The sequence below is a fragment of the Gobio gobio genome (assembly GCF_949357685.1).
Source record: "Gobio gobio genome assembly, chromosome: 12".
NCBI classification, from domain to species: domain Eukaryota; kingdom Metazoa; phylum Chordata; class Actinopteri; order Cypriniformes; family Gobionidae; genus Gobio; species Gobio gobio.
In genome coordinates this window covers 831603-1119960 of record NC_137105.1, presented here as the reverse complement: position 1 = coordinate 1119960, position 288358 = coordinate 831603, and the positions used below count along the sequence as shown (strand labels likewise).

General features: G+C 43.6%; 30 protein-coding genes across 37 annotated transcripts in view; 4 read left to right on the top strand and 26 right to left on the bottom strand.

The window, feature by feature from the left end:
- Nucleotides 1-3624, bottom strand: part of armh4 (armadillo like helical domain containing 4) — a 25310-nt gene extending 21686 nt beyond the window's left edge. For 4 of the 5 annotated variants that reach the window (XM_079830861.1, XM_079830862.1, XM_079830863.1 and 1 more), the window contains exon 1: nt 3442-3624. In XM_079830861.1, coding sequence (XP_079686987.1) covers nt 3442-3472 — 31 coding nt within the window. In that variant the 5' untranslated portion in view covers nt 3473-3624. The remainder of the gene's footprint in view (nt 1-3441) is intronic. The other variant, XM_079830865.1, reaches the window with a different exon arrangement.
- Nucleotides 3625-9403: 5779 nt separating this feature from the next.
- actr10 (actin related protein 10) lies at nt 9404-31054 on the top strand. Its single transcript, XM_079831849.1, has 13 exons — nt 9404-9600; nt 10323-10395; nt 13110-13192; nt 14949-15057; nt 16791-16898; nt 18541-18608; nt 18714-18793; nt 22323-22358; nt 22644-22723; nt 24272-24345; nt 24417-24498; nt 28327-28528; nt 30462-31054. Exons 1-13 carry the CDS (start codon nt 9524-9526, stop codon nt 30641-30643), a joined length of 1254 nt encoding a protein of 417 aa, XP_079687975.1. The 5' UTR covers nt 9404-9523; the 3' UTR covers nt 30644-31054.
- Nucleotides 31055-46286: 15232 nt separating this feature from the next.
- On the bottom strand, nt 46287-51251 carry LOC307135606 (zona pellucida sperm-binding protein 4-like; the record flags this gene model as incomplete). Its single annotated transcript, XM_079832181.1, has 8 exons — nt 46287-46376; nt 46459-46600; nt 46670-46862; nt 46930-47093; nt 47166-47263; nt 47330-47517; nt 47590-47734; nt 51051-51251. The coding sequence occupies 8 exons, from the start codon at nt 51249-51251 to the stop codon at nt 46287-46289; spliced, it is 1221 nt and encodes a 406-aa protein (XP_079688307.1).
- Nucleotides 51252-53283: 2032 nt separating this feature from the next.
- On the bottom strand, nt 53284-62948 carry LOC307135605 (zona pellucida sperm-binding protein 4-like; the record flags this gene model as incomplete). Its single annotated transcript, XM_079832180.1, has 10 exons — nt 53284-53472; nt 53948-54189; nt 57331-57403; nt 57486-57627; nt 57697-57889; nt 57957-58120; nt 58193-58290; nt 58357-58544; nt 58617-58761; nt 62940-62948. The coding sequence occupies 10 exons, from the start codon at nt 62946-62948 to the stop codon at nt 53284-53286; spliced, it is 1443 nt and encodes a 480-aa protein (XP_079688306.1).
- Nucleotides 62949-62964: 16 nt separating this feature from the next.
- Nucleotides 62965-69350, bottom strand: LOC307135604 (zona pellucida sperm-binding protein 4-like; the record flags this gene model as incomplete). The annotated part of the gene is made up of 8 exons (XM_079832179.1): nt 62965-63054; nt 63137-63278; nt 63348-63540; nt 63608-63771; nt 63844-63941; nt 64008-64195; nt 64268-64412; nt 69342-69350. 8 exons carry the CDS (start codon nt 69348-69350, stop codon nt 62965-62967), a joined length of 1029 nt encoding a protein of 342 aa, XP_079688305.1.
- A 16-nt stretch (nt 69351-69366) lies between these two features.
- LOC307135603 (zona pellucida sperm-binding protein 4-like) lies at nt 69367-75115 on the bottom strand (the record flags this gene model as incomplete). Its single annotated transcript, XM_079832178.1, has 8 exons — nt 69367-69456; nt 69539-69680; nt 69750-69942; nt 70010-70173; nt 70246-70343; nt 70410-70597; nt 70670-70814; nt 75107-75115. 8 exons carry the CDS (start codon nt 75113-75115, stop codon nt 69367-69369), a joined length of 1029 nt encoding a protein of 342 aa, XP_079688304.1.
- A 16-nt stretch (nt 75116-75131) lies between these two features.
- Nucleotides 75132-80190, bottom strand: LOC307135602 (zona pellucida sperm-binding protein 4-like; the record flags this gene model as incomplete). The annotated part of the gene is made up of 8 exons (XM_079832177.1): nt 75132-75221; nt 75304-75445; nt 75515-75707; nt 75775-75938; nt 76011-76108; nt 76175-76362; nt 76435-76579; nt 80149-80190. The coding sequence occupies 8 exons, from the start codon at nt 80188-80190 to the stop codon at nt 75132-75134; spliced, it is 1062 nt and encodes a 353-aa protein (XP_079688303.1).
- Nucleotides 80191-81013: 823 nt separating this feature from the next.
- Nucleotides 81014-86537, bottom strand: LOC307135601 (zona pellucida sperm-binding protein 4-like; the record flags this gene model as incomplete). The annotated part of the gene is made up of 9 exons (XM_079832176.1): nt 81014-81090; nt 81172-81244; nt 81327-81468; nt 81538-81730; nt 81798-81961; nt 82034-82131; nt 82198-82385; nt 82458-82602; nt 86529-86537. The coding sequence occupies 9 exons, from the start codon at nt 86535-86537 to the stop codon at nt 81014-81016; spliced, it is 1089 nt and encodes a 362-aa protein (XP_079688302.1).
- A 16-nt stretch (nt 86538-86553) lies between these two features.
- Nucleotides 86554-91354, bottom strand: LOC307135600 (zona pellucida sperm-binding protein 4-like; the record flags this gene model as incomplete). Its single annotated transcript, XM_079832175.1, has 8 exons — nt 86554-86643; nt 86726-86867; nt 86937-87129; nt 87197-87360; nt 87433-87530; nt 87597-87784; nt 87857-88001; nt 91313-91354. 8 exons carry the CDS (start codon nt 91352-91354, stop codon nt 86554-86556), a joined length of 1062 nt encoding a protein of 353 aa, XP_079688301.1.
- Nucleotides 91355-92177: 823 nt separating this feature from the next.
- LOC307135599 (zona pellucida sperm-binding protein 4-like) lies at nt 92178-97712 on the bottom strand (the record flags this gene model as incomplete). Its single annotated transcript, XM_079832174.1, has 9 exons — nt 92178-92254; nt 92336-92408; nt 92491-92632; nt 92702-92894; nt 92962-93125; nt 93198-93295; nt 93362-93549; nt 93622-93766; nt 97704-97712. 9 exons carry the CDS (start codon nt 97710-97712, stop codon nt 92178-92180), a joined length of 1089 nt encoding a protein of 362 aa, XP_079688300.1.
- Nucleotides 97713-97728: 16 nt separating this feature from the next.
- Nucleotides 97729-103614, bottom strand: LOC307135598 (zona pellucida sperm-binding protein 4-like; the record flags this gene model as incomplete). The annotated part of the gene is made up of 8 exons (XM_079832173.1): nt 97729-97818; nt 97901-98042; nt 98112-98304; nt 98372-98535; nt 98608-98705; nt 98772-98959; nt 99032-99176; nt 103606-103614. 8 exons carry the CDS (start codon nt 103612-103614, stop codon nt 97729-97731), a joined length of 1029 nt encoding a protein of 342 aa, XP_079688299.1.
- Nucleotides 103615-103630: 16 nt separating this feature from the next.
- On the bottom strand, nt 103631-109516 carry LOC307135596 (zona pellucida sperm-binding protein 4-like; the record flags this gene model as incomplete). Its single annotated transcript, XM_079832171.1, has 8 exons — nt 103631-103720; nt 103803-103944; nt 104014-104206; nt 104274-104437; nt 104510-104607; nt 104674-104861; nt 104934-105078; nt 109508-109516. 8 exons carry the CDS (start codon nt 109514-109516, stop codon nt 103631-103633), a joined length of 1029 nt encoding a protein of 342 aa, XP_079688297.1.
- Nucleotides 109517-109532: 16 nt separating this feature from the next.
- On the bottom strand, nt 109533-116329 carry LOC307135595 (zona pellucida sperm-binding protein 4-like; the record flags this gene model as incomplete). Its single annotated transcript, XM_079832170.1, has 9 exons — nt 109533-109622; nt 109705-109846; nt 109916-110108; nt 110176-110339; nt 110412-110509; nt 110576-110763; nt 110836-110980; nt 115265-115455; nt 115948-116329. 9 exons carry the CDS (start codon nt 116327-116329, stop codon nt 109533-109535), a joined length of 1593 nt encoding a protein of 530 aa, XP_079688296.1.
- A 10558-nt stretch (nt 116330-126887) lies between these two features.
- LOC307135594 (zona pellucida sperm-binding protein 4-like) lies at nt 126888-131768 on the bottom strand (the record flags this gene model as incomplete). The annotated part of the gene is made up of 8 exons (XM_079832169.1): nt 126888-126977; nt 127060-127201; nt 127271-127463; nt 127531-127694; nt 127767-127864; nt 127931-128118; nt 128191-128335; nt 131568-131768. The coding sequence occupies 8 exons, from the start codon at nt 131766-131768 to the stop codon at nt 126888-126890; spliced, it is 1221 nt and encodes a 406-aa protein (XP_079688295.1).
- A 2032-nt stretch (nt 131769-133800) lies between these two features.
- Nucleotides 133801-142581, bottom strand: LOC307135593 (zona pellucida sperm-binding protein 4-like; the record flags this gene model as incomplete). The annotated part of the gene is made up of 10 exons (XM_079832168.1): nt 133801-133989; nt 134465-134706; nt 137859-137931; nt 138014-138155; nt 138225-138417; nt 138485-138648; nt 138721-138818; nt 138885-139072; nt 139145-139289; nt 142540-142581. The coding sequence occupies 10 exons, from the start codon at nt 142579-142581 to the stop codon at nt 133801-133803; spliced, it is 1476 nt and encodes a 491-aa protein (XP_079688294.1).
- An 823-nt stretch (nt 142582-143404) lies between these two features.
- Nucleotides 143405-148488, bottom strand: LOC307135592 (zona pellucida sperm-binding protein 4-like; the record flags this gene model as incomplete). The annotated part of the gene is made up of 9 exons (XM_079832167.1): nt 143405-143481; nt 143563-143635; nt 143718-143859; nt 143929-144121; nt 144189-144352; nt 144425-144522; nt 144589-144776; nt 144849-144993; nt 148288-148488. The coding sequence occupies 9 exons, from the start codon at nt 148486-148488 to the stop codon at nt 143405-143407; spliced, it is 1281 nt and encodes a 426-aa protein (XP_079688293.1).
- Nucleotides 148489-150520: 2032 nt separating this feature from the next.
- Nucleotides 150521-159409, bottom strand: LOC307135591 (zona pellucida sperm-binding protein 4-like; the record flags this gene model as incomplete). Its single annotated transcript, XM_079832166.1, has 10 exons — nt 150521-150709; nt 151185-151426; nt 154579-154651; nt 154734-154875; nt 154945-155137; nt 155205-155368; nt 155441-155538; nt 155605-155792; nt 155865-156009; nt 159368-159409. The coding sequence occupies 10 exons, from the start codon at nt 159407-159409 to the stop codon at nt 150521-150523; spliced, it is 1476 nt and encodes a 491-aa protein (XP_079688292.1).
- Nucleotides 159410-160232: 823 nt separating this feature from the next.
- LOC307135590 (zona pellucida sperm-binding protein 4-like) lies at nt 160233-171108 on the bottom strand (the record flags this gene model as incomplete). The annotated part of the gene is made up of 9 exons (XM_079832165.1): nt 160233-160309; nt 160391-160463; nt 160546-160687; nt 160757-160949; nt 161017-161180; nt 161253-161350; nt 161417-161604; nt 161677-161821; nt 171100-171108. 9 exons carry the CDS (start codon nt 171106-171108, stop codon nt 160233-160235), a joined length of 1089 nt encoding a protein of 362 aa, XP_079688291.1.
- A 16-nt stretch (nt 171109-171124) lies between these two features.
- On the bottom strand, nt 171125-175924 carry LOC307135589 (zona pellucida sperm-binding protein 4-like; the record flags this gene model as incomplete). Its single annotated transcript, XM_079832164.1, has 8 exons — nt 171125-171214; nt 171297-171438; nt 171508-171700; nt 171768-171931; nt 172004-172101; nt 172168-172355; nt 172428-172572; nt 175883-175924. 8 exons carry the CDS (start codon nt 175922-175924, stop codon nt 171125-171127), a joined length of 1062 nt encoding a protein of 353 aa, XP_079688290.1.
- Nucleotides 175925-176747: 823 nt separating this feature from the next.
- On the bottom strand, nt 176748-182648 carry LOC307135588 (zona pellucida sperm-binding protein 4-like; the record flags this gene model as incomplete). Its single annotated transcript, XM_079832163.1, has 9 exons — nt 176748-176824; nt 176906-176978; nt 177061-177202; nt 177272-177464; nt 177532-177695; nt 177768-177865; nt 177932-178119; nt 178192-178336; nt 182640-182648. 9 exons carry the CDS (start codon nt 182646-182648, stop codon nt 176748-176750), a joined length of 1089 nt encoding a protein of 362 aa, XP_079688289.1.
- A 16-nt stretch (nt 182649-182664) lies between these two features.
- On the bottom strand, nt 182665-188386 carry LOC307135587 (zona pellucida sperm-binding protein 4-like; the record flags this gene model as incomplete). Its single annotated transcript, XM_079832162.1, has 8 exons — nt 182665-182754; nt 182837-182978; nt 183048-183240; nt 183308-183471; nt 183542-183639; nt 183706-183893; nt 183966-184110; nt 188378-188386. 8 exons carry the CDS (start codon nt 188384-188386, stop codon nt 182665-182667), a joined length of 1029 nt encoding a protein of 342 aa, XP_079688288.1.
- Nucleotides 188387-188402: 16 nt separating this feature from the next.
- Nucleotides 188403-193142, bottom strand: LOC307135585 (zona pellucida sperm-binding protein 4-like; the record flags this gene model as incomplete). The annotated part of the gene is made up of 8 exons (XM_079832160.1): nt 188403-188492; nt 188575-188716; nt 188786-188978; nt 189046-189209; nt 189282-189379; nt 189446-189633; nt 189706-189850; nt 193101-193142. 8 exons carry the CDS (start codon nt 193140-193142, stop codon nt 188403-188405), a joined length of 1062 nt encoding a protein of 353 aa, XP_079688286.1.
- Nucleotides 193143-193965: 823 nt separating this feature from the next.
- LOC307135584 (zona pellucida sperm-binding protein 4-like) lies at nt 193966-199713 on the bottom strand (the record flags this gene model as incomplete). Its single annotated transcript, XM_079832159.1, has 9 exons — nt 193966-194042; nt 194124-194196; nt 194279-194420; nt 194490-194682; nt 194750-194913; nt 194986-195083; nt 195150-195337; nt 195410-195554; nt 199705-199713. 9 exons carry the CDS (start codon nt 199711-199713, stop codon nt 193966-193968), a joined length of 1089 nt encoding a protein of 362 aa, XP_079688285.1.
- A 16-nt stretch (nt 199714-199729) lies between these two features.
- On the bottom strand, nt 199730-204493 carry LOC307135583 (zona pellucida sperm-binding protein 4-like; the record flags this gene model as incomplete). The annotated part of the gene is made up of 8 exons (XM_079832158.1): nt 199730-199819; nt 199902-200043; nt 200113-200305; nt 200373-200536; nt 200609-200706; nt 200773-200960; nt 201033-201177; nt 204452-204493. 8 exons carry the CDS (start codon nt 204491-204493, stop codon nt 199730-199732), a joined length of 1062 nt encoding a protein of 353 aa, XP_079688284.1.
- An 823-nt stretch (nt 204494-205316) lies between these two features.
- On the bottom strand, nt 205317-211415 carry LOC307135582 (zona pellucida sperm-binding protein 4-like; the record flags this gene model as incomplete). The annotated part of the gene is made up of 9 exons (XM_079832157.1): nt 205317-205393; nt 205475-205547; nt 205630-205771; nt 205841-206033; nt 206101-206264; nt 206337-206434; nt 206501-206688; nt 206761-206905; nt 211407-211415. 9 exons carry the CDS (start codon nt 211413-211415, stop codon nt 205317-205319), a joined length of 1089 nt encoding a protein of 362 aa, XP_079688283.1.
- Nucleotides 211416-211431: 16 nt separating this feature from the next.
- LOC307135581 (zona pellucida sperm-binding protein 4-like) lies at nt 211432-217035 on the bottom strand (the record flags this gene model as incomplete). The annotated part of the gene is made up of 8 exons (XM_079832156.1): nt 211432-211521; nt 211604-211745; nt 211815-212007; nt 212075-212238; nt 212311-212408; nt 212475-212662; nt 212735-212879; nt 217027-217035. 8 exons carry the CDS (start codon nt 217033-217035, stop codon nt 211432-211434), a joined length of 1029 nt encoding a protein of 342 aa, XP_079688282.1.
- A 16-nt stretch (nt 217036-217051) lies between these two features.
- On the bottom strand, nt 217052-219808 carry LOC307135580 (zona pellucida sperm-binding protein 4-like; the record flags this gene model as incomplete). The annotated part of the gene is made up of 8 exons (XM_079832155.1): nt 217052-217141; nt 217224-217365; nt 217435-217627; nt 217695-217858; nt 217931-218028; nt 218095-218282; nt 218355-218499; nt 219737-219808. 8 exons carry the CDS (start codon nt 219806-219808, stop codon nt 217052-217054), a joined length of 1092 nt encoding a protein of 363 aa, XP_079688281.1.
- A 107-nt stretch (nt 219809-219915) lies between these two features.
- On the top strand, nt 219916-242235 carry LOC307135579 (zona pellucida sperm-binding protein 4-like; the record flags this gene model as incomplete). Its single annotated transcript, XM_079832154.1, has 10 exons — nt 219916-219942; nt 221427-221571; nt 221644-221831; nt 221898-221995; nt 222068-222231; nt 222299-222491; nt 222561-222702; nt 222785-222857; nt 241957-242153; nt 242230-242235. 10 exons carry the CDS (start codon nt 219916-219918, stop codon nt 242233-242235), a joined length of 1233 nt encoding a protein of 410 aa, XP_079688280.1.
- Nucleotides 242236-258791: 16556 nt separating this feature from the next.
- cipcb (CLOCK-interacting pacemaker b) lies at nt 258792-271966 on the top strand. Of its 3 annotated transcripts, XR_013817685.1 has the most exons (5): nt 259510-259736; nt 260864-260976; nt 261075-261205; nt 268588-269628; nt 270323-270557. XR_013817685.1 is itself a non-coding variant. In XM_079831851.1 (4 exons), exons 1-4 carry the CDS (start codon nt 259000-259002, stop codon nt 269224-269226), a joined length of 888 nt encoding a protein of 295 aa, XP_079687977.1. In that variant the 5' UTR covers nt 258792-258999; the 3' UTR covers nt 269227-271962. The 3 variants fall into 3 exon arrangements, 2 of the variants coding, with proteins under 2 accessions (XP_079687977.1, XP_079687978.1); XM_079831851.1 differs by lacking the exon at nt 259510-259736 and adding an exon at nt 258792-259004 and having other exon boundaries at nt 268588-271962; XM_079831852.1 differs by having other exon boundaries at nt 259295-259736; nt 268588-271966.
- A 1815-nt stretch (nt 271967-273781) lies between these two features.
- The window catches only part of znf410 (zinc finger protein 410), a 19350-nt gene continuing 4773 nt past the window's right edge, over nt 273782-288358 (top strand). The window contains exons 1-8 of one of the 2 annotated variants that reach the window (XM_079831846.1): nt 273782-274115; nt 274298-274346; nt 274546-274597; nt 277678-277774; nt 280243-280410; nt 283604-283795; nt 285993-286152; nt 286250-286431. In XM_079831846.1, the coding sequence (XP_079687972.1) occupies nt 274565-274597; nt 277678-277774; nt 280243-280410; nt 283604-283795; nt 285993-286152; nt 286250-286431 (832 nt within the window). In that variant the 5' untranslated portion in view covers nt 273782-274115; nt 274298-274346; nt 274546-274564. Of the gene's footprint in view, nt 274127-274297; nt 274347-274545; nt 274598-277677; nt 277775-280242; nt 280411-283603; nt 283796-285992; nt 286153-286249; nt 286432-288358 lie in introns of both variants that reach the window. The other variant, XM_079831847.1, reaches the window with a different exon arrangement.

Sequence of the window (288358 nt, the reverse complement as noted above, 5' to 3'; positions counted from 1 at the left end):
TGTTGCTAGGGTGTTGCTAAGGTGTTCTAGAGCACTGATAATGTATTCTGGGTGATTGCTAGGGTGTTGCTAAGGTGTTATGAGTGGTTGCTAGGGCGTTGATAAGGTGTTCTAGAGCACTGATAATGTATTCTGGGTGGTTGCTAGGGTGTTGCTAAGGTGTTATGAGTGGTTGCTAGGGCGTTGATAAGGTGTTCTAGAGTACTGATAATGTATTCTGGGTGATTGCTAGGGTGTTGCTAAGGTGTTATGAGTGGTTGCTAGGGCGTTGATAAGGTGTTCTAGAGCACTGATAATGTATTCTGGGTGATTGCTAGGGTGTTGCTAAGGTGTTATGAGTGGTTGCTAGGGCGTTGATAAGGTGTTCTAGAGCACTGATAATGTATTCTGGGTGGTTGCTAGGGTGTTGCTAAGGTGTTATGAGTGGTTGCTAGGGCGTTGATAAGGTGTTCTAGAGCACTGATAATGTATTCTGGGTGATTGCTAGGGTGTTGCTAAGGTGTTATGAGTGGTTGCTAGGGCGTTGATAAGGTGTTCTAGAGTACTGATAATGTATTCTGGGTGATTGCTAGGGTGTTGCTAAGGTGTTATGAGTGGTTGCTAGGGCGTTGATAAGGTGTTCTAGAGCACTGATAATGTATTCTGGGTGGTTGCTAGGGTGTTGCTAAGGTGTTATGAGTGGTTGCTAGGGCGTTGATAAGGTGTTCTAGAGCACTGATAATGTATTCTGGGTGATTGCTAGGGTGTTGCTAAGGTGTTATGAGTGGTTGCTAGGGTGTTGCTAAGGTGTTCTAGAGCACTGATAAAGTATTCTGGGTGGTTGCTAGGGTGTTGCAAAGGTGTTATGAGTGGCTGTAGGGCATTGATAAGGTGATCTAGAGCACTGATAATGTATTCTGGGTGGTTGCTAGGGTGTTGCTAAGGTGTTATGAGTGGCTGCTAGGGCGTTAACAAGGTGTTCTAGAGCACTGATAATGTATTCTGGGTGGTTGCTAGGGCGTTGATAAGGTGTTCTCTAGAGCACTGATAATGTATTCTGGGTGATTGCTAGGGTGTTGCTAAGGTATTATGAGTGGCTGCTAGGGCGTTGATAAGGTGTTCTAGAGTACTGATAATGTATTCTGGGTGGTTGCTAGGGTGTTGCTAAGGTATTATGAGTGGCTGCTAGGGCGTTGATAAGGTGTTCTAGAGCACTGATAATGTATTCTGGGTGGTTGCTAGGGCGTTGATAAGGTGTTCTCTAGAGCACTGATAATGTATTCTGGGTGATTGCTAGGGTGTTGCTAAGGTATTATGAGTGGCTGCTAGGGCGTTGATAAGGTGTTCTAGAGTACTGATAATGTATTATGGGTGGTTGCTAGGGTGTTGCTAACGTGTTATGAGTGGCTGTAGGGCGTTGATAAGGTGTTCTAGAGCACTGATAATGTATTCTGGGTGGTTGCTAGGGTGTTGCTAAGGTGTTATGAGTGGCTGTAGGGCATTGACAAGCTGTTCTAGAGCACTGATAATGTATTCTGGGTGGTTGCTAGGGTGTTGCTAAGGTGTTATGAGTGGCTGCTAGGGCGTTGACAAGGTGTTCTAGAGCACTGATAATGTATTCTGGGTGGTTGCTAGGGTGTTGCTATGGTGTTATGAGTGGCTGCTAGGGCGTTGACAAGGTGTTCTAGAGCACTGATAATGTATTCTGGGTGGTTGCTAGGGTGTTGCTAAGGTGTTATGAGTGGCTGCTAGGGCGTTGATAAGGTGTTCTAGAGCACTGATAATGTATTCTGGGTGGTTGCTAGGGTGTTGCTAAGGTGTTATGAGTGGCTGTAGGGCATTGACAAGCTGTTCTAGAGCACTGATAATGTATTCTGGGTGGTTGCTAGGGTGTTGCTAAGGTGTTATGAGTGGCTGCTAGGGCGTTGACAAGGTGTTCTAGAGCACTGATAATGTATTCTGGGTGGTTGCTAGGGTGTTGCTAAGGTGTTATGAGTGGCTGCTAGGGCGTTGACAAGGTGTTCTAGAGCACTGATAATGTATTCTGGGTGGTTGCTAGGGTGTTGCTAAGGTGTTATGAGTGGCTGCTAGGGCGTTGATAAGGTGTTCTAGAGCACTGATAATGTATTCTGGGTGGTTGCTAGGGTGTTTTGCTAAGGTGTTATGAGTGGCTGCTAGGGCGTTGATAAGGTGTTCTAGAGCACTGATAATGTATTCTGGGTGGTTGCTAGGGTGTTGCTAAGGTGTTATGAGTGGCTGCTAGGGCGTTGATAAGGTGTTCTAGAGCACTGATAATGTATTCTGGGTGGTTGCTAGGGTGTTGCTAAGGTGTTATGAGTGGCTGCTAGGGCATTGATAAGGTGTTCTAGAGCACTGATAATGTATTCTGGGTGGTTGCTAGGGTGTTGCTAAGGTGTTATGAGTGGCTGCTAGGGCGTTGATAAGGTTTTCTAGAGCACTGATTATGTATTCTGGGTGATAGCTAGGTGCTAGGCCTTTAGCCTCCTTGTTAGAGCGTTCGACTCTCATGCAGGTGGACCCGAGTTCGAGTCCCGCTTGGAGCGGTCAGTTCGAATAGGAGGGGTTACACCAGCAACATGCTAATTAATGTCAACAACGTGTTAAATGATACTAGCAACATTTCTTTAACTTTCTCCCAGTAAAACGTTCAAACTTCAAGCCGTTTAAAGTTATTTTAAGCGTTCAGACCTGGCTGTGTCACAACATTAGCGTACTCGTCTCTCTGGTCACTTTACACACAGCAGGTTTGGTCCCCATTGACTTCCTCAGGTTTCTTCATACTGGGGGTCATTTTTGGTGAACTGTCCCTTTAAGAGATACTTATTGTGTAGCATTTCTTCTTCTTCTTCTTATTATTATTATTATTATCATCATCAATAATAATACAATAATCTGCCATGTCTATGGTGTTTTTATGAAGAATAAAGCATCTCACTGGGAAACAATCTGTATAGTATTAAAATAAACTATAATAAAGCCGAGATGAACACTATGATTCTGTATATTAGTTATAGCACACTTAAAGATGATTGGCTGTAATAAACATCATCTCTATAACGGGTGGATGTATATTCACGGGGTTATTGTTCTGAGCTGCCACCCATTTCATCTCTTTCTGCAGCAGTAACTTGACACACACATACACACACACACACACACACACACACACACACACACACACACACACTACTGCGATTCTCTGCCAGGGTCTAAAAATAGCCCGGAGACAATGCGCCCTACTGTATCCTCCATTAGGAGTCCATGCCGTGATTATTGATCATAAATCATAAGCGTGATGTGTATGACTCTCGTCAGACTCTATAATAATCCGCGCGTGATGTGTGTGTGCGCAGATTCTGATCCCCTCGCGCGAACAGCGACGGCTCCTCTGCACAACTTTAATATGAAGTGAACACACACGGTAATGACGCACATCCTCACCTGCGGTGTGTGAACGCGGAGTCGCTCTCATCTCATGCCCAGTGCACGCGCAGTGTCCAGTCACCCGCCGCCGCTCTTAAGACGCATTATAAGCGCTCGCTGCTACTCCACTGCCTGCGTCAGCGCGCGCCACTGAAGAACCCAGCGCTCGGTGTGAGTGTGTGTGTGTGTGTGTGTGTGTGTGAGAGAGAGTGAGTGATGGGTAGGTTTAGGGGTAGGGGCATAGTGTGTGTGTGTGTGTGTGTGTGTGTGTGTGTGTGTGTGTGTGTGTGTGTGTGTGTGTGTGTGTGTGTGTGTGTGTGTGCGTGTGTGTGTGTGTGTGTCAAGTCAACTTTATTTATATAGCGCTTTTAACTATAGGCTACAGATTGTCTCAGAGCAGCTTTACAGTGTTAAACAGGAAAATAATGCAGCATAATTTTATTCAGCTGTACAGCCATTCTGGAAAAAACGGTGATGTCATCAGCTCATTTAAATTATCATACAGTGACAGTGTGGGCTTTAGATCAATAATTTAGTTTTTATGGTTAATTTAGTTTAATAATTAGATTTATTTGGATATTTAGTTGAACATGTAGTGTCCCCAACTGAGCAACACAAGCCAGAGGAAACCCAAACCCCATCAGGAGCAGAATGGAGGAAAATAAACCTTGGAGAAACCAGGCTCAGTCGGGGGGGCAGTTCTCCTCTGGCCAATTAACAAACAGCATATAATTATTATTCTGACAACTTTACAGGTCAGAGGTCATAATAGATCAGAATATTCGAAAGATCGGAGTCATCACGCCGGAGACGGGTTTATTGAGGATGCCGTGACGATGAGGCAGTTTCAGGAGGAGGATAATCACGGTCTCTCAGACACTTCAGGGTCATGTGTTGGTCATGTGTTGGTCATGAGTTGGTCATGAGTTGGTCATGTGTTGGTCATGTGTTGGTCATGTGTTGGTCATGAGTTGGTCATGTGTTGGTCATGTGTTGGTCATGTGTTGGTCATGTGTTGGTCATGTGTTGGTCATGTGTTGGTCATGAGTTGGTCATGAGTCATGAGTTGGTCATGTGTTGGTCATGTGTTGGTCATGTGTTGGTCATGTGTTGTTCATGTGTTGGTCATGTGTTGGTCATGTGTTAGTCATGTGTTGGTCATGTGTTGGTCATGTGTTGGTCATGTGTTGGTCATGTGTTGGTCATGAGTTGGTCATGAGTCATGAGTTGGTCATGTGTTGGTCATGTGTTGGTCATGTGTTGGTCATGAGTTGGTCATGAGTCATGAGTTGGTCATGTGTTGGTCATGTGTTGGTCATGTGTTGGTCATGTGTTGTTCATGTGTTGGTCATGTGTTGGTCATGTGTTAGTCATGTGTTGGTCATGTGTTGGTCATGTGTTGGTCATGTGTTGGTCATGAGTTGGTCATGAGTCATGAGTTGGTCATGTGTTGGTCATGTGTTGGTCATGTGTTGGTCATGTGTTGTTCATGTGTTGGTCATGTGTTGGTCATGTGTTAGTCATGTGTTGGTCATGTGTTGGTCATGTGTTGGTCATGAGTTGGTCATGTGTTGGTCATGAGTTGGTCATGTGTTGGTCATGTGTTGGTCATGAGTTGGTCATGTGTTGGTCATGTGTTGGTCATGTGTTAGTCATGAGTTGGTCATGTGTTGGTCATGTGTTGGTCATGAGTTGGTCATGTGTTGGTCATGAGTTGGTCATGTGTTGGTCATGTGTTGGTCATGAGTTGGTCATGTGTTGGTCATGTGTTGGTCATGTGTTGGTCATGAGTTGGTCATGTGTTGGTCATGTGTTGGTCATGTGTTAGTCATGAGTTGGTCATGTGTTGGTCATGTGTTGGTCATGTGTTGGTCTTGTGTTGGTCATGAGTCATGAGTTGGTCATGTGTTGGTCATGTGTTGGTCATGTGTTGTTCATGTGTTAGTCATATGTTGGTCATGTGTTGGTCATGAGTTGGTCATGTGTTGGTCATGAGTTGGTCGTGTGTTGGTCATGTGTTGGTCATGAGTTGGTCATGTGTTGGTCATGTGTTGGTCATGTGTTGGTCATGAGTTGGTCATGTGTTGGTCATGTGTTGGTCATGTGTTGTTCATGTGTTGGTCATGTGTTGGTCATGTGTTAGTCATGTGTTGGTCATGTGTTGGTCATGAGTTGGTCATGAGTTGGTCATGTGTTGGTCATGAGTTGGTCATGAGTTGGTCATGTGTTGGTCATGTGTTGGTCATGTGTTGGTCATGTGTTGGTCATGTGTTAGTCATGAGTTGGTCATGTGTTGGTCATGTGTTGGTCATGTGTTGGTCTTGTGTTGGTCATGAGTCATGAGTTGGTCATGTGTTGGTCATGTGTTGGTCATGTGTTGTTCATGTGTTGTTCATGTGTTAGTCATATGTTGGTCATGTGTTGGTCATGAGTTGGTCATGTGTTGGTCATGTGTTGGTCATGTGTTGGTCATGAGTTGGTCATGTGTTGGTCATGTGTTGGTCAAGTGTTGGTCATGTGTTGGTCATGTGTTGTTCATGTGTTGGTCATGTGTTGGTCATGTGTTAGTCATGTGTTGGTCATGTGTTGGTCATGAGTTGGTCATGAGTTGGTCATGTGTTGGTCATGAGTTGGTCATGAGTTGGTCATGTGTTGGTCATGTGTTGGTCATGTGTTGGTCATGTGTTGGTCATGTGTTGGTCATGAGTTGGTCATGTGTTGGTCATGTGTTGGTCATGTGTTGGTCATGTGTTAGTCATGAGTTGGTCATTTGTTGGTCATGTGTTGGTCATGTGTTGGTCTTGTGTTGGTCATGAGTTGCTCATGTGTTGGTCTTGTGTTGGTCATGTGTTGGGTCATATGTTGGGCATGTGTTGGTCATGAGTTGGTCATGTGTTGGTCTTGTGTTGGTCATGAGTTGGTCATGTGTTGGTCATGTGTTGGTCATGAGTTAGTCATGTGTTGGTCATGTGTTGGTCATGTCTTGGTCATGTGTTAGTCATGAGTTGGTCATGTGTTGGTCATGTGTTGGTCATGTGTTGGTCTTGTGTTGGTCATGTGTTGGTCATGAGTTGGTCATGTGTTAGTCATGAGTTGCTCATGTGTTGGTCTTGTGTTGGTCATGAGTTGGTCATGTGTTGGTCATGTGTTGGTCATGTGTTGGTCATGTGTTGGTCATGTGTTGGTCATGTGTTGGTCATGTGTCGGTCATGTGTTGGTCATGTGTCGGTCTTGTGTTGGTCTTGTGTTGGTCATGAGTTGGTCATGTGTTGGTCATGTGTTGGTCATGAGTTGGTCATGTGTTGGTCATGTGTCGGTCATGTGTTGGTCATGTGTTGGTCATGTGTTGGTCATGTGTTGGTCATGTGTTGGTCATGTGTTGGTCATGAGTTGGTCATGTGTTGGTCATGTGTCGGTCATGTGTTGGTCATGTGTTGGTCATGTGTTGGTCATGTGTTGGTCATGTGTTGGTCATGTGTCGGTCATGTGTTGGTCATGTGTCGGTCTTGTGTTGGTCTTGTGTTGGTCATGAGTTGGTCATGTGTTGGTCATGTGTTGGTCATGAGTTGGTCATGTGTTGGTCATGTGTCGGTCATGTGTTGGTCATGTGTTGGTCATGTGTTGGTCATGTGTTGGTCATGTGTTGGTCATGTGTCGGTCATGTGTTGGTCATGTGTTGGTCTTGTGTTGGTCTTGTGTTGGTCATGAGTTGGTCATGTGTTGGTCATGTGTTGGTCATGTGTTGGTCATGAGTTGGTCATGTGTTGGTCATGTGTCGGTCATGTGTTGGTCATGTGTTGGTCATGTGTTGGTCTTCTCTGAGCGCAGGTCCACCATCTGATCTGGATCCGGCTGACTGCAGTAAACCTCAGGATAAACAGAGAGACTATCATTAGCGTAGATGCCATTCTTCTGATGATGTCACGAGTACATCAGGTGTTATGGGAAGTGTTCCCGGTTCCGGCTGACCTAGTTAATGCAGCCTAACAATCATTTCATTGAGAAAGTGTTTTATGTGTATGCCACAGTAAAGAGATGTGTTTTTAGTCTAGATTTAAACTGACAGAGTGTGTGTGCTTCCCGAACAATGTTAGGAAGAGTTCCAGAGTTTAGGAGCTAAATAGGAAAAGGATCGAGCGCCTGCAGTTGATTTGGATATTCTCGGTATGATCAACTGGCCAGAGTTTAGAGAGCGCAGTAGACCTGATGGAGGATAATGTGTTAAGAGCTCGCTCAAGTATTGGAGATAAACCATTTAGTGCTTTGAGTAATAAGCAAGATTTTAAAATGTATGTGATGTTTAATAGGCAGCCAGTGCAGTGTTGACAGAACCGGCTAATATGGTCACACTTCCTGGTTCTAGTAAGAACTGGAGCTGCTGCGTTTTGGACCAGCTGGAGTTTATTTATTAAGCGAGCAGGGCAACCACCCAGTAGAGCATTACAATAATCTAACCTTGAGGTCATGAACGCATGAACTAACTGTTCAGCATTTTGCATTGAGAGCATGTGCCGTAATTTAGAGATATTTTTAAGATGGTAGAAAGCAGTTTTACAGATAGAAACGTGGCTTTCAAACGAAAGATTGGTATCAAAGAGCACACCCAGGTTCCTCACTGACCAGAGGACTGGACAGAGCATCAAGTGTTAGACAGTATTCTAGGTTACTAGGTTACACACACACACACACACACACACACACACACACACACACACACACACACACACACACACACACACACACACACACACACACACACACACACACACACACACACACACACACACACACACACACACACACACACACACACACACACACACACACACACACACACACACAATGTGTGTGTGTGAGAGTGATGGGTAGGTTTAGGGGCAGGGGAAGTGCCTTTGTTTATATTACATTGTGGGGACATTTGCTGGTCCCCATGAGGAAAACATCTTATAAATCAGACTAAATTATGTTTTTTGAAAAATGCAGATTGTCTCCTGTGATGGGTAGGTTTAGGGGCAGTGTGTGTGTGTGTGTGTGTGTGTGTGAGAGAGAGAGAGAGAGAGAGAGAGAGACAGAGAGAGAGAGAGAGAGAGAGAGAGAGAGAGAGAGAGAGAGAGAGAGAGAGAGAGAGTGTGTGTGTGTGTGTGTGTGTGTGTGTGTGAGAGAGAGAGAGAGAGAGAGAGAGTGTGTGTGTGTGTGTGTGTGTGTGTGTGTGTGTGTGTGTGAGAGAGAGAGAGAGAGAGAGAGAGAGAGAGAGAGAGAGTGTGTGTGTGTGTGTGTGTGTGTGTGTGTGTGTGTGTGTGTGTGTGTGTGTGTGTGTGTGTGTGTGTGTGTGTGTGTGTGTGTGTGTGTGTGTGTGTGTGTGTGTGTGTGAGAGAGAGAGCGAGAGAGAGAGAGAGAGAGAGAGAGAGAGAGTGTGTGTGTGTGTGTGTGTGTGTGTGTGTGTGTGTGTGTGTGTGTGTGTGTGTGTGGTGTGTTCCCAAAAATACTAAATTATTTTAATATACAATATTGATTAAATAAAGTTGATATCAATTGAATTAGGATGTCTAAAAAGTTTTGCTAAAGCTTTAAAGAGAAAATTAACCCGAAAATGAATAAATTCACTCTCAAAATATTGTGGAGAATGTGTGTAACAATCAGCAGAACATAAACTCACACGGGTTTGGAGTAACTTGAGGTAAAAGATTAATAGTTTATGTTTTGTGTGTGTACTCTCCCTTTAAAAGTAGAGATTCGTCAAATGGCTGGAAGTGTCTCCGGAGAGCTGATCTGAGACCAGCCTCGCCCACCCAATCCCGCGCTTTCAAACGGGCAGCAAACTGTGAAGAACTGATCTCAGATCGCGCAGAACACTTATCATTATACACACACATACGAAATACACCACATTATGATCATGTAAACGTGAATAAATGTGTTCGATGTGTTGGATTAATTGACTATTATTTTCCGCTGCCGACATTATTTGTATTCAGGCGAATGCAGGGCAGCCATTGCGAAGGACCCCGCCCTTCCCTGTGATGCTATGACTGTCAGCGTTGTGTTTACTCGATAATAATCTCTGTTTTCTTCCTGAAATATTATAATTTCTTGTGATAAAATGCCTTTATTTGAAGGCCTGGGCAGTGGAGGGGAGAAGACAGCCGTAGTCATTGATTTAGGAGCGGCGTACACAAAGTAAGTGACTTATTATTGCGTCGCTTGGTTCATAGCATGTAAAATAAATAAAATGTGTTTTAGTGAAATTATGCGATATGAGTCCTAATTCATTCATTTGATGATCAATTATCACAGAAGTATTATGGCATAACAAAATCAATGACGCTAACTTCTTCATATGAGACTAATATAAGTGTGTTAGTACTGAATGAAGATGAAGGGTTTGTTGTCTTCTCTTGTGTTTGTAATGTGATAATAATGATGATGATGATGATGATGATGATGATGAAGGGTTTGTTGTCTTCTCTTGTGTTTGTAATGTGATAATAATGATGATGATGATGATGATGATGAAGGGTTTGTTGTCTTCTCTTGTGTTTGTAATGTGATAATAATGATGATGATGATGATGATGATGATGATGAAGGGTTTGTTGTCTTCTCTTGTGTTTGTAATGTGATAATAATGATGATGATGATGATGATGATGAAGGGTTTGTTGTCTTCTCTTGTGTTTGTAATGTGATAATAATGATGATGATGATGATGATGATGATGAAGGGTTTGTTGTCTTCTCTTGTGTTTGTAATGTGATAATAATAATAATGATGATGATGATGATGAAGGGTTTGTTGTCTTCTCTTGTGTTTGTAATGTGATAATAATGATGATGATGATGATGATGATGATGATGATGATGATGAAGGGTTTATTGTCTTCTCTTGTGTTTGTAATGTGTAGATGTGGCTTTGCTGGCGAGACTGGGCCGAGGTTCATCATCCCCAGTGAGATTAAACACCCCGGATCTCAGGAGGTCTTATAATCTCTATTGATCATCATCATAATTAATATACATGATCATAACAGACAACATTTGCTGTAGCAAACGCTTTAAACGGTAATATAATATTATCAATGTCAAAGTCAGCGTGAAAGGGAAGTTACACTGGTCTTTTCTTCCCTACTGTGTGGCGAAACGGCTTCGCAAACAAGAACAAATGTTGTGGAGGGTGAAGCGATTCGAATCTATTGAACCAGTTGAATATTAATGAATATAACGGCTAATATAATGAATATAACGGCTAATATAATGAATGTAACGGCTAATATAATGAATAACGGCTAATATAATGAATATAAGCTAATATAGTGACTATAACGGCTATTATAATGACTATAACGGCTAATATGTTGAATATAACGGCTAATATGTTGAATATAACGGCTAATATGTTGAATATAACGGCTAATATAATGAATACGGCTAATATAATGAATATAACGGCTAATATAATCAAGCTGTTTTATTGTATTTCCGCAGTTGAAACACTAATTGAGCCACATATGATGCGTTTCAGTAAGTGTGTGTCCTCAACACACCTTCAGATGTTCATTCATGTTCATTCATCAGTCGCGCCACATTAAAGAGCGACAAAGCGGCATTCATCGCTTGAGTTTCCTGATCAAATGGACAGAATACTTCATATGTTCAAGTGGGAACTCAGATTGAAGTGTGTTTAAAGCTGTTAACTGTTACTGTGTGTTCACACCAGACGCGACTTGCGTGAATAAATCGCGCTATTCGCGTGTAGTTGGAGTTTGTATCATGGGCGGGGCTTCTGCCAGCGGCTCGTCTCGTTGTGAAATGGCTGACATGGATTGTTCTAAAATACGCAGAATAAGCTAAATTTGCCAGCTTTAGCTAGCTTGTAGTCTCAATATGTGTGTATATATAGCTCAAATTAAGTAAAGAGCGCTTTTTACAACTCCCCAGACTGTCCGACCTCCTCACTCACTTTCTTCCAAGCAAGATCCTTTTTATTCTGTTTCTATAAAGTATGAAGATGTGTCGCACAGCTCCGGGTATCCACATATGATTGTGTCCTCATTGTTGTCACTACTAGAGCAAGCTCCTGATTGGTTAACGTGTCGCGAATATCCGCCAACGTTCCGATTTTTGAACTTGCGCAAATCACGCGCCAAACGCTCAATGTCATTCGTACCGCCTCATAGGGATGGCTCGATACCACAATTTTGTCTTTGGTACGGTCCCACAATCTAATACCGAAGTACAGATATTAAATCGATACCACACAGGGTCTGAATTTTTGGCATTGCGCATAATTTTACTCACTCTCGCAAGTTTGGGGTTTTATGAAGCAGCAAATTACCGCAAATGTTTATTCTTAAATTAATCAACAAAGATTAATCACCTCAAATCAGGCATTTGTTTACTATTTTGTAAGAAGTAATTTCAGCAATATTGCGCGTCTCCTTCTCTAGCTCTCAAAATTAGCAAATTGCTTCTGGCTTTTAAAGACATCGTACCTACACTAAAGCATCTGCGCGCTCATTTCGCGTCGTTTCAGGAGCTGACGGAAATCACTTGCCCACGTCTTTTTAAACCTCGCCAATTTGAACATGCAAGCGATTTTATAGAATTTCACAATACATGGTATGGGAGCTCTGAGCGAGTTTTCTTTGCGCTCATACCAACAACAAACACACAAGCCTAAAGAGCTTGCGCATTCCAAATTAAGTTGTTTTTCCTTAGTCAAATACACACAAAATGTCAAAAATGTCCATCTTTAGTGAGCAGTCACATAAACACAGTTGGTTATGTCTTTCGCGAATGTAAATAGTGCAATAGTATACGTGAAAATATTATGAAATCTAAACATCACTGTTTGAAACAAACGCTGGAGATTTCATGATATTTAAACAATACGATCTTATGTGCGTTGACAAGTGTTAAAAGAAAATAAATGTCTAACTTAATTAGATGGTTTGAATTATGCACTCGCCTGTCGATCTCTTAATGTCTTCTACAACAGGAATGGCGAGTGAGCGATGCTTGGCAAGGTTTGATGGTTCTTCAGTTTTATAAGAAAAGTAATTACAAATTTCACGTCTAATCCTCTCTTTATTAATGAGTTTTGGGCATGTTGAGTGAGAATCAACTGCTGTATTCATTTTGTTCCTCTATGGCACCACATTTGCCGGTTTTCGCGTCTTTTTTGGGGTAGCGCACTGCCATCTAGCTGTGAACTTCGGAACAGCAGCATATGCCCAAATGAGCAAAATCATGATATTGTACCGTTTGAAATAAAATATATACTGGTATTTTCCCAGTACCGATATACCGCGCATCCCTACCGCTTCATTCGCACTATTTGCGCTGCAGAATGTCTATTCGCGTCTTTGCATTGACTTAACATGTAAATCACTCGCGCAAAACGCTTCATTCACGTCTGGTGTGAACGCACCATTAAAGATTGCATACACACTCGTGCACCATACCGAAACAATTATGACGTAACGAAATCCGAACGTGAAACGCACTCCGGACCACTTATTAAAAACAAAAGATTCGCAACGGTTTCGTGAAGCAGTGTTTCGAAAGCGCCCGCCACAAGTTGTGGTTTGCTATTGGTGGATCTCATGTGAGTGACAGGTTGCCCCGCCCTCACCATCAGCGAAGAGATGAAGTTATTCCGATATGCCAACTTTAAATAATGGTGTTTCCAGGCGGTTCGAGTGGTCCAGTACAACATCAACACCGAGGAGCTGTACACCATCCTGAAGGAGTTCGTGCACCTGCTGTACTTCAGGTATGAGCTCAGGGCGGACACCAAATGGTTCAATCCACAAATCAACAACATAGTGGATTTAATGTAGCAATGCTAACTGTAACCATGGTATTGTGGCACAATGTTTTGGTACATTATCTCCGCGTTCGTTCAACCTCTGAGAGTGAAAGTCAGGCACTTTTCAAGACCGTCACACTTTCTCCAGCACTTCAAAGCCCTAAATATGATCCCGTTTTAATTATATTTTTATGTGATGGTTTGAAAAACTAAAAGTTTAAAGATGTAGGAAAAATAAACACCTTTATTTAAAACAGTGCCACTATAACCAGTAGATGGCGGCAGAGGAGCACTGAGCCACTTCCACTCCCTAATAAATGGAGAAAAGTAGGAAATCACTAAGTCTCATGACTGATTTACTCCTTTAATAATCACTGGAGCTGTCGTCAGTTCAGTGTGAGACTATAGAAGAACAACGGCACATTTAATAAGAGTAGAAGATTTACATTTTACGTGTATCAATTTGTTCATTAACCCTCTGGTGTTCTTCGTTTAGGGGTTGCATTGGTCGTCTTCCCGCTCATAAATGACCGGACACCTAAAAATTAAACTTCCTCCACCCCAGTAAAACCAATGCAATTTATCTTTCTTCAATAATATTTTTTCTTTTTAATTTTGTATTGTGAGATGATTTGATGGTATTTTTTAATATTTATGCAATAATTATGGTCTATTTTTGCCATTTAAAATTATACAAAAAAATTTTTCAGTATTTCAGGTTAAAATAGAGACTAGGAATAATATTTTTTGAAGGCAGATTAGCGCCTCTTTTGGAATTATTTCAGAAATCCTGCAACCATGTGTGTGACCACTAGAGTCTCTATAGAGAGGCTGGAGCATTCACTAGCTCTGTTTTCAACACATTTAATGATTTTATTTTTGATGGATTTGAATATATATTTAAAAAAATCTCAAATACTATTTATTATAAAGTTTTAGATATTTTTTTTGTTTTGTTAGAAATATAGATTTTTTTCTGTGAATTTGTGTTTTTGCAGATTTCCCATTAATTTCCTATGGTGTCATTTTTGACCGAAGAGCACAAGTGGGAGTATTTTTTTTACGACCAATTAGCATGCTCGAATCATGCCCTCATTTTTGTGTGTGTTAACATCTCTAATGCTAGAAAAGTCACCAAGTTTCATATCATTCTGATGAAGCTGTGATTTAAAAAAATTAAAAATGTGGTTCATAGGTTCAGTTTTTCATAGGTGTGTGTGTGTGTGTGTGCGCGTGTGTGTGTGTGAATATCACACTCTTGATGTTTTAGAGTGTCACTGCTGTGTACTTTTTTTCAGCATTGTGGCCGATTTGTAGATTGTACACACAAATATTCAGAGAATTAGTGTTTTTGCCGATTTCCCATTCATTTCCTATGACCGAAGACAATGAACGCTACTTTTTTTTTACAACCAATTAGCATGCTCGAATCATGACCCCGATTTTTTTTGTGTTTACATCCCTAATGCTTGAGTCACCAAGTTTCATATCATTCTGATGAAGCTGTGATTTTTAACATCTCAAAACTTTTCCGGTCAGAAATGACCGAAGAGCACCAGAGGGTTAAAGTTAATTTTATCTGCAGCTCAACTCAAGCTCAGAGCTTCACTGTCAAGACATAAACCTGTAATATGATCAGAGATGTTACTGTATTGTATGATGAACTGAGCTGAATGAAGTGAGTGTGCTCTGATGAACACATGATGCTGCTTCTCCTCAGGCATCTGCTGGTGAATCCTCGAGACCGGCGAGTGGTGATCATCGAGTCCATCCTCTGTCCTTCACACTTCAGAGAGACGCTCTCCAGAGTCTTCTTCAAGCACTTCGAGGTAAAGCCGTCCTCTCAGCCGTGTCACGTTACCATTACAGATTCACCATGAAAAAACTATTGAGAAATGAGGCCGTTTTCCATTAAAGGGTTAGTTCAGCCAAAACTGTAAATTGTGTGATTAATGACTGAGCCTCATGTGGTTGGACACCCGTCAGACCTCCGTTCATCTTCAGACACAAATGAAGATATTTTAGTGTAAATCTGATGCTCTGAAAGGCCTCCATTGGCTCAACTTTACACTCTCAAGACCCTTAAAAGACACTAAAGACTAAAGTTACAAAGTCCATCTCACTACAGCGGCTCTACAATAACTTTATGAAGACGAGAATAGTTTCTGTGCGCAAAAAAACCCTAAATAACGACTTGTATAGAGATGACCGATTTCAAAACACGGCATCATGAAGCTTCGAAGCGTTATGAATCAGTGAGTTGATTCAGCGGTTCAGAGCGTTATGAATCAGTGATTCGATTCAGCGTTTCGGAGCATTATGAATCAGTGAGTCGAATCAGGATTCGGATCGCGTGTCGAACCGCCAAACTGCTGAAATTACGTGACTTTGGCGATTCAAATCGCTGAATCGACTCACTGATTCATAACACTCCGAACCGCTGAATCGACTCACTGATTCATAACGGTCCAAACCGCTGAATCGACTCACTGATTCATAATGCTCCAAACCGCTGAATCGACTCACTGATTCATAACGCTCTGAACCGCTGAATCGACTCACTGATTCATAATGCTCTGAACCGCTGAATCGACTCACTGATTCATAACGCTCTGAACCGCTGAATCAACTCACTGATTCATAATGCTCTGAACCGCTGAATCGACTCACTGATTCATAACGCTCTGAACCGCTGAATCGACTCACTGATTCATAACGCTCCGAACTGCTGAATCAACTCACTGATTCATAACACTTCGAAGCTTCATGATGCCGTGTTTTGAAATCGGTCATCATGATATAAGTCGTTATTTAGGGTTTTTTTTGCGCAGAAACTATTCTCGTCTTCATAAAGTTATTGTAAAATAAGGTGAGACACTACAGGTCAATAGGGAATTTTTTAAATTACAAGATATCACTGAAACTTCTCCAGTTTATTACTGGCATAAACATAAGAAAAAAATGTATTACAAGTTTTGTGTAAATTAATGTTTTAAAATGCAAATGAGGCCTTATATACTTAAAGCTCCACTGTGTGATATTTTCCTCCATCTAGTGGTGAACTGCTATATGACCATCCAGTGAATATTAGTTTCTGTATCAATTCCGATTTCGTTTTAACTCCTACGGTGGCCGATTTAGTCCAAGATTAACATGGCTTCCAGTTCCACCTCGTCCACATTTGACACGGAGCCATCGAGTGTTAAAACGCCAAAGGCCAAGCTTGAATTTACGGGAATGTCCCTCTTTAGCTAATGTACTTTCAAGATGGAGGATCAACATGGCGACCCGCATTCGAACCCTCACCCGTATGTGTTTACAATGGCATATTATAAACTTACGAGAATACTTTATTACTTGAAAGAAGTAAATATACATTCATGAGCACATATATTTTTGAAAGAACTAAGTGTTTTTAGCTAAGAATAAACTAAAAAAGTTACACAGTGTAGCTTTAAATATGCGCTCATCTGCATATCGCCCAGCCCTATTAGCATCACGCTCTGCTGAGTAAAAGAGACTCTTGAGTGCTGATGTGCAGTGAAATCTCTCTTTATTGCAGGTCCCATCAGTGCTGTTTGCTCCCAGTCACCTGATGTCCGTCATGACTCTGGGCGTCCAGTCTGCACTGGTTATGGACTGTGGATACACAGAGACGCTGGTCTTACCAGGATCCTTTGACAGCAAATGCACTTTGATTTATGTGTTTGTTTTATACAGTACGGATTGTTCAATTCAATTCAAATGTATTTGTATAGCGCTTTTCACAATACACATTGTTTCAAAGCAGCTTTACAGAAAGTGCATTTCATAAATGTACATTGAAAAATGTTAGAAAGAGAATGTTAGAAAAAGTTAATCAATCATGTATTAATTTAGTCTAGTGTCCCGAGATAACAGAAAAGCAGATGGGAGATGATTAGCGTAGCTGCTGTTCAGAATATTAATGCTTTTGATCCGATTTAACTGTAGTATAAAAGATATTTATAATGTGAATGCTTGGCTAAAGAGATGCGTCTTTAATCTAGTTTTAAACTGGGACAGCGAGTCTGAACCTCGAACAATATCAGGAAGACTATTCCAGAGTTTAGGAGCTAAATGTGAAAATGCCCTCCCTCCTTTAGTGGACTTGGATATCCTAGGAATGACCAGAAGCCTCGAGTTTAGTGATCTTAAAGAGCGCGATGGATTGTAGGGCGATAGAAGATCAGTTAAATACACTGGAGCTAAACCATTTAGGGCTTTATAGGTTAGTAGCAATAGTTTGTAATTGATACGGAACTTCACAGGTAACCAGTGTAGAGATGATAAAATTGGTGTTATATGATCATATTTTCTTGACCTAGTAAGAACTCTAGCAGCTGCGTTTTGGACTAAAGGAAAAAAACTATGAATATGCCACTGATGATGAATAAACAGTGTAAAGGCCTGTACACACCGGGACGAATATCGCGCGCGCTTATCGCCAGCGTTTTTCGTGCCGTTTTTCGGCGCGTCTTGAGTGTTCACACCCAAGCGATTTCCACTGGCGCTGCGGCGAGTGAGCGCGCACATTCAGTAGATGCGCTCCCGGTACACAAGATGGTGCTGCACCACTTTAAGCCTCTGACACTCGCTTGTCACACAGAAGAAGAAGAGAGACAGTATTTACGTGCTTGCCAAAACCACAGACATATAATATATATGGACAAAACCATTCACACACTTGTTGCTAACTGGCAAGCAGCATTAGCAGTTCATCTTCTTCTTTGTCTACTTACTACTTCTTCGTCGTATCAGTGTGTGCTCGGCAAGAGCGTTTTGTGCTTGAGCGCCACCAAGTGGTGTTTTACTGTCACTTCAGCAGCTCCAGGCACGTGAACATAAGCGCTGATCTCATTGGTCGGCCAGTTTTTTACGCGCCGCGTCAAAATAAAAAAACGAACCCGAGGCGTTTTTTTAAAAATGACGCTTTTACGCCTGGCGTTTTGCGCGTCGGTGTGAACACTCACATTGGCGCCCATTGTTTGGTCCCGAGGCGTTAAACGTCGGCGATAAACGCGTGCGAAAATCGTCCCGGTGTGAACAGGCCTTAACTGTAGTTTGTTTATTGATGATGCAGGACAACCAGCTAATAAAGCATTACAGTAATCTAGTCTCGAGGTCATGAATGCATGAACTAACTTTTCTGCATCAGTAATAGATAGCATGTTACGTAGCTTAGCAATGTTTCTAAGGTGGAAGAATGCCGTTCTTGTAACATGAAATATGATTTTCGAAAGACAAGTTTGTCTCCAGCATTATCAGGTTTCATGACTTTAACCGTGCGCTAGATCTACGAAGGCATTCCGATCCTGTGCGCATGGGAGGCTCTGCCAATGGGAGGAAAGGCCATTCATAAGTAAGTCCAGAGTAACATGTGAAGAGGCGTGTGATGAATCTGCCAACATGTGAAGAGGCGTGTGAATCTGCCGTGTTCTCAGTGTCATGTGTTGTTCGTCTGCAGGGAGCTACACACTCTCCTGAGTGAGCAATGCACGCTGGACACCGACTCGGGCACCGGACTCAACCTGCCCGCCGTCATCAGTGAGACACACACACACACACACACACACACACACACACACACACACACACACACACACACACACACACACACACACACACACACACTCTCTGACCTATGTTCTTCCTTTCCCCGCACATCCTACAGCGGCTCGACATTAAACAGGGTTCCCACGCTTCTTGAAAGTGCTTGAATTAAGCATGAACTGCATTTTGTTAGAGTAGCGTGTGCTATTACAAACATTGGCCTTCATGCGCTGCCAAAGCCAGAACAAAACCGCATTACAGGAGGAAGATATCTCAATATATTTCTGCTGTTCCATAAGCGCCATCTACTGTCAAATGCCCTATTCGGATGTTAATTGTTTCTTGTGGGGTCGTAAGGTATTTATTATTGTCAGGGGCTAGTCTGTGATTTTATTGCCATCCGAATCCAGAATGTCAGTGTTTTTCTTCCACCACCCGCGTAAAATTCCCCGGCCGAATTACCAACTGTTAATTAACTATCATTAATTGCCTATCATATCATTATCATTATCATTAAAGGTCCCATGGCATGAAATTTTCATTTTATGAGGTATTTCAACATTAATATGAGTTCCCCTAGCCTGAATATTGTCCCCAAGTGGATAGAAATGTTGATCGGTGTAAACCCGAGTTCTGGCTGTCTTTCTCTGCCTTTGAGAAAATGACAGGCCAGACGAGCCAATCCTGAAGTCTCCTGGTTTGACGTCCAAGCAGGAACGGTTTCCTCCCTTTCCTCCGCCCAGAGAATCTGGCACGCCCATGCAAACACTCGAGAGATCATTAACGTTACTTGTGAACGAGTGAACACTGGCAGTTTCTCAGTGTTTGGATGTACAAATGAAAACAGAAGTCTTTCTTCAGTTCCTTCTGATCTGTGATCATTGATTTCTTATGTGTAGCTTATTATTTATTATTCGTGCACACGCAGCGGCTTCTCTCTCTCCCGACAGAACAGTGTTTTCATGTTTTCTATCTTGTGAGTCAGTGTTTTTGTACGTCCTTGTCGCGTCTATCTGTTCTAAAATGTGCATACAGTCTTTTCTGTTTAACATCAGCAGTCACATCTTTAGAGATAAACTTCACGCACGCCGAAGCTCGGCCTCCAACATCCCCGACCCCCAGTACTGCATCTGGCCCACAGCGGAGGAGCCAAACGCGGCGTGAGATTAAGCAGAAGGGGGGTAAGCGTGAGGGTATCCGGCTAGGCTAGCCAGCTTTCCCCACAATAAACTGGATTAACGTTACATTCGATTACAGCTGTTGTGTCTTTGTTTGCGCTGTGTAACGTTACTCAATGCGCGTCAATGACGCTATTCATATGATTGGAACATATCTAGAAATAATGAAATACTCAACACTTACTAACTCGTTCATCTCGCTGTAATGGTACATTGCATGTGTTACAAAGTTGGTAGAATAATGATGAAGAGGACTCGGTGTGACTGGGACTCGTGTTTATTCAGAACTCTCAGATACAAACACAATAAACTCGCGCTGACTGACAGCGCTCTCATAACTCAGTAGTTACTATAAATAACTTTGTTAGCAATCGCTTCATCTCCGTGATGTCCGGTTCGCAAACGAATCATTCTTTTGAATCGGTTCTTTTTAGTGAACCGAACCAGTTCACCAAATCGGACTGAATCGTTCTAAACGGTTCGCGTCTCGAGTCAGCGCTGATCCATAATTTACTAAAGTTACTAACTTTCTGACATGAGTGACAGCCCCTCCGACTAGAAATAGACTAATAACCTGAAGTATATGCTAGTAACTACAACAGTTCACCCTGAACTGAGACATGCTGAGAGAACTGATGAGAAGTGAACACAGGTCCATCCGTCTCTCTGGCAGACTCGTGCCTCGTTAAACCACGCCCCCACCGCTCATTTAAAATGCAAAGATGTCAGCCAATCACAACAGTGGGCGTTTTTACTGAAGTCTCACAGCAGACACGCCTCTTGAAGCAGGGCATTCAGCCACAGGGCAAACGGCAGTATAGAAAAAATGCCTTTTATTTCTAAATTATGACATTTTATGATGTAAAAATCATACTAATAATATAAGTACACCTCAGAAAACACTATAAAATAATAGAAAAATGCCATGCCATGGGACCTTTAAAGGTCATTTAATTGCCGTCCGAATCCACATCTCTGAGTTTTCAAGATGAGATCACTTCAAAATTCACTGTTTATATCCTTTTTGACCCCTGCAGGCCACCGTACGGTTGTAATTTGGATGCATTTTAAAGATCTAGACTTTCATTACTGAAATGCTGGCGAGTGTTTACAAGAGCGATATTTCATCACCGCTCAAACAATAAAAAGAAGAAAAGCACGTAAACATTTGAAATGGGCCGTTAATTACGGCAGCGATTATATCTGTTAAATATAACATATATGCAGGTTTTAAAAGCCTTCAAATTGATTTTTAAAAAGATACATGTACAGGTGATTTAATAAATCATTATGCATGTTTTTTATGCCGAACAATTAACTTGTCCATATCTATTAATTAAATCGGAAAATTCATGTATACATTATCTCTATATTTTGATGTTTTAATTAAGTAATAAATTAAAAAAAAGAAACAAAAACTAGTGTGAAATAAATGTTAAAAGCAGGAATAAGAGCGCTGCAAACTGCGCATCTCATTAAAACTCGCACGCTCTTGTACACCAGCCGCTTTCCTCATTGGATTTTGTAAAATTGGACATTTTTCCCAATTGGAAATTGTATTTTAGTTGTCAGTGTATGCCTTAGCATTACTGCATTAATGATAGACACCGGTACAGTAGGTGTTTGATATATTGACAGTAACACACCCACCTTTATCGCATTTATTGTGCTTGATTTAAAATAAAAGGTGCTTTAAAAAGTCCTTGAATCTGGTGTTCATGAAAGAGTGGGAATCCTGATTAAAGGAACACTCCACTTTTTTTGAAAATATGCTCATTTTACAAGTCCCCTATAGACACATCGTGTGCTAAGACCAACTGAAAATGAAAAGTTGTGATTTTCTACACCGATATGGCTAGAACTACTTTCTCATTCCTGCGTAATAGTGGCGGATCTTCACGGCCGTACCATGGCAATGATATTACAGCGCTGAAAGTAGTCCAGCTAGGGAACTTTCAATGTGACGGCACTAAGTTCGTGTAGTTGCAGAGAAAGTTTCAGGCTTGCAGCCGACAAATTGTGTTGTGGATTTAGCTGTGATTGGCCAATGGTTCTGTGTGTTGTAAAGCGCTGTGATAGTAAGTCGAAGGTGTAACTACCACCATGTTTCACAGAATACCAACCAATCACTGCGCCGCTACAGCCATAGTACGGCCGCGAAGATCCGCGACTATTACGCAGGAATGAGAAAGTAGTTCTAGCCATATCGGTGTAGAAAATCACAACTTTTCATTTTCAGTTGGTCTTAGCACACGATGTAACTGTAGAAGAGTCAAGTTTTAAATAGGAAAAATATTGAAAGTGGCTTTTTAGTGTGTGTGATGATCTGTTGGTGTGTGTTACAGGCTCCATTCCAGAGGATGTTGTGGAGGATATCAAAGGTTCGTCATATAGAGACGCTTTTCACCAACACTCCTCTGGATTACATCTGCATGCAGGATTCTGTGCAGTACAGTGGGTTTCATGTTGACTGTAGCACTAACTGTGTGTGTGTGTGTGTGTGTGTGTGTGTGTGTGTGTGTGTGTGTGTGTTTGTGTGTGTGTGTGTGTGTGTGTGTGTGTGTGTGTGTGTGTCTGTGTGTGTCTGTGTGTGTGTGTGTGTGTGTGTGTGTGTGTGTGTGTGTGTGTGTGTGTGTGTGTGTGTGTGTGTGTGTGTGTGTGTGTAGTGCGGACGTGTTTTGTTAGCGATCTGCAGAGGGGCATGAAGATCCAGGAGGCCAAATTCAACCTGGATGGGTCTGCCAAGGTCAGAACACACTTCAGAAACTCTCAAACACTCATCTTCATCACGCTTTCTGGACAAACTATGATTAAACCCTTTACTGGAGTTTTTAATGTTAATATACATTTTTATGCAGAGATATAAACTGATAAAAAACAGGGCATTTCAGAAAAGCATTATTTTATGAGTTCGATCATGGATTTTATGCTTCGTTTTAAGTGTTATCCTGATTTATTTATATTTTAATTTACTTTAGTTCATTTTAATGAATTTATTTACCTAGTTTTTTAACTAATGAATTAAAAAAAGTGTATTTTTAGAATTTTTGTTTTGTATTAAATTTTAAATGTTTTATATAGTTTTATGTTAATTGTGCGATTTTTAATAAACCCTAACCCCACACTTTATATTTATATATATTATGTATGTATAAAGGTAAAAATAATAAAAATACATTTAAAAATTAATACAGAAAATAATAAATAAAGGAATAAATACAACAAAAAAAACATTTAGGATAAAATGTAATTAAAAATCTGGTATAATTAATAATATTTTGTCATTTGTTTCTCTATTTGTCCTATTTAATAATAATAATAATAGACTACATTTTTATTCAGAGATATAAACTGATATAAAACAGGGCATTTGACAAAAGCATTATTTTATGAGTTTGATCATGTTCATTATGCTTTGTTATAAGTGTTATCTTGATTTATTTATTTACTAATTTTTAATAAATATATTTAATTTATTTTAGTTTACCTAGTTTTTTAACTAATGAGTTAAAAAGGTGTATTTTAGAATTTTTGTCTTGTATTTAATCTTAAATGGTTTGTATAGTTTTATGTTAATTGTGTGATTTTAAAAAATATATATTTTTAACTTATTTTTAATTAACATATATGTATGTATAAAGTAAAAATAATACAAATACATTTCAAAATAAATATAGAAAGGAATAAATAAAACAAAAAAAAACTGTTTAGGATAAAATGAAATTAAAAATGAATTATTATAATTAATAATATTCTGTTTTTATCAAGTCATTTGTTTCTTTATTTGATTTATTAATTTATTTTAGCTTATAGCTTATTTAATAGTAAAATAAAATAAATAAATAAATAAATAAATGTAATAATAGGCACAATAAAGAATAAATATAATTCATTTTTAATTGCATGTAAACCTAATTTTTTTTTTATTTAAATTTTTTGATAATTGTATTTATTTTTTTAACAATTTCTCCTATTGTTACATTTATTTACAATTTATTTTATTCGCCGGTTTGTGCCTCTATAAGTTCTTGCCATGAAAAAAACCCCATTAAGACGTTTAAAAATGATTTTTAACAACGCTTAAAATCCATTATCAAACAAATAAATAATACTTTTGTGAAATGTCCCGTCTTTTGCTTTATAAATAATCTTCCTCCGTCATTTAATCACACACGCACGTTAATACTTTTACATTCTCAAACTCTGCCCGAGCGGATGTGGAATTAGCCATTATTATGATTTTATCGACAGCCGTAATCAGAATATTGACAGTGTGCTCTCATTGGTCCGTCAGAGACCGGCTCCGCCCCCAGACGTGGAGTATCCATTGGATGGGCAGAAGATTCTGCATGTCAAGGGCTTCATCAGGTAAGAGCTTCCCATGTGAATGATTGTCTGAGAGCTTCTTCTAAAGCGTGACGTGCTGGACTGTTTTCCAGAGACTCTGTGGCCGAGATGTTGTTCGAGCAGGATAATGAGGAGAAGTCCATCGCCACGCTGCTGCTGGACACTTTGGTTAAGGTACAGAACATGACCTCTTCTCTCTCTCACCAAAAACACACGTGTGTGAACTGCACAGTGTGTTTTGGAGCACGTGTGCGGATCAGTTTCTTAAATGTAAGATCATAACCAGCGTCTTAAAGAGCATTTAACCCATTTAAGCCCCCTGGAAACTATAGTGGCCGCAGTGTATAGTTGTAATTTTCCTTTTGTAAGTATTTTTCTAGATAGTATCCATGTTTTTAATCTCAATGACACGCAAGAAAACAACCAAATAAAGGATTTCAAGAGACAAAAAAAGGTATTAACTTCCTTCCTGTCACATGAGACTGCCAACTTCCTCCCAAGGCAAACCCTCCCAAACAATGTTACTAATAAGTAGGGATGCACCGAATATTCGGCCACCGAAAATTTTCGGCCGAAAATGCCCCAAAAGTGCATTTTCGGTTTTCGGCCGAAAGACTTTTATCACCGAAACAACATGGCCGAAATGTTGTGATGACGCAAACAGAAACCGCGACCTGCACGTGCTTGTCTGAAGCAACATGTCTGCGGTGTGGACGTATTTCAGTATATCTAAGAAACACCCACGTCTGCTCCATGCACACGAGAGCTCATGTTCTCGATGAGAGGAGGACCAGACTTCACTGTGAAACCGAACGCAATCTTTAACAGTGGGCATGTTTTAAGCGCGGAACACACTTCAATCTGGCGGCAGCGCGCGCGCGTGAACGCGATCATCTGCGAACGCGATCGATCATCTCTTCCTTAAGAATAAACATGAATGAACATCTAAGGTGTGTTGAGGATACATTACAACTTACCGTCACGTATCATATGTGGTGTAATCGCTCAGTCAGTGTTTCAACGGCAGAAAGACCTCAATATAACTGCTGTAAACTAAACAGTCATGTAGCATCATTTACCTCAGGCACCTCAGTGTCCACAGCTGTTAGTTCACTAGAGAAATCAACTCTTTCACTAAATATATGACCTATATTAGCCGTTATATTCATTATATTCTACTTAACCTGTTAATGATATCTTGATTATTTCATTTATGTTTAAATAAAATGACGATTATATTTCAACAACGAATTGGATAAAAAACTATTTTATAATTAGATTTAGAAGTTATTGCAAAAACTGCCTTATGTGAAGTGTACATGTTTGTGTACTATGTTATTTGAGTGTTGATTATTAGACCTAAAAATACATAGCAAATTAATTTAGGCTAATAGTTTGGGCTCTGTTGTTAACCTTTAATATTAATGTGCAAGTAAGGGTTCCCTATATAGTTTACAGAAATATCTTCAATAAAATTTTAGTTATAATTTAATTAATTTAAGGACAGATACTTTTTTTTTTTTTCAGTAAACCAATAAAAATAAATTAAAAGCCATTTTGAAAAACTGCTGTACCGAGCCGTCAGTTTTGTGTACCGTTACACCCCTATTCTACAGTTAACATATGGGCTATGGCTTTGCTTTGATACACTATTATGTTGAAGGCCTACAGAGAAAATAGTTGTATCCTTAAGCAGTTGCACTTGTTCTGAATGCACTTTCTTGTAGTAGTCCTACAGAGAAAAATTTTAAATGCACTAGACCTAAATGCTCTTTGTTTTTATGAGAGAACATTTAATTTAAAAACCTTTCTGTAGGCCTGTACATTATTATTTAATGTACAAATGAGTGGGGTCAAGTTAAACGTTTTAGTTTGAATTTTATTTTATACTGTGCATTGTTGCAATGTGCTAAATAAATATTGGCATAACTTGTAATTGATTTATTCTTTGAAACTTTAATATTAATGAATGCAATTGCAATGCCTTGATTTTAGTAAAGTTAGTACACCGTCATAGCCATAAATGCAATGGTACTAATAATTGGCATAATTTCTTTCGGTGTTTCGGTTTTCGGCTTTCGGCCTTGGTTTCCTCTTTTTCGGTTTTCGGTTTCGGCCAAGAATTTTCATTTCGGTGCATCCCTACTAATAAGTATTTTTTGTTGACATATATATATATCTACATAATCGTGAAGGTCTCTAGATGTTGAGATTAGCATCTTTCAGTTATACTGTAATGTAACGTCATTAATGTTTCATAGAGACATCAGTGATACTGGCCTTCATTCATAAAAACATAACAATACAACACATATTTAACATATGCTGTCTTTAAATAGTTTCTACATTCATTTGGAGAGTAACTGAAATTATTACGATATCGAAATATTAAAAACTCCAATGTTTTTTAATTGCAATTAATCATGATTATTACAGAAAAAAAATGCGATTAATTAAATTTTTGACCAACTCATGACCAACTCATGACCAACACATGACCAACTCATGACCAACTCATGACCAACACATGACCAACTCATGACCAACTCATGACCGACACATGACCGACTCATGACCGACTCATGACCGACACATGACCGACACATGACCGACTCATGACCGACTCATGACCGACACATGACCGACACATGACCGACTCATGACCGACACATGACCGACACATGACCGACACATGACCAACTCATGACCGACTCATGACCGACTCATGACCGACACATGACCGACACATGACCGACTCATGACCGACACATGACCGACACATGACCGACTCATGACCGACACATGACCGACTCATGACCGACACATGACCGACACATGACCGACTCATGACCGACACATGACCGACTCATGACCGACTCATGACCGACACATGACCGACACATGACCGACTCATGACCGACTCATGACCGACTCATGACCGACACATGACCGACACATGACCGACACATGACCGACTCATGACCAACACATGACCAACTCATGACCAACACATGACCAACACATGACCAACACATGATCAACTCATGACCAACACATGACCAACACATGACCTACACATGACCAACACATGACCCTGAAGTGTCTGAGAGACCGTGATTATCCTCCTCCTGAAACTGCCTCATCAACACGGCATCCTCAATAAACCCGTCTCCAGCGTGATGACTCCGATCTTTCGAATATTCTGATCTATTATGACCTCTGACCTGTAAAGTTGCCAGAATAATAATCATACGCTGTTTGTTAATTGGCCAGAGGAGAACTGCCCCCCCGACTGAGCCTGGTTTCTCCAAGGTTTATTTTCCTCCATTCTGCTCCTGATGGGGTTTGGGTTTCCTCTGGCTTGTGTTGCTCAGTTGGAGACACTACATGTTCAACTAAATATCCAAATTAATCTAATTATTAAACTAAATTAACCATAAAAACTAAATTATTGATCTAAAGCCCACACTGTCACTGTATGATAACTGAAATGAACTGATGACATCACCGTTTTTTCCAGAATGGCTGTTCGGCTGAATAAAATTATGCTGCATTATTTTCCTGTTTAACACTGAAGCTGCTCTGAGACAATCTGCATTGTTAAAAGCGCTATATAAATAAAGTTGACTTGACTTGACTGAAAAGTAAATGTGATGTGTGTTACCTCAATACATTTAAGGTCATTTCTATGTTATGTTTTATGTTCTATTATATTAACATTAAAAGCGCACTCTCTTTACAACTAAAATAACAGTTAAGGGTAAAAAAAAAAAAAACTAAATTCCCAAAAATGAAAACGGAAAAAACGGAATTTGGTGAAAAATAAAACGGATTTTATAGGGCTCTAGAAACTGCGGGAGGAGCCGCTTGGTTCAGGCTCACACACATTTATGTGAAATAATGCCAGGATAATATTTGCCGTGATCCTCGTCTTTTATTCCCGCCGTAGTAAAATTGAAAATGATATCCCAGCATTCACCTTGTTCGTCTGTTCCACACTAGTGTCCCATCGACACTCGTAAGGTTCTGTCGGAGAACTTGGTGATAATCGGTGGCACGGCCATGCTGCCCGGGTTCCTGCCCCGCCTCCTGGCCGAGATCCGCTCGCTGGTGGAGAAGCAGAAGTACCATGATGCCCTGGCCACCAAGAGCTTCCGAATCCACAGCCCGCCCGCAAAACCCAACTGCACCGCCTGGTTAGGAGGTGAGAACGCAAAGCCACGGCTTCCCGAGAATACAGTTTTAGTTCACCCAATAATGTAAATTGTGTCATTAATGACTGAGCCTCATGTGGTTGGACACCCGTCAGACCTCCGTTCATCTTCAGACACAAATGAAGATATTTTAGTGTAAATCTGATGCTGAGAAAGGCTTCAGATAGGCCTCCATTGGCATTCAGTACATTTACACTCACAAGACCCAGAAAAGGCACTAAAAACGCCGTTACAAAGTCCATCTCACCACAGTGACTCTACAATAATCTTACGATGCGACGACAATAGTTTTTGTGCGCAAAAAAAAATCAAAATAACACCTTTATCCAGCTTGTTCTTGTCTTCTGTGTGTGTCTCCACGACGCATGCGCGAGAATATGAGCAGATCCGGCGTTCGGGAATCCATGAAATGCTCACTTTAGCCCCATTTGAGAACTACAGCGAGACCTAAAGCACGATCAGTGATGAATTCAACAGCTGAGATACGCGCGTCTTCCTCTGCTCGTAAACAAATCTCTTCTGGGTCATGTGTCCGAACGCCGGATCTGCTCATATTCTCACGCATGCGTCGTGGAGACTCACACGGAAGACAAGAACAAGCTGGATAAAGGTGTTATTCTAATTTTTTTTTGCGCACAAAAACTATTGTCGTCGCATCGTAAAATTATTGTAGAGTCACTGTGGTAGGGCTGAACGATATGGACAATTTCATATCTCGATTTTCATGCCAGATATCTCGATATTGATACAATACGATATGACTACGTGTTCGGTGAAAACCAGAATCTGAATTAAAATGTGTTTGATTTAAGCCTACATTTCAAAGATTTGTGTCAGAAAATGTATTGTTTTTAAGCCTTTCGCACGTACGATCACACAGGTGTGATCAGTCTAGGCTGGTCCTGGAGCGGATGATCCAGAGCATCACATGATCAAATGTTGAATTTAGCCAGAGACAGGCGCGTTCAGAGCTGTCATATAGCACAACTTTTCACTGTTTTCAACCACATACTGTTTATTTTAGGTTTCAAACACATAAATTCACATAAGTACTAAAAAAACAATACATTTAGTGTTTGTAAAATACACAATGATGTCTATGGAAGAGGTAATAATAATCCTTTCCATTATAATTCGACACGTTTTATTCATATCAGATACACATTGTGTAAGTAACTTCAATGTTTACTCTATTCTATTCCCAGTTCACCAGCCACTTACTTTTAAGTATTTCGGGAGAAGTGGATGAATTCACGTGTTGTAAACATAGAGGTTGTAAATCCAACAGATACGATTCTCTGAACTGCGCATTCAGCTCAACTAACGCCATCGTTATAAAAGGTGTTTAAACAACAATATTCTTCCACTCGCATGTATTTGACAATCGGAATATCAGATATTTCATGCCATAGCTAACACATTTGTGAATATTCTGAATAAAAAAGGAAAAAAATGACATAAAAGCAGATCATCATTCATTCAGCGCTGTGTCATGTGACAAGCAATGACGCGTCACCATGGAAACGCCCCCCCCCCCCCACACTATATAGTTCCCGCATCCCTGTAGTGTGTGTGCGCTGGCGTCGCTTTTTTCGATAGTAATATCTTGAAAGTTCATATCTAGATATAGATACGATAGTGATATATCGCTCAGCCCTACACTGTGGTGAGATGGACTTAGTAATGAAATTTTTAGTGCCTTTTAATGGTCTTGTGAGTGTAAATGTACTGAATGCCAATGGAGGCCTATCTGAAGCCTTTCTCAGCATCAGCTTTACACTAAAATATCTTCATTTGTGTCTGAAGATGAACGGAGGTCTGACGGGTGTCCAACCACATGAGGCTCAGTCATTAATGACACCATTTACAGTTTTGGGTGAACTAACCCTTTAACTCAAGATGGCTGTGTTTCTTCCTATGTAGGGGCGATATTTGGAGCTCTGCAGGATATTTTAGGAAGCCGCTCCGTGTCCAGAGATTACTACAACCAGACGGGCCGCATCCCAGACTGGTGCTGTCTCAGCTCTCCACCACCCGATTCAGTCTATGAGGCGGGAAAGACGCCTCCACCGCTCATGAAGAGGGCCTTCTCCACTGAGAAATGATCTCAGGAAACTGGACATCCCATAATTAACCTCCTCCTGTCTGTCTGCGTACACCGCTTCCTGTCAGTAAACACACACAAACTCCTGTAACCCTGAAGACCTCAGATGTGTGTTTGATTAGGGTTTAAAGTTGAGGAGCCCTGTCATATTAGTTCAGCTTTTCTTCATTTCTAGGGGTCACAATGCAGAAGGAAAGGCATTTATCCTGAACCACGGCAGGCGTTATGGACAAAAAGCCACTCCTTTATTATCATTTAAATGTCTTGCACCATTAAAGACAGAACATGGAAGGCAAATTGACTAGTGTTGAGGAAATGCATCCCATTTTAATTAGATTTAACTGGTTTAAAGAGCTGAAAATGTTGCCGTATTTATCAGGTTTGTGAAATAAACATTTCAAAATGGAATCACATCATTAACGTCACTCATTTTTCCTACAGACATTTTGGGGGAAATTGAGAAAACGTAGGTCTGTGGCTTAGACTAGCTTTAAAAGTTGATGTAAAACATGATGCTAGTCCCAGGATGCACAGCGGTTTCCTGTCTGCCAGTGGTTTTAATCTCTATTCTCTGGCTTTCCTTGCTCAATATAATTTAGTCATCACAATAAATCTGATATTATCTTTAATCTAAATCAATGGTCCAATATTAGTCCCAGTGCTTGAGGTGGAGAATATAAAGTGCGGGGCTTTGTTGGGGGCGTGGTCCATATTCTAAAGCTCTTTCTAACTTTAAAACTAACATATAGTTTAAATATAGCATTTGTTACAATACGGGTTTATTTACAAAGCCAGACCATTGACGGCACCTCATTACCATGCAGGCTAGGGATTGGGCGATACAGCTGAAAACTGCATCACGATATAAGTGTTTCATATCAGTCGATATCGATAATTATTTATATTTTTTATGACCATTTAAAATAAGGACCAGGAGAAAAGTATTTTACATTTAAACATTTTTATTTTAAACTTAAAGGGATAGAAATGAAGATTAGCCCATAATTTCCTCTCCCTCAGCTCATCTGAGGTGTGTGTGACATTCTTCTCTCAGACGAATATAATCTGAGTTATATTACAAAAGTCCAGGATAATCCAAGCTTTAGAATTGGATTAATAGTTGCTCTGTTTTTGAAGTGCATCTGTGCGTCATATAACTGCTCCAGCGGCTCTGGGGTGTTAATAAAGGCCTTCTGAAGCCAATCAACGCGTTTGTGTAAGAAAAATATTCATATTTAAAACTTTATCAAGTAAACTTTCGGCCTCCGCCTTCTGTGTAAAGTGTTGAATGTTGAAAGTGAAACTCCTGATGTGTGTGTGACGTCATGACGAGCGGAGCTGAGCGTTAGTCTTTCCATCCGCAGGAGAACTTTACACACTTTCTCCAGAAACTGAACACCGAAGGCGGAGGCCGAAAGTTTACTTGATAAAGTTTTAAATATGGATATTTTTCTCACACAAACGCGTTGATTGGCTTCAGAAGGCCTTTATTAACACCCCAGAGCCGCTGGAGCAGTTATATGACGGATAGATGCACTTCAAAAACAGAGCAACTATTCTAATGCTTGGATTATCCTGGACTTTTGTAATATAACTCAGATTATATTCGTCTGAGAGAAGAATGACACACACACCTCAGATGAGCTGAGGGAGAGGAAATCATGGGCTAATGTTCATTTTTGGGTGAACTATCGCTTTAACCTTCCTCTGATTATAATCCCCTCAGTTATAAAGGCAGAAATGTCAACACAACCATGGAAACACTCAAATAATTAAAATATATATTAGGGCTGTCAAAAGATTAATCGCATCCAAAATAAAAGTTTGTGTTTACATAATATATGTGTGTGTACTCTGTTAATTATTATTTATATATAAATACACACACATTCATGTATATATTTAAGAAATATTTGCATGTATATGCTGTATATACATTTATATAATATATATAAATATAAATGTTTTATATATAAAAATTATATATATATTTTAAATATATACATGCTTGTGTGTGTATTTATATATAAATAAGAATTAACAGAGTACACACACATATATGTAAACACAAACTTTTATTTTGGATGCGATTAATCTTTTGACAGCCCTAATATAAACACAAGTCTAAAATCACAATGAACACTTCACACATTAGGGTGCAGTGCCTCCGTTATTTCTTTAGCGTTTATATGCTTTGTCATAAGGCACTGATGCAGAGTAACATCACCTCGCCATGTAGATTCAAAGGCTGAATCTGAAATCGCCCCCTATACCCTACATAGGGCACTATCTGAGCCCCCTATACCCTACATAGGGCACTATCTGAGCCCCTATACCCTACATAGGGCACTATCTGAGCCCCTATACCCTACATAGGGCACTATCTGAGCCCCTATACCCTACATAGGGCACTATCTGAGCCCCTATACCCTACATAGGGCACTATCTGAGCCCCCTATACCCTACATAGGGCACTATCTGAGCCCCTATACCCTACATAGGGCACTATCTGAGCCCCCTATACCCTACATAGGGCACTATCTGAGCCCCCTATACCCTACATAGGGCACTATCTGAGCCCCCTATACCCTACATAGGGCACTATCTGAGCCCCCTATACCCTACATAGGGCACTATCTGAGCCCCTATACCCTACATAGGGCACTATCTGAGCCCCTATACCCTACATAGGGCACTATCTGAGCCCCTATACCCTACATAGGGCACTATCTGAGCCCCTATACCCTACATAGGGCACTATCTGAGCCCCCTATACCCTACATAGGGCACTATCTGAGCCCCCTATACCCTACATAGGGCACTATCTGAGCCCCCTATACCCTACATAGGGCACTATCTGTGGGGACAGCCGTCTGTAGTGGTGTCCAAAACCATAGTGGACGTTATTGAGTGAACTCATTCTATCCCACAATGCACCGCAATCGAATTCAGCCAAAGTCAAGAATAGCACAACGGCGAGCGCGTCGAGTATAAACACGCCCCCAAACGAACGAGGCGCTGTCATTGGAGGAGCCAGACGAGAGTATAAACAAGGCTGGAGAAGCAAGTGTGTGGTGTGGCCAGTTTTGGTTGGGACGATGTTCTTGCATAATTTGCGGACGACATTGCTCTGACTACGGTCACACTTATACAATCCAAAAAACTGCCACACTGGCGAGCCGACTAGTTTTCCTGTGTTATCAACAATTTCCTCGCTCGCTGCGGCGCTCATTCTCCACTCATCACTCCAGCCGGTTCTGTTAAAGGATTAGTTCACTTTCAAATAAAATTTTGCTGATCATTTACTCGAAACCCCTTGTCATCCAAGATATCCATGTCTTTCTGTCTTCAGTCGAAAAGAAATAAAGATTTTTGATGAAAAGATTTCAGGATATTTCTCCATATAATGGAAGTCAATGGACCCCAAACGGTTCAAGGTCCAAATGAGAGGTTCAGTACAGCTTCAAAAGGGCTTTAAACCACATCAAACGCTACCAGACCATCAATAAGGGTCTTATCTAGCGACCCAATGATTACCCCTTATCTAGCGCATCAATGAACAGATCAAGGTGAGCATTTGTGCTTATAAAACTTAAACTTTATTTATTTAAAAAAAAAAATGGCCGATGGTTAGGCTAGATAAGACCCTTATTGATGGTCTGGTGGCGTCTGATGTGGTTTAAAGCCCTTTTGAAGCTGTACTGAACCTCTCATTTGGACCTTGAACCGTTTGGGGTCCATTGACTTCCATTATATGGAGAAATATCCTGAAATCTTTTCATCAAAAATCTTCATTTCTTTTCGACTGAAGACAGAAAGACATGGATATCTTGGATGACAAGGGGGTGAGTAAATTATAAGCAAAAGTTTATTTGAAAGTGAACTAATCTTTTAATCCAACACGAGACACAATGTTAAAGTTTCTCTTTTTTTTTTTCTAATCAAATAGCAACACCGTTAGAGACTATAGCTAAAACATGCCACAGATATACATCTTTAGTGAAACATCTATTCCCTTAACTGATTATCTATTATAAATTCTACAACTAGTCGATATTTACCACAATAAATACAATAGAACTAGCCTGATCAGAAATATTTCATTTTTCCAGAGAGTCTGGCCGCTCTCCATTGACAAGCGTTTACTTCCTTGAAGGCGGGAACTCTGTTGAAGTTTAAAACTATTGGATCTGCCATAACCAATCGCTAACGTTTGGTCGTGACGTTCGCCTTTGATTCTCACATGGAAGTCTGTAAAAATAACTGCAGATCCTCAGTGATCAAACCTAAACCTTGTGCATTCAGATTGATTTACTCACAGTGGAGAGAGGAACCGTGGCCCGTGACATGATTGTGCTGTAAATAAAATATCATATGCTTGGTATGATAAGAATAAATGCTGCCGTAATAACGGCCTAATTCAAATGTTTACGTGCTTTTCTTCTGTCTACTGTTTGAGCGGTGATGAAATATATCGCTCTTGAAAATACTCACCAGCATTTAAAGAAACACAAGTCTAGAAATGTATCCAAATGACCGTACGGTGCTCTGCAGGGGTCAAAAAGGATATAAACAGTGAGTTATTAAGTGATATATTCTTGGAAACTCCGAGATGTGGATTCGGACAGCAGTTAAATGACCACATGACCTGGTGTTTGTCTAAAGCAGGAGGTCATTCGGCCGGGGATTTTTACGCGGGTGGTGGGAGACAGACGGCAATAAAATCACTGACTAGCCACTGTAAATGATGACCATACCATCCACACGAAAAACAATTACCGGGGCTTCAGCAACTCCTTCAGCACTAGCGGTGTGAGCTGGAGAATCAAACTCTTCCCGGGACACAACATCATGGCCTCCAACAGAACTCAGCACAGATTGTTCTTGCTCCGGCTATAACTTCTGGATACTCGGTAGCGGAGCCACAACGGACCGAACGGCTTCGCTCGCATCATCTCCGCCGCCATTACTGAACTACAACTCAAACTAGCGCACGACATCATCGCCATTGCTCTCAGCCACGCCCTCTGTTCGCTGATTGGACCGGTTAAAATTTGTTCGGGGAAAACCTAAGAATATACCACAGTCACAGACGGAGAACTGAAGGAAAAGTAAGCGGAAGTACGTAAGAGGGCAGAGCCAGGCTATAATAGAATGTGATAAACTCTAGTAAATGTGCTCATCATGAGTTTATAAAGCTTGCAGGATGATGCTTCCCCTCTTCATCAGTCATTTAGTGTCTGTTTTAGCTCATGTTGGGCTTTCTCTGTAGTGTTTTACTGCATTCTCAATAGAGTTCAAATGGGACGCACATTTTATCATCAGCATCACGGAGGAATGGTTCGTGCAAATCTTTGTTTATATCCGACACGTCCGCACGGCAAAAATTACGTCATCGTGGAGTGGGCGGTCGTGCGTGTTGAGAGCGTGAGACTAGGTCTGAACGATATATCGTTATCGTATCTATATCTAGATATGAACTTTCAAGATATTACTATCGAAAAAAGCAACGATATAGCAGTGTTAATTTCGTTGACGAATAATTTTCGTCATAATTTTCGTCAACGGCCTTTTTTCACTGACGAAAACGAGACGATAACTAAATAAAAACTAGTGTTGGATGACTAAAACTATGACGAAAACTAACTGTCATTTTCGTCAAATAAAAACGAGACGAAAATGTTAGGGAGGGTCGATTAGGGAAGAGATCCAGTCAGAACTGATGTCCCGTGTAACAGATGCACACATTTGATATGAACGTGCGGATCTAACCGCTGGAAAACACGGAGCTGTTGCGCTTCTACAGGCTCATCCCCATTCCAGCTCCAGAGCGGCTCAATCAATGAATAACACACATTTATGCCAGGCAATTGTTATGAACTAATGCTGATGAATAATGAAAATGTTTACTTTACGATGTTTATATAGTAATATGTTTTAGACGGTTGTAACGATGCATATTTTATCTCCTGAACTTGAAATGAGCTCCTGCAACTACAATAGAGGCACAGACGTTTCAAAATAAGATTCAATGTGTATTTCGAGCTTGTTTATAATTAAAAGTCACAAATTATATATTTGTATTTGGTTACACAATAAACTGTATTTCATTTAATTCCCATTTAATTCATAGTCAGGAGGAAAGACCAGTATTTGACACATATTCAATAAAGTATCAGGGTATAATAGTTAACTAAAACCATTAAAAAAAAATATTACTTGAAGTTAAATAAATGTTAACTGAAAAAAATAAATAAATAAAAATAAATAAATATTTGAAGCTTTAGCTTTACCTGATATGGCCTAGTAACTAAAACAGAAATACAAAGTTATATAAACTATATAGATGTTTTTAAAAAACAAACAAAAAAGTGAATTGTGCTCTCTTTCGTGTATCTTTAATGTCAAAAACAAAATGATGTCAAAATTAAATGGAGCTCAAATGCTTAATGTATTCTAACTTAACTAAACTCATTCGATTTTAAGAGACTAAATCTACAGTAGATTTAGTCGACTAAAATCTTATGATATTTAGTCGACTAAAATCTTATGATTTTTCCATGGCGTTTCCATGGAGACGCGTCATTGCTTGTCACGTGACACACCGCAGCAGCAACAGCGCTGAATGAATGATGATCTGCTTTTATGTCATTTTTTTCCTTTTTTATTCAGAATATTCACAAATGTGTTAGCTAGGGCATGAAATATCTGATATTCCGATTGTCAAATACATGCAAGTGGAAGTATATTGTTGTTTAAACACCTTTTATAACGATGGCGTTAGTTGAGCTGTGTGCGCGATGGCCGCCGCCGTGTTAGTTTGAAAATCGTATCTGTTGGATTTACAACCTCTATGTTTACAACACGTGAATTCCTCCACTTCTCCCGAAATACTTAAAAGTAAGTGGCTGGTGAACTGGGAATAGAATAGAGTAAACATTGAAGTTACTTACACAATGTGTATCTGATATGAATAAAACGTGTCGAATTATAATGGAAAGGATTATTATTACCTCTTCCATAGACATCATTGTGTATTTTACAAACACTAAATGTATTGTTTTTTTAGTACTTATGTGAATTTATGTGTTTGAAACCTAAAATAAACAGTATGTGGTTGAAAACAGTGAAAAGTTGTGCTATATGACAGCTCTGAGCGCGCCTGTCTCTGGCTAAATTCAACATTTGATCATGTGATGCTCTTGATCATCCGCTCCAGGACCAGCCTAGACTGATTACACCTGTGTGATCGTACGTGCGAAAGGCTTAAAAACAATACATTTTCTGACACAAATTTTTGAAATGTAGGCTTAAATCAAACACATTTTAATTCAGATTCTGGTTTTCACCGAACACGTAGTCATATCGTATTGTATCGATATCGAGATATCTGGCATGAAAATCGAGATATGAAATTTTGTCCATATCGTTCAGCCCTACATGAGACCCCATTTCGCTTGCCGTTGTGCCAACACACTCCGTTCACTGCGGAATCAGGCGAAAGTATAAACAAGGCTTAACACTTGGAGTGCGATGGTGAACAGACCTACAGTGATTCGCTGTAGGCGAGAAGTAGCGGAACTCAAGAAAAGGTGCAGGTACGCTTAAGAGTAAAATGTAGAGGTGCCGCCCCACTTCCAGCACTGCAAGTCCATCAAACAACTGTGGTGAGTTGGATTATTCAACATACAGTGTGTTATGTCTTCTGTTATAGAATCATGCGCGGGTTGTGAGCGCGTTGTTGATGTTAGAGCTCCGTCGAATTGATTCATAATCCTTGATTTTCTCCTTATCACTCGCTTACAAACGATTATTTTCTATTATTTACAGCGTGTGAATATATCTCCGATACGATTCTCTATAAAAAACAATCGGATTGCTTTGATATCACTACTTATATCCGAACTTCCGCTACTAACCGTAGCCCGCTAGCATTTCACGCGTGGTAGCTTATTTACACCGGTCACCACTGAAACCGACAATTCGTCATCGCAGCACATCTGCTACAATGACGAATAACTCGGATGTGTGTCTAATGTTACCTTTGAGTGCAGGCGAGGACACGTTCGAGCTGCATTCTGTGCAGTTAGAGTTGGAGTCGTTGGAGAAGCAGATTAGCGATCTACTAGAGAGACGAGCCGTGCTGAGAGAGCGACGATCAGCGCTTGAAACATCACGCGCCGATGCGGTTAGTAACCTCTTGACTCCGACCTCGTCTACTCTGTGTGTTTCTCTGCACAGGACCCAAGCACCCAGGACGCGATCATCATCCCTGGTTTCGTTCACTCCGGCGCCGACACGACCCTGGGTGCTTCCACAGCGGAAGACGCGAGCCAGGACCAGAGCGAGGACCTCTCCGCCCCTCCCGGTCTTCGAGATCTCCACCCGGAACCGCTTCTCCCCTCTTCGCGAGACGGAACGCGACGCTGTGGTCATCGGTACTTCCATCGTCCGGCATGTCCACGCTACCTTAGGTAAAGGCAAGGTAATCACTCACTGCTTTCCTGGTGCTCGAGTTCTCGATGTCGCTGCGCAGGTTCCCGAGATCCTGAACGGTGACGAGCGTATCGGAGCTGTCGTGCTGCACGCGGGGACGAACGACACCAGGCTGCGGCAGACGGAGGTTCTGAAGAGGGACTACAAGAGCCTGATCGAGACATCGAGACAAGCATCGATCATCGTGTCTGGACCGCTTCCCACGTACCGACTAGGACATGAAAAGTTCAGTAGATTATTTGCTCTAAATGAATGGTTAATGTCATGGTGTAATGAACAGAAGCTGCTCTTTGTAAATAATTGGAATCTGTTTTGGGAGCGACCTAGGCTCTTCCGTCCTGATGGCCTTCACCCCAGCAGAGTCGGAGCGGCTCTTCTGTCGGACAACATCTCCAGAGCGCTGCACACCACCATATGACTAGTAAGTCAAAGTCCAAATCACAGTATTTGCTGTCCTAACTTAACTGACATAAGTACCAATGTAGAACATTATATAGAAACTGTGTCTGAACATAACTGTGTAGAACATTATATAGAAACTGTGTCTGAACATAACTGTGTAGAACATTATATAGAAACTGTGTCTGAACATAACTGTGTAGAACATTATATAGAAACTGTGTCTGAACATAACTGTGTAGAACATTATATAGAAACTGTGTCTATTCCTCGTTTAGTGAGGTCAAACATTACATCTACTGTAGGATCTAGGAAAAATCTAATTGTGATTAAACCAGAAAATCTCAATATTAGTGAACAAAAACAATTTCTAAAACTAGGTCTTCTAAACATTAGATCGCTCACACCTAAGGCGGTTATTGTAAATGAAATGGTCACAGATAATAGTTTCGATGTACTTTGCCTTACTGAAACCTGGCTTAAGCCAAATGATTATTTCGGTCTAAATGAGTCTACTCCACCAGGATACTGTTATAAGCATGAGCCCCGTCTGATTGGTCGTGGTGGCGGTGTTGCAACAATCTATAGAGATATTCTTAATGTTACTCATAAAACAGGTCACAGGTTTAATTCGTTTGAAGTACTAGTGCTAAATGTTACGCTCTTAAAAGTAAGAAAGAAATCCGTATTATCTCTAGCCTTGGCTACTGTATATAGACCTCCAGGGCCCTATGCTGATTTCTTAAAAGAGTTTGCAGACTTTCTCTCAGATCTATTGGTCAACGTCGATAAAGCATTAATTGTTGGAGATTTTAACATACACGTAGATAACACAAATGACGCGTTAGGGGCTGCATTTACAGATCTATTAAACTCCTTTGGGGTCAAGCAAAACGTCACTGGTCCCACTCATCGTCTTAATCACACACTAGATTTAATTATATCACATGGAACCAACCCAACCGATATAGATATTATACCACAAAGTGATGATGTCACTGACCATTACATGGTAACTTGCATACTGCGTACTGCTGAAATCTGTCATGTTGCGCCACGTTATCGACCAGGCAGAACAATCCTTCCAACCACTATAGATAGATTCTCAAATAGCTTACCTGATCTGTCTCAGCTGCTCAGTGAACCCAAACAAACAGATGAACTAGAGGAAATGGCTAGCAGTATGAGCACGATTTTATCTAGCACATTAGAAATTGTTGCACCAATTAGATTAAAAAAGGTTAGAGAGAAACCTAAAGCACCATGGTACAGCAGTGCTACACATGTTATCAAGAGAGAAACTCGTAACTTAGAGCGTAAATGGAAACAAACTAATTTAGAGGTCTTTAGAATCGCGTGGAAAGATAGTATGTCACGTTATAAAAAGGCCCTAAAAGCAGCCAGGGCTGAGCATCTCCGCAAACTAATAGAAAATAATCAAAATAACCCAAGGTTTTTATTTAACACCGTGGCTAGACTAACAAATAAACAAACATCGCCTGAGCAAAATATTCCGTTACAGTTTAGTAGTAATGATTTTATGAATTTCTTCACTGAGAAAATAGAAAGCATCAGAAACAAAATTGTAAATGTACAATCTTTAATGATGTCTTATGATTCAACCGCAACTATCGCCCGTCAAGAACTACTACACCGCTTTACAACTATAGGACAGGAAGAGCTAAATAAACTTATCATTGCATCTAAACCAACAACATGTTTATTAGATCCAATACCCACTAAACTACTGAAAGAGTTGTTACCTGTAGTGGAAGAGCCTCTTCTCAATATTATTAACTCATCTTTATCTTTAGGTCATGTTCCAAGAATATTCAAGTTGGCAGTCATAAAGCCTCTCATTAAGAAGCCACAATTAGATCATAATAACCTGGCAAATTACAGACCAATTTCAAATCTTCCATTTATGTCTAAAATACTAGAAAAAATTGTGTCCGCTCAATTGTGCGCTTTCTTGCAAGAAAATGATATCTATGAAAAATTTCAATCAGGATTCAGGCCACATCATAGCACAGAAACTGCACTCGTTAAAATCACAAATGATTTACTTCTAGCTTCTGACCAAGGCTGTATCTCAATACTAGTTCTACTCGATCTTAGTGCTGCGTTTGATACCATAGATCATAAACTACTCTTAGATCGACTTCAAAATTATACTGGTGTTCAGGGACAGGCATTAAACTGGTTTAGATCGTACTTATCAGACCGCTACCATTTTGTCTGTCTAAATGGGGAAAAATCAAAGATGACGTCAGTAGACTATGGGGTGCCGCAAGGATCCGTGTTAGGCCCTCTGCTATTCTCTATATATATGCTGCCACTTGGTAATATTATAAGAAAACATGGAATTAATTTCCACTGTTATGCTGATGACACTCAATTATATATTTCATCACGACCGGATGAAAACGCTAAATTATCTAAACTGACAGCGTGTGTTGAAGATATTAAATACTGGATGACGTGTAATTTTCTGCTATTAAATTCAGATAAAACGGAGGTGTTACTTATTGGTCCAAAAAACTGCCCACAAAACCTCTCGCAATACAATTTTACCTTGGAAGGATGTCCTGTCACTTTATCCACTACAGTAAAAGACCTGGGTGTTATATTAGACCGCAACCTGACATTCGAAAATCATATTTCATATGTTACAAGAACGGCATTTTTCCATCTTAGAAACATTGCTAAGCTACGTAACATGCTATCTATTTCTGATGCAGAAAAGTTAGTTCATGCATTCATGACCTCGAGACTAGATTACTGTAATGCTTTATTAGCTGGTTGTCCTGCATCCTCAATAAACAAACTACAGTTAGTCCAAAACGCGGCTGCTAGAGTTCTTACTAGGTCAAGAAAATATGATCATATAACACCAATTTTATCATCTCTACACTGGTTACCTGTGAAGTTCCGTATCAATTACAAACTATTGCTACTAACCTATAAAGCCCTAAATGGTTTAGCTCCAGTGTATCTAACGGATCTTCTATCGCCCTACAATCCATCACGCTCTTTAAGATCACTAAACTCGAGGCTTCTGGTCATTCCTAGGATATCTAAGTCTACTAAAGGAGGGAGGGCATTTTCACATTTAGCTCCTAAACTCTGTAATAGTCTTCCTGATATTGTTCGAGGTTCAGACTCGCTGTCCCAGTTTAAAACTAGATTAAAGACGCATCTCTTTAGCCAAGCATTCACATTATAATTATCTTTTTATACTACAGTTAAATCGGATCAAAGGCATTAATATAATATTCTGAACAGCAGCTACGCTAATCATTTCCCATCTGCTTTTCTGTTGTTATCTCGGGACACTAGTCAAAAAATAAATAAATAGTTCATCAGCTCCAGTTTGTATCAGCCTCTCATGGAGACTTCGGATGCCCCGACACCTGTGATGAGACGACTCAACGCCAGCGTTGTTATGGCCTAAATTAATACACGATTGATTAACTTTTTCGAACATTATTCTTTAACATTGTCTTTCTAACATTTTTACTGTACATCTATGAAATGCACTTTCTGTAAAGCTGCTTTGAAACAATGTGTATTGTGAAAAGCGCTATACAAATAAATTTGAATTGAATTGAATTGAATTGTTATTGTCACTTGCACTGCCTGTCACATGTTTAGCACAGGATAGTAAGAATGCAAGGGCTTTAGACACTGATTTGGATGTGAATAGCTTAGTGAACTCTGTACATTGTACGGTTCCACCTGTAGAGCCCGTGCAACTGGGCGACTGTGAGATGACATAGTCGCGGATCTAAAAACCGCTCTTCCGTTCCACCCAGAACATCAAACAGGTTCTCCTCGCTCAGTGACGCACCCACTGAGTATCCTGTTTAAAGTGCCCTAGTGATTGGCGATTCTTCTACACGGAATGTGAAAATAGACACCAGCCACCATAGTCACATGTTTACCGGGAGCCAGAGCGCCTGACATCAAAGGCAAGGCAAGTTTATTTATATAGTACATTTCATACACAATGGTAACTCAAAGTGCTTTACATAGAAAACGAATTAAAATAGTGATAACATGCATAAGAAATAAAAATAGAAACAAGGATAATTAAAACAGTTGTAAGGAGAACAAACTGCGGGATTCTCTAAATTCGGGGTACCCCTATCTGAGACAGAAGAGATGGAGCAGGTTCGCAATGTCCAATGTCCAGGACGGGCTCCTGTTGGGGACGTTACCTATGCCCCGCAGGGTCCGCTTCTTTGCACTGTCTGCTACCGTTTTCCCTTTAGCACGTCACGACGCTATCAGCGACTTCTTTTACCATAAACCCTTAGTATAATTATGCCTCACTCTTCACAAGTGGAATGAAGCGAAGCAAACGGCTCTCCTTTTTCAATCTCTTCCAGTCAGACAGCCCTAACCAAGAATAATAATCAACAGATGCATAAGAAATAGAGTTATACAGCTGTAAAGAGAATTAAAAAGAGTAACATTTTAATATATAGATAAAATATCAATAACCAAAGATAAGAATAAAGTTAAACTAAAACAGCTAAAAAAATAATAAAAAGATGATGCATAGATAAGATAAGGTGCAATCAGTCGGACGTACAGGAGCACATCAGATCTGTTCAGGAAGCTGGTTCAGCTGCGGCTGGCATAAGAGCTAAAAGCAGAATCTCCTTGCTTTGAGTGAACCCTTGGTATTTCTAACTGACTTGATCCTGATGATCTGAGTGATCTGTTGGGTTTGTATTTAATCAGCATATCTGCAATGTATTGAGGTCCTAGGTCATTGAGTGATTTATATACAAGTAATAATACTTTATAATCTATTCTAAATGTAACTGGAAGCCAGTGTAAAGACCTGAGGACTGGTGTGATATGGTCATATGTTCTGGTTCTGCTCAGCGTCCTGTATGAGCTGCAGCTGTCTAATGGTCTTTTTGGGAAGGCCGGTGAGAAGACCATTACAATAGTCCACCCTACTGGAGATGAAAGCATGAACAAGTTTCTCCAAGTCTTGCCTGGAAACAAAGCATCTAATTCTTGATATGATAGTAAGCTGATTTAGTTATTGCTTTGACATGACTACTGAAACTCAGGTCTGACTCCAGAATCACACCCAGATTCCTGACTTGATCTTTAGTTGTCTGACCCCTAGCTTCAAGGTATGCGTTCACCTTGAGAACTTCATCTTTGTTTCCAAATGCAATGAGTTGAGTTTTGTCTTTGTTTAACTGAAGAAAGTTTTGGTACATCCAGTTGTTAACTTCATCAATGCATTTGCACAGGGAGTCAATGGGGCTGTAGTCATTAGGTGATAGGCCTAAGTAGATCTGGGTGTCGTCAGCCATTTGGTTCTCTCTCATTATTTGGCTCAGTGGGAGCATGTACAGGTGGAATAGGAGTGGAACAAGAATTGACCCTTGTGGGACTCCGCATGTCATGGATGTCCACTCAGACTTATGGTCACCTATACTCACATAATAACCTCTCCCTTCTAAGTATGTCCTGGACCATTTAAGGACCATCCCAGAAAGCCCAACCCAGTTTTCCAGCCTGTCAAGAAGTATGTTGTGATCGACAGTGTCAAATGCAGCACTGAGGTTGCACATTACTACAGAAATAGAGTAGTATGTAGTTCCACATTTGGCAACACACTCACAAACCTCCCCAAGCACTTCCCCTCGGGGTAATCCCTGTCACCAGTTTGAAGTGTTCCACAAGTGGACAAGGGAGGTTTATATGGACAGACCCTCGACTCCTTGATTATGACAGAAGGGACGAGTCTACTCATATGTACTTAGGACTTTCCAATTCAACCAGTAGTGGGCAATCATACAATGCAAGCAATGATGTACATCTGAATCACCACAGACAGTAGTGGGAAAAGGGCATGAAAAAGTGAATTGAATCAGCCTGTCCACTTGCCCTCAGTTTCTTATTTTAATATCAGGGGTCAATTGCATAATCCTAGCCTCTATGTTAAGACTCGGTCTTAACTAGTTTAACCTACTAGCAGTTAAGATTTAACCAATAAAATTTAGATTAATCTAACTTATGTAACAGACTTTAAACAGTTAGGTAAAGTGAAGAAGAAATTAGATGACTAACTTTTAGTACTAGTTCAAGCGGTTTATGCAACTGGCCACAGACCTAAAGTCTCTAAAAATAACCCCACCCCCCCCAGCTCAAAACAATTTAGACCCAGTTTATACTTGTATTTAGCATGGTCCACGTGTGATCAGATTAAATGCTTTAGTACCAGGTGTAAATAGGTCCTCAGACAACCCAGGTGGGATACATTAGTTAAGGGACTAAATTATAGGTCCAGTCATACCTAAAGACCCAAACAGACAAGTTAAACCCCTAATTAGTCACCATGAAGAACAGGGGCCCAGGTTAGCAACTGGAGCTTTGCAAATAGTTCAGTTCAAAGGCTTGGTTTGTTTAGTTCAAGTTAAGCACCTCAGTTAGACTGCACAACCTTGCTAATGGAACTGGTTTAGTAGTGAATCCCAATAAATCAAACTGAGAACAGTCATGAAAGAGCTGACTCCAGTCAGAAATCAATGCCAAAGACTAATGTGGATTCAAGAAGTTTATTAAAACAACCAAATTCACATGACCAGGGTAACTTCTCCACTAGACACCACAGTTTGTCCACTAGAGACGGTCTTGACATGCGTGTCTCTTCCTGTAAGAGAAGGGGTAGAAACATTAGGCATTTAAATACCACTCTCATGGTTCCTGAAGTCAGTTTACAGCAAGCACTCACTTTTCCTAGCGCAGCTTTGCTCACAGGAGCCAGAAGAGGGATGGCACACCGCTGTACTACAGTGGATGAAGATCTAACAGAGAGGGAAAAGGGTTAAGCCACAGAAATCACTATAAGACTAATATTAAGGGTTCAGGTAAGGCTGCGGAGCATACGGTTTCCTGCAGAGGAGCCAGTGATGCTGGATCCACAAATGTGAACATCTTCACAACAAAGCGCTTGTAGTGGGTTGGGAACTGAAGACCAGAAGATCCAGCCACCAATGTGGTCAGGTAACGGTCATCCTGGTAAGGGCATCTGAAAGACAAAGAGGCAGTCAGAGATGCCTTACAGCACACTAGATGGATAAAGACTGGCCTTACTCACCCGTCGACCAGAAGGTCCCATTGGGGTAGACTGAGTGGACTGGGGGTTGATGTCGCCCAGCAACGTCCCAGCATTAGGACAATGTTGGGGTCGGTCCTCTCCAAAATGCGCACCTCAACATACACAGGCTCCCGCAGGACTTTTGTGACCGGATAATCAGCACCACTGTAGTAGGACGTGTACGCCTCGTCCCCTGAGGAAGAACACCGGCGTTCAACCAGAAACTGCTGTAACCTGGAGTTTAGAATATACTTATGCACACTTGCCTTCTGCACAGCCTTTGGTGACACATTGACCATTCGCCAGTCTAAGCTCCACCCTGAGGGGTCCAGGAGCAGCTACTGGTGGAGGTGCAGGAACAGTGTTGACCTCCACAACCAGAGCCTCCACAGCAGTAGCAGAGTACCTACACTGGAAGAGAAGCCTGGACAACAAACAGTGAGCTTTTAGCATTTGCCAAGGATTAACATTCATGCTAAAGCGTAAGAGCACCTACTCAAAATGGCTGTCCCTTGTGATGGAACCAAGTGGTCCAACACCCACTTCATACGAGGAGGTCATTCTGTTTTCATACACCACATATCCACTGTCCTCCTGCAAATAGTAACTGTTGGCATCCAGTCCATTTTAAGCCATGCAGAACCACAAGCAGCTACTCACCATCATGCTCGTGCCACAGGCAGTGACAGGGAACTGGTATATAGCAAAGGAAGGTGTGGATCCCACAGGACTGCAAGGTGGGTCGCTTCCACCCAGGAGACGGACTGAATCCAGGCTCAAGCGAGGCAGAGTAACATCTCTAGCCACCACTACCACAAACTGACCATCTCTTATACACTGGACAGTCACTGGAACGAGAGCAGGTTATTGCTGAGGATCAGTTGAACATGAACACCTTTACATTGACTCGACACTCTTACCTGCCTTCCCATAGTAACACTGCTGTCCGTTAAAGCAGCAGTTGATGGCTTCACACTCAGCACCACTGATTCCAGGTGGACCACATTGGATCTGCTCATAATCCGCTACAGCACATTTGTCAAGAGGCTCTGCCTGTGCCACTGGCTGCTTAGTGTGAACCAGCTGAGGAAACTGTTGACTAGCTTGATGAAACTGTTGACTAGCTTGTTGAACCTGTTGACTAGCTTGTTGAACCTTCTGAGGAAACTGCTGACTAGCTTGTTGTACCTTCTGAGGAAACTGCTGACTAGCTTGTTGAACCTTCTGAGGAAACTGCTGACTAGCTTGTTGAACCTTCTGAGGAAACTGCTGACTAGCTTGTTGAACCTTCTGAGGAAACTGCTTACTAGCTTGTTGAACCTTCTGAGGAAACTGCTGACTAGCTTGTTGAACTTTCTGAGGAAACTGCTTACTAGCTTGTTGAACCTTCTGAGGAAACTGCTTACTAGCTTGTTGAACCTTCTGAGGAAACTGCTGACTAGCTTGTTGAACCTTCTGAGGAAACTGCTTACTAGCTTGTTGAACCTTCTGAGGAAACTGCTGACTAGCTCGCGGTTTAACCCACGGAAGAGACTGCTGACTAGCTTGAACCTGCTGACTAGCTTGCTGTTGACCCCACGGAGGAGACTGCTGACTAGCTTGCTGTTGACCCCACGGAAGAGACTGCTGACTAGCTTGAACCTGCTGACTAGCTTGCTGTTGACCCCACGGAGGAGACTGCTGACTAGCTTGCTGTTGACCCCACGGAAGAGACTGCTGACTAGCTTGCTGTTGACCCCACGGAGGAGACTGCTGACTAGCTTGCTGTTGACCCCACGGAGGAGACTGCTGACTAGCTTGAACCTGCTGACTAGCTTGCTGTTGACCCCACGGAGGAGACTGCTGACTAGCTTGCTGTTGACCCCACGGAGGAGACTGCTGACTAGCTTGCTGTTGACCCCACGGAGGAGACTGCTGACTAGCTTGCTGTTGACCCCACGGAGGAGACTGCTGACTAGCTTGCTGTTGACCCCACGGAGGAGACTGCTGACTAGCTTGCTGTTGACCCCACGGAGGAGACTGCTGACTAGCTTGCTGTTGACCCCACGGAGGAGACTGCTTACTAGCTTGCTGTTGACCCCACGGAGGAGACTGCTGACTAGCTTGCTGTTGACCCCACGGAAGAGACTGCTGACTAGCTTGTTGAACCTGCGGAGAAAACTGTTGACTAGCTTGTTGTTGAAGCCGCTGGTCAGTTTGCTGTAATATCAGAGTTTGAGACTTCTTGGCCGGATAATTCCACTGTGGAACAGCATGACAGAAAGCACAAAACCACACACAAAGTGCCAGCCACTGACCAGCACACCAACTTCCTGCCATTGTTCAACAGCTAGTCACACTGTTGAGATCTTCTTCTTCTTCTTCTTCTTTAAAGTTATTGGCGGTTGGCATACCAATTTGGTGCATTACCGCCACCAACTGCTTGGGGTGTGGAGCTTCAATGCGGATTTATATGCTAATAAAAATAAAAAAAAAAAAAAAAAAAATTGTAGTGTTGTTTTTAAATTCTATCAAATAAACCTGTTTCTTTTAAGTACCTAATGAGAACTGGCCATACTGATGGTTTTGATGTAGAAAAAGAAAGTAAACCCTCTACTGATAATTGTGTATAACCTAATTCTTTGACTTGTTCTAATAGTATAGTTCTTTCCATGTTGTATGCTTCACACTCTAGTAATACATGTTCTACAGTTTCTCTCTTGTCACAGTTAATGCATAGTCCCGTTGCGTGTTTCCCTAAACGACTGAGATTATGATTGAGACCTGTATGTCCAATTCTTAACCTTGTGATCACTGTTTCTCCCCTTCGATTCCAACCACCCTGTCTCCTTGTTGTCACTTGTTTCTGTACTTTATATAAAAAACGACCTTTGATCTCCTTATCCCATTGTTCTTGCCATAACCCATTGATTCCTGATTTAATGACACTTTTCACTTCCATTTTACTCAATGGAACTATCCATTGCAGATCTGACTCAAGAGTCTTTTTAGCCAAACAATCAACTGCTTCATTACCCTCTATTTCAACGTGAGATGGGACCCACATAAAACTCACTACAATATTAAGATTTTGTAATCTATATAGACTATGAAAGATTTCATAAATCAAGTCAGGCCTACAGACAGATTTGCAGTTTGCAATACTTATTAATGATGCCATTGAGTCTGAGCAGATAATATATTTATTAGGTCCAACCTCCTCTATCCACGTGAGTGCTAGTAAAATAGCTAAAAGTTCCACAGTGTAAACTGCTAAATGATCTGAAGTTCTTTTAAGTATGGATTTCTGAAAGTGTGGTATATATACTGCAGCTCCCGTCTTTCCTGTATTTGGGTCTTTTGAGCCATCTGTAAATATTTGAATACTATTATTATAATTGAGAGCTAGATATTGCTTTACCAGATCGTTCATCCCACCATATTCCTTGCATTGTTTTAATGTATTTGCGATTTCAAGGTCCACAACTGGTAATGGAAACATCCAAGGGGGAATAGTAGGTAACGCCACTGCACAGCTGTTAGTTAATTTAACTAGTCCCAGTTTCTCGGCTTGTCCGTTTCCCACCCATCCAAAACTATTAAATTGCTTTCTTCCATGCTCCCAACATGAATTTAACACTGGTTTAGTTGGATGACCCTGCTTATGCCCCTGTAAGTTTACCCAATATACCATGGCAAGCTGAAGACGTCTCAGAGATAAAGGCATCTCCCCAACCTCCACCTGTAGAGCTGGGATTGAAGAAGTCTTGATTGCACCACTACATAGGCGGAGGGCTTGTGTTTGGATTAAGTCAAGCCTTTGCAAATGAGATTTTGCAGCTGAACTAAATGCAATGCATGCATAATCCAATGTTGATCTAATTAACGCAATATAAATATGTTTAAGAGAGTTCATACTGGCACCCCAACCACTTCCTACCAGGCATCTCATAACATTGACTGCCTTCTTACACTTGGTAACATTTTTCTGTATATGATCTCCAAATGTCAACTTATGGTCCATCCACACACCTAAAAACCTTATACTTTGAACCTGCTTGATTGATTGCCCATAAAGAGTAATTTGTATTGCAGGATTATTACACTTCTTAGAAAAACAAATAACCTGTGTCTTGTCCACAGAAAACCGAAAACCCCACCTATTTCCCCAATTCTCAACAATGTTGACTGCTGTCTGTAGCTTTTTTCCAACAAATGCTGCATTACGACCCCTTACCCATATTGCCCCATCATCTGCATATAAAGACCTCCCAAGTCTAGTATCAACCTCTGAAAAAACCTCATTAATCATGATATTAAACAAAATAGGACTACATACACTTCCTTGTGGTACCCCATTTTCTATAGAGTAAACTTTAGAGTAAGATACTCCAACTCTTACCTCTATAGTCCTGTCCTTCAGAAAATTCATAATCCAGTTGAACATTCTTCCCCCAATTCCCATGGATTCTAATTTAATCAGAAGACCCTCTTTCCACAACATATCATAGGCCTTCTCCACATCAAAGAAGACAGCAGCTACCAGTTCCTTTTTAGTCTGAGCCTTCCTGATTTCATCCTCCAAGCATATCACCGGATCCATAGTTGACCTCCCTCTACGGAAACCACTTTGTTGTGGTATTAGCAAATTCCTACTTTCTAATATGTAAGTTAACCTGTCAGTGACCATACGTTCCATTATTTTACATAAATTAGATGTTAGTGCGATAGGTCTATAACTAGTTGTTTCACCTTTATCTTTACCTGGTTTCCCAATTGGGATAACAACAGAGTGTTTCCATGCTGACGGCAATACCCCTAACTCCCATACCTTATTATATAGCTGCAGGATCACCAACTGCGCTTGAGGATTTAAGTTTTCAACCATTTTATAACATATTTCATCCTTACCAGGAGATGTTTCTCTGGCTCCTACCAAAGCTCTTTTCAGCTCAAAAAAAGAATAAAAATCATTTACTGTTCCATTAAAATCTTCCTTTTCCATTATGATGTTAGAGTGCTCTCTCATTACTTCATCTCTACCTTTCATTGCATCAGGTGTCAGATTTGTAGAACTATGAACTTTTACAAATGTTTTTGCCAGAGCCTCCGCTTTATCTTTATTTGTTATCATAATTTTGTTATTATATTTAATAGCTGGCAATGTATACTCCCTCCTAATTCCTCCCATCCTTCTTATCATGTCCCATACTTGACTAATATGCGTTTCTCTCCCTATATTATTGCAAAATTGCTTCCAGTAATTTTGTTTAGCTTTTCTAATCGTCCGTCTAACTTCTGCTTGTGCCTTTTTGTATTCTATTAGGTCATTAAAAGAGAAGGATCCTTTAACTTTCCTAAAAGCTCTATTTCTTGTCTTAATTGCTTTATTGCATTCGTCTGACCACCAGGGAACTGTCTTGTGTTGTTTTAATCCATTTCCTTTACCAATAACTTCTTTTGCAGTGGAATGCATGATTTCTACTATGTTTGCATTAAAATCATCTATACTATCATATCTGATTTGACTAATTCCTTCTAACCTCATACTACATATCGTATTATAAAGTGCCCAATTAGCATTTTTTAATTTCCATCTAGGGAAACCCATTTCCTCCAACTGAATTGGTCCCACTCCTATTTCACAGACTATTGGATAATGGTCACTACCTACTGTGGAATCGTGTACAACATCCCACTTACTAATTCTTGCTATTTGTTTAGAGACCAATGTTATATCAATTGGAGATTCTAACCCTCTTGCTACATCTACTCTAGTTGCTCTTCCATCATTCAAACAAACTAGATCTTGCTCCTCTATAAATTCTTCCACCACACCTCCATTATAATCAGTGTGTGTACCACCCCAAAGTGTGCTATGAGCATTAAAATCCCCACACCAAACGGTCTTATGTGATTCTTCACCAATTATCTTTTCTAAAGTTTCTTTACTTAGTTTCCCACATGGATTATAATAGTTCACTATCCATATGTTCGTTTTTCCTATCCATACTTCAACTACAATCGCCTCAGAATCTTTACTTACATTTATAATCCTATATCCTATTCCCTGTTGAACAAACATAGCTACACCTCCTCCAGTACCACTTTCCCTGTCCCTACGTACAGCCACATATCCATGTAGTATAAAATCTAAGTGAGGCCTAAGCCATGTTTCTTGTACGCAAATAACGTTTGGTTTCTCACTCCTTTCTTCAATATACTTTTTAAATTCCTGCCCGTTAGAACAAAGACTCCGAGCATTCCATTGCAGAATTACAATAACCATTACGATTCTCCACATGATGACTGAATTTCCTGTGTCCCTGCTATGAGTGTTTCATTTATTGCATCTACTGTTATTTCCCCCAAATTAAGGTATTTTTGTGCTGCCTTTATGATAATTTTAATCCTCTCTGTTCTGCTTTGTGTTTGAGCTGAACAATTGACTACTTCTGCCAGAAATGCTACAAACACAACACTATCCACTCCAATACCTGGTTTGGTTGCTGTAGGGCTATCATCTCTTCTTGTCCTGTTAGGATTCTGATCCTGTCTCTGTTCAGCCACTCTCGTTATTGGTGATATTATCTCACTTCTTTTTGCATTAGTTACTTTAATGGCTTCAGCATACGTCAACTTTCCTTCAACTCTGATTCTCTGTACTTCCGCCGCTCGTTTATGCGCCTCACATCCTTTATACGCAGCACTATGTTCGCCCCCACAATTGCAGCATTTGTTTTTTGTACCTTTGTTACATTTGCCATATTCATGATCTTCTCCTCCACATTTACCACACCTCTGTTTGCCTCTACACACCGCTGCTACATGACCATATCGTTGGCATTTAAAACACCTTAGGGGAGGCGGAACATATGTTCGTACCTGAAAACTCATGAATCCTACTTTAACTCTTCTTGGGAGCACTTCCTCTTGAAATTGCAATAGTATAGATAAGCTCTCCTGTTTTGTTCCATTCTTGAAATACATCAATCTCCTAGCCTTCACTACTTTAGCTCCTGATACATTCTCCAAGATTTCTTCAGATGTTAAATCTGTTGAAATCCCTGTAATTACTCCTTGCACTGTTTTCTTTTGTCCCCAAACAAAACATTTAACTTCCTTTCCTGCCAAAGTTGTCATTTTAATCATATCATCTCTCTGTTTGGCGTCAGAACAGGTAATCATCAAGCTACCATCTCTAAGTGGTTTAACATTCACAGTACCTACTTTGTCATGTAAGGCTTTCGTCAGTTTCAATGGGTTAACAGAACCAGGAGAATCAAACTGAAGTTTTACCTTAAACTCTTCCCCTCTATTTTGAGATGAAACTTTACTGACTATACTCTCCACATCCGAATCCCAACGATTATCATCATTAAGGTTTTTATTTTTCTTTTTCCTTTTGAAATTTCGTACTATTGTATACCATTCTCCACTGTTAGTTTCTCCAGCATTTTCTTCTCCCATCTCCACCTCACCTCCCACTCCTACGTTACTTCCTGCCATCTCTGCTCCACACCCCTTCTCCACTCCACTTCCTGCCATTGTTCAACAGCTAGTCACACTGTTGAGATGCTGCTCTTTGGTCTTTTTGTACTCTACAGATTTTGGCTAATTAACGATAATCCCTCCCTCTTCATTAGCAGTCATGATTCTCCAGACTTGCACGAGTGAGAGTTTATGCAACTGGCAGATTCCATTGGTTCTCAAGATTATATGCATGTGATGTTTCTTGATTCCAATTGGTCAGATTTGTCATGTTGAAGACAAATAAAAAGATTAATTCTCAGTTTTGCTACTGGAGCTTGCCCAAAGTACCTTGGGTAGATGTTTGGTGCATTCAGCTTTGCTTGTAGACGTGCTGAAATGGTAACTAGCATTAGGCAAGGCAAGGCAAGTTTATTTGTATAGCACATTTCAAACACAGTGGCAATTCTAAGTGCTTTACACAGAAATAGAATTCAAATATTCGTAGTGAATAAAATAAAATATTTATATATAGTATAACCCCTATCTGAAGTGGATGAAAATGGAGAGTCAGGTTTACGTAAAAAATATTTGTCAGGTAACTGTGCATTTAAACATTACCCTTACAGAAAAATCTTCATGGACTGAACCCCCAGGGCTATCTCTACAGATCTATCCGTCAAGGCAAGGCAAGGCAAGGCAAGTTTTTTTGTATAGCACATTTCATACACAGTGGCAATTCAAAGTGCTTTACACAGAAATGAAATGAAAATATTCGTAAGTGAATTAAAACAGTTATAATAGGAATGGAAAGAAATAAAAAATAAAGATGAAAACCCCTATCTGGGGTGGAAGAAAATGGAGAGTCAGGTTTACTTTAAAAATATTTGTCAGGTAACTGTGCGTTTAGACCGTACACTTACAGACAAATCTTCTTGGCCTAACTTGAGGGCGTTCTCTAGATGTTTTACCCGTCAGACCAGATCTAAACGGGTCTTCCTCGCACCAGAGGGAGTACTCATCTTTTGAGTCTGGATTTGAAAGTGGCTGCTGTTGGAGCACATCAGATCTGTTCAGGAAGCTGGTTCAGCTGCGGCTGGCATAAGAGCTAAAAGCAGAATCTCCTTGCTTTGAGTGAACCCTTGGTATTTCTAACTGACTTGATCCTGATGATCTGAGTGATCTGTTGGGTTTGTATTTAATCAGCATATCTGCAATGTATTGAGGTCCTAGGTCATTGAGTGATTTATATACAAGTAATAATACTTTATAATCTATTCTAAATGTAACTGGAAGCCAGTGTAAAGACCTGAGGACTGGTGTGATATGGTCATATGTTCTGGTTCTGCTCAGCGTCCTGTATGAGCTGCAGCTGTCTAATGGTCTTTTTGGGAAGGCCGGTGAGAAGACCATTACAATAGTCCACCCTACTGGAGATGAAAGCATGAACAAGTTTCTCCAAGTCTTGCCTGGAAACAAAGCATCTAATTCTTGATATGATAGTAAGCTGATTTAGTTATTGCTTTGACATGACTACTGAAACTCAGGTCTGACTCCAGAATCACACCCAGATTCCTGACTTGATCTTTAGTTGTCTGACCCCTAGCTTCAAGGTATGCGTTCACCTTGAGAACTTCATCTTTGTTTCCAAATGCAATGAGTTGAGTTTTGTCTTTGTTTAACTGAAGAAAGTTTTGGTACATCCAGTTGTTAACTTCATCAATGCATTTGCACAGGGAGTCAATGGGGCTGTAGTCATTAGGTGATAGGCCTAAGTAGATCTGGGTGTCGTCAGCCATTTGGTTCTCTCTCATTATTTGGCTCAGTGGGAGCATGTACAGGTGGAATAGGAGTGGAACAAGAATTGACCCTTGTGGGACTCCGCATGTCATGGATGTCCACTCAGACTTATGGTCACCTATACTCACATAATAACCTCTCCCTTCTAAGTATGTCCTGGACCATCCCAGAAAGCCCAACCCAGTTTTCCAGCCTGTCAAGTAGTATGTTGTGATCGACAGTGTCAAATGCAGCACTGAGGTTGCACATTACTACAGAAATAGAGTAGTATGTAGTTCCACATTTGGCAACACACTCACAAACCTCCCCAAGCACTTCCCCTCGGGGTAATCCCTGTCACCAGTTTGAAGTGTTCCACAAGTGGACAAGGGAGGTTTATATGGACAGACCCTCGACTCCTTGATTATGAGAGAAGGGACGAGTCTACTCATATGTACTTAGGACTTTCCAATTCAACCAGTAGTGGGCAATCATACAATGCAAGCAATGATGTACATCTGAATCACCACAGACAGTAGTGGGAAAAGGGCATGAAAAAGTGAATTGAATCAGCCTGTCCACTTGCCCTCAGTTTCTTATTTTAATATCAGGGGTCAATTGCATAATCCTAGCCTCTATGTTAAGACTCGGTCTTAACTAGTTTAACCTACTAGCAGTTAAGATTTAACCAATAAAATTTAGATTAATCTAACTTATGTAACAGACTTTAAACAGTTAGGTAAAGTGAAGAAGAAATTAGATGACTAACTTTTAGTACTAGTTCAAGCGGTTTATGCAACTGGCCACAGACCTAAAGTCTCTAAAAATAACCCCACCCCCCCCAGCTCAAAACAATTTAGACCCAGTTTATACTTGTATTTAGCATGGTCCACGTGTGATCAGATTAAATGCTTTAGTACCAGGTGTAAATAGGTCCTCAGACAACCCAGGTGGGATACATTAGTTAAGGGACTAAATTATAGGTCCAGTCATACCTAAAGACCCAAACAGACAAGTTAAACCCCTAATTAGTCACCATGAAGAACAGGGGCCCAGGTTAGCAACTGGAGCTTTGCAAATAGTTCAGTTCAAAGGCTTGGTTTGTTTAGTTCAAGTTAAGCACCTCAGTTAGACTGCACAACCTTGCTAATGGAACTGGTTTAGTAGTGAATCCCAATAAATCAAACTGAGAACAGTCATGAAAGAGCTGACTCCAGTCAGAAATCAATGCCAAAGACTAATGTGGATTCAAGAAGTTTATTAAAACAACCAAATTCACATGACCAGGGTAACTTCTCCACTAGACACCACAGTTTGTCCACTAGAGACGGTCTTGACATGCGTGTCTCTTCCTGTAAGAGAAGGGGTAGAAACATTAGGCATTTAAATACCACTCTCATGGTTCCTGAAGTCAGTTTACAGCAAGCACTCACTTTTCCTAGCGCAGCTTTGCTCACAGGAGCCAGAAGAGGGATGGCACACCGCTGTACTACAGTGGATGAAGATCTAACAGAGAGGGAAAAGGGTTAAGCCACAGAAATCACTATAAGACTAATATTAAGGGTTCAGGTAAGGCTGCGGAGCATACGGTTTCCTGCAGAGGAGCCAGTGATGCTGGATCCACAAATGTGAACATCTTCACAACAAAGCGCTTGTAGTGGGTTGGGAACTGAAGACCAGAAGATCCAGCCACCAATGTGGTCAGGTAACGGTCATCCTGGTAAGGGCATCTGAAAGACAAAGAGGCAGTCAGAGATGCCTTACAGCACACTAGATGGATAAAGACTGGCCTTACTCACCCGTCGACCAGAAGGTCCCATTGGGGTAGACTGAGTGGACTGGGGGTTGATGTCGCCCAGCAACGTCCCAGCATTAGGACAATGTTGGGGTCGGTCCTCTCCAAAATGCGCACCTCAACATACACAGGCTCCCGCAGGACTTTTGTGACCGGATAATCAGCACCACTGTAGTAGGACGTGTACGCCTCGTCCCCTGAGGAAGAACACCGGCGTTCAACCAGAAACTGCTGTAACCTGGAGTTTAGAATATACTTATGCACACTTGCCTTCTGCACAGCCTTTGGTGACACATTGACCATTCGCCAGTCTAAGCTCCACCCTGAGGGGTCCAGGAGCAGCTACTGGTGGAGGTGCAGGAACAGTGTTGACCTCCACAACCAGAGCCTCCACAGCAGTAGCAGAGTACCTACACTGGAAGAGAAGCCTGGACAACAAACAGTGAGCTTTTAGCATTTGCCAAGGATTAACATTCATGCTAAAGCGTAAGAGCACCTACTCAAAATGGCTGTCCCTTGTGATGGAACCAAGTGGTCCAACACCCACTTCATACGAGGAGGTCATTCTGTTTTCATACACCACATATCCACTGTCCTCCTGCAAATAGTAACTGTTGGCATCCAGTCCATTTTAAGCCATGCAGAACCACAAGCAGCTACTCACCATCATGCTCGTGCCACAGGCAGTGACAGGGAACTGGTATATAGCAAAGGAAGGTGTGGATCCCACAGGACTGCAAGGTGGGTCGCTTCCACCCAGGAGACGGACTGAATCCAGGCTCAAGCGAGGCAGAGTAACATCTCTAGCCACCACTACCACAAACTGACCATCTCTTATACACTGGACAGTCACTGGAACGAGAGCAGGTTATTGCTGAGGATCAGTTGAACATGAACACCTTTACATTGACTCGACACTCTTACCTGCCTTCCCATAGTAACACTGCTGTCCGTTAAAGCAGCAGTTGATGGCTTCACACTCAGCACCACTGATTCCAGGTGGACCACATTGGATCTGCTCATAATCCGCTACAGCACATTTGTCAAGAGGCTCTGCCTGTGCCACTGGCTGCTTAGTGTGAACCAGCTGAGGAAACTGTTGACTAGCTTGATGAAACTGTTGACTAGCTTGTTGAACCTGTTGACTAGCTTGTTGAACCTTCTGAGGAAACTGCTGACTAGCTTGTTGTACCTTCTGAGGAAACTGCTGACTAGCTTGTTGAACCTTCTGAGGAAACTGCTGACTAGCTTGTTGTACCTTCTGAGGAAACTGCTGACTAGCTTGTTGAACCTTCTGAGGAAACTGCTGACTAGCTTGTTGAACCTTCTGAGGAAACTGCTTACTAGCTTGTTGAACCTTCTGAGGAAACTGCTTACTAGCTTGTTGAACCTTCTGAGGAAACTGCTTACTAGCTTGTTGTACCTTCTGAGGAAACTGCTTACTAGCTTGTTGAACCTTCTGAGGAAACTGCTTACTAGCTTGTTGAACCTTCTGAGGAAACTGCTGACTAGCTTGTTGAACCTTCTGAGGAAACTGCTTACTAGCTTGTTGAACCTTCTGAGGAAACTGCTGACTAGCTCGCGGTTTAACCCACGGAAGAGACTGCTGACTAGCTTGAACCTGCTGACTAGCTTGCTGTTGACCCCATGGAGGAGACTGCTGACTAGCTTGCTGTTGACCCCACGGAGGAGACTGCTGACTAGCTTGAACCTGCTGACTAGCTTGCTGTTGACCCCACGGAGGAGACTGCTGACTAGCTTGCTGTTGACCCCACGGAGGAGACTGCTGACTAGCTTGCTGTTGACCCCACGGAGGAGACTGCTGACTAGCTTGCTGTTGACCCCACGGAGGAGACTGCTGACTAGCTTGCTGTTGACCCCACGGAGGAGACTGCTGACTAGCTTGCTGTTGACCCCACGGAGGAGACTGCTGACTAGCTTGCTGTTGACCCCACGGAAGAGACTGCTGATTAGCTTGTTGAACCTGCGGAGAAAACTGTTGACTAGCTTGTTGTTGAAGCCGCTGGTCAGTTTGCTGTAATATCAGAGTTTGAGACTTCTTGGCCGGATAATTCCACTGTGGAACAGCATGACAGAAAGCACAAAACCACACACAAAGTGCCAGCCACTGACCAGCACACCAACTTCCTGCCATTGTTCAACAGCTAGTCACACTGTTGAGATGCTGCTCTTTGGTCTTTTTGTACTCTACAGATTTTGGCTAATTAACGATAATCCCTCCCTCTTCATTAGCAGTCATGATTCTCCAGACTTGCACGAGTGAGAGTTTATGCAACTGGCAGATTCCATTGGTTCTCAAGATTATATGCATGTGATGTTTCTTGATTCCAATTGGTCAGATTTGTCATGTTGAAGACAAATAAAAAGATTAATTCTCAGTTTTGCTACTGGAGCTTGCCCAAAGTACCTTGGGTAGATGTTTGGTGCATTCAGCTTTGCTTGTAGACGTGCTGAAATGGTAACTAGCATTAGGCAAGGCAAGGCAAGTTTATTTGTATAGCACATTTCAAACACAGTGGCAATTCTAAGTGCTTTACACAGAAATAGAATTCAAATATTCGTAGTGAATAAAATAAAATATTTATATATAGTATAACCCCTATCTGAAGTGGATGAAAATGGAGAGTCAGGTTTACGTAAAAAATATTTGTCAGGTAACTGTGCATTTAAACATTACCCTTACAGAAAAATCTTCATGGACTGAACCCCCAGGGCTATCTCTACAGATCTATCCGTCAAGGCAAGGCAAGGCAAGGCAAGTTTTTTTGTATAGCACATTTCATACACAGTGGCAATTCAAAGTGCTTTACACAGAAATGAAATGAAAATATTCGTAAGTGAATTAAAACAGTTATAATAGGAATGGAAAGAAATAAAAAATAAAGATGAAAACCCCTATCTGGGGTGGAAGAAAATGGAGAGTCAGGTTTACTTTAAAAATATTTGTCAGGTAACTGTGCGTTTAGACCGTACACTTACAGACAAATCTTCTTGGCCTAACTTGAGGGCGTTCTCTAGATGTTTTACCCGTCAGACCAGATCTAAACGGGTCTTCCTCGCACCAGAGGGAGTACTCATCTTTTGAGTCTGGATTTGAAAGTGGCTGCTGTTGGAGCACATCAGATCTGTTCAGGAAGCTGGTTCAGCTGCGGCTGGCATAAGAGCTAAAAGCAGAATCTCCTTGCTTTGAGTGAACCCTTGGTATTTCTAACTGACTTGATCCTGATGATCTGAGTGATCTGTTGGGTTTGTATTTAATCAGCATATCTGCAATGTATTGAGGTCCTAGGTCATTGAGTGATTTATATACAAGTAATAATACTTTATAATCTATTCTAAATGTAACTGGAAGCCAGTGTAAAGACCTGAGGACTGGTGTGATATGGTCATATGTTCTGGTTCTGCTCAGCGTCCTGTATGAGCTGCAGCTGTCTAATGGTCTTTTTGGGAAGGCCGGTGAGAAGACCATTACAATAGTCCACCCTACTGGAGATGAAAGCATGAACAAGTTTCTCCAAGTCTTGCCTGGAAACAAAGCATCTAATTCTTGATATGATAGTAAGCTGATTTAGTTATTGCTTTGACATGACTACTGAAACTCAGGTCTGACTCCAGAATCACACCCAGATTCCTGACTTGATCTTTAGTTGTCTGACCCCTAGCTTCAAGGTATGCGTTCACCTTGAGAACTTCATCTTTGTTTCCAAATGCAATGAGTTGAGTTTTGTCTTTGTTTAACTGAAGAAAGTTTTGGTACATCCAGTTGTTAACTTCATCAATGCATTTGCACAGGGAGTCAATGGGGCTGTAGTCATTAGGTGATAGGCCTAAGTAGATCTGGGTGTCGTCAGCCATTTGGTTCTCTCTCATTATTTGGCTCAGTGGGAGCATGTACAGGTGGAATAGGAGTGGAACAAGAATTGACCCTTGTGGGACTCCGCATGTCATGGATGTCCACTCAGACTTATGGTCACCTATACTCACATAATAACCTCTCCCTTCTAAGTATGTCCTGGACCATCCCAGAAAGCCCAACCCAGTTTTCCAGCCTGTCAAGAAGTATGTTGTGATCGACAGTGTCAAATGCAGCACTGAGGTTGCACATTACTACAGAAATAGAGTAGTATGTAGTTCCACATTTGGCAACACACTCACAAACCTCCCCAAGCACTTCCCCTCGGGGTAATCCCTGTCACCAGTTTGAAGTGTTCCACAACTGGACAAGGGAGGTTTATATGGACAGACCCTCGACTCCTTGATTATGACAGAAGGGACGAGTCTACTCATATGTACTTAGGACTTTCCAATTCAACCAGTAGTGGGCAATCATACAATGCAAGCAATGATGTACATCTGAATCACCACAGACAGTAGTGGGAAAAGGGCATGAAAAAGTGAATTGAATCAGCCTGTCCACTTGCCCTCAGTTTCTTATTTTAATATCAGGGGTCAATTGCATAATCCTAGCCTCTATGTTAAGACTCGGTCTTAACTAGTTTAACCTACTAGCAGTTAAGATTTAACCAATAAAATTTAGATTAATCTAACTTATGTAACAGACTTTAAACAGTTAGGTAAAGTGAAGAAGAAATTAGATGACTAACTTTTAGTACTAGTTCAAGCGGTTTATGCAACTGGCCACAGACCTAAAGTCTCTAAAAATAACCCCCCCCCCCCCAGCTCAAAACAATTTAGACCCAGTTTATACTTGTATTTAGCATGGTCCACGTGTGATCAGATTAAATGCTTTAGTACCAGGTGTAAATAGGTCCTCAGACAACCCAGGTGGGATACATTAGTTAAGGGACTAAATTATAGGTCCAGTCATACCTAAAGACCCAAACAGACAAGTTAAACCCCTAATTAGTCACCATGAAGAACAGGGGCCCAGGTTAGCAACTGGAGCTTTGCAAATAGTTCAGTTCAAAGGCTTGGTTTGTTTAGTTCAAGTTAAGCACCTCAGTTAGACTGCACAACCTTGCTAATGGAACTGGTTTAGTAGTGAATCCCAATAAATCAAACTGAGAACAGTCATGAAAGAGCTGACTCCAGTCAGAAATCAATGCCAAAGACTAATGTGGATTCAAGAAGTTTATTAAAACAACCAAATTCACATGACCAGGGTAACTTCTCCACTAGACACCACAGTTTGTCCACTAGAGACGGTCTTGACATGCGTGTCTCTTCCTGTAAGAGAAGGGGTAGAAACATTAGGCATTTAAATACCACTCTCATGGTTCCTGAAGTCAGTTTACAGCAAGCACTCACTTTTCCTAGCGCAGCTTTGCTCACAGGAGCCAGAAGAGGGATGGCACACCGCTGTACTACAGTGGATGAAGATCTAACAGAGAGGGAAAAGGGTTAAGCCACAGAAATCACTATAAGACTAATATTAAGGGTTCAGGTAAGGCTGCGGAGCATACGGTTTCCTGCAGAGGAGCCAGTGATGCTGGATCCACAAATGTGAACATCTTCACAACAAAGCGCTTGTAGTGGGTTGGGAACTGAAGACCAGAAGATCCAGCCACCAATGTGGTCAGGTAACGGTCATCCTGGTAAGGGCATCTGAAAGACAAAGAGGCAGTCAGAGATGCCTTACAGCACACTAGATGGATAAAGACTGGCCTTACTCACCCGTCGACCAGAAGGTCCCATTGGGGTAGACTGAGTGGACTGGGGGTTGATGTCGCCCAGCAACGTCCCAGCATTAGGACAATGTTGGGGTCGGTCCTCTCCAAAATGCGCACCTCAACATACACAGGCTCCCGCAGGACTTTTGTGACCGGATAATCAGCACCACTGTAGTAGGACGTGTACGCCTCGTCCCCTGAGGAAGAACACCGGCGTTCAACCAGAAACTGCTGTAACCTGGAGTTTAGAATATACTTATGCACACTTGCCTTCTGCACAGCCTTTGGTGACACATTGACCATTCGCCAGTCTAAGCTCCACCCTGAGGGGTCCAGGAGCAGCTACTGGTGGAGGTGCAGGAACAGTGTTGACCTCCACAACCAGAGCCTCCACAGCAGTAGCAGAGTACCTACACTGGAAGAGAAGCCTGGACAACAAACAGTGAGCTTTTAGCATTTGCCAAGGATTAACATTCATGCTAAAGCGTAAGAGCACCTACTCAAAATGGCTGTCCCTTGTGATGGAACCAAGTGGTCCAACACCCACTTCATACGAGGAGGTCATTCTGTTTTCATACACCACATATCCACTGTCCTCCTGCAAATAGTAACTGTTGGCATCCAGTCCATTTTAAGCCATGCAGAACCACAAGCAGCTACTCACCATCATGCTCGTGCCACAGGCAGTGACAGGGAACTGGTATATAGCAAAGGAAGGTGTGGATCCCACAGGACTGCAAGGTGGGTCGCTTCCACCCAGGAGACGGACTGAATCCAGGCTCAAGCGAGGCAGAGTAACATCTCTAGCCACCACTACCACAAACTGACCATCTCTTATACACTGGACAGTCACTGGAACGAGAGCAGGTTATTGCTGAGGATCAGTTGAACATGAACACCTTTACATTGACTCGACACTCTTACCTGCCTTCCCATAGTAACACTGCTGTCCGTTAAAGCAGCAGTTGATAGCTTCACACTCAGCACCACTGATTCCAGGTGGACCACATTGGATCTGCTCATAATCCGCTACAGCACATTTGTCAAGAGGCTCTGCCTGTGCCACTGGCTGCTTAGTGTGAACCAGCTGAGGAAACTGTTGACTAGCTTGATGAACCTGTTGACTAGCTTGTTGAACCTTCTGAGGAAACTGCTGACTAGCTTGTTGTACCTTCTGAGGAAACTGCTGACTAGCTTGTTGAACCTTCTGAGGAAACTGCTGACTAGCTTGTTGAACCTTCTGAGGAAACTGCTGACTAGCTTGTTGAACCTTCTGAGGAAACTGCTGACTAGCTTGTTGAACCTTCTGAGGAAACTGCTGACTAGCTTGTTGTACCTTCTGAGGAAACTGCTGACTAGCTTGTTGAACCTTCTGAGGAAACTGCTTACTAGCTTGTTGAACCTTCTGAGGAAACTGCTTACTAGCTTGTTGAACCTTCTGAGGAAACTGCTGACTAGCTTGTTGAACCTTCTGAGGAAACTGCTTACTAGCTTGTTGAACCTTCTGAGGAAACTGCTGACTAGCTCGCGGTTTAACCCACGGAAGAGACTGCTGACTAGCTTGAACCTGCTGACTAGCTTGCTGTTGACCCCACGGAGGAGACTGCTGACTAGCTTGCTGTTGACCCCACGGAAGAGACTGCTGACTAGCTTGCTGTTGACCCCACGGAGGAGACTGCTGACTAGCTTGCTGTTGACCCCACGGAGGAGACTGCTGACTAGCTTGAACCTGCTGACCCCACGGAGGAGACTGCTGACTAGCTTGAACCTGCTGACTCGCTTGCTGTTGACCCCACGGAGGAGACTGCTGACTAGCTTGCTGTTGACCCCACGGAGGAGACTGCTGACTAGCTTGCTGTTGACCCCACGGAGGAGACTGCTGACTAGCTTGCTGTTGACCCCACGGAGGAGACTGCTGACTAGCTTGCTGTTGACCCCATGGAGGAGACTGCTGACTAGCTTGAACCTGCTGACTAGCTTGCTGTTGACCCCACGGAGGAGACTGCTGACTAGCTTGCTGTTGACCCCACGGAGGAGACTGCTGACTAGCTTGCTGTTGACCCCACGGAAGAGACTGCTGACTAGCTTGTTGAACCTGCGGAGAAAACTGTTGACTAGCTTGTTGTTGAAGCCGCTGGTCAGTTTGCTGTAATATCAGAGTTTGAGACTTCTTGGCCGGATAATTCCACTGTGGAACAGCATGACAGAAAGCACAAAACCACACACAAAGTGCCAGCCACTGACCAGCACACCAACTTCCTGCCATTGTTCAACAGCTAGTCACACTGTTGAGATGCTGCTCTTTGGTCTTTTTGTACTCTACAGATTTTGGCTAATTAACGATAATCCCTCCCTCTTCATTAGCAGTCATGATTCTCCAGACTTGCACGAGTGAGAGTTTATGCAACTGGCAGATTCCATTGGTTCTCAAGATTATATGCATGTGATGTTTCTTGATTCCAATTGGTCAGATTTGTCATGTTGAAGACAAATAAAAAGATTAATTCTCAGTTTTGCTACTGGAGCTTGCCCAAAGTACCTTGGGTAGATGTTTGGTGCATTCAGCTTTGCTTGTAGACGTGCTGAAATGGTAACTAGCATTAGGCAAGGCAAGGCAAGTTTATTTGTATAGCACATTTCAAACACAGTGGCAATTCTAAGTGCTTTACACAGAAATAGAATTCAAATATTCGTAGTGAATAAAATAAAATATTTATATATAGTATAACCCCTATCTGAAGTGGATGAAAATGGAGAGTCAGGTTTACGTAAAAAATATTTGTCAGGTAACTGTGCATTTAAACATTACCCTTACAGAAAAATCTTCATGGACTGAACCCCCAGGGCTATCTCTACAGATCTATCCGTCAAGGCAAGGCAAGGCAAGGCAAGTTTTTTTGTATAGCACATTTCATACACAGTGGCAATTCAAAGTGCTTTACACAGAAATGAAATGAAAATATTCGTAAGTGAATTAAAACAGTTATAATAGGAATGGAAAGAAATAAAAAATAAAGATGAAAACCCCTATCTGGGGTGGAAGAAAATGGAGAGTCAGGTTTACTTTAAAAATATTTCAATTCAATTCAATTCAAATTTATTTGTATAGCGCTTTTCACAATACACATTGTTTCAAAGCAGCTTCACAGAAAGTGCATTTCATAAATGTACATTGAAAAATGTTAGAAAAGAGAATGTTAAAGAAAAAATGTTAGGATAAGTTAATCAATCATGTATTATTTTAGGCCATAACAACGCTGGCGTTGAGTCGTCTCTTCACAGGCGTCGAGTCGTCTCATCACAGGTGTCGGGGCATCTGAAGTCTCCATAAGAGGCTGGATACAAACTGGAGCTGACGAACTAGTTACCTCGGGACTAGTGTCCCGAGATAACAACAGAAAAGCAGATGGGAAATAATTAGCATAGCTGCTGTTCAGAATATTAATGCTGTTGGTGCGATTTAACTGTAGTATAAAACTTAATTATAATGTGAATGCTTGGCTAAAGAGATGCGTCTTTAATCTAGTTTTAAACTGGGACAGCGTGTCTGAACCTCGAACAATATCCGGAAGACTATTCCAGAGTTTAGGAGCTAAATGTGAAAAAGCCCTCCCTCCTTTAGTGGACTTAGATATCCTAGGAATGACCAGAAGCCTCGAGTTTAGTGATCTTAAAGAGCGCGATGGATTGTAGGGCGATAAAAGATCAGTTATATTTGTCAGGTAACTGTGCGTTTAGACCGTACACTTACAGACAAATCTTCTTGGCCTAACTTGAGGGCGTTCTCTAGATGTTTTACCCGTCAGACCAGATCTAAACGGGTCTTCCTCGCACCAGAGGGAGTACTCATCTTTTGAGTCTGGATTTGAAAGTGGCTGCTGTTGGAGCACATCAGATCTGTTCAGGAAGCTGGTTCAGCTGCGGCTGGCATAAGAGCTAAAAGCAGAATCTCCTTGCTTTGAGTGAACCCTTGGTATTTCTAACTGACTTGATCCTGATGATCTGAGTGATCTGTTGGGTTTGTATTTAATCAGCATATCTGCAATGTATTGAGGTCCTAGGTCATTGAGTGATTTATATACAAGTAATAATACTTTATAATCTATTCTAAATGTAACTGGAAGCCAGTGTAAAGACCTGAGGACTGGTGTGATATGGTCATATGTTCTGGTTCTGCTCAGCGTCCTGTATGAGCTGCAGCTGTCTAATGGTCTTTTTGGGAAGGCCGGTGAGAAGACCATTACAATAGTCCACCCTACTGGAGATGAAAGCATGAACAAGTTTCTCCAAGTCTTGCCTGGAAACAAAGCATCTAATTCTTGATATGATAGTAAGCTGATTTAGTTATTGCTTTGACATGACTACTGAAACTCAGGTCTGACTCCAGAATCACACCCAGATTCCTGACTTGATCTTTAGTTGTCTGACCCCTAGCTTCAAGGTATGCGTTCACCTTGAGAACTTCATCTTTGTTTCCAAATGCAATGAGTTGAGTTTTGTCTTTGTTTAACTGAAGAAAGTTTTGGTACATCCAGTTGTTAACTTCATCAATGCATTTGCACAGGGAGTCAATGGGGCTGTAGTCATTAGGTGATAGGCCTAAGTAGATCTGGGTGTCGTCAGCCATTTGGTTCTCTCTCATTATTTGGCTCAGTGGGAGCATGTACAGGTGGAATAGGAGTGGAACAAGAATTGACCCTTGTGGGACTCCGCATGTCATGGATGTCCACTCAGACTTATGGTCACCTATACTCACATAATAACCTCTCCCTTCTAAGTATGTCCTGGACCATCCCAGAAAGCCCAACCCAGTTTTCCAGCCTGTCAAGAAGTATGTTGTGATCGACAGTGTCAAATGCAGCACTGAGGTTGCACATTACTACAGAAATAGAGTAGTATGTAGTTCCACATTTGGCAACACACTCACAAACCTCCCCAAGCACTTCCCCTCGGGGTAATCCCTGTCACCAGTTTGAAGTGTTCCACAACTGGACAAGGGAGGTTTATATGGACAGACCCTCGACTCCTTGATTATGACAGAAGGGACGAGTCTACTCATATGTACTTAGGACTTTCCAATTCAACCAGTAGTGGGCAATCATACAATGCAAGCAATGATGTACATCTGAATCACCACAGACAGTAGTGGGAAAAGGGCATGAAAAAGTGAATTGAATCAGCCTGTCCACTTGCCCTCAGTTTCTTATTTTAATATCAGGGGTCAATTGCATAATCCTAGCCTCTATGTTAAGACTCGGTCTTAACTAGTTTAACCTACTAGCAGTTAAGATTTAACCAATAAAATTTAGATTAATCTAACTTATGTAACAGACTTTAAACAGTTAGGTAAAGTGAAGAAGAAATTAGATGACTAACTTTTAGTACTAGTTCAAGCGGTTTATGCAACTGGCCACAGACCTAAAGTCTCTAAAAATAACCCCACCCCCCCCAGCTCAAAACAATTTAGACCCAGTTTATACTTGTATTTAGCATGGTCCACGTGTGATCAGATTAAATGCTTTAGTACCAGGTGTAAATAGGTCCTCAGACAACCCAGGTGGGATACATTAGTTAAGGGACTAAATTATAGGTCCAGTCATACCTAAAGACCCAAACAGACAAGTTAAACCCCTAATTAGTCACCATGAAGAACAGGGGCCCAGGTTAGCAACTGGAGCTTTGCAAATAGTTCAGTTCAAAGGCTTGGTTTGTTTAGTTCAAGTTAAGCACCTCAGTTAGACTGCACAACCTTGCTAATGGAACTGGTTTAGTAGTGAATCCCAATAAATCAAACTGAGAACAGTCATGAAAGAGCTGACTCCAGTCAGAAATCAATGCCAAAGACTAATGTGGATTCAAGAAGTTTATTAAAACAACCAAATTCACATGACCAGGGTAACTTCTCCACTAGACACCACAGTTTGTCCACTAGAGACGGTCTTGACATGCGTGTCTCTTCCTGTAAGAGAAGGGGTAGAAACATTAGGCATTTAAATACCACTCTCATGGTTCCTGAAGTCAGTTTACAGCAAGCACTCACTTTTCCTAGCGCAGCTTTGCTCACAGGAGCCAGAAGAGGGATGGCACACCGCTGTACTACAGTGGATGAAGATCTAACAGAGAGGGAAAAGGGTTAAGCCACAGAAATCACTATAAGACTAATATTAAGGGTTCAGGTAAGGCTGCGGAGCATACGGTTTCCTGCAGAGGAGCCAGTGATGCTGGATCCACAAATGTGAACATCTTCACAACAAAGCGCTTGTAGTGGGTTGGGAACTGAAGACCAGAAGATCCAGCCACCAATGTGGTCAGGTAACGGTCATCCTGGTAAGGGCATCTGAAAGACAAAGAGGCAGTCAGAGATGCCTTACAGCACACTAGATGGATAAAGACTGGCCTTACTCACCCGTCGACCAGAAGGTCCCATTGGGGTAGACTGAGTGGACTGGGGGTTGATGTCGCCCAGCAACGTCCCAGCATTAGGACAATGTTGGGGTCGGTCCTCTCCAAAATGCGCACCTCAACATACACAGGCTCCCGCAGGACTTTTGTGACCGGATAATCAGCACCACTGTAGTAGGACGTGTACGCCTCGTCCCCTGAGGAAGAACACCGGCGTTCAACCAGAAACTGCTGTAACCTGGAGTTTAGAATATACTTATGCACACTTGCCTTCTGCACAGCCTTTGGTGACACATTGACCATTCGCCAGTCTAAGCTCCACCCTGAGGGGTCCAGGAGCAGCTACTGGTGGAGGTGCAGGAACAGTGTTGACCTCCACAACCAGAGCCTCCACAGCAGTAGCAGAGTACCTACACTGGAAGAGAAGCCTGGACAACAAACAGTGAGCTTTTAGCATTTGCCAAGGATTAACATTCATGCTAAAGCGTAAGAGCACCTACTCAAAATGGCTGTCCCTTGTGATGGAACCAAGTGGTCCAACACCCACTTCATACGAGGAGGTCATTCTGTTTTCATACACCACATATCCACTGTCCTCCTGCAAATAGTAACTGTTGGCATCCAGTCCATTTTAAGCCATGCAGAACCACAAGCAGCTACTCACCATCATGCTCGTGCCACAGGCAGTGACAGGGAACTGGTATATAGCAAAGGAAGGTGTGGATCCCACAGGACTGCAAGGTGGGTCGCTTCCACCCAGGAGACGGACTGAATCCAGGCTCAAGCGAGGCAGAGTAACATCTCTAGCCACCACTACCACAAACTGACCATCTCTTATACACTGGACAGTCACTGGAACGAGAGCAGGTTATTGCTGAGGATCAGTTGAACATGAACACCTTTACATTGACTCGACACTCTTACCTGCCTTCCCATAGTAACACTGCTGTCCGTTAAAGCAGCAGTTGATAGCTTCACACTCAGCACCACTGATTCCAGGTGGACCACATTGGATCTGCTCATAATCCGCTACAGCACATTTGTCAAGAGGCTCTGCCTGTGCCACTGGCTGCTTAGTGTGAACCAGCTGAGGAAACTGTTGACTAGCTTGATGAACCTGTTGACTAGCTTGTTGAACCTTCTGAGGAAACTGCTGACTAGCTTGTTGTACCTTCTGAGGAAACTGCTGACTAGCTTGTTGAACCTTCTGAGGAAACTGCTGACTAGCTTGTTGAACCTTCTGAGGAAACTGCTGACTAGCTTGTTGAACCTTCTGAGGAAACTGCTGACTAGCTTGTTGTACCTTCTGAGGAAACTGCTGACTAGCTTGTTGAACCTTCTGAGGAAACTGCTTACTAGCTTGTTGAACCTTCTGAGGAAACTGCTTACTAGCTTGTTGAACCTTCTGAGGAAACTGCTGACTAGCTTGTTGAACCTTCTGAGGAAACTGCTTACTAGCTTGTTGAACCTTCTGAGGAAACTGCTGACTAGCTCGCGGTTTAACCCACGGAAGAGACTGCTGACTAGCTTGAACCTGCTGACTAGCTTGCTGTTGACCCCACGGAGGAGACTGCTGACTAGCTTGCTGTTGACCCCACGGAAGAGACTGCTGACTAGCTTGCTGTTGACCCCACGGAGGAGACTGCTGACTAGCTTGCTGTTGACCCCACGGAGGAGACTGCTGACTAGCTTGAACCTGCTGACCCCACGGAGGAGACTGCTGACTAGCTTGAACCTGCTGACTCGCTTGCTGTTGACCCCACGGAGGAGACTGCTGACTAGCTTGCTGTTGACCCCACGGAGGAGACTGCTGACTAGCTTGCTGTTGACCCCACGGAGGAGACTGCTGACTAGCTTGCTGTTGACCCCACGGAGGAGACTGCTGACTAGCTTGCTGTTGACCCCACGGAGGAGACTGCTGACTAGCTTGCTGTTGACCCCATGGAGGAGACTGCTGACTAGCTTGAACCTGCTGACTAGCTTGCTGTTGACCCCACGGAGGAGACTGCTGACTAGCTTGCTGTTGACCCCACGGAGGAGACTGCTGACTAGCTTGCTGTTGACCCCACGGAAGAGACTGCTGACTAGCTTGTTGAACCTGCGGAGAAAACTGTTGACTAGCTTGTTGTTGAAGCCGCTGGTCAGTTTGCTGTAATATCAGAGTTTGAGACTTCTTGGCCGGATAATTCCACTGTGGAACAGCATGACAGAAAGCACAAAACCACACACAAAGTGCCAGCCACTGACCAGCACACCAACTTCCTGCCATTGTTCAACAGCTAGTCACACTGTTGAGATGCTGCTCTTTGGTCTTTTTGTACTCTACAGATTTTGGCTAATTAACGATAATCCCTCCCTCTTCATTAGCAGTCATGATTCTCCAGACTTGCACGAGTGAGAGTTTATGCAACTGGCAGATTCCATTGGTTCTCAAGATTATATGCATGTGATGTTTCTTGATTCCAATTGGTCAGATTTGTGATGTTGAAGACAAATAAAAAGATTAATTCTCAGTTTTGCTACTGGAGCTTGCCCAAAGTACCTTGGGTAGATGTTTGGTGCATTCAGCTTTGCTTGTAGACGTGCTGAAATGGTAACTAGCATTAGGCAAGGCAAGGCAAGTTTATTTGTATAGCACATTTCAAACACAGTGGCAATTCTAAGTGCTTTACACAGAAATAGAATTCAAATATTCGTAGTGAATAAAATAAAATATTTATATATAGTATAACCCCTATCTGAAGTGGATGAAAATGGAGAGTCAGGTTTACGTAAAAAATATTTGTCAGGTAACTGTGCATTTAAACATTACCCTTACAGAAAAATCTTCATGGACTGAACCCCCAGGGCTATCTCTACAGATCTATCCGTCAAGGCAAGGCAAGGCAAGGCAAGTTTTTGTGTATAGCACATTTCATACACAGTGGCAATTCAAAGTGCTTTACACAGAAATGAAATGAAAATATTCGTAAGTGAATTAAAACAGTTATAATAGGAATGGAAAGAAATAAAAAATAAAGATGAAAACCCCTATCTGGGGTGGAAGAAAATGGAGAGTCAGGTTTACTTTAAAAATATTTGTCAGGTAACTGTGCGTTTAGACCGTACACTTACAGACAAATCTTCTTGGCCTAACTTGAGGGCGTTCTCTAGATGTTTTACCCGTCAGACCAGATCTAAACGGGTCTTCCTCGCACCAGAGGGAGTACTCATCTTTTGAGTCTGGATTTGAAAGTGGCTGCTGTTGGAGCACATCAGATCTGTTCAGGAAGCTGGTTCAGCTGCGGCTGGCATAAGAGCTAAAAGCAGAATCTCCTTGCTTTGAGTGAACCCTTGGTATTTCTAACTGACTTGATCCTGATGATCTGAGTGATCTGTTGGGTTTGTATTTAATTAGCATATCTGCAATCTATTGAGGTCCTAGGTCATTGAGTGATTTATATACAAGTAATAATACTTTATAATCTATTCTAAATGTAACTGGAAGCCAGTGTAAAGACCTGAGGACTGGTGTGATATGGTCATATGTTCTGGTTCTGCTCAGCGTCCTGTATGAGCTGCAGCTGTCTAATGGTCTTTTTGGGAAGGCCGGTGAGAAGACCATTACAATAGTCCACCCTACTGGAGATGAAAGCATGAACAAGTTTCTCCAAGTCTTGCCTGGAAACAAAGCATCTAATTCTTGATATGATAGTAAGCTGATTTAGTTATTGCTTTGACATGACTACTGAAACTCAGGTCTGACTCCAGAATCACACCCAGATTCCTGACTTGATCTTTAGTTGTCTGACCCCTAGCTTCAAGGTATGCGTTCACCTTGAGAACTTCATCTTTGTTTCCAAATGCAATGAGTTGAGTTTTGTCTTTGTTTAACTGAAGAAAGTTTTGGTACATCCAGTTGTTAACTTCATCAATGCATTTGCACAGGGAGTCAATGGGGCTGTAGTCATTAGGTGATAGGCCTAAGTAGATCTGGGTGTCGTCAGCCATTTGGTTCTCTCTCATTATTTGGCTCAGTGGGAGCATGTACAGGTGGAATAGGAGTGGAACAAGAATTGACCCTTGTGGGACTCCGCATGTCATGGATGTCCACTCAGACTTATGGTCACCTATACTCACATAATAACCTCTCCCTTCTAAGTATGTCCTGGACCATCCCAGAAAGCCCAACCCAGTTTTCCAGCCTGTCAAGAAGTATGTTGTGATCGACAGTGTCAAATGCAGCACTGAGGTTGCACATTACTACAGAAATAGAGTAGTATGTAGTTCCACATTTGGCAACACACTCACAAACCTCCCCAAGCACTTCCCCTCGGGGTAATCCCTGTCACCAGTTTGAAGTGTTCCACAAGTGGACAAGGGAGGTTTATATGGACAGACCCTCGACTCCTTGATTATGACAGAAGGGACGAGTCTACTCATATGTACTTAGGACTTTCCAATTCAACCAGTAGTGGGCAATCATACAATGCAAGCAATGATGTACATCTGAATCACCACAGACAGTAGTGGGAAAAGGGCATGAAAAAGTGAATTGAATCAGCCTGTCCACTTGCCCTCAGTTTCTTATTTTAATATCAGGGGTCAATTGCATAATCCTAGCCTCTATGTTAAGACTCGGTCTTAACTAGTTTAACCTACTAGCAGTTAAGATTTAACCAATAAAATTTAGATTAATCTAACTTATGTAACAGACTTTAAACAGTTAGGTAAAGTGAAGAAGAAATTAGATGACTAACTTTTAGTACTAGTTCAAGCGGTTTATGCAACTGGCCACAGACCTAAAGTCTCTAAAAATAACCCCACCCCCCCCAGCTCAAAACAATTTAGACCCAGTTTATACTTGTATTTAGCATGGTCCACGTGTGATCAGATTAAATGCTTTAGTACCAGGTGTAAATAGGTCCTCAGACAACCCAGGTGGGATACATTAGTTAAGGGACTAAATTATAGGTCCAGTCATACCTAAAGACCCAAACAGACAAGTTAAACCCCTAATTAGTCACCATGAAGAACAGGGGCCCAGGTTAGCAACTGGAGCTTTGCAAATAGTTCAGTTCAAAGGCTTGGTTTGTTTAGTTCAAGTTAAGCACCTCAGTTAGACTGCACAACCTTGCTAATGGAACTGGTTTAGTAGTGAATCCCAATAAATCAAACTGAGAACAGTCATGAAAGAGCTGACTCCAGTCAGAAATCAATGCCAAAGACTAATGTGGATTCAAGAAGTTTATTAAAACAACCAAATTCACATGACCAGGGTAACTTCTCCACTAGACACCACAGTTTGTCCACTAGAGACGGTCTTGACATGCGTGTCTCTTCCTGTAAGAGAAGGGGTAGAAACATTAGGCATTTAAATACCACTCTCATGGTTCCTGAAGTCAGTTTACAGCAAGCACTCACTTTTCCTAGCGCAGCTTTGCTCACAGGAGCCAGAAGAGGGATGGCACACCGCTGTACTACAGTGGATGAAGATCTAACAGAGAGGGAAAAGGGTTAAGCCACAGAAATCACTATAAGACTAATATTAAGGGTTCAGGTAAGGCTGCGGAGCATACGGTTTCCTGCAGAGGAGCCAGTGATGCTGGATCCACAAATGTGAACATCTTCACAACAAAGCGCTTGTAGTGGGTTGGGAACTGAAGACCAGAAGATCCAGCCACCAATGTGGTCAGGTAACGGTCATCCTGGTAAGGGCATCTGAAAGACAAAGAGGCAGTCAGAGATGCCTTACAGCACACTAGATGGATAAAGACTGGCCTTACTCACCCGTCGACCAGAAGGTCCCATTGGGGTAGACTGAGTGGACTGGGGGTTGATGTCGCCCAGCAACGTCCCAGCATTAGGACAATGTTGGGGTCGGTCCTCTCCAAAATGCGCACCTCAACATACACAGGCTCCCGCAGGACTTTTGTGACCGGATAATCAGCACCACTGTAGTAGGACGTGTACGCCTCGTCCCCTGAGGAAGAACACCGGCGTTCAACCAGAAACTGCTGTAACCTGGAGTTTAGAATATACTTATGCACACTTGCCTTCTGCACAGCCTTTGGTGACACATTGACCATTCGCCAGTCTAAGCTCCACCCTGAGGGGTCCAGGAGCAGCTACTGGTGGAGGTGCAGGAACAGTGTTGACCTCCACAACCAGAGCCTCCACAGCAGTAGCAGAGTACCTACACTGGAAGAGAAGCCTGGACAACAAACAGTGAGCTTTTAGCATTTGCCAAGGATTAACATTCATGCTAAAGCGTAAGAGCACCTACTCAAAATGGCTGTCCCTTGTGATGGAACCAAGTGGTCCAACACCCACTTCATACGAGGAGGTCATTCTGTTTTCATACACCACATATCCACTGTCCTCCTGCAAATAGTAACTGTTGGCATCCAGTCCATTTTAAGCCATGCAGAACCACAAGCAGCTACTCACCATCATGCTCGTGCCACAGGCAGTGACAGGGAACTGGTATATAGCAAAGGAAGGTGTGGATCCCACAGGACTGCAAGGTGGGTCGCTTCCACCCAGGAGACGGACTGAATCCAGGCTCAAGCGAGGCAGAGTAACATCTCTAGCCACCACTACCACAAACTGACCATCTCTTATACACTGGACAGTCACTGGAACGAGAGCAGGTTATTGCTGAGGATCAGTTGAACATGAACACCTTTACATTGACTCGACACTCTTACCTGCCTTCCCATAGTAACACTGCTGTCCGTTAAAGCAGCAGTTGATGGCTTCACACTCAGCACCACTGATTCCAGGTGGACCACATTGGATCTGCTCATAATCCGCTACAGCACATTTGTCAAGAGGCTCTGCCTGTGCCACTGGCTGCTTAGTGTGAACCAGCTGAGGAAACTGTTGACTAGCTTGATGAAACTGTTGACTAGCTTGTTGAACCTGTTGACTAGCTTGTTGAACCTTCTGAGGAAACTGCTTACTAGCTTGTTGTACCTTCTGAGGAAACTGCTGACTAGCTTGTTGAACCTTCTGAGGAAACTGCTGACTAGCTTGTTGAACCTTCTGAGGAAACTGCTGACTAGCTTGTTGTACCTTCTGAGGAAACTGCTGACTAGCTTGTTGAACCTTCTGAGGAAACTGCTGACTAGCTTGTTGAACCTTCTGAGGAAACTGCTGACTAGCTTGTTGAACCTTCTGAGGAAACTGCTTACTAGCTTGTTGAACCTTCTGAGGAAACTGCTTACTAGCTTGTTGAACCTTCTGAGGAAACTGCTGACTAGCTTGTTGAACTTTCTGAGGAAACTGCTTACTAGCTTGTTGAACCTTCTGAGGAAACTGCTTACTAGCTTGTTGAACCTTCTGAGGAAACTGCTGACTAGCTTGTTGAACCTTCTGAGGAAACTGCTTACTAGCTTGTTGAACCTTCTGAGGAAACTGCTGACTAGCTCGCGGTTTAACCCACGGAAGAGACTGCTGACTAGCTTGAACCTGCTGACTAGCTTGCTGTTGACCCCACGGAGGAGACTGCTGACTAGCTTGCTGTTGACCCCACGGAAGAGACTGCTGACTAGCTTGAACCTGCTGACTAGCTTGCTGTTGACCCCACGGAGGAGACTGCTGACTAGCTTGCTGTTGACCCCACGGAAGAGACTGCTGACTAGCTTGCTGTTGACCCCACGGAGGAGACTGCTGACTAGCTTGCTGTTGACCCCACGGAGGAGACTGCTGACTAGCTTGAACCTGCTGACTAGCTTGCTGTTGACCCCACGGAGGAGACTGCTGACTAGCTTGCTGTTGACCCCACGGAGGAGACTGCTGACTAGCTTGCTGTTGACCCCACGGAGGAGACTGCTGACTAGCTTGCTGTTGACCCCACGGAGGAGACTGCTGACTAGCTTGCTGTTGACCCCACGGAGGAGACTGCTGACTAGCTTGCTGTTGACCCCACGGAGGAGACTGCTGACTAGCTTGCTGTTGACCCCACGGAGGAGACTGCTGACTAGCTTGCTGTTGACCCCACGGAGGAGACTGCTGACTAGCTTGCTGTTGACCCCACGGAGGAGACTGCTGACTAGCTTGCTGTTGACCCCACGGAGGAGACTGCTGACTAGCTTGCTGTTGACCCCACGGAAGAGACTGCTGACTAGCTTGTTGAACCTGCGGAGAAAACTGTTGACTAGCTTGTTGTTGAAGCCGCTGGTCAGTTTGCTGTAATATCAGAGTTTGAGACTTCTTGGCCGGATAATTCCACTGTGGAACAGCATGACAGAAAGCACAAAACCACACACAAAGTGCCAGCCACTGACCAGCACACCAACTTCCTGCCATTGTTCAACAGCTAGTCACACTGTTGAGATGCTGCTCTTTGGTCTTTTTGTACTCTACAGATTTTGGCTAATTAACGATAATCCCTCCCTCTTCATTAGCAGTCATGATTCTCCAGACTTGCACGAGTGAGAGTTTATGCAACTGGCAGATTCCATTGGTTCTCAAGATTATATGCATGTGATGTTTCTTGATTCCAATTGGTCAGATTTGTCATGTTGAAGACAAATAAAAAGATTAATTCTCAGTTTTGCTACTGGAGCTTGCCCAAAGTACCTTGGGTAGATGTTTGGTGCATTCAGCTTTGCTTGTAGACGTGCTGAAATGGTAACTAGCATTAGGCAAGGCAAGGCAAGTTTATTTGTATAGCACATTTCAAACACAGTGGCAATTCTAAGTGCTTTACACAGAAATAGAATTCAAATATTCGTAGTGAATAAAATAAAATATTTATATATAGTATAACCCCTATCTGAAGTGGATGAAAATGGAGAGTCAGGTTTACGTAAAAAATATTTGTCAGGTAACTGTGCATTTAAACATTACCCTTACAGAAAAATCTTCATGGACTGAACCCCCAGGGCTATCTCTACAGATCTATCCGTCAAGGCAAGGCAAGGCAAGGCAAGTTTTTTTGTATAGCACATTTCATACACAGTGGCAATTCAAAGTGCTTTACACAGAAATGAAATGAAAATATTCGTAAGTGAATTAAAACAGTTATAATAGGAATGGAAAGAAATAAAAAATAAAGATGAAAACCCCTATCTGGGGTGGAAGAAAATGGAGAGTCAGGTTTACTTTAAAAATATTTGTCAGGTAACTGTGCGTTTAGACCGTACACTTACAGACAAATCTTCTTGGCCTAACTTGAGGGCGTTCTCTAGATGTTTTACCCGTCAGACCAGATCTAAACGGGTCTTCCTCGCACCAGAGGGAGTACTCATCTTTTGAGTCTGGATTTGAAAGTGGCTGCTGTTGGAGCACATCAGATCTGTTCAGGAAGCTGGTTCAGCTGCGGCTGGCATAAGAGCTAAAAGCAGAATCTCCTTGCTTTGAGTGAACCCTTGGTATTTCTAACTGACTTGATCCTGATGATCTGAGTGATCTGTTGGGTTTGTATTTAATCAGCATATCTGCAATGTATTGAGGTCCTAGGTCATTGAGTGATTTATATACAAGTAATAATACTTTATAATCTATTCTAAATGTAACTGGAAGCCAGTGTAAAGACCTGAGGACTGGTGTGATATGGTCATATGTTCTGGTTCTGCTCAGCGTCCTGTATGAGCTGCAGCTGTCTAATGGTCTTTTTGGGAAGGCCGGTGAGAAGACCATTACAATAGTCCACCCTACTGGAGATGAAAGCATGAACAAGTTTCTCCAAGTCTTGCCTGGAAACAAAGCATCTAATTCTTGATATGATAGTAAGCTGATTTAGTTATTGCTTTGACATGACTACTGAAACTCAGGTCTGACTCCAGAATCACACCCAGATTCCTGACTTGATCTTTAGTTGTCTGACCCCTAGCTTCAAGGTATGCGTTCACCTTGAGAACTTCATCTTTGTTTCCAAATGCAATGAGTTGAGTTTTGTCTTTGTTTAACTGAAGAAAGTTTTGGTACATCCAGTTGTTAACTTCATCAATGCATTTGCACAGGGAGTCAATGGGGCTGTAGTCATTAGGTGATAGGCCTAAGTAGATCTGGGTGTCGTCAGCCATTTGGTTCTCTCTCATTATTTGGCTCAGTGGGAGCATGTACAGGTGGAATAGGAGTGGAACAAGAATTGACCCTTGTGGGACTCCGCATGTCATGGATGTCCACTCAGACTTATGGTCACCTATACTCACATAATAACCTCTCCCTTCTAAGTATGTCCTGGACCATCCCAGAAAGCCCAACCCAGTTTTCCAGCCTGTCAAGAAGTATGTTGTGATCGACAGTGTCAAATGCAGCACTGAGGTTGCACATTACTACAGAAATAGAGTAGTATGTAGTTCCACATTTGGCAACACACTCACAAACCTCCCCAAGCACTTCCCCTCGGGGTAATCCCTGTCACCAGTTTGAAGTGTTCCACAAGTGGACAAGGGAGGTTTATATGGACAGACCCTCGACTCCTTGATTATGACAGAAGGGACGAGTCTACTCATATGTACTTAGGACTTTCCAATTCAACCAGTAGTGGGCAATCATACAATGCAAGCAATGATGTACATCTGAATCACCACAGACAGTAGTGGGAAAAGGGCATGAAAAAGTGAATTGAATCAGCCTGTCCACTTGCCCTCAGTTTCTTATTTTAATATCAGGGGTCAATTGCATAATCCTAGCCTCTATGTTAAGACTCGGTCTTAACTAGTTTAACCTACTAGCAGTTAAGATTTAACCAATAAAATTTAGATTAATCTAACTTATGTAACAGACTTTAAACAGTTAGGTAAAGTGAAGAAGAAATTAGATGACTAACTTTTAGTACTAGTTCAAGCGGTTTATGCAACTGGCCACAGACCTAAAGTCTCTAAAAATAACCCCACCCCCCCCAGCTCAAAACAATTTAGACCCAGTTTATACTTGTATTTAGCATGGTCCACGTGTGATCAGATTAAATGCTTTAGTACCAGGTGTAAATAGGTCCTCAGACAACCCAGGTGGGATACATTAGTTAAGGGACTAAATTATAGGTCCAGTCATACCTAAAGACCCAAACAGACAAGTTAAACCCCTAATTAGTCACCATGAAGAACAGGGGCCCAGGTTAGCAACTGGAGCTTTGCAAATAGTTCAGTTCAAAGGCTTGGTTTGTTTAGTTCAAGTTAAGCACCTCAGTTAGACTGCACAACCTTGCTAATGGAACTGGTTTAGTAGTGAATCCCAATAAATCAAACTGAGAACAGTCATGAAAGAGCTGACTCCAGTCAGAAATCAATGCCAAAGACTAATGTGGATTCAAGAAGTTTATTAAAACAACCAAATTCACATGACCAGGGTAACTTCTCCACTAGACACCACAGTTTGTCCACTAGAGACGGTCTTGACATGCGTGTCTCTTCCTGTAAGAGAAGGGGTAGAAACATTAGGCATTTAAATACCACTCTCATGGTTCCTGAAGTCAGTTTACAGCAAGCACTCACTTTTCCTAGCGCAGCTTTGCTCACAGGAGCCAGAAGAGGGATGGCACACCGCTGTACTACAGTGGATGAAGATCTAACAGAGAGGGAAAAGGGTTAAGCCACAGAAATCACTATAAGACTAATATTAAGGGTTCAGGTAAGGCTGCGGAGCATACGGTTTCCTGCAGAGGAGCCAGTGATGCTGGATCCACAAATGTGAACATCTTCACAACAAAGCGCTTGTAGTGGGTTGGGAACTGAAGACCAGAAGATCCAGCCACCAATGTGGTCAGGTAACGGTCATCCTGGTAAGGGCATCTGAAAGACAAAGAGGCAGTCAGAGATGCCTTACAGCACACTAGATGGATAAAGACTGGCCTTACTCACCCGTCGACCAGAAGGTCCCATTGGGGTAGACTGAGTGGACTGGGGGTTGATGTCGCCCAGCAACGTCCCAGCATTAGGACAATGTTGGGGTCGGTCCTCTCCAAAATGCGCACCTCAACATACACAGGCTCCCGCAGGACTTTTGTGACCGGATAATCAGCACCACTGTAGTAGGACGTGTACGCCTCGTCCCCTGAGGAAGAACACCGGCGTTCAACCAGAAACTGCTGTAACCTGGAGTTTAGAATATACTTATGCACACTTGCCTTCTGCACAGCCTTTGGTGACACATTGACCATTCGCCAGTCTAAGCTCCACCCTGAGGGGTCCAGGAGCAGCTACTGGTGGAGGTGCAGGAACAGTGTTGACCTCCACAACCAGAGCCTCCACAGCAGTAGCAGAGTACCTACACTGGAAGAGAAGCCTGGACAACAAACAGTGAGCTTTTAGCATTTGCCAAGGATTAACATTCATGCTAAAGCGTAAGAGCACCTACTCAAAATGGCTGTCCCTTGTGATGGAACCAAGTGGTCCAACACCCACTTCATACGAGGAGGTCATTCTGTTTTCATACACCACATATCCACTGTCCTCCTGCAAATAGTAACTGTTGGCATCCAGTCCATTTTAAGCCATGCAGAACCACAAGCAGCTACTCACCATCATGCTCGTGCCACAGGCAGTGACAGGGAACTGGTATATAGCAAAGGAAGGTGTGGATCCCACAGGACTGCAAGGTGGGTCGCTTCCACCCAGGAGACGGACTGAATCCAGGCTCAAGCGAGGCAGAGTAACATCTCTAGCCACCACTACCACAAACTGACCATCTCTTATACACTGGACAGTCACTGGAACGAGAGCAGGTTATTGCTGAGGATCAGTTGAACATGAACACCTTTACATTGACTCGACACTCTTACCTGCCTTCCCATAGTAACACTGCTGTCCGTTAAAGCAGCAGTTGATAGCTTCACACTCAGCACCACTGATTCCAGGTGGACCACATTGGATCTGCTCATAATCCGCTACAGCACATTTGTCAAGAGGCTCTGCCTGTGCCACTGGCTGCTTAGTGTGAACCAGCTGAGGAAACTGTTGACTAGCTTGATGAACCTGTTGACTAGCTTGTTGAACCTTCTGAGGAAACTGCTGACTAGCTTGTTGTACCTTCTGAGGAAACTGCTTACTAGCTTGTTGAACCTTCTGAGGAAACTGCTTACTAGCTTGTTGAACCTTCTGAGGAAACTGCTGACTAGCTTGTTGAACCTTCTGAGGAAACTGCTTACTAGCTTGTTGAACCTTCTGAGGAAACTGCTGACTAGCTCGCGGTTTAACCCACGGAAGAGACTGCTGACTAGCTTGAACCTGCTGACTAGCTTGCTGTTGACCCCATGGAGGAGACTGCTGACTAGCTTGCTGTTGACCCCACGGAGGAGACTGCTGACTAGCTTGAACCTGCTGACTAGCTTGCTGTTGACCCCACGGAGGAGACTGCTGACTAGCTTGCTGTTGACCCCACGGAGGAGACTGCTGACTAGCTTGCTGTTGACCCCACGGAGGAGACTGCTGACTAGCTTGCTGTTGACCCCACGGAGGAGACTGCTGACTAGCTTGCTGTTGACCCCACGGAGGAGACTGCTGACTAGCTTGCTGTTGACCCCACGGAGGAGACTGCTGACTAGCTTGCTGTTGACCCCACGGAAGAGACTGCTGATTAGCTTGTTGAACCTGCGGAGAAAACTGTTGACTAGCTTGTTGTTGAAGCCGCTGGTCAGTTTGCTGTAATATCAGAGTTTGAGACTTCTTGGCTGGATAATTCCACTGTGGAACAGCATGACAGAAAGCACAAAACCACACACAAAGTGCCAGCCACTGACCAGCACACCAACTTCCTGCCATTGTTCAACAGCTAGTCACACTGTTGAGATGCTGCTCTTTGGTCTTTTTGTACTCTACAGATTTTGGCTAATTAACGATAATCCCTCCCTCTTCATTAGCAGTCATGATTCTCCAGACTTGCACGAGTGAGAGTTTATGCAACTGGCAGATTCCATTGGTTCTCAAGATTATATGCATGTGATGTTTCTTGATTCCAATTGGTCAGATTTGTCATGTTGAAGACAAATAAAAAGATTAATTCTCAGTTTTGCTACTGGAGCTTGCCCAAAGTACCTTGGGTAGATGTTTGGTGCATTCAGCTTTGCTTGTAGACGTGCTGAAATGGTAACTAGCATTAGGCAAGGCAAGGCAAGTTTATTTGTATAGCACATTTCAAACACAGTGGCAATTCTAAGTGCTTTACACAGAAATAGAATTCAAATATTCGTAGTGAATAAAATAAAATATTTATATATAGTATAACCCCTATCTGAAGTGGATGAAAATGGAGAGTCAGGTTTACGTAAAAAATATTTGTCAGGTAACTGTGCATTTAAACATTACCCTTACAGAAAAATCTTCATGGACTGAACCCCCAGGGCTATCTCTACAGATCTATCCGTCAAGGCAAGGCAAGGCAAGGCAAGTTTTTTTGTATAGCACATTTCATACACAGTGGCAATTCAAAGTGCTTTACACAGAAATGAAATGAAAATATTCGTAAGTGAATTAAAACAGTTATAATAGGAATGGAAAGAAATAAAAAATAAAGATGAAAACCCCTATCTGGGGTGGAAGAAAATGGAGAGTCAGGTTTACTTTAAAAATATTTGTCAGGTAACTGTGCGTTTAGACCGTACACTTACAGACAAATCTTCTTGGCCTAACTTGAGGGCGTTCTCTAGATGTTTTACCCGTCAGACCAGATCTAAACGGGTCTTCCTCGCACCAGAGGGAGTACTCATCTTTTGAGTCTGGATTTGAAAGTGGCTGCTGTTGGAGCACATCAGATCTGTTCAGGAAGCTGGTTCAGCTGCGGCTGGCATAAGAGCTAAAAGCAGAATCTCCTTGCTTTGAGTGAACCCTTGGTATTTCTAACTGACTTGATCCTGATGATCTGAGTGATCTGTTGGGTTTGTATTTAATCAGCATATCTGCAATGTATTGAGGTCCTAGGTCATTGAGTGATTTATATACAAGTAATAATACTTTATAATCTATTCTAAATGTAACTGGAAGCCAGTGTAAAGACCTGAGGACTGGTGTGATATGGTCATATGTTCTGGTTCTGCTCAGCGTCCTGTATGAGCTGCAGCTGTCTAATGGTCTTTTTGGGAAGGCCGGTGAGAAGACCATTACAATAGTCCACCCTACTGGAGATGAAAGCATGAACAAGTTTCTCCAAGTCTTGCCTGGAAACAAAGCATCTAATTCTTGATATGATAGTAAGCTGATTTAGTTATTGCTTTGACATGACTACTGAAACTCAGGTCTGACTCCAGAATCACACCCAGATTCCTGACTTGATCTTTAGTTGTCTGACCCCTAGCTTCAAGGTATGCGTTCACCTTGAGAACTTCATCTTTGTTTCCAAATGCAATGAGTTGAGTTTTGTCTTTGTTTAACTGAAGAAAGTTTTGGTACATCCAGTTGTTAACTTCATCAATGCATTTGCACAGGGAGTCAATGGGGCTGTAGTCATTAGGTGATAGGCCTAAGTAGATCTGGGTGTCGTCAGCCATTTGGTTCTCTCTCATTATTTGGCTCAGTGGGAGCATGTACAGGTGGAATAGGAGTGGAACAAGAATTGACCCTTGTGGGACTCCGCATGTCATGGATGTCCACTCAGACTTATGGTCACCTATACTCACATAATAACCTCTCCCTTCTAAGTATGTCCTGGACCATCCCAGAAAGCCCAACCCAGTTTTCCAGCCTGTCAAGAAGTATGTTGTGATCGACAGTGTCAAATGCAGCACTGAGGTTGCACATTACTACAGAAATAGAGTAGTATGTAGTTCCACATTTGGCAACACACTCACAAACCTCCCCAAGCACTTCCCCTCGGGGTAATCCCTGTCACCAGTTTGAAGTGTTCCACAACTGGACAAGGGAGGTTTATATGGACAGACCCTCGACTCCTTGATTATGACAGAAGGGACGAGTCTACTCATATGTACTTAGGACTTTCCAATTCAACCAGTAGTGGGCAATCATACAATGCAAGCAATGATGTACATCTGAATCACCACAGACAGTAGTGGGAAAAGGGCATGAAAAAGTGAATTGAATCAGCCTGTCCACTTGCCCTCAGTTTCTTATTTTAATATCAGGGGTCAATTGCATAATCCTAGCCTCTATGTTAAGACTCGGTCTTAACTAGTTTAACCTACTAGCAGTTAAGATTTAACCAATAAAATTTAGATTAATCTAACTTATGTAACAGACTTTAAACAGTTAGGTAAAGTGAAGAAGAAATTAGATGACTAACTTTTAGTACTAGTTCAAGCGGTTTATGCAACTGGCCACAGACCTAAAGTCTCTAAAAATAACCCCACCCCCCCCAGCTCAAAACAATTTAGACCCAGTTTATACTTGTATTTAGCATGGTCCACGTGTGATCAGATTAAATGCTTTAGTACCAGGTGTAAATAGGTCCTCAGACAACCCAGGTGGGATACATTAGTTAAGGGACTAAATTATAGGTCCAGTCATACCTAAAGACCCAAACAGACAAGTTAAACCCCTAATTAGTCACCATGAAGAACAGGGGCCCAGGTTAGCAACTGGAGCTTTGCAAATAGTTCAGTTCAAAGGCTTGGTTTGTTTAGTTCAAGTTAAGCACCTCAGTTAGACTGCACAACCTTGCTAATGGAACTGGTTTAGTAGTGAATCCCAATAAATCAAACTGAGAACAGTCATGAAAGAGCTGACTCCAGTCAGAAATCAATGCCAAAGACTAATGTGGATTCAAGAAGTTTATTAAAACAACCAAATTCACATGACCAGGGTAACTTCTCCACTAGACACCACAGTTTGTCCACTAGAGACGGTCTTGACATGCGTGTCTCTTCCTGTAAGAGAAGGGGTAGAAACATTAGGCATTTAAATACCACTCTCATGGTTCCTGAAGTCAGTTTACAGCAAGCACTCACTTTTCCTAGCGCAGCTTTGCTCACAGGAGCCAGAAGAGGGATGGCACACCGCTGTACTACAGTGGATGAAGATCTAACAGAGAGGGAAAAGGGTTAAGCCACAGAAATCACTATAAGACTAATATTAAGGGTTCAGGTAAGGCTGCGGAGCATACGGTTTCCTGCAGAGGAGCCAGTGATGCTGGATCCACAAATGTGAACATCTTCACAACAAAGCGCTTGTAGTGGGTTGGGAACTGAAGACCAGAAGATCCAGCCACCAATGTGGTCAGGTAACGGTCATCCTGGTAAGGGCATCTGAAAGACAAAGAGGCAGTCAGAGATGCCTTACAGCACACTAGATGGATAAAGACTGGCCTTACTCACCCGTCGACCAGAAGGTCCCATTGGGGTAGACTGAGTGGACTGGGGGTTGATGTCGCCCAGCAACGTCCCAGCATTAGGACAATGTTGGGGTCGGTCCTCTCCAAAATGCGCACCTCAACATACACAGGCTCCCGCAGGACTTTTGTGACCGGATAATCAGCACCACTGTAGTAGGACGTGTACGCCTCGTCCCCTGAGGAAGAACACCGGCGTTCAACCAGAAACTGCTGTAACCTGGAGTTTAGAATATACTTATGCACACTTGCCTTCTGCACAGCCTTTGGTGACACATTGACCATTCGCCAGTCTAAGCTCCACCCTGAGGGGTCCAGGAGCAGCTACTGGTGGAGGTGCAGGAACAGTGTTGACCTCCACAACCAGAGCCTCCACAGCAGTAGCAGAGTACCTACACTGGAAGAGAAGCCTGGACAACAAACAGTGAGCTTTTAGCATTTGCCAAGGATTAACATTCATGCTAAAGCGTAAGAGCACCTACTCAAAATGGCTGTCCCTTGTGATGGAACCAAGTGGTCCAACACCCACTTCATACGAGGAGGTCATTCTGTTTTCATACACCACATATCCACTGTCCTCCTGCAAATAGTAACTGTTGGCATCCAGTCCATTTTAAGCCATGCAGAACCACAAGCAGCTACTCACCATCATGCTCGTGCCACAGGCAGTGACAGGGAACTGGTATATAGCAAAGGAAGGTGTGGATCCCACAGGACTGCAAGGTGGGTCGCTTCCACCCAGGAGACGGACTGAATCCAGGCTCAAGCGAGGCAGAGTAACATCTCTAGCCACCACTACCACAAACTGACCATCTCTTATACACTGGACAGTCACTGGAACGAGAGCAGGTTATTGCTGAGGATCAGTTGAACATGAACACCTTTACATTGACTCGACACTCTTACCTGCCTTCCCATAGTAACACTGCTGTCCGTTAAAGCAGCAGTTGATAGCTTCACACTCAGCACCACTGATTCCAGGTGGACCACATTGGATCTGCTCATAATCCGCTACAGCACATTTGTCAAGAGGCTCTGCCTGTGCCACTGGCTGCTTAGTGTGAACCAGCTGAGGAAACTGTTGACTAGCTTGATGAACCTGTTGACTAGCTTGTTGAACCTTCTGAGGAAACTGCTGACTAGCTTGTTGTACCTTCTGAGGAAACTGCTGACTAGCTTGTTGAACCTTCTGAGGAAACTGCTGACTAGCTTGTTGAACCTTCTGAGGAAACTGCTGACTAGCTTGTTGAACCTTCTGAGGAAACTGCTGACTAGCTTGTTGTACCTTCTGAGGAAACTGCTGACTAGCTTGTTGAACCTTCTGAGGAAACTGCTTACTAGCTTGTTGAACCTTCTGAGGAAACTGCTTACTAGCTTGTTGAACCTTCTGAGGAAACTGCTGACTAGCTTGTTGAACCTTCTGAGGAAACTGCTTACTAGCTTGTTGAACCTTCTGAGGAAACTGCTGACTAGCTCGCGGTTTAACCCACGGAAGAGACTGCTGACTAGCTTGAACCTGCTGACTAGCTTGCTGTTGACCCCACGGAGGAGACTGCTGACTAGCTTGCTGTTGACCCCACGGAAGAGACTGCTGACTAGCTTGCTGTTGACCCCACGGAGGAGACTGCTGACTAGCTTGCTGTTGACCCCACGGAGGAGACTGCTGACTAGCTTGAACCTGCTGACCCCACGGAGGAGACTGCTGACTAGCTTGAACCTGCTGACTCGCTTGCTGTTGACCCCACGGAGGAGACTGCTGACTAGCTTGCTGTTGACCCCACGGAGGAGACTGCTGACTAGCTTGCTGTTGACCCCACGGAGGAGACTGCTGACTAGCTTGCTGTTGACCCCACGGAGGAGACTGCTGACTAGCTTGCTGTTGACCCCACGGAGGAGACTGCTGACTAGCTTGCTGTTGACCCCATGGAGGAGACTGCTGACTAGCTTGAACCTGCTGACTAGCTTGCTGTTGACCCCACGGAGGAGACTGCTGACTAGCTTGCTGTTGACCCCACGGAGGAGACTGCTGACTAGCTTGCTGTTGACCCCACGGAAGAGACTGCTGACTAGCTTGTTGAACCTGCGGAGAAAACTGTTGACTAGCTTGTTGTTGAAGCCGCTGGTCAGTTTGCTGTAATATCAGAGTTTGAGACTTCTTGGCCGGATAATTCCACTGTGGAACAGCATGACAGAAAGCACAAAACCACACACAAAGTGCCAGCCACTGACCAGCACACCAACTTCCTGCCATTGTTCAACAGCTAGTCACACTGTTGAGATGCTGCTCTTTGGTCTTTTTGTACTCTACAGATTTTGGCTAATTAACGATAATCCCTCCCTCTTCATTAGCAGTCATGATTCTCCAGACTTGCACGAGTGAGAGTTTATGCAACTGGCAGATTCCATTGGTTCTCAAGATTATATGCATGTGATGTTTCTTGATTCCAATTGGTCAGATTTGTCATGTTGAAGACAAATAAAAAGATTAATTCTCAGTTTTGCTACTGGAGCTTGCCCAAAGTACCTTGGGTAGATGTTTGGTGCATTCAGCTTTGCTTGTAGACGTGCTGAAATGGTAACTAGCATTAGGCAAGGCAAGGCAAGTTTATTTGTATAGCACATTTCAAACACAGTGGCAATTCTAAGTGCTTTACACAGAAATAGAATTCAAATATTCGTAGTGAATAAAATAAAATATTTATATATAGTATAACCCCTATCTGAAGTGGATGAAAATGGAGAGTCAGGTTTACGTAAAAAATATTTGTCAGGTAACTGTGCATTTAAACATTACCCTTACAGAAAAATCTTCATGGACTGAACCCCCAGGGCTATCTCTACAGATCTATCCGTCAAGGCAAGGCAAGGCAAGGCAAGTTTTTTTGTATAGCACATTTCATACACAGTGGCAATTCAAAGTGCTTTACACAGAAATGAAATGAAAATATTCGTAAGTGAATTAAAACAGTTATAATAGGAATGGAAAGAAATAAAAAATAAAGATGAAAACCCCTATCTGGGGTGGAAGAAAATGGAGAGTCAGGTTTACTTTAAAAATATTTGTCAGGTAACTGTGCGTTTAGACCGTACACTTACAGACAAATCTTCTTGGCCTAACTTGAGGGCGTTCTCTAGATGTTTTACCCGTCAGACCAGATCTAAACGGGTCTTCCTCGCACCAGAGGGAGTACTCATCTTTTGAGTCTGGATTTGAAAGTGGCTGCTGTTGGAGCACATCAGATCTGTTCAGGAAGCTGGTTCAGCTGCGGCTGGCATAAGAGCTAAAAGTAGAATCTCCTTGCTTTGAGTGAACCCTTGGTATTTCTAACTGACTTGATCCTGATGATCTGAGTGATCTGTTGGGTTTGTATTTAATTAGCATATCTGCAATCTATTGAGGTCCTAGGTCATTGAGTGATTTATATACAAGTAATAATACTTTATAATCTATTCTAAATGTAACTGGAAGCCAGTGTAAAGACCTGAGGACTGGTGTGATATGGTCATATGTTCTGGTTCTGCTCAGCGTCCTGTATGAGCTGCAGCTGTCTAATGGTCTTTTTGGGAAGGCCGGTGAGAAGACCATTACAATAGTCCACCCTACTGGAGATGAAAGCATGAACAAGTTTCTCCAAGTCTTGCCTGGAAACAAAGCATCTAATTCTTGATATGATAGTAAGCTGATTTAGTTATTGCTTTGACATGACTACTGAAACTCAGGTCTGACTCCAGAATCACACCCAGATTCCTGACTTGATCTTTAGTTGTCTGACCCCTAGCTTCAAGGTATGCGTTCACCTTGAGAACTTCATCTTTGTTTCCAAATGCAATGAGTTGAGTTTTGTCTTTGTTTAACTGAAGAAAGTTTTGGTACATCCAGTTGTTAACTTCATCAATGCATTTGCACAGGGAGTCAATGGGGCTGTAGTCATTAGGTGATAGGCCTAAGTAGATCTGGGTGTCGTCAGCCATTTGGTTCTCTCTCATTATTTGGCTCAGTGGGAGCATGTACAGGTGGAATAGGAGTGGAACAAGAATTGACCCTTGTGGGACTCCGCATGTCATGGATGTCCACTCAGACTTATGGTCACCTATACTCACATAATAACCTCTCCCTTCTAAGTATGTCCTGGACCATCCCAGAAAGCCCAACCCAGTTTTCCAGCCTGTCAAGAAGTATGTTGTGATCGACAGTGTCAAATGCAGCACTGAGGTTGCACATTACTACAGAAATAGAGTAGTATGTAGTTCCACATTTGGCAACACACTCACAAACCTCCCCAAGCACTTCCCCTCGGGGTAATCCCTGTCACCAGTTTGAAGTGTTCCACAAGTGGACAAGGGAGGTTTATATGGACAGACCCTCGACTCCTTGATTATGACAGAAGGGACGAGTCTACTCATATGTACTTAGGACTTTCCAATTCAACCAGTAGTGGGCAATCATACAATGCAAGCAATGATGTACATCTGAATCACCACAGACAGTAGTGGGAAAAGGGCATGAAAAAGTGAATTGAATCAGCCTGTCCACTTGCCCTCAGTTTCTTATTTTAATATCAGGGGTCAATTGCATAATCCTAGCCTCTATGTTAAGACTCGGTCTTAACTAGTTTAACCTACTAGCAGTTAAGATTTAACCAATAAAATTTAGATTAATCTAACTTATGTAACAGACTTTAAACAGTTAGGTAAAGTGAAGAAGAAATTAGATGACTAACTTTTAGTACTAGTTCAAGCGGTTTATGCAACTGGCCACAGACCTAAAGTCTCTAAAAATAACCCCACCCCCCCCAGCTCAAAACAATTTAGACCCAGTTTATACTTGTATTTAGCATGGTCCACGTGTGATCAGATTAAATGCTTTAGTACCAGGTGTAAATAGGTCCTCAGACAACCCAGGTGGGATACATTAGTTAAGGGACTAAATTATAGGTCCAGTCATACCTAAAGACCCAAACAGACAAGTTAAACCCCTAATTAGTCACCATGAAGAACAGGGGCCCAGGTTAGCAACTGGAGCTTTGCAAATAGTTCAGTTCAAAGGCTTGGTTTGTTTAGTTCAAGTTAAGCACCTCAGTTAGACTGCACAACCTTGCTAATGGAACTGGTTTAGTAGTGAATCCCAATAAATCAAACTGAGAACAGTCATGAAAGAGCTGACTCCAGTCAGAAATCAATGCCAAAGACTAATGTGGATTCAAGAAGTTTATTAAAACAACCAAATTCACATGACCAGGGTAACTTCTCCACTAGACACCACAGTTTGTCCACTAGAGACGGTCTTGACATGCGTGTCTCTTCCTGTAAGAGAAGGGGTAGAAACATTAGGCATTTAAATACCACTCTCATGGTTCCTGAAGTCAGTTTACAGCAAGCACTCACTTTTCCTAGCGCAGCTTTGCTCACAGGAGCCAGAAGAGGGATGGCACACCGCTGTACTACAGTGGATGAAGATCTAACAGAGAGGGAAAAGGGTTAAGCCACAGAAATCACTATAAGACTAATATTAAGGGTTCAGGTAAGGCTGCGGAGCATACGGTTTCCTGCAGAGGAGCCAGTGATGCTGGATCCACAAATGTGAACATCTTCACAACAAAGCGCTTGTAGTGGGTTGGGAACTGAAGACCAGAAGATCCAGCCACCAATGTGGTCAGGTAACGGTCATCCTGGTAAGGGCATCTGAAAGACAAAGAGGCAGTCAGAGATGCCTTACAGCACACTAGATGGATAAAGACTGGCCTTACTCACCCGTCGACCAGAAGGTCCCATTGGGGTAGACTGAGTGGACTGGGGGTTGATGTCGCCCAGCAACGTCCCAGCATTAGGACAATGTTGGGGTCGGTCCTCTCCAAAATGCGCACCTCAACATACACAGGCTCCCGCAGGACTTTTGTGACCGGATAATCAGCACCACTGTAGTAGGACGTGTACGCCTCGTCCCCTGAGGAAGAACACCGGCGTTCAACCAGAAACTGCTGTAACCTGGAGTTTAGAATATACTTATGCACACTTGCCTTCTGCACAGCCTTTGGTGACACATTGACCATTCGCCAGTCTAAGCTCCACCCTGAGGGGTCCAGGAGCAGCTACTGGTGGAGGTGCAGGAACAGTGTTGACCTCCACAACCAGAGCCTCCACAGCAGTAGCAGAGTACCTACACTGGAAGAGAAGCCTGGACAACAAACAGTGAGCTTTTAGCATTTGCCAAGGATTAACATTCATGCTAAAGCGTAAGAGCACCTACTCAAAATGGCTGTCCCTTGTGATGGAACCAAGTGGTCCAACACCCACTTCATACGAGGAGGTCATTCTGTTTTCATACACCACATATCCACTGTCCTCCTGCAAATAGTAACTGTTGGCATCCAGTCCATTTTAAGCCATGCAGAACCACAAGCAGCTACTCACCATCATGCTCGTGCCACAGGCAGTGACAGGGAACTGGTATATAGCAAAGGAAGGTGTGGATCCCACAGGACTGCAAGGTGGGTCGCTTCCACCCAGGAGACGGACTGAATCCAGGCTCAAGCGAGGCAGAGTAACATCTCTAGCCACCACTACCACAAACTGACCATCTCTTATACACTGGACAGTCACTGGAACGAGAGCAGGTTATTGCTGAGGATCAGTTGAACATGAACACCTTTACATTGACTCGACACTCTTACCTGCCTTCCCATAGTAACACTGCTGTCCGTTAAAGCAGCAGTTGATAGCTTCACACTCAGCACCACTGATTCCAGGTGGACCACATTGGATCTGCTCATAATCCGCTACAGCACATTTGTCAAGAGGCTCTGCCTGTGCCACTGGCTGCTTAGTGTGAACCAGCTGAGGAAACTGTTGACTAGCTTGATGAACCTGTTGACTAGCTTGTTGAACCTTCTGAGGAAACTGCTGACTAGCTTGTTGTACCTTCTGAGGAAACTGCTTACTAGCTTGTTGAACCTTCTGAGGAAACTGCTTACTAGCTTGTTGAACCTTCTGAGGAAACTGCTGACTAGCTTGTTGAACCTTCTGAGGAAACTGCTTACTAGCTTGTTGAACCTTCTGAGGAAACTGCTGACTAGCTCGCGGTTTAACCCACGGAAGAGACTGCTGACTAGCTTGAACCTGCTGACTAGCTTGCTGTTGACCCCATGGAGGAGACTGCTGACTAGCTTGCTGTTGACCCCACGGAGGAGACTGCTGACTAGCTTGAACCTGCTGACTAGCTTGCTGTTGACCCCACGGAGGAGACTGCTGACTAGCTTGCTGTTGACCCCACGGAGGAGACTGCTGACTAGCTTGCTGTTGACCCCACGGAGGAGACTGCTGACTAGCTTGCTGTTGACCCCACGGAGGAGACTGCTGACTAGCTTGCTGTTGACCCCACGGAGGAGACTGCTGACTAGCTTGCTGTTGACCCCACGGAGGAGACTGCTGACTAGCTTGCTGTTGACCCCACGGAAGAGACTGCTGATTAGCTTGTTGAACCTGCGGAGAAAACTGTTGACTAGCTTGTTGTTGAAGCCGCTGGTCAGTTTGCTGTAATATCAGAGTTTGAGACTTCTTGGCTGGATAATTCCACTGTGGAACAGCATGACAGAAAGCACAAAACCACACACAAAGTGCCAGCCACTGACCAGCACACCAACTTCCTGCCATTGTTCAACAGCTAGTCACACTGTTGAGATGCTGCTCTTTGGTCTTTTTGTACTCTACAGATTTTGGCTAATTAACGATAATCCCTCCCTCTTCATTAGCAGTCATGATTCTCCAGACTTGCACGAGTGAGAGTTTATGCAACTGGCAGATTCCATTGGTTCTCAAGATTATATGCATGTGATGTTTCTTGATTCCAATTGGTCAGATTTGTCATGTTGAAGACAAATAAAAAGATTAATTCTCAGTTTTGCTACTGGAGCTTGCCCAAAGTACCTTGGGTAGATGTTTGGTGCATTCAGCTTTGCTTGTAGACGTGCTGAAATGGTAACTAGCATTAGGCAAGGCAAGGCAAGTTTATTTGTATAGCACATTTCAAACACAGTGGCAATTCTAAGTGCTTTACACAGAAATAGAATTCAAATATTCGTAGTGAATAAAATAAAATATTTATATATAGTATAACCCCTATCTGAAGTGGATGAAAATGGAGAGTCAGGTTTACGTAAAAAATATTTGTCAGGTAACTGTGCATTTAAACATTACCCTTACAGAAAAATCTTCATGGACTGAACCCCCAGGGCTATCTCTACAGATCTATCCGTCAAGGCAAGGCAAGGCAAGGCAAGTTTTTTTGTATAGCACATTTCATACACAGTGGCAATTCAAAGTGCTTTACACAGAAATGAAATGAAAATATTCGTAAGTGAATTAAAACAGTTATAATAGGAATGGAAAGAAATAAAAAATAAAGATGAAAACCCCTATCTGGGGTGGAAGAAAATGGAGAGTCAGGTTTACTTTAAAAATATTTGTCAGGTAACTGTGCGTTTAGACCGTACACTTACAGACAAATCTTCTTGGCCTAACTTGAGGGCGTTCTCTAGATGTTTTACCCGTCAGACCAGATCTAAACGGGTCTTCCTCGCACCAGAGGGAGTACTCATCTTTTGAGTCTGGATTTGAAAGTGGCTGCTGTTGGAGCACATCAGATCTGTTCAGGAAGCTGGTTCAGCTGCGGCTGGCATAAGAGCTAAAAGCAGAATCTCCTTGCTTTGAGTGAACCCTTGGTATTTCTAACTGACTTGATCCTGATGATCTGAGTGATCTGTTGGGTTTGTATTTAATCAGCATATCTGCAATGTATTGAGGTCCTAGGTCATTGAGTGATTTATATACAAGTAATAATACTTTATAATCTATTCTAAATGTAACTGGAAGCCAGTGTAAAGACCTGAGGACTGGTGTGATATGGTCATATGTTCTGGTTCTGCTCAGCGTCCTGTATGAGCTGCAGCTGTCTAATGGTCTTTTTGGGAAGGCCGGTGAGAAGACCATTACAATAGTCCACCCTACTGGAGATGAAAGCATGAACAAGTTTCTCCAAGTCTTGCCTGGAAACAAAGCATCTAATTCTTGATATGATAGTAAGCTGATTTAGTTATTGCTTTGACATGACTACTGAAACTCAGGTCTGACTCCAGAATCACACCCAGATTCCTGACTTGATCTTTAGTTGTCTGACCCCTAGCTTCAAGGTATGCGTTCACCTTGAGAACTTCATCTTTGTTTCCAAATGCAATGAGTTGAGTTTTGTCTTTGTTTAACTGAAGAAAGTTTTGGTACATCCAGTTGTTAACTTCATCAATGCATTTGCACAGGGAGTCAATGGGGCTGTAGTCATTAGGTGATAGGCCTAAGTAGATCTGGGTGTCGTCAGCCATTTGGTTCTCTCTCATTATTTGGCTCAGTGGGAGCATGTACAGGTGGAATAGGAGTGGAACAAGAATTGACCCTTGTGGGACTCCGCATGTCATGGATGTCCACTCAGACTTATGGTCACCTATACTCACATAATAACCTCTCCCTTCTAAGTATGTCCTGGACCATTTAAGGACCATCCCAGAAAGCCCAACCCAGTTTTCCAGCCTGTCAAGAAGTATGTTGTGATCGACAGTGTCAAATGCAGCACTGAGGTTGCACATTACTACAGAAATAGAGTAGTATGTAGTTCCACATTTGGCAACACACTCACAAACCTCCCCAAGCACTTCCCCTCGGGGTAATCCCTGTCACCAGTTTGAAGTGTTCCACAAGTGGACAAGGGAGGTTTATATGGACAGACCCTCGACTCCTTGATTATGACAGAAGGGACGAGTCTACTCATATGTACTTAGGACTTTCCAATTCAACCAGTAGTGGGCAATCATACAATGCAAGCAATGATGTACATCTGAATCACCACAGACAGTAGTGGGAAAAGGGCATGAAAAAGTGAATTGAATCAGCCTGTCCACTTGCCCTCAGTTTCTTATTTTAATATCAGGGGTCAATTGCATAATCCTAGCCTCTATGTTAAGACTCGGTCTTAACTAGTTTAACCTACTAGCAGTTAAGATTTAACCAATAAAATTTAGATTAATCTAACTTATGTAACAGACTTTAAACAGTTAGGTAAAGTGAAGAAGAAATTAGATGACTAACTTTTAGTACTAGTTCAAGCGGTTTATGCAACTGGCCACAGACCTAAAGTCTCTAAAAATAACCCCACCCCCCCCAGCTCAAAACAATTTAGACCCAGTTTATACTTGTATTTAGCATGGTCCACGTGTGATCAGATTAAATGCTTTAGTACCAGGTGTAAATAGGTCCTCAGACAACCCAGGTGGGATACATTAGTTAAGGGACTAAATTATAGGTCCAGTCATACCTAAAGACCCAAACAGACAAGTTAAACCCCTAATTAGTCACCATGAAGAACAGGGGCCCAGGTTAGCAACTGGAGCTTTGCAAATAGTTCAGTTCAAAGGCTTGGTTTGTTTAGTTCAAGTTAAGCACCTCAGTTAGACTGCACAACCTTGCTAATGGAACTGGTTTAGTAGTGAATCCCAATAAATCAAACTGAGAACAGTCATGAAAGAGCTGACTCCAGTCAGAAATCAATGCCAAAGACTAATGTGGATTCAAGAAGTTTATTAAAACAACCAAATTCACATGACCAGGGTAACTTCTCCACTAGACACCACAGTTTGTCCACTAGAGACGGTCTTGACATGCGTGTCTCTTCCTGTAAGAGAAGGGGTAGAAACATTAGGCATTTAAATACCACTCTCATGGTTCCTGAAGTCAGTTTACAGCAAGCACTCACTTTTCCTAGCGCAGCTTTGCTCACAGGAGCCAGAAGAGGGATGGCACACCGCTGTACTACAGTGGATGAAGATCTAACAGAGAGGGAAAAGGGTTAAGCCACAGAAATCACTATAAGACTAATATTAAGGGTTCAGGTAAGGCTGCGGAGCATACGGTTTCCTGCAGAGGAGCCAGTGATGCTGGATCCACAAATGTGAACATCTTCACAACAAAGCGCTTGTAGTGGGTTGGGAACTGAAGACCAGAAGATCCAGCCACCAATGTGGTCAGGTAACGGTCATCCTGGTAAGGGCATCTGAAAGACAAAGAGGCAGTCAGAGATGCCTTACAGCACACTAGATGGATAAAGACTGGCCTTACTCACCCGTCGACCAGAAGGTCCCATTGGGGTAGACTGAGTGGACTGGGGGTTGATGTCGCCCAGCAACGTCCCAGCATTAGGACAATGTTGGGGTCGGTCCTCTCCAAAATGCGCACCTCAACATACACAGGCTCCCGCAGGACTTTTGTGACCGGATAATCAGCACCACTGTAGTAGGACGTGTACGCCTCGTCCCCTGAGGAAGAACACCGGCGTTCAACCAGAAACTGCTGTAACCTGGAGTTTAGAATATACTTATGCACACTTGCCTTCTGCACAGCCTTTGGTGACACATTGACCATTCGCCAGTCTAAGCTCCACCCTGAGGGGTCCAGGAGCAGCTACTGGTGGAGGTGCAGGAACAGTGTTGACCTCCACAACCAGAGCCTCCACAGCAGTAGCAGAGTACCTACACTGGAAGAGAAGCCTGGACAACAAACAGTGAGCTTTTAGCATTTGCCAAGGATTAACATTCATGCTAAAGCGTAAGAGCACCTACTCAAAATGGCTGTCCCTTGTGATGGAACCAAGTGGTCCAACACCCACTTCATACGAGGAGGTCATTCTGTTTTCATACACCACATATCCACTGTCCTCCTGCAAATAGTAACTGTTGGCATCCAGTCCATTTTAAGCCATGCAGAACCACAAGCAGCTACTCACCATCATGCTCGTGCCACAGGCAGTGACAGGGAACTGGTATATAGCAAAGGAAGGTGTGGATCCCACAGGACTGCAAGGTGGGTCGCTTCCACCCAGGAGACGGACTGAATCCAGGCTCAAGCGAGGCAGAGTAACATCTCTAGCCACCACTACCACAAACTGACCATCTCTTATACACTGGACAGTCACTGGAACGAGAGCAGGTTATTGCTGAGGATCAGTTGAACATGAACACCTTTACATTGACTCGACACTCTTACCTGCCTTCCCATAGTAACACTGCTGTCCGTTAAAGCAGCAGTTGATGGCTTCACACTCAGCACCACTGATTCCAGGTGGACCACATTGGATCTGCTCATAATCCGCTACAGCACATTTGTCAAGAGGCTCTGCCTGTGCCACTGGCTGCTTAGTGTGAACCAGCTGAGGAAACTGTTGACTAGCTTGATGAAACTGTTGACTAGCTTGTTGAACCTGTTGACTAGCTTGTTGAACCTTCTGAGGAAACTGCTGACTAGCTTGTTGTACCTTCTGAGGAAACTGCTGACTAGCTTGTTGAACCTTCTGAGGAAACTGCTGACTAGCTTGTTGAACCTTCTGAGGAAACTGCTTACTAGCTTGTTGAACCTTCTGAGGAAACTGCTTACTAGCTTGTTGAACCTTCTGAGGAAACTGCTGACTAGCTTGTTGAACTTTCTGAGGAAACTGCTTACTAGCTTGTTGAACCTTCTGAGGAAACTGCTTACTAGCTTGTTGAACCTTCTGAGGAAACTGCTTACTAGCTTGTTGAACCTTCTGAGGAAACTGCTGACTAGCTTGTTGAACCTTCTGAGGAAACTGCTGACTAGCTCGCGGTTTAACCCACGGAAGAGACTGCTGACTAGCTTGAACCTGCTGACTAGCTTGCTGTTGACCCCACGGAGGAGACTGCTGACTAGCTTGCTGTTGACCCCACGGAAGAGACTGCTGACTAGCTTGCTGTTGACCCCACGGAGGAGACTGCTGACTAGCTTGCTGTTGACCCCACGGAGGAGACTGCTGACTAGCTTGAACCTGCTGACTAGCTTGCTGTTGACCCCACGGAGGAGACTGCTGACTAGCTTGCTGTTGACCCCACGGAGGAGACTGCTGACTAGCTTGCTGTTGACCCCACGGAGGAGACTGCTGACTAGCTTGAACCTGCTGACTAGCTTGCTGTTGACCCCACGGAGGAGACTGCTGACTAGCTTGCTGTTGACCCCACGGAGGAGACTGCTGACTAGCTTGCTGTTGACCCCACGGAGGAGACTGCTGACTAGCTTGCTGTTGACCCCACGGAGGAGACTGCTGACTAGCTTGCTGTTGACCCCACGGAGGAGACTGCTGACTAGCTTGCTGTTGACCCCACGGAGGAGACTGCTGACTAGCTTGCTGTTGACCCCACGGAGGAGACTGCTGACTAGCTTGCTGTTGACCCCACGGAGGAGACTGCTGACTAGCTTGCTGTTGACCCCACGGAGGAGACTGCTGACTAGCTTGCTGTTGACCCCACGGAAGAGACTGCTGACTAGCTTGTTGAACCTGCGGAGAAAACTGTTGACTAGCTTGTTGTTGAAGCCGCTGGTCAGTTTGCTGTAATATCAGAGTTTGAGACTTCTTGGCCGGATAATTCCACTGTGGAACAGCATGACAGAAAGCACAAAACCACACACAAAGTGCCAGCCACTGACCAGCACACCAACTTCCTGCCATTGTTCAACAGCTAGTCACACTGTTGAGATGCTGCTCTTTGGTCTTTTTGTACTCTACAGATTTTGGCTAATTAACGATAATCCCTCCCTCTTCATTAGCAGTCATGATTCTCCAGACTTGCACGAGTGAGAGTTTATGCAACTGGCAGATTCCATTGGTTCTCAAGATTATATGCATGTGATGTTTCTTGATTCCAATTGGTCAGATTTGTCATGTTGAAGACAAATAAAAAGATTAATTCTCAGTTTTGCTACTGGAGCTTGCCCAAAGTACCTTGGGTAGATGTTTGGTGCATTCAGCTTTGCTTGTAGACGTGCTGAAATGGTAACTAGCATTAGGCAAGGCAAGGCAAGTTTATTTGTATAGCACATTTCAAACACAGTGGCAATTCTAAGTGCTTTACACAGAAATAGAATTCAAATATTCGTAGTGAATAAAATAAAATATTTATATATAGTATAACCCCTATCTGAAGTGGATGAAAATGGAGAGTCAGGTTTACGTAAAAAATATTTGTCAGGTAACTGTGCATTTAAACATTACCCTTACAGAAAAATCTTCATGGACTGAACCCCCAGGGCTATCTCTACAGATCTATCCGTCAAGGCAAGGCAAGGCAAGGCAAGTTTTTTTGTATAGCACATTTCATACACAGTGGCAATTCAAAGTGCTTTACACAGAAATGAAATGAAAATATTCGTAAGTGAATTAAAACAGTTATAATAGGAATGGAAAGAAATAAAAAATAAAGATGAAAACCCCTATCTGGGGTGGAAGAAAATGGAGAGTCAGGTTTACTTTAAAAATATTTGTCAGGTAACTGTGCGTTTAGACCGTACACTTACAGACAAATCTTCTTGGCCTAACTTGAGGGCGTTCTCTAGATGTTTTACCCGTCAGACCAGATCTAAACGGGTCTTCCTCGCACCAGAGGGAGTACTCATCTTTTGAGTCTGGATTTGAAAGTGGCTGCTGTTGGAGCACATCAGATCTGTTCAGGAAGCTGGTTCAGCTGCGGCTGGCATAAGAGCTAAAAGCAGAATCTCCTTGCTTTGAGTGAACCCTTGGTATTTCTAACTGACTTGATCCTGATGATCTGAGTGATCTGTTGGGTTTGTATTTAATCAGCATATCTGCAATGTATTGAGGTCCTAGGTCATTGAGTGATTTATATACAAGTAATAATACTTTATAATCTATTCTAAATGTAACTGGAAGCCAGTGTAAAGACCTGAGGACTGGTGTGATATGGTCATATGTTCTGGTTCTGCTCAGCGTCCTGTATGAGCTGCAGCTGTCTAATGGTCTTTTTGGGAAGGCCGGTGAGAAGACCATTACAATAGTCCACCCTACTGGAGATGAAAGCATGAACAAGTTTCTCCAAGTCTTGCCTGGAAACAAAGCATCTAATTCTTGATATGATAGTAAGCTGATTTAGTTATTGCTTTGACATGACTACTGAAACTCAGGTCTGACTCCAGAATCACACCCAGATTCCTGACTTGATCTTTAGTTGTCTGACCCCTAGCTTCAAGGTATGCGTTCACCTTGAGAACTTCATCTTTGTTTCCAAATGCAATGAGTTGAGTTTTGTCTTTGTTTAACTGAAGAAAGTTTTGGTACATCCAGTTGTTAACTTCATCAATGCATTTGCACAGGGAGTCAATGGGGCTGTAGTCATTAGGTGATAGGCCTAAGTAGATCTGGGTGTCGTCAGCCATTTGGTTCTCTCTCATTATTTGGCTCAGTGGGAGCATGTACAGGTGGAATAGGAGTGGAACAAGAATTGACCCTTGTGGGACTCCGCATGTCATGGATGTCCACTCAGACTTATGGTCACCTATACTCACATAATAACCTCTCCCTTCTAAGTATGTCCTGGACCATTTAAGGACCATCCCAGAAAGCCCAACCCAGTTTTCCAGCCTGTCAAGAAGTATGTTGTGATCGACAGTGTCAAATGCAGCACTGAGGTTGCACATTACTACAGAAATAGAGTAGTATGTAGTTCCACATTTGGCAACACACTCACAAACCTCCCCAAGCACTTCCCCTCGGGGTAATCCCTGTCACCAGTTTGAAGTGTTCCACAAGTGGACAAGGGAGGTTTATATGGACAGACCCTCGACTCCTTGATTATGACAGAAGGGACGAGTCTACTCATATGTACTTAGGACTTTCCAATTCAACCAGTAGTGGGCAATCATACAATGCAAGCAATGATGTACATCTGAATCACCACAGACAGTAGTGGGAAAAGGGCATGAAAAAGTGAATTGAATCAGCCTGTCCACTTGCCCTCAGTTTCTTATTTTAATATCAGGGGTCAATTGCATAATCCTAGCCTCTATGTTAAGACTCGGTCTTAACTAGTTTAACCTACTAGCAGTTAAGATTTAACCAATAAAATTTAGATTAATCTAACTTATGTAACAGACTTTAAACAGTTAGGTAAAGTGAAGAAGAAATTAGATGACTAACTTTTAGTACTAGTTCAAGCGGTTTATGCAACTGGCCACAGACCTAAAGTCTCTAAAAATAACCCCACCCCCCCCAGCTCAAAACAATTTAGACCCAGTTTATACTTGTATTTAGCATGGTCCACGTGTGATCAGATTAAATGCTTTAGTACCAGGTGTAAATAGGTCCTCAGACAACCCAGGTGGGATACATTAGTTAAGGGACTAAATTATAGGTCCAGTCATACCTAAAGACCCAAACAGACAAGTTAAACCCCTAATTAGTCACCATGAAGAACAGGGGCCCAGGTTAGCAACTGGAGCTTTGCAAATAGTTCAGTTCAAAGGCTTGGTTTGTTTAGTTCAAGTTAAGCACCTCAGTTAGACTGCACAACCTTGCTAATGGAACTGGTTTAGTAGTGAATCCCAATAAATCAAACTGAGAACAGTCATGAAAGAGCTGACTCCAGTCAGAAATCAATGCCAAAGACTAATGTGGATTCAAGAAGTTTATTAAAACAACCAAATTCACATGACCAGGGTAACTTCTCCACTAGACACCACAGTTTGTCCACTAGAGACGGTCTTGACATGCGTGTCTCTTCCTGTAAGAGAAGGGGTAGAAACATTAGGCATTTAAATACCACTCTCATGGTTCCTGAAGTCAGTTTACAGCAAGCACTCACTTTTCCTAGCGCAGCTTTGCTCACAGGAGCCAGAAGAGGGATGGCACACCGCTGTACTACAGTGGATGAAGATCTAACAGAGAGGGAAAAGGGTTAAGCCACAGAAATCACTATAAGACTAATATTAAGGGTTCAGGTAAGGCTGCGGAGCATACGGTTTCCTGCAGAGGAGCCAGTGATGCTGGATCCACAAATGTGAACATCTTCACAACAAAGCGCTTGTAGTGGGTTGGGAACTGAAGACCAGAAGATCCAGCCACCAATGTGGTCAGGTAACGGTCATCCTGGTAAGGGCATCTGAAAGACAAAGAGGCAGTCAGAGATGCCTTACAGCACACTAGATGGATAAAGACTGGCCTTACTCACCCGTCGACCAGAAGGTCCCATTGGGGTAGACTGAGTGGACTGGGGGTTGATGTCGCCCAGCAACGTCCCAGCATTAGGACAATGTTGGGGTCGGTCCTCTCCAAAATGCGCACCTCAACATACACAGGCTCCCGCAGGACTTTTGTGACCGGATAATCAGCACCACTGTAGTAGGACGTGTACGCCTCGTCCCCTGAGGAAGAACACCGGCGTTCAACCAGAAACTGCTGTAACCTGGAGTTTAGAATATACTTATGCACACTTGCCTTCTGCACAGCCTTTGGTGACACATTGACCATTCGCCAGTCTAAGCTCCACCCTGAGGGGTCCAGGAGCAGCTACTGGTGGAGGTGCAGGAACAGTGTTGACCTCCACAACCAGAGCCTCCACAGCAGTAGCAGAGTACCTACACTGGAAGAGAAGCCTGGACAACAAACAGTGAGCTTTTAGCATTTGCCAAGGATTAACATTCATGCTAAAGCGTAAGAGCACCTACTCAAAATGGCTGTCCCTTGTGATGGAACCAAGTGGTCCAACACCCACTTCATACGAGGAGGTCATTCTGTTTTCATACACCACATATCCACTGTCCTCCTGCAAATAGTAACTGTTGGCATCCAGTCCATTTTAAGCCATGCAGAACCACAAGCAGCTACTCACCATCATGCTCGTGCCACAGGCAGTGACAGGGAACTGGTATATAGCAAAGGAAGGTGTGGATCCCACAGGACTGCAAGGTGGGTCGCTTCCACCCAGGAGACGGACTGAATCCAGGCTCAAGCGAGGCAGAGTAACATCTCTAGCCACCACTACCACAAACTGACCATCTCTTATACACTGGACAGTCACTGGAACGAGAGCAGGTTATTGCTGAGGATCAGTTGAACATGAACACCTTTACATTGACTCGACACTCTTACCTGCCTTCCCATAGTAACACTGCTGTCCGTTAAAGCAGCAGTTGATGGCTTCACACTCAGCACCACTGATTCCAGGTGGACCACATTGGATCTGCTCATAATCCGCTACAGCACATTTGTCAAGAGGCTCTGCCTGTGCCACTGGCTGCTTAGTGTGAACCAGCTGAGGAAACTGTTGACTAGCTTGATGAAACTGTTGACTAGCTTGTTGAACCTGTTGACTAGCTTGTTGAACCTTCTGAGGAAACTGCTGACTAGCTTGTTGTACCTTCTGAGGAAACTGCTGACTAGCTTGTTGAACCTTCTGAGGAAACTGCTGACTAGCTTGTTGAACCTTCTGAGGAAACTGCTTACTAGCTTGTTGAACCTTCTGAGGAAACTGCTTACTAGCTTGTTGAACCTTCTGAGGAAACTGCTGACTAGCTTGTTGAACTTTCTGAGGAAACTGCTTACTAGCTTGTTGAACCTTCTGAGGAAACTGCTTACTAGCTTGTTGAACCTTCTGAGGAAACTGCTTACTAGCTTGTTGAACCTTCTGAGGAAACTGCTGACTAGCTTGTTGAACCTTCTGAGGAAACTGCTGACTAGCTCGCGGTTTAACCCACGGAAGAGACTGCTGACTAGCTTGAACCTGCTGACTAGCTTGCTGTTGACCCCACGGAGGAGACTGCTGACTAGCTTGCTGTTGACCCCACGGAAGAGACTGCTGACTAGCTTGCTGTTGACCCCACGGAGGAGACTGCTGACTAGCTTGCTGTTGACCCCACGGAGGAGACTGCTGACTAGCTTGAACCTGCTGACTAGCTTGCTGTTGACCCCACGGAGGAGACTGCTGACTAGCTTGCTGTTGACCCCACGGAGGAGACTGCTGACTAGCTTGCTGTTGACCCCACGGAGGAGACTGCTGACTAGCTTGCTGTTGACCCCACGGAGGAGACTGCTGACTAGCTTGCTGTTGACCCCACGGAGGAGACTGCTGACTAGCTTGCTGTTGACCCCACGGAGGAGACTGCTGACTAGCTTGCTGTTGACCCCACGGAGGAGACTGCTGACTAGCTTGCTGTTGACCCCCCGGAGGAGACTGCTGACTAGCTTGCTGTTGACCCCACGGAGGAGACTGCTGACTAGCTTGCTGTTGACCCCATGGAGGAGACTGCTGACTAGCTTGAACCTGCTGACTAGCTTGCTGTTGACCCCACGGAGGAGACTGCTGACTAGCTTGCTGTTGACCCCACGGAGGAGACTGCTGACTAGCTTGCTGTTGACCCCACGGAAGAGACTGCTGACTAGCTTGTTGAACCTGCGGAGAAAACTGTTGACTAGCTTGTTGTTGAAGCCGCTGGTCAGTTTGCTGTAATATCAGAGTTTGAGACTTCTTGGCCGGATAATTCCACTGTGGAACAGCATGACAGAAAGCACAAAACCACACACAAAGTGCCAGCCACTGACCAGCACACCAACTTCCTGCCATTGTTCAACAGCTAGTCACACTGTTGAGATGCTGCTCTTTGGTCTTTTTGTACTCTACAGATTTTGGCTAATTAACGATAATCCCTCCCTCTTCATTAGCAGTCATGATTCTCCAGACTTGCACGAGTGAGAGTTTATGCAACTGGCAGATTCCATTGGTTCTCAAGATTATATGCATGTGATGTTTCTTGATTCCAATTGGTCAGATTTGTCATGTTGAAGACAAATAAAAAGATTAATTCTCAGTTTTGCTACTGGAGCTTGCCCAAAGTACCTTGGGTAGATGTTTGGTGCATTCAGCTTTGCTTGTAGACGTGCTGAAATGGTAACTAGCATTAGGCAAGGCAAGGCAAGTTTATTTGTATAGCACATTTCAAACACAGTGGCAATTCTAAGTGCTTTACACAGAAATAGAATTCAAATATTCGTAGTGAATAAAATAAAATATTTATATATAGTATAACCCCTATCTGAAGTGGATGAAAATGGAGAGTCAGGTTTACGTAAAAAATATTTGTCAGGTAACTGTGCATTTAAACATTACCCTTACAGAAAAATCTTCATGGACTGAACCCCCAGGGCTATCTCTACAGATCTATCCGTCAAGGCAAGGCAAGGCAAGGCAAGTTTTTTTGTATAGCACATTTCATACACAGTGGCAATTCAAAGTGCTTTACACAGAAATGAAATGAAAATATTCGTAAGTGAATTAAAACAGTTATAATAGGAATGGAAAGAAATAAAAAATAAAGATGAAAACCCCTATCTGGGGTGGAAGAAAATGGAGAGTCAGGTTTACTTTAAAAATATTTGTCAGGTAACTGTGCGTTTAGACCGTACACTTACAGACAAATCTTCTTGGCCTAACTTGAGGGCGTTCTCTAGATGTTTTACCCGTCAGACCAGATCTAAACGGGTCTTCCTCGCACCAGAGGGAGTACTCATCTTTTGAGTCTGGATTTGAAAGTGGCTGCTGTTGGAGCACATCAGATCTGTTCAGGAAGCTGGTTCAGCTGCGGCTGGCATAAGAGCTAAAAGCAGAATCTCCTTGCTTTGAGTGAACCCTTGGTATTTCTAACTGACTTGATCCTGATGATCTGAGTGATCTGTTGGGTTTGTATTTAATCAGCATATCTGCAATGTATTGAGGTCCTAGGTCATTGAGTGATTTATATACAAGTAATAATACTTTATAATCTATTCTAAATGTAACTGGAAGCCAGTGTAAAGACCTGAGGACTGGTGTGATATGGTCATATGTTCTGGTTCTGCTCAGCGTCCTGTATGAGCTGCAGCTGTCTAATGGTCTTTTTGGGAAGGCCGGTGAGAAGACCATTACAATAGTCCACCCTACTGGAGATGAAAGCATGAACAAGTTTCTCCAAGTCTTGCCTGGAAACAAAGCATCTAATTCTTGATATGATAGTAAGCTGATTTAGTTATTGCTTTGACATGACTACTGAAACTCAGGTCTGACTCCAGAATCACACCCAGATTCCTGACTTGATCTTTAGTTGTCTGACCCCTAGCTTCAAGGTATGCGTTCACCTTGAGAACTTCATCTTTGTTTCCAAATGCAATGAGTTGAGTTTTGTCTTTGTTTAACTGAAGAAAGTTTTGGTACATCCAGTTGTTAACTTCATCAATGCATTTGCACAGGGAGTCAATGGGGCTGTAGTCATTAGGTGATAGGCCTAAGTAGATCTGGGTGTCGTCAGCCATTTGGTTCTCTCTCATTATTTGGCTCAGTGGGAGCATGTACAGGTGGAATAGGAGTGGAACAAGAATTGACCCTTGTGGGACTCCGCATGTCATGGATGTCCACTCAGACTTATGGTCACCTATACTCACATAATAACCTCTCCCTTCTAAGTATGTCCTGGACCATTTAAGGACCATCCCAGAAAGCCCAACCCAGTTTTCCAGCCTGTCAAGAAGTATGTTGTGATCGACAGTGTCAAATGCAGCACTGAGGTTGCACATTACTACAGAAATAGAGTAGTATGTAGTTCCACATTTGGCAACACACTCACAAACCTCCCCAAGCACTTCCCCTCGGGGTAATCCCTGTCACCAGTTTGAAGTGTTCCACAAGTGGACAAGGGAGGTTTATATGGACAGACCCTCGACTCCTTGATTATGACAGAAGGGACGAGTCTACTCATATGTACTTAGGACTTTCCAATTCAACCAGTAGTGGGCAATCATACAATGCAAGCAATGATGTACATCTGAATCACCACAGACAGTAGTGGGAAAAGGGCATGAAAAAGTGAATTGAATCAGCCTGTCCACTTGCCCTCAGTTTCTTATTTTAATATCAGGGGTCAATTGCATAATCCTAGCCTCTATGTTAAGACTCGGTCTTAACTAGTTTAACCTACTAGCAGTTAAGATTTAACCAATAAAATTTAGATTAATCTAACTTATGTAACAGACTTTAAACAGTTAGGTAAAGTGAAGAAGAAATTAGATGACTAACTTTTAGTACTAGTTCAAGCGGTTTATGCAACTGGCCACAGACCTAAAGTCTCTAAAAATAACCCCACCCCCCCCAGCTCAAAACAATTTAGACCCAGTTTATACTTGTATTTAGCATGGTCCACGTGTGATCAGATTAAATGCTTTAGTACCAGGTGTAAATAGGTCCTCAGACAACCCAGGTGGGATACATTAGTTAAGGGACTAAATTATAGGTCCAGTCATACCTAAAGACCCAAACAGACAAGTTAAACCCCTAATTAGTCACCATGAAGAACAGGGGCCCAGGTTAGCAACTGGAGCTTTGCAAATAGTTCAGTTCAAAGGCTTGGTTTGTTTAGTTCAAGTTAAGCACCTCAGTTAGACTGCACAACCTTGCTAATGGAACTGGTTTAGTAGTGAATCCCAATAAATCAAACTGAGAACAGTCATGAAAGAGCTGACTCCAGTCAGAAATCAATGCCAAAGACTAATGTGGATTCAAGAAGTTTATTAAAACAACCAAATTCACATGACCAGGGTAACTTCTCCACTAGACACCACAGTTTGTCCACTAGAGACGGTCTTGACATGCGTGTCTCTTCCTGTAAGAGAAGGGGTAGAAACATTAGGCATTTAAATACCACTCTCATGGTTCCTGAAGTCAGTTTACAGCAAGCACTCACTTTTCCTAGCGCAGCTTTGCTCACAGGAGCCAGAAGAGGGATGGCACACCGCTGTACTACAGTGGATGAAGATCTAACAGAGAGGGAAAAGGGTTAAGCCACAGAAATCACTATAAGACTAATATTAAGGGTTCAGGTAAGGCTGCGGAGCATACGGTTTCCTGCAGAGGAGCCAGTGATGCTGGATCCACAAATGTGAACATCTTCACAACAAAGCGCTTGTAGTGGGTTGGGAACTGAAGACCAGAAGATCCAGCCACCAATGTGGTCAGGTAACGGTCATCCTGGTAAGGGCATCTGAAAGACAAAGAGGCAGTCAGAGATGCCTTACAGCACACTAGATGGATAAAGACTGGCCTTACTCACCCGTCGACCAGAAGGTCCCATTGGGGTAGACTGAGTGGACTGGGGGTTGATGTCGCCCAGCAACGTCCCAGCATTAGGACAATGTTGGGGTCGGTCCTCTCCAAAATGCGCACCTCAACATACACAGGCTCCCGCAGGACTTTTGTGACCGGATAATCAGCACCACTGTAGTAGGACGTGTACGCCTCGTCCCCTGAGGAAGAACACCGGCGTTCAACCAGAAACTGCTGTAACCTGGAGTTTAGAATATACTTATGCACACTTGCCTTCTGCACAGCCTTTGGTGACACATTGACCATTCGCCAGTCTAAGCTCCACCCTGAGGGGTCCAGGAGCAGCTACTGGTGGAGGTGCAGGAACAGTGTTGACCTCCACAACCAGAGCCTCCACAGCAGTAGCAGAGTACCTACACTGGAAGAGAAGCCTGGACAACAAACAGTGAGCTTTTAGCATTTGCCAAGGATTAACATTCATGCTAAAGCGTAAGAGCACCTACTCAAAATGGCTGTCCCTTGTGATGGAACCAAGTGGTCCAACACCCACTTCATACGAGGAGGTCATTCTGTTTTCATACACCACATATCCACTGTCCTCCTGCAAATAGTAACTGTTGGCATCCAGTCCATTTTAAGCCATGCAGAACCACAAGCAGCTACTCACCATCATGCTCGTGCCACAGGCAGTGACAGGGAACTGGTATATAGCAAAGGAAGGTGTGGATCCCACAGGACTGCAAGGTGGGTCGCTTCCACCCAGGAGACGGACTGAATCCAGGCTCAAGCGAGGCAGAGTAACATCTCTAGCCACCACTACCACAAACTGACCATCTCTTATACACTGGACAGTCACTGGAACGAGAGCAGGTTATTGCTGAGGATCAGTTGAACATGAACACCTTTACATTGACTCGACACTCTTACCTGCCTTCCCATAGTAACACTGCTGTCCGTTAAAGCAGCAGTTGATGGCTTCACACTCAGCACCACTGATTCCAGGTGGACCACATTGGATCTGCTCATAATCCGCTACAGCACATTTGTCAAGAGGCTCTGCCTGTGCCACTGGCTGCTTAGTGTGAACCAGCTGAGGAAACTGTTGACTAGCTTGATGAAACTGTTGACTAGCTTGTTGAACCTGTTGACTAGCTTGTTGAACCTTCTGAGGAAACTGCTGACTAGCTTGTTGTACCTTCTGAGGAAACTGCTGACTAGCTTGTTGAACCTTCTGAGGAAACTGCTGACTAGCTTGTTGAACCTTCTGAGGAAACTGCTTACTAGCTTGTTGAACCTTCTGAGGAAACTGCTTACTAGCTTGTTGAACCTTCTGAGGAAACTGCTGACTAGCTTGTTGAACTTTCTGAGGAAACTGCTTACTAGCTTGTTGAACCTTCTGAGGAAACTGCTTACTAGCTTGTTGAACCTTCTGAGGAAACTGCTTACTAGCTTGTTGAACCTTCTGAGGAAACTGCTGACTAGCTTGTTGAACCTTCTGAGGAAACTGCTGACTAGCTCGCGGTTTAACCCACGGAAGAGACTGCTGACTAGCTTGAACCTGCTGACTAGCTTGCTGTTGACCCCACGGAGGAGACTGCTGACTAGCTTGCTGTTGACCCCACGGAAGAGACTGCTGACTAGCTTGCTGTTGACCCCACGGAGGAGACTGCTGACTAGCTTGCTGTTGACCCCACGGAGGAGACTGCTGACTAGCTTGCTGTTGACCCCACGGAGGAGACTGCTGACTAGCTTGAACCTGCTGACTAGCTTGCTGTTGACCCCACGGAGGAGACTGCTGACTAGCTTGCTGTTGACCCCACGGAGGAGACTGCTGACTAGCTTGCTGTTGACCCCACGGAGGAGACTGCTGACTAGCTTGCTGTTGACCCCACGGAGGAGACTGCTGACTAGCTTGCTGTTGACCCCACGGAGGAGACTGCTGACTAGCTTGCTGTTGACCCCACGGAGGAGACTGCTGACTAGCTTGAACCTGCTGACTAGCTTGCTGTTGACCCCACGGAGGAGACTGCTGACTAGCTTGAACCTGCTGACTAGCTTGCTGTTGACCCCACGGAGGAGACTGCTGACTAGCTTGAACCTGCTGACTAGCTTGCTGTTGACCCCACGGAGGAGACTGCTGACTAGCTTGCTGTTGACCCCACGGAGGAGACTGCTGACTAGCTTGAACCTGCTGACTAGCTTGCTGTTGACCCCACGGAGGAGACTGCTGACTAGCTTGAACCTGCTGACTAGCTTGCTGTTGACCCCACGGAGGAGACTGCTGACTAGCTTGAACCTGCTGACTAGCTTGCTGTTGACCCCACGGAGGAGACTGCTGACTAGCTTGCTGTTGACCCCACGGAGGAGACTGCTGACTAGCTTGCTGTTGACCCCACGGAGGAGACTGCTGACTAGCTTGCTGTTGACCCCACGGAGGAGACTGCTGACTAGCTTGCTGTTGACCCCACGGAGGAGACTGCTGACTAGCTTGCTGTTGACCCCACGGAGGAGACTGCTGACTAGCTTGCTGTTGACCCCACGGAGGAGACTGCTGACTAGCTTGCTGTTGACCCCACGGAGGAGACTGCTGACTAGCTTGCTGTTGACCCCACGGAAGAGACTGCTGACTAGCTTGTTGAACCTGCGGAGAAAACTGTTGACTAGCTTGTTGTTGAAGCCGCTGGTCAGTTTGCTGTAATATCAGAGTTTGAGACTTCTTGGCCGGATAATTCCACTGTGGAACAGCATGACAGAAAGCACAAAACCACACACAAAGTGCCAGCCACTGACCAGCACACCAACTTCCTGCCATTGTTCAACAGCTAGTCACACTGTTGAGATGCTGCTCTTTGGTCTTTTTGTACTCTACAGATTTTGGCTAATTAACGATAATCCCTCCCTCTTCATTAGCAGTCATGATTCTCCAGACTTGCACGAGTGAGAGTTTATGCAACTGGCAGATTCCATTGGTTCTCAAGATTATATGCATGTGATGTTTCTTGATTCCAATTGGTCAGATTTGTCATGTTGAAGACAAATAAAAAGATTAATTCTCAGTTTTGCTACTGGAGCTTGCCCAAAGTACCTTGGGTAGATGTTTGGTGCATTCAGCTTTGCTTGTAGACGTGCTGAAATGGTAACTAGCATTAGGCAAGGCAAGGCAAGTTTATTTGTATAGCACATTTCAAACACAGTGGCAATTCTAAGTGCTTTACACAGAAATAGAATTCAAATATTCGTAGTGAATAAAATAAAATATTTATATATAGTATAACCCCTATCTGAAGTGGATGAAAATGGAGAGTCAGGTTTACGTAAAAAATATTTGTCAGGTAACTGTGCATTTAAACATTACCCTTACAGAAAAATCTTCATGGACTGAACCCCCAGGGCTATCTCTACAGATCTATCCGTCAAGGCAAGTGTAGGGTTTTAGGGTTACATATTATATTTAAATCAAAAATTAGCTCAATAGGGAATTGTGGGTATTAATATTTAGGGATTTATGATTAATCATAACGGGTTATAATCTAATCACCAATCTCCAAGATGGGAATACCTCACCTCGGTATTTATGCAATATAATATATATATATATATGGTTAACAATAATTTATTGTAATTAACTACAGATATATCTATATTAAATAATCACAGAATAACCTCAAGGGAGTTGATTCAAAATTCCTCTCCGTTCCGTTTAAAGGACGAGCGGAGATTCCTTATCCACTCACCAGGTCTATTCTTCCAACCCAATTTTCGGGAAGTTTGTCCCTCTGGCCACAAAGGACAAACTTTCCGAGTTATGGTATTAATTAAAGCATTCAACGATGCTTATAAGAGCTCGTAGCTTAGATCTGACATTAAAGGGACTCGTGTTCCGTGAGCAAACAATGACAATCAAAACGTGAATATCATGGTTTTAATAAAGATTAATACTACGATTACATATGACTACATAAAGAATACATGTATTTACAGAATAGTGGAAAGTAAAGAGGAGGATGAGGGGAAGGGAAAGGAAAGGAAGGAGGGTAAGATCGTGTCCGATCCGACACCTTCCCAGACAAAACCATTGGAGCCAGCAAGAAATATCACCTTAAACAGGGGTACAATCTTTAAAACGCATCTAAATTTCGGTAGAATTGATACTTGCATGGTTTCTTGGTGTTGTGTAAAGCAAGATGCGTGCGTTGGCGTTTCTCAGAGAGTTTGCGCGATGAAGCGTTCTCTCCGTTTGGTTCTTCAAGAGCTTCGTTGGTCCGCGGGATTTTTAAAGGTGTCGTCTTGGAAGGGAAATTCATCTCGTCCAGCTAAGTGCGTCCGCTGACTGCGCCGCGGAGCGCGTCGATCTTCAAAGGAAACATCAGCTTGGCTGGACCGCGCCGGCTCGCAGGTCGAAAACCCGCGAGCCGCGCTGATGAGATGGGAGGAAAAGGAAATTTGTCTCGTCCGGGGTTCTTGCAAGATGACTGAGCACCGATATGCTTGTGTTACTGTCTTTTGAGATCCATTAAACTACGCCCACTTTCCCGGCGGCAACCAATCGTTGGTGTGAATTTCAGGCGGGAGAGAGTTTCTTTGTTCTGACTTTATTACTCAATGGAATGTTCTTGCCGGGAGCCAGAATTAGTAAAGTTTCGCTCAAAAAGGGCTAAACCTACTAAAAGGTACATCTCATAATCATCTACTTTGCACCACTGACTGGGACAAAGAAAGAGAAACCTTTAGACATCAAACATGCCTGTGTTTAAATGCATGAAAGACAGTGTATCTCTTTTACAGAGCCATTTTGAGCATTTAGGATTAACATCACACACACATACAAATATATACTTTGTGGTCAACATACATATAACACAAGGGTCATCACATATTTCTGGGATGGTTAAATTAAAGGCTAATATGAAGAGGAATACTTGTGTGTGTGTGTGTGTCTGTGTGTGTGTGTGTGTGTGTCTGTCTGTGTGTGTGATAGGAATCTATTTGAAGTTCCTCACAAGGTGATAACGGCACTGCCTGCGTTGTCTCTGCTGGTCGTAAGGGTGAAAGTGCGGCCATTTGGCCAGCCTCAACTGGCACCACTACACTCATTTATATGCTAATACTAATTCATAGGCAGAGCTGTGCAAAAGATCTGCATCTCTGGTGTTTCTCGAACGACCCACCACTTTGATCTCATGTCAAGAGCGACTCCAGACGCTACAGTCCCCCTTTGTCATGTGACGACGTCCGGTTGACCTCGTCGGATGACAGTTGTCGTTTTGATCGGATGGTAGTCGAGTGGGATCATGATGGTCAGATGGCAGGTGGATCATGGTGGTCGAGTGGCAGGTGGTTTCTAATCGTTCCAAGCCTTTGGTTCCTCAGGCTGAGGGTCCATCCTGATGAGGTTTGGCCTTGTCTCTGTCTTGGTACCTCCCTTCCGTGGGTTTCGTTTGAATCCCAGGAGGAGAGAGGCTGTGTTCTTGGTCATGGACTCTCGCATCTCGTGGACCCTCTTGACTAGGATGAAAGCCAGGCCCAGTGTCAGGGTGTGGCATGATGCTGTAGCAAGGTAAAGAGCTGTGTCGATGAGAGTGATGTCAATTGGCTAGGACCCCCTTTCTTAATCTTTAGTTCCAGTTCTGGATCTAGAGTGAAGTTGTGATTCTTGAAGAAGGATGGGGTTTCCAGCTCTGACCAGTACTCTTCACTTGGGAGGTATTACGATGCCAGATCATCAAGGTGGAGGATGGTACCCTTTGGTACGTGAATCCACACACTCTGGTCGTTTGTGTCTCCTGGAGTAATGGTCACTCCACGGCAGATAAGGCAGGCAGCAGCCAAGTTCAGGTCTCTGACCTTGTGCAACAGGTGTCGAGGCAGCAGGTGCCATGACGGTGCGTCACCTGTCATCCTGAAGTCCGTCTGTGTGGCGCAGGTTTCTGCTTGTGGTCTCAGGAAGTGGTAAGGGGTCTATGTGGCCTGAAGAGGGTTTCAGACTGACCTAGTGCTGGTGACAGGAGGGAAGCAGGTAGTTGTTAGCCTCTCAGTCACGAGAAGTCCGAAGGATCGGAGTTCTGCTCTGCTTCTTGTAGCCGTGCTGTTGTGAGCTTGCCTGAGCTGTGTGTGGCAAGGAGTTGGAAGCTTGTCCTTTGCAGTCCTCATCTGGTGAGTCCTGTTCAGGGGCTATTTTGCTGGTGTCAGCAGCTCCTGTGACCCTGAGATAGTAGTGTCCAGCTGTCCTTGTGCCGCCTCCGCTTGACAGCTGCGTGAAGGGTTTGGCAGAGGGCGTTGTCGTCGACGGCTGTGGGACATCCTGTGGTGTGCGCAGGGTGGACGCGCTGTCTTCCGTGGCTCCGCCCAGTGGCTTGTCTGGTACTTGGCGTTTGCCATAGTGACAGTTCTGCATGTGTTTGATCTGTCCAGCTGCTCTCATGGTTCAACAGCTGTCTGAGCCACTTCAGGTGTAGTTTGTCAATGTGCTGGTGAGCAGTGTAAGTTCTGACAAAACTAGAGTCTCTTGTTTGATGCAGCAGGGTCGTCTGACACCCAGTCACAAGTTCCAAAGTAGACACATGAGTTGATTCATGCGGGGTGGCTCTGATGGTCATGAGCACCAATGGACGTTTCACATCCCAGTCTTTCTGGTTGGCAGACACATACTTTCTCAGCATGCTGGCCCCAGCTCAATTGGTTCATTCAACTTGGTGTCGTTGGGTGCTCAAAGACATTCTACTCACTTGGAGAACTGGCATACAACTGTGAGGAAGTACTTGTGGTCCCTCGTCGATCTGGGAAGGGATCCCGCCCAGTCCATTTGAAGGTATGACCACGGGATTGTGACTCTTCTGCGTTGCAGGGGCTCTGGGGTTTGGGTTTGCCGGTTAGGATTGTCAGCAAACCAGACACTTCTCTGACATACTCTGACACGACTTGCTGCATGCCAGGCCAATATTTCACTTGCTTCTGTGTCTTGTGGCTCTGGTACCGTGGTGTCCGGCACATGGTGCGTTGTGGGCATACATTTAGCATTACCCCCCTTTTGACACTGTGGCATCACAAGCTTTAGCGCTGTGAGGGCGTCAGAGGCATACCCCAGAATGTTTGTTTTCTCACGCAGCATGTGTTTGCCGTCATGCGGTCGTCTGAGGCCTGTGGTAGCGGTGAAGTCAGACATCGTGACAGGGTGGTTGGAGGGGTCTGAGAGGTGGTTACTCATAGCTTTTATGGCAGTGTCAGAGGCTTGCATGTCAGCTGTGTCATTTATGGAAATTGTAGAGCCAGCGTAAGCGGCTGTGATGTTGGAATCGTCGCAGGAATAGTCAGTTTGCTGCGGGTTATCACAGCGCCATCACGGGTGGTTGTGTGGGTGGGAGGTGACCATGGATTGCCGTGAAGTGTGCCAGTCTTGGCCAGGGAATCAGTTTGGTCATTCAAGTCTTTGTCAAGGCCGGGTTGCCTTGAGTGTCCTGTCACCTTTTCCCGGTGGACAGTCATGTCGTGTGTTCTTGTGATGTCATCACACGCGTCGAACAGGTGTTGGGCATGCTTCGTTTCGGAAGATGTTAAACTCGGCTGGTGAGTTGGCATAGCCGATTGGGCACCTGGTGAAAGTACGCTGTCGGTTGCAGAAGGTGAAAGACAGCTGGTGCTGCAGTATCCTGTTCGTTGATTAAAGTACAGACTCTTGGGATGGTCTGGCCTGGCAGGAGGTTTTCAGGCTTGGCAGGAACCACAGGGGGCTGTGATGTCAGTGGGGCTCACACTACCTCATTGGTAAAGTCCACATGAGCCTTGAGGCGGATCAAGGGGTCTGCTTCTATGTAGACGTTATGCAGTGGATCTTGAAGGACCAGGATGTGGTGTGTGAGGCACTGATCGTTCCATTTCAAGTTCAAAATGCAGGTGCCCTTGACAGTTACCATGGTTGTTAGGCAGGAGTCCAACGGGCAGTGGGTGCACTTGCTTGCAGATGGAAGGTTGGATGTGTCTTTCATGAGGGCTTTGAACAGTGCTAGACTGATGGCTGAGTTGTCTGCCCATAGTGAGAGTATGATGTCTGTAGTTGTTACATCATTCAGCTGGAGGTCAGTCATGACCTTGGGGCAGTGAAAGTCAGAGTCTATGGTGAGTTGAAAAGTGCAGAGTAGCGAGCTTGAACTTTGCTCTGGTGCTGAGACAGTGTTCTCGCGGCGGGTTGCAAGATTTCTCGTGACCTCTGTGACCTGACAGTCTGGCTCAGGTGATCTGGGTGGCTGGAGAGGCAGAGGTTCTCGTACTTGAGCCCAAATCTTTAGCTGTTTGAAGTCTAGTAGGGGCTGAAAACGATCTAGCAGATCTTTGCCGACGAGAAAGGGGTACGTGTCCATTGGTTAGATGTACACTGGGTGTACCAGACTCATTAGGCCCATCGTTAGCTGGATGGGAGCTATCTGTACAAGTTGGATCTCATTTTGGCTGTATGACTGCACATTCAACTCACATTTTGGGATTTCAGAGTTCGATTGTTCAGGAAGTGCAGCTGTCAGCTAAGGGAGTTGAGCGACGCTGTCATTTGGTGATGAAGTCTCTGGATCTTTGGACTGTGGTTTGTGCGGTGCTCGGTTCCGTCGGAGAGCAGTCAGGAAGGACGTTGGGTGCCGGTCTTGGTCACAGTCGTAAGCTGTCTGGCCTGTCCTTCTTGTCTCCCTTGCGAGAAGTTCTTTCAGAATCCTCAGGATCTCTGCTGACTCAGATGAAGCTGCACCGTCTGGCTCTAGTGAGTGCTCAGACTTGGGTTCGTTTGGGGCGAGCCGTTCCGCCGCTGGCTGTTTGGGCTAGGGGTGCTGCCATTTCTGGGCTGTCGGCTGGCATCTCACGCGGCTCCACCTTTGGGTGGTTAGACAGACGTGGCTTGTCTCAGAGTCTTTCAGAGTGCTTGGACAGGTGCTTAAGACGGGCACCGTGCCAGTTGCGCTGCTCTCTGCTGGCTTGGAACGGTCTTGCCGGTTACAAAGTCTGTCACTGCGTTGTTGCAGGGCGCCCCCTGGAGCCAGCTCTGAACGGTGATCAGAGACAGGGTAAACCATTAGATTTCTCACAGTCTTTTCAGAAACAGTCTTTTTGGTCGGCAGTCCCGTAGCTGTTGGTAGTCCAGCTTTACGGTCTCATGTTGTAAGTGAAAGTTCATACCCTGCAGGGTTTGGGGTGAAAGTTGGGATGTTTCTGGCCAGCTTGTAGAGTTCTTGGGAAGCCATGATGTGCCTGAGCATGATTCTCTGGATTGGCTCCCACCCCCTTTGCTGCTGGTGGGGGCCTTGTGGCTGCTGGCTGGTGACAACCTGGGCAGTGGGCTTTCACCTTTTTTTTTTTTTTTTTTTTGAACCAAATCTTGGACCTTGGCATGGGCGTTTGCAAGTGGGTTTCACAAGCTTTGGCCTTGCTGTTTCTTTCTTTCAGTTCAATCTTTGCTCTTGTTAGGAGAGCTTCACCTCGTTGGAGTTTTTCTTTTGGTTCCTCTTCGGATTCTTTCTCCAACTGCTCTCTGTGCTTGTCTCTACACGAAGTTCTGCCGGGGCATTTTGGAGTCTCTCAACTTCCTCCCGAAGTTGTAGGTCCGTTCCGTCCTTCCGTCCGCGTCGGTCCTGGGTCTCGAGGAGTAGCTGATCTAATCGACTCTGCGCGTGGTCCTGGTTCCTACGGGCCTCCTCGGCATGGAGCTTCAACGCTGCCGTTCTTGGCTCAGGGGCTGCAGGTCACCGTGGCTTTAGGCAGGAACGCAGTCGTCCTGGTGCTCGATCAGGTCTCGACGTGATCCCAGCGGCGGTGGGGCTGGATGAACGGGACACACCGCTTACTGTGGGCAAGAGAGAGACAACACAAAAGAGGCCAATGCAAGTCCGTATAGGGTGTAGTGCTTATAGCCATATGTGACTATTTAATTGTGTGTGCAATTTTGGACTAACTGGTGCAGACAGTTAGTGGAATCTAGGCCGTGCACCTGTTGTCTTGGCCGTGAGCGGCCAGGTGGGGCCGATTTGTGTGGGTGAGTGCCGGATTTAAATAACAATTTTGACAGTGCGGTAGCCTAGTGGGTCATTTACTGACACTGGCTCCTGATCGTCAATCTATTATTCAGCTTTCCTTGATGGCTCTCATAGGTTCTGTCTTTAGGTGAACTGGAAGAAACTAAACAACAGAATAGTAGAGTAGAAAAGAAAAGAAAAGGGCGAAATATCCAAGAATACTAAGAAGGCACGAAATAAAACAGAATGAGAACATAAGAGATAGATATGGGAAGGCTCTAAGCTTAATACCAATGCTAGGGTTTATGACAGGGCCAACGAGTGAGGGGGCGCTGTTGAGCTATAAAGCCTTGGGGAAAGTTATGGCTTACAAAAAAAAAGAAAGGTGTGGCCAAACACTTAAGTGACCGGGAATATGTATATTCTAGGGCTTGCAATAAGTGAATGGGCTTATTTAACTTACTATGCCTGGGGTGAATCGGGGTCGCTTCAGGTGAGAACCGATGGTGAGGTCAATCTCGCCGGCGGTCCCTGGACACTCGACCGCGGTGTTCCCAGATCCTCGTCCCTTGGTACCACGGTGCGCCCACTCAAACAGCGTGTGACTTTTAGCATGACTGGGCAGCATTCAGGTAAGTTTGGTCAACGGCCAGACTGAAGGGTTGAAATTGGGTTTCCTCTGAAATCCCTTTGGAGTCCAAACGGAGGATCAGAGCAATTAACCAAGATGCCCTTGAGCGGTTCAGTTGGACTCGTTGACTTCTCCCTGGAGTGCCCGAAATGCTTAGTCTGCTGCGTGCCGCCGCCAATGGTACGGAGACAGGTGTCTGCGATTCACACACGACCGGTGTCAGTTACGCAGGCCAGGTGACTCCACTCACCGGAACCCAGCCAGAAGACAACCGGAAATTCACCACAAGCACTAGGGGAGGTACTACCTGTAAATATATAAATGGCTAACAAGGAAAACGTGACATCAGCTTAGCTTAAACTTGTTTGAACCAAATCCAAATAATTCTGTAAAGTGAGAGAGGTAAAAGACTATTCAATGAATAGTACTAAAACATAAAATGATGATAATGTTGGTAATTATCAGAACAACCTTGAAAAAGGGAGAAATAGAATTAATTAAATTAATCTATTCAGAAATGGAGCCAAAGGAGAAGAGAGAGAGGAGAGCCAACTTATGAGAGTGCCCAACAGGGGGCGTGCTACTGATAAGTGGCTGTCGCAGGCTGAAAAGAGAAGGCTTAATTTAAATTCAGGTTCAAACTTGCTTAAACCAGAATTTAAATAAGTGCAGGGTATCAGACTGGTATGAAATGGAAGAAACCAATTGATAAACAAATAACAATAAAAAGGAAAGAAAAGAACAGACAGGCAAAAATAACTCCAATTGAAACAATGAGAAAGAAAGGGAAACTGACTTAGCAGGAGATGTCACAAAAGGGGCCCATTCCCCTTAGGTAGCATCACTGGCTGAAAGGAGAACTTAATTTAAATTCAAATTCAAACTTTGTTTAAACCAAATTTAAATAAGTGTGAGAAGTCATTGAACCCGAAAGATTGAATGATACCAAACAATAGCAATAACGGGAAATAAATGAAAATAATTATAATAGTAAACAAATAAAATAACGACAGTTCGCTTGAGAGAGTTTAATAAGGCAAACATCTGCAGACGTCCACAAGATGGCGTAGTGGAGTCAAGCGTGGGTAATTTGAGAGGTGCAGCACACCTAGCGGGCTGCCCCCTTGTGTTACTCGGAGGTATTACACTACCCAAAATTAGGTGATTATGAAGCTTGAGCGTCCGACAATGGGGAGGGTCCAGCTTCCTAACGCAGCAATTTAACTGCAATCACAAGTGTGAAGAGAATTTGTTTTCAAATTTCCTTTGTGCCAATTTTGAAACACAGAGTGTGTGGACGGATTTATTTACCGCATATATACACAAATGTAGAACAGAGCATTTTCTCTGCAACAAATTTTAACGTGATCAAGGTTAAAATAAAATACTCCCATTCACACATCAAGCAGATACTGGCCAGCAGTTTTTTTCTGGTTGATTTGTGCAAGGTGTGCGTTCTGGTTAGCTATGCCAAAACTCCACCTAAGGGGGTGAGATCGCTAGCGATTGATAAGGCCTTTTATAAAACGAATAAGAGGAATACGCTCAAATCGTCATCACGCTGAAAGAAGATTTCTTCGTTCTAACAGGTGGCATCACGCACAGGTGGCATCACGCACAGGTGGCATCACAATGAAAGAAGATTTCTTCGTTCTAACAGGTGGCATCACGCTCAGGTGGCATCACGCACAGGTGGCATCACGCTGAAAGAAGATTTCTTCGTTCTAACAGGTGGAATTGATAATATTAAAATGTTCTGCAAAAGAAGTTTATTTCCCTTTACAGAGACAGTTTTAATATTATGAACTGCAGTTTCTTTTTAACAATTAACAGTGACCAAAATGTTTGACAAAAATAGACGCTGTTAACATAGGACTAACTGAAATGAGCTTTGGGCTTTTCAGTTACAGATACGTGAGTTCGCGATTGCGACTTGTCTCACTGAAGCGCGCATATAAGACAACAATTAACACAAATGATATACGGATAAAATTGACAAAGTTGCTCACAAAACAGAGTTTAGAACGTGCTCGAAATATTCTCCACCAAAAATATGTAGGGTTTTAGGGTTACATATTATATTTAAATCAAAAATTAGCTCAATAGGGAATTGTGGGTATTAATATTTAGGGATTTATGATTAATCATAACGGGTTATAATCTAATCACCAATCTCCAAGATGGGAATACCTCACCTCGGTATTTATGCAATATAATATATATATATATATGGTTAACAATAATTTATTGTAATTAACTACAGATATATCTATATTAAATAATCACAGAATAACCTCAAGGGAGTTGATTCAAAATTCCTCTCCGTTCCGTTTAAAGGACGAGCGGAGATTCCTTATCCACTCACCAGGTCTATTCTTCCAACCCAATTTTCGGGAAGTTTGTCCCTCTGGCCACAAAGGACAAACTTTCCGAGTTATGGTATTAATTAAAGCATTCAACGATGCTTATAAGAGCTCGTAGCTTAGATCTGACATTAAAGGGACTCGTGTTCCGTGAGCAAACAATGACAATCAAAACGTGAATATCATGGTTTTAATAAAGATTAATACTACGATTACATATGACTACATAAAGAATACATGTATTTACAGAATAGTGGAAAGTAAAGAGGAGGATGAGGGGAAGGGAAAGGAAAGGAAGGAGGGTAAGATCGTGTCCGATCCGACACCTTCCCAGACAAAACCATTGGAGCCAGCAAGAAATATCACCTTAAACAGGGGTACAATCTTTAAAACGCATCTAAATTTCGGTAGAATTGATACTTGCATGGTTTCTTGGTGTTGTGTAAAGCAAGATGCGTGCGTTGGCGTTTCTCAGAGAGTTTGCGCGATGAAGCGTTCTCTCCGTTTGGTTCTTCAAGAGCTTCGTTGGTCCGCGGGATTTTTAAAGGTGTCGTCTTGGAAGGGAAATTCATCTCGTCCAGCTAAGTGCGTCCGCTGACTGCGCCGCGGAGCGCGTCGATCTTCAAAGGAAACATCAGCTTGGCTGGACCGCGCCGGCTCGCAGGTCGAAAACCCGCGAGCCGCGCTGATGAGATGGGAGGAAAAGGAAATTTGTCTCGTCCGGGGTTCTTGCAAGATGACTGAGCACCGATATGCTTGTGTTACTGTCTTTTGAGATCCATTAAACTACGCCCACTTTCCCGGCGGCAACCAATCGTTGGTGTGAATTTCAGGCGGGAGAGAGTTTCTTTGTTCTGACTTTATTACTCAATGGAATGTTCTTGCCGGGAGCCAGAATTAGTAAAGTTTCGCTCAAAAAGGGCTAAACCTACTAAAAGGTACATCTCATAATCATCTACTTTGCACCACTGACTGGGACAAAGAAAGAGAAACCTTTAGACATCAAACATGCCTGTGTTTAAATGCATGAAAGACAGTGTATCTCTTTTACAGAGCCATTTTGAGCATTTAGGATTAACATCACACACACATACAAATATATACTTTGTGGTCAACATACATATAACACAAGGGTCATCACATATTTCTGGGATGGTTAAATTAAAGGCTAATATGAAGAGGAATACTTGTGTGTGTGTGTGTGTCTGTGTGTGTGTGTGTGTGTGTCTGTCTGTGTGTGTGATAGGAATCTATTTGAAGTTCCTCACAAGGTGATAACGGCACTGCCTGCGTTGTCTCTGCTGGTCGTAAGGGTGAAAGTGCGGCCATTTGGCCAGCCTCAACTGGCACCACTACACTCATTTATATGCTAATACTAATTCATAGGCAGAGCTGTGCAAAAGATCTGCATCTCTGGTGTTTCTCGAACGACCCACCACTTTGATCTCATGTCAAGAGCGACTCCAGACGCTACACAAGGCAAGGCAAGGCAAGTTTTTTTGTATAGCACATTTCATACACAGTGGCAATTCAAAGTGCTTTACACAGAAATGAAATGAAAATATTCGTAAGTGAATTAAAACAGTTATAATAGGAATGGAAAGAAATAAAAAATAAAGATGAAAACCCCTATCTGGGGTGGAAGAAAATGGAGAGTCAGGTTTACTTTAAAAATATTTGTCAGGTAACTGTGCGTTTAGACCGTACACTTACAGACAAATCTTCTTGGCCTAACTTGAGGGCGTTCTCTAGATGTTTTACCCGTCAGACCAGATCTAAACGGGTCTTCCTCGCACCAGAGGGAGTACTCATCTTTTGAGTCTGGATTTGAAAGTGGCTGCTGTTGGAGCACATCAGATCTGTTCAGGAAGCTGGTTCAGCTGCGGCTGGCATAAGAGCTAAAAGCAGAATCTCCTTGCTTTGAGTGAACCCTTGGTATTTCTAACTGACTTGATCCTGATGATCTGAGTGATCTGTTGGGTTTGTATTTAATCAGCATATCTGCAATGTATTGAGGTCCTAGGTCATTGAGTGATTTATATACAAGTAATAATACTTTATAATCTATTCTAAATGTAACTGGAAGCCAGTGTAAAGACCTGAGGACTGGTGTGATATGGTCATATGTTCTGGTTCTGCTCAGCGTCCTGTATGAGCTGCAGCTGTCTAATGGTCTTTTTGGGAAGGCCGGTGAGAAGACCATTACAATAGTCCACCCTACTGGAGATGAAAGCATGAACAAGTTTCTCCAAGTCTTGCCTGGAAACAAAGCATCTAATTCTTGATATGATAGTAAGCTGATTTAGTTATTGCTTTGACATGACTACTGAAACTCAGGTCTGACTCCAGAATCACACCCAGATTCCTGACTTGATCTTTAGTTGTCTGACCCCTAGCTTCAAGGTATGCGTTCACCTTGAGAACTTCATCTTTGTTTCCAAATGCAATGAGTTGAGTTTTGTCTTTGTTTAACTGAAGAAAGTTTTGGTACATCCAGTTGTTAACTTCATCAATGCATTTGCACAGGGAGTCAATGGGGCTGTAGTCATTAGGTGATAGGCCTAAGTAGATCTGGGTGTCGTCAGCCATTTGGTTCTCTCTCATTATTTGGCTCAGTGGGAGCATGTACAGGTGGAATAGGAGTGGAACAAGAATTGACCCTTGTGGGACTCCGCATGTCATGGATGTCCACTCAGACTTATGGTCACCTATACTCACATAATAACCTCTCCCTTCTAAGTATGTCCTGGACCATTTAAGGACCATCCCAGAAAGCCCAACCCAGTTTTCCAGCCTGTCAAGAAGTATGTTGTGATCGACAGTGTCAAATGCAGCACTGAGGTTGCACATTACTACAGAAATAGAGTAGTATGTAGTTCCACATTTGGCAACACACTCACAAACCTCCCCAAGCACTTCCCCTCGGGGTAATCCCTGTCACCAGTTTGAAGTGTTCCACAAGTGGACAAGGGAGGTTTATATGGACAGACCCTCGACTCCTTGATTATGACAGAAGGGACGAGTCTACTCATATGTACTTAGGACTTTCCAATTCAACCAGTAGTGGGCAATCATACAATGCAAGCAATGATGTACATCTGAATCACCACAGACAGTAGTGGGAAAAGGGCATGAAAAAGTGAATTGAATCAGCCTGTCCACTTGCCCTCAGTTTCTTATTTTAATATCAGGGGTCAATTGCATAATCCTAGCCTCTATGTTAAGACTCGGTCTTAACTAGTTTAACCTACTAGCAGTTAAGATTTAACCAATAAAATTTAGATTAATCTAACTTATGTAACAGACTTTAAACAGTTAGGTAAAGTGAAGAAGAAATTAGATGACTAACTTTTAGTACTAGTTCAAGCGGTTTATGCAACTGGCCACAGACCTAAAGTCTCTAAAAATAACCCCACCCCCCCCAGCTCAAAACAATTTAGACCCAGTTTATACTTGTATTTAGCATGGTCCACGTGTGATCAGATTAAATGCTTTAGTACCAGGTGTAAATAGGTCCTCAGACAACCCAGGTGGGATACATTAGTTAAGGGACTAAATTATAGGTCCAGTCATACCTAAAGACCCAAACAGACAAGTTAAACCCCTAATTAGTCACCATGAAGAACAGGGGCCCAGGTTAGCAACTGGAGCTTTGCAAATAGTTCAGTTCAAAGGCTTGGTTTGTTTAGTTCAAGTTAAGCACCTCAGTTAGACTGCACAACCTTGCTAATGGAACTGGTTTAGTAGTGAATCCCAATAAATCAAACTGAGAACAGTCATGAAAGAGCTGACTCCAGTCAGAAATCAATGCCAAAGACTAATGTGGATTCAAGAAGTTTATTAAAACAACCAAATTCACATGACCAGGGTAACTTCTCCACTAGACACCACAGTTTGTCCACTAGAGACGGTCTTGACATGCGTGTCTCTTCCTGTAAGAGAAGGGGTAGAAACATTAGGCATTTAAATACCACTCTCATGGTTCCTGAAGTCAGTTTACAGCAAGCACTCACTTTTCCTAGCGCAGCTTTGCTCACAGGAGCCAGAAGAGGGATGGCACACCGCTGTACTACAGTGGATGAAGATCTAACAGAGAGGGAAAAGGGTTAAGCCACAGAAATCACTATAAGACTAATATTAAGGGTTCAGGTAAGGCTGCGGAGCATACGGTTTCCTGCAGAGGAGCCAGTGATGCTGGATCCACAAATGTGAACATCTTCACAACAAAGCGCTTGTAGTGGGTTGGGAACTGAAGACCAGAAGATCCAGCCACCAATGTGGTCAGGTAACGGTCATCCTGGTAAGGGCATCTGAAAGACAAAGAGGCAGTCAGAGATGCCTTACAGCACACTAGATGGATAAAGACTGGCCTTACTCACCCGTCGACCAGAAGGTCCCATTGGGGTAGACTGAGTGGACTGGGGGTTGATGTCGCCCAGCAACGTCCCAGCATTAGGACAATGTTGGGGTCGGTCCTCTCCAAAATGCGCACCTCAACATACACAGGCTCCCGCAGGACTTTTGTGACCGGATAATCAGCACCACTGTAGTAGGACGTGTACGCCTCGTCCCCTGAGGAAGAACACCGGCGTTCAACCAGAAACTGCTGTAACCTGGAGTTTAGAATATACTTATGCACACTTGCCTTCTGCACAGCCTTTGGTGACACATTGACCATTCGCCAGTCTAAGCTCCACCCTGAGGGGTCCAGGAGCAGCTACTGGTGGAGGTGCAGGAACAGTGTTGACCTCCACAACCAGAGCCTCCACAGCAGTAGCAGAGTACCTACACTGGAAGAGAAGCCTGGACAACAAACAGTGAGCTTTTAGCATTTGCCAAGGATTAACATTCATGCTAAAGCGTAAGAGCACCTACTCAAAATGGCTGTCCCTTGTGATGGAACCAAGTGGTCCAACACCCACTTCATACGAGGAGGTCATTCTGTTTTCATACACCACATATCCACTGTCCTCCTGCAAATAGTAACTGTTGGCATCCAGTCCATTTTAAGCCATGCAGAACCACAAGCAGCTACTCACCATCATGCTCGTGCCACAGGCAGTGACAGGGAACTGGTATATAGCAAAGGAAGGTGTGGATCCCACAGGACTGCAAGGTGGGTCGCTTCCACCCAGGAGACGGACTGAATCCAGGCTCAAGCGAGGCAGAGTAACATCTCTAGCCACCACTACCACAAACTGACCATCTCTTATACACTGGACAGTCACTGGAACGAGAGCAGGTTATTGCTGAGGATCAGTTGAACATGAACACCTTTACATTGACTCGACACTCTTACCTGCCTTCCCATAGTAACACTGCTGTCCGTTAAAGCAGCAGTTGATGGCTTCACACTCAGCACCACTGATTCCAGGTGGACCACATTGGATCTGCTCATAATCCGCTACAGCACATTTGTCAAGAGGCTCTGCCTGTGCCACTGGCTGCTTAGTGTGAACCAGCTGAGGAAACTGTTGACTAGCTTGATGAAACTGTTGACTAGCTTGTTGAACCTGTTGACTAGCTTGTTGAACCTTCTGAGGAAACTGCTGACTAGCTTGTTGTACCTTCTGAGGAAACTGCTGACTAGCTTGTTGAACCTTCTGAGGAAACTGCTGACTAGCTTGTTGAACCTTCTGAGGAAACTGCTTACTAGCTTGTTGAACCTTCTGAGGAAACTGCTTACTAGCTTGTTGAACCTTCTGAGGAAACTGCTGACTAGCTTGTTGAACTTTCTGAGGAAACTGCTTACTAGCTTGTTGAACCTTCTGAGGAAACTGCTTACTAGCTTGTTGAACCTTCTGAGGAAACTGCTGACTAGCTTGTTGAACCTTCTGAGGAAACTGCTGACTAGCTCGCGGTTTAACCCACGGAAGAGACTGCTGACTAGCTTGAACCTGCTGACTAGCTTGCTGTTGACCCCACGGAGGAGACTGCTGACTAGCTTGCTGTTGACCCCACGGAAGAGACTGCTGACTAGCTTGCTGTTGACCCCACGGAGGAGACTGCTGACTAGCTTGCTGTTGACCCCACGGAGGAGACTGCTGACTAGCTTGAACCTGCTGACTAGCTTGCTGTTGACCCCACGGAGGAGACTGCTGACTAGCTTGCTGTTGACCCCACGGAGGAGACTGCTGACTAGCTTGCTGTTGACCCCACGGAGGAGACTGCTGACTAGCTTGCTGTTGACCCCACGGAGGAGACTGCTGACTAGCTTGCTGTTGACCCCACGGAGGAGACTGCTGACTAGCTTGCTGTTGACCCCACGGAGGAGACTGCTGACTAGCTTGCTGTTGACCCCACGGAGGAGACTGCTGACTAGCTTGCTGTTGACCCCACGGAGGAGACTGCTGACTAGCTTGCTGTTGACCCCACGGAGGAGACTGCTGACTAGCTTGCTGTTGACCCCACGGAAGAGACTGCTGACTAGCTTGTTGAACCTGCGGAGAAAACTGTTGACTAGCTTGTTGTTGAAGCCGCTGGTCAGTTTGCTGTAATATCAGAGTTTGAGACTTCTTGGCCGGATAATTCCACTGTGGAACAGCATGACAGAAAGCACAAAACCACACACAAAGTGCCAGCCACTGACCAGCACACCAACTTCCTGCCATTGTTCAACAGCTAGTCACACTGTTGAGATCTTCTTCTTCTTCTTCTTCTTTAAAGTTATTGGCGGTTGGCATACCAATTTGGTGCATTACCGCCACCAACTGCTTGGGGTGTGGAGCTTCAATGCGGATTTATATGCTAATAAAAATAAAAAAAAAAAAAAAAAAAAATTGTAGTGTTGTTTTTAAATTCTATCAAATAAACCTGTTTCTTTTAAGTACCTAATGAGAACTGGCCATACTGATGGTTTTGATGTAGAAAAAGAAAGTAAACCCTCTACTGATAATTGTGTATAACCTAATTCTTTGACTTGTTCTAATAGTATAGTTCTTTCCATGTTGTATGCTTCACACTCTAGTAATACATGTTCTACAGTTTCTCTCTTGTCACAGTTAATGCATAGTCCCGTTGCGTGTTTCCCTAAACGACTGAGATTATGATTGAGACCTGTATGTCCAATTCTTAACCTTGTGATCACTGTTTCTCCCCTTCGATTCCAACCACCCTGTCTCCTTGTTGTCACTTGTTTCTGTACTTTATATAAAAAAAACGACCTTTGATCTCCTTATCCCATTGTTCTTGCCATAACCCATTGATTCCTGATTTAATGACACTTTTCACTTCCATTTTACTCAATGGAACTATCCATTGCAGATCTGACTCAAGAGTCTTTTTAGCCAAACAATCAACTGCTTCATTACCCTCTATTTCAACGTGAGATGGGACCCACATAAAACTCACTACAATATTAAGATTTTGTAATCTATATAGACTATGAAAGATTTCATAAATCAAGTCAGGCCTACAGACAGATTTGCAGTTTGCAATACTTATTAATGATGCCATTGAGTCTGAGCAGATAATATATTTATTAGGTCCAACCTCCTCTATCCACGTGAGTGCTAGTAAAATAGCTAAAAGTTCCACAGTGTAAACTGCTAAATGATCTGAAGTTCTTTTAAGTATGGATTTCTGAAAGTGTGGTATATATACTGCAGCTCCCGTCTTTCCTGTATTTGGGTCTTTTGAGCCATCTGTAAATATTTGAATACTATTATTATAATTGAGAGCTAGATATTGCTTTACCAGATCGTTCATCCCACCATATTCCTTGCATTGTTTTAATGTATTTGCGATTTCAAGGTCCACAACTGGTAATGGAAACATCCAAGGGGGAATAGTAGGTAACGCCACTGCACAGCTGTTAGTTAATTTAACTAGTCCCAGTTTCTCGGCTTGTCCGTTTCCCACCCATCCAAAACTATTAAATTGCTTTCTTCCATGCTCCCAACATGAATTTAACACTGGTTTAGTTGGATGACCCTGCTTATGCCCCTGTAAGTTTACCCAATATACCATGGCAAGCTGAAGACGTCTCAGAGATAAAGGCATCTCCCCAACCTCCACCTGTAGAGCTGGGATTGAAGAAGTCTTGATTGCACCACTACATAGGCGGAGGGCTTGTGTTTGGATTAAGTCAAGCCTTTGCAAATGAGATTTTGCAGCTGAACTAAATGCAATGCATGCATAATCCAATGTTGATCTAATTAACGCAATATAAATATGTTTAAGAGAGTTCATACTGGCACCCCAACCACTTCCTACCAGGCATCTCATAACATTGACTGCCTTCTTACACTTGGTAACATTTTTCTGTATATGATCTCCAAATGTCAACTTATGGTCCATCCACACACCTAAAAACCTTATACTTTGAACCTGCTTGATTGATTGCCCATAAAGAGTAATTTGTATTGCAGGATTATTACACTTCTTAGAAAAACAAATAACCTGTGTCTTGTCCACAGAAAACCGAAAACCCCACCTATTTCCCCAATTCTCAACAATGTTGACTGCTGTCTGTAGCTTTTTTCCAACAAATGCTGCATTACGACCCCTTACCCATATTGCCCCATCATCTGCATATAAAGACCTCCCAAGTCTAGTATCAACCTCTGAAAAAACCTCATTAATCATGATATTAAACAAAATAGGACTACATACACTTCCTTGTGGTACCCCATTTTCTATAGAGTAAACTTTAGAGTAAGATACTCCAACTCTTACCTCTATAGTCCTGTCCTTCAGAAAATTCATAATCCAGTTGAACATTCTTCCCCCAATTCCCATGGATTCTAATTTAATCAGAAGACCCTCTTTCCACAACATATCATAGGCCTTCTCCACATCAAAGAAGACAGCAGCTACCAGTTCCTTTTTAGTCTGAGCCTTCCTGATTTCATCCTCCAAGCATATCACCGGATCCATAGTTGACCTCCCTCTACGGAAACCACTTTGTTGTGGTATTAGCAAATTCCTACTTTCTAATATGTAAGTTAACCTGTCAGTGACCATACGTTCCATTATTTTACATAAATTAGATGTTAGTGCGATAGGTCTATAACTAGTTGTTTCACCTTTATCTTTACCTGGTTTCCCAATTGGGATAACAACAGAGTGTTTCCATGCTGACGGCAATACCCCTAACTCCCATACCTTATTATATAGCTGCAGGATCACCAACTGCGCTTGAGGATTTAAGTTTTCAACCATTTTATAACATATTTCATCCTTACCAGGAGATGTTTCTCTGGCTCCTACCAAAGCTCTTTTCAGCTCAAAAAAAGAATAAAAATCATTTACTGTTCCATTAAAATCTTCCTTTTCCATTATGATGTTAGAGTGCTCTCTCATTACTTCATCTCTACCTTTCATTGCATCAGGTGTCAGATTTGTAGAACTATGAACTTTTACAAATGTTTTTGCCAGAGCCTCCGCTTTATCTTTATTTGTTATCATAATTTTGTTATTATATTTAATAGCTGGCAATGTATACTCCCTCCTAATTCCTCCCATCCTTCTTATCATGTCCCATACTTGACTAATATGCGTTTCTCTCCCTATATTATTGCAAAATTGCTTCCAGTAATTTTGTTTAGCTTTTCTAATCGTCCGTCTAACTTCTGCTTGTGCCTTTTTGTATTCTATTAGGTCATTAAAAGAGAAGGATCCTTTAACTTTCCTAAAAGCTCTATTTCTTGTCTTAATTGCTTTATTGCATTCGTCTGACCACCAGGGAACTGTCTTGTGTTGTTTTAATCCATTTCCTTTACCAATAACTTCTTTTGCAGTGGAATGCATGATTTCTACTATGTTTGCATTAAAATCATCTATACTATCATATCTGATTTGACTAATTCCTTCTAACCTCATACTACATATCGTATTATAAAGTGCCCAATTAGCATTTTTTAATTTCCATCTAGGGAAACCCATTTCCTCCAACTGAATTGGTCCCACTCCTATTTCACAGACTATTGGATAATGGTCACTACCTACTGTGGAATCGTGTACAACATCCCACTTACTAATTCTTGCTATTTGTTTAGAGACCAATGTTATATCAATTGGAGATTCTAACCCTCTTGCTACATCTACTCTAGTTGCTCTTCCATCATTCAAACAAACTAGATCTTGCTCCTCTATAAATTCTTCCACCACACCTCCATTATAATCAGTGTGTGTACCACCCCAAAGTGTGCTATGAGCATTAAAATCCCCACACCAAACGGTCTTATGTGATTCTTCACCAATTATCTTTTCTAAAGTTTCTTTACTTAGTTTCCCACATGGATTATAATAGTTCACTATCCATATGTTCGTTTTTCCTATCCATACTTCAACTACAATCGCCTCAGAATCTTTACTTACATTTATAATCCTATATCCTATTCCCTGTTGAACAAACATAGCTACACCTCCTCCAGTACCACTTTCCCTGTCCCTACGTACAGCCACATATCCATGTAGTATAAAATCTAAGTGAGGCCTAAGCCATGTTTCTTGTACGCAAATAACGTTTGGTTTCTCACTCCTTTCTTCAATATACTTTTTAAATTCCTGCCCGTTAGAACAAAGACTCCGAGCATTCCATTGCAGAATTACAATAACCATTACGATTCTCCACATGATGACTGAATTTCCTGTGTCCCTGCTATGAGTGTTTCATTTATTGCATCTACTGTTATTTCCCCCAAATTAAGGTATTTTTGTGCTGCCTTTATGATAATTTTAATCCTCTCTGTTCTGCTTTGTGTTTGAGCTGAACAATTGACTACTTCTGCCAGAAATGCTACAAACACAACACTATCCACTCCAATACCTGGTTTGGTTGCTGTAGGGCTATCATCTCTTCTTGTCCTGTTAGGATTCTGATCCTGTCTCTGTTCAGCCACTCTCGTTATTGGTGATATTATCTCACTTCTTTTTGCATTAGTTACTTTAATGGCTTCAGCATACGTCAACTTTCCTTCAACTCTGATTCTCTGTACTTCCGCCGCTCGTTTATGCGCCTCACATCCTTTATACGCAGCACTATGTTCGCCCCCACAATTGCAGCATTTGTTTTTTGTACCTTTGTTACATTTGCCATATTCATGATCTTCTCCTCCACATTTACCACACCTCTGTTTGCCTCTACACACCGCTGCTACATGACCATATCGTTGGCATTTAAAACACCTTAGGGGAGGCGGAACATATGTTCGTACCTGAAAACTCATGAATCCTACTTTAACTCTTCTTGGGAGCACTTCCTCTTGAAATTGCAATAGTATAGATAAGCTCTCCTGTTTTGTTCCATTCTTGAAATACATCAATCTCCTAGCCTTCACTACTTTAGCTCCTGATACATTCTCCAAGATTTCTTCAGATGTTAAATCTGTTGAAATCCCTGTAATTACTCCTTGCACTGTTTTCTTTTGTCCCCAAACAAAACATTTAACTTCCTTTCCTGCCAAAGTTGTCATTTTAATCATATCATCTCTCTGTTTGGCGTCAGAACAGGTAATCATCAAGCTACCATCTCTAAGTGGTTTAACATTCACAGTACCTACTTTGTCATGTAAGGCTTTCGTCAGTTTCAATGGGTTAACAGAACCAGGAGAATCAAACTGAAGTTTTACCTTAAACTCTTCCCCTCTATTTTGAGATGAAACTTTACTGACTATACTCTCCACATCCGAATCCCAACGATTATCATCATTAAGGTTTTTATTTTTCTTTTTCCTTTTGAAATTTCGTACTATTGTATACCATTCTCCACTGTTAGTTTCTCCAGCATTTTCTTCTCCCATCTCCACCTCACCTCCCACTCCTACGTTACTTCCTGCCATCTCTGCTCCACACCCCTTCTCCACTCCACTTCCTGCCATTGTTCAACAGCTAGTCACACTGTTGAGATGCTGCTCTTTGGTCTTTTTGTACTCTACAGATTTTGGCTAATTAACGATAATCCCTCCCTCTTCATTAGCAGTCATGATTCTCCAGACTTGCACGAGTGAGAGTTTATGCAACTGGCAGATTCCATTGGTTCTCAAGATTATATGCATGTGATGTTTCTTGATTCCAATTGGTCAGATTTGTCATGTTGAAGACAAATAAAAAGATTAATTCTCAGTTTTGCTACTGGAGCTTGCCCAAAGTACCTTGGGTAGATGTTTGGTGCATTCAGCTTTGCTTGTAGACGTGCTGAAATGGTAACTAGCATTAGGCAAGGCAAGGCAAGTTTATTTGTATAGCACATTTCAAACACAGTGGCAATTCTAAGTGCTTTACACAGAAATAGAATTCAAATATTCGTAGTGAATAAAATAAAATATTTATATATAGTATAACCCCTATCTGAAGTGGATGAAAATGGAGAGTCAGGTTTACGTAAAAAATATTTGTCAGGTAACTGTGCATTTAAACATTACCCTTACAGAAAAATCTTCATGGACTGAACCCCCAGGGCTATCTCTACAGATCTATCCGTCAAGGCAAGGCAAGGCAAGGCAAGTTTTTTTGTATAGCACATTTCATACACAGTGGCAATTCAAAGTGCTTTACACAGAAATGAAATGAAAATATTCGTAAGTGAATTAAAACAGTTATAATAGGAATGGAAAGAAATAAAAAATAAAGATGAAAACCCCTATCTGGGGTGGAAGAAAATGGAGAGTCAGGTTTACTTTAAAAATATTTGTCAGGTAACTGTGCGTTTAGACCGTACACTTACAGACAAATCTTCTTGGCCTAACTTGAGGGCGTTCTCTAGATGTTTTACCCGTCAGACCAGATCTAAACGGGTCTTCCTCGCACCAGAGGGAGTACTCATCTTTTGAGTCTGGATTTGAAAGTGGCTGCTGTTGGAGCACATCAGATCTGTTCAGGAAGCTGGTTCAGCTGCGGCTGGCATAAGAGCTAAAAGCAGAATCTCCTTGCTTTGAGTGAACCCTTGGTATTTCTAACTGACTTGATCCTGATGATCTGAGTGATCTGTTGGGTTTGTATTTAATCAGCATATCTGCAATGTATTGAGGTCCTAGGTCATTGAGTGATTTATATACAAGTAATAATACTTTATAATCTATTCTAAATGTAACTGGAAGCCAGTGTAAAGACCTGAGGACTGGTGTGATATGGTCATATGTTCTGGTTCTGCTCAGCGTCCTGTATGAGCTGCAGCTGTCTAATGGTCTTTTTGGGAAGGCCGGTGAGAAGACCATTACAATAGTCCACCCTACTGGAGATGAAAGCATGAACAAGTTTCTCCAAGTCTTGCCTGGAAACAAAGCATCTAATTCTTGATATGATAGTAAGCTGATTTAGTTATTGCTTTGACATGACTACTGAAACTCAGGTCTGACTCCAGAATCACACCCAGATTCCTGACTTGATCTTTAGTTGTCTGACCCCTAGCTTCAAGGTATGCGTTCACCTTGAGAACTTCATCTTTGTTTCCAAATGCAATGAGTTGAGTTTTGTCTTTGTTTAACTGAAGAAAGTTTTGGTACATCCAGTTGTTAACTTCATCAATGCATTTGCACAGGGAGTCAATGGGGCTGTAGTCATTAGGTGATAGGCCTAAGTAGATCTGGGTGTCGTCAGCCATTTGGTTCTCTCTCATTATTTGGCTCAGTGGGAGCATGTACAGGTGGAATAGGAGTGGAACAAGAATTGACCCTTGTGGGACTCCGCATGTCATGGATGTCCACTCAGACTTATGGTCACCTATACTCACATAATAACCTCTCCCTTCTAAGTATGTCCTGGACCATTTAAGGACCATCCCAGAAAGCCCAACCCAGTTTTCCAGCCTGTCAAGAAGTATGTTGTGATCGACAGTGTCAAATGCAGCACTGAGGTTGCACATTACTACAGAAATAGAGTAGTATGTAGTTCCACATTTGGCAACACACTCACAAACCTCCCCAAGCACTTCCCCTCGGGGTAATCCCTGTCACCAGTTTGAAGTGTTCCACAAGTGGACAAGGGAGGTTTATATGGACAGACCCTCGACTCCTTGATTATGACAGAAGGGACGAGTCTACTCATATGTACTTAGGACTTTCCAATTCAACCAGTAGTGGGCAATCATACAATGCAAGCAATGATGTACATCTGAATCACCACAGACAGTAGTGGGAAAAGGGCATGAAAAAGTGAATTGAATCAGCCTGTCCACTTGCCCTCAGTTTCTTATTTTAATATCAGGGGTCAATTGCATAATCCTAGCCTCTATGTTAAGACTCGGTCTTAACTAGTTTAACCTACTAGCAGTTAAGATTTAACCAATAAAATTTAGATTAATCTAACTTATGTAACAGACTTTAAACAGTTAGGTAAAGTGAAGAAGAAATTAGATGACTAACTTTTAGTACTAGTTCAAGCGGTTTATGCAACTGGCCACAGACCTAAAGTCTCTAAAAATAACCCCACCCCCCCCAGCTCAAAACAATTTAGACCCAGTTTATACTTGTATTTAGCATGGTCCACGTGTGATCAGATTAAATGCTTTAGTACCAGGTGTAAATAGGTCCTCAGACAACCCAGGTGGGATACATTAGTTAAGGGACTAAATTATAGGTCCAGTCATACCTAAAGACCCAAACAGACAAGTTAAACCCCTAATTAGTCACCATGAAGAACAGGGGCCCAGGTTAGCAACTGGAGCTTTGCAAATAGTTCAGTTCAAAGGCTTGGTTTGTTTAGTTCAAGTTAAGCACCTCAGTTAGACTGCACAACCTTGCTAATGGAACTGGTTTAGTAGTGAATCCCAATAAATCAAACTGAGAACAGTCATGAAAGAGCTGACTCCAGTCAGAAATCAATGCCAAAGACTAATGTGGATTCAAGAAGTTTATTAAAACAACCAAATTCACATGACCAGGGTAACTTCTCCACTAGACACCACAGTTTGTCCACTAGAGACGGTCTTGACATGCGTGTCTCTTCCTGTAAGAGAAGGGGTAGAAACATTAGGCATTTAAATACCACTCTCATGGTTCCTGAAGTCAGTTTACAGCAAGCACTCACTTTTCCTAGCGCAGCTTTGCTCACAGGAGCCAGAAGAGGGATGGCACACCGCTGTACTACAGTGGATGAAGATCTAACAGAGAGGGAAAAGGGTTAAGCCACAGAAATCACTATAAGACTAATATTAAGGGTTCAGGTAAGGCTGCGGAGCATACGGTTTCCTGCAGAGGAGCCAGTGATGCTGGATCCACAAATGTGAACATCTTCACAACAAAGCGCTTGTAGTGGGTTGGGAACTGAAGACCAGAAGATCCAGCCACCAATGTGGTCAGGTAACGGTCATCCTGGTAAGGGCATCTGAAAGACAAAGAGGCAGTCAGAGATGCCTTACAGCACACTAGATGGATAAAGACTGGCCTTACTCACCCGTCGACCAGAAGGTCCCATTGGGGTAGACTGAGTGGACTGGGGGTTGATGTCGCCCAGCAACGTCCCAGCATTAGGACAATGTTGGGGTCGGTCCTCTCCAAAATGCGCACCTCAACATACACAGGCTCCCGCAGGACTTTTGTGACCGGATAATCAGCACCACTGTAGTAGGACGTGTACGCCTCGTCCCCTGAGGAAGAACACCGGCGTTCAACCAGAAACTGCTGTAACCTGGAGTTTAGAATATACTTATGCACACTTGCCTTCTGCACAGCCTTTGGTGACACATTGACCATTCGCCAGTCTAAGCTCCACCCTGAGGGGTCCAGGAGCAGCTACTGGTGGAGGTGCAGGAACAGTGTTGACCTCCACAACCAGAGCCTCCACAGCAGTAGCAGAGTACCTACACTGGAAGAGAAGCCTGGACAACAAACAGTGAGCTTTTAGCATTTGCCAAGGATTAACATTCATGCTAAAGCGTAAGAGCACCTACTCAAAATGGCTGTCCCTTGTGATGGAACCAAGTGGTCCAACACCCACTTCATACGAGGAGGTCATTCTGTTTTCATACACCACATATCCACTGTCCTCCTGCAAATAGTAACTGTTGGCATCCAGTCCATTTTAAGCCATGCAGAACCACAAGCAGCTACTCACCATCATGCTCGTGCCACAGGCAGTGACAGGGAACTGGTATATAGCAAAGGAAGGTGTGGATCCCACAGGACTGCAAGGTGGGTCGCTTCCACCCAGGAGACGGACTGAATCCAGGCTCAAGCGAGGCAGAGTAACATCTCTAGCCACCACTACCACAAACTGACCATCTCTTATACACTGGACAGTCACTGGAACGAGAGCAGGTTATTGCTGAGGATCAGTTGAACATGAACACCTTTACATTGACTCGACACTCTTACCTGCCTTCCCATAGTAACACTGCTGTCCGTTAAAGCAGCAGTTGATGGCTTCACACTCAGCACCACTGATTCCAGGTGGACCACATTGGATCTGCTCATAATCCGCTACAGCACATTTGTCAAGAGGCTCTGCCTGTGCCACTGGCTGCTTAGTGTGAACCAGCTGAGGAAACTGTTGACTAGCTTGATGAAACTGTTGACTAGCTTGTTGAACCTGTTGACTAGCTTGTTGAACCTTCTGAGGAAACTGCTGACTAGCTTGTTGTACCTTCTGAGGAAACTGCTGACTAGCTTGTTGAACCTTCTGAGGAAACTGCTGACTAGCTTGTTGAACCTTCTGAGGAAACTGCTTACTAGCTTGTTGAACCTTCTGAGGAAACTGCTTACTAGCTTGTTGAACCTTCTGAGGAAACTGCTGACTAGCTTGTTGAACTTTCTGAGGAAACTGCTTACTAGCTTGTTGAACCTTCTGAGGAAACTGCTTACTAGCTTGTTGAACCTTCTGAGGAAACTGCTTACTAGCTTGTTGAACCTTCTGAGGAAACTGCTGACTAGCTTGTTGAACCTTCTGAGGAAACTGCTGACTAGCTCGCGGTTTAACCCACGGAAGAGACTGCTGACTAGCTTGAACCTGCTGACTAGCTTGCTGTTGACCCCACGGAGGAGACTGCTGACTAGCTTGCTGTTGACCCCACGGAAGAGACTGCTGACTAGCTTGCTGTTGACCCCACGGAGGAGACTGCTGACTAGCTTGCTGTTGACCCCACGGAGGAGACTGCTGACTAGCTTGAACCTGCTGACTAGCTTGCTGTTGACCCCACGGAGGAGACTGCTGACTAGCTTGCTGTTGACCCCACGGAGGAGACTGCTGACTAGCTTGCTGTTGACCCCACGGAGGAGACTGCTGACTAGCTTGCTGTTGACCCCACGGAGGAGACTGCTGACTAGCTTGCTGTTGACCCCACGGAGGAGACTGCTGACTAGCTTGCTGTTGACCCCACGGAGGAGACTGCTGACTAGCTTGCTGTTGACCCCACGGAGGAGACTGCTGACTAGCTTGCTGTTGACCCCACGGAAGAGACTGCTGACTAGCTTGTTGAACCTGCGGAGAAAACTGTTGACTAGCTTGTTGTTGAAGCCGCTGGTCAGTTTGCTGTAATATCAGAGTTTGAGACTTCTTGGCCGGATAATTCCACTGTGGAACAGCATGACAGAAAGCACAAAACCACACACAAAGTGCCAGCCACTGACCAGCACACCAACTTCCTGCCATTGTTCAACAGCTAGTCACACTGTTGAGATGCTGCTCTTTGGTCTTTTTGTACTCTACAGATTTTGGCTAATTAACGATAATCCCTCCCTCTTCATTAGCAGTCATGATTCTCCAGACTTGCACGAGTGAGAGTTTATGCAACTGGCAGATTCCATTGGTTCTCAAGATTATATGCATGTGATGTTTCTTGATTCCAATTGGTCAGATTTGTCATGTTGAAGACAAATAAAAAGATTAATTCTCAGTTTTGCTACTGGAGCTTGCCCAAAGTACCTTGGGTAGATGTTTGGTGCATTCAGCTTTGCTTGTAGACGTGCTGAAATGGTAACTAGCATTAGGCAAGGCAAGGCAAGTTTATTTGTATAGCACATTTCAAACACAGTGGCAATTCTAAGTGCTTTACACAGAAATAGAATTCAAATATTCGTAGTGAATAAAATAAAATATTTATATATAGTATAACCCCTATCTGAAGTGGATGAAAATGGAGAGTCAGGTTTACGTAAAAAATATTTGTCAGGTAACTGTGCATTTAAACATTACCCTTACAGAAAAATCTTCATGGACTGAACCCCCAGGGCTATCTCTACAGATCTATCCGTCAAGGCAAGGCAAGGCAAGGCAAGTTTTTTTGTATAGCACATTTCATACACAGTGGCAATTCAAAGTGCTTTACACAGAAATGAAATGAAAATATTCGTAAGTGAATTAAAACAGTTATAATAGGAATGGAAAGAAATAAAAAATAAAGATGAAAACCCCTATCTGGGGTGGAAGAAAATGGAGAGTCAGGTTTACTTTAAAAATATTTGTCAGGTAACTGTGCGTTTAGACCGTACACTTACAGACAAATCTTCTTGGCCTAACTTGAGGGCGTTCTCTAGATGTTTTACCCGTCAGACCAGATCTAAACGGGTCTTCCTCGCACCAGAGGGAGTACTCATCTTTTGAGTCTGGATTTGAAAGTGGCTGCTGTTGGAGCACATCAGATCTGTTCAGGAAGCTGGTTCAGCTGCGGCTGGCATAAGAGCTAAAAGCAGAATCTCCTTGCTTTGAGTGAACCCTTGGTATTTCTAACTGACTTGATCCTGATGATCTGAGTGATCTGTTGGGTTTGTATTTAATCAGCATATCTGCAATGTATTGAGGTCCTAGGTCATTGAGTGATTTATATACAAGTAATAATACTTTATAATCTATTCTAAATGTAACTGGAAGCCAGTGTAAAGACCTGAGGACTGGTGTGATATGGTCATATGTTCTGGTTCTGCTCAGCGTCCTGTATGAGCTGCAGCTGTCTAATGGTCTTTTTGGGAAGGCCGGTGAGAAGACCATTACAATAGTCCACCCTACTGGAGATGAAAGCATGAACAAGTTTCTCCAAGTCTTGCCTGGAAACAAAGCATCTAATTCTTGATATGATAGTAAGCTGATTTAGTTATTGCTTTGACATGACTACTGAAACTCAGGTCTGACTCCAGAATCACACCCAGATTCCTGACTTGATCTTTAGTTGTCTGACCCCTAGCTTCAAGGTATGCGTTCACCTTGAGAACTTCATCTTTGTTTCCAAATGCAATGAGTTGAGTTTTGTCTTTGTTTAACTGAAGAAAGTTTTGGTACATCCAGTTGTTAACTTCATCAATGCATTTGCACAGGGAGTCAATGGGGCTGTAGTCATTAGGTGATAGGCCTAAGTAGATCTGGGTGTCGTCAGCCATTTGGTTCTCTCTCATTATTTGGCTCAGTGGGAGCATGTACAGGTGGAATAGGAGTGGAACAAGAATTGACCCTTGTGGGACTCCGCATGTCATGGATGTCCACTCAGACTTATGGTCACCTATACTCACATAATAACCTCTCCCTTCTAAGTATGTCCTGGACCATTTAAGGACCATCCCAGAAAGCCCAACCCAGTTTTCCAGCCTGTCAAGAAGTATGTTGTGATCGACAGTGTCAAATGCAGCACTGAGGTTGCACATTACTACAGAAATAGAGTAGTATGTAGTTCCACATTTGGCAACACACTCACAAACCTCCCCAAGCACTTCCCCTCGGGGTAATCCCTGTCACCAGTTTGAAGTGTTCCACAAGTGGACAAGGGAGGTTTATATGGACAGACCCTCGACTCCTTGATTATGACAGAAGGGACGAGTCTACTCATATGTACTTAGGACTTTCCAATTCAACCAGTAGTGGGCAATCATACAATGCAAGCAATGATGTACATCTGAATCACCACAGACAGTAGTGGGAAAAGGGCATGAAAAAGTGAATTGAATCAGCCTGTCCACTTGCCCTCAGTTTCTTATTTTAATATCAGGGGTCAATTGCATAATCCTAGCCTCTATGTTAAGACTCGGTCTTAACTAGTTTAACCTACTAGCAGTTAAGATTTAACCAATAAAATTTAGATTAATCTAACTTATGTAACAGACTTTAAACAGTTAGGTAAAGTGAAGAAGAAATTAGATGACTAACTTTTAGTACTAGTTCAAGCGGTTTATGCAACTGGCCACAGACCTAAAGTCTCTAAAAATAACCCCACCCCCCCCAGCTCAAAACAATTTAGACCCAGTTTATACTTGTATTTAGCATGGTCCACGTGTGATCAGATTAAATGCTTTAGTACCAGGTGTAAATAGGTCCTCAGACAACCCAGGTGGGATACATTAGTTAAGGGACTAAATTATAGGTCCAGTCATACCTAAAGACCCAAACAGACAAGTTAAACCCCTAATTAGTCACCATGAAGAACAGGGGCCCAGGTTAGCAACTGGAGCTTTGCAAATAGTTCAGTTCAAAGGCTTGGTTTGTTTAGTTCAAGTTAAGCACCTCAGTTAGACTGCACAACCTTGCTAATGGAACTGGTTTAGTAGTGAATCCCAATAAATCAAACTGAGAACAGTCATGAAAGAGCTGACTCCAGTCAGAAATCAATGCCAAAGACTAATGTGGATTCAAGAAGTTTATTAAAACAACCAAATTCACATGACCAGGGTAACTTCTCCACTAGACACCACAGTTTGTCCACTAGAGACGGTCTTGACATGCGTGTCTCTTCCTGTAAGAGAAGGGGTAGAAACATTAGGCATTTAAATACCACTCTCATGGTTCCTGAAGTCAGTTTACAGCAAGCACTCACTTTTCCTAGCGCAGCTTTGCTCACAGGAGCCAGAAGAGGGATGGCACACCGCTGTACTACAGTGGATGAAGATCTAACAGAGAGGGAAAAGGGTTAAGCCACAGAAATCACTATAAGACTAATATTAAGGGTTCAGGTAAGGCTGCGGAGCATACGGTTTCCTGCAGAGGAGCCAGTGATGCTGGATCCACAAATGTGAACATCTTCACAACAAAGCGCTTGTAGTGGGTTGGGAACTGAAGACCAGAAGATCCAGCCACCAATGTGGTCAGGTAACGGTCATCCTGGTAAGGGCATCTGAAAGACAAAGAGGCAGTCAGAGATGCCTTACAGCACACTAGATGGATAAAGACTGGCCTTACTCACCCGTCGACCAGAAGGTCCCATTGGGGTAGACTGAGTGGACTGGGGGTTGATGTCGCCCAGCAACGTCCCAGCATTAGGACAATGTTGGGGTCGGTCCTCTCCAAAATGCGCACCTCAACATACACAGGCTCCCGCAGGACTTTTGTGACCGGATAATCAGCACCACTGTAGTAGGACGTGTACGCCTCGTCCCCTGAGGAAGAACACCGGCGTTCAACCAGAAACTGCTGTAACCTGGAGTTTAGAATATACTTATGCACACTTGCCTTCTGCACAGCCTTTGGTGACACATTGACCATTCGCCAGTCTAAGCTCCACCCTGAGGGGTCCAGGAGCAGCTACTGGTGGAGGTGCAGGAACAGTGTTGACCTCCACAACCAGAGCCTCCACAGCAGTAGCAGAGTACCTACACTGGAAGAGAAGCCTGGACAACAAACAGTGAGCTTTTAGCATTTGCCAAGGATTAACATTCATGCTAAAGCGTAAGAGCACCTACTCAAAATGGCTGTCCCTTGTGATGGAACCAAGTGGTCCAACACCCACTTCATACGAGGAGGTCATTCTGTTTTCATACACCACATATCCACTGTCCTCCTGCAAATAGTAACTGTTGGCATCCAGTCCATTTTAAGCCATGCAGAACCACAAGCAGCTACTCACCATCATGCTCGTGCCACAGGCAGTGACAGGGAACTGGTATATAGCAAAGGAAGGTGTGGATCCCACAGGACTGCAAGGTGGGTCGCTTCCACCCAGGAGACGGACTGAATCCAGGCTCAAGCGAGGCAGAGTAACATCTCTAGCCACCACTACCACAAACTGACCATCTCTTATACACTGGACAGTCACTGGAACGAGAGCAGGTTATTGCTGAGGATCAGTTGAACATGAACACCTTTACATTGACTCGACACTCTTACCTGCCTTCCCATAGTAACACTGCTGTCCGTTAAAGCAGCAGTTGATGGCTTCACACTCAGCACCACTGATTCCAGGTGGACCACATTGGATCTGCTCATAATCCGCTACAGCACATTTGTCAAGAGGCTCTGCCTGTGCCACTGGCTGCTTAGTGTGAACCAGCTGAGGAAACTGTTGACTAGCTTGATGAAACTGTTGACTAGCTTGTTGAACCTGTTGACTAGCTTGTTGAACCTTCTGAGGAAACTGCTGACTAGCTTGTTGTACCTTCTGAGGAAACTGCTGACTAGCTTGTTGAACCTTCTGAGGAAACTGCTGACTAGCTTGTTGAACCTTCTGAGGAAACTGCTTACTAGCTTGTTGAACCTTCTGAGGAAACTGCTTACTAGCTTGTTGAACCTTCTGAGGAAACTGCTGACTAGCTTGTTGAACTTTCTGAGGAAACTGCTTACTAGCTTGTTGAACCTTCTGAGGAAACTGCTTACTAGCTTGTTGAACCTTCTGAGGAAACTGCTTACTAGCTTGTTGAACCTTCTGAGGAAACTGCTGACTAGCTTGTTGAACCTTCTGAGGAAACTGCTGACTAGCTCGCGGTTTAACCCACGGAAGAGACTGCTGACTAGCTTGAACCTGCTGACTAGCTTGCTGTTGACCCCACGGAGGAGACTGCTGACTAGCTTGCTGTTGACCCCACGGAAGAGACTGCTGACTAGCTTGCTGTTGACCCCACGGAGGAGACTGCTGACTAGCTTGCTGTTGACCCCACGGAGGAGACTGCTGACTAGCTTGAACCTGCTGACTAGCTTGCTGTTGACCCCACGGAGGAGACTGCTGACTAGCTTGCTGTTGACCCCACGGAGGAGACTGCTGACTAGCTTGCTGTTGACCCCACGGAGGAGACTGCTGACTAGCTTGCTGTTGACCCCACGGAGGAGACTGCTGACTAGCTTGCTGTTGACCCCACGGAGGAGACTGCTGACTAGCTTGCTGTTGACCCCACGGAGGAGACTGCTGACTAGCTTGCTGTTGACCCCACGGAGGAGACTGCTGACTAGCTTGCTGTTGACCCCACGGAGGAGACTGCTGACTAGCTTGCTGTTGACCCCACGGAGGAGACTGCTGACTAGCTTGCTGTTGACCCCACGGAAGAGACTGCTGACTAGCTTGCTGTTGACCCCACGGAAGAGACTGCTGACTAGCTTGTTGAACCTGCGGAGAAAACTTTTGACTAGCTTGTTGTTGAAGCCGCTGGTCAGTTTGCTGTAATATCAGAGTTTGAGACTTCTTGGCCGGATAATTCCACTGTGGAACAGCATGACAGAAAGCACAAAACCACACACAAAGTGCCAGCCACTGACCAGCACACCAACTTCCTGCCATTGTTCAACAGCTAGTCACACTGTTGAGATCTTCTTCTTCTTCTTCTTTAAAGTTATTGGCGGTTGGCATACCAATTTGGTGCATTACCGCCACCAACTGCTTGGGGTGTGGAGCTTCAATGCGGATTTATATGCTAATAAAAATAAAAAAATAAAAAAAAAAATTGTAGTGTTGTTTTTAAATTCTATCAAATAAACCTGTTTCTTTTAAGTACCTAATGAGAACTGGCCATACTGATGGTTTTGATGTAGAAAAAGAAAGTAAACCCTCTACTGATAATTGTGTATAACCTAATTCTTTGACTTGTTCTAATAGTATAGTTCTTTCCATGTTGTATGCTTCACACTCTAGTAATACATGTTCTACAGTTTCTCTCTTGTCACAGTTAATGCATAGTCCCGTTGCGTGTTTCCCTAAACGACTGAGATTATGATTGAGACCTGTATGTCCAATTCTTAACCTTGTGATCACTGTTTCTCCCCTTCGATTCCAACCACCCTGTCTCCTTGTTGTCACTTGTTTCTGTACTTTATATAAAAAACGACCTTTGATCTCCTTATCCCATTGTTCTTGCCATAACCCATTGATTCCTGATTTAATGACACTTTTCACTTCCATTTTACTCAATGGAACTATCCATTGCAGATCTGACTCAAGAGTCTTTTTAGCCAAACAATCAACTGCTTCATTACCCTCTATTTCAACGTGAGATGGGACCCACATAAAACTCACTACAATATTAAGATTTTGTAATCTATATAGACTATGAAAGATTTCATAAATCAAGTCAGGCCTACAGACAGATTTGCAGTTTGCAATACTTATTAATGATGCCATTGAGTCTGAGCAGATAATATATTTATTAGGTCCAACCTCCTCTATCCACGTGAGTGCTAGTAAAATAGCTAAAAGTTCCACAGTGTAAACTGCTAAATGATCTGAAGTTCTTTTAAGTATGGATTTCTGAAAGTGTGGTATATATACTGCAGCTCCCGTCTTTCCTGTATTTGGGTCTTTTGAGCCATCTGTAAATATTTGAATACTATTATTATAATTGAGAGCTAGATATTGCTTTACCAGATCGTTCATCCCACCATATTCCTTGCATTGTTTTAATGTATTTGCGATTTCAAGGTCCACAACTGGTAATGGAAACATCCAAGGGGGAATAGTAGGTAACGCCACTGCACAGCTGTTAGTTAATTTAACTAGTCCCAGTTTCTCGGCTTGTCCGTTTCCCACCCATCCAAAACTATTAAATTGCTTTCTTCCATGCTCCCAACATGAATTTAACACTGGTTTAGTTGGATGACCCTGCTTATGCCCCTGTAAGTTTACCCAATATACCATGGCAAGCTGAAGACGTCTCAGAGATAAAGGCATCTCCCCAACCTCCACCTGTAGAGCTGGGATTGAAGAAGTCTTGATTGCACCACTACATAGGCGGAGGGCTTGTGTTTGGATTAAGTCAAGCCTTTGCAAATGAGATTTTGCAGCTGAACTAAATGCAATGCATGCATAATCCAATGTTGATCTAATTAACGCAATATAAATATGTTTAAGAGAGTTCATACTGGCACCCCAACCACTTCCTACCAGGCATCTCATAACATTGACTGCCTTCTTACACTTGGTAACATTTTTCTGTATATGATCTCCAAATGTCAACTTATGGTCCATCCACACACCTAAAAACCTTATACTTTGAACCTGCTTGATTGATTGCCCATAAAGAGTAATTTGTATTGCAGGATTATTACACTTCTTAGAAAAACAAATAACCTGTGTCTTGTCCACAGAAAACCGAAAACCCCACCTATTTCCCCAATTCTCAACAATGTTGACTGCTGTCTGTAGCTTTTTTCCAACAAATGCTGCATTACGACCCCTTACCCATATTGCCCCATCATCTGCATATAAAGACCTCCCAAGTCTAGTATCAACCTCTGAAAAAACCTCATTAATCATGATATTAAACAAAATAGGACTACATACACTTCCTTGTGGTACCCCATTTTCTATAGAGTAAACTTTAGAGTAAGATACTCCAACTCTTACCTCTATAGTCCTGTCCTTCAGAAAATTCATAATCCAGTTGAACATTCTTCCCCCAATTCCCATGGATTCTAATTTAATCAGAAGACCCTCTTTCCACAACATATCATAGGCCTTCTCCACATCAAAGAAGACAGCAGCTACCAGTTCCTTTTTAGTCTGAGCCTTCCTGATTTCATCCTCCAAGCATATCACCGGATCCATAGTTGACCTCCCTCTACGGAAACCACTTTGTTGTGGTATTAGCAAATTCCTACTTTCTAATATGTAAGTTAACCTGTCAGTGACCATACGTTCCATTATTTTACATAAATTAGATGTTAGTGCGATAGGTCTATAACTAGTTGTTTCACCTTTATCTTTACCTGGTTTCCCAATTGGGATAACAACAGAGTGTTTCCATGCTGACGGCAATACCCCTAACTCCCATACCTTATTATATAGCTGCAGGATCACCAACTGCGCTTGAGGATTTAAGTTTTCAACCATTTTATAACATATTTCATCCTTACCAGGAGATGTTTCTCTGGCTCCTACCAAAGCTCTTTTCAGCTCAAAAAAAGAATAAAAATCATTTACTGTTCCATTAAAATCTTCCTTTTCCATTATGATGTTAGAGTGCTCTCTCATTACTTCATCTCTACCTTTCATTGCATCAGGTGTCAGATTTGTAGAACTATGAACTTTTACAAATGTTTTTGCCAGAGCCTCCGCTTTATCTTTATTTGTTATCATAATTTTGTTATTATATTTAATAGCTGGCAATGTATACTCCCTCCTAATTCCTCCCATCCTTCTTATCATGTCCCATACTTGACTAATATGCGTTTCTCTCCCTATATTATTGCAAAATTGCTTCCAGTAATTTTGTTTAGCTTTTCTAATCGTCCGTCTAACTTCTGCTTGTGCCTTTTTGTATTCTATTAGGTCATTAAAAGAGAAGGATCCTTTAACTTTCCTAAAAGCTCTATTTCTTGTCTTAATTGCTTTATTGCATTCGTCTGACCACCAGGGAACTGTCTTGTGTTGTTTTAATCCATTTCCTTTACCAATAACTTCTTTTGCAGTGGAATGCATGATTTCTACTATGTTTGCATTAAAATCATCTATACTATCATATCTGATTTGACTAATTCCTTCTAACCTCATACTACATATCGTATTATAAAGTGCCCAATTAGCATTTTTTAATTTCCATCTAGGGAAACCCATTTCCTCCAACTGAATTGGTCCCACTCCTATTTCACAGACTATTGGATAATGGTCACTACCTACTGTGGAATCGTGTACAACATCCCACTTACTAATTCTTGCTATTTGTTTAGAGACCAATGTTATATCAATTGGAGATTCTAACCCTCTTGCTACATCTACTCTAGTTGCTCTTCCATCATTCAAACAAACTAGATCTTGCTCCTCTATAAATTCTTCCACCACACCTCCATTATAATCAGTGTGTGTACCACCCCAAAGTGTGCTATGAGCATTAAAATCCCCACACCAAACGGTCTTATGTGATTCTTCACCAATTATCTTTTCTAAAGTTTCTTTACTTAGTTTCCCACATGGATTATAATAGTTCACTATCCATATGTTCGTTTTTCCTATCCATACTTCAACTACAATCGCCTCAGAATCTTTACTTACATTTATAATCCTATATCCTATTCCCTGTTGAACAAACATAGCTACACCTCCTCCAGTACCACTTTCCCTGTCCCTACGTACAGCCACATATCCATGTAGTATAAAATCTAAGTGAGGCCTAAGCCATGTTTCTTGTACGCAAATAACGTTTGGTTTCTCACTCCTTTCTTCAATATACTTTTTAAATTCCTGCCCGTTAGAACAAAGACTCCGAGCATTCCATTGCAGAATTACAATAACCATTACGATTCTCCACATGATGACTGAATTTCCTGTGTCCCTGCTATGAGTGTTTCATTTATTGCATCTACTGTTATTTCCCCCAAATTAAGGTATTTTTGTGCTGCCTTTATGATAATTTTAATCCTCTCTGTTCTGCTTTGTGTTTGAGCTGAACAATTGACTACTTCTGCCAGAAATGCTACAAACACAACACTATCCACTCCAATACCTGGTTTGGTTGCTGTAGGGCTATCATCTCTTCTTGTCCTGTTAGGATTCTGATCCTGTCTCTGTTCAGCCACTCTCGTTATTGGTGATATTATCTCACTTCTTTTTGCATTAGTTACTTTAATGGCTTCAGCATACGTCAACTTTCCTTCAACTCTGATTCTCTGTACTTCCGCCGCTCGTTTATGCGCCTCACATCCTTTATACGCAGCACTATGTTCGCCCCCACAATTGCAGCATTTGTTTTTTGTACCTTTGTTACATTTGCCATATTCATGATCTTCTCCTCCACATTTACCACACCTCTGTTTGCCTCTACACACCGCTGCTACATGACCATATCGTTGGCATTTAAAACACCTTAGGGGAGGCGGAACATATGTTCGTACCTGAAAACTCATGAATCCTACTTTAACTCTTCTTGGGAGCACTTCCTCTTGAAATTGCAATAGTATAGATAAGCTCTCCTGTTTTGTTCCATTCTTGAAATACATCAATCTCCTAGCCTTCACTACTTTAGCTCCTGATACATTCTCCAAGATTTCTTCAGATGTTAAATCTGTTGAAATCCCTGTAATTACTCCTTGCACTGTTTTCTTTTGTCCCCAAACAAAACATTTAACTTCCTTTCCTGCCAAAGTTGTCATTTTAATCATATCATCTCTCTGTTTGGCGTCAGAACAGGTAATCATCAAGCTACCATCTCTAAGTGGTTTAACATTCACAGTACCTACTTTGTCATGTAAGGCTTTCGTCAGTTTCAATGGGTTAACAGAACCAGGAGAATCAAACTGAAGTTTTACCTTAAACTCTTCCCCTCTATTTTGAGATGAAACTTTACTGACTATACTCTCCACATCCGAATCCCAACGATTATCATCATTAAGGTTTTTATTTTTCTTTTTCCTTTTGAAATTTCGTACTATTGTATACCATTCTCCACTGTTAGTTTCTCCAGCATTTTCTTCTCCCATCTCCACCTCACCTCCCACTCCTACGTTACTTCCTGCCATCTCTGCTCCACACCCCTTCTCCACTCCACTTCCTGCCATTGTTCAACAGCTAGTCACACTGTTGAGATGCTGCTCTTTGGTCTTTTTGTACTCTACAGATTTTGGCTAATTAACGATAATCCCTCCCTCTTCATTAGCAGTCATGATTCTCCAGACTTGCACGAGTGAGAGTTTATGCAACTGGCAGATTCCATTGGTTCTCAAGATTATATGCATGTGATGTTTCTTGATTCCAATTGGTCAGATTTGTCATGTTGAAGACAAATAAAAAGATTAATTCTCAGTTTTGCTACTGGAGCTTGCCCAAAGTACCTTGGGTAGATGTTTGGTGCATTCAGCTTTGCTTGTAGACGTGCTGAAATGGTAACTAGCATTAGGCAAGGCAAGGCAAGTTTATTTGTATAGCACATTTCAAACACAGTGGCAATTCTAAGTGCTTTACACAGAAATAGAATTCAAATATTCGTAGTGAATAAAATAAAATATTTATATATAGTATAACCCCTATCTGAAGTGGATGAAAATGGAGAGTCAGGTTTACGTAAAAAATATTTGTCAGGTAACTGTGCATTTAAACATTACCCTTACAGAAAAATCTTCATGGACTGAACCCCCAGGGCTATCTCTACAGATCTATCCGTCAAGGCAAGGCAAGGCAAGGCAAGTTTTTTTGTATAGCACATTTCATACACAGTGGCAATTCAAAGTGCTTTACACAGAAATGAAATGAAAATATTCGTAAGTGAATTAAAACAGTTATAATAGGAATGGAAAGAAATAAAAAATAAAGATGAAAACCCCTATCTGGGGTGGAAGAAAATGGAGAGTCAGGTTTACTTTAAAAATATTTGTCAGGTAACTGTGCGTTTAGACCGTACACTTACAGACAAATCTTCTTGGCCTAACTTGAGGGCGTTCTCTAGATGTTTTACCCGTCAGACCAGATCTAAACGGGTCTTCCTCGCACCAGAGGGAGTACTCATCTTTTGAGTCTGGATTTGAAAGTGGCTGCTGTTGGAGCACATCAGATCTGTTCAGGAAGCTGGTTCAGCTGCGGCTGGCATAAGAGCTAAAAGCAGAATCTCCTTGCTTTGAGTGAACCCTTGGTATTTCTAACTGACTTGATCCTGATGATCTGAGTGATCTGTTGGGTTTGTATTTAATCAGCATATCTGCAATGTATTGAGGTCCTAGGTCATTGAGTGATTTATATACAAGTAATAATACTTTATAATCTATTCTAAATGTAACTGGAAGCCAGTGTAAAGACCTGAGGACTGGTGTGATATGGTCATATGTTCTGGTTCTGCTCAGCGTCCTGTATGAGCTGCAGCTGTCTAATGGTCTTTTTGGGAAGGCCGGTGAGAAGACCATTACAATAGTCCACCCTACTGGAGATGAAAGCATGAACAAGTTTCTCCAAGTCTTGCCTGGAAACAAAGCATCTAATTCTTGATATGATAGTAAGCTGATTTAGTTATTGCTTTGACATGACTACTGAAACTCAGGTCTGACTCCAGAATCACACCCAGATTCCTGACTTGATCTTTAGTTGTCTGACCCCTAGCTTCAAGGTATGCGTTCACCTTGAGAACTTCATCTTTGTTTCCAAATGCAATGAGTTGAGTTTTGTCTTTGTTTAACTGAAGAAAGTTTTGGTACATCCAGTTGTTAACTTCATCAATGCATTTGCACAGGGAGTCAATGGGGCTGTAGTCATTAGGTGATAGGCCTAAGTAGATCTGGGTGTCGTCAGCCATTTGGTTCTCTCTCATTATTTGGCTCAGTGGGAGCATGTACAGGTGGAATAGGAGTGGAACAAGAATTGACCCTTGTGGGACTCCGCATGTCATGGATGTCCACTCAGACTTATGGTCACCTATACTCACATAATAACCTCTCCCTTCTAAGTATGTCCTGGACCATTTAAGGACCATCCCAGAAAGCCCAACCCAGTTTTCCAGCCTGTCAAGAAGTATGTTGTGATCGACAGTGTCAAATGCAGCACTGAGGTTGCACATTACTACAGAAATAGAGTAGTATGTAGTTCCACATTTGGCAACACACTCACAAACCTCCCCAAGCACTTCCCCTCGGGGTAATCCCTGTCACCAGTTTGAAGTGTTCCACAAGTGGACAAGGGAGGTTTATATGGACAGACCCTCGACTCCTTGATTATGACAGAAGGGACGAGTCTACTCATATGTACTTAGGACTTTCCAATTCAACCAGTAGTGGGCAATCATACAATGCAAGCAATGATGTACATCTGAATCACCACAGACAGTAGTGGGAAAAGGGCATGAAAAAGTGAATTGAATCAGCCTGTCCACTTGCCCTCAGTTTCTTATTTTAATATCAGGGGTCAATTGCATAATCCTAGCCTCTATGTTAAGACTCGGTCTTAACTAGTTTAACCTACTAGCAGTTAAGATTTAACCAATAAAATTTAGATTAATCTAACTTATGTAACAGACTTTAAACAGTTAGGTAAAGTGAAGAAGAAATTAGATGACTAACTTTTAGTACTAGTTCAAGCGGTTTATGCAACTGGCCACAGACCTAAAGTCTCTAAAAATAACCCCACCCCCCCCAGCTCAAAACAATTTAGACCCAGTTTATACTTGTATTTAGCATGGTCCACGTGTGATCAGATTAAATGCTTTAGTACCAGGTGTAAATAGGTCCTCAGACAACCCAGGTGGGATACATTAGTTAAGGGACTAAATTATAGGTCCAGTCATACCTAAAGACCCAAACAGACAAGTTAAACCCCTAATTAGTCACCATGAAGAACAGGGGCCCAGGTTAGCAACTGGAGCTTTGCAAATAGTTCAGTTCAAAGGCTTGGTTTGTTTAGTTCAAGTTAAGCACCTCAGTTAGACTGCACAACCTTGCTAATGGAACTGGTTTAGTAGTGAATCCCAATAAATCAAACTGAGAACAGTCATGAAAGAGCTGACTCCAGTCAGAAATCAATGCCAAAGACTAATGTGGATTCAAGAAGTTTATTAAAACAACCAAATTCACATGACCAGGGTAACTTCTCCACTAGACACCACAGTTTGTCCACTAGAGACGGTCTTGACATGCGTGTCTCTTCCTGTAAGAGAAGGGGTAGAAACATTAGGCATTTAAATACCACTCTCATGGTTCCTGAAGTCAGTTTACAGCAAGCACTCACTTTTCCTAGCGCAGCTTTGCTCACAGGAGCCAGAAGAGGGATGGCACACCGCTGTACTACAGTGGATGAAGATCTAACAGAGAGGGAAAAGGGTTAAGCCACAGAAATCACTATAAGACTAATATTAAGGGTTCAGGTAAGGCTGCGGAGCATACGGTTTCCTGCAGAGGAGCCAGTGATGCTGGATCCACAAATGTGAACATCTTCACAACAAAGCGCTTGTAGTGGGTTGGGAACTGAAGACCAGAAGATCCAGCCACCAATGTGGTCAGGTAACGGTCATCCTGGTAAGGGCATCTGAAAGACAAAGAGGCAGTCAGAGATGCCTTACAGCACACTAGATGGATAAAGACTGGCCTTACTCACCCGTCGACCAGAAGGTCCCATTGGGGTAGACTGAGTGGACTGGGGGTTGATGTCGCCCAGCAACGTCCCAGCATTAGGACAATGTTGGGGTCGGTCCTCTCCAAAATGCGCACCTCAACATACACAGGCTCCCGCAGGACTTTTGTGACCGGATAATCAGCACCACTGTAGTAGGACGTGTACGCCTCGTCCCCTGAGGAAGAACACCGGCGTTCAACCAGAAACTGCTGTAACCTGGAGTTTAGAATATACTTATGCACACTTGCCTTCTGCACAGCCTTTGGTGACACATTGACCATTCGCCAGTCTAAGCTCCACCCTGAGGGGTCCAGGAGCAGCTACTGGTGGAGGTGCAGGAACAGTGTTGACCTCCACAACCAGAGCCTCCACAGCAGTAGCAGAGTACCTACACTGGAAGAGAAGCCTGGACAACAAACAGTGAGCTTTTAGCATTTGCCAAGGATTAACATTCATGCTAAAGCGTAAGAGCACCTACTCAAAATGGCTGTCCCTTGTGATGGAACCAAGTGGTCCAACACCCACTTCATACGAGGAGGTCATTCTGTTTTCATACACCACATATCCACTGTCCTCCTGCAAATAGTAACTGTTGGCATCCAGTCCATTTTAAGCCATGCAGAACCACAAGCAGCTACTCACCATCATGCTCGTGCCACAGGCAGTGACAGGGAACTGGTATATAGCAAAGGAAGGTGTGGATCCCACAGGACTGCAAGGTGGGTCGCTTCCACCCAGGAGACGGACTGAATCCAGGCTCAAGCGAGGCAGAGTAACATCTCTAGCCACCACTACCACAAACTGACCATCTCTTATACACTGGACAGTCACTGGAACGAGAGCAGGTTATTGCTGAGGATCAGTTGAACATGAACACCTTTACATTGACTCGACACTCTTACCTGCCTTCCCATAGTAACACTGCTGTCCGTTAAAGCAGCAGTTGATGGCTTCACACTCAGCACCACTGATTCCAGGTGGACCACATTGGATCTGCTCATAATCCGCTACAGCACATTTGTCAAGAGGCTCTGCCTGTGCCACTGGCTGCTTAGTGTGAACCAGCTGAGGAAACTGTTGACTAGCTTGATGAAACTGTTGACTAGCTTGTTGAACCTGTTGACTAGCTTGTTGAACCTTCTGAGGAAACTGCTGACTAGCTTGTTGTACCTTCTGAGGAAACTGCTGACTAGCTTGTTGAACCTTCTGAGGAAACTGCTGACTAGCTTGTTGAACCTTCTGAGGAAACTGCTTACTAGCTTGTTGAACCTTCTGAGGAAACTGCTTACTAGCTTGTTGAACCTTCTGAGGAAACTGCTGACTAGCTTGTTGAACTTTCTGAGGAAACTGCTTACTAGCTTGTTGAACCTTCTGAGGAAACTGCTTACTAGCTTGTTGAACCTTCTGAGGAAACTGCTTACTAGCTTGTTGAACCTTCTGAGGAAACTGCTGACTAGCTTGTTGAACCTTCTGAGGAAACTGCTGACTAGCTCGCGGTTTAACCCACGGAAGAGACTGCTGACTAGCTTGAACCTGCTGACTAGCTTGCTGTTGACCCCACGGAGGAGACTGCTGACTAGCTTGCTGTTGACCCCACGGAAGAGACTGCTGACTAGCTTGCTGTTGACCCCACGGAGGAGACTGCTGACTAGCTTGCTGTTGACCCCACGGAGGAGACTGCTGACTAGCTTGAACCTGCTGACTAGCTTGCTGTTGACCCCACGGAGGAGACTGCTGACTAGCTTGCTGTTGACCCCACGGAGGAGACTGCTGACTAGCTTGCTGTTGACCCCACGGAGGAGACTGCTGACTAGCTTGCTGTTGACCCCACGGAGGAGACTGCTGACTAGCTTGCTGTTGACCCCACGGAGGAGACTGCTGACTAGCTTGCTGTTGACCCCACGGAGGAGACTGCTGACTAGCTTGCTGTTGACCCCACGGAGGAGACTGCTGACTAGCTTGCTGTTGACCCCACGGAGGAGACTGCTGACTAGCTTGCTGTTGACCCCACGGAGGAGACTGCTGACTAGCTTGCTGTTGACCCCACGGAAGAGACTGCTGACTAGCTTGCTGTTGACCCCACGGAAGAGACTGCTGACTAGCTTGTTGAACCTGCGGAGAAAACTTTTGACTAGCTTGTTGTTGAAGCCGCTGGTCAGTTTGCTGTAATATCAGAGTTTGAGACTTCTTGGCCGGATAATTCCACTGTGGAACAGCATGACAGAAAGCACAAAACCACACACAAAGTGCCAGCCACTGACCAGCACACCAACTTCCTGCCATTGTTCAACAGCTAGTCACACTGTTGAGATGCTGCTCTTTGGTCTTTTTGTACTCTACAGATTTTGGCTAATTAACGATAATCCCTCCCTCTTCATTAGCAGTCATGATTCTCCAGACTTGCACGAGTGAGAGTTTATGCAACTGGCAGATTCCATTGGTTCTCAAGATTATATGCATGTGATGTTTCTTGATTCCAATTGGTCAGATTTGTCATGTTGAAGACAAATAAAAAGATTAATTCTCAGTTTTGCTACTGGAGCTTGCCCAAAGTACCTTGGGTAGATGTTTGGTGCATTCAGCTTTGCTTGTAGACGTGCTGAAATGGTAACTAGCATTAGGCAAGGCAAGGCAAGTTTATTTGTATAGCACATTTCAAACACAGTGGCAATTCTAAGTGCTTTACACAGAAATAGAATTCAAATATTCGTAGTGAATAAAATAAAATATTTATATATAGTATAACCCCTATCTGAAGTGGATGAAAATGGAGAGTCAGGTTTACGTAAAAAATATTTGTCAGGTAACTGTGCATTTAAACATTACCCTTACAGAAAAATCTTCATGGACTGAACCCCCAGGGCTATCTCTACAGATCTATCCGTCAAGGCAAGGCAAGGCAAGGCAAGTTTTTTTGTATAGCACATTTCATACACAGTGGCAATTCAAAGTGCTTTACACAGAAATGAAATGAAAATATTCGTAAGTGAATTAAAACAGTTATAATAGGAATGGAAAGAAATAAAAAATAAAGATGAAAACCCCTATCTGGGGTGGAAGAAAATGGAGAGTCAGGTTTACTTTAAAAATATTTGTCAGGTAACTGTGCGTTTAGACCGTACACTTACAGACAAATCTTCTTGGCCTAACTTGAGGGCGTTCTCTAGATGTTTTACCCGTCAGACCAGATCTAAACGGGTCTTCCTCGCACCAGAGGGAGTACTCATCTTTTGAGTCTGGATTTGAAAGTGGCTGCTGTTGGAGCACATCAGATCTGTTCAGGAAGCTGGTTCAGCTGCGGCTGGCATAAGAGCTAAAAGCAGAATCTCCTTGCTTTGAGTGAACCCTTGGTATTTCTAACTGACTTGATCCTGATGATCTGAGTGATCTGTTGGGTTTGTATTTAATCAGCATATCTGCAATGTATTGAGGTCCTAGGTCATTGAGTGATTTATATACAAGTAATAATACTTTATAATCTATTCTAAATGTAACTGGAAGCCAGTGTAAAGACCTGAGGACTGGTGTGATATGGTCATATGTTCTGGTTCTGCTCAGCGTCCTGTATGAGCTGCAGCTGTCTAATGGTCTTTTTGGGAAGGCCGGTGAGAAGACCATTACAATAGTCCACCCTACTGGAGATGAAAGCATGAACAAGTTTCTCCAAGTCTTGCCTGGAAACAAAGCATCTAATTCTTGATATGATAGTAAGCTGATTTAGTTATTGCTTTGACATGACTACTGAAACTCAGGTCTGACTCCAGAATCACACCCAGATTCCTGACTTGATCTTTAGTTGTCTGACCCCTAGCTTCAAGGTATGCGTTCACCTTGAGAACTTCATCTTTGTTTCCAAATGCAATGAGTTGAGTTTTGTCTTTGTTTAACTGAAGAAAGTTTTGGTACATCCAGTTGTTAACTTCATCAATGCATTTGCACAGGGAGTCAATGGGGCTGTAGTCATTAGGTGATAGGCCTAAGTAGATCTGGGTGTCGTCAGCCATTTGGTTCTCTCTCATTATTTGGCTCAGTGGGAGCATGTACAGGTGGAATAGGAGTGGAACAAGAATTGACCCTTGTGGGACTCCGCATGTCATGGATGTCCACTCAGACTTATGGTCACCTATACTCACATAATAACCTCTCCCTTCTAAGTATGTCCTGGACCATTTAAGGACCATCCCAGAAAGCCCAACCCAGTTTTCCAGCCTGTCAAGAAGTATGTTGTGATCGACAGTGTCAAATGCAGCACTGAGGTTGCACATTACTACAGAAATAGAGTAGTATGTAGTTCCACATTTGGCAACACACTCACAAACCTCCCCAAGCACTTCCCCTCGGGGTAATCCCTGTCACCAGTTTGAAGTGTTCCACAAGTGGACAAGGGAGGTTTATATGGACAGACCCTCGACTCCTTGATTATGACAGAAGGGACGAGTCTACTCATATGTACTTAGGACTTTCCAATTCAACCAGTAGTGGGCAATCATACAATGCAAGCAATGATGTACATCTGAATCACCACAGACAGTAGTGGGAAAAGGGCATGAAAAAGTGAATTGAATCAGCCTGTCCACTTGCCCTCAGTTTCTTATTTTAATATCAGGGGTCAATTGCATAATCCTAGCCTCTATGTTAAGACTCGGTCTTAACTAGTTTAACCTACTAGCAGTTAAGATTTAACCAATAAAATTTAGATTAATCTAACTTATGTAACAGACTTTAAACAGTTAGGTAAAGTGAAGAAGAAATTAGATGACTAACTTTTAGTACTAGTTCAAGCGGTTTATGCAACTGGCCACAGACCTAAAGTCTCTAAAAATAACCCCACCCCCCCCAGCTCAAAACAATTTAGACCCAGTTTATACTTGTATTTAGCATGGTCCACGTGTGATCAGATTAAATGCTTTAGTACCAGGTGTAAATAGGTCCTCAGACAACCCAGGTGGGATACATTAGTTAAGGGACTAAATTATAGGTCCAGTCATACCTAAAGACCCAAACAGACAAGTTAAACCCCTAATTAGTCACCATGAAGAACAGGGGCCCAGGTTAGCAACTGGAGCTTTGCAAATAGTTCAGTTCAAAGGCTTGGTTTGTTTAGTTCAAGTTAAGCACCTCAGTTAGACTGCACAACCTTGCTAATGGAACTGGTTTAGTAGTGAATCCCAATAAATCAAACTGAGAACAGTCATGAAAGAGCTGACTCCAGTCAGAAATCAATGCCAAAGACTAATGTGGATTCAAGAAGTTTATTAAAACAACCAAATTCACATGACCAGGGTAACTTCTCCACTAGACACCACAGTTTGTCCACTAGAGACGGTCTTGACATGCGTGTCTCTTCCTGTAAGAGAAGGGGTAGAAACATTAGGCATTTAAATACCACTCTCATGGTTCCTGAAGTCAGTTTACAGCAAGCACTCACTTTTCCTAGCGCAGCTTTGCTCACAGGAGCCAGAAGAGGGATGGCACACCGCTGTACTACAGTGGATGAAGATCTAACAGAGAGGGAAAAGGGTTAAGCCACAGAAATCACTATAAGACTAATATTAAGGGTTCAGGTAAGGCTGCGGAGCATACGGTTTCCTGCAGAGGAGCCAGTGATGCTGGATCCACAAATGTGAACATCTTCACAACAAAGCGCTTGTAGTGGGTTGGGAACTGAAGACCAGAAGATCCAGCCACCAATGTGGTCAGGTAACGGTCATCCTGGTAAGGGCATCTGAAAGACAAAGAGGCAGTCAGAGATGCCTTACAGCACACTAGATGGATAAAGACTGGCCTTACTCACCCGTCGACCAGAAGGTCCCATTGGGGTAGACTGAGTGGACTGGGGGTTGATGTCGCCCAGCAACGTCCCAGCATTAGGACAATGTTGGGGTCGGTCCTCTCCAAAATGCGCACCTCAACATACACAGGCTCCCGCAGGACTTTTGTGACCGGATAATCAGCACCACTGTAGTAGGACGTGTACGCCTCGTCCCCTGAGGAAGAACACCGGCGTTCAACCAGAAACTGCTGTAACCTGGAGTTTAGAATATACTTATGCACACTTGCCTTCTGCACAGCCTTTGGTGACACATTGACCATTCGCCAGTCTAAGCTCCACCCTGAGGGGTCCAGGAGCAGCTACTGGTGGAGGTGCAGGAACAGTGTTGACCTCCACAACCAGAGCCTCCACAGCAGTAGCAGAGTACCTACACTGGAAGAGAAGCCTGGACAACAAACAGTGAGCTTTTAGCATTTGCCAAGGATTAACATTCATGCTAAAGCGTAAGAGCACCTACTCAAAATGGCTGTCCCTTGTGATGGAACCAAGTGGTCCAACACCCACTTCATACGAGGAGGTCATTCTGTTTTCATACACCACATATCCACTGTCCTCCTGCAAATAGTAACTGTTGGCATCCAGTCCATTTTAAGCCATGCAGAACCACAAGCAGCTACTCACCATCATGCTCGTGCCACAGGCAGTGACAGGGAACTGGTATATAGCAAAGGAAGGTGTGGATCCCACAGGACTGCAAGGTGGGTCGCTTCCACCCAGGAGACGGACTGAATCCAGGCTCAAGCGAGGCAGAGTAACATCTCTAGCCACCACTACCACAAACTGACCATCTCTTATACACTGGACAGTCACTGGAACGAGAGCAGGTTATTGCTGAGGATCAGTTGAACATGAACACCTTTACATTGACTCGACACTCTTACCTGCCTTCCCATAGTAACACTGCTGTCCGTTAAAGCAGCAGTTGATGGCTTCACACTCAGCACCACTGATTCCAGGTGGACCACATTGGATCTGCTCATAATCCGCTACAGCACATTTGTCAAGAGGCTCTGCCTGTGCCACTGGCTGCTTAGTGTGAACCAGCTGAGGAAACTGTTGACTAGCTTGATGAAACTGTTGACTAGCTTGTTGAACCTGTTGACTAGCTTGTTGAACCTTCTGAGGAAACTGCTGACTAGCTTGTTGTACCTTCTGAGGAAACTGCTGACTAGCTTGTTGAACCTTCTGAGGAAACTGCTGACTAGCTTGTTGAACCTTCTGAGGAAACTGCTTACTAGCTTGTTGAACCTTCTGAGGAAACTGCTTACTAGCTTGTTGAACCTTCTGAGGAAACTGCTGACTAGCTTGTTGAACTTTCTGAGGAAACTGCTTACTAGCTTGTTGAACCTTCTGAGGAAACTGCTTACTAGCTTGTTGAACCTTCTGAGGAAACTGCTTACTAGCTTGTTGAACCTTCTGAGGAAACTGCTGACTAGCTTGTTGAACCTTCTGAGGAAACTGCTGACTAGCTCGCGGTTTAACCCACGGAAGAGACTGCTGACTAGCTTGAACCTGCTGACTAGCTTGCTGTTGACCCCACGGAGGAGACTGCTGACTAGCTTGCTGTTGACCCCACGGAAGAGACTGCTGACTAGCTTGCTGTTGACCCCACGGAGGAGACTGCTGACTAGCTTGCTGTTGACCCCACGGAGGAGACTGCTGACTAGCTTGAACCTGCTGACTAGCTTGCTGTTGACCCCACGGAGGAGACTGCTGACTAGCTTGCTGTTGACCCCACGGAGGAGACTGCTGACTAGCTTGCTGTTGACCCCACGGAGGAGACTGCTGACTAGCTTGCTGTTGACCCCACGGAGGAGACTGCTGACTAGCTTGCTGTTGACCCCACGGAGGAGACTGCTGACTAGCTTGCTGTTGACCCCACGGAGGAGACTGCTGACTAGCTTGCTGTTGACCCCACGGAGGAGACTGCTGACTAGCTTGCTGTTGACCCCACGGAGGAGACTGCTGACTAGCTTGCTGTTGACCCCACGGAGGAGACTGCTGACTAGCTTGCTGTTGACCCCACGGAAGAGACTGCTGACTAGCTTGTTGAACCTGCGGAGAAAACTGTTGACTAGCTTGTTGTTGAAGCCGCTGGTCAGTTTGCTGTAATATCAGAGTTTGAGACTTCTTGGCCGGATAATTCCACTGTGGAACAGCATGACAGAAAGCACAAAACCACACACAAAGTGCCAGCCACTGACCAGCACACCAACTTCCTGCCATTGTTCAACAGCTAGTCACACTGTTGAGATGCTGCTCTTTGGTCTTTTTGTACTCTACAGATTTTGGCTAATTAACGATAATCCCTCCCTCTTCATTAGCAGTCATGATTCTCCAGACTTGCACGAGTGAGAGTTTATGCAACTGGCAGATTCCATTGGTTCTCAAGATTATATGCATGTGATGTTTCTTGATTCCAATTGGTCAGATTTGTCATGTTGAAGACAAATAAAAAGATTAATTCTCAGTTTTGCTACTGGAGCTTGCCCAAAGTACCTTGGGTAGATGTTTGGTGCATTCAGCTTTGCTTGTAGACGTGCTGAAATGGTAACTAGCATTAGGCAAGGCAAGGCAAGTTTATTTGTATAGCACATTTCAAACACAGTGGCAATTCTAAGTGCTTTACACAGAAATAGAATTCAAATATTCGTAGTGAATAAAATAAAATATTTATATATAGTATAACCCCTATCTGAAGTGGATGAAAATGGAGAGTCAGGTTTACGTAAAAAATATTTGTCAGGTAACTGTGCATTTAAACATTACCCTTACAGAAAAATCTTCATGGACTGAACCCCCAGGGCTATCTCTACAGATCTATCCGTCAAGGCAAGGCAAGGCAAGGCAAGTTTTTTTGTATAGCACATTTCATACACAGTGGCAATTCAAAGTGCTTTACACAGAAATGAAATGAAAATATTCGTAAGTGAATTAAAACAGTTATAATAGGAATGGAAAGAAATAAAAAATAAAGATGAAAACCCCTATCTGGGGTGGAAGAAAATGGAGAGTCAGGTTTACTTTAAAAATATTTGTCAGGTAACTGTGCGTTTAGACCGTACACTTACAGACAAATCTTCTTGGCCTAACTTGAGGGCGTTCTCTAGATGTTTTACCCGTCAGACCAGATCTAAACGGGTCTTCCTCGCACCAGAGGGAGTACTCATCTTTTGAGTCTGGATTTGAAAGTGGCTGCTGTTGGAGCACATCAGATCTGTTCAGGAAGCTGGTTCAGCTGCGGCTGGCATAAGAGCTAAAAGCAGAATCTCCTTGCTTTGAGTGAACCCTTGGTATTTCTAACTGACTTGATCCTGATGATCTGAGTGATCTGTTGGGTTTGTATTTAATCAGCATATCTGCAATGTATTGAGGTCCTAGGTCATTGAGTGATTTATATACAAGTAATAATACTTTATAATCTATTCTAAATGTAACTGGAAGCCAGTGTAAAGACCTGAGGACTGGTGTGATATGGTCATATGTTCTGGTTCTGCTCAGCGTCCTGTATGAGCTGCAGCTGTCTAATGGTCTTTTTGGGAAGGCCGGTGAGAAGACCATTACAATAGTCCACCCTACTGGAGATGAAAGCATGAACAAGTTTCTCCAAGTCTTGCCTGGAAACAAAGCATCTAATTCTTGATATGATAGTAAGCTGATTTAGTTATTGCTTTGACATGACTACTGAAACTCAGGTCTGACTCCAGAATCACACCCAGATTCCTGACTTGATCTTTAGTTGTCTGACCCCTAGCTTCAAGGTATGCGTTCACCTTGAGAACTTCATCTTTGTTTCCAAATGCAATGAGTTGAGTTTTGTCTTTGTTTAACTGAAGAAAGTTTTGGTACATCCAAAACAAAAAGGAGCGCGTTGTTTGTGTTTGAGCTCCGTCAAATTGATTCATAAATCCTTGATTTTCTTCTTAATACTCGCTTACAAACGAATACTTTCTATTATTTACAGCGTGTGAACATATCTCCGATACGATTCTCTATAAAAAACAATCGGATTGCTTTGATATCGCTACTTATATCCGAACTTCCGCTACTAGCCGTAGCCCGCTAGCCTTGCACGCGTGGTAACTTGTTTACACCGGTAGCCCGCTAGCCTTGCACGCGTGGTAACTTGTTTAACGTTACACCCGGTAAACACTGATAGCTACAATTCGCCATCGTAGCACTTCTGCTACAATGGCGAATAACTCGGATGTGTGTCTAATGTTACCTTTGAGTGCAGGTGAGGACACGTTCGAGCTGCATTCGGTGCAGTTGGAGTTGGAGTCGTTGGCGAGTCAGATTCGCGGCCTTCTAGACAGACAAGCTGTGCTGAGAGAGCGGCGAACGGCGCTTGAAACATCACGCGCCGATGCGCACAAGTCAGTGGATACTAACATTTTGACTCCGACCTCGTCTACTCCGCGTGTTTCTCTGCACAGGACCCAAGCACCCAGGACGCGATCATCATCCCTGGTTTCGTTCACTCCGGCACCGACACAGCGCCATGGACCCTGGGTGTTTCCACAGCGGAAGACGCGAGCCAGGACCAGAGCGAGGACCTCTCCGCCCCTCCCGGTCTTCGAGATCTCCACCCGGAACCGCTTCTCCCCTCTTCGCGAGACGGAACGCGACGCTGTGGTCATCGGTACTTCCATCGTCCGGCATGTCCACGCTACCTCAGGTAAAGGCAAGGTTATCACTCACTGCTTTCCTGGTGCTCGAGTTCTCGATGTCGCTGCGCAGGTTCCCGAGATCCTGAACGGTGACGAGCGCATCGGAGCTGTCGTGCTGCACGCGGGGACGAACGACACCAGGCTGCGACAGACGGAGGTTCTGAAGAGGGACTACAGGAGCCTGATCGAGACGGTGCGCAGAACATCGCCTGAAGCAGCGATCATCGTGTCCGGACCGCTTCCCACGTACCGACTAGGACATGAAAAGTTCAGTAGATTATTTGCTCTAAATGAATGGTTAATGTCATGGTGTAATGAACAGAAGCTGCTCTTTGTAAATAATTGGAATCTGTTTTGGGAGCGACCTAGGCTCTTCCGTCCTGATGGCCTTCACCCCAGCAGAATCGGAGCGGCTCTTCTGTCGGACAACATCTCCAGAGCGCTGCACACCATCATATGACTAGTAAGTCAAAGTCCAAATAACAGTATTTGCTGTCCTAACTTAATTGACATAAGTACCAATGTAGAACATTATATAGAAACTGTGTCTGAACATAACTGTGTAGAACATTATATAGAAACTGTGTCTGAACATAACTGTGTAGAACATTATATAGAAACTGTGTCTATTCCTCGTTTAGTGAGGTCAAACATTACATCTACTGTAAGATCTAGGAAAAATCTAATTGTGATTAAACCAGAAAATCTCAATATTAGTGAACAAAACCAATTTTGTACTAACTTAATTGACATAAGTACCAATGTAGAACATTATATAGAAACTGTGTCTATTCCTCGTTTAGTGAGGTCAAACATTAAATCTACTGTAGGATCTAGGAAAAATCTAATTGTGATTAAACCAGAAAATCTCAATATTAGTGAACAAAAACAATTTCTAAAACTAGGTCTTCTAAACATTAGATCGCTCACACCTAAGGCGGTTATTGTAAATGAAATGGTCACAGATAATAGTTTCGATGTACTTTGCCTTACTGAAACCTGGCTTAAGCCAAATGATTATTTCGGTCTAAATGAGTCTACTCCGCCAGGATACTGTTATAAGCATGAGCCCCGTCTGATTGGTCGTGGCGGCGGTGTTGCAACAATATATAGAGATATTCTTAATGTTACCCAGAAAACAGGTCACAGGTTTAATTCATTTGAAGTACTAGTGCTAAATGTCACGCTATTAGATGTAAGAAAGAAATCTGTATTATCTCTAGCCTTAGCTACTGTATATAGACCTCCAGGGCCCTATGCTGCTTTCCTAAAAGAGTTTGCAGACTTTCTCTCAGATCTATTGGTCAACGTCGATAAAGCATTAATTGTTGGAGATTTTAACATACACGTAGATAACACAAATGACGCGTTAGGGGCTGCGTTTACAGATCTATTAAATTCCTTTGGGGTCAAGCAAAACGTCACTGGTCCCACTCATCGTCTTAATCACACACTAGATTTAATTATATCACATGGAACCAACCCAACCGATATAGATATTATACCACAAAGTGATGATGTCACTGACCATTACATGGTAACTTGCATACTGCGTACTGCTGAAATCTGTCATGTTGCGCCACGTTATCGACCAGGCAGAACAATCCTTCCAACCACTATAGATAGATTCTCAAATAGCTTACCGGATCTGTCTCAGCTGCTAAGTGAACCCAAACAAACAGATGAACTAGAGGAAATGACTAGCAGTATGAGCACCATTTTCTCTAGTACATTAGAAATTGTAGCACCAATTAGATTAAAAAAGGTTAGAGAGAAAACTAAAGCACCATGGTACAACAGTGCTACACATGTTATCAAGAGAGAAACTCGTAACTTAGAGCGTAAATGGAAACATACTAATTTAGAGGTCTTTAGAATCGCATGGAAAGATAGTATGTCACGTTATAAAAAGGCCCTAAAAGCAGCCAGGGCTGAGCATCTCCGCAAACTAATAGAAAATAACCAAAATAACCCAAGGTTTTTATTTAACACTGTGGCTAGACTAACAAATAAACAAGCATCGCCTGAACAAAATATTCCGTTACAGTTTAGTAGTAATGATTTTATGAACTTCTTCGCTGACAAAATAGAAAGCATCAGAAACAAAATTGTAAATGTACAATCATTAATGATGTCTTATGATTCAACCGCAATTATCGCCCCTCAAGAACTACTACACCGCTTTACAACCATAGGACAGGAAGAGCTAAATAAACTTATCATTGCATCTAAACCAACAACATGTTTATTAGATCCAATACCCACTAAACTACTGAAAGAGTTGTTACCTGTAGTGGAAGAGCCTCTTCTCAATATTATTAACTCGTCTTTATCTTTAGGTCATGTTCCAAGAATATTCAAGTTGGCAGTCATAAAGCCTCTCATTAAGAAGCCACAATTAGATCATAATAACCTAGCAAATTACAGACCAATATCAAATCTTCCATTCATGTCTAAAATACTAGAAAAAGTTGTGTCCGCTCAATTGTGCTCTTTCTTGCAAGAAAATGATATCTATGAAAAATTTCAATCAGGATTCAGGCAGCATCATAGCACAGAAACTGCACTCGTTAAAATCACACATGATTTACTTCTAGCTTCTGACCAAGGCTGTATCTCAATACTAGTTCTACTTGATCTTAGTGCTGCGTTCGATACTATAGATCATAAAATACTATTAGATCGACTTCAAAATTACACTGGTGTTCAGGGACAGGCATTAAACTGGTTTAGATCGTATTTATCAGACCGCTACCATTTTGTCTGTCTAAATGGGGAAAAATCAAAGATAACATCAGTAGACTATGGGGTGCCGCAAGGATCCGTGCTAGGCCCTCTGCTATTCTCAATATATATGCTGCCACTTGGTAATATTATAAGAAAACATGGAATTAATTTCCACTGTTATGCTGATGACACTCAATTATATATTTCATCACGACCAGATGAAAACGCTAAATTATCTAAACTGACAGCGTGTGTTGATGATATTAAACACTGGATGACGTGTAATTTTCTGCTATTAAATTCAGATAAAACAGAGGTGTTACTTATTGGTCCAAAAAATTGCCCACAAAACCTCTCACAATACAACTTTAACTTGGAAGGATGTCCTGTCGCTTTATCCACTACAGTAAGAGACCTGGGTGTTATATTAGACCGCAACTTATCTTTCGAAAGTCATATTTCATATGTTACAAAAACGGCATTTTTCCACCTTAGAAACATTGCCAAGCTACGTAACATGCTATCTATTTCTGATGCAGAAAAGTTAGTTCATGCATTCATGACCTCGAGACTAGATTACTGTAATGCTTTATTAGCTGGTTGTCCTGCATCATCGATAAACAAACTGCAGTTAGTCCAAAACGCAGCTGCTAGAGTGCTTACTAGGTCAAGAAAATATGATCATATAACACCAATTTTATCATCCCTACACTGGTTACCTATTAAGTTCCGTATCAATTACAAAGTATTGCTACTGACCTATAAAGCCCTAAATGGTTTAGCTCCAGTGTATTTAACTGATCTTTTATCGCCCTACAATCCATCGCGCTCTTTAAGATCACTAAACTCGAGGCTTCTGGTCATTCATAGGATATCTAAGTCCACTAAAGGAGGGAGGGCTTTTCCACATTTAGCTCCTAAACTCTGGAATAGTCTTCCTGATATTGTTCGAGGTTCAGACTCGCTGTCCCAGTTTAAAACTAGATTAAAGACGCATCTCTTTAGCCAAGCATTCACATTATAATTAAGTTTTATACTACAGTTAAATCGCACCAACAGCATTAATATTCTGAACAGCAGCTATGCTAATTATTTCCCATCTGCTTTTCTGTTGTTATCTCGGGACACTAGTCCCGAGGTAACTAGTTCGTCAGCTCCAGTTTGTATCCAGCCTCTGGAGACTTCAGATGCCCCGACACCTGTGATGAGACGACTCGACGCCTGTGAAGAGACGACTCAACGCCAGCGTTGTTATGGCCTAAAATAATACATGATTGATTAACTTATCCTAACATTTTTTCTTTAACATTCTCTTTTCTAACATTTTTCAATGTACATTTATGAAATGCACTTTCTGTGAAGCTGCTTTGAAACAATGTGTATTGTGAAAAGCGCTATACAAATAAATTTGAATTGAATTGAATTGAATCCAGTTGTTAACTTCATCAATGCATTTGCACAGGGAGTCAATGGGGCTGTAGTCATTAGGTGATAGGCCTAAGTAGATCTGGGTGTCGTCAGCCATTTGGTTCTCTCTCATTATTTGGCTCAGTGGGAGCATGTACAGGTGGAATAGGAGTGGAACAAGAATTGACCCTTGTGGGACTCCGCATGTCATGGATGTCCACTCAGACTTATGGTCACCTATACTCACATAATAACCTCTCCCTTCTAAGTATGTCCTGGACCATTTAAGGACCATCCCAGAAAGCCCAACCCAGTTTTCCAGCCTGTCAAGAAGTATGTTGTGATCGACAGTGTCAAATGCAGCACTGAGGTTGCACATTACTACAGAAATAGAGTAGTATGTAGTTCCACATTTGGCAACACACTCACAAACCTCCCCAAGCACTTCCCCTCGGGGTAATCCCTGTCACCAGTTTGAAGTGTTCCACAAGTGGACAAGGGAGGTTTATATGGACAGACCCTCGACTCCTTGATTATGACAGAAGGGACGAGTCTACTCATATGTACTTAGGACTTTCCAATTCAACCAGTAGTGGGCAATCATACAATGCAAGCAATGATGTACATCTGAATCACCACAGACAGTAGTGGGAAAAGGGCATGAAAAAGTGAATTGAATCAGCCTGTCCACTTGCCCTCAGTTTCTTATTTTAATATCAGGGGTCAATTGCATAATCCTAGCCTCTATGTTAAGACTCGGTCTTAACTAGTTTAACCTACTAGCAGTTAAGATTTAACCAATAAAATTTAGATTAATCTAACTTATGTAACAGACTTTAAACAGTTAGGTAAAGTGAAGAAGAAATTAGATGACTAACTTTTAGTACTAGTTCAAGCGGTTTATGCAACTGGCCACAGACCTAAAGTCTCTAAAAATAACCCCACCCCCCCCAGCTCAAAACAATTTAGACCCAGTTTATACTTGTATTTAGCATGGTCCACGTGTGATCAGATTAAATGCTTTAGTACCAGGTGTAAATAGGTCCTCAGACAACCCAGGTGGGATACATTAGTTAAGGGACTAAATTATAGGTCCAGTCATACCTAAAGACCCAAACAGACAAGTTAAACCCCTAATTAGTCACCATGAAGAACAGGGGCCCGGGTTAGCAACTGGAGCTTTGCAAATAGTTCAGTTCAAAGGCTTGGTTTGTTTAGTTCAAGTTAAGCACCTCAGTTAGACTGCACAACCTTGCTAATGGAACTGGTTTAGTAGTGAATCCCAATAAATCAAACTGAGAACAGTCATGAAAGAGTTGACTCCAGTCAGAAATCAATGCCAAAGACTAATGTGGATTCAAGAAGTTTATTAAAACAACCAAATTCACATGACCAGGGTAACTTCTCCACTAGACACCACAGTTTGTCCACTAGAGACGGTCTTGACATGCGTGTCTCTTCCTGTAAGAGAAGGGGTAGAAACATTAGGCATTTAAATACCACTCTCATGGTTCCTGAAGTCAGTTTACAGCAAGCACTCACTTTTCCTAGCGCAGCTTTGCTCACAGGAGCCAGAAGAGGGATGGCACACCGCTGTACTACAGTGGATGAAGATCTAACAGAGAGGGAAAAGGGTTAAGCCACAGAAATCACTATAAGACTAATATTAAGGGTTCAGGTAAGGCTGCGGAGCATACGGTTTCCTGCAGAGGAGCCAGTGATGCTGGATCCACAAATGTGAACATCTTCACAACAAAGCGCTTGTAGTGGGTTGGGAACTGAAGACCAGAAGATCCAGCCACCAATGTGGTCAGGTAACGGTCATCCTGGTAAGGGCATCTGAAAGACAAAGAGGCAGTCAGAGATGCCTTACAGCACACTAGATGGATAAAGACTGGCCTTACTCACCCGTCGACCAGAAGGTCCCATTGGGGTAGACTGAGTGGACTGGGGGTTGATGTCGCCCAGCAACGTCCCAGCATTAGGACAATGTTGGGGTCGGTCCTCTCCAAAATGCGCACCTCAACATACACAGGCTCCCGCAGGACTTTTGTGACCGGATAATCAGCACCACTGTAGTAGGACGTGTACGCCTCGTCCCCTGAGGAAGAACACCGGCGTTCAACCAGAAACTGCTGTAACCTGGAGTTTAGAATATACTTATGCACACTTGCCTTCTGCACAGCCTTTGGTGACACATTGACCATTCGCCAGTCTAAGCTCCACCCTGAGGGGTCCAGGAGCAGCTACTGGTGGAGGTGCAGGAACAGTGTTGACCTCCACAACCAGAGCCTCCACAGCAGTAGCAGAGTACCTACACTGGAAGAGAAGCCTGGACAACAAACAGTGAGCTTTTAGCATTTGCCAAGGATTAACATTCATGCTAAAGCGTAAGAGCACCTACTCAAAATGGCTGTCCCTTGTGATGGAACCAAGTGGTCCAACACCCACTTCATACGAGGAGGTCATTCTGTTTTCATACACCACATATCCACTGTCCTCCTGCAAATAGTAACTGTTGGCATCCAGTCCATTTTAAGCCATGCAGAACCACAAGCAGCTACTCACCATCATGCTCGTGCCACAGGCAGTGACAGGGAACTGGTATATAGCAAAGGAAGGTGTGGATCCCACAGGACTGCAAGGTGGGTCGCTTCCACCCAGGAGACGGACTGAATCCAGGCTCAAGCGAGGCAGAGTAACATCTCTAGCCACCACTACCACAAACTGACCATCTCTTATACACTGGACAGTCACTGGAACGAGAGCAGGTTATTGCTGAGGATCAGTTGAACATGAACACCTTTACATTGACTCGACACTCTTACCTGCCTTCCCATAGTAACACTGCTGTCCGTTAAAGCAGCAGTTGATAGCTTCACACTCAGCACCACTGATTCCAGGTGGACCACATTGGATCTGCTCATAATCCGCTACAGCACATTTGTCAAGAGGCTCTGCCTGTGCCACTGGCTGCTTAGTGTGAACCAGCTGAGGAAACTGTTGACTAGCTTGATGAAACTGTTGACTAGCTTGTTGAACCTGTTGACTAGCTTGTTGAACCTTCTGAGGAAACTGCTTACTAGCTTGTTGAACCTTCTGAGGAAACTGCTTACTAGCTTGTTGAACCTTCTGAGGAAACTGCTGACTAGCTTGTTGTACCTTCTGAGGAAACTGCTGACTAGCTTGTTGAACCTTCTGAGGAAACTGCTTACTAGCTTGTTGAACCTTCTGAGGAAACTGCTTACTAGCTTGTTGAACCTTCTGAGGAAACTGCTGACTAGCTTGTTGAACCTTCTGAGGAAACTGCTTACTAGCTTGTTGAACCTTCTGAGGAAACTGCTGACTAGCTCGCGGTTTAACCCACGGAAGAGACTGCTGACTAGCTTGAACCTGCTGACTAGCTTGCTGTTGACCCCACGGAGGAGACTGCTGACTAGCTTGCTGTTGACCCCACGGAAGAGACTGCTGACTAGCTTGCTGTTGACCCCACGGAGGAGACTGCTGACTAGCTTGCTGTTGACCCCACGGAGGAGACTGCTGACTAGCTTGCTGTTGACCCCACGGAGGAGACTGCTGACTAGCTTGAACCTGCTGACTCGCTTGCTGTTGACCCCACGGAGGAGACTGCTGACTAGCTTGCTGTTGACCCCACGGAGGAGACTGCTGACTAGCTTGCTGTTGACCCCACGGAGGAGACTGCTGACTAGCTTGCTGTTGACCCCACGGAGGAGACTGCTGACTAGCTTGCTGTTGACCCCACGGAGGAGACTGCTGACTAGCTTGCTGTTGACCCCACGGAGGAGACTGCTGACTAGCTTGCTGTTGACCCCATGGAGGAGACTGCTGACTAGCTTGAACCTGCTGACTAGCTTGCTGTTGACCCCACGGAGGAGACTGCTGACTAGCTTGCTGTTGACCCCACGGAGGAGACTGCTGACTAGCTTGCTGTTGACCCCACGGAAGAGACTGCTGACTAGCTTGTTGAACCTGCGGAGAAAACTGTTGACTAGCTTGTTGTTGAAGCCGCTGGTCAGTTTGCTGTAATATCAGAGTTTGAGACTTCTTGGCCGGATAATTCCACTGTGGAACAGCATGACAGAAAGCACAAAACCACACACAAAGTGCCAGCCACTGACCAGCACACCAACTTCCTGCCATTGTTCAACAGCTAGTCACACTGTTGAGATGCTGTTCTTTGGTCTTTTTGTACTCTACAGATTTTGGCTAATTAACGATAATCCCTCCCTCTTCATTAGCAGTCATGATTCTCCAGACTTGCACGAGTGAGAGTTTATGCAACTGGCAGATTCCATTGGTTCTCAAGATTATATGCATGTGATGTTTCTTGATTCCAATTGGTCAGATTTGTCATGTTGAAGACAAATAAAAAGATTAATTCTCAGTTTTGCTACTGGAGCTTGCCCAAAGTACCTTGGGTAGATGTTTGGTGCATTCAGCTTTGCTTGTAGACGTGCTGAAATGGTAACTAGCATTAGGCAAGGCAAGGCAAGTTTATTTGTATAGCACATTTCAAACACAGTGGCAATTCTAAGTGCTTTACACAGAAATAGAATTCAAATATTCGTAGTGAATAAAATAAAATATTTATATATAGTATAACCCCTATCTGAAGTGGATGAAAATGGAGAGTCAGGTTTACGTAAAAAATATTTGTCAGGTAACTGTGCATTTAAACATTACCCTTACAGAAAAATCTTCATGGACTGAACCCCCAGGGCTATCTCTACAGATCTATCCGTCAAGGCAAGGCAAGGCAAGGCAAGTTTTTTTGTATAGCACATTTCATACACAGTGGCAATTCAAAGTGCTTTACACAGAAATGAAATGAAAATATTCGTAAGTGAATTAAAACAGTTATAATAGGAATGGAAAGAAATAAAAAATAAAGATGAAAACCCCTATCTGGGGTGGAAGAAAATGGAGAGTCAGGTTTACTTTAAAAATATTTGTCAGGTAACTGTGCGTTTAGACCGTACACTTACAGACAAATCTTCTTGGCCTAACTTGAGGGCGTTCTCTAGATGTTTTACCCGTCAGACCAGATCTAAACGGGTCTTCCTCGCACCAGAGGGAGTACTCATCTTTTGAGTCTGGATTTGAAAGTGGCTGCTGTTGGAGCACATCAGATCTGTTCAGGAAGCTGGTTCAGCTGCGGCTGGCATAAGAGCTAAAAGCAGAATCTCCTTGCTTTGAGTGAACCCTTGGTATTTCTAACTGACTTGATCCTGATGATCTGAGTGATCTGTTGGGTTTGTATTTAATCAGCATATCTGCAATGTATTGAGGTCCTAGGTCATTGAGTGATTTATATACAAGTAATAATACTTTATAATCTATTCTAAATGTAACTGGAAGCCAGTGTAAAGACCTGAGGACTGGTGTGATATGGTCATATGTTCTGGTTCTGCTCAGCGTCCTGTATGAGCTGCAGCTGTCTAATGGTCTTTTTGGGAAGGCCGGTGAGAAGACCATTACAATAGTCCACCCTACTGGAGATGAAAGCATGAACAAGTTTCTCCAAGTCTTGCCTGGAAACAAAGCATCTAATTCTTGATATGATAGTAAGCTGATTTAGTTATTGCTTTGACATGACTACTGAAACTCAGGTCTGACTCCAGAATCACACCCAGATTCCTGACTTGATCTTTAGTTGTCTGACCCCTAGCTTCAAGGTATGCGTTCACCTTGAGAACTTCATCTTTGTTTCCAAATGCAATGAGTTGAGTTTTGTCTTTGTTTAACTGAAGAAAGTTTTGGTACATCCAGTTGTTAACTTCATCAATGCATTTGCACAGGGAGTCAATGGGGCTGTAGTCATTAGGTGATAGGCCTAAGTAGATCTGGGTGTCGTCAGCCATTTGGTTCTCTCTCATTATTTGGCTCAGTGGGAGCATGTACAGGTGGAATAGGAGTGGAACAAGAATTGACCCTTGTGGGACTCCGCATGTCATGGATGTCCACTCAGACTTATGGTCACCTATACTCACATAATAACCTCTCCCTTCTAAGTATGTCCTGGACCATTTAAGGACCATCCCAGAAAGCCCAACCCAGTTTTCCAGCCTGTCAAGAAGTATGTTGTGATCGACAGTGTCAAATGCAGCACTGAGGTTGCACATTACTACAGAAATAGAGTAGTATGTAGTTCCACATTTGGCAACACACTCACAAACCTCCCCAAGCACTTCCCCTCGGGGTAATCCCTGTCACCAGTTTGAAGTGTTCCACAAGTGGACAAGGGAGGTTTATATGGACAGACCCTCGACTCCTTGATTATGACAGAAGGGACGAGTCTACTCATATGTACTTAGGACTTTCCAATTCAACCAGTAGTGGGCAATCATACAATGCAAGCAATGATGTACATCTGAATCACCACAGACAGTAGTGGGAAAAGGGCATGAAAAAGTGAATTGAATCAGCCTGTCCACTTGCCCTCAGTTTCTTATTTTAATATCAGGGGTCAATTGCATAATCCTAGCCTCTATGTTAAGACTCGGTCTTAACTAGTTTAACCTACTAGCAGTTAAGATTTAACCAATAAAATTTAGATTAATCTAACTTATGTAACAGACTTTAAACAGTTAGGTAAAGTGAAGAAGAAATTAGATGACTAACTTTTAGTACTAGTTCAAGCGGTTTATGCAACTGGCCACAGACCTAAAGTCTCTAAAAATAACCCCACCCCCCCCAGCTCAAAACAATTTAGACCCAGTTTATACTTGTATTTAGCATGGTCCACGTGTGATCAGATTAAATGCTTTAGTACCAGGTGTAAATAGGTCCTCAGACAACCCAGGTGGGATACATTAGTTAAGGGACTAAATTATAGGTCCAGTCATACCTAAAGACCCAAACAGACAAGTTAAACCCCTAATTAGTCACCATGAAGAACAGGGGCCCAGGTTAGCAACTGGAGCTTTGCAAATAGTTCAGTTCAAAGGCTTGGTTTGTTTAGTTCAAGTTAAGCACCTCAGTTAGACTGCACAACCTTGCTAATGGAACTGGTTTAGTAGTGAATCCCAATAAATCAAACTGAGAACAGTCATGAAAGAGCTGACTCCAGTCAGAAATCAATGCCAAAGACTAATGTGGATTCAAGAAGTTTATTAAAACAACCAAATTCACATGACCAGGGTAACTTCTCCACTAGACACCACAGTTTGTCCACTAGAGACGGTCTTGACATGCGTGTCTCTTCCTGTAAGAGAAGGGGTAGAAACATTAGGCATTTAAATACCACTCTCATGGTTCCTGAAGTCAGTTTACAGCAAGCACTCACTTTTCCTAGCGCAGCTTTGCTCACAGGAGCCAGAAGAGGGATGGCACACCGCTGTACTACAGTGGATGAAGATCTAACAGAGAGGGAAAAGGGTTAAGCCACAGAAATCACTATAAGACTAATATTAAGGGTTCAGGTAAGGCTGCGGAGCATACGGTTTCCTGCAGAGGAGCCAGTGATGCTGGATCCACAAATGTGAACATCTTCACAACAAAGCGCTTGTAGTGGGTTGGGAACTGAAGACCAGAAGATCCAGCCACCAATGTGGTCAGGTAACGGTCATCCTGGTAAGGGCATCTGAAAGACAAAGAGGCAGTCAGAGATGCCTTACAGCACACTAGATGGATAAAGACTGGCCTTACTCACCCGTCGACCAGAAGGTCCCATTGGGGTAGACTGAGTGGACTGGGGGTTGATGTCGCCCAGCAACGTCCCAGCATTAGGACAATGTTGGGGTCGGTCCTCTCCAAAATGCGCACCTCAACATACACAGGCTCCCGCAGGACTTTTGTGACCGGATAATCAGCACCACTGTAGTAGGACGTGTACGCCTCGTCCCCTGAGGAAGAACACCGGCGTTCAACCAGAAACTGCTGTAACCTGGAGTTTAGAATATACTTATGCACACTTGCCTTCTGCACAGCCTTTGGTGACACATTGACCATTCGCCAGTCTAAGCTCCACCCTGAGGGGTCCAGGAGCAGCTACTGGTGGAGGTGCAGGAACAGTGTTGACCTCCACAACCAGAGCCTCCACAGCAGTAGCAGAGTACCTACACTGGAAGAGAAGCCTGGACAACAAACAGTGAGCTTTTAGCATTTGCCAAGGATTAACATTCATGCTAAAGCGTAAGAGCACCTACTCAAAATGGCTGTCCCTTGTGATGGAACCAAGTGGTCCAACACCCACTTCATACGAGGAGGTCATTCTGTTTTCATACACCACATATCCACTGTCCTCCTGCAAATAGTAACTGTTGGCATCCAGTCCATTTTAAGCCATGCAGAACCACAAGCAGCTACTCACCATCATGCTCGTGCCACAGGCAGTGACAGGGAACTGGTATATAGCAAAGGAAGGTGTGGATCCCACAGGACTGCAAGGTGGGTCGCTTCCACCCAGGAGACGGACTGAATCCAGGCTCAAGCGAGGCAGAGTAACATCTCTAGCCACCACTACCACAAACTGACCATCTCTTATACACTGGACAGTCACTGGAACGAGAGCAGGTTATTGCTGAGGATCAGTTGAACATGAACACCTTTACATTGACTCGACACTCTTACCTGCCTTCCCATAGTAACACTGCTGTCCGTTAAAGCAGCAGTTGATGGCTTCACACTCAGCACCACTGATTCCAGGTGGACCACATTGGATCTGCTCATAATCCGCTACAGCACATTTGTCAAGAGGCTCTGCCTGTGCCACTGGCTGCTTAGTGTGAACCAGCTGAGGAAACTGTTGACTAGCTTGATGAAACTGTTGACTAGCTTGTTGAACCTGTTGACTAGCTTGTTGAACCTTCTGAGGAAACTGCTGACTAGCTTGTTGTACCTTCTGAGGAAACTGCTGACTAGCTTGTTGAACCTTCTGAGGAAACTGCTGACTAGCTTGTTGAACCTTCTGAGGAAACTGCTTACTAGCTTGTTGAACCTTCTGAGGAAACTGCTTACTAGCTTGTTGAACCTTCTGAGGAAACTGCTGACTAGCTTGTTGAACTTTCTGAGGAAACTGCTTACTAGCTTGTTGAACCTTCTGAGGAAACTGCTTACTAGCTTGTTGAACCTTCTGAGGAAACTGCTTACTAGCTTGTTGAACCTTCTGAGGAAACTGCTGACTAGCTTGTTGAACCTTCTGAGGAAACTGCTGACTAGCTCGCGGTTTAACCCACGGAAGAGACTGCTGACTAGCTTGAACCTGCTGACTAGCTTGCTGTTGACCCCACGGAGGAGACTGCTGACTAGCTTGCTGTTGACCCCACGGAAGAGACTGCTGACTAGCTTGCTGTTGACCCCACGGAGGAGACTGCTGACTAGCTTGCTGTTGACCCCACGGAGGAGACTGCTGACTAGCTTGAACCTGCTGACTAGCTTGCTGTTGACCCCACGGAGGAGACTGCTGACTAGCTTGCTGTTGACCCCACGGAGGAGACTGCTGACTAGCTTGCTGTTGACCCCACGGAGGAGACTGCTGACTAGCTTGCTGTTGACCCCACGGAGGAGACTGCTGACTAGCTTGCTGTTGACCCCACGGAGGAGACTGCTGACTAGCTTGCTGTTGACCCCACGGAGGAGACTGCTGACTAGCTTGCTGTTGACCCCACGGAGGAGACTGCTGACTAGCTTGCTGTTGACCCCACGGAGGAGACTGCTGACTAGCTTGCTGTTGACCCCACGGAGGAGACTGCTGACTAGCTTGCTGTTGACCCCACGGAAGAGACTGCTGACTAGCTTGTTGAACCTGCGGAGAAAACTGTTGACTAGCTTGTTGTTGAAGCCGCTGGTCAGTTTGCTGTAATATCAGAGTTTGAGACTTCTTGGCCGGATAATTCCACTGTGGAACAGCATGACAGAAAGCACAAAACCACACACAAAGTGCCAGCCACTGACCAGCACACCAACTTCCTGCCATTGTTCAACAGCTAGTCACACTGTTGAGATGCTGCTCTTTGGTCTTTTTGTACTCTACAGATTTTGGCTAATTAACGATAATCCCTCCCTCTTCATTAGCAGTCATGATTCTCCAGACTTGCACGAGTGAGAGTTTATGCAACTGGCAGATTCCATTGGTTCTCAAGATTATATGCATGTGATGTTTCTTGATTCCAATTGGTCAGATTTGTCATGTTGAAGACAAATAAAAAGATTAATTCTCAGTTTTGCTACTGGAGCTTGCCCAAAGTACCTTGGGTAGATGTTTGGTGCATTCAGCTTTGCTTGTAGACGTGCTGAAATGGTAACTAGCATTAGGCAAGGCAAGGCAAGTTTATTTGTATAGCACATTTCAAACACAGTGGCAATTCTAAGTGCTTTACACAGAAATAGAATTCAAATATTCGTAGTGAATAAAATAAAATATTTATATATAGTATAACCCCTATCTGAAGTGGATGAAAATGGAGAGTCAGGTTTACGTAAAAAATATTTGTCAGGTAACTGTGCATTTAAACATTACCCTTACAGAAAAATCTTCATGGACTGAACCCCCAGGGCTATCTCTACAGATCTATCCGTCAAGGCAAGGCAAGGCAAGGCAAGTTTTTTTGTATAGCACATTTCATACACAGTGGCAATTCAAAGTGCTTTACACAGAAATGAAATGAAAATATTCGTAAGTGAATTAAAACAGTTATAATAGGAATGGAAAGAAATAAAAAATAAAGATGAAAACCCCTATCTGGGGTGGAAGAAAATGGAGAGTCAGGTTTACTTTAAAAATATTTGTCAGGTAACTGTGCGTTTAGACCGTACACTTACAGACAAATCTTCTTGGCCTAACTTGAGGGCGTTCTCTAGATGTTTTACCCGTCAGACCAGATCTAAACGGGTCTTCCTCGCACCAGAGGGAGTACTCATCTTTTGAGTCTGGATTTGAAAGTGGCTGCTGTTGGAGCACATCAGATCTGTTCAGGAAGCTGGTTCAGCTGCGGCTGGCATAAGAGCTAAAAGCAGAATCTCCTTGCTTTGAGTGAACCCTTGGTATTTCTAACTGACTTGATCCTGATGATCTGAGTGATCTGTTGGGTTTGTATTTAATCAGCATATCTGCAATGTATTGAGGTCCTAGGTCATTGAGTGATTTATATACAAGTAATAATACTTTATAATCTATTCTAAATGTAACTGGAAGCCAGTGTAAAGACCTGAGGACTGGTGTGATATGGTCATATGTTCTGGTTCTGCTCAGCGTCCTGTATGAGCTGCAGCTGTCTAATGGTCTTTTTGGGAAGGCCGGTGAGAAGACCATTACAATAGTCCACCCTACTGGAGATGAAAGCATGAACAAGTTTCTCCAAGTCTTGCCTGGAAACAAAGCATCTAATTCTTGATATGATAGTAAGCTGATTTAGTTATTGCTTTGACATGACTACTGAAACTCAGGTCTGACTCCAGAATCACACCCAGATTCCTGACTTGATCTTTAGTTGTCTGACCCCTAGCTTCAAGGTATGCGTTCACCTTGAGAACTTCATCTTTGTTTCCAAATGCAATGAGTTGAGTTTTGTCTTTGTTTAACTGAAGAAAGTTTTGGTACATCCAGTTGTTAACTTCATCAATGCATTTGCACAGGGAGTCAATGGGGCTGTAGTCATTAGGTGATAGGCCTAAGTAGATCTGGGTGTCGTCAGCCATTTGGTTCTCTCTCATTATTTGGCTCAGTGGGAGCATGTACAGGTGGAATAGGAGTGGAACAAGAATTGACCCTTGTGGGACTCCGCATGTCATGGATGTCCACTCAGACTTATGGTCACCTATACTCACATAATAACCTCTCCCTTCTAAGTATGTCCTGGACCATTTAAGGACCATCCCAGAAAGCCCAACCCAGTTTTCCAGCCTGTCAAGAAGTATGTTGTGATCGACAGTGTCAAATGCAGCACTGAGGTTGCACATTACTACAGAAATAGAGTAGTATGTAGTTCCACATTTGGCAACACACTCACAAACCTCCCCAAGCACTTCCCCTCGGGGTAATCCCTGTCACCAGTTTGAAGTGTTCCACAAGTGGACAAGGGAGGTTTATATGGACAGACCCTCGACTCCTTGATTATGACAGAAGGGACGAGTCTACTCATATGTACTTAGGACTTTCCAATTCAACCAGTAGTGGGCAATCATACAATGCAAGCAATGATGTACATCTGAATCACCACAGACAGTAGTGGGAAAAGGGCATGAAAAAGTGAATTGAATCAGCCTGTCCACTTGCCCTCAGTTTCTTATTTTAATATCAGGGGTCAATTGCATAATCCTAGCCTCTATGTTAAGACTCGGTCTTAACTAGTTTAACCTACTAGCAGTTAAGATTTAACCAATAAAATTTAGATTAATCTAACTTATGTAACAGACTTTAAACAGTTAGGTAAAGTGAAGAAGAAATTAGATGACTAACTTTTAGTACTAGTTCAAGCGGTTTATGCAACTGGCCACAGACCTAAAGTCTCTAAAAATAACCCCACCCCCCCCAGCTCAAAACAATTTAGACCCAGTTTATACTTGTATTTAGCATGGTCCACGTGTGATCAGATTAAATGCTTTAGTACCAGGTGTAAATAGGTCCTCAGACAACCCAGGTGGGATACATTAGTTAAGGGACTAAATTATAGGTCCAGTCATACCTAAAGACCCAAACAGACAAGTTAAACCCCTAATTAGTCACCATGAAGAACAGGGGCCCAGGTTAGCAACTGGAGCTTTGCAAATAGTTCAGTTCAAAGGCTTGGTTTGTTTAGTTCAAGTTAAGCACCTCAGTTAGACTGCACAACCTTGCTAATGGAACTGGTTTAGTAGTGAATCCCAATAAATCAAACTGAGAACAGTCATGAAAGAGCTGACTCCAGTCAGAAATCAATGCCAAAGACTAATGTGGATTCAAGAAGTTTATTAAAACAACCAAATTCACATGACCAGGGTAACTTCTCCACTAGACACCACAGTTTGTCCACTAGAGACGGTCTTGACATGCGTGTCTCTTCCTGTAAGAGAAGGGGTAGAAACATTAGGCATTTAAATACCACTCTCATGGTTCCTGAAGTCAGTTTACAGCAAGCACTCACTTTTCCTAGCGCAGCTTTGCTCACAGGAGCCAGAAGAGGGATGGCACACCGCTGTACTACAGTGGATGAAGATCTAACAGAGAGGGAAAAGGGTTAAGCCACAGAAATCACTATAAGACTAATATTAAGGGTTCAGGTAAGGCTGCGGAGCATACGGTTTCCTGCAGAGGAGCCAGTGATGCTGGATCCACAAATGTGAACATCTTCACAACAAAGCGCTTGTAGTGGGTTGGGAACTGAAGACCAGAAGATCCAGCCACCAATGTGGTCAGGTAACGGTCATCCTGGTAAGGGCATCTGAAAGACAAAGAGGCAGTCAGAGATGCCTTACAGCACACTAGATGGATAAAGACTGGCCTTACTCACCCGTCGACCAGAAGGTCCCATTGGGGTAGACTGAGTGGACTGGGGGTTGATGTCGCCCAGCAACGTCCCAGCATTAGGACAATGTTGGGGTCGGTCCTCTCCAAAATGCGCACCTCAACATACACAGGCTCCCGCAGGACTTTTGTGACCGGATAATCAGCACCACTGTAGTAGGACGTGTACGCCTCGTCCCCTGAGGAAGAACACCGGCGTTCAACCAGAAACTGCTGTAACCTGGAGTTTAGAATATACTTATGCACACTTGCCTTCTGCACAGCCTTTGGTGACACATTGACCATTCGCCAGTCTAAGCTCCACCCTGAGGGGTCCAGGAGCAGCTACTGGTGGAGGTGCAGGAACAGTGTTGACCTCCACAACCAGAGCCTCCACAGCAGTAGCAGAGTACCTACACTGGAAGAGAAGCCTGGACAACACAGTGAGCTTTTAGCATTTGCCAAGGATTAACATTCATGCTAAAGCGTAAGAGCACCTACTCAAAATGGCTGTCCCTTGTGATGGAACCAAGTGGTCCAACACCCACTTCATACGAGGAGGTCATTCTGTTTTCATACACCACATATCCACTGTCCTCCTGCAAATAGTAACTGTTGGCATCCAGTCCATTTTAAGCCATGCAGAACCACAAGCAGCTACTCACCATCATGCTCGTGCCACAGGCAGTGACAGGGAACTGGTATATAGCAAAGGAAGGTGTGGATCCCACAGGACTGCAAGGTGGGTCGCTTCCACCCAGGAGACGGACTGAATCCAGGCTCAAGCGAGGCAGAGTAACATCTCTAGCCACCACTACCACAAACTGACCATCTCTTATACACTGGACAGTCACTGGAACGAGAGCAGGTTATTGCTGAGGATCAGTTGAACATGAACACCTTTACATTGACTCGACACTCTTACCTGCCTTCCCATAGTAACACTGCTGTCCGTTAAAGCAGCAGTTGATAGCTTCACACTCAGCACCACTGATTCCAGGTGGACCACATTGGATCTGCTCATAATCCGCTACAGCACATTTGTCAAGAGGCTCTGCCTGTGCCACTGGCTGCTTAGTGTGAACCAGCTGAGGAAACTGTTGACTAGCTTGATGAAACTGTTGACTAGCTTGTTGAACCTTCTGAGGAAACTGTTGACTAGCTTGTTGAACCTTCTGAGGAAACTGCTTACTAGCTTGTTGAACCTTCTGAGGAAACTGCTTACTAGCTTGTTGAACCTTCTGAGGAAACTGCTGACTAGCTTGTTGTACCTTCTGAGGAAACTGCTGACTAGCTTGTTGAACCTTCTGAGGAAACTGCTTACTAGCTTGTTGAACCTTCTGAGGAAACTGCTTACTAGCTTGTTGAACCTTCTGAGGAAACTGCTGACTAGCTTGTTGAACCTTCTGAGGAAACTGCTTACTAGCTTGTTGAACCTTCTGAGGAAACTGCTGACTAGCTCGCGGTTTAACCCACGGAAGAGACTGCTGACTAGCTTGAACCTGCTGACTAGCTTGCTGTTGACCCCACGGAGGAGACTGCTGACTAGCTTGCTGTTGACCCCACGGAAGAGACTGCTGACTAGCTTGCTGTTGACCCCACGGAGGAGACTGCTGACTAGCTTGCTGTTGACCCCACGGAGGAGACTGCTGACTAGCTTGCTGTTGACCCCACGGAGGAGACTGCTGACTAGCTTGAACCTGCTGACTCGCTTGCTGTTGACCCCACGGAGGAGACTGCTGACTAGCTTGCTGTTGACCCCACGGAGGAGACTGCTGACTAGCTTGCTGTTGACCCCACGGAGGAGACTGCTGACTAGCTTGCTGTTGACCCCCCGGAGGAGACTGCTGACTAGCTTGCTGTTGACCCCACGGAGGAGACTGCTGACTAGCTTGCTGTTGACCCCATGGAGGAGACTGCTGACTAGCTTGAACCTGCTGACTAGCTTGCTGTTGACCCCACGGAGGAGACTGCTGACTAGCTTGCTGTTGACCCCACGGAGGAGACTGCTGACTAGCTTGCTGTTGACCCCACGGAAGAGACTGCTGACTAGCTTGTTGAACCTGCGGAGAAAACTGTTGACTAGCTTGTTGTTGAAGCCGCTGGTCAGTTTGCTGTAATATCAGAGTTTGAGACTTCTTGGCCGGATAATTCCACTGTGGAACAGCATGACAGAAAGCACAAAACCACACACAAAGTGCCAGCCACTGACCAGCACACCAACTTCCTGCCATTGTTCAACAGCTAGTCACACTGTTGAGATGCTGCTCTTTGGTCTTTTTGTACTCTACAGATTTTGGCTAATTAACGATAATCCCTCCCTCTTCATTAGCAGTCATGATTCTCCAGACTTGCACGAGTGAGAGTTTATGCAACTGGCAGATTCCATTGGTTCTCAAGATTATATGCATGTGATGTTTCTTGATTCCAATTGGTCAGATTTGTCATGTTGAAGACAAATAAAAAGATTAATTCTCAGTTTTGCTACTGGAGCTTGCCCAAAGTACCTTGGGTAGATGTTTGGTGCATTCAGCTTTGCTTGTAGACGTGCTGAAATGGTAACTAGCATTAGGCAAGGCAAGGCAAGTTTATTTGTATAGCACATTTCAAACACAGTGGCAATTCTAAGTGCTTTACACAGAAATAGAATTCAAATATTCGTAGTGAATAAAATAAAATATTTATATATAGTATAACCCCTATCTGAAGTGGATGAAAATGGAGAGTCAGGTTTACGTAAAAAATATTTGTCAGGTAACTGTGCATTTAAACATTACCCTTACAGAAAAATCTTCATGGACTGAACCCCCAGGGCTATCTCTACAGATCTATCCGTCAAGGCAAGGCAAGGCAAGGCAAGTTTTTTTGTATAGCACATTTCATACACAGTGGCAATTCAAAGTGCTTTACACAGAAATGAAATGAAAATATTCGTAAGTGAATTAAAACAGTTATAATAGGAATGGAAAGAAATAAAAAATAAAGATGAAAACCCCTATCTGGGGTGGAAGAAAATGGAGAGTCAGGTTTACTTTAAAAATATTTGTCAGGTAACTGTGCGTTTAGACCGTACACTTACAGACAAATCTTCTTGGCCTAACTTGAGGGCGTTCTCTAGATGTTTTACCCGTCAGACCAGATCTAAACGGGTCTTCCTCGCACCAGAGGGAGTACTCATCTTTTGAGTCTGGATTTGAAAGTGGCTGCTGTTGGAGCACATCAGATCTGTTCAGGAAGCTGGTTCAGCTGCGGCTGGCATAAGAGCTAAAAGCAGAATCTCCTTGCTTTGAGTGAACCCTTGGTATTTCTAACTGACTTGATCCTGATGATCTGAGTGATCTGTTGGGTTTGTATTTAATCAGCATATCTGCAATGTATTGAGGTCCTAGGTCATTGAGTGATTTATATACAAGTAATAATACTTTATAATCTATTCTAAATGTAACTGGAAGCCAGTGTAAAGACCTGAGGACTGGTGTGATATGGTCATATGTTCTGGTTCTGCTCAGCGTCCTGTATGAGCTGCAGCTGTCTAATGGTCTTTTTGGGAAGGCCGGTGAGAAGACCATTACAATAGTCCACCCTACTGGAGATGAAAGCATGAACAAGTTTCTCCAAGTCTTGCCTGGAAACAAAGCATCTAATTCTTGATATGATAGTAAGCTGATTTAGTTATTGCTTTGACATGACTACTGAAACTCAGGTCTGACTCCAGAATCACACCCAGATTCCTGACTTGATCTTTAGTTGTCTGACCCCTAGCTTCAAGGTATGCGTTCACCTTGAGAACTTCATCTTTGTTTCCAAATGCAATGAGTTGAGTTTTGTCTTTGTTTAACTGAAGAAAGTTTTGGTACATCCAGTTGTTAACTTCATCAATGCATTTGCACAGGGAGTCAATGGGGCTGTAGTCATTAGGTGATAGGCCTAAGTAGATCTGGGTGTCGTCAGCCATTTGGTTCTCTCTCATTATTTGGCTCAGTGGGAGCATGTACAGGTGGAATAGGAGTGGAACAAGAATTGACCCTTGTGGGACTCCGCATGTCATGGATGTCCACTCAGACTTATGGTCACCTATACTCACATAATAACCTCTCCCTTCTAAGTATGTCCTGGACCATTTAAGGACCATCCCAGAAAGCCCAACCCAGTTTTCCAGCCTGTCAAGAAGTATGTTGTGATCGACAGTGTCAAATGCAGCACTGAGGTTGCACATTACTACAGAAATAGAGTAGTATGTAGTTCCACATTTGGCAACACACTCACAAACCTCCCCAAGCACTTCCCCTCGGGGTAATCCCTGTCACCAGTTTGAAGTGTTCCACAAGTGGACAAGGGAGGTTTATATGGACAGACCCTCGACTCCTTGATTATGACAGAAGGGACGAGTCTACTCATATGTACTTAGGACTTTCCAATTCAACCAGTAGTGGGCAATCATACAATGCAAGCAATGATGTACATCTGAATCACCACAGACAGTAGTGGGAAAAGGGCATGAAAAAGTGAATTGAATCAGCCTGTCCACTTGCCCTCAGTTTCTTATTTTAATATCAGGGGTCAATTGCATAATCCTAGCCTCTATGTTAAGACTCGGTCTTAACTAGTTTAACCTACTAGCAGTTAAGATTTAACCAATAAAATTTAGATTAATCTAACTTATGTAACAGACTTTAAACAGTTAGGTAAAGTGAAGAAGAAATTAGATGACTAACTTTTAGTACTAGTTCAAGCGGTTTATGCAACTGGCCACAGACCTAAAGTCTCTAAAAATAACCCCACCCCCCCCAGCTCAAAACAATTTAGACCCAGTTTATACTTGTATTTAGCATGGTCCACGTGTGATCAGATTAAATGCTTTAGTACCAGGTGTAAATAGGTCCTCAGACAACCCAGGTGGGATACATTAGTTAAGGGACTAAATTATAGGTCCAGTCATACCTAAAGACCCAAACAGACAAGTTAAACCCCTAATTAGTCACCATGAAGAACAGGGGCCCAGGTTAGCAACTGGAGCTTTGCAAATAGTTCAGTTCAAAGGCTTGGTTTGTTTAGTTCAAGTTAAGCACCTCAGTTAGACTGCACAACCTTGCTAATGGAACTGGTTTAGTAGTGAATCCCAATAAATCAAACTGAGAACAGTCATGAAAGAGCTGACTCCAGTCAGAAATCAATGCCAAAGACTAATGTGGATTCAAGAAGTTTATTAAAACAACCAAATTCACATGACCAGGGTAACTTCTCCACTAGACACCACAGTTTGTCCACTAGAGACGGTCTTGACATGCGTGTCTCTTCCTGTAAGAGAAGGGGTAGAAACATTAGGCATTTAAATACCACTCTCATGGTTCCTGAAGTCAGTTTACAGCAAGCACTCACTTTTCCTAGCGCAGCTTTGCTCACAGGAGCCAGAAGAGGGATGGCACACCGCTGTACTACAGTGGATGAAGATCTAACAGAGAGGGAAAAGGGTTAAGCCACAGAAATCACTATAAGACTAATATTAAGGGTTCAGGTAAGGCTGCGGAGCATACGGTTTCCTGCAGAGGAGCCAGTGATGCTGGATCCACAAATGTGAACATCTTCACAACAAAGCGCTTGTAGTGGGTTGGGAACTGAAGACCAGAAGATCCAGCCACCAATGTGGTCAGGTAACGGTCATCCTGGTAAGGGCATCTGAAAGACAAAGAGGCAGTCAGAGATGCCTTACAGCACACTAGATGGATAAAGACTGGCCTTACTCACCCGTCGACCAGAAGGTCCCATTGGGGTAGACTGAGTGGACTGGGGGTTGATGTCGCCCAGCAACGTCCCAGCATTAGGACAATGTTGGGGTCGGTCCTCTCCAAAATGCGCACCTCAACATACACAGGCTCCCGCAGGACTTTTGTGACCGGATAATCAGCACCACTGTAGTAGGACGTGTACGCCTCGTCCCCTGAGGAAGAACACCGGCGTTCAACCAGAAACTGCTGTAACCTGGAGTTTAGAATATACTTATGCACACTTGCCTTCTGCACAGCCTTTGGTGACACATTGACCATTCGCCAGTCTAAGCTCCACCCTGAGGGGTCCAGGAGCAGCTACTGGTGGAGGTGCAGGAACAGTGTTGACCTCCACAACCAGAGCCTCCACAGCAGTAGCAGAGTACCTACACTGGAAGAGAAGCCTGGACAACAAACAGTGAGCTTTTAGCATTTGCCAAGGATTAACATTCATGCTAAAGCGTAAGAGCACCTACTCAAAATGGCTGTCCCTTGTGATGGAACCAAGTGGTCCAACACCCACTTCATACGAGGAGGTCATTCTGTTTTCATACACCACATATCCACTGTCCTCCTGCAAATAGTAACTGTTGGCATCCAGTCCATTTTAAGCCATGCAGAACCACAAGCAGCTACTCACCATCATGCTCGTGCCACAGGCAGTGACAGGGAACTGGTATATAGCAAAGGAAGGTGTGGATCCCACAGGACTGCAAGGTGGGTCGCTTCCACCCAGGAGACGGACTGAATCCAGGCTCAAGCGAGGCAGAGTAACATCTCTAGCCACCACTACCACAAACTGACCATCTCTTATACACTGGACAGTCACTGGAACGAGAGCAGGTTATTGCTGAGGATCAGTTGAACATGAACACCTTTACATTGACTCGACACTCTTACCTGCCTTCCCATAGTAACACTGCTGTCCGTTAAAGCAGCAGTTGATGGCTTCACACTCAGCACCACTGATTCCAGGTGGACCACATTGGATCTGCTCATAATCCGCTACAGCACATTTGTCAAGAGGCTCTGCCTGTGCCACTGGCTGCTTAGTGTGAACCAGCTGAGGAAACTGTTGACTAGCTTGATGAAACTGTTGACTAGCTTGTTGAACCTGTTGACTAGCTTGTTGAACCTTCTGAGGAAACTGCTGACTAGCTTGTTGTACCTTCTGAGGAAACTGCTGACTAGCTTGTTGAACCTTCTGAGGAAACTGCTGACTAGCTTGTTGAACCTTCTGAGGAAACTGCTTACTAGCTTGTTGAACCTTCTGAGGAAACTGCTTACTAGCTTGTTGAACCTTCTGAGGAAACTGCTGACTAGCTTGTTGAACTTTCTGAGGAAACTGCTTACTAGCTTGTTGAACCTTCTGAGGAAACTGCTTACTAGCTTGTTGAACCTTCTGAGGAAACTGCTTACTAGCTTGTTGAACCTTCTGAGGAAACTGCTGACTAGCTTGTTGAACCTTCTGAGGAAACTGCTGACTAGCTCGCGGTTTAACCCACGGAAGAGACTGCTGACTAGCTTGAACCTGCTGACTAGCTTGCTGTTGACCCCACGGAGGAGACTGCTGACTAGCTTGCTGTTGACCCCACGGAAGAGACTGCTGACTAGCTTGCTGTTGACCCCACGGAGGAGACTGCTGACTAGCTTGCTGTTGACCCCACGGAGGAGACTGCTGACTAGCTTGAACCTGCTGACTCGCTTGCTGTTGACCCCACGGAGGAGACTGCTGACTAGCTTGCTGTTGACCCCACGGAGGAGACTGCTGACTAGCTTGCTGTTGACCCCACGGAGGAGACTGCTGACTAGCTTGCTGTTGACCCCACGGAGGAGACTGCTGACTAGCTTGCTGTTGACCCCACGGAGGAGACTGCTGACTAGCTTGCTGTTGACCCCACGGAGGAGACTGCTGACTAGCTTGCTGTTGACCCCACGGAGGAGACTGCTGACTAGCTTGCTGTTGACCCCACGGAAGAGACTGCTGACTAGCTTGTTGAACCTGCGGAGAAAACTGTTGACTAGCTTGTTGTTGAAGCCGCTGGTCAGTTTGCTGTAATATCAGAGTTTGAGACTTCTTGGCCGGATAATTCCACTGTGGAACAGCATGACAGAAAGCACAAAACCACACACAAAGTGCCAGCCACTGACCAGCACACCAACTTCCTGCCATTGTTCAACAGCTAGTCACACTGTTGAGATGCTGCTCTTTGGTCTTTTTGTACTCTACAGATTTTGGCTAATTAACGATAATCCCTCCCTCTTCATTAGCAGTCATGATTCTCCAGACTTGCACGAGTGAGAGTTTATGCAACTGGCAGATTCCATTGGTTCTCAAGATTATATGCATGTGATGTTTCTTGATTCCAATTGGTCAGATTTGTCATGTTGAAGACAAATAAAAAGATTAATTCTCAGTTTTGCTACTGGAGCTTGCCCAAAGTACCTTGGGTAGATGTTTGGTGCATTCAGCTTTGCTTGTAGACGTGCTGAAATGGTAACTAGCATTAGGCAAGGCAAGGCAAGTTTATTTGTATAGCACATTTCAAACACAGTGGCAATTCTAAGTGCTTTACACAGAAATAGAATTCAAATATTCGTAGTGAATAAAATAAAATATTTATATATAGTATAACCCCTATCTGAAGTGGATGAAAATGGAGAGTCAGGTTTACGTAAAAAATATTTGTCAGGTAACTGTGCATTTAAACATTACCCTTACAGAAAAATCTTCATGGACTGAACCCCCAGGGCTATCTCTACAGATCTATCCGTCAAGGCAAGGCAAGGCAAGGCAAGTTTTTTTGTATAGCACATTTCATACACAGTGGCAATTCAAAGTGCTTTACACAGAAATGAAATGAAAATATTCGTAAGTGAATTAAAACAGTTATAATAGGAATGGAAAGAAATAAAAAATAAAGATGAAAACCCCTATCTGGGGTGGAAGAAAATGGAGAGTCAGGTTTACTTTAAAAATATTTGTCAGGTAACTGTGCGTTTAGACCGTACACTTACAGACAAATCTTCTTGGCCTAACTTGAGGGCGTTCTCTAGATGTTTTACCCGTCAGACCAGATCTAAACGGGTCTTCCTCGCACCAGAGGGAGTACTCATCTTTTGAGTCTGGATTTGAAAGTGGCTGCTGTTGGAGCACATCAGATCTGTTCAGGAAGCTGGTTCAGCTGCGGCTGGCATAAGAGCTAAAAGCAGAATCTCCTTGCTTTGAGTGAACCCTTGGTATTTCTAACTGACTTGATCCTGATGATCTGAGTGATCTGTTGGGTTTGTATTTAATCAGCATATCTGCAATGTATTGAGGTCCTAGGTCATTGAGTGATTTATATACAAGTAATAATACTTTATAATCTATTCTAAATGTAACTGGAAGCCAGTGTAAAGACCTGAGGACTGGTGTGATATGGTCATATGTTCTGGTTCTGCTCAGCGTCCTGTATGAGCTGCAGCTGTCTAATGGTCTTTTTGGGAAGGCCGGTGAGAAGACCATTACAATAGTCCACCCTACTGGAGATGAAAGCATGAACAAGTTTCTCCAAGTCTTGCCTGGAAACAAAGCATCTAATTCTTGATATGATAGTAAGCTGATTTAGTTATTGCTTTGACATGACTACTGAAACTCAGGTCTGACTCCAGAATCACACCCAGATTCCTGACTTGATCTTTAGTTGTCTGACCCCTAGCTTCAAGGTATGCGTTCACCTTGAGAACTTCATCTTTGTTTCCAAATGCAATGAGTTGAGTTTTGTCTTTGTTTAACTGAAGAAAGTTTTGGTACATCCAGTTGTTAACTTCATCAATGCATTTGCACAGGGAGTCAATGGGGCTGTAGTCATTAGGTGATAGGCCTAAGTAGATCTGGGTGTCGTCAGCCATTTGGTTCTCTCTCATTATTTGGCTCAGTGGGAGCATGTACAGGTGGAATAGGAGTGGAACAAGAATTGACCCTTGTGGGACTCCGCATGTCATGGATGTCCACTCAGACTTATGGTCACCTATACTCACATAATAACCTCTCCCTTCTAAGTATGTCCTGGACCATTTAAGGACCATCCCAGAAAGCCCAACCCAGTTTTCCAGCCTGTCAAGAAGTATGTTGTGATCGACAGTGTCAAATGCAGCACTGAGGTTGCACATTACTACAGAAATAGAGTAGTATGTAGTTCCACATTTGGCAACACACTCACAAACCTCCCCAAGCACTTCCCCTCGGGGTAATCCCTGTCACCAGTTTGAAGTGTTCCACAAGTGGACAAGGGAGGTTTATATGGACAGACCCTCGACTCCTTGATTATGACAGAAGGGACGAGTCTACTCATATGTACTTAGGACTTTCCAATTCAACCAGTAGTGGGCAATCATACAATGCAAGCAATGATGTACATCTGAATCACCACAGACAGTAGTGGGAAAAGGGCATGAAAAAGTGAATTGAATCAGCCTGTCCACTTGCCCTCAGTTTCTTATTTTAATATCAGGGGTCAATTGCATAATCCTAGCCTCTATGTTAAGACTCGGTCTTAACTAGTTTAACCTACTAGCAGTTAAGATTTAACCAATAAAATTTAGATTAATCTAACTTATGTAACAGACTTTAAACAGTTAGGTAAAGTGAAGAAGAAATTAGATGACTAACTTTTAGTACTAGTTCAAGCGGTTTATGCAACTGGCCACAGACCTAAAGTCTCTAAAAATAACCCCACCCCCCCCAGCTCAAAACAATTTAGACCCAGTTTATACTTGTATTTAGCATGGTCCACGTGTGATCAGATTAAATGCTTTAGTACCAGGTGTAAATAGGTCCTCAGACAACCCAGGTGGGATACATTAGTTAAGGGACTAAATTATAGGTCCAGTCATACCTAAAGACCCAAACAGACAAGTTAAACCCCTAATTAGTCACCATGAAGAACAGGGGCCCAGGTTAGCAACTGGAGCTTTGCAAATAGTTCAGTTCAAAGGCTTGGTTTGTTTAGTTCAAGTTAAGCACCTCAGTTAGACTGCACAACCTTGCTAATGGAACTGGTTTAGTAGTGAATCCCAATAAATCAAACTGAGAACAGTCATGAAAGAGCTGACTCCAGTCAGAAATCAATGCCAAAGACTAATGTGGATTCAAGAAGTTTATTAAAACAACCAAATTCACATGACCAGGGTAACTTCTCCACTAGACACCACAGTTTGTCCACTAGAGACGGTCTTGACATGCGTGTCTCTTCCTGTAAGAGAAGGGGTAGAAACATTAGGCATTTAAATACCACTCTCATGGTTCCTGAAGTCAGTTTACAGCAAGCACTCACTTTTCCTAGCGCAGCTTTGCTCACAGGAGCCAGAAGAGGGATGGCACACCGCTGTACTACAGTGGATGAAGATCTAACAGAGAGGGAAAAGGGTTAAGCCACAGAAATCACTATAAGACTAATATTAAGGGTTCAGGTAAGGCTGCGGAGCATACGGTTTCCTGCAGAGGAGCCAGTGATGCTGGATCCACAAATGTGAACATCTTCACAACAAAGCGCTTGTAGTGGGTTGGGAACTGAAGACCAGAAGATCCAGCCACCAATGTGGTCAGGTAACGGTCATCCTGGTAAGGGCATCTGAAAGACAAAGAGGCAGTCAGAGATGCCTTACAGCACACTAGATGGATAAAGACTGGCCTTACTCACCCGTCGACCAGAAGGTCCCATTGGGGTAGACTGAGTGGACTGGGGGTTGATGTCGCCCAGCAACGTCCCAGCATTAGGACAATGTTGGGGTCGGTCCTCTCCAAAATGCGCACCTCAACATACACAGGCTCCCGCAGGACTTTTGTGACCGGATAATCAGCACCACTGTAGTAGGACGTGTACGCCTCGTCCCCTGAGGAAGAACACCGGCGTTCAACCAGAAACTGCTGTAACCTGGAGTTTAGAATATACTTATGCACACTTGCCTTCTGCACAGCCTTTGGTGACACATTGACCATTCGCCAGTCTAAGCTCCACCCTGAGGGGTCCAGGAGCAGCTACTGGTGGAGGTGCAGGAACAGTGTTGACCTCCACAACCAGAGCCTCCACAGCAGTAGCAGAGTACCTACACTGGAAGAGAAGCCTGGACAACAAACAGTGAGCTTTTAGCATTTGCCAAGGATTAACATTCATGCTAAAGCGTAAGAGCACCTACTCAAAATGGCTGTCCCTTGTGATGGAACCAAGTGGTCCAACACCCACTTCATACGAGGAGGTCATTCTGTTTTCATACACCACATATCCACTGTCCTCCTGCAAATAGTAACTGTTGGCATCCAGTCCATTTTAAGCCATGCAGAACCACAAGCAGCTACTCACCATCATGCTCGTGCCACAGGCAGTGACAGGGAACTGGTATATAGCAAAGGAAGGTGTGGATCCCACAGGACTGCAAGGTGGGTCGCTTCCACCCAGGAGACGGACTGAATCCAGGCTCAAGCGAGGCAGAGTAACATCTCTAGCCACCACTACCACAAACTGACCATCTCTTATACACTGGACAGTCACTGGAACGAGAGCAGGTTATTGCTGAGGATCAGTTGAACATGAACACCTTTACATTGACTCGACACTCTTACCTGCCTTCCCATAGTAACACTGCTGTCCGTTAAAGCAGCAGTTGATAGCTTCACACTCAGCACCACTGATTCCAGGTGGACCACATTGGATCTGCTCATAATCCGCTACAGCACATTTGTCAAGAGGCTCTGCCTGTGCCACTGGCTGCTTAGTGTGAACCAGCTGAGGAAACTGTTGACTAGCTTGATGAAACTGTTGACTAGCTTGTTGAACCTGTTGACTAGCTTGTTGAACCTTCTGAGGAAACTGCTTACTAGCTTGTTGAACCTTCTGAGGAAACTGCTTACTAGCTTGTTGAACCTTCTGAGGAAACTGCTGACTAGCTTGTTGTACCTTCTGAGGAAACTGCTGACTAGCTTGTTGAACCTTCTGAGGAAACTGCTTACTAGCTTGTTGAACCTTCTGAGGAAACTGCTTACTAGCTTGTTGAACCTTCTGAGGAAACTGCTGACTAGCTTGTTGAACCTTCTGAGGAAACTGCTGACTAGCTCGCGGTTTAACCCACGGAAGAGACTGCTGACTAGCTTGAACCTGCTGACTAGCTTGCTGTTGACCCCACGGAGGAGACTGCTGACTAGCTTGCTGTTGACCCCACGGAAGAGACTGCTGACTAGCTTGCTGTTGACCCCACGGAGGAGACTGCTGACTAGCTTGCTGTTGACCCCACGGAGGAGACTGCTGACTAGCTTGCTGTTGACCCCACGGAGGAGACTGCTGACTAGCTTGAACCTGCTGACTCGCTTGCTGTTGACCCCACGGAGGAGACTGCTGACTAGCTTGCTGTTGACCCCACGGAGGAGACTGCTGACTAGCTTGCTGTTGACCCCACGGAGGAGACTGCTGACTAGCTTGCTGTTGACCCCATGGAGGAGACTGCTGACTAGCTTGAACCTGCTGACTAGCTTGCTGTTGACCCCACGGAGGAGACTGCTGACTAGCTTGCTGTTGACCCCACGGAGGAGACTGCTGACTAGCTTGCTGTTGACCCCACGGAAGAGACTGCTGACTAGCTTGTTGAACCTGCGGAGAAAACTGTTGACTAGCTTGTTGTTGAAGCCGCTGGTCAGTTTGCTGTAATATCAGAGTTTGAGACTTCTTGGCCGGATAATTCCACTGTGGAACAGCATGACAGAAAGCACAAAACCACACACAAAGTGCCAGCCACTGACCAGCACACCAACTTCCTGCCATTGTTCAACAGCTAGTCACACTGTTGAGATGCTGTTCTTTGGTCTTTTTGTACTCTACAGATTTTGGCTAATTAACGATAATCCCTCCCTCTTCATTAGCAGTCATGATTCTCCAGACTTGCACGAGTGAGAGTTTATGCAACTGGCAGATTCCATTGGTTCTCAAGATTATATGCATGTGATGTTTCTTGATTCCAATTGGTCAGATTTGTCATGTTGAAGACAAATAAAAAGATTAATTCTCAGTTTTGCTACTGGAGCTTGCCCAAAGTACCTTGGGTAGATGTTTGGTGCATTCAGCTTTGCTTGTAGACGTGCTGAAATGGTAACTAGCATTAGGCAAGGCAAGGCAAGTTTATTTGTATAGCACATTTCAAACACAGTGGCAATTCTAAGTGCTTTACACAGAAATAGAATTCAAATATTCGTAGTGAATAAAATAAAATATTTATATATAGTATAACCCCTATCTGAAGTGGATGAAAATGGAGAGTCAGGTTTACGTAAAAAATATTTGTCAGGTAACTGTGCATTTAAACATTACCCTTACAGAAAAATCTTCATGGACTGAACCCCCAGGGCTATCTCTACAGATCTATCCGTCAAGGCAAGGCAAGGCAAGGCAAGTTTTTTTGTATAGCACATTTCATACACAGTGGCAATTCAAAGTGCTTTACACAGAAATGAAATGAAAATATTCGTAAGTGAATTAAAACAGTTATAATAGGAATGGAAAGAAATAAAAAATAAAGATGAAAACCCCTATCTGGGGTGGAAGAAAATGGAGAGTCAGGTTTACTTTAAAAATATTTGTCAGGTAACTGTGCGTTTAGACCGTACACTTACAGACAAATCTTCTTGGCCTAACTTGAGGGCGTTCTCTAGATGTTTTACCCGTCAGACCAGATCTAAACGGGTCTTCCTCGCACCAGAGGGAGTACTCATCTTTTGAGTCTGGATTTGAAAGTGGCTGCTGTTGGAGCACATCAGATCTGTTCAGGAAGCTGGTTCAGCTGCGGCTGGCATAAGAGCTAAAAGCAGAATCTCCTTGCTTTGAGTGAACCCTTGGTATTTCTAACTGACTTGATCCTGATGATCTGAGTGATCTGTTGGGTTTGTATTTAATCAGCATATCTGCAATGTATTGAGGTCCTAGGTCATTGAGTGATTTATATACAAGTAATAATACTTTATAATCTATTCTAAATGTAACTGGAAGCCAGTGTAAAGACCTGAGGACTGGTGTGATATGGTCATATGTTCTGGTTCTGCTCAGCGTCCTGTATGAGCTGCAGCTGTCTAATGGTCTTTTTGGGAAGGCCGGTGAGAAGACCATTACAATAGTCCACCCTACTGGAGATGAAAGCATGAACAAGTTTCTCCAAGTCTTGCCTGGAAACAAAGCATCTAATTCTTGATATGATAGTAAGCTGATTTAGTTATTGCTTTGACATGACTACTGAAACTCAGGTCTGACTCCAGAATCACACCCAGATTCCTGACTTGATCTTTAGTTGTCTGACCCCTAGCTTCAAGGTATGCGTTCACCTTGAGAACTTCATCTTTGTTTCCAAATGCAATGAGTTGAGTTTTGTCTTTGTTTAACTGAAGAAAGTTTTGGTACATCCAGTTGTTAACTTCATCAATGCATTTGCACAGGGAGTCAATGGGGCTGTAGTCATTAGGTGATAGGCCTAAGTAGATCTGGGTGTCGTCAGCCATTTGGTTCTCTCTCATTATTTGGCTCAGTGGGAGCATGTACAGGTGGAATAGGAGTGGAACAAGAATTGACCCTTGTGGGACTCCGCATGTCATGGATGTCCACTCAGACTTATGGTCACCTATACTCACATAATAACCTCTCCCTTCTAAGTATGTCCTGGACCATTTAAGGACCATCCCAGAAAGCCCAACCCAGTTTTCCAGCCTGTCAAGAAGTATGTTGTGATCGACAGTGTCAAATGCAGCACTGAGGTTGCACATTACTACAGAAATAGAGTAGTATGTAGTTCCACATTTGGCAACACACTCACAAACCTCCCCAAGCACTTCCCCTCGGGGTAATCCCTGTCACCAGTTTGAAGTGTTCCACAAGTGGACAAGGGAGGTTTATATGGACAGACCCTCGACTCCTTGATTATGACAGAAGGGACGAGTCTACTCATATGTACTTAGGACTTTCCAATTCAACCAGTAGTGGGCAATCATACAATGCAAGCAATGATGTACATCTGAATCACCACAGACAGTAGTGGGAAAAGGGCATGAAAAAGTGAATTGAATCAGCCTGTCCACTTGCCCTCAGTTTCTTATTTTAATATCAGGGGTCAATTGCATAATCCTAGCCTCTATGTTAAGACTCGGTCTTAACTAGTTTAACCTACTAGCAGTTAAGATTTAACCAATAAAATTTAGATTAATCTAACTTATGTAACAGACTTTAAACAGTTAGGTAAAGTGAAGAAGAAATTAGATGACTAACTTTTAGTACTAGTTCAAGCGGTTTATGCAACTGGCCACAGACCTAAAGTCTCTAAAAATAACCCCACCCCCCCCAGCTCAAAACAATTTAGACCCAGTTTATACTTGTATTTAGCATGGTCCACGTGTGATCAGATTAAATGCTTTAGTACCAGGTGTAAATAGGTCCTCAGACAACCCAGGTGGGATACATTAGTTAAGGGACTAAATTATAGGTCCAGTCATACCTAAAGACCCAAACAGACAAGTTAAACCCCTAATTAGTCACCATGAAGAACAGGGGCCCAGGTTAGCAACTGGAGCTTTGCAAATAGTTCAGTTCAAAGGCTTGGTTTGTTTAGTTCAAGTTAAGCACCTCAGTTAGACTGCACAACCTTGCTAATGGAACTGGTTTAGTAGTGAATCCCAATAAATCAAACTGAGAACAGTCATGAAAGAGCTGACTCCAGTCAGAAATCAATGCCAAAGACTAATGTGGATTCAAGAAGTTTATTAAAACAACCAAATTCACATGACCAGGGTAACTTCTCCACTAGACACCACAGTTTGTCCACTAGAGACGGTCTTGACATGCGTGTCTCTTCCTGTAAGAGAAGGGGTAGAAACATTAGGCATTTAAATACCACTCTCATGGTTCCTGAAGTCAGTTTACAGCAAGCACTCACTTTTCCTAGCGCAGCTTTGCTCACAGGAGCCAGAAGAGGGATGGCACACCGCTGTACTACAGTGGATGAAGATCTAACAGAGAGGGAAAAGGGTTAAGCCACAGAAATCACTATAAGACTAATATTAAGGGTTCAGGTAAGGCTGCGGAGCATACGGTTTCCTGCAGAGGAGCCAGTGATGCTGGATCCACAAATGTGAACATCTTCACAACAAAGCGCTTGTAGTGGGTTGGGAACTGAAGACCAGAAGATCCAGCCACCAATGTGGTCAGGTAACGGTCATCCTGGTAAGGGCATCTGAAAGACAAAGAGGCAGTCAGAGATGCCTTACAGCACACTAGATGGATAAAGACTGGCCTTACTCACCCGTCGACCAGAAGGTCCCATTGGGGTAGACTGAGTGGACTGGGGGTTGATGTCGCCCAGCAACGTCCCAGCATTAGGACAATGTTGGGGTCGGTCCTCTCCAAAATGCGCACCTCAACATACACAGGCTCCCGCAGGACTTTTGTGACCGGATAATCAGCACCACTGTAGTAGGACGTGTACGCCTCGTCCCCTGAGGAAGAACACCGGCGTTCAACCAGAAACTGCTGTAACCTGGAGTTTAGAATATACTTATGCACACTTGCCTTCTGCACAGCCTTTGGTGACACATTGACCATTCGCCAGTCTAAGCTCCACCCTGAGGGGTCCAGGAGCAGCTACTGGTGGAGGTGCAGGAACAGTGTTGACCTCCACAACCAGAGCCTCCACAGCAGTAGCAGAGTACCTACACTGGAAGAGAAGCCTGGACAACAAACAGTGAGCTTTTAGCATTTGCCAAGGATTAACATTCATGCTAAAGCGTAAGAGCACCTACTCAAAATGGCTGTCCCTTGTGATGGAACCAAGTGGTCCAACACCCACTTCATACGAGGAGGTCATTCTGTTTTCATACACCACATATCCACTGTCCTCCTGCAAATAGTAACTGTTGGCATCCAGTCCATTTTAAGCCATGCAGAACCACAAGCAGCTACTCACCATCATGCTCGTGCCACAGGCAGTGACAGGGAACTGGTATATAGCAAAGGAAGGTGTGGATCCCACAGGACTGCAAGGTGGGTCGCTTCCACCCAGGAGACGGACTGAATCCAGGCTCAAGCGAGGCAGAGTAACATCTCTAGCCACCACTACCACAAACTGACCATCTCTTATACACTGGACAGTCACTGGAACGAGAGCAGGTTATTGCTGAGGATCAGTTGAACATGAACACCTTTACATTGACTCGACACTCTTACCTGCCTTCCCATAGTAACACTGCTGTCCGTTAAAGCAGCAGTTGATAGCTTCACACTCAGCACCACTGATTCCAGGTGGACCACATTGGATCTGCTCATAATCCGCTACAGCACATTTGTCAAGAGGCTCTGCCTGTGCCACTGGCTGCTTAGTGTGAACCAGCTGAGGAAACTGTTGACTAGCTTGATGAAACTGTTGACTAGCTTGTTGAACCTGTTGACTAGCTTGTTGAACCTTCTGAGGAAACTGCTTACTAGCTTGTTGAACCTTCTGAGGAAACTGCTTACTAGCTTGTTGAACCTTCTGAGGAAACTGCTGACTAGCTTGTTGTACCTTCTGAGGAAACTGCTGACTAGCTTGTTGAACCTTCTGAGGAAACTGCTTACTAGCTTGTTGAACCTTCTGAGGAAACTGCTTACTAGCTTGTTGAACCTTCTGAGGAAACTGCTGACTAGCTTGTTGAACCTTCTGAGGAAACTGCTTACTAGCTTGTTGAACCTTCTGAGGAAACTGCTGACTAGCTCGCGGTTTAACCCACGGAAGAGACTGCTGACTAGCTTGAACCTGCTGACTAGCTTGCTGTTGACCCCACGGAGGAGACTGCTGACTAGCTTGCTGTTGACCCCACGGAAGAGACTGCTGACTAGCTTGCTGTTGACCCCACGGAGGAGACTGCTGACTAGCTTGCTGTTGACCCCACGGAGGAGACTGCTGACTAGCTTGCTGTTGACCCCACGGAGGAGACTGCTGACTAGCTTGAACCTGCTGACTCGCTTGCTGTTGACCCCACGGAGGAGACTGCTGACTAGCTTGCTGTTGACCCCACGGAGGAGACTGCTGACTAGCTTGCTGTTGACCCCACGGAGGAGACTGCTGACTAGCTTGCTGTTGACCCCACGGAGGAGACTGCTGACTAGCTTGCTGTTGACCCCACGGAGGAGACTGCTGACTAGCTTGCTGTTGACCCCATGGAGGAGACTGCTGACTAGCTTGAACCTGCTGACTAGCTTGCTGTTGACCCCACGGAGGAGACTGCTGACTAGCTTGCTGTTGACCCCACGGAGGAGACTGCTGACTAGCTTGCTGTTGACCCCACGGAAGAGACTGCTGACTAGCTTGTTGAACCTGCGGAGAAAACTGTTGACTAGCTTGTTGTTGAAGCCGCTGGTCAGTTTGCTGTAATATCAGAGTTTGAGACTTCTTGGCCGGATAATTCCACTGTGGAACAGCATGACAGAAAGCACAAAACCACACACAAAGTGCCAGCCACTGACCAGCACACCAACTTCCTGCCATTGTTCAACAGCTAGTCACACTGTTGAGATGCTGTTCTTTGGTCTTTTTGTACTCTACAGATTTTGGCTAATTAACGATAATCCCTCCCTCTTCATTAGCAGTCATGATTCTCCAGACTTGCACGAGTGAGAGTTTATGCAACTGGCAGATTCCATTGGTTCTCAAGATTATATGCATGTGATGTTTCTTGATTCCAATTGGTCAGATTTGTCATGTTGAAGACAAATAAAAAGATTAATTCTCAGTTTTGCTACTGGAGCTTGCCCAAAGTACCTTGGGTAGATGTTTGGTGCATTCAGCTTTGCTTGTAGACGTGCTGAAATGGTAACTAGCATTAGGCAAGGCAAGGCAAGTTTATTTGTATAGCACATTTCAAACACAGTGGCAATTCTAAGTGCTTTACACAGAAATAGAATTCAAATATTCGTAGTGAATAAAATAAAATATTTATATATAGTATAACCCCTATCTGAAGTGGATGAAAATGGAGAGTCAGGTTTACGTAAAAAATATTTGTCAGGTAACTGTGCATTTAAACATTACCCTTACAGAAAAATCTTCATGGACTGAACCCCCAGGGCTATCTCTACAGATCTATCCGTCAAGGCAAGGCAAGGCAAGGCAAGTTCTTTTGTATAGCACATTTCATACACAGTGGCAATTCAAAGTGCTTTACACAGAAATGAAATGAAAATATTCGTAAGTGAATTAAAACAGTTATAATAGGAATGGAAAGAAATAAAAAATAAAGATGAAAACCCCTATCTGGGGTGGAAGAAAATGGAGAGTCAGGTTTACTTTAAAAATATTTGTCAGGTAACTGTGCGTTTAGACCGTACACTTACAGACAAATCTTCTTGGCCTAACTTGAGGGCGTTCTCTAGATGTTTTACCCGTCAGACCAGATCTAAACGGGTCTTCCTCGCACCAGAGGGAGTACTCATCTTTTGAGTCTGGATTTGAAAGTGGCTGCTGTTGGAGCACATCAGATCTGTTCAGGAAGCTGGTTCAGCTGCGGCTGGCATAAGAGCTAAAAGCAGAATCTCCTTGCTTTGAGTGAACCCTTGGTATTTCTAACTGACTTGATCCTGATGATCTGAGTGATCTGTTGGGTTTGTATTTAATCAGCATATCTGCAATGTATTGAGGTCCTAGGTCATTGAGTGATTTATATACAAGTAATAATACTTTATAATCTATTCTAAATGTAACTGGAAGCCAGTGTAAAGACCTGAGGACTGGTGTGATATGGTCATATGTTCTGGTTCTGCTCAGCGTCCTGTATGAGCTGCAGCTGTCTAATGGTCTTTTTGGGAAGGCCGGTGAGAAGACCATTACAATAGTCCACCCTACTGGAGATGAAAGCATGAACAAGTTTCTCCAAGTCTTGCCTGGAAACAAAGCATCTAATTCTTGATATGATAGTAAGCTGATTTAGTTATTGCTTTGACATGACTACTGAAACTCAGGTCTGACTCCAGAATCACACCCAGATTCCTGACTTGATCTTTAGTTGTCTGACCCCTAGCTTCAAGGTATGCGTTCACCTTGAGAACTTCATCTTTGTTTCCAAATGCAATGAGTTGAGTTTTGTCTTTGTTTAACTGAAGAAAGTTTTGGTACATCCAGTTGTTAACTTCATCAATGCATTTGCACAGGGAGTCAATGGGGCTGTAGTCATTAGGTGATAGGCCTAAGTAGATCTGGGTGTCGTCAGCCATTTGGTTCTCTCTCATTATTTGGCTCAGTGGGAGCATGTACAGGTGGAATAGGAGTGGAACAAGAATTGACCCTTGTGGGACTCCGCATGTCATGGATGTCCACTCAGACTTATGGTCACCTATACTCACATAATAACCTCTCCCTTCTAAGTATGTCCTGGACCATTTAAGGACCATCCCAGAAAGCCCAACCCAGTTTTCCAGCCTGTCAAGAAGTATGTTGTGATCGACAGTGTCAAATGCAGCACTGAGGTTGCACATTACTACAGAAATAGAGTAGTATGTAGTTCCACATTTGGCAACACACTCACAAACCTCCCCAAGCACTTCCCCTCGGGGTAATCCCTGTCACCAGTTTGAAGTGTTCCACAAGTGGACAAGGGAGGTTTATATGGACAGACCCTCGACTCCTTGATTATGACAGAAGGGACGAGTCTACTCATATGTACTTAGGACTTTCCAATTCAACCAGTAGTGGGCAATCATACAATGCAAGCAATGATGTACATCTGAATCACCACAGACAGTAGTGGGAAAAGGGCATGAAAAAGTGAATTGAATCAGCCTGTCCACTTGCCCTCAGTTTCTTATTTTAATATCAGGGGTCAATTGCATAATCCTAGCCTCTATGTTAAGACTCGGTCTTAACTAGTTTAACCTACTAGCAGTTAAGATTTAACCAATAAAATTTAGATTAATCTAACTTATGTAACAGACTTTAAACAGTTAGGTAAAGTGAAGAAGAAATTAGATGACTAACTTTTAGTACTAGTTCAAGCGGTTTATGCAACTGGTCACAGACCTAAAGTCTCTAAAAATAACCCCACCCCCCCCAGCTCAAAACAATTTAGACCCAGTTTATACTTGTATTTAGCATGGTCCACGTGTGATCAGATTAAATGCTTTAGTACCAGGTGTAAATAGGTCCTCAGACAACCCAGGTGGGATACATTAGTTAAGGGACTAAATTATAGGTCCAGTCATACCTAAAGACCCAAACAGACAAGTTAAACCCCTAATTAGTCACCATGAAGAACAGGGGCCCAGGTTAGCAACTGGAGCTTTGCAAATAGTTCAGTTCAAAGGCTTGGTTTGTTTAGTTCAAGTTAAGCACCTCAGTTAGACTGCACAACCTTGCTAATGGAACTGGTTTAGTAGTGAATCCCAATAAATCAAACTGAGAACAGTCATGAAAGAGCTGACTCCAGTCAGAAATCAATGCCAAAGACTAATGTGGATTCAAGAAGTTTATTAAAACAACCAAATTCACATGACCAGGGTAACTTCTCCACTAGACACCACAGTTTGTCCACTAGAGACGGTCTTGACATGCGTGTCTCTTCCTGTAAGAGAAGGGGTAGAAACATTAGGCATTTAAATACCACTCTCATGGTTCCTGAAGTCAGTTTACAGCAAGCACTCACTTTTCCTAGCGCAGCTTTGCTCACAGGAGCCAGAAGAGGGATGGCACACCGCTGTACTACAGTGGATGAAGATCTAACAGAGAGGGAAAAGGGTTAAGCCACAGAAATCACTATAAGACTAATATTAAGGGTTCAGGTAAGGCTGCGGAGCATACGGTTTCCTGCAGAGGAGCCAGTGATGCTGGATCCACAAATGTGAACATCTTCACAACAAAGCGCTTGTAGTGGGTTGGGAACTGAAGACCAGAAGATCCAGCCACCAATGTGGTCAGGTAACGGTCATCCTGGTAAGGGCATCTGAAAGACAAAGAGGCAGTCAGAGATGCCTTACAGCACACTAGATGGATAAAGACTGGCCTTACTCACCCGTCGACCAGAAGGTCCCATTGGGGTAGACTGAGTGGACTGGGGGTTGATGTCGCCCAGCAACGTCCCAGCATTAGGACAATGTTGGGGTCGGTCCTCTCCAAAATGCGCACCTCAACATACACAGGCTCCCGCAGGACTTTTGTGACCGGATAATCAGCACCACTGTAGTAGGACGTGTACGCCTCGTCCCCTGAGGAAGAACACCGGCGTTCAACCAGAAACTGCTGTAACCTGGAGTTTAGAATATACTTATGCACACTTGCCTTCTGCACAGCCTTTGGTGACACATTGACCATTCGCCAGTCTAAGCTCCACCCTGAGGGGTCCAGGAGCAGCTACTGGTGGAGGTGCAGGAACAGTGTTGACCTCCACAACCAGAGCCTCCACAGCAGTAGCAGAGTACCTACACTGGAAGAGAAGCCTGGACAACAAACAGTGAGCTTTTAGCATTTGCCAAGGATTAACATTCATGCTAAAGCGTAAGAGCACCTACTCAAAATGGCTGTCCCTTGTGATGGAACCAAGTGGTCCAAAACCCACTTCATACGAGGAGGTCATTCTGTTTTCATACACCACATATCCACTGTCCTCCTGCAAATAGTAACTGTTGGCATCCAGTCCATTTTAAGCCATGCAGAACCACAAGCAGCTACTCACCATCATGCTCGTGCCACAGGCAGTGACAGGGAACTGGTATATAGCAAAGGAAGGTGTGGATCCCACAGGACTGCAAGGTGGGTCGCTTCCACCCAGGAGACGGACTGAATCCAGGCTCAAGCGAGGCAGAGTAACATCTCTAGCCACCACTACCACAAACTGACCATCTCTTATACACTGGACAGTCACTGGAACGAGAGCAGGTTATTGCTGAGGATCAGTTGAACATGAACACCTTTACATTGACTCGACACTCTTACCTGCCTTCCCATAGTAACACTGCTGTCCGTTAAAGCAGCAGTTGATGGCTTCACACTCAGCACCACTGATTCCAGGTGGACCACATTGGATCTGCTCATAATCCGCTACAGCACATTTGTCAAGAGGCTCTGCCTGTGCCACTGGCTGCTTAGTGTGAACCAGCTGAGGAAACTGTTGACTAGCTTGATGAAACTGTTGACTAGCTTGTTGAACCTGTTGACTAGCTTGTTGAACCTTCTGAGGAAACTGCTGACTAGCTTGTTGTACCTTCTGAGGAAACTGCTGACTAGCTTGTTGAACCTTCTGAGGAAACTGCTGACTAGCTTGTTGAACCTTCTGAGGAAACTGCTGACTAGCTTGTTGAACCTTCTGAGGAAACTGCTGACTAGCTTGTTGTACCTTCTGAGGAAACTGCTGACTAGCTTGTTGAACCTTCTGAGGAAACTGCTGACTAGCTTGTTGTACCTTCTGAGGAAACTGCTGACTAGCTTGTTGAACCTTCTGAGGAAACTGCTGACTAGCTTGTTGAACCTTCTGAGGAAACTGCTTACTAGCTTGTTGAACCTTCTGAGGAAACTGCTGACTAGCTTGTTGTACCTTCTGAGGAAACTGCTGACTAGCTTGTTGAACCTTCTGAGGAAACTGCTTACTAGCTTGTTGAACCTTCTGAGGAAACTGCTTACTAGCTTGTTGAACCTTCTGAGGAAACTGCTGACTAGCTTGTTGAACCTTCTGAGGAAACTGCTTACTAGCTTGTTGAACCTTCTGAGGAAACTGCTGACTAGCTCGCGGTTTAACCCACGGAAGAGACTGCTGACTAGCTTGCTGTTGACCCCACGGAGGAGACTGCTGACTAGCTTGCTGTTGACCCCACGGAAGAGACTGCTGACTAGCTTGCTGTTGACCCCACGGAGGAGACTGCTGACTAGCTTGCTGTTGACCCCACGGAGGAGACTGCTGACTAGCTTGCTGTTGACCCCACGGAGGAGACTGCTGACTAGCTTGAACCTGCTGACTCGCTTGCTGTTGACCCCACGGAGGAGACTGCTGACTAGCTTGCTGTTGACCCCACGGAGGAGACTGCTGACTAGCTTGCTGTTGACCCCACGGAGGAGACTGCTGACTAGCTTGCTGTTGACCCCCCGGAGGAGACTGCTGACTAGCTTGCTGTTGACCCCACGGAGGAGACTGCTGACTAGCTTGCTGTTGACCCCATGGAGGAGACTGCTGACTAGCTTGAACCTGCTGACTAGCTTGCTGTTGACCCCACGGAGGAGACTGCTGACTAGCTTGCTGTTGACCCCACGGAGGAGACTGCTGACTAGCTTGCTGTTGACCCCACGGAAGAGACTGCTGACTAGCTTGTTGAACCTGCGGAGAAAACTGTTGACTAGCTTGTTGTTGAAGCCGCTGGTCAGTTTGCTGTAATATCAGAGTTTGAGACTTCTTGGCCGGATAATTCCACTGTGGAACAGCATGACAGAAAGCACAAAACCACACACAAAGTGCCAGCCACTGACCAGCACACCAACTTCCTGCCATTGTTCAACAGCTAGTCACACTGTTGAGATGCTGCTCTTTGGTCTTTTTGTACTCTACAGATTTTGGCTAATTAACGATAATCCCTCCCTCTTCATTAGCAGTCATGATTCTCCAGACTTGCACGAGTGAGAGTTTATGCAACTGGCAGATTCCATTGGTTCTCAAGATTATATGCATGTGATGTTTCTTGATTCCAATTGGTCAGATTTGTCATGTTGAAGACAAATAAAAAGATTAATTCTCAGTTTTGCTACTGGAGCTTGCCCAAAGTACCTTGGGTAGATGTTTGGTGCATTCAGCTTTGCTTGTAGACGTGCTGAAATGGTAACTAGCATTAGGCAAGGCAAGGCAAGTTTATTTGTATAGCACATTTCAAACACAGTGGCAATTCTAAGTGCTTTACACAGAAATAGAATTCAAATATTCGTAGTGAATAAAATAAAATATTTATATATAGTATAACCCCTATCTGAAGTGGATGAAAATGGAGAGTCAGGTTTACGTAAAAAATATTTGTCAGGTAACTGTGCATTTAAACATTACCCTTACAGAAAAATCTTCATGGACTGAACCCCCAGGGCTATCTCTACAGATCTATCCGTCAAGGCAAGGCAAGGCAAGGCAAGTTTTTTTGTATAGCACATTTCATACACAGTGGCAATTCAAAGTGCTTTACACAGAAATGAAATGAAAATATTCGTAAGTGAATTAAAACAGTTATAATAGGAATGGAAAGAAATAAAAAATAAAGATGAAAACCCCTATCTGGGGTGGAAGAAAATGGAGAGTCAGGTTTACTTTAAAAATATTTGTCAGGTAACTGTGCGTTTAGACCGTACACTTACAGACAAATCTTCTTGGCCTAACTTGAGGGCGTTCTCTAGATGTTTTACCCGTCAGACCAGATCTAAACGGGTCTTCCTCGCACCAGAGGGAGTACTCATCTTTTGAGTCTGGATTTGAAAGTGGCTGCTGTTGGAGCACATCAGATCTGTTCAGGAAGCTGGTTCAGCTGCGGCTGGCATAAGAGCTAAAAGCAGAATCTCCTTGCTTTGAGTGAACCCTTGGTATTTCTAACTGACTTGATCCTGATGATCTGAGTGATCTGTTGGGTTTGTATTTAATCAGCATATCTGCAATGTATTGAGGTCCTAGGTCATTGAGTGATTTATATACAAGTAATAATACTTTATAATCTATTCTAAATGTAACTGGAAGCCAGTGTAAAGACCTGAGGACTGGTGTGATATGGTCATATGTTCTGGTTCTGCTCAGCGTCCTGTATGAGCTGCAGCTGTCTAATGGTCTTTTTGGGAAGGCCGGTGAGAAGACCATTACAATAGTCCACCCTACTGGAGATGAAAGCATGAACAAGTTTCTCCAAGTCTTGCCTGGAAACAAAGCATCTAATTCTTGATATGATAGTAAGCTGATTTAGTTATTGCTTTGACATGACTACTGAAACTCAGGTCTGACTCCAGAATCACACCCAGATTCCTGACTTGATCTTTAGTTGTCTGACCCCTAGCTTCAAGGTATGCGTTCACCTTGAGAACTTCATCTTTGTTTCCAAATGCAATGAGTTGAGTTTTGTCTTTGTTTAACTGAAGAAAGTTTTGGTACATCCAGTTGTTAACTTCATCAATGCATTTGCACAGGGAGTCAATGGGGCTGTAGTCATTAGGTGATAGGCCTAAGTAGATCTGGGTGTCGTCAGCCATTTGGTTCTCTCTCATTATTTGGCTCAGTGGGAGCATGTACAGGTGGAATAGGAGTGGAACAAGAATTGACCCTTGTGGGACTCCGCATGTCATGGATGTCCACTCAGACTTATGGTCACCTATACTCACATAATAACCTCTCCCTTCTAAGTATGTCCTGGACCATTTAAGGACCATCCCAGAAAGCCCAACCCAGTTTTCCAGCCTGTCAAGAAGTATGTTGTGATCGACAGTGTCAAATGCAGCACTGAGGTTGCACATTACTACAGAAATAGAGTAGTATGTAGTTCCACATTTGGCAACACACTCACAAACCTCCCCAAGCACTTCCCCTCGGGGTAATCCCTGTCACCAGTTTGAAGTGTTCCACAAGTGGACAAGGGAGGTTTATATGGACAGACCCTCGACTCCTTGATTATGACAGAAGGGACGAGTCTACTCATATGTACTTAGGACTTTCCAATTCAACCAGTAGTGGGCAATCATACAATGCAAGCAATGATGTACATCTGAATCACCACAGACAGTAGTGGGAAAAGGGCATGAAAAAGTGAATTGAATCAGCCTGTCCACTTGCCCTCAGTTTCTTATTTTAATATCAGGGGTCAATTGCATAATCCTAGCCTCTATGTTAAGACTCGGTCTTAACTAGTTTAACCTACTAGCAGTTAAGATTTAACCAATAAAATTTAGATTAATCTAACTTATGTAACAGACTTTAAACAGTTAGGTAAAGTGAAGAAGAAATTAGATGACTAACTTTTAGTACTAGTTCAAGCGGTTTATGCAACTGGCCACAGACCTAAAGTCTCTAAAAATAACCCCACCCCCCCCAGCTCAAAACAATTTAGACCCAGTTTATACTTGTATTTAGCATGGTCCACGTGTGATCAGATTAAATGCTTTAGTACCAGGTGTAAATAGGTCCTCAGACAACCCAGGTGGGATACATTAGTTAAGGGACTAAATTATAGGTCCAGTCATACCTAAAGACCCAAACAGACAAGTTAAACCCCTAATTAGTCACCATGAAGAACAGGGGCCCAGGTTAGCAACTGGAGCTTTGCAAATAGTTCAGTTCAAAGGCTTGGTTTGTTTAGTTCAAGTTAAGCACCTCAGTTAGACTGCACAACCTTGCTAATGGAACTGGTTTAGTAGTGAATCCCAATAAATCAAACTGAGAACAGTCATGAAAGAGCTGACTCCAGTCAGAAATCAATGCCAAAGACTAATGTGGATTCAAGAAGTTTATTAAAACAACCAAATTCACATGACCAGGGTAACTTCTCCACTAGACACCACAGTTTGTCCACTAGAGACGGTCTTGACATGCGTGTCTCTTCCTGTAAGAGAAGGGGTAGAAACATTAGGCATTTAAATACCACTCTCATGGTTCCTGAAGTCAGTTTACAGCAAGCACTCACTTTTCCTAGCGCAGCTTTGCTCACAGGAGCCAGAAGAGGGATGGCACACCGCTGTACTACAGTGGATGAAGATCTAACAGAGAGGGAAAAGGGTTAAGCCACAGAAATCACTATAAGACTAATATTAAGGGTTCAGGTAAGGCTGCGGAGCATACGGTTTCCTGCAGAGGAGCCAGTGATGCTGGATCCACAAATGTGAACATCTTCACAACAAAGCGCTTGTAGTGGGTTGGGAACTGAAGACCAGAAGATCCAGCCACCAATGTGGTCAGGTAACGGTCATCCTGGTAAGGGCATCTGAAAGACAAAGAGGCAGTCAGAGATGCCTTACAGCACACTAGATGGATAAAGACTGGCCTTACTCACCCGTCGACCAGAAGGTCCCATTGGGGTAGACTGAGTGGACTGGGGGTTGATGTCGCCCAGCAACGTCCCAGCATTAGGACAATGTTGGGGTCGGTCCTCTCCAAAATGCGCACCTCAACATACACAGGCTCCCGCAGGACTTTTGTGACCGGATAATCAGCACCACTGTAGTAGGACGTGTACGCCTCGTCCCCTGAGGAAGAACACCGGCGTTCAACCAGAAACTGCTGTAACCTGGAGTTTAGAATATACTTATGCACACTTGCCTTCTGCACAGCCTTTGGTGACACATTGACCATTCGCCAGTCTAAGCTCCACCCTGAGGGGTCCAGGAGCAGCTACTGGTGGAGGTGCAGGAACAGTGTTGACCTCCACAACCAGAGCCTCCACAGCAGTAGCAGAGTACCTACACTGGAAGAGAAGCCTGGACAACAAACAGTGAGCTTTTAGCATTTGCCAAGGATTAACATTCATGCTAAAGCGTAAGAGCACCTACTCAAAATGGCTGTCCCTTGTGATGGAACCAAGTGGTCCAACACCCACTTCATACGAGGAGGTCATTCTGTTTTCATACACCACATATCCACTGTCCTCCTGCAAATAGTAACTGTTGGCATCCAGTCCATTTTAAGCCATGCAGAACCACAAGCAGCTACTCACCATCATGCTCGTGCCACAGGCAGTGACAGGGAACTGGTATATAGCAAAGGAAGGTGTGGATCCCACAGGACTGCAAGGTGGGTCGCTTCCACCCAGGAGACGGACTGAATCCAGGCTCAAGCGAGGCAGAGTAACATCTCTAGCCACCACTACCACAAACTGACCATCTCTTATACACTGGACAGTCACTGGAACGAGAGCAGGTTATTGCTGAGGATCAGTTGAACATGAACACCTTTACATTGACTCGACACTCTTACCTGCCTTCCCATAGTAACACTGCTGTCCGTTAAAGCAGCAGTTGATAGCTTCACACTCAGCACCACTGATTCCAGGTGGACCACATTGGATCTGCTCATAATCCGCTACAGCACATTTGTCAAGAGGCTCTGCCTGTGCCACTGGCTGCTTAGTGTGAACCAGCTGAGGAAACTGTTGACTAGCTTGATGAAACTGTTGACTAGCTTGTTGAACCTGTTGACTAGCTTGTTGAACCTTCTGAGGAAACTGCTGACTAGCTTGTTGTACCTTCTGAGGAAACTGCTGACTAGCTTGTTGAACCTTCTGAGGAAACTGCTGACTAGCTTGTTGAACCTTCTGAGGAAACTGCTTACTAGCTTGTTGAACCTTCTGAGGAAACTGCTTACTAGCTTGTTGAACCTTCTGAGGAAACTGCTGACTAGCTTGTTGAACCTTCTGAGGAAACTGCTTACTAGCTTGTTGAACCTTCTGAGGAAACTGCTGACTAGCTCGCGGTTTAACCCACGGAAGAGACTGCTGACTAGCTTGAACCTGCTGACTAGCTTGCTGTTGACCCCACGGAGGAGACTGCTGACTAGCTTGCTGTTGACCCCACGGAAGAGACTGCTGACTAGCTTGCTGTTGACCCCACGGAGGAGACTGCTGACTAGCTTGCTGTTGACCCCACGGAGGAGACCGCTGACTAGCTTGCTGTTGACCCCACGGAGGAGACTGCTGACTAGCTTGAACCTGCTGACTCGCTTGCTGTTGACCCCACGGAGGAGACTGCTGACTAGCTTGCTGTTGACCCCACGGAGGAGACTGCTGACTAGCTTGCTGTTGACCCCACGGAGGAGACTGCTGACTAGCTTGCTGTTGACCCCATGGAGGAGACTGCTGACTAGCTTGAACCTGCTGACTAGCTTGCTGTTGACCCCACGGAGGAGACTGCTGACTAGCTTGCTGTTGACCCCACGGAGGAGACTGCTGACTAGCTTGCTGTTGACCCCACGGAAGAGACTGCTGACTAGCTTGTTGAACCTGCGGAGAAAACTGTTGACTAGCTTGTTGTTGAAGCCGCTGGTCAGTTTGCTGTAATATCAGAGTTTGAGTCTTCTTGGCCGGATAATTCCACTGTGGAACAGCATGACAGAAAGCACAAAACCACACACAAAGTGCCAGCCACTGACCAGCACACCAACTTCCTGCCATTGTTCAACAGCTAGTCACACTGTTGAGATGCTGCTCTTTGGTCTTTTTGTACTCTACAGATTTTGGCTAATTAACGATAATCCCTCCCTCTTCATTAGCAGTCATGATTCTCCAGACTTGCACGAGTGAGAGTTTATGCAACTGGCAGATTCCATTGGTTCTCAAGATTATATGCATGTGATGTTTCTTGATTCCAATTGGTCAGATTTGTCATGTTGAAGACAAATAAAAAGATTAATTCTCAGTTTTGCTACTGGAGCTTGCCCAAAGTACCTTGGGTAGATGTTTGGTGCATTCAGCTTTGCTTGTAGACGTGCTGAAATGGTAACTAGCATTAGGCAAGGCAAGGCAAGTTTATTTGTATAGCACATTTCAAACACAGTGGCAATTCTAAGTGCTTTACACAGAAATAGAATTCAAATATTCGTAGTGAATAAAATAAAATATTTATATATAGTATAACCCCTATCTGAAGTGGATGAAAATGGAGAGTCAGGTTTACGTAAAAAATATTTGTCAGGTAACTGTGCATTTAAACATTACCCTTACAGAAAAATCTTCATGGACTGAACCCCCAGGGCTATCTCTACAGATCTATCCGTCAAGGCAAGGCAAGGCAAGGCAAGTTTTTTTGTATAGCACATTTCATACACAGTGGCAATTCAAAGTGCTTTACACAGAAATGAAATGAAAATATTCGTAAGTGAATTAAAACAGTTATAATAGGAATGGAAAGAAATAAAAAATAAAGATGAAAACCCCTATCTGGGGTGGAAGAAAATGGAGAGTCAGGTTTACTTTAAAAATATTTGTCAGGTAACTGTGCGTTTAGACCGTACACTTACAGACAAATCTTCTTGGCCTAACTTGAGGGCGTTCTCTAGATGTTTTACCCGTCAGACCAGATCTAAACGGGTCTTCCTCGCACCAGAGGGAGTACTCATCTTTTGAGTCTGGATTTGAAAGTGGCTGCTGTTGGAGCACATCAGATCTGTTCAGGAAGCTGGTTCAGCTGCGGCTGGCATAAGAGCTAAAAGCAGAATCTCCTTGCTTTGAGTGAACCCTTGGTATTTCTAACTGACTTGATCCTGATGATCTGAGTGATCTGTTGGGTTTGTATTTAATCAGCATATCTGCAATGTATTGAGGTCCTAGGTCATTGAGTGATTTATATACAAGTAATAATACTTTATAATCTATTCTAAATGTAACTGGAAGCCAGTGTAAAGACCTGAGGACTGGTGTGATATGGTCATATGTTCTGGTTCTGCTCAGCGTCCTGTATGAGCTGCAGCTGTCTAATGGTCTTTTTGGGAAGGCCGGTGAGAAGACCATTACAATAGTCCACCCTACTGGAGATGAAAGCATGAACAAGTTTCTCCAAGTCTTGCCTGGAAACAAAGCATCTAATTCTTGATATGATAGTAAGCTGATTTAGTTATTGCTTTGACATGACTACTGAAACTCAGGTCTGACTCCAGAATCACACCCAGATTCCTGACTTGATCTTTAGTTGTCTGACCCCTAGCTTCAAGGTATGCGTTCACCTTGAGAACTTCATCTTTGTTTCCAAATGCAATGAGTTGAGTTTTGTCTTTGTTTAACTGAAGAAAGTTTTGGTACATCCAGTTGTTAACTTCATCAATGCATTTGCACAGGGAGTCAATGGGGCTGTAGTCATTAGGTGATAGGCCTAAGTAGATCTGGGTGTCGTCAGCCATTTGGTTCTCTCTCATTATTTGGCTCAGTGGGAGCATGTACAGGTGGAATAGGAGTGGAACAAGAATTGACCCTTGTGGGACTCCGCATGTCATGGATGTCCACTCAGACTTATGGTCACCTATACTCACATAATAACCTCTCCCTTCTAAGTATGTCCTGGACCATTTAAGGACCATCCCAGAAAGCCCAACCCAGTTTTCCAGCCTGTCAAGAAGTATGTTGTGATCGACAGTGTCAAATGCAGCACTGAGGTTGCACATTACTACAGAAATAGAGTAGTATGTAGTTCCACATTTGGCAACACACTCACAAACCTCCCCAAGCACTTCCCCTCGGGGTAATCCCTGTCACCAGTTTGAAGTGTTCCACAAGTGGACAAGGGAGGTTTATATGGACAGACCCTCGACTCCTTGATTATGACAGAAGGGACGAGTCTACTCATATGTACTTAGGACTTTCCAATTCAACCAGTAGTGGGCAATCATACAATGCAAGCAATGATGTACATCTGAATCACCACAGACAGTAGTGGGAAAAGGGCATGAAAAAGTGAATTGAATCAGCCTGTCCACTTGCCCTCAGTTTCTTATTTTAATATCAGGGGTCAATTGCATAATCCTAGCCTCTATGTTAAGACTCGGTCTTAACTAGTTTAACCTACTAGCAGTTAAGATTTAACCAATAAAATTTAGATTAATCTAACTTATGTAACAGACTTTAAACAGTTAGGTAAAGTGAAGAAGAAATTAGATGACTAACTTTTAGTACTAGTTCAAGCGGTTTATGCAACTGGCCACAGACCTAAAGTCTCTAAAAATAACCCCACCCCCCCCAGCTCAAAACAATTTAGACCCAGTTTATACTTGTATTTAGCATGGTCCACGTGTGATCAGATTAAATGCTTTAGTACCAGGTGTAAATAGGTCCTCAGACAACCCAGGTGGGATACATTAGTTAAGGGACTAAATTATAGGTCCAGTCATACCTAAAGACCCAAACAGACAAGTTAAACCCCTAATTAGTCACCATGAAGAACAGGGGCCCAGGTTAGCAACTGGAGCTTTGCAAATAGTTCAGTTCAAAGGCTTGGTTTGTTTAGTTCAAGTTAAGCACCTCAGTTAGACTGCACAACCTTGCTAATGGAACTGGTTTAGTGAATCCCAATAAATCAAACTGAGAACAGTCATGAAAGAGCTGACTCCAGTCAGAAATCAATGCCAAAGACTAATGTGGATTCAAGAAGTTTATTAAAACAACCAAATTCACATGACCAGGGTAACTTCTCCACTAGACACCACAGTTTGTCCACTAGAGACGGTCTTGACATGCGTGTCTCTTCCTGTAAGAGAAGGGGTAGAAACATTAGGCATTTAAATACCACTCTCATGGTTCCTGAAGTCAGTTTACAGCAAGCACTCACTTTTCCTAGCGCAGCTTTGCTCACAGGAGCCAGAAGAGGGATGGCACACCGCTGTACTACAGTGGATGAAGATCTAACAGAGAGGGAAAAGGGTTAAGCCACAGAAATCACTATAAGACTAATATTAAGGGTTCAGGTAAGGCTGCGGAGCATACGGTTTCCTGCAGAGGAGCCAGTGATGCTGGATCCACAAATGTGAACATCTTCACAACAAAGCGCTTGTAGTGGGTTGGGAACTGAAGACCAGAAGATCCAGCCACCAATGTGGTCAGGTAACGGTCATCCTGGTAAGGGCATCTGAAAGACAAAGAGGCAGTCAGAGATGCCTTACAGCACACTAGATGGATAAAGACTGGCCTTACTCACCCGTCGACCAGAAGGTCCCATTGGGGTAGACTGAGTGGACTGGGGGTTGATGTCGCCCAGCAACGTCCCAGCATTAGGACAATGTTGGGGTCGGTCCTCTCCAAAATGCGCACCTCAACATACACAGGCTCCCGCAGGACTTTTGTGACCGGATAATCAGCACCACTGTAGTAGGACGTGTACGCCTCGTCCCCTGAGGAAGAACACCGGCGTTCAACCAGAAACTGCTGTAACCTGGAGTTTAGAATATACTTATGCACACTTGCCTTCTGCACAGCCTTTGGTGACACATTGACCATTCGCCAGTCTAAGCTCCACCCTGAGGGGTCCAGGAGCAGCTACTGGTGGAGGTGCAGGAACAGTGTTGACCTCCACAACCAGAGCCTCCACAGCAGTAGCAGAGTACCTACACTGGAAGAGAAGCCTGGACAACAAACAGTGAGCTTTTAGCATTTGCCAAGGATTAACATTCATGCTAAAGCGTAAGAGCACCTACTCAAAATGGCTGTCCCTTGTGATGGAACCAAGTGGTCCAACACCCACTTCATACGAGGAGGTCATTCTGTTTTCATACACCACATATCCACTGTCCTCCTGCAAATAGTAACTGTTGGCATCCAGTCCATTTTAAGCCATGCAGAACCACAAGCAGCTACTCACCATCATGCTCGTGCCACAGGCAGTGACAGGGAACTGGTATATAGCAAAGGAAGGTGTGGATCCCACAGGACTGCAAGGTGGGTCGCTTCCACCCAGGAGACGGACTGAATCCAGGCTCAAGCGAGGCAGAGTAACATCTCTAGCCACCACTACCACAAACTGACCATCTCTTATACACTGGACAGTCACTGGAACGAGAGCAGGTTATTGCTGAGGATCAGTTGAACATGAACACCTTTACATTGACTCGACACTCTTACCTGCCTTCCCATAGTAACACTGCTGTCCGTTAAAGCAGCAGTTGATAGCTTCACACTCAGCACCACTGATTCCAGGTGGACCACATTGGATCTGCTCATAATCCGCTACAGCACATTTGTCAAGAGGCTCTGCCTGTGCCACTGGCTGCTTAGTGTGAACCAGCTGAGGAAACTGTTGACTAGCTTGATGAAACTGTTGACTAGCTTGTTGAACCTGTTGACTAGCTTGTTGAACCTTCTGAGGAAACTGCTGACTAGCTTGTTGTACCTTCTGAGGAAACTGCTGACTAGCTTGTTGAACCTTCTGAGGAAACTGCTGACTAGCTTGTTGAACCTTCTGAGGAAACTGCTGACTAGCTTGTTGTACCTTCTGAGGAAACTGCTGACTAGCTTGTTGAACCTTCTGAGGAAACTGCTTACTAGCTTGTTGAACCTTCTGAGGAAACTGCTTACTAGCTTGTCGAACCTTCTGAGGAAACTGCTGACTAGCTTGTTGAACCTTCTGAGGAAACTGCTTACTAGCTTGTTGAACCTTCTGAGGAAACTGCTGACTAGCTCGCGGTTTAACCCACGGAAGAGACTGCTGACTAGCTTGAACCTGCTGACTAGCTTGCTGTTGACCCCACGGAGGAGACTGCTGACTAGCTTGCTGTTGACCCCACGGAAGAGACTGCTGACTAGCTTGCTGTTGACCCCACGGAGGAGACTGCTGACTAGCTTGCTGTTGACCCCACGGAGGAGACTGCTGACTAGCTTGAACCTGCTGACTAGCTTGCTGTTGACCCCACAGAGGAGACTGCTGACTAGCTTGCTGTTGACCCCACGGAGGAGACTGCTGACTAGCTTGCTGTTGACCCCACGGAGGAGACTGCTGACTAGCTTGCTGTTGACCCCACGGAGGAGACTGCTGACTAGCTTGCTGTTGACCCCACGGAGGAGACTGCTGACTAGCTTGCTGTTGACCCCACGGAGGAGACTGCTGACTAGCTTGCTGTTGACCCCACGGAGGAGACTGCTGACTAGCTTGCTGTTGACCCCACGGAAGAGACTGCTGACTAGCTTGTTGAACCTGCGGAGAAAACTGTTGACTAGCTTGTTGTTGAAGCCGCTGGTCAGTTTGCTGTAATATCAGAGTTTGAGACTTCTTGGCCGGATAATTCCACTGTGGAACAGCATGACAGAAAGCACAAAACCACACACAAAGTGCCAGCCACTGACCAGCACACCAACTTCCTGCCATTGTTCAACAGCTAGTCACACTGTTGAGATGCTGCTCTTTGGTCTTTTTGTACTCTACAGATTTTGGCTAATTAACGATAATCCCTCCCTCTTCATTAGCAGTCATGATTCTCCAGACTTGCACGAGTGAGAGTTTATGCAACTGGCAGATTCCATTGGTTCTCAAGATTATATGCATGTGATGTTTCTTGATTCCAATTGGTCAGATTTGTCATGTTGAAGACAAATAAAAAGATTAATTCTCAGTTTTGCTACTGGAGCTTGCCCAAAGTACCTTGGGTAGATGTTTGGTGCATTCAGCTTTGCTTGTAGACGTGCTGAAATGGTAACTAGCATTAGGCAAGGCAAGGCAAGTTTATTTGTATAGCACATTTCAAACACAGTGGCAATTCTAAGTGCTTTACACAGAAATAGAATTCAAATATTCGTAGTGAATAAAATAAAATATTTATATATAGTATAACCCCTATCTGAAGTGGATGAAAATGGAGAGTCAGGTTTACGTAAAAAATATTTGTCAGGTAACTGTGCATTTAAACATTACCCTTACAGAAAAATCTTCATGGACTGAACCCCCAGGGCTATCTCTACAGATCTATCCGTCAAGGCAAGGCAAGGCAAGTTTTTTTGTATAGCACATTTCATACACAGTGGCAATTCAAAGTGCTTTACACAGAAATGAAATGAAAATATTCGTAAGTGAATTAAAACAGTTATAATAGGAATGGAAAGAAATAAAAAATAAAGATGAAAACCCCTATCTGGGGTGGAAGAAAATGGAGAGTCAGGTTTACTTTAAAAATATTTGTCAGGTAACTGTGTGTTTAGACCGTACACTTACAGACAAATCTTCTTGGCCTAACTTGAGGGCGTTCTCTAGATGTTTTACCCGTCAGACCAGATCTAAACGGGTCTTCCTCGCACCAGAGGGAGACCAAAGAGCAGCATCTCAACAATGTGACTAGCTGTTGAACAATGGCAGGAAGTTGGTGTGCTGGTCAGTGGCTGGCACTTTGTGTGTGGTTTTGTGCTTTCTGTCATGCTGTTCCACAGTGGAATTATCCGGCCAAGAAGTCTCAAACTCTGATATTACAGCAAACTGAGCAGCGGCTTCAACAACAAGCTAGTCAACAGTTTTCTCCGCAGGTTCAACAAGCTAGTCAGCAGTCTCTTCCGTGGGGTCAACAGCAAGCTAGTCAGCAGTCTCCTCCGTGGGGTCAACAGCAAGCTAGTCAGCAGTCTCCTCCGTGGGGTCAACAGCAAGCTAGTCAGCAGTCTCCTCCGTGGGGTCAACAGCAAGCTAGTCAGCAGGTTCAAGCTAGTCAGCAGTCTCCTCCGTGGGGTCAACAGCAAGCTAGTCAGCAGTCTCCTCCGTGGGGTCAACAGCAAGCTAGTCAGCAGTCTCCTCCGTGGGGTCAACAGCAAGCTAGTCAGCAGTCTCCTCCGTGGGGTCAACAGCAAGCTAGTCAGCAGTCTCTTCCGTGGGGTCAACAGCAAGCTAGTCAGCAGTCTCCTCCGTGGGGTCAACAGCAAGCTAGTCAGCAGGTTCAAGCTAGTCAGCAGTCTCTTCCGTGGGTTAAACCGCGAGCTAGTCAGCAGTTTCCTCAGAAGGTTCAACAAGCTAGTAAGCAGTTTCCTCAGAAGGTTCAACAAGCTAGTAAGCAGTCTCCTCAGAAGGTTCAACAAGCTAGTCAGCAGTTTCCTCAGAAGGTACAACAAGCTAGTCAGCAGTTTCCTCAGAAGGTTCAACAAGCTAGTCAACAGGTTCAACAAGCTAGTCAACAGTTTCATCAAGCTAGTCAACAGTTTCCTCAGCTGGTTCACACTAAGCAGCCAGTGGCACAGGCAGAGCCTCTTGACAAATGTGCTGTAGCGGATTATGAGCAGATCCAATGTGGTCCACCTGGAATCAGTGGTGCTGAGTGTGAAGCTATCAACTGCTGCTTTAACGGACAGCAGTGTTACTATGGGAAGGCAGGTAAGAGTGTCGAGTCAATGTAAAGGTGTTCATGTTCAACTGATCCTCAGCAATAACCTGCTCTCGTTCCAGTGACTGTCCAGTGTATAAGAGATGGTCAGTTTGTGGTAGTGGTGGCTAGAGATGTTACCCTGCCTCGCTTGAGCCTGGATTCAGTCCGTCTCCTGGGTGGAAGCGACCCACCTTGCAGTCCTGTGGGATCCACACCTTCCTTTGCTATATACCAGTTCCCTGTCACTGCCTGTGGCACGAGCATGATGGTGAGTAGCTGCTTGTGGTTCTGCATGGCTTAAAATGGACTGGATGCCAACAGTTACTATTTGCAGGAGGACAGTGGATATGTGGTGTACGAAAACAGAATGACCTCCTCGTATGAAGTGGGTGTTGGACCACTTGGTTCCATCACAAGGGACAGCCATTTTGAGTAGGTGCTCTTACGCTTTAGCATGAATGTTAATCCTTGGCAAATGCTAAAAGCTCACTGTTTGTTGTCCAGGCTTCTCTTCCAGTGTAGGTACTCTGCTACTGCTGTGGAGGCTCTGGTTGTGGAGGTCAACACTGTTCCTGCACCTCCACCAGTAGCTGCTCCTGGACCCCTCAGGGTGGAGCTTAGACTGGCGAATGGTCAATGTGTCACCAAAGGCTGTGCAGAAGGCAAGTGTGCATAAGTATATTCTAAACTCCAGGTTACAGCAGTTTCTGGTTGAACGCCGGTGTTCTTCCTCAGGGGACGAGGCGTACACGTCCTACTACAGTGGTGCTGATTATCCGGTCACAAAAGTCCTGCGGGAGCCTGTGTATGTTGAGGTGCGCATTTTGGAGAGGACCGACCCCAACATTGTCCTAATGCTGGGACGTTGCTGGGCGACATCAACCCCCAGTCCACTCAGTCTACCCCAATGGGACCTTCTGGTCGACGGGTGAGTAAGGCCAGTCTTTATCCATCTAGTGTGCTGTAAGGCATCTCTGACTGCCTCTTTGTCTTTCAGATGCCCTTACCAGGATGACCGTTACCTGACCACATTGGTGGCTGGATCTTCTGGTCTTCAGTTCCCAACCCACTACAAGCGCTTTGTTGTGAAGATGTTCACATTTGTGGATCCAGCATCACTGGCTCCTCTGCAGGAAACCGTATGCTCCGCAGCCTTACCTGAACCCTTAATATTAGTCTTATAGTGATTTCTGTGGCTTAACCCTTTTCCCTCTCTGTTAGATCTTCATCCACTGTAGTACAGCGGTGTGCCATCCCTCTTCTGGCTCCTGTGAGCAAAGCTGCGCTAGGAAAAGTGAGTGCTTGCTGTAAACTGACTTCAGGAACCATGAGAGTGGTATTTAAATGCCTAATGTTTCTACCCCTTCTCTTACAGGAAGAGACACGCATGTCAAGACCGTCTCTAGTGGACAAACTGTGGTGTCTAGTGGAGAAGTTACCCTGGTCATGTGAATTTGGTTGTTTTAATAAACTTCTTGATTCCACATTAGTCTTTGGCATTGATTTCTGACTGGAGTCAGCTCTTTCATGACTGTTCTCAGTTTGATTTTCTAGGCTACACTGTTTTGTTTGTCATGCCGCACTGAAGACTTGGAAGTAAACACCCACGGCTAGGATTGGATAAGATTTGCTTATTTAATGAGCTTCAGCTCCTTTCCTCAGTACATGTGGGGATTGTTTTTAGAGTGTCTGGAGAAACGCTCACAGGACTCGCAAAATATCTTTATCAAACACTGATTCATCTCATCCATCCGTGATTGATTGAAGTGCTATTTCTGTGTTAATTGGCCCGCCCGAGTCAGTGAATTTAACCGTGAACCGTACACACATGTGCAAGAAAGGTGATAGCCTGTTTGAAAAGCACATAGCCCTGGGGCTTTGCAAGCTGGTGTTACAAGTCCGAGTCTCATCCCGACTAAACCAATAACAGCTTCTCCAGCCTGTGACCGTGTGCTGAGGTGTGTAAATAATAGTATTGCATTGTTACAGATCATTTGATATCTAACACATGTTTTACTCCCATTAGTGTGTTGCAGCGTTCCTGTCGGATCAGAAGCACACCTTTTGTGTTTTAATCTCCGACTGCAAATCCAGTCTCCACCTTTGTCTTGTTTTACAAACAAATCCGTGGTTAAATGAAGCGAACTCACGTGAGCTGAAACCTGCATTGTTTATGAAGGACGATTTCAGCTCTGAAACTTACAGGATATTCTTATAGATCCTTTTTGCACTGTCACAATTACATCCCGGCGTTAGCTGGAGGCAGCCAATACAAACCAGCACTGAGTCGGAGCTCAATGTCATCTTGTTGTGAATTTGTTTTTTTTTTTGGGTGCCAGAATCAGAGTACAGGCTCCAAATTGAAATTTTACCACATACCTGCTACTACTGCCAGACAAAACAACGACGACAGTTGTGATTAAACGCTACAAAACGAGTGTGTGCAGGCGATGGCTAGGCAGAACTTCGGATCATAAAATACAAAGATTTAACAGATGAGTTTTGTGTCATAAGTCTTGTACGTGTCCCTTTAACACACTTATAGGCATCTAACGATCTAAGCTATGCACATTCATGTTTTCACCATGAAGTTGCCTAAACTGAGAAATTTAGATATTTAATGTGAATTTTTTTTTATTTTTTTTTTGCTATTTTGACTAAACCTGTATGTAAATCACTAACGGCGAGCGTTAGTGTAGCGATCTGGGGAATCGTTCTGCCTCCAGCTAAGCTCTGCCCACAAAAAAAACGCCACAATGTTTACTAATTGAAAAAGGGTCTATAACACCATGAACTTTTATATATCAAAGGCTCCAAAATGCGCACCCCTTTAAAATTAATACATGTATCAAACATTGAATTAAAATAAATGGATGCAAACATTTTTACTAGTGACTCAAGTATTAAATTACAGTAGGGTGGAGTGGGGGAAAACGCCCCCCACCTGTTTTTCCCAAAATAACCTCTAGAGGGAGTCTAGAGACATTTTCACTGTTGCTATGAACTACGTTTGATAACGGGGATAAAGAAATCTCCTTGGAGAAGCTGACACCAGGGGCCCGTTCTTCGTACCTCGCTTAATACATCTAAGATGATTTGACAGATCCCAGATCTTTTAATCGTGATAACTGATCTCTGGCTAATTTGGTTCTTCAAACGAATTTGCGGATTGGATTTAAATATCTGGATTAAATGATCTAAGATTACTGAGCGTTCTTGTTTTCCCTGAAGAGGGCAGATGCATCGATACTCGAAACCACGATCAGCAATGCAGCGATTGGCTGGCGTCAAGACAGCAACGTAATGACATCATATAATTAATTAGTTACATTTATATAGCGCTTTTCTAGGCACTCGTAATTAAAAAGCCACCTGGCAAAAAACTTGACAAATTACCCCCCCCCCCCACACGAATTTCTGAACCTTTATAAGGAAACAGCCAAACGACCAAACCAACATAAAAGTTATAATAGATAAATGATAAATGTTTTTTTTTTTAAACATGATTACCAATTATTTATATTCACGATTTTATACAGTATTTGTACACCCTTTACATTTTTATTTCAATGTTGTAATTTAATTTTTAATTTAATTTGAAGCAGATTTGTAACGTGACAGTTTCTTATGGGTCAAGATAAAATTATCCTCTCTTGCGCTGCATCAAGCCACTCCCATAATATCCGTGATCACTTAATGCACGGCTCAGAGTAACTGTACAACATGTGTGTAAACCAATAAAAACAATTATATAAAGTAATTATTCCATCACAAATAAATCGCTCAATCAAGTGGCTGTGTCTATAGTATTATACACAACATTATACATTCTCATATACATATACAATATAACATTTTTATATTAGTATTTAAAATTATTATTATTGCCCCTGGTTCAGTAATGAACTCTTGTAATAAAGTAGCAGTGGCTGGGACAGATTTTAAGTATCACCTCAAGATGCAATCTAATCCTGTTTACATGAAATAAGCCGCTCCCGAGCAGGTTTAAGCTTACGGACCTGTTACTATGACAGCAAGTCCAGGATGAGCTTCGAAGAACCAAACAATCCAAGATCATGCCAAAGCGTCAACAATCAAATCCAGTTAACTGAGTTAGCGACGTACGAAGAACGGGCCCCTGCTGCGTATTTGAAGAGAAGAGGATTACATGGTAAGCGCTATAATTTTCAGATATAAGTAAACAAGTGTTTAAGAGAATATTGTTCTGCAGGATATCAAAGTGATGTATGATAGATGAACAGTGAAGTCTGTAGTTTAAGAGGATATGTTATTTATAAGGAATATAATTATATTAAAAAAAAACATTTTTTTTAAAGTCATAGCTTGTGGGGTAAAACGCCCCCCAGAGGGCATAGTTTCTCTCTATCATAATTACTATAATAACATATTTCTGTCTATCAAATCCTTTGTTTTACACTTAATTCAGTATAACTAGGTGGTAAAATCAAAATATTTGAACAAAATAAAAAGAAATTACCTCAAGTGAGCATTAGGCTAGCTTGATAGCACAGTTAGCTCACTGATGGAAGGTGGTTAGGTGACCCAATGATAAAACATAGTGGCTTTTAATGCATTTATTGAATATGTTTCATTACATAAATATACAAATTTATAAGTTTAATATTTGTTTACTACAACATATTTGTTTGCATGACTTAGTATTATGTATACATTTAAATGTTAAAAATTTGGATATGTTGGACATTCCTCAAATAAATATTAATATATATAGGCCTATACATGTTGATACATTACTTGCCTTTTACTTTGAGAGATTCAAAATTAGTCTGTTCATTTTGCTGTTGATCTATGAAGCAAACTGGTTGGTAAGAAAGGGGGTGTTTTACCCCACCACTGGGGCAAAACGCCCCTTTGTACAAAAATATTTTCAGTCAAAATACTAATTAATTATGAAGGCTGAGCAATTTTAATATTTGGTGAATAACTCCATAGTCACTCAAAACCGGGATGGCAATTCTAGTCACATTTATGTTTTGTTTCACTGTAATGTCACATTTTCCTTAAGGGGGGGCGTTTTCCCCCACTCTACCTATACACGCATGTGTGTATTTATACAATGTCAATGTCAATGTCAATGTCAATGTCAATTTTATTTATATAGCACCATTTCCACAACACATGGTTGACCAATGTGCTTTACATAAAACACACAACACTGGCGCAGTAAAGATAAAAGTAAAAAATAAAAATAAAAGTGTAAAAATAAAAAGTACAACAACCATTTAAAATAAATTAAAGTAAATAAAAACTATATATAAAGTCATGGTAAAACACAGTGCTTCAACCAGAAATGAAAGCTTTGTCAAACAGATAGGTTTTTAATCTTGACTTAAAAGTGATCACAGAGGGAGCTAATCGAATAGAAGAGGGCAACTCGTTCCAAAGTCTTGGGGCGATAGAGGAAAACGCACGATCGCCCCTGGACTTCAACCTCGTCCTTGGTGTAAACAGTAATCTCTGGTTTGATGACCGGAGAGATCTTGTTTCACTGCGTTCAAGTAAAAGTTCAGAAATATACGAAGGGGCTATACCATGTAGTGACTTAAACACGATTAATAAAATTTTAAAATCAACTCTATAGCCTACAGGCAGCCAGTGTAAAGACTGTAAAACTGGTGTGATATGATCCCGCTTACTGTTGACTTTATTTAAACAATTTATTTTCTTTAAGGTTTTCATTTTGAAATAACTAAATAAATCAACAGAAGATAAAAGAAGACATTAAATCTCTGAAGATCTCAGCAGAGGAGGATTAAACAACTCCACCAACAGCATTACCAGCTTCACACATTACTAACCAGACTGGCTTTATTTCTGTCTGACCATGATGGAGATAAGTGTTTGTTTTAGTTGACCCTTGGCTCTTTAACATTAGTTTTATCTTTTCTTTGGCTGCTTTAACTGTGTGTTTATAAGAACACTTTAGTTATGCCAAGACAAATCAAAGACAAAATGTGATCAGGTGACTTTGACTTACTGTATTGATGATGATGACATCATCATGTAGAAGCTGAATCACTAATCTCAATCACACTAAAATGTTCTGTTTATAGAGGTAATGAGTTATCAATTTTGTGTTTACGTGATGTTATTAATGTTATTCTATAACACGAGATCCGGCACTGTTATGATAATTGAATAATATTCAAGATTTTAAAACCATGTAATGCTCAAAAGGTTTAAATCTACGGCATTACTTAAACACATGCAGACATCAAGAATCTGCGTATGAATCTCAACAATGGTGACAATGAAAAGCTTCATGCTGCAGTGCATGCTGGGTACCACCAATCAAAACTCCCCCATGGGTCCCAGCATGCATTGCGGCAAGATCCCAACTAAAACGAACACTCATCTGCATCATGGTGACCTAAAATTTAAGTTAGTTTGTTAGTTCAATTAACTAAAAGTTTTTAATTAAATGCTGTTGAAATCTTAAGTACATTAAACTGGAAATGTTTTGTTTTTTCAACAAGACAAAATTAACTTTTTTAGGGCAACGAGTTTCCATAAATTGTTTAAGTTCAATCAACCTGTATAAGCTTACAGTGTAACATTTGGTGATAACACACCCAAATTTGGATTTGTAGAAGTCACAGAGACAGAGGGTTTAAAAACAATCAATTCTGTTTTGCTCTCATTGAAATTTAAAAAGTTTAGAGACAACCATTTCTTTACATCACTCAAACAAAGCAATAGTGCATTCAGTCCATCCAGTGTATTCTGTTCTAAAGGTAGATAAACTTGTGTATCGTCCGCATAGCAATGGAACGATAGCCCATACTTTCTGAAAATAGAGCCAAGAGGGAGCATATAGAGAGAGAAAAGAAAGGGAGCTAAAATTGATCCTTGAGGAACTCCACTGGTTATCGTAGCTTTACTTGAGGTATGATCTCCTGACTTCACTGAAAAAGTCCTATTTGTCAGATAGGATCTAAACCACTGCAGGGCACTGCCAGTAATGCCGGCACAATATTCCAGTCGATCAAGAAGTACAGCGTGATCGACAGTATCAAACGCAGCGGTGAGATCTAAAAGAAGTAAAACAGCATAGTTGCCTGAGTCACATGTTAACAGTATATCATTTGAAACTCTCAGCAGTGCAGTCTCAGTAGAGTGATATTTTCTAAACCCAGATTGGAAAACCTCAAAGATCAAATTTTCAGCCATAAAACATTGTATTTGATCAAGAACTGATTTCTCAATCATTTTTGAAATGAAAGACAAATTAGAGATGGGCCTAAAATTTGTCAAAATAGTAGGATCCATGCCCTGTTTTTTAAGCAGAGGGCGAACAGTTGCATGTTTAAGCGACTCTGGAAAAGTACCTGTTTGTAAACAGCGATTTATCAAAGACAAAAGATTTTGAACAACCACATCTATAACTTGCTTAAAGAAGAGAGGGGGCATTACATCAGTTGAAGAACCAGATGCTTTCAGGTGATCCACTATTTCTATCAGATAGTTATCTGTAACAGGAGTAAAACAGCTAAAAGCAGCAGTACATCTAGAGAGAGTTGAAGGGTCAGATGAAACTGGCTTAAGCCCCATTCTTAAGTCATGTGTCTTCTGTACAAAGAAACAAAGAAAGTCTTCACAGGAAAGTAATGACACTTCTGTGTCGAGACCAGTGGAGGGGTTGAAGGTGGAATTTATAACATTAAACAGAGTTTTTGGTTTATGACAGTTCTTGTTTATAATGTCAGTAAAATAAATTGATCTTGCCGTTTTTACTGCTTTCTGATATTGCGTTAATGAGTCTCTGAACGTTTGCATTGAAACCTGAAGTCTGTCCTTCCTCCATTTTCGCTCAAATCTTCTGCAAATACGCCTAAGAGAGCGAGTTGTGTCATTAGGCCATGGCTCAGATTTCGGTTTACGGAGATGAGTCTTTAAAGGTGCCACTTGGTCTAGAGCATGAACACAGGTGGAGTTAAAACTACAGAGTAGTTCTTCAGCACTCGAATCTGTGTTTAAAACGCCACTTTGTAGCAAACCTTCACTAAAGGCTGAGCGAAAAGCTTCTCTGGTAGCTGATGTGATGAGCCGGGACTGGCGAGCCGAATATATCGGCTTAACAGTTTTGTTAGCAGATGGAAACGTAAACATAATAGTCTTGAGGTCAGAGAAACCATTTTCACATACCTCTAGTTCATTCAGAGAGCAGCCGTAAGTTAGCACTAAATCCAGTGTATGGCCATGCTGATGAGTGGGTACATTTACCTGAAGCGTCAGATCAAATGCATTTAGCAGATTGGTAAATTCTTTCGCTAAGGAATCTGCTGCACAACAGACATGAACATTAAAGTCCCCAACAATCATTAGTTTGTCATATTTTGCAATGAAATCTCCCAAAAAGTCAGCAAAATCCTTCAGAAAATTCGTATTAGGTTTTGGGGGACGATAAATCAGTACAAACAGAACAGGGTCGCATAGCTCCAGAGTAAACAACTGTAGTTCAAAGCTTTGGTATTCCTTTGAAACTACGGGACGGCAGGAAAAAATGTTTTTATAAAAAGAGGCCAAACCACCACCTCGTCCCGTTGTACGCGGTGAGTTTAAAAACAGAGAGTTTGACGGCACCAATTCAGAAAAGGCGCTAATATCCCCCGGAGTAATCCAAGTTTCAGTCAAAAAGAGAAGGTCTAGGTGGCGAGCAGAGAAAAAGTCATTTATAATGAAAGTCTTGTTTACTACCGACCTGGCGTTAATCAAAGCCATTCTGAGTAGCGTTGAGCAGCCGAAGATTCCCCGGACAAACTCCTCCCTGCGCAGGACGAGGCTTACGAAAAAACGGGAGCGGCTCCAGCGAGGTGGGAAACATGGGAATAATCCAACCGCACTGGCTCCAACGCGGGTAGCATTTCCCGAAGTCTTTCATGAAACTCCCCGGGGAAAAACGCGACTCCCAATGGAATCGCAGATAGCATTTTAGCTTAACAGCTAGGCCCCCCTGTCGTCCACGTCGTCTCTTTCGCCTTTTGAGCTCAAGGCCAACGGCGTATACAGTCCGGAATCGACTTCAGAAAAGGAGGTGGAGCATTATGAAAACTGGTGAGTTGTTTATATGAAGTTTCTTCCAACTTTAAAAGAGTACATCGGTCATATGTTAAAACTGGTGAAGCACACTGTGTTAAACATTTCATAAATGAGCTTAAAACAAACAAACTCAGGACTATACTGAGCGACAGACGGCATGCCAGCCACAACGGCGCCATCTTGGATCATAAATATACATATTTATACATAGAACACGCATATATTATGTAAACACAAACGTTTATGTTGGACGCGATTAATCACGATTAATTTTTCCCCAGCACTGATGTGTTTATTTCCTTTAATTTTCGTTCACTGTAAAAAAAAATCAGGTCTCCAATTGAAAATTTTCTAGTGAGCGATCACATCTAAATTTTTCAGTTGGCCAAATTGAATATCTGTGAATTGATGCAATTTAATTCAATTAAAATTCAAGAAATTCAATTTGGCCAACTGAAAAATTTAGATGTGATCGCTCACTAGAAAATTTTCAATTGGAGACTTTTTTTTACAGTGTTGTCATAATGTCATTGCAGGCTGGTTTAGCCTATATATAGTTGATGACTACAAACAATCATTTCATGACTGTAAACATTATTTTGTGAAGACAGTGGATAATACAATGACATAATACGCCATATCAAAAGAGTAATCATGTGCATGGGTTCTAGTGTTACTGTATTGAGTAAAAGAGACATTTATTTAACTTAACATACCCAAATACTTTGCATAAATACATTGCGTCTTTATGCATGGGTTTGTATAGCCGCTTTCGTTTAGGGTGGCCTGTCTCTACTGAGGTCTGGAAGGGAGGCAAGTGTCCATCCTATTAGTTAAGGACCAGTGCATCTTTCATATGCCTCCCTCTGATGACCCAATTAGGCCGCATTACTCATACAGTGCATGACTCACTCCAAACAAAGACCAGTCACAACTGTTGCCAAAAAGGAAAAGTTTTTCTTTTGGACATGTGTTTGTCTTAAGATGATGTTTGATTAAACGGACGTGCCGTGTCTGATGCAGTGGACCTCGGAGGCGTGCGGATGGACGCGTCGGGGCGCGCGTGGCGCGGCGGCTCCGGCTCATTCTCCGCCCGCTCGACATGAAGAGATGCGTCGGTGTGTCGCGGCTGGCCGCGTTCCTGCTCTACATTCCTCTTGTGCAGGTAACTACAGTTATACAAGTCCACTGGGTTAAATATGTGTGAATGTTTAATGTCTCTGTAACTGCTTTAGTTATATTTGAGAGTGATATATTTATGATGTTGTAAGGTATCCGCTTTGAGCTGCTTATAATAAACCAGCAAAATGTGATGAACTGGATGTTTTATGATCATCATCAGTATTACACTAAAGTTTTGCGAATGCATGGTATTTGTAATCAGTCAACATTGCGTTTCCAAGATTTGCATCCTCTTAAAGCACTGGATTGTTTGACTTTAAACTCTTAAAAATAAAGATTATTTACAGGTTCCATGAAGTTAAAGGTGCAATATGTAAGTTTTTGCTGTAAAATATCCACTAGGCCAGTGTTATAGCCTATATGTTGTTCAGTCGAGTAGCCTACTTACAATATCCCGAAATGTTTCCAACTATTTGTAAAGCGCGAGAAAACTGTGATTTTAATCGAGGAACCGGGACGTGCGAGTTTTACGTACTTAAAATAACTGTGTAATAGCAAAACAATACAAACGCAAACGGGACAAAAATGCGTTTTAAGTTTAGAAACATTTTGAGTCCCCCCTTTGCTCCACAGTGGTTTGATCCACCTTGCACCTCAACTACCCATGGACCGTACAAAACTACCACACAAGTTTGGGGAGAGAACAAAGCTCTAAAATAATTTAGTTCAGTTAGAGAACTGACACCGCAATTCAAAACTGAACGTGTCTGCTCAATACAGCACGAGCCGAACGAGAGTCACGACTCGTGGCACAAAAGCAGCAAGAGAACAAACAGCTGACAGACCAGATGATCGTGGAAAATTTAGTTTCAAAGCGAAATGTAAAAGCGCCTATTTAAGGGAGTGTGTCATTGTACTGTTTTGTTGTTGTGTTTTTCATTGAGAATAATAGGCTAATGAACCGACAATTCAAGCAACCCGCGCCCGAATTGGCGCTTATTCTAAACCGAAAGTATGCGCACAGCGTTCTGTCAGATCTGTGTTGGGTTTTACTCAATATAGTGGCAGATCAGAGGGCTTGCTGCAGTTAATATCATTGTATAAAATACTACGTGGAGGACACAAGATATTTTAATAATTATAATATGACTGCGTGGTGAACCGTACTCATATTTAAACAACTATTGCTTTGTGTTGTTGGTCAGATAAAATGAAAAAGAAAACGGACATTAGATAATTTTTCAGTGCACCAAAACGTCAAATAATTATTTTTTTTTGGTACATATCCTTACAAGTACAATTTTGGCTGTATTATTTGTGTCCCCTTCAAAAATTGCTCTTGAGAAATTTCATGTTTACCCCCCCCCAACGGTTAGATGAAATTTACGCCCATTGCTGTAGAAACCATGGCAACAGACGTGGACGACTGCGTAACGCCTCGCGCCGTTGTAGTTTCGCTCAAACATTATGGCCCATGCCAAGCAGACTTTGAGAAGACAACATGAGAAATCAAAAGAGGATCCGTATCGACGAGGCGTTTTCCAGATGGCGAGGCTTCGCAACAAACCTCCGTTTGAGATGCCGCTCATCAGGGGCGGTTCTAGACCCTTTTAGCCCCCCTGTCTGTCATGCTAGCCCCCCTAAAACTATCAACTATCATGTTATCAAAATTTATTCAAAGTGTAATTTTTACTTTTTAGAAAGAAATACAGGGCATGTCGATTAAATAAAGACTTTAAGTTTTTTTTATTTGATTTTTTAATCTCGCCCCTCTCCTCCCTCTCCTCCCTCTCCTCCCTCTCCTCCCTCTCGTCCCTCTCCTCCCTCTCCTCCCTCTCGTCCCTCTCCTCCTTCTCCTCCCTCTCCTCCCTCTCCTCCCTCTCCTCCCTCTCGTCCCTCTCCTCCTTCTCCTCCCTCTCCTCCCTCTCGCCCCTCTCCTCCCTCTCCTCCCTCTCCTCCCTCTCCTCCCTCTCCTCCCTCTCGTCCCTCTCCTCCTTCTCCTCCCTCTCCTCCCTCTCATCCCTCTCCTCCCTCTCCTCCTCTCGCCCCTCTCCTCCCTCTCGCCCCTCTCCTCCCTCTCCTCCTCTCGCCCCTCTCCTCCTCTCGCCCCTTTCCTCCCTCTCGCCCCTCTCCTCCCTCTCATCCTCTCGCCCCTCTCCTCCTCTCGCCCCTCTCCTCCCTCTCGCCCCTCTCCTCCCTCTCCTCCTCTCGCCCCTCTCCTCCCTCTCCTCCCTCTCCTCCATCTCGCCCCTCTCCTCCCTCTCGCCCCTCTCCTCCCTCTCCTCCCTCTCCTCCCTCTCCTCCTCTCCTCCCTCTCGCCCCTCTCCTCCTCTCGCCCCTCTCCTCCCTCTCCTCCTCTCCTCCCTCTCCTCCCTTTTCTCCCTCTTGCCCCTCTCCTCCCTCTCCTCCTCTCGCCCCTCTCCTCCCTCTCCTCCCTCTCGTCCCTCTCGCCCCTCTCCTCCCTCTCCTCCTCTCGCCCCTCTCCTCCCTCTCCTCCCTCTCGCCCAATTCGCCCCTCTCCTCCCTCTCCTCCCTCTCCTCCCTCTCGCCCCTCTCGCCCCTCTCGCCCCTCTCGCCCCTCTCCTCCATCTCGCCCTCTCCTCCCTCTCCTCCCTCTCCTCCCTCTCCTCCCTCTCCTCCCTCTCCTCCCTCTCCTCCCTCTCGCCCCTCTCGCCCCTCTCCTCCCTCTCCTCCCTCTCGCCCCTCTCGCCCCTCTCGCCCCTCTCCTCCCTCTCCTCCCTCTCCTCCCTCTCGCCCCTCTCCTCCCTCTCCTCCCTCTCCTCCCTCTCCTCCCTCTCGCCCCTCTCCTCCCTCTCCTCCTCTCGCCCCTCTCCTTCCTCTCCTCCCTCTCCTCCTCTCCTCCCTCTCGTCCCTCTCATCCCTCTCGCCCCTCTCCTCCCTCTCGCCCCTCTCCTCCCTCTCCTCCCTCTCGCCCCTCTCCTCCCTCTCCTCCTCTCGCCCCTCTCCTCCCTCTCCTCCTCTCGCCCCTCTCATCCTCTCGCCCCTCTCTTCCCTCTCCTCCCTCTCGCCCCTCTCGCCCCTCTCCTCCCTCTCGCCCCTCTACTCCCTCTCGCCCCTCTCCTCCTTCTCCTCTCTCTCGCCCCTCTCATCCTCTCGCCACTCTCCTCCCTCTCCTCCCTCTCGCCCCTCTCATCCTCTCGCCCCTCTCCTCCCTCTCCTCCCTCTCCTCCCTCTCCTCCCTCTCCTCCCTCTCGTCCCTCTCCTCCTTCTCCTCCCTCTCCTCCCTCTCATCCCTCTCCTCCCTCTCCTCCTCTCGCCCCTCTCCTCCCTCTCGCCCCTCTCCTCCCTCTCCTCCTCTCGCCCCTCTCCTCCTCTCGCCCCTTTCCTCCCTCTCGCCCCTCTCCTCCCTCTCATCCTCTCGCCCCTCTCCTCCTCTCGCCCCTCTCCTCCCTCTCGCCCCTCTCCTCCCTCTCCTCCTCTCGCCCCTCTCCTCCCTCTCCTCCCTCTCCTCCATCTCGCCCCTCTCCTCCCTCTCGCCCCTCTCCTCCCTCTCCTCCCTCTCCTCCCTCTCCTCCTCTCCTCCCTCTCGCCCCTCTACTCCCTCTCGCCCCTCTCCTCCCTCTCCTCCTCTCCTCCCTCTCCTCCCTTTTCTCCCTCTTGCCCCTCTCCTCCCTCTCCTCCTCTCGCCCCTCTCCTCCCTCTCCTCCCTCTCGTCCCTCTCGCCCCTCTCCTCCCTCTCCTCCTCTCGCCCCTCTCCTCCCTCTCCTCCCTCTCGCCCAATTCGCCCCTCTCCTCCCTCTCCTCCCTCTCCTCCCTCTCGCCCCTCTCGCCCCTCTCGCCCCTCTCGCCCCTCTCCTCCATCTCGCCCTCTCCTCCCTCTCCTCCCTCTCCTCCCTCTCCTCCCTCTCCTCCCTCTCCTCCCTCTCCTCCCTCTCGCCCCTCTCGCCCCTCTCCTCCCTCTCCTCCCTCTCGCCCCTCTCGCCCCTCTCGCCCCTCTCCTCCCTCTCCTCCCTCTCCTCCCTCTCGCCCCTCTCCTCCCTCTCCTCCCTCTCCTCCCTCTCGCCCCTCTCCTCCCTCTCCTCCTCTCGCCCCTCTCCTTCCTCTCCTCCCTCTCCTCCTCTCCTCCCTCTCGTCCCTCTCATCCCTCTCGCCCCTCTCCTCCCTCTCGCCCCTCTCCTCCCTCTCCTCCCTCTCGCCCCTCTCCTCCCTCTCCTCCTCTCGCCCCTCTCCTCCCTCTCCTCCTCTCGCCCCTCTCATCCTCTCGCCCCTCTCTTCCCTCTCCTCCCTCTCGCCCCTCTCGCCCCTCTCCTCCCTCTCGCCCCTCTACTCCCTCTCGCCCCTCTCCTCCTTCTCCTCTCTCTCGCCCCTCTCATCCTCTCGCCACTCTCCTCCCTCTCCTCCCTCTCGCCCCTCTCATCCTCTCGCCCCTCTCCTCCCTCTCGCCCCTCTCATCCTCTCGCCCCTCTCCTCCCTCTCCTCCCTCTCCTCCCTCTCGCCCCTCTCCTCCCTCTCCTCCCTCTCGCCCCTCTACTCCCTCTCCTCCCTCTCGCCCCTCTCGCCCCTCTCCTCCCTCTCGCCCCTCTCGCCCCTCTCGCCCCTCTCCTCCCTCTCCTCCTCTCGCCCCTCTCCTTCCTCTCCTCCCTCTCCTCCCTCTCCTCCTCTCCTCCTCTCCTCCTCTCCTCCCTCTCCTCCCCTCCTCCTCTCCTCCCTCTCCTCCCTCTCGCCCCTCTCGCCCCTCTCCTCCCTCTCCTCCCTCTCCTCCCTCTCGCCCCTCTCCTCCCTCTCCTCCCTCTCGCCCCTCTCCTCCCTCTCCTCCCTCTCCTCTCTCTCGCCCCTCTCATCCTCTCGCCCCTCTCCTCCCTCTCCTCCCTCTCGCCCCTCTCCTCCCTCTCCTCCCTCTCGCCCCTCTCGCCCCTCTCGCCCCTCTCGCCCCTCTCCTCCCTCTCCTCCTCTCGCCCCTCTCCTTCCTCTCCTCCCTCTCCTCCCTCTCCTCCTCTCCTCCCTCTCGCCCCTCTCGCCCCTCTCGCCCCTCTCGCCCCTCTCCTCCCTCTCCTCCCTCTCCTCCCTCTCGCCCCTCTCCTCCCTCTCCTCCCTCTCGCCCCTCTCCTCCCTCTCCTCCTCTCGCCCCTCTCCTTCCTCTCCTCCCTCTCCTCCCTCTCCTCCTCTCCTCCCTCTCCTCCCTCTCGCCCCTCTCGCCCCACTCGGCCCTCTCCTCCCTCTCCTCCCTCTCCTCCCTCTCGCCCCTCTCCTCCCTCTCCTCCCTCTCGCCCCTCTCCTCCCTCTCCTCCTCTCGCCCCTCTCCTTCCTCTCCTCCCTCTCCTCCTCTCCTCCCTCTCCTCCCTCTCGTCCCTCTCATCCCTCTCGCCCCTCTCCTCCCTCTCGCCCCTCTCCTCCCTCTCCTCCCTCTCCTCCTCTCCTCCTCTCCTCCCTCTCGTCCCTCTCATCCCTCTCCTCCCTCTCGCCCCTCTCTTCCCTCTCCTCCCTCTCGCCCCTCTCCTCCCTCTCCTCCCTCTCGCCCCTCTCCTCCCTCTCCTCCCTCTCCTCCCTCTCGCCCCTCTCCTCCCTCTCGCCCCTCTCCTCCTCTCCTCCCTCTCCTCCCTCTCGCCCCTCTCCTCCCTCTCGCCCCTCTCGCCCCTCTCCTCCCTCACCTCCCTCTCCTCTCTCTCGCCCCTCTCCTCCTCTCCTCCCTCTCCTCCCTCTCGCCCCTCTCCTCCCTCTCGCCCCTATCGCCCCTCTCATCCTCTCGCCCCTCTCATCCTCTCGCCCCTCTCCTCCTCTCCTCCCTCTCCTCCCTCTCGCCCCTCTCCTCCCTCTCGCCCCTCTCCTCCTCTCCTCCCTCTCCTCCCTCTCGCCCCTCTCCTCCCTCTCCTCCCTCTCCTCCTCTCCTCCCTCTCCTCCCTCTCGCCCCTCTCCTCCCTCTCGCCCCTCTCCCCCCTCTCCCCCCTCTCCCCCCTCTCCTCCCTCTCCTCCCTCTCGCCCCTCTCGCCCCTCTCCTCCCTCTCCTCCCTCTCCTCCTTCTCCTTCCTCTCCTCCCTCTCCTCCCTCTCGCCCCTCTCGCCCCTCTCCTCCCTCTCGTCCCTCTCCTCCCTCTCCTCCCTCTCCTCCCTCTCGCCCCTCTCGCCCCTCTCCTCCCTCTCGTCCCTCTCCTCCCTCTCCTCCCTCTCCTCCCTCTCGCCCCTCTCCTCCCTCCCTCTCCTCCCTCTCCTCCCTCTCGCCCCTCTCGCCCCTCTCCTCCCTCTCCTCTCTCTCGCCCCTCTCATCCTCTCGCCCCTCTCATCCTCTCCTCCCTCTCCTCCCTCTCCTCCCTCTCGCCCCTCTCCTCCCTCTCGCCCCTCTCATCCCTCTCGCCCCTCTCGCCCCTCTCATCCCTCTCGCCCCTCTCCTCCCTCTCCTCCCTCTCCTCCCTCTCCTCCCTCTCCTCCCTCTCGCCCCTCTCCTCCCTCTCCTCCCTCTCGCCCCTCTCGCCCCTCTCGCCCCTCTCATCCCTCTCATCCCTCTCGCCCCTCTCCTCCCTCTCGCCCCTCTCCTCCCTCTCGCCCCTCTCATCCTCTCGCCCCTCTCGCCCCTCTCCTCCCTCTCGCCCCTCTCATCCTCTCCTCCTCTCGCCCCTCTCCTCCCTCTCGCCCCTCTCGCCCCTCTCCTCCCTCTCATCCCTCTCGCCCCTCTCATCCTCTCGCCCCTCTCATCCTCTCGCCCCTCTCCTCCCTCTCCTCCCTCTCCTCCCTCTCGCCCCTCTCCTCCCTCTCGCCCCTCTCCTCCCTCTCATCCCTCTCGCCCCTCTCATCCTCTCGCCCCTCTCCTCCCTCTCGCCCCTCTCGCCCCTCTCCTCCCTCTCATCCCTCTCGCCCCTCTCATCCTCTCGCCCCTCTCATCCTCTCGCCCCTCTCCTCCCTCTCCTCCCTCTCATCCCTCTCGCCCCTCTCGCCCCTCTCATCCCTCTCGCCCCTCTCATCCTCTCGCCCCTCTCGCCCCTCTCCTCCCTCTCGCCCCTCTCATCCCTCTCGCCCCTCTCGCCCCTCTCCTCCCTCTCGCCCCTCTCATCCTCTCGCCCCTCTCATCCTCTCGCCCCTCTCCTACCTCTCGCCCCTCTCATCCTCTCGCCCCTCTCCTCCCTCTCCTCCCTCCCGCCCCTCTCCTCCCTCTCGCCCCTCTCATCCTCTCGCCCCTCTCGCCCCTCTCATCCCTCTCGCCCCTCTCGCCCCTCTCATCCCTCTCGCCCCTCTCATCCTCTCGCCCCTCTCGCCCCTCTCCTCCCTCTCGCCCCTCTCATCCCTCTCGCCCCTCTCGCCCCTCTCCTCCCTCTCGCCCCTCTCATCCCTCTCGCCCCTCTCATCCTCTCGCCCCTCTCATCCTCTCGCCCCTCTCCTCCCTCTCGCCCCTCTCCTCCCTCTCCTCCCTCTCCTCCCTCTCGCCCCTCTCATCCTCTCGCCCCTCTCCTCCCTCTCCTCCCTCTCACCCCTCTCGCCCCTCTCCTCCCTCTCCTCCCTCTCGCCCCTCTCCTCCCTCTCCTCCCTCTCGCCCCTCTCCTCCCTCTCGCCCCTCTCCTCCCTCTCCTCCCTCTCATCCTCTCCTCCTCTCGCCCCTCTCCTCCCTCTCGCCCCTCTCGCCCCTCTCCTCCCTCTCCTCCCTCTCATCCTCTCCTCCTCTCGCCCCTCTCCTCCCTCTCGCCCCTCTCCTCCCTCTCATCCCTCTCGCCCCTCTCATCCTCTCGCCCCTCTCATCCTCTCGCCCCTCTCCTCCCTCTCGCCCCTCTCGCCCCTCTCGCCCCTCTCCTCCCTCTCTCCTCCTCTCCTCCTCTCGCCCCTCTCGCCCCTCTCATCCCTCTCGCACCTCTCATCCCTCTCGCCCCTCTCATCCCTCTCGCCCCTCTCATCCCTCTCGCCCCTCTCATCCCTCTCGCCCCTCTCATCCCTCTCGCCCCTCTCCTCCCTCTCGCCCCTCTCATCCCTCTCGCCCCTCTCATCCCTCTCGCCCCTCTCATCCTCTCGCCCCTCTCGCCCCTCTCCTCCCTCTCGCCCCTCTCATCCCTCTCGCCCCTCTCGCCCCTCTCCTCCCTCTCGCCCCTCTCATCCCTCTCGCCCCTCTCATCCTCTCGCCCCTCTCATCCTCTCGCCCCTCTCATCCTCTCGCCCCTCTCCTCCTCTCGCCCCTCTCATCCTCTCGCCCCTCTCATCCTCTCGCCCCTCTCATCCTCTCGCCCCTCTCATCCTCTCGCCCCTCTCATCCTCTCGCCCCTCTCCTCCCTCTCGCCCCTCTCCCCCCTCTCCTCCCTCTCCTCCCTCTCCTCCCTCTCGCCCCTCTCATCCCTCTCGCCCCTCTCATCCTCTCGCCCCTCTCATCCTCTCGCCCCTCTCATCCTCTCGCCCCTCTCCTCCCTCTCGCCCCTCTCCTCCCTCTCCTCCCTCTCCTCCCTCTCGCCCCTCTCATCCTCTCGCCCCTCTCCTCCCTCTCCTCCCTCTCACCCCTCTCGCCCCTCTCCTCCCTCTCCTCCCTCTCGCCCCTCTCCTCCCTCTCCTCCCTCTCGCCCCTCTCCTCCCTCTCGCCCCTCTCGCCCCTCTCCTCCCTCTCATCCTCTCCTCCTCTCGCCCCTCTCCTCCCTCTCCTCCCTCTCGCCCCTCTCCTCCCTCTCGCCCCTCTCCTCCCTCTCCTCCCTCTCATCCTCTCCTCCTCTCGCCCCTCTCCTCCCTCTCGCCCCTCTCGCCCCTCTCCTCCCTCTCATCCCTCTCGCCCCTCTCATCCTCTCGCCCCTCTCATCCTCTCGCCCCTCTCATCCTCTCGCCCCTCTCATCCTCTCCTCCCTCTCCTCCCTCTCCTCCCTCTCCTCCCTCTCGCCCCTCTCATCCTCTCCTCCCTCTCCTCCCTCTCCTCCCTCTCGCCCCTCTCCTCCCTCTCGCCCCTCTCCTCCCTCTCTCCTCCTCTCCTCCTCTTGTGTGTCCTCATTAATGTACAGTGTGTAAATCGTCCTGATGATGGGCGGGTGCCAGCTCGCCCACAGACAGACATCAGTCCTTCAGTCGGGCTTGGGTCAGCGCACAGACACAACGGGCCGGTCTCATTCTGCAGCAGAAGCGGCCCCTGTGGGACGTGTCTTTCCCAGAGTCCGCGTGTCTCTCACACACTAATGAAAATAAACACTGAGGACACAGACCCAGTTTTATGGTCTGAGGCCGGATGGAACTGACTGAAGTCTAAATGAACTTGGAAATGTTGCACATATTGACTAGAAACTCGCCGAAAATATGACTGATGACAGACATAAAGCAATATTTTGGCAACTCAATGGCATTTTTGGAAACAGCTTTTCTTTTAATACCGAGATGCATTTTAGCTTTATTTCTTATTTTTATTATAAAACATTTTGAGGGGCATTTCTTGTATGAAAGATGCTATTCAAATATAGTATTGATCAAACTTTATTGGTAACACTTTATAATCAGATTCCATTATAGTTAACATTAACTAACAATAACAAATACTTCTAAAGCATTTATTAATATTAGTTAATGATAACCTCAACATTTAATAATGCATCATTAAAATCATAAATGTACATTGTTAATATTATTTAATAGACCTGAGCTGACATGAGCTAACAATGAAGAATTCTATTTTTGTTAACAAAAAATTATTGATTTTATTAATATTAATATAATTAATATATTTACAGTATTAATAAATAATGTAAGAAATGTATTCAGTGTGTCAGTTTAAACTTTTCATCTCATAAATGACTTAGTATGTCATAATTCAGAATTATTATGTCATAATTATGATATGAATCGAAATTATGAGATAAAGTCGTAAAGTATAACATACTAAATCAGAAATGATGTTGACTTGACCTTTGATGTCATAATTATGAGTTTTAAAGTTGTAATTGCAACTTTTCATCTCAAAAATATGACTTAGTATGTCATAATTCAGAATTGTTTTAAATATTATTATTATTAATGGCCTTTTTCTTTAAACAGATTTCTACTATTCTGGGCAATTCCCACTCCAAAGGTGACATAATTTTCCATGTAATTTTACTATAAATGTTTTTATTTTAATTTTAATTTTGTAATATGCATTTTATAAATTTTTAAATATTGCTATTGAGTTTTATGTTTTATTAATGTGATTACTGTTCAACCTTAACGTTTTTCAGTCGGGTCATGAATCTTCTTCTGATATGAGTTTATGTGTGGCTTTATCTGGATGAGCTGTGAGCCGCTCTGATGTTGCAGTGATGCTGTTCCCGGAGGCCTGGAGCCGCGGTCTGTGTCACTCCACGGAGCGGATGGTGGAGGTGGATCAGGAGTATCCCGGAGGGGTGGAGCACATGTACAGCCCCGGCTGTGTCCCGCTGCTGCGCTGCTCCGGCTGCTGCAATGATGAGAAACTAGCCTGCTTCCCCATCCGCATGCACAACATCACCATCCAGGCAAGACACGCAGTATCACATCAAACGGCAGTCAAATCATGTTTGCTATTATTGTTTTTCTCTCTTTTCCACATAGCATTAGTTCTGTCATGAGACTCTCAGAGCCACAGCAGCCGCAGCAGCAGAATACTGTCCTGTATTGAGTCCATCACACCGTTATGTTCACACACAGTTCGGTTATTTACAGGAGTGACAGAGAGAGAGTCACTGAGGGCTTCTGTGTGTGGTTCCGGTCCTGTATCCTCTGAAGTTTCTAGATCCAGTCCCTGTTCTCCATCGGAGCGGCTCCTGTCAGTTTTGTGTTCTATGCGTGACTCAAATGCTGTGTCCCGACGCAAGCGCAATGGTTTAAGGGTCCGGCTAGCATGTTTACATTGAAGCTTCTGTTGCTGCTGATGATTATTGCTGATGATTATTGCTGCTGCTGATGATTATTGCTGCTGATGATGATTATTGCTGCTGCTGATTATTGTTGCTGATGATTATTGCTGCTGATGATGATTATTGATGGTGATGATTATTGCTGCTGCTGATGATTATTGCTGCTGATGATTATTGTTGCTGCTGATGATTATTGCTGCTGATGATTATTGCTGCTGCTGATGTTTATTGCTGCTGCTGATTATTGCTGCTGCTGATGATTATTGCTGCTGATGATTATTGCTGCTGCTGATGATTATTGCTGCTGATGATTATTGCTGCTGTTGTTATTGCTGCTGATGATGATGATTATTGCTGCTGCTGATGATTATTGCTGCTGATGATGATTATTGCTGCTGATGATTATTGCTGCTGCTGATGATTATTGCTGCTGATGATTATTGCTGCTGCTGATGATTATTGCTGCTGCTGATGATTATTGCTGCTGATGATTATTGCTGCTGCTGATGATTATTGCTGCTGCTGATTATTGCTGCTGATGATTATTGCTGCTGTTGTTATTGCTGCTGCTGATGATTATTGCTGCTGCTGATAATTATTGCTGCTGATGATTATTGCTGCTGATGATTATTGCTGCTGCTGCTGCTGTTGTTATTGCTGCTGATGATTATTGCTGCTGCTGGTGTTGCTGCTGCTGATGATGATTATTGCTGCTGCTGCAGTTGTTATTGCTGCTGATGATTATTGCTGCTGATGATTATTGCTGCTGCTGCTGCTGTTGTTATTGCTGCTGATGATTATTAGTGCTGCTGGTGTTGCTGCTGCTGATGATGATTATTGCTGTTGATGCTTTTGTTTTTGGTGCTGCTGCTGCTGTTATTGCTGCTGCTGCTGTTATTGCTGTTGCTGCTGCTGTTATTGGTGCTGCTGCTTTTGTTATTGGTGCTGCTGCTGTTGCTGCTGTTATTGGGGCTGCTGCTGCTTTTTTTATTGGTGCTTCTGCTGCTGTTATTGGTGCTCCTGCTGCTGCTATTGCTGCTGCTGCTGCTAGTACTGGTGCTGCTACTGTTGCTGCTGCTGCTGCTGTTATTGGTGCTGCTGCTTTTGTTATTGGTGCTGCTGCTGTTATTGGTGCTGCTGCTGCTTTTGTTATTGGTGCTGCTGCTTTTATTGGCGCTGCTGCTATTGCTGCTGCTGCTAGTACTGCTGCTGCTGCTGTTGCTGCTGTTGCTGCTGCTGTTATTGGTACTGGTGCTGCTGCTGTTGCTGTTATTGGTGCTGCTGCTTTTGTTATTGGTGCTGCTGCTGTTATTGGTGCTGCTGCTGCTGTTGTTATTGGTGCTGTTGCTGCTGTTGCTGTTGCTACTGTTAGGGTGCTGATCCACTTGTCCGTGCAACACTTCTGTTGCGCCGCACTCCACTTTATTCCTATGGGTGACGTCAAGCGACTTTAACGCGCACGTAAAGCATTCCGGGAAGGCGGCGCTGCATTTGAACAAATGCCGCGCGTCAAAAAAGCTGGCCGAAGCTCAACTTTATGCAAATGAATCCGTTGAACGCAACGCGACTATCCAATAGAAGTAGAGCATATGGAGACGGAGGGAAGTCTCTCGCCGGTCCTTTGTTTTTCATTCCCCGCTGGCTCAAACACACACCCATAGCGGTAAACTTGAGGAACGGCCATCAACATACACATGAGGGGAAGCGTCACAACACCACGCTTCAGTCGTGCCGCGAAAGTGGATCAGTTAGGTTATTGGTACTGGTGCTGCTGCTGTTGCTGCTGCTGTTACTGATTCTGCTGCTGCTGTTATTGCTGCTGCTGGTATTAGTGTTGCTGCTGCTGTTATTGGTGCTGATGCTGTTGCTGATTATTGTTATTGCTGCTGCTGTTGTTATTGGTGGTGCTGCTGCTGCTTTTGTTATTGGTGCTGCTGCTGCTTTTGTTATTGGTGCTGCTGCTGTTATTGGTGCTCCTGCTGCTGCTAGTACTGGTGCTGCTGCTGTTGCTGCTGCTGCTGCTGTTATTGGTGCTGCTGCTGCTTTTGCTGCTGCTGTTATTGTTATTGCTGTTGCTGCTGTTATTGGTGCTGCTGCTGCTGTTATTGGTGCTCCTGCTGCTGCTGTTATTGGTGCTCCTGCTGCTGCTATTGCTGCTGCTGCTGCTAGTACTGGTGGTGGTGCTGCTGCTGTTGCTGCTGCTGCTGTAATTGGTGCTGCTGCTGTTGCTGCTGCTGCTGTTATTGGTACTGGTGCTGCTGGTAGTGGTGCTGGTACTGTTGGTGCTGCTGCTGTTGCTGATATTGTTATTGGTGCTGTTGCTGGTGCTGCTGCTGTTATTTGTGCTGCTGCTGTTACTGGTGCTGCTGCTGTTGTTACTGTTGCTGTTACTGCTGCTGCTGCTGTTGTTATTGCTGCTGCTGTTATTGTTGCTGCTGTTATTGCTGCTGCTGTTATTGCTGCTGGTGCTGCTGCTTCTGTTGTTGCTGCTGGTGCTGCTGCTGCTGTTGTTGCTGCTGGTGCTGCTGTTACTGGTGCTGATGTTGTTGCTGCTCATGCTGATGTTACTGCTGCTGGTGCTGGTGCTGTTACTGCTGCTGGTGCTGCTGTTGCTGGTGCTTCTGCTGCTGCTGTTACTGTTGTTGTTGCTGTTACTGTTACTGCTGCTGCTGCTGCTGCTGCTGCTGCTGCTGCTGCTGCTGCTGCTGCTGGTGCTGCTGCTTCTGTTGTTGCTGCTGGTGCTGCTGTTACTGGTGCTGGTGCTGCTGTTATTGTTGCTGTTACTGCTGCTGCTGTTGTTACGATACAGATCCACTTTTGTGGCACGACTGAAGCGTGGTGTTGTGACGCTTCCCCTCATGTGTATGTTGATGGGCGTTCCTCAAGTTTACCGCTATGGGTGTGCGTTTGAGCCAGCGTGGAATGAAAAACAAAGGACCAGCGAGAGACTTCCCTCCGTCTCCATGTGCTCTACTTCTATTGGATAATCGCGTCGCATTCAACGGATTAATTTGCATTAAGTTGAGCTTCGGCCAGCTTTTTTGATGCGCGGCATTTGTTCAAATCAGCGTCGCCTTCCCGGAATGCTTTTCCGGCGCGTTAAAGTCGCTTGACGTCACCCATAGGAATAAAGTGGAGTGCGGCGCGACAGAAGTGTCGCACAGACAAGTGGATCTGCACCTTTACTGTTGCTGTTGTTATTGTTACTGCTGCTGTTGCTGTTGTTATTGTTGTTGCGGTTGCTGTTACTGCTGCTGTTATTGTTGCTGCTGCTGCTGTTATTGTTGCTGCTGCTGCTGTTATTGCTGCTGCTGATGTTATTGCTGCTGCTGCTGCTGATGTTTTTGCTGCTGCTGATGTTATTGCTGCTGCTGCTGCTGATGTTTTTGCTGCTGCTGCTGTTATTGTTGCTGCTGCTGTTATTGCTGCTGCTGCTGCTGGTGGTGCTGGTGCTGCTGTTTCTGTTGTTGCTGCTGGTACTGCTGCTGTTATTACTGCTGCTGCTGGTGCTGCTGTTTCTGTTGTTGCTGCTGCTGCTGTTACTGGTGCTGGTGTTATTGTTGCTGATGTTGCTGTAATGAAACAGATCCACTTTCGCGGCACGACTGAAGCGTGGTGTTGTGACGCTTCCCCTCATGTGTATGTTGATGGGCGTTCCTCAAGTTTACCGCTATGGGCGTGCATTTGAGCCAGCGTGGAATGAAAAACAAAGGACCGGTGAGAGACTTCCCTCCGTCTCCATGCGTCACATTCAACGGATTCATTTGCATTAAGTTGAGCTTCGGCCAGCTTTTTTGAAATGCCGCCTTCCCGGAATGCTTTGCGGGCGCGTTAAAGTCGCTTGACATCACCCATAGGAATAAAGTGGAGTGCGGCGCAAAACAGAAGTGTTGCACAGACAAGTGGATCAGCACCTTTACTGGTGCTGCTGCTGTTGTTATTGCTGCTGCTGCTGCTGTTGTTATTGTTGCTGCTGCTGCTGTTACTGCTGCTGCTGCTGTTACTGGTGCTGCTGCTGTTGTTATTGTTGCTGCTGCTGCTGCTGCTGCTGTTACTGCTGCTGCTGTTGTTAACTTTGCTGTTGTTATTGTTACTGCTGCTGTTGTTACTGTTGTTGCTGTTACTGTTACTGCTGCTGCTGTTGTTGTTGTTGTTGCTGCTGCTGTTGTTGTTATTGTTGCTGCTGTTACTGCTGCTGCTGTTGTTATTGTTGTTGCTTTTACTGCTGCTGCTGCTGCTGCTGCTGCTGTTGTTATTGTTGCTGCTGTTACTGCTGCTGCTGCTGTTGTTATTGTTGCTGCTGTTACTGCTGCTGCTGTTGTTATTGTTGCTGTTGCTGCTGCTGCTGCTGCTGTTGTTACTGTTGCTGTTACTGGTGCTGCTGCTGCTGTTATTGCTGCTGCTGCTGCTGCTGTTATTGTTGCTGCTGTTGCTGGTGCTGCTGCTTCTGTTGTTGTTGCTGCTGCTGCTGCTGCTGTTACTGGTGCTGCTGCTGGTGCTGCTGTTGCTGGTGCTGCTGCTGTTACCGGTCCTGGTGTTGGTGCTGCTGTTGCTGTTGCTGTTGCTGCTGCTGTGACCATACAGATCGGCTTTTGCGGCACGACTGAAGCGTGGTGTTGTGACGCTTCCCCTCATGTGTATGTTGATGGGCGTTCCTCAAGTTTACCGCTATGTGTGTGTGTTTGAGCCAGCGGGGAATGAAAAACAAAGGACCGGCGAGAGACTTCCCTCCGTCTCCATGTGCTCTACTTCTATTGGATAGTCGCGTTGCGTTCAACGGATTCATTTGCATAAAGTTGAGCTTCGTCAGCTTTTTTGACGCGCGGCATTTGTTCAAATGCAGCGCCGCCTTCCCGGAATGCTTTGCAGGCGCGTTAAAGTCGCTTGACGTCACCCATAGGAATAAAGTGGAGTGCGGCGCGACAGAAGTGTTGCACGGACAAGTGGATCAGCACCCTTACTGGTGCTGGTGCTGGTGCTGGTGCTGGTGCTGCTGCTGCTGCTGCTGCTGCTGTTACTGTTACTGTTACTGGTACTGGTGCTGCTGGTGTTGCTGTTGCTGTTGCTGTTGCTGTTGCTGGTACTGCTGCTGCTGTTGCTGTTGCTGTTGCTGTTGCTGGTACTGCTGCTGCTGCTGCTGCTGCTGCTGTTGCTGTTACTGGTGCTGCTGTTACCGGTGCTGGTGCTGCTGCTGCTACTGCTGTTGCTGCTGCTGTTACTGGTGCTGCTGCTGTTAGTGGTGCTGCTGTTGCTGTTACTGGTACTGGTGGTGGTGCTGCTGCTGCTGTTACTGGTACTGGTACTGCTGTTGCTGTTACTGGTACTGGTGCTGTTGCTGTTGCTGTTGCTGGTACTGGTGCTGCTGCTGCGGCTGCTGTTACTGGTACTGGTGCTGCTGCTGCTGTGGCTGCTGTTACTGGTACTGGTGCTGCTGCTGCTGTTACGATACAGATCCACTTTTGCGGCACGACTGAAGCGTGGTGTTGTGACGCTTCCCCTCATGTGTATGTTGATGGAAGTTCCTCAAGTTTACCGCTATGGGTGTGTGTTTGAGCCAGCGGGGAATGAAAAACAAAGGACCGGCGAGAGACTTCCCTCCGTCTCCATGTGCTCTACTTCTATTGGATAGTCGCGTTGCGTTCAACGGATTCATTTGCATAAAGTTGAGCTTCGGTCAGCTTTTTTGACGCGCGGCATTTGTTCAAATGCAGCGCCGCCTTCCCGGAATGCTTTGCAGGCGCGTTAAAGTCGCTTGACGTCACCCATAGGAATAAAGTGGAGTGCGGCGCGACAGAAGTGTTGCACGGACAAGTGGATCAGCACCCTTACTGGTACTGGTGCTGGTGCTGGTGCTGCTGCTGTTACTGTTACTGTTACTGTTACTGTTACTGTTACTGTTACTGGTGCTGCTGGTGTTGCTGTTGCTGCTGCTGCTGCTGCTGTTGCTGCTGCTGTTACTGGTGCTGCTGTTGCTGTTACTGGTACTGGTGGTGGTGCTGCTGCTGTTACTGGTACTGGTACTGCTGTTGCTGTTACTGGTGCTGTTGCTGTTGCTGTTGCTGTTGCTGTTGCTGTTACTGGTACTGGTACTGGTGCTGCTGCTGCTGCGGCTGCTGTTACTGGTACTGGTGCTGCTGCTGCTGTGGCTGCTGTTACTGGTACTGGTGCTGCTGCTGCTGTTACGATACAGATCCACTTTTGCGGCACGACTGAAGCGTGGTGTTGTGACGCTTCCCCTCATGTGTATGTTGATGGCCGTTCTTCAAGTTTACCGCTATGGGTGTGCGTTTGAGCCAGCGTGGAATGAAAAACAAAGGACCGGCGAGAGACTTCCCTCCGTCTCCATGTGCTCTACTTCTATTGGATAGTCGCGTTGCGTTCAACGGATTAATTCGCATAAAGTTGAGCTTCGGACAGCTTTTTTTGACGCGCGGCATTTGTTCAAATGCAGCGCCGCCTTCCCGGAATGCTTTACGTGTGCGTTAAAGTCGCTTGACGTCACCCATAGGAATAAAGTGGAGTGCGGCGTGACAGAAGTGTTGCACGGACAAGTGGATCAGCACCCTTACTGGTACTGGTGCTTCTGCTGCTGCTGCTGTTGTTGTTGTTGTTGCTGCTGCTGCTGCTGTTGCTGCTGTTACTGGTGTTACTGGTACTGGTGCTGCTGCTGCTGCTGCTTTTGCTGCTGCTGCTGCTGTTACTGGTGCTGGTACTGGTGCTGCTGTTACTGGTACTGGTACCGGTGCTGCTGTTGCTGTTACTGGTACTGGTGGTGGTGGTGGTGCTGCTGCTGTTACTGGTACTGGTGCTGCTGCTGTAGCTGCTGCTGGTGTTACTGGTACTGGTGCTGCTGCTGTTACTGGTACTGGTGCTGCTGCTGTAGCTGGTACTGGTGTTGCTGCTGCTGCTGCTGCTGGTACTGGTGCTGGTACTGGTGCTGCTGTTACTGGTACTGGTACCGGTGCTGCTGTTGCTGTTACTGGTGGTGGTGGTGGTGCTGCTGCTGTTACTGGTACTGGTGCTGCTGCTGTAGCTGCTGCTGGTGTTACTGGTACTGGTGCTGCTGCTGTTACTGGTACTGGTGCTGCTGCTGTAGCTGGTACTGGTGTTGCTGCTGCTGCTGCTGGTACTGGTGCTGGTACTGGTGCTGCTGTTACTGGTACTGGTACTGGTGGTGCTGCTGCTGCTGCTGCTGTTACTGGTACTGGTGCTGCTGCTGTAGCTGCTGCTGGTGTTACTGGTACTGGTGCTGCTGCTGTTACTGGTACTGGTACTGGTGTTGCTGGTGCTGTTACTGATACTGATACTGGTGCTGCTGCTGCTGCGGCTGCTGTTGTTACGATACAGATCCACTTTTGCGGCACGACTGAAGCGTGGTGTTGTGACGCTTCCCCTCATGTGTATGTTGATGGGCGTTCCTCAAGTTTACCGCTATGGGTGTGTGTTTGAGCCAGCGGGGAATCAAAAACAAAGGACCGGCGAGAGACTTCCCTCCGTCTCCATGTGCTCTACTTCTATTGGATAGTCGCGTCGCGTTCAACGGATTCATTTGCATAAAGTTGAGCTTCGGCCAGCTTTTTTGACGCGCTGCATTTGTTCAAATCAGCGCCGCCTTCCCGGAATGCTTTGCGGGCGCGTTAAAGTCGCTTGACGTCACCCATAGGAAAAAAGTGGAGTGCGGCGCGACAGAAGTGTTGCACGGACAAGTGGATCAGCACCTTTATTGGTACTGGTGTTGCTGCTGCTGCTGCTGCTGTTGCTGCTGCTGTTACTGTTACTGGTACTGGTACTGGTACTGGTGCTGCTGCTACTGCTGTTGCTGTTACTGATACTGATACTGGTGTACCAGTAACACCCTCAACACAAGCAAAAGCTCCCTCAGTCGATACTGTAATAAAATTGGATTTAAACAGATTTGGCAGATTTGCACATTTGTTTCCTCTGGAGAGCGTCGATTACATCTATTCACAGCTTGTTTTTGCAGCGGTGAGTAATGTAGCCAATGATTGCAATCACAGATAGTTGTTGATCTCTTGAACGCGATCAGAATCTCACCGGTCTAAACGGCAGCATTTTTAAGCTATGCAGTTAATGCAGGCTAGAGAAACCTCTCATTAACAAGACACGATGTAGGTAAGATATTTATTGTTGACAACTTAATTTTTATAATGGAGCTTTGTGAGATCGCGATAAACTGACAAAGCAACAGCATTTTTCTCACTTTCGAGGCTACAGTCTGTAACATTCATTGAATAAAACTATTATTGCTAAGAGGACCGACGGCCAATCGCATGCTGCAAAGTTTAGGAAGTAACATCTGAATATAAATGCCACTCTGCACAAGACTAAAATATCCTCCTGAGACCCAGAATACAGGTTTAATTATATTTTAGCAAATTTATCTGACAACATGCAGTTTTAAGTCTGGATATTCTTATGAAATATGAGACATTCTCATGAAAATATTATTACACGTCTTTTTACATTTACATATTGTCCCAAAACACATTAATATGCAAATTATATACAGTGTATAGATGCATTGCATAGAATGGGAATGGCATATGGCCATGTTTACACACATATTGCATAGTAAAATGGTATATAAAATTATTGTTTATATCTTTCATAACATTGAGAATCATCTTTATATAGAGTTTGGATAAAAAAAGCTTGAAGCATAAACATTGACTGGTGAATCCCATTGTTTCATTAACAAACTGTATTCTTATTTCTATGCCATAGCTATTATATTGATTAATAATAGATAGTTAGTTTATCTGTGTGCTTTGTATATGTGCAATTCTGAAATGCATAACGTTCAAATCAATTAAATTGTAATGTAGATGCATTTTCTGTGAAGCTGCTTTGAAACGATATGTATCGTGAAAAGCGCTATACAAATAAATTTGAATTGAATTGAATTGAATTGTTTTTGTCTATTCATGTCTTTTTATTTTCTCAATAAATAGATCTGGTGTCCTCTACAGAGCAGGTGATATAGCATGTAACATAGGATTTTTTTAATATACATTTGTTTTTTATGCTCCAAACAATGTAATGACCTAAAAAAATCTAAATTCACAAAACCTTTTTTTCTGGTTCTCAGGAAGATGTGTTAAAATACTAGTAACGCATTAAAGCGATGTAAAGGTAGACTAATAGATTAATATACAATTTGTAGCAAAATATTTGTGAAATTCCAATTATTGGTAAAAGTGAATAGTAAATAAATAATCATACATTTCTCACTGTACACTGCTGTGGTGGAGCACATTTACTAGAGCACCCTCAGTGCTGTACAATTTAGCGTCTATGAATTACCAGTTGCAGATCTATACAGGTGGAGCTGGGGAAGGTGGAGGGTTTCTGAAACCGCTACAGCAAATGCTGACCAAATATTTAAAGGTTGAGCAGGGAGTTCATTGCTCATCCGCTAGTGCCATCTAGAGTTTCATGACAGAACTTTGTATTTCACAGTAACCAAAAGACCAAAAAACATAATTTCATTCTCTTTCAAACTTTGACTATCATACAGCGGCTGGTTTGAGGTGTACAAAGACCAGTTTAATTTCATTCAGTGACTAACAATGTCGGCAGAACCCCTTAGACGTAAAATATTGACTTGACTTAAATAATTTCATGATAATATAATATAATAATATAAGTAATATACATATCTTTTAATACACGTTTTATTGTGACATTGCAGCTGGACTTTAACCTGTTAACTGCAACCCCCCTTTTTGAAAATATACATGAAAATGCACTATCCAAACTTAAATGGTTGCAATTCAAGAATGCTTTGGAATATAGACATAATGGGACGTTTGGTCTCATTTTAAAGAAGACAGTCAGCAGATTATGGCTCAAGTGAAATAACTTCAAAAAATGAAAGTATGAAAAAGTTATGAAAGTTTAAATTTACTGTAAATCAAATGTACTGTACTATAAAATATAAAATATATACGTTACAAAATAATTTGTACTCTAAAATTACTATCAAATCAATGCCAAATATCTAACCAAGTTGTGTTCCAAATTTGAAGTTGATATCACAAAAATTGAAAAGTTCCCATGAGATTTTGTTTAGACACTGTACCACAAATAGCCACTGTGTGTCATTGAAATCCCATTGATTTTTTTTAATGCAATCTCCTGTAACAAATGTATATATTTTTATCCAAATATCACAAAACAGCTGGCAAATATAGAACAGTGAGACTCAGACCTTTCCGACGATATGTGTTTTGTCAAGATTAGAAAAGGTTTTTATTATAAAGTTTTTAAAATAAATGTTTTAATTAGGGCTGTCAAAAGATTAATCGCGATTAATCGCATCCAAAATAAAAGTTTGTGTTTACATAATATATGTGTGTGTACTCTGTTAATTATTATTTATATATAAATACTCACACAAGCATGTATTTATTTTTATGTACAAAACATTTATATTTATATATATTATAGATTATATAAATGTATATACATGCAAATATTTCTTAAATATATACATGAATGTGTGTGTATTTATATATAAATAATAATTAACAGAGTAAACACATATATATTATGTAAACACAAACTTTTATTTTGGATGCGATTAATTGCGATTAATCTTTTGACAGCCCTAGTTTTAATATGAAACATGACGACGCCCACTAGGGGGAGGAGCCGCCAGAACAATTTAGAGTACCGTTTCCATGGTAACGCAAAATCCGATTTGAAAACGGTTTTCACAGGATGAATCTTGAGTTCGTAAGCTTTCGAATGATATATAGTTTGTCAACATTAGATCAGGCTTAATATAGGATATAATTGTTTTAAACATGCAGTGGCGAATGGGCCCACCGGTGCAGGGCCGGCCCGTGGCAAAGGCGGAATAGGCAAATGCTAGGGGCGCCACTCATCCATAGGGGCACCAAAATGTATTACGCATACTATTTTATTAATATTAATTCAAAATATTAACTTAACTAACTGCCCCGCCTCTTCCCGGTCCGCCTCATCAATCTCCCCCACCGAGCTACTTGAAGTGCGTCAGAAATATAACGCGCGATCAGTTTAACGTTGGGAATGTGTTGTGTCGCGCCGCCTATCTAATGTAGACAGGATTGATTTCATTTTTTAGGGAGCTTGGCCGCTCGCGCCAGGTGTAGACACGGTGAAAGTTGCCTGATAATGCAACTTATGACGGATGGCCGAATTGTATAAAAAAAGACAGAAGCCCTCTGATGCAGGGAAGATAAGGGATTCACTGCAAAAATGCTCTTCTTACTTAGTATTTGTGTCTTGTTTCTAGTCCAAATATCTAAAACTTCTTAAATTAAGATGCATTTACATAAGTAAAATTACATGATATATTTTCTTGTTTTCTTGAAAATAAAATCAAAAAGAAGTGAGTTTATGCTTAAAACAAGCTAAATTATCTGCCAATGGGGTGAGAAAAACAAAATAGTTTCTGATTGAAATCTTGTTTCTGTCCCAAACAGAAATAAGATCATTTTTCCACAGATAATTTTGCTTGTTTTAAGCAAACCACCCCCCCCCCCCCCCCAGAAAACAAGACAAAATATCTTATGTAATTTTACTAGTAAATACATCTTGATTTAAGAATTTTTAGATATTTGGACTGAATAAGAAGAGCATTTTTGCAGTGTAAAGACAGAGGTAAAGTGATGTAGGCTAATGAATCAACAGTTTATTTAATTGCATAGTAGTAAAATACTAATGTTTGCTAATTAATTCCAATGTTTGCTAAGTTTTACCTTAAACTATATATGCAAGCAGCCGTTCTGGGTTCTCCAGTGGCCACAGACAGTGTGATTTTGTACAAAAAAATCATATCCGTTTTTTTTAAACGCATGTAATATCATTTTTTAATAGCCTAATGTTTTTACTCTACAGTTGTGCAGTTTTAAGGGGACATATGGACATTTTAAAATGTATTTGCCGAAATTAGTAATGATATTTATATACAGGTTTCTTTAAAATAGCAACATTTTATGTAAAATTCACATGAAATATCGACATTTCTCAGTTTAATTCATTGTGAAAACATAAATGTGCATAGTTTAGTGGAAGATTGCTGCCATCTACTGGAAAACAAACACTTTTGCTAGATGCTAGATGCAATTACTCTTGCCATTTGTGTTTAGGCTGTAACGTTAGGCCTAATGTGGCGTAAGTGCTATTTTTGTATAGTTTAACTATCATCAGCCTTTAAAAATAAAATAATAATATCATGAACATAACGGGGTAGAAGGGACTGGACATCATATAAAACAATAACAATAAAAATAAAAACTTCAATGCATTACAAAAATAAAACAGTAGTAATTCCACACCTTAGACCGATAACATGTAGTGCTAAACCTTGATACACGGGGCACCAAGTAAAATCTTGCCTAGGGCAGCAAATTGGTCAGCGCCGGCCCTGCACCGGTGGGCCAGTGACAGCTAACAGGTTAAAGTGACTCAAACCCGGGTTTTAGTTGTGATCGTGTCTCAGTCCACATTACATTCACTCTGGTGTTCAGTATATTATTGTGTTTTTGGAGCTAGAGCTGCATGAAGAGTCTTTTCTCAGATGCTCTTTTTAATTTCACAGAATATATAAGAATGTTAAATCTCCTGCTGTGTGTGTGTGTGTGTGTGTGTGTGTGTGTGTGTGTGTGTGTGTGTGTGTGTGTGTGTGTGTGTGTGTGTGTGTGTGTCCATCAGCTGTTGAGAATCACTCCATCAGAGAGGAGCAGAGAGTATGTGTTGCTGTCCTTTCAGGAACACCTGACCTGTGAGTGCAGGTATGATAGCGTTCATCCCTCCTTCATTTCCTTGCTCTGGCTCTTCATTTATTTATCTAACTGACTTTCTGACATTCAGGCCCAGGCGACACCACTTGAGGAATCAACAGTGAGTATTAATTCCTTGATTTATTTCTTGCATCTAAAAGACACAGAAAAACAACTTTCAGAATGTTCTTCCTCAGCAAACGGAGGCGGAAGGGCAAACGCAGGAGGAGGAGGAGAGGAAGAGGAAGGAAAGACCGGGATTGAGACGCTGCCGGTGTCAGGTGACTCTCTTACATCCGTCTTATGTGGCGTTCACACCGGACGCGATTCACGTGAAGGTGGACGCTTGAACATTTTGAGTTTACTCGCTTCAATCGCGTGTGACATTCACTGCACAACAGACGCGAATTCGCCAGCGGCTCGACAAAGCGTAGTTTTAAGTCTTTTTCAGTCGATAATGTAGTTGTTTAAAGCTCAAAACAGTGGTTTATTTATATAAAGAGCGCCTATTTGAACATGTGATCTGGCGTTTTCGGAGTTGTGAGCTCCAGCGGATCAGCGGCGAAGGCAAAGTGAAGTTTCATTACTTTATATTTTTAGGCTATAACTGTACGTTGCAGTTGTAACGTTAGCCTACTAGCACTGACTTTGAATGTTTGACTGAATTGTTTGCTTTATTTCATGTGTAGCTTATTATAGCTTTTACTTATACTTTTGTATTATTGATCAAACATAAACTTGCATTTAACAAAAAGAGACTGTGTTGTGTTTCATGTCATTTAATGTTATCACAGTGATAATCATATTGTCTGAACCAGATATTAATATACAGATTTTCTCCTCATTGTTGACACTACTAGAGCAAGCTCCTGATTGGTTAACGCGGCGCGAAATATCCGCCAAAGTTCCGATTTTTCAACTTGAGCGATTTGCGCGAATCGCGCGTTCAAAACGCTCAATTCGCATTCTTCGCGCCGCCACATTTGCGCGAATCGCGCCGCAGAATGCCATTTCGAGTCTCTGCATTGACTTAACATGTAAATCACTCGCGCGAATCGCGTCCGGTGTGAACGCACCATTAGACATTAGAGGATGAGTTCACTTCAGAATAAACGTGTGTTTGTGTTGTAAATGTTGTCTGGGATCTTGTCGACCTTCCTCTGAAACTGCACTGATTTGGACCTTCAGCCGTTGGTTCCCATTGGAGTCCATTATGTGCAGAAAAATCCTGGAATGTTTTCCTCAAAAAACTTAATTTCTTTTCCACTGAAGAAAGAAAGACATGAACATCTGGGATGAGATGGGAGGAAATCATCAGAAGATTCTGAAGTGAACTCATGCTTTAAAGTTTGTCTTTTCTCCTCTATTGTGCCGTATATCGAGTGAAGCGCAAACAAGAACAAATGTAGGGGCGGGGCTTGAGTGTGTCTGTGGGGAATTGATTGTATGGTTGTGGTTTGCTATTGGCCGATCTCATGTGAGTGACAGGTGGCCCCGCCCTCGTCATCAGAGAAGAGATGAAGATATTCTGACTCAAGATTATTAACACAATAATGATGTGCACGGATTTTGTTGTTTCTTTTTTTAAATTATCCTTTTATTGTGTGTATGCTCTGCTGCAGATGTGACATCACTTTATCATCATCATCATCATCATCATCATCATCACAAGCACTTCTGGACATTATGTGGACGGTCGTTTGCAGTTCGTCGCATTTAACCATCAAGAAACAGTTTTGTTTATATTGCAATGACGTAATGATATGAGTTGATCAGACACATAATCTATTCACAGGCAATGTGTGTAATAATAACCATAAGCAGCCAAACAGAAGATGATCAGGCTTTATCAGGGAATCGACACGCATGGACAATACTGGACCTTAGTGCTGCTCACGAGTTCTGCTTAAATAACACAACTGTTAAAAAAAGCAGTTAGGTCAGTCCTGCGATACTGTGCATGTCCCATCATATGTGACGTAATGTATTTTATAAAACAATAAACTCACAATATTTAAAGAAATAAATCAGATTAGTTGTGTGATTTCTCATGTTTGTGTCTCCAGCTGCTGCACAATATGGAAGCTCATTTCTGCCATGCTATTGTAAATCATAATTATGACAGAAATTCTGAATTATAACATACTTAGTCATATTTATGAGATGAAAAGTTTAAATTATGACACACTAAATAATTTCTTAGGTGAAAAGTTGAAATTATGACATACCAAGTCATATTTATGAGATGAAAAGTTGAAATTATGACATATATATGAGGTGAAAATTTTAAATTATGACATGTCATATTTCTGAGGTGAAAAGTTGAAATTATGTCATACTAAGTCATATTTATGAGATGAAAAGTTGGAATTATGACATGCTAAGTCATTTATGATGTGAAAAGTTGAAATTATGACTCATTTATGAGATGAAAAGTTGAAATTATGACTCATGAGATGAAAAGTTGAAATTATGACAGTCATATTTATGAGGTGAAAATCTTAAATTATGTCATACTAAGTCATATTTATGAGATGAAAAGTTGAAATTATGACATACTAAGTCATTTATGAGGTGAAAATTTAAAATTATGACATGCTAAGTCATATTTATGAGGTGAGAAGTAGAAATTATGACATACTAAGTCCTATTTATGAGGTGAAAAATTGAAATTATGACATACTAAGTCATTTAATTATGACATACTATGTCATATTTATGAGGTGAAAATTTGAAATTATGACATGCTAAATCATATTTATGAGATGAAAAGTTAAAATTATGACATACTAAGCCATATTTAAGAGGTGAAAAGTTGAAATTATGACTAAGTCCTATTTATGAGGTGAAAAGTTGAAATTATGACATGCTAAGTCATATTTATGAGGTGAAAAGATGAAATTATGACATGCTAAGTCATATTTATGAGGTAAGAAGTAGAAATTATGACATACTAAGTAATATTTAATTATGACATACTAAGTCCTATTTATGAGGTGAAAAATTGAATTTATGAAATACTAAGTCATATTTAATTATGATATACTATGTCATATTTATGAGGTGAAAAGTTGAAATTATGACATACTAAGTCATATTTATGAGGTGAAAAGTTTAAATTATGACATGCTAAGTCATATTTATGAGATGAAAAGTTGAAATTATGACATACTAAGTCCTATTTATAAGATGAAAAGTTGTAATTATGACATACTAAGTCCTATTTATGAGGTGAAAAGTTGAAATTATGACATACTAAGTCATATTTATGAGGTGAAAAATTATGACATACTAAGTCATATTTATGAGGTGAAAAGTTGAAATTATGACATACTAAGTCCTATTTATGAGGTGAAAAGTTGAAATTATGACATACTAAGTCATATTTATGAGGTGAAAAGTTGAAATGATGATGACAGAATTTAGTTATTTTGGTGACCTGTCCCTTTAAGGCGGCATAGACCTTATTCCCAGCAGCGCCATCTGTGAGGGACACTCATCTCTTCAGTGGGTTCTGCTGTAATCTCATGTGTTTTGGGATTGTTTTGCTGCCGAAACACTGCAGAATGAACTTCAGATGACAAAAAGACTTGAGCTGCGGAAAAGTATAACTGATCTGGAGCTGTTTTAACAGAGGACGCCGTTGAAACCCTCACAGCCTGGCGCTGCTCTGAATGAGGTCTGCTGGCGTTACATAACACGGACTCCATGATGTTTGACGGTTTATCAACAACACGCCACTTGCGGTTGCCGGTTAAACGGAATGTTCTCGCGCCGCCCAGCGGTCACGTTTATAGCTCAGTGCTCGAGTCGACGACCAATGGGAGGCGACCGTGGAGAATGACGCAAAATCTCTTTCGCAGACAGACCCGCCCACCACTTCCATATAAGGAAAAGCCCCTTGTCGTTCCCCTCACGACAAGCCCCGCCTCCTGTGACAGTCGGCGGGATTTCGCATCTGATTGGCTTAGAGCAGAATTCATTCACACTGCCTTTATCAAACGCTACAGCGGTCAAATAATACACAGCGTAAATATAGCGACATAACAAAGCGAACGCGCCGTTTTAACGTAAACGTACACTTCATGTATAAATGCGTTAACGTCCCGATGAAGGCGAGCGGTCAGTGTGGGCGGGGCCTGTGGGGGATCTCGCTCAGGTCTCGTGTACGGCACCGTGTAGCCGCGCGCGTGTTTTGCGTGACGGGGACGCGCAGGGCGTCTGACTGACCGACGTTACGCTCCCAGAACACGGAAAATCAGCCTCGAGACGCTGCGGAACGAGCGCTGCGCTGTTATAAGACGTTATAACTACCGGATTCGAGGAAGCCTGCAAATACAGTCGGTTCTGATCCGTCTGAGGGGATCGATCCCGCTCCGGATGAAGTCACGGCCATCACAACACACATCACGTAAGGGTCTCCGCGAACTCGCGTTCTGTGAATGGGGGAACGTTACTCAGATTAAGAAGTTTGCGTGATTTTCTGGCGCCACTATTTTTATTTGCCTCAGGATGCGTTGCGATGTCGTTTTGTGTGAATGCCTGGAGTTTAAATGTGAAACGTTTGTGGAAATGTAGCCTATTAGTACAATAAGTACCAATAATCTGCCAAATAAACAATTCGACTGGTAAAACGAGTGATTCTGACGATCCAGAGCTGCTGGAGGTTAAATATGTAAGCTGCGTACGTCATAGCGTGGCTTGGTGACGTCACGACGCTGGGCTTAAAAATAATAATAATGAGAATAAACCTTTGGTTTTTTTTTATTTACAGACAGTTTTCGGTTTGAAATAATGTAGTATTATTATTTGTGCTTGTTTACTTATCCTAATATGCCCCTTCTATGTATTTGTAATTCTTTAAAACTATATCACAAAACCAGTCATAAGGGTAAATTTTTCTGAAATTGAGATTTACACATCATCTGAAAGCATGATAATACATAATCTCTCCACTGATGTATGGTTTGTTAGGGCAATATTTGAAAATATGGAATCTGAGGGTGCTAAAACATCTAAATATTGAGGAAAATCTCCTTTTAAAGTTGTCCAAATGAAGTCCTTAGCACACATATCACTACTAATAATACATTTATGATATATTTACAGTAGGATTTTAACAAAATATCTTGATGGAACATGATCTTAATAACCTAATGATGTTTGGCATTAAAGAAAAATTTATAATTTTGACCCGTATTATGTATTGTTGGCTATTGAGGTCAAGGGTCTCACACACACACATATATTATTTATATATATATATATATATATATATATATATATATATATATATATATATATATATATATATATATATATATATATATATATATATATATATATATAAATAAATAAATATCAAGGAGTCAAGACACGCCTTTGTTTTGAATATAAGCGATGAAAAGTTACATATTGTGCCTTTAACTAAACATCAATCCTGTTTCCCCGTTAGTTAAATGATTTGCATATGTACAGGTAAATGATGATGTCATGACTAAGGTGTGATGATGTCATGACTAAGGTGTGATGTTTCAGGCTCAATCGGAGGAAGAGGATGAAGGACGAGGGTCGTGTGAGAGCCATGATGGCCAAACTCAAGAGCCAGAGGATGAGGAAGCCGGAGTCAGAGAGGGATTCGGGCTTCTCAGGTGTGTGATCGCCAGGAGTGGTTTCTCCGTGGGTGTCGACGCAGATGTTTCAGTGTGTGTGTGTGTGTGTGTGTGTGTGTGTGTGTGTGTGTGTGCAGACGGCAGCTCTGAGCATCTGAGTGCGATGGATCAGACGGACACTGAGGATGTGGCGTCTCTGATGGTGGGCGGAGCTGCTCTACAGGGCCTCTCGCCAATGATCATCATGAACAATGTTGTTCTGAAGCAGGTGAACCTTCAACACACACACACACACACACACACACACACACACACACACACACACACACACACACACACACACACACACACACACACCAGTGTTTCCCATAGGTTTACAGCTTTGCGGGGAAACTACTAGTGTCGCGGAGCGGGAGTGTTACGGATACGTGGTGTTGCCATAGACAATTAATTAATTAATTTGGTAAATAAATATAAACAACATTTATTTATACATCACACAACTATTTACAACACAACAGAGGTTGGCTTTGCTTGAGTTGTTTTTTAAGAAAAAAACCCCTAATTTTTGCCTGTTTAGGTTCGTCACCTTCTCCATTGCATTTTTACCACTAAAGTTACTACATGCAAATCCGTGTTTTTTTTGTTTTTTGGGGGGGAATATATTTCAGGGCTCAATGCTAAGGATTTTTTTCAGGGGTTCAAATTTTTACTTGCCCTGTCAGAATTTTCACTGACCCCACCACAAAAAAACTGATAAATAAAATAGGCCTAGTATTGTTTTTGAGCCATATAAGCTTAATAAATAAGGTTATGACTCTAAAAACTAATATCCTAACTCATATAATTTTTTTTATATTGTTAAAGACCGTCAGTAATAAAATAAGAACAAATAATCAAATTATGAGCAAAAGCACAAATAAATACAGCAGAACAAACATATATACAAATGAAATAAACAGTTATTTTCATGTAGGTCTAAACTAGATTGTCAGGTACAAAAATAGTAATCAAATGTAAAATATCACTGCATAAAATATATGTCACTGCATATAAATACAGATTAACCCTTATTAAAAGTTATTCAGTCAAGAGCAGTGAGTGAATTTTTTTTGTGTGTGTTTTGTTATCTCAATATTTATATAGCCAATGACGATATTTTCCGGCTTTCCATGTGTGTTCACTGTTATACGGTAGGGGGCGCTGTAGCGCATTTCCTGCACGAGAACAGAATCTCCTGATCAAAACACAGGCGAAGAAGGAACGTGCGATATCATAAGCAGATGCATATGTAAAATAACGCGATCATCACCATTAAACAGCATTTAAATCACAACTGCCTAATGTTATTGAATGAACTGCAGGACGAGTTCTAGGACTGAAGCTTTGAGTGTTGATGGACTCGATCTACAACATCTGTGTTCTGTTCATCGTTCAGACGTAACGTTAGTCTTTTACAAAAACGTTATTTTTTCATCTTTATGCTCAAAATGTTGCTTTTTTTATGAAACTTGCAACATTCAAGTGTTGATTAAAAAAATAATGTATGAAGCTGGAATAAAACAGTGGGTCTGTTCTTTCTTTTGATATATTGCATGTTTAGATATTCTGTGGACCATTAAAACTGGCGGTGACTGGCAAATTTCATGTTTACGTTGATTTAAAAGACCTAACCGACTATGTTTACGATGATACTCAACAAGACAGTCATTTTGATATAATTTTGTGTGAATATTCGCGCGCTGTGAGACGCGTGGCCGTGCGTGTGTGTGTGTGTGTGTGTGTGTGCTGTTGTTGCGCTTTGCGACGAGCAAACTGAGAGACACACTTTCTCGTCTATGAGCGCTTGAATATTTAAATTGGCAAGGCTTAATGCGCAAATGATCAGTTTCCGTGAAGATGCAGCTCTGGCCCGAGTGTCTTTCACACTGGCACTGAACCATCGGGCAATTCTTATTGTCGACCGTAATGACAAATATTTTCAGGGGGGGCGTCAAAACAATGGTAGGGGAAACACTGCACTCATACTCTCACTCTCACACACTCATACTCTCACTCTCACACACTCATACTCTCACTCTCACACACTCATACTCTCACTCACTCTCACACACTCATACTCTCACTCTCACACACTCATACTCTCACTCTCACACACTCATACTCTCACTCTCACACACTCATACTCTCACTCTCACACACTCGTACTCTCACTCTCACACACTCATACTCTCACTCACTCTCACACACTCATACTCTCACTCACTCTCACACACTCATACTCTCACACACTCATACTCTCACTCACTCTCACACACTCATACTCTCACTCACTCTCACACACTCATACTCTCACACACTCATACTCTCACTCACTCTCACACACTCATACTCTCACACACTCATACTCTCACTCACTCTCACACACTCATACTCTCACTCACTCTCACACACTCATACTCTCACTCTCACACACTCATACTCTCACTCTCACACACTCATACTCTCACTCTCACACACTCATACTCTCACTCTCACACACTCATACTCTCACTCACTCTCACACACTCATACTCTCACTCTCACACACTCATACTCTCACTCTCACACACTCATACTCTCACTCTCACACACTCATACTCTCACTCACTCTCACACACTCATACTCTCACTCTCACACACTCATACTCTCACTCACACACTCATACTCTCACTCTCACACACTCATACTCTCACTCACTCTCACACACTCATACTCTCACTCTCACACACTCATACTCTCACTCACACACTCATACTCTCACTCTCACACACTCATACTCTCACTCACTCTCACACACTCATACTCTCACTCTCACACACTCATACTCTCACTCACACACTCATACTCTCACTCACTCTCACACACTCATACTCTCACTCACTCTCACACACTCATACTCTCACTCTCACACACTCATACTCTCACTCTCACACACTCATACTCTCACTCTCACACACTCATACTCTCACTCTCACACACTCATACTCTCACTCACTCTCACACACTCATACTCTCACTCTCACACACTCATACTCTCACTCTCACACACTCATACTCTCACTCTCACACACTCATACTCTCACTCACTCTCACACACTCATACTCTCACTCTCACACACTCATACTCTCACTCACACACTCATACTCTCCCTCTCACACACTCATACTCTCACTCACTCTCACACACTCATACTCTCACTCTCACACACTCATACTCTCACTCACACACTCATACTCTCACTCTCACACACTCATACTCTCACTCACTCTCACACACTCATACTCTCACTCTCACACACTCATACTCTCACTCACACACTCATACTCTCACTCACTCTCACACACTCATACTCTCACTCTCACACACTCATACTCTCACACACTCTCACACACTCATACTCTCACTCACACACACTCATACTCTCACTCTCACACACTCATACTCTCACACACTCTCACACACTCATACTCTCACTCACACACACTCATACTCTCACTCTCACACACTCATACTCTCACACACTCTCACACACTCATACTCTCACTCTCACACACTCATACTCTCACACACTCTCACACACTCATACTCTCACTCTCACACACTCATACTCTCACTCTCACACACTCATACTCTCACACACTCTCACACACTCATACTCTCACTCACACACACTCATACTCTCACTCTCACACACTCATACTCTCACACACTCTCACACACTCATACTCTCACTCTCACACACTCATACTCTCACACACTCTCACACACTCATACTCTCACTCTCACACACTCATACTCTCACACACTCTCACACACTCATACTCTCACTCTCACACACTCATACTCTCACTCACACACTCATACTCTCACTCACTCTCACACACTCATACTCTCACTCTCACACACTCATACTCTCACACACTCTCACACACTCATACTCTCACTCTCACACACTCATACTCTCACTCTCACACACTCATACTCTCACACACTCTCACACACTCATACTCTCACTCTCACACACTCATACTCTCACTCTCACACACTCATACTCTCACTCTCACACACTCATACTCTCACACACTCTCACACACTCATACTCTCACTCTCACACACTCATACTCTCACACACTCTCACACACTCATACTCTCACTCTCACACACTCATACTCTCACTCACACACTCATACTCTCACTCACTCTCACACACTCATACTCTCACTCTCACACACTCATACTCTCACACACTCTCACACACTCATACTCTCACTCACACACACTCATACTCTCACTCACACACACTCATACTCTCACTCTCACACACTCATACTCTCACACACTCTCACACACTCATACTCTCACTCACACACACTCATACTCTCACTCTCACACACTCATACTCTCACACACTCTCACACACTCATACTCTCACTCACACACACTCATACTCTCACTCTCACACACTCATACTCTCACACACTCTCACACACTCATACTCTCACTCTCACACACTCATACAAACTCACTCTCACACACTCATACTCTCACTCACTCTCACACACTCATACAAACTCACTCACACACTCATACTCTCACTCACTCTCACACACTCATACTCATACTCTCACTCACTCTCACACACTCATAGTCTCACTCACTCTCACACACTCATACTCTCACTCACTCTCACACACTCAGTCTCACTCACTCACACACTCATACTCTCACTCACTCTCACACACTCATACTCTCACTCACTCTCACACACTCATACTCTCACAGACTCATACTCTCACTCACTCTCACACACTCATACTCTCACTCTCACACACTCATACTCTCACTCTCACACACTCATACTCTCACTCTCACACACTCACTCTCACACACTCATACTCTCACTCTCACACACTCTCACACACTCATACTCTCACTCTCACACACTCATACTCTCACACACTCACTCTCACACACTCATACTCTCACTCTCACACACTCACTCTCACACACTCATACTCTCACTCTCACACACTCATACTCTCACTCTCACACACTCATACAAAATCACTCTCACACACTCATACTCTCACTCTCACACACTCATACTCTCACTCACACACTCATACAAACTCACACTCATACAAACTCACTCTCACACACTCATACAAACTCACTCTCACACACTCATACTCTCACTCTCACACACTCAACACAAACTCACTCATACTCTCACTCTCACACACTCACACAAACTCACTCACACACTCATACTCTCACTCTCACACACTCATACTCTCACTCACTCTCACACACTCATACTCTCACTCACACACTCATACTCTCACTCACTCTCACACACTCATACTCTCACTCACTCTCACACACTCATACAAACTCACTCTCACACACTCATACTCACTCACTCTCACACACTCATACAAACTCACTCACACTCATACTCTCACTCACTCTCACACACTCATACTCATACTCTCACTCACTCTCACACACTCATAGTCTCACTCACTCTCACACACTCATACTCTCACTCACTCTCACACACTCATAGTCTCACTCACTCACACACTCATACTCTCACTCACTCTCACACACTCATACTCTCACTCACTCTCACACACTCATACTCTCACTCTCACAGACTCATACTCTCACTCACTCTCACACACTCATACTCTCACTCTCACACACTCATACTCTCACTCTCACACACTCATACTCTCACTCTCACACACTCACTCTCACACACTCATACTCTCACTCTCACACACTCTCACACACTCATACTCTCACTCTCACACACTCATACTCTCACTCTCACACACTCATACTCTCACACACTCATACTCTCACACACTCACTCTCACACACTCATACTCTCACTCTCACACACTCTCACACACTCATACTCTCACTCTCACACACTCATACTCTCACTCTCACACACTCATACTCTCACACACTCATACTCTCACACACTCACTCTCACACACTCATACTCTCACTCTCACACACTCACTCTCACACACTCATACTCTCACTCTCACACACTCATACTCTCACTCTCACACACTCATACAAACTCACACTCATACTCTCACTCTCACACACTCATACAAACTCACTCTCACACACTCATACTCTCACTCACACACTCATACAAACTCACACTCACACACTCATACAAACTCACTCTCACACACTCATACAAACTCACTCTCACACACTCATACTCTCACTCTCACACACTCAACACAAACTCACTCACACACTCATACTCTCACTCTCACACACTCACACAAACTCACTCACACACACTCATACTCTCACTCTCACACACTCACACAAACTCACTCTCACACACTCATACTCTCACTCTCACACACTCAACACAAACTCACTCACACACTCATACTCTCACTCTCACACACTCAACACAAACTCACTCATACTCTCACTCTCACACACTCATACAAACTCACTCTCACACACTCATACTCTCACTCTCACACACTCAACACAAACTCACTCACACACTCATACTCTCACTCTCACACACTCACACAAACTCACTCACACACTCATACTCTCACTCTCACACACTCATACAAACTCACTCAACACAAACTCACTCACACACTCATACTCTCACTCTCACACACTCACACAAACTCACTCACACACTCATACTCTCACTCACACACTCATACAAACTCACTCTCACACACTCATACTCTCACTCTCACACACTCATACAAACTCACTCTCACACACTCATACAAACTCACTCTCACACACTCATACTCTCACTCACACACTCATACAAACTCACTCTCACACACTCATACTCTCACTCACACACTCATACAAACTCACTCTCACACACTCATACTCTCACTCTCACACACTCATACAAACTCACTCTCACACACTCATACAAACTCACTCTCACACACTCATACTCTCACTCACACACTCATACAAACTCACTCTCACACACTCATACTCTCACTCACACACTCATACAAACTCACTCTCACACACTCATACTCTCACTCTCACACACTTATACTCTCACTCTCACACACTCATACAAACTCACTCTCACACACTCATACTCTCACTCTCACACACTCATACAAACTCACTCTCACACACTCATACAAACTCACTCTCACACACTCATACTCTCACTCTCACACACTCATACAAACTCACTCTCACACACTCATACAAACTCACTCTCACACACTCATACAAACTCACTCACACACTCATACTCTCACTCTCACACACTCACTCACTCTCTCTCTCACACACACACACACACACACACACACACACACACACTCTCACACACTCACTCACTCACTCACTCTCTCTCTCTCTCTCTCTCTCTCTCTCTCTCTCTCTCTCTCTCTCTCACACACACACACACACACACACACTCTCAGTCTGAAGCAGTAATGAGTTGGTCATCTGATTTGCTGTTGTGTATCCCTCACACTAACACACATTAGAGATTAGTTGGTAAAGCCCTGTGTGTGTGTGTGTGTGTGTGTGTGTGTGTGTGTGTGTGTGTTTGCAGTCTGGAGAACCTCCTGCGTCTCTGAAGCCCTGGGCCTTCGGTCCGGCGGTGGAGGCGGTCCAGCCTCAGGTCGTCTTCCTCCAACCCGTCGTCCCGCAGGGAAGCGGCTCCGCCCCCAAGGGCCACGCCTCCAAGGGTCACGCGCCCAAGCGCCGGCGCCACAGGAAGTACCTCCCGATCCTCAAATCCTACCCCAGAATCGCCCCTCACCCCGGAGACAGCGGGAGCAGCTCCGCCTCCTCGGACCGGAGTTCTGCTCCTTTACCCGGCTCCGCCTCTCCTGCAGACGCATCCACGGATTCGGACCCGAGCTCCAGCGGGCGCAAAGCTGAAGGCGGACGCTCGGACAACAAGATCAAGCGCTTCTGCAACACCTACAACATCCTCCGCTCGTCCGGCCTGCTGGACATCACGCTCCGCACCAAAGAGCTGATCCGGCAGAACCGGCGCACCCAGGCCGAGCTGGAGCGGCTGCGCACACACACACACATGTTCACGGCGGCGCTGCGGACGGGCGACTGGGCCGCATTACACACACACATGCTGGAGGAGAACCGGCGGAAGGAGGAGGAGAACCGGCGGAAGGAGGAGGAGAACCGGCGGAAGGAGGAGGAGAACCGGGACGTGGGCCTGAAGTGAGGATGAGCCCAACTCTGCCTTCAGCTGCTGTAGTTGAACCTCTCATGGGTTCGGACTTGCATCAAAGCAGAATCAGACGCTTAATTACGGATGGTTTGTTCAACAGATTGGTTCAAAAACACTGATTCATCCAGTAATGAAACAAGTGAAGTCTTTGAGTGAGTCAGTGAATCATTCACTCAAGAGATTCGTTCTAAAACACTGATTCATCCAGTAATGAAACAAGTCTTTATGAGTGAGTCATTGAATCATTGAATCATTCACTCAAGAGATTGGTTCAAAAACACTGATTCATCCAGTAATGAAACAAGTGAAGCCTTTATGAGTGAGTCATTGAATCATTCATTCAAGAGATTCGTTCTAAAACACTGATTCATCCAGTAATGAAACAAGTCTTTATGAGTGAGTCATTGAATCATTCATTCAAGAGATTTGTTCTAAAACACTGATTCATCCAGTAATGAAACAAGTGAAGTCTTTATGAGTGAGTCATTGAATCATTCACTCAAGAGATTCGTTCTAAAACACTGATTCATCCAGTAATGAAACAAGTGAAGTCTTTATGAGTGAGTCATTGAATCATTCATTCAAGAGATTTGTTCAAAAACACTGATTCATCCAGTAATGAAACAAGTGACGTCTTTATGAGTGAGTCATTGAATCATTCACTGAAGAGATTTGTTCAAAAACACTGATTCATCCAGTAATGAAACAAGTCTTTATGAGTGAGTCAGTGAATCATTCACTGAAGAGATTCGTGAGGGTGAGCTGAACTCTGCCTTCAGCTGCTGTAGTTGCACTTCTCACGGGTTTGGACTCGTATCAAAGCAGAATCAGAGAATGTGCAGATGTGCAGATCTTTCTCCCAGACGCTTAATTACGGATGGTTTGGGACTGTCTGTGAAATGTGCCCTGCCCTTCTCCTGACCACAATCCTCCCCGTTGAGCTTTTGCTTGAAAACAAAACCAGACTCATGTTTTTGAGAATATGCTGAGTTTTGTTCATCGAGCCGGTGGCATTTTATGTGTGGTCACATGACTCAGAGATTCACCCTCATCATGAGTGTTGGACGAACTCAACCCGAGTACACATCAGAGCCTTTATGAGTGAGTCATTTGAATCATTCACTCAAGAGATTTGTTCAAAAACGCTGATTCATCCAGTAATGAAACAAGTCTTTATGAGTGAGTCATTGAATCATTCACTCAAGAGATTAGTTCAGAAACACTGATTCATCCAGTAATGAAACAAGTCTTTGAGTGAGTCGTTGAATTGTTCACTCGAGAGATTTGTTCAAAAACACTGATTCATCCAGTAATGAAACAAGTGAGACTTTATGAATGAGTCATTGAATCATTCATTCAAGAGATTTGTTCAGAAACACTGAATCATTCACTCAAGAGACTCGTTCAGAAACACTGATTCATCCAGTAATGACTCAAGTGAAGTCTTTATGAGTGAGTCATTGAATCATTCACTCAAGAGACTCGTTCAGAAACACTGATTCATCCAGTAATGAAACAAGTGAAGTCTTTATGAGTGAGTCATTGAATCATTCACTCAAGAGACTCGTTCAGAAACACTGATTCATCCAGTAATGACTCAAGTGAAGTCTTTATGAGTGAGTCATTGAATCATTCACTCAAGAGACTCGTTCAGAAACACTGATTCATCCAGTCATGAATCAAGTGAAGTCTTTAAGAGTGAGTCATTGAATCATTCACTTAAGAGACTTGTTCAAAGACGTTGATTCATCCAGTAATGACTCAAGTGAAGTCTTTGAGTGAGTCAGTGAATCGTGATGTGTGAATCAGTAATGGTGCTGATGGAAGTCGTGTCGATCCACAGATGTGATGGTCATCTTGCCTTACTTCAGCGCTCAGAGCTTCAGTGGCAGCTAACACATAACATAACCTGTAACGTGTGTGTGTGTGTGTGTGTGTGTGTTATCTGTTATTCCTGTCTTCTGTAAGAACATAATCTGCCTGTTAGTGTTTGGAGATGGCATCTGTTGTTCTGCTGAATCTCCAGACGTTATTACGGCTCGGTGCTTTACATTCACAGATGCTCTTACACACACACACACACACACATGGCCTGATCCACAGGACACACACACACACAACCAGAACTGACCAAACGCTGGCGTAACGGATTCTGTGTTGCTTTGCCTTTTTAAGTGTTTTTTGTTATTATTATTTCCCACTTTAAAACCTGGATTACTGAATACCACTCTAATGTTTTCATGTCATAAAGTTATTAAAATAAGTTCAAATGTCAAACTCTGGGTTGCATTACTCACAGAAATCATGTAGGCTTAACTTCTGGTCATCGAAAGCATCACTTCACGAAAGAATCGGTTCAAACGAATCAGTCTGACTCTTTTGAACCGATTCTTAAATGGATGAACAAAGGGATGCGATTCAATCGATGGTTTAATGAACACTTTCTGAAAACCAAAACTGGCTAAACTTTCACAATATTACTTTACTGATTCTTCAAGTGTTTTATTATTATTATTATTTCCCACTTTTTATATCCTCCAACGTTTTACTGAATGTTACTGTCAAATGTTTTCATGCTGTTATTTCTGACTCTTCTTCAAAGAATCGACTCAAAAGAATCAGATTCATTTGAAAGAATCTCCATTAATGATGTCTGATTCTTTGACTCTTTTGAACCGATTCTTTCTGATTCAAACGTATGACTCACTGTTTGCTAAAATAAACCGATTCATAGAAAAGTGTTTGATGCGATTCAATCGATGGTTTAATGAACACTTTCTGAAAACCAAAACTGGCTAAACTTTCACAATATTCATTTACCGATTCTTCAAGTGTTTTTATTATTAATACTTCCCAGTTTTCAGATGTTTCACTGAATATTACAATCAAATGTTTTCATGCCGTCATTTCTGACTTCTTCAAAGAATTGACTCAAAAGAATCAGGCATCATTCGAAAGAATCTCCATTAATGATGTCTGATTCTCTGACTCTTTTAAACTGATTCTTTCTGATTCAAACGTATGACTCACTGATTGCTAAAATAAATAAATGAATAAAGAGTTTGATGCAAATCAATCGGTGGTATAATGAACACTTTCTGAAAACCAAAACTGGCTAAACTTTCACAATATTAATTTACAGATTCTTCAAGTGTTTTTATTATTAATACTTCCCAGTTTTCAGATGTTTCACTGAATATTACAATCAAATGTTTTCATGCCGTCATTTCTGACTCTTTGACTCAAAAGAATCAAAGAATCATTCGATAGAATCTCCATTAATGATGTCTGATTCTTTGACTCTTTTGAACCGATTCTTTTGGATTCAATAAACACATGACTCACTGTTTGTTTGCTAAAGTTAACCGATTTATAGAAAAGTGTTTGATGCGATTCAATCGATAGTTAAATGAACACTTTCTGAAAACCAAAACTAGCTACACTTTCACAATATTAATTTACTGATTCTTCAAGTGTTTTTATTATTAATACTTCCCAGTTTTCAGATGTTTCACTGAATATTACAATCAAATGTTTTCATGCCGTAATTTCTGACTCTTCTTCAAAGAATCGACTCAAGAATCAGAGAATCATTCGAAAGAATCTTCATTAATGATGTCTGATTCTCTGACTCTTAAACTGATTCTTTCTGATTCAATAAACGTATGACTCACTGTTTGCTAAAATAAATCGATGAATAAAGTGTTTAATGCGATTCAATCGATGGTTTAATGAACACTTTCTGAAAACCAAAACTGGCTAAACTTTCACAATATTAATTTACCGATTCTTAAAGTGTTTTATTATTAATACTTCCCAGTTTTCAGATGTTTCACTGAATATTACAGTCAAATGTTTTCATGCCGTAATTTCTGACTTCTTCAAAGAATTGACTCAAAAGAATCATTCGAAAGAATCTCCATCAATGATGTCTGATTCTCAGATTTTTTTTAACCAATTCTTTTGGATTCAATAAACACATGACTCACTGTTTGTTTGCTAAAATAAATCGATTTACAGAAAAGTGTTTGATGCGATTCAATCGATAGTTAAATGAACACTTTCTGAAAACCAAAACTAGCTACACTTTCACAATATTAATTTACTGATTCTTCAAGTGTATTATTATTTCCCACTTTTTATATCCTCCGACGTTTTACTGAATAGACACTGTCAAATGTTTTCATGCCGTAATTTCTGACTCTTCGAAGAATCGACTCAAGAATCAGAGAATCATTCGAAAGAATCTCTATTAATGATGTCCGATTCTCTGACTCTTTTGAACTAATTCTTTAGGATTCAATAAACGTATGACTCAATGTTTGTTTGCTAAAATAAATCGATTAATAAAGAGTTTGATGCGATTCAATCGATGGTTTAATGAACATTTTCTGAAAACCAAAACTGGCTACACTTTCACAATATTAATTTACTGATTCTTCAAGTGTTTTTATTATTATTATTTTCCACTTTTTATATCCTCCGACGTTTTACTGAATATACACTATCAAACGCCGACTCTTCTTCAAAGAATCGACTCAAAAGAATCAGAGAATCAGGCATCATTCGAAAGAATCTCCTGATCGTCGTTCTTTTGAACCGATTATCTCGTATTAAAAAAGCGTATCGCTCACTGAAACGCATCTCTTTGTTTGCTAAAGTAAAGCAGGCATTAATTTCCATTATAATATCACACGATCAGTCTTCAGATCGATAGTTTTCCTCTCAGAAGGACAGCCCTCAGAGCGCCCGCGCGTGACCCGGATGTGCTAGCGCTAGTCTTTGTGTTTGTGTTTAGCTTCTGCTGTTCTCTGTCAAACATCAGCGGCGATGAGGGCTAAGAGAGTTTATAAAGACACATCTGTATCATAATCATCTGTCAGGTATGTCTGAGGTGAATAACTGAGGAAAAGCGCGCGAAATGAGGGTGATTGTGCTCTTGCTAACGGTAGCTCAGGCTCTCTGCTCCACTGTATTCATAATAATCACTAATAATATCCACAACTCTGTGAATAAACCGTGTGTATTCAGCATAATTCATGTTTCGTGTGTTTTATTCCCTCAGTTCTGTCAGATGATGGACGGAACCTCCTCTCTCTGACCGCCTGAACCGGGTAACAGCGAGAAATGCCTGATTATCTTACACTAAATATATATTTTACTAAATAAATGCGCTATTAAACTAAAACCGTGTGTCTAACAAAGTTGTGTTCCGAATTTGATGTCGGAAAAAGTGAGGTTTTGTTAATTGATGACGTTTCCCCGTGTATTGATGACGTCATTATATGTTTATGTTTCTCTCTCTCTTGTCAGATATCATAACGCAGAATCCATGCTTTCTGATGAACTTGACTCCAAACCCGAGGTATTACCGTCTGGCAGATCATAATAATGTTTATATGTGTTATGCTACAATAATTTCATATATTATTAAGCGTCAGTTTTTTAAAAAGTAAAAAAAAGAAGCATTAACTGCGTCCGAGATCGAATACTTCTCTACTATAGTAAGCGAAAACATTCCTACTCCCGGCGAGATTCCGAAGTGCGCGCACGATGAACACTTTACTATCCCATGAGGCCGCGGGAGACGGTTTATGAATGGAGGTGATTGGACGCAACTGACGTCAATAGGTCACATGATCATCACAAAATGGCGTATGTAGTCATACAATAAAGAACGTTCTTTTTTAACGGCCGCGAAGTTCGTTCAAATTCAAATGTAGTGCCTACTCACATAGTGCGCGATTTCGGACGCAGCCATTTGTTTTAGCCAGTTTGTTAGCTTGTTAACATGATTAGCATGTTTCTTAACGTGTGTTTCGCATGCTCAAAGTCTAGTGTGACCACGGCTTAACATGTTGCTTGCATGATTAGCGTGTTGTTAACATGATGTAATATGTTTGCTAGCATTATTTAACACATTGTTAACATGTTTTAGCATGTTAACATTAACATATTAACATTTTTGTTAACATGATTTAACACAATGCTAACATGAGTTAGTATTTTGTTAGCGTCAGCGTTATTTGCGTTAGTTTCTCTTGCCATTAATTAATATGGTAACATGTTTTATCATGGTACTAGCATTAAGTATCATGGTACTAGCATGAATTAGAAAGTAGATAACATGACTTAACATGATGTTAGTGTTGTTAGCACTATGCTAACATAAGTTAGCATGTTGCTAGCATGTTTTGTTATTAGCATTGGATTAACATGTTCACTTTTTTGCTAGCATGAATTAACATTTTGCTAGCATGTTTTACAATTTACTTAACGTGATTAACATGTTGTTATCAATGAATTAGCTTGTTGTTAACATGATTAGCACATTAACGTGAATTAGCATGTTGTTAGCGTGATTTATTGTGTTACTAGCATGAATTAGAATATTGTTACCAACATGTAAAATCATGTTATCATCGTTAATAATGTTAACACATTGCTATGATTGATTTAATTTTTACTAGCAGGATTTAGTGTTTTGTTTGCACTAATTAAAACATTTTGCTAGCATGAATTAGCATTTTGCTAGCATTATTTAACACTTTGCTAGCATGTTTTACAATTTTCCTAACGTGATTAGCATGTTGTTAACAGATCTTATGTTATCTGCTTTAGTTAACATGTTTCCAAGCATAATTTTCTCTTAGCATGAATTAAAATGTTGTTAACATGACATGATGTTAGCGTGAATAACACAATGTTAACATAAGTTAGCATACTAGCATTGTTTTATGTTATTAGCATGAATTAACATGTTGTTAACATGACTTAACATGATGTTAGCGTGAGTATCACTATTCTAACATAAGTTAGCATGCCAGCATGTTTTATGTTATTAGCATGAATAAACATGTTGTTAACAGGATTATTAACATATTGTTAGCATGAAGCTAACATTTTATGTTATTAGCATGTTTTGCTAACATGTTTTATTGTGTTGCCAGCATGAATTAGAATATTGTCACCAACATGTAAAATCATGTTATCAACGTTAGTAATGCTAACGTGTTAATAATGTTAACACATTGCTATCTTGATTTAACTTTTTACCAGCAGGATTTATTGTTTTGTTAGCATTAATAAAAAAAAAATGCTAGCATGAATTTGCATTTTGCTAGCATTTTTTAGCACTTTGCTATCATATTTTAAAATTTTCCTAATGTGATTACCATATTGTTATCAACGAATTAGCTCGTTGTTAACATGATTAGCACGTTAACGTGAATTAGCATGTTGTTAGCATTTTTATTTGCATTAGTTAACATGTTTGCAAGCATTGTTTTCTCTTAGCATGAATTAACATGTTGTTAACATGACTTAACATGATGTTAGCGAGATTAGCACTATGCTAACATAAGTTAGCATGCCAACATGTTTTAAGTTATTAGCATTAATTAACATGTTGTTAACAGGATTATTAGCATATTACTAGCATGAAGCTAACATTTTATGTTATTAGCATTTTTTGCTAACATGTTTTATTGTGTTACCAACATGAATTAGAATATTGTCACCAACATGTAAAATCATGTTATCAACGTTAATAATGTTAACATGTTAATAATGCTAACACATTGCTATCTTGATTTAACTTTTTACTAGCAGGATTTAGTGTTTTGGAGATTTTTGTTAGCATGAATTAGCATTTTGCTAGCATGTTTTAAAATTTTCCTAACTAATCACTAGCATGTTGTTAGCAATGAATTAGCTCGTTGTTAACATGATTAGTGCCTTGTCAATGTGATTAGCAATGAATTAGCGCGTTGTTAACGTGAATTAACATGTTGTTAGCATTAATTAACATGTTGTTAGCCATGAATTAGCTCGATGTTAACATGATTAGCATGTTGTTAGCGTGAATTAGCATGTTTTTAGCAATAATTAGCATGGTAGCACATGAATTAGCTCAATGTTAACATGATTAGCATGTTGTTAGCGTGAATTAGCATGTTGTTAGCATTAATTAGCATGTTAGCAATGAATTAGCTCGATGTTAACATGATTAGCATGTTGTTATCGTGAATTAGCATGTTGTTAGCATTAATTAGCATGTTAGCAATGAATTAGCTCGATGTTAACATGATTAGCATGTTGTTAGCGTGAATTAGCATGTTGTTAGCATTAATTAGCATGTTGCTAGCATGTTTGAGCGTGTTGTCGTAGGATAGGGTTAGGGTTATTCTGCAAAAGTTTTGACCCCCTCAGTGAAAGTCTATGGGACTCTTTGTAGTTTTGATTGTCCGTTTAATGAGAACCATAACCCGAGTCAGAACAGACTGAAGCAGTTCAGGTGTGTGTGTGTGTGTGTGTGTGTGTGTGTGTGTGTGTGTGTGTGTGTGTGTGTGTGTGTGTGTGTGTGTGTGTGTGTGTGTGTGTGTGTGTGTCTGTGAGTGTGAGTGTGTGTCTCTGATGGGTGTGTGTGTCTCTGCTTCTGTGCAGCTGTTGGTTGAGTTTGTGCAGAACGCGTCCATCCCACTGGGCCAGAGTCTGGAGGAGTCGGAGATCAAGCCCTCCTGTGGCCCGCTGGACCTGCCAGGTCAACAGATGTTCAGCTTTCATATCTTCAGCAGGTTTAGATCAGGCATAACATTATGACCAGTGAATAACACTGATGATCTCCTGTTAGTGGGTGGGATATATTAGGCAGCAAGTGAACATTTTGTCCTCAGAGTTGATGTGTTAGAAGCAGGAAAAATCGACAAGCGTAAAGGTGCGCTCACACCGGACGCGATTCGCGCGAGTGATTTACATGTTAAGTCAATGCAGAGACGCGAAATGGCATTCTGCGGCGAGATTCACGCGGTTGAGGAATCGCGCAAATCGCTCAAGTTGAAAAATCTGAACTTTGGCGGATATTTCGTGCCGCGTTAACCAATCAGGAGCTTGCTCTAGTAGTGACAACAATGAGGAGAAAATCTGTATATCAATATCTGGTTCAGACAATATGATTATCACTGTGATAACATTAAATGACACGAAACACAACCCAGTCTCTTTTTGTTAAATGCAAGTTTATGTTTGATCAATAATACAAAAGTATAAGTAAAAGGTATAATAAGCTACACATGAAATAAAGCAAACAATTCACTCAAACATTCAAAGTCAGAGCTAGTCGGCTACAACGCTAACGTAAAGTTAAATAGCCTAAAAATAAACAAGTAATGAAACTTCACTTTGCCTTCAGTCTAAACGATTTGCCAGGGAACAAATTATAGATCCATGAGAGCAAAGATCGGCCGTTACAAGACGAATTATAGCTCGAGTCATCAGAGCCAGCGGCAGAAGAACTGGCTGAGGAAAGGCTGATCTCACCGGGTTAATGAGCGCCGCTGATCCACTGGAGCTCACACACACACACACACACACCAGATCACATGTTCAAATAGGCTCTCTTTATATAAATAAACTACTGATTTGAGCTTTAAACTACTACATTATCGACTGAAAACTACGCTTTGTCACACATTAACAGTAGATTTTAACAAAAAAAGGCGTGTAAACACAGCCCATGTCAGACATTTCTCAACGAGACGAGCCGCTGGCAGAAGCTCCGCCCATGAGGAGAATCACGTCTGATGTGAAGTGAATGTCACGCGCGATTGAAGCGAGTAAACTCAAAATTTTCAAGCGTCCAACTTACGGCGAATCGCGTCCGGTGTGAACGCCACATAAGGATTTGAGCGAGTTTGACAAGGGCCAGATTGTGACGGCGATCTGGTGGAGTCCATTCCTCGACTAACACAATATTAACCCTCTGGGGCTCTTCGGCCGTTTCTGACCCAAATTTTTTTAAATACAATTTTCTAAAAATCGTAGCTTCATCGGAATGGTCCGAAACTTGGTGACTTTATTGGTACTTGGTATATGAACACCCACAACAATTGGGGACAGGATTTGAAAAGTCTAAGTGGTCGTAAAAACAATAGTCACACTCAGGACCTTCGGGTCAAAAATGACCCCCATAGGAAATGAATGGGAAATTGGCAAAAATATGAAAATAGAGTTTTTTTGTGCGTACAATCTACTAATCAGCCAGGATGCAGAAAAAAGGACTCAACAGTGAAGATCTCTAAAACATCAAGAGTGCAAAACAGACAAAAAAACTCCCACACACACACACACACAATTAGCTTTTGGAATGGCATGCGTTCATTTGTGTGTGCGTGTGTTGTTGTGGGTATAAGTGTGTGTGTGTGTGTGTGTGTGTGTGTGTGTGTGTGTGTGTGTGTGTGTTTTTTTGTGTATAAGTGTGAGAGTTTTGTCTGTTTTGCACTCTTGATGTTTTAGAGATCTTCACTGTTTAGTCCTTTTTTTCTGCATCCTGGCTAAAACTAATTTCCTGTTCATTTCCTATGAGGGTCATTTTTGACCCGAAGGTCCTGAGTGTGATTATACCACTTAGACTTTTCAAATCCTGTCCCCAATTTTTTGGGGTGTTCATATACCAAGTACCAATAAAGTCACCAAGTTTCGGAGCATTCCGATGAAGCTACGATTTTTAACATTTTTTATAAAACGCAAGATCCACTATAGTGGTAAAAATGTGCTATTGCGTGATAATAATGCTCAATGTGTCCACCGGATGGCACTGATCTCATTAAAAAAATGCTTTCATGAGGCCTAGGCTTGACTCTAAAATGAAATACAGCTTTAATAAAATAATATATATATATTTTTTTATTATATTCATTGGGAAAAAATGGGTCATAATTATTGCATAAATATGAATTATAAATCATAAAATTATCTCAAAACACACAAAAAGAAAAGAAAAAATTGATTTTACTCAAATCTTTTTTTATCTTAATCCCGCCCTCTGGGTAATTTTTGACCTGAAGGTCCTGAGTGTGGCCCATAAATGAAGAACCCCAGAGGGTTAGGATGTTATGCCTGATCAATGTACAGTAGATACAGTACCGGTCAAAAGTTTGGAAACGTGTTTTTAAAAGGCTGTCTTTAGTCATATGATGTGTGTGTGTGTGTGTGTGTGTGTGTGTGTTTCAGAGAGCGCTCTTAGCCATGCCGTGTCCCCGGCGCTGTCAGAGTTCGGCCCCGAGCGAAGTCCGCTGGTGGTTCTGCATCAGCCCTCGCCCTCAGCACAAACTCCCACAATCCTCCAGGACCTGCAGAACCACGACAGCACGTCCTACGTCCTGCTCAGCCTGGCCAAAGGTCCATCACATCACACACATGACCAGTGTTGGGGAAAGTTACTCTGAAAAGTAATGCATTACAATATTGGGTTACTCCCTTGAAAAGTAACTAATTGAGTTACATAGTTACTTTTTAAGAAAAGTAATGCAATACAATATTGCGTTACTCCCTTAAAAAGTAACTTATTGAGTTACATAGTTACTTTTTAAGAAAAGTAATGCATTACAATGTTGCGTTACTCCCTTAAAAAGTAACTAATTGAGTTACATAGTTACTTCTTAAGAAAAGTAATGCATTACAATATTGCGTTACTCCCTTAAAAAGTAACAAATTGAGTTACATAGTTACTTTTTGAGAAAAGTAATGGATTACAATATTGCGTTACTCCCTTAAAAAGTAACTAATTGAGTAACATAGTTATTCTTTAAGAAAAGTAATGCGTTACAATATTGTGTTACTCCCTTAAAAAGTAACTAATTGAGTTACATAGTTACTTTTTAAGAAAAGTAATGCATTACAATATTGCGTTACTCCCTTCAAAAGTAACTAATTGAGTTACATAGTTACTTTTTAAGAAATGTAATGCATTACAATATTGCGTTACTCCCTTAAAAAGTAACTAATTGAGTTACATAGTTACTTTTTAAGAAAAGTAATGCATTACAATATTGCGTTACTCCCTTCAAAAGTAACTAATTGAGTTACATAGTTACTTTTTAAGAAATGTAATGCATTACAATATTGCGTTACTCCCTTAAAAAGTAACTAATTGAGTTACTTAGTTACTTTTTAAGAAATGTAATGCATTACAATATTGCGTTACTCCCTTAAAAAGTAACTAAATGAGTTACATAGTTACTTTTTAAGAAAAGTAATGCATTACAATATTGCGCTACTCCCTTAAAAAGTAACTAAGTGAGTTACATAGTTACTTTTTAAGAAAAGTAATGCATTATAATATTGCGTTACTCCCTTAAAAAGTAACTAATTGAGTTACTTAGTTACTTTTTAAGAAAAGTAATGCATTACAATATTGCGTTACACCCTTAAAAAGTAACTAATTGAGTTACTTAGTTACTTTTTAAGAAAAGTAATGCATTACAATATTGCGTTACTCCCTTAAAAAGTAACTAATTGAGTTACTTAGTTACTTTTTAAGAAAAGTAATGCATTACAATATTGCGTTACACGCTTAAAAAGTAACTAATTGAGTTACATAGTTACTTTTTAAGAAAAGTAATGCATTACAATATTGCGTTACTCCCTTAAAAAGTAACTAATTGAGTTACTTTTTAAGAAAAGTAATGCATTACAATATTGCGTTACTCCCTTAAAAAGTAACTAATTGAGTTACTTGGTTACTTTTTAAGGAAAGTAATGCGTTACGTTACTTTTGCTTTACGTTTTCTCTCCTGGGCTGGGCTTGTTTTTGTTTATAACAAAAAAGTTATATTTTTGTAAAGACCTCTTCATACCAAAATGTAAATAATAAGCCCCAGGCTGAGGTAAAAATGCAGATTCCCACATGAACAGTAGAGGGCGCAGCTCTGGATAATGGGAGAATAGATGCAGGAGAAAAAAGTTTTACCAATAAAAATAAACAAAACTAGTAATTTTCTTCATCAAAGGTCAAGTCAACTTTATTTATATAGCGCTTTTAACAATGCAGATTGTTTCAAAGCAGCTTTACAGTGTTAAGGCCTTTGCACACTGAGTCCGAAATTTTCGCATGCGCTTTTTCGTATTTGTGATCTGAAAAATTAGAGAAAAAAAAGATCTGAGACCTTGCACACTGAGTCCGATGCGTATTAATGAATGCGTTACAAAAAAAAACGCAAAACATCTTCCACCTCCTTATGAAGGAGCTGCGGATTATCCAGACCGATTCAAAGTTGACTGTCAGTGGCTCAGTTTGATGCTTTGCTAGCGATACTGGAGCCACATATTAAAAAGAAGACCAGCAATCTCCAATCCTGAACAGAGACTGGCAGTGTCTAGGATCCGCGCGCACACACACACACACACACACACACACACACACACACACACACACACACACACACACACACACACACACACACACACACACACACACACACACACACACACGGTTTACAGGGAGTTGGTGTGCTATAATTATAGCTGTGATGTAGTATTTTTGATACAATAATATTTGTATGTATAATTGTAGGTATCTGAGGAGCACTGGCGATTCATTCACCAGCATTGCCAGCAGTTTTAGGCTGGGCATCAGCTGTAGATGGAAAAAACGGATGCGAAAAACGCAGAAAATCGAACCTGTTCCATTTTTTTTTGACGGACGAAAGTTTCGGAGGCAGTGTGCAAGCGTAGTTGACATAACGTGAGGTCGAATTTATTTTTTGACGTGCGAAAATTTTGCATGCGAATTTCGGACTCAGTGTGCAAAGGCCTTTAAACAGCAAAATAATGCAGCATAATTTTATTCAGCCGTATAGCCATTCTGGAGAAAAAATGTCATCAGTTCAATTCAATTATCATAGTGACAGTGTGGGCTTTAGATCAGTAATTAGAGCAGTAATTTAGTTTATATGGTTAATTTAGTTCAATCATTAGATTTATTTCGATATTTAGTTGAAAAATGTAGTGTCCCCAACTGAGCACGCCAAGCCAGAGGCAACAGTGGCAAGGAAACCAAAACCCCAAAAGGTCAGCAGCAAGACATTAGTAATTTAAATATAAAGGTAGATTATGCATAAAAATAGTTGTTTTATTTAACATGTAATTATTGGAGGTTTGCATAGTTCTCTGATTTTGCATTTGACTGATTTTATTCATTTTGAGGAGAACAGAATCTTTATTGTGCAAGTGAGATAAATAAATGCTCACATTTAGTCTAGAACTACAATAACCATCATGTTCACACACACACACACGCACGCACGCACGCACGCACGCGCACCAAGCACGCACACACACACACCTCTGCACTAACTCAACATGAGGACAGGAGAGCTGTCAGTCAAACTAATGTGAGAAAGTAACTCAGATATTTTGTTGTAAATTTAATGCGTTACTTTACTAGTTACTTGGAAAAAGTAATATTATTACGTAACTCAAGTTACTTGTAGTGCATTCCCCCAACACTGCACATGACCCACTGTGTGTGTGTGTGTGTGTGTGTGTGTGTGTGTGTGCGGCTCTGACTGACACACACACTCTGTGCTTGTAGGATTGGCGGCGTCGGCCGAGCCGCTGGTGTTCGTCCAGGATGACGTGGACGAGGCGCAGGAGGAGATCTCAGCCGGAGACGGGCCGGATGCCGGAGCGCCGTGGTACCTGAGGGTCCAAGAGCTGGCCCACGACAGCCTTATCGCCGCCACACGGGCACAGCTGGCGAAGGAAGCGCGCGCGGGCGCTAACAGTACGTCACACACACACCCCTCATGCCGCTACGCATAATGCCTGTCGCTCTCTGTTAGTGATCGACCGATATATCGATTTACCGCTATTTTCCCCGATATTTATGCATTTTACCATAATCGGATATCGGTTTTGTAATATTGGATTTACCAATATTTTCCCCGATATTTAAGCATTTTACCATAATCGGATATCGGTTTTGTCATATCGATTTACCGATATTTTTCCCGATATTTAAGCATTTTACCATAATCCGATATCGGTTTTGTCATATCGATTTACCGATATTTTCCCTGATATTTAAGCATTTTACCATAATCGTATATCGGTTTTGTCATATCGATTTACCGATATTTTCCCTGATATTTAAGCATTTTACCATAATCGTATATCGGTTTTGTCATATCGATTTACCGATATTTTTCCCGATATTTAAGCATTTTACCATAATCGGATATCGGTTTTGTTATATCAGATTTACCGATATTTTCCCCGATATTTAAGCATTTTACCATAATCAGATATCGGTTTTGTCATATCGATTTACCGATATTTTCCCTGATATTTAAGCATTTTACCATAATCGGATATTGGTTTTGTCATATCGGATTTACCAATATTTTCCCCGATATTTAAGCATTTTACCATAATCGGATATCGGTTTTGTCATATCGGATTTACCGATATTTTCCCCGATATTTAAGCATTTTACCATAATCGGATATCGGTTTTGTAATATCGATTTACCGATATTTCCCCCGATATTTAAGCATTTTGCCATAGTCGGATATCGGTTTTGGAATATCGATTTACCGATATTTTCCCTGATATTTAAGCATTTTGCCATAATCGGATATCGGTTTTGTAATATCGGATTTTTCACGATAAACGCCGCCATCTTGTGGGCGTTTTGAGAATTGCGCGCAGGATTGCTATTGGCGAGACACCGGCGTGCACAGGTAAAGTACACTCGCCTGCTCTGCTGTAATTAGTAAACTTTATTTAACATAAGTCATTAATACACAAATTAGATGTTACATAAATGCCTGAAGTCTAGCTGGTTTATTCAGGATTTGACGGATTATTTTACATGCCTCCGCGAGCTCGTCTCTCTTAGAGTGAATAATCAAGTCCTGTCCAAATACAGACGCAACTGTGCATGAATTAAATAACACAGCCATGAATGAGCACATGCTGGAAGTAAAAGCGCTGAGTTTAATTCTCTCTCTGTTGTCTGTGCTCGTCTCCTGAAGTCGTCTGTGTTTTGATGCTCAGGAAATGCTCCACCGCATATTTAACTTTAACAAGATTCACTCGTTTAAAACACTGGAATTAATTATATAAACATTAATTCGCTAATAAACATCGAAGTAAAGAACTCTATGGATATTATTTATTATTTCCGCGAATGATCGCAGTTTGAGTAGTTCTGTGTAAATTTAGATAAACATCAGTTTGTCAGCAGATATTTCATAACCTAGAACGACTAAAACATTAATAATTCTGATATAACTTCACACACCGTTTGAGAAATGCAATACAATACAATGTTTTGTTTGTTATATTCCACTATTCAAGAGAATATTATTCAGTTATTTAACATTATTCTTCACTCTTTAACCTATTAAACAGTTTATAAATCTACTAAAACTGTAGTTTAAAATTAAGTATTACATTTCGGAGCCATTTATGAAAACAAGCGAAAGGCTTATGGGGCAGATGCTGAGAGACTCTAGCTCTGCTCAACTGGAGGATTACAATACATTAAACAGCAATGCTAGGGTTTTGTTTTTTAATTGGTTAGAATTACTTTTATTTGCTTTATTTATTTTACCTTTTTTTCAACCTAATCGAAGATTTTATTTTTTTAAACAAAAACAGTTTAGCAACAGTGCACTTTTGTTATGTTTTGCTCTTTCAGACCCTCTATTTATTGGTGTATAAATAAGATGTGTTTTGTTTTCTATGTAAGGAGGGAGTGATTGTTATAAATCAAAAGGTTTGTTCAGTTCAGTGGTGGTGTAATCCTGTCAAAAACAGAAGAATAACAGTGAATCAATATCGGTTCTGTATATCGGTTATCGGTAAAAAAAAACAAAAAAAAAAAAAAATCAATATCGGTTCTGTATATCGGTTATCGGTATAGGTTCTAAAAAGAAATCAATATCGGTTGATCACTACTCTCTGTCGTTGTCAAGGTGACCACATTCACAGCTGTCAATCAGAGGGGCCGAAGAAGGAGCCGCTGCCTCGAGGCGGGCGGCCGCCGGCGGAGAAGATCCACCGCTGCCCGTATGAGAGCTGCCACCGCACCTTCACCTACCCCGCCCACCTGAAGTACCACCTGAAGACACACCGGTAACCCACGGCCGGCACAGGCCCAATCACAGAGAGAACATGACGCCTGGTTTAGGAGAATTAGGACAATAAACGTGTGTGTGTGTGTGTGTTTCAGGAACGACCGCACGTTCCGCTGTGGCGCCGAGGGTTGTGGGAAGAGTTTCTATGTTCTCCAGAGGCTGCAGGTTCACATGAGGATCCACAACGGAGAGAAGCCCTTCATCTGCAGCGAGAAGAGCTGCGGCAAGAGATTCACCACCGCCGGCAACCTGAAGAACCACAGACGCACACACACCGGTACACGATCATACAGAACCACACACACACACACACACACACCGGTACACGATCATACAGAACCACACACACACACACACACACACCGGTACACGATCATACAGAACCACACACACACACACACACCGGTACACGATCATACAGAACCACACACACACACACACACACACCGGTACACGATCATACAGAACCACACACACACACACACACCGGTACACGATCATACAGAACCACACACACACACACACACACACCGGTACACGATCATACAGAACCACACACACACACACACACCGGTACACGATCATACAGAACCACACACACACACACACCGGTACACGATCATACAGAACCACACACACACACACACACCGGTACACGATCATACAGAACCACACACACACACACCGGTACACGATCATACAGAACCACACACACACACACACACACCGGTACACGATCATACAGAACCACACACACACACACACACCGGTACACGATCATACAGAACCACACACACACACACACACACACACACACCGGTACACGATCATACAGAACCACACACACACACACCGGTACACGATCATACAGAACCACACACACACACCGGTACACGATCATACAGAACCACAGACACACACACACACACACACACCGGTACACGATCATACAGAACCACACACACACACACACACACACACCGGTAAACGATCATACAGAACCACACACACACACACACACACCGGTACACGATCATACAGAACCACACACACACACACACACACCGGTACACGATCATACAGAACCACACACACACACACACACCGGTACACGATCATACAGAACCACACACACACACACACACCGGTACACGATCATACAGAACCACACACACACACACACACCGGTACACGATCATACAGAACCACAGACACACACCGGTACACAATCATACAGAACCACAGACACACACACACACACCGGTACACGATCATACAGAAGCACACACACACACACACACACACACCGGTACACGATCATACAGAACCACACACACACACACACACCGGTACACGATCATACAGAACCACACACACACACACACACACACACACACACCGGTACACGATCATACAGAACCACACACACACACACCGGTACACGATCATACAGAACCACACACACACACCGGTACATGATCATACAGAACCACACACACACACACACACACCGGTACACGATCATACAGAACCACACACACACACACACACCGGTAAACGATCATACAGAACCACACACACACACACACACACACCGGTACACGATCATACAGAACCACACACACACACACACACACACCGGTACACGATCATACAGAACCACACACACACACACACACACCGGTACACGATCATACAGAACCACACACACACACACACACCGGTACATGATCATACAGAACCACACACACACACACACACCGGTACACGATCATACAGAACCACAGACACACACCGGTACACAATCATACAGAACCACAGACACACACACACACCGGTACACGATCATACAGAACCACAGACACACACACACACCGGTACACGATCATACAGAACCACACACACACACACACACCGGTACACGATCATACAGAACCACACACACACACACACACACACACCGGTACACGATCATACAGAACCACACACACACACACACACACACACACACCGGTACACGATCATACAGAACCACACACACACACACACCGGTACACGATCATACAGAACCACACACACACACACACACACACCGGTACATGATCATACAGAACCACACACACACACACACACACACCGGTACACGATCATACAGAACCACACACACACACACACACACACACCGGTACACGATCATACAGAAC

What these genes read in the sequence shown, in the direction of transcription:
- actr10 (XM_079831849.1), top strand. Translation starts at nt 9,524, where the DNA reads ATGCCTTTATTTGAAGGCCTGGGCAGTGGAGGGGAGAAGACAGCCGTA. An exon ending in AACACCCCGGATCTCAGGAG is followed by an intron (nt 10,396 to 13,109) that starts GTCTTATAATCT and finishes TGGTGTTTCCAG; the next exon opens with GCGGTTCGAGTGGTCCAGTA. An exon ending in TCTTCTTCAAGCACTTCGAG is followed by an intron (nt 15,058 to 16,790) that starts GTAAAGCCGTCC and finishes TCTTTATTGCAG; the next exon opens with GTCCCATCAGTGCTGTTTGC.
- cipcb (XM_079831851.1), top strand. An exon ending in GAGGGATTCGGGCTTCTCAG is followed by an intron (nt 260,977 to 261,074) that starts GTGTGTGATCGC and finishes GTGTGTGTGCAG; the next exon opens with ACGGCAGCTCTGAGCATCTG. An exon ending in ACAATGTTGTTCTGAAGCAG is followed by an intron (nt 261,206 to 268,587) that starts GTGAACCTTCAA and finishes GTGTGTTTGCAG; the next exon opens with TCTGGAGAACCTCCTGCGTC.